This window comes from Halichoerus grypus, chromosome 14 (assembly GCF_964656455.1).
Source record: "Halichoerus grypus chromosome 14, mHalGry1.hap1.1, whole genome shotgun sequence".
Taxonomy (NCBI): Eukaryota; Metazoa; Chordata; class Mammalia; order Carnivora; family Phocidae; genus Halichoerus; species Halichoerus grypus.
In genome coordinates, this window is record NC_135725.1 from 83,916,058 (window position 1) to 84,153,547 (window position 237,490).

At 44.7% G+C, this 237,490-nt stretch overlaps 6 protein-coding genes, 1 long non-coding RNA gene and 1 other non-coding gene across 19 annotated transcripts in view; 3 read left to right on the plus strand and 5 right to left on the minus strand.

The window, feature by feature from the left end:
- The first annotated feature begins 3,349 nt into the window (after nt 1-3,349).
- On the plus strand, nt 3,350-32,264 carry OLFML2A (olfactomedin like 2A). 5 transcript variants are annotated; one of them, XM_036114586.2, is made up of 8 exons: nt 3,350-3,561; nt 11,481-11,744; nt 18,421-18,528; nt 19,983-20,192; nt 22,325-22,574; nt 24,792-25,022; nt 26,240-26,425; nt 29,229-32,264. In XM_036114586.2, the coding sequence occupies exons 1-8, from the start codon at nt 3,454-3,456 to the stop codon at nt 29,450-29,452; spliced, it is 1,581 nt and encodes a 526-aa protein (XP_035970479.1). In that variant the 5' UTR covers nt 3,350-3,453; the 3' UTR covers nt 29,453-32,264. The 5 variants fall into 5 exon arrangements, with proteins under 5 accessions (XP_035970479.1, XP_035970478.1, XP_077917875.1 ...); XM_036114585.2 differs by having other exon boundaries at nt 27,861-29,372; XM_078061749.1 differs by lacking the exon at nt 24,792-25,022 and having other exon boundaries at nt 27,861-29,372.
- LOC144380073 (uncharacterized) lies at nt 10,208-42,192 on the minus strand. The gene is made up of 5 exons (XR_013443841.1): nt 42,089-42,192; nt 30,931-31,050; nt 19,503-19,549; nt 17,013-17,061; nt 10,208-10,816 (listed from the first exon to the last, which is right to left on the minus strand). It is a non-coding gene; the product is annotated as an uncharacterized LOC144380073 (long non-coding RNA).
- On the minus strand, nt 40,361-40,463 carry LOC118549988 (U6 spliceosomal RNA). The gene has a single exon (XR_004924333.1). It is a non-coding gene; the product is annotated as a U6 spliceosomal RNA (small nuclear RNA).
- A 19,078-nt stretch (nt 42,193-61,270) lies between the features above and the next one.
- WDR38 (WD repeat domain 38) lies at nt 61,271-65,898 on the plus strand. The gene is made up of 8 exons (XM_078061299.1): nt 61,271-61,516; nt 62,059-62,179; nt 63,514-63,630; nt 63,720-63,817; nt 64,134-64,214; nt 64,468-64,827; nt 65,619-65,666; nt 65,770-65,898. The coding sequence occupies exons 1-8, from the start codon at nt 61,448-61,450 to the stop codon at nt 65,896-65,898; spliced, it is 1,023 nt and encodes a 340-aa protein (XP_077917425.1). The 5' UTR covers nt 61,271-61,447.
- A 220-nt stretch (nt 65,899-66,118) lies between these two features.
- RPL35 (ribosomal protein L35) lies at nt 66,119-70,471 on the minus strand. Its single transcript, XM_036112932.2, has 4 exons — nt 70,336-70,471; nt 69,760-69,896; nt 68,460-68,541; nt 66,119-66,299 (listed from the first exon to the last, which is right to left on the minus strand). The coding sequence occupies exons 1-4, from the start codon at nt 70,336-70,338 to the stop codon at nt 66,150-66,152; spliced, it is 372 nt and encodes a 123-aa protein (XP_035968825.1). The 5' UTR covers nt 70,339-70,471; the 3' UTR covers nt 66,119-66,149.
- A 3,661-nt stretch (nt 70,472-74,132) lies between these two features.
- ARPC5L (actin related protein 2/3 complex subunit 5 like) lies at nt 74,133-81,677 on the plus strand. The gene is given in 4 exon segments (XM_078061753.1): nt 74,133-74,455; nt 78,503-78,599; nt 79,916-80,092; nt 81,134-81,677. Coding segments are annotated over 4 exon segments (486 nt in total). The 5' UTR covers nt 74,133-74,306; the 3' UTR covers nt 81,197-81,677.
- Nucleotides 81,678-82,742: 1,065 nt separating this feature from the next.
- Nucleotides 82,743-127,069, minus strand: GOLGA1 (golgin A1). 6 transcript variants are annotated; one of them, XR_013443842.1, is made up of 23 exons: nt 126,925-127,069; nt 126,093-126,142; nt 124,945-125,247; nt 119,771-119,861; nt 117,700-117,774; nt 116,668-116,765; nt 115,262-115,294; nt 112,751-112,879; nt 112,262-112,431; nt 111,663-111,774; nt 105,359-105,484; nt 103,513-103,608; nt 100,561-100,656; nt 98,081-98,176; nt 91,701-91,790; nt 90,792-90,894; nt 90,523-90,680; nt 89,887-90,030; nt 86,601-86,660; nt 85,926-86,096; nt 85,360-85,446; nt 84,525-84,679; nt 82,743-83,363 (listed from the first exon to the last, which is right to left on the minus strand). XR_013443842.1 is itself a non-coding variant. In XM_036112923.2 (22 exons), the coding sequence occupies exons 3-22, from the start codon at nt 125,077-125,079 to the stop codon at nt 84,599-84,601; spliced, it is 2,151 nt and encodes a 716-aa protein (XP_035968816.1). In that variant the 5' UTR covers nt 125,080-125,247; nt 126,093-126,142; nt 126,925-127,069; the 3' UTR covers nt 82,743-84,598. The 6 variants fall into 6 exon arrangements, 5 of the variants coding, with proteins under 5 accessions (XP_035968816.1, XP_035968817.1, XP_035968818.1 ...); XM_036112923.2 differs by having other exon boundaries at nt 82,743-84,679; XM_036112924.2 differs by lacking the exon at nt 126,925-127,069 and adding an exon at nt 126,602-126,757 and having other exon boundaries at nt 82,743-84,679.
- A 1,113-nt stretch (nt 127,070-128,182) lies between these two features.
- SCAI (suppressor of cancer cell invasion) overlaps nt 128,183-237,490 on the minus strand; it is a 138,840-nt gene continuing 29,532 nt past the window's right edge. Inside the window, exons 3-19 of one of the 3 annotated variants that reach the window (XM_036112930.2) lie at nt 207,983-208,034; nt 203,222-203,353; nt 183,718-183,813; nt 183,068-183,154; nt 181,884-181,982; nt 176,414-176,510; nt 174,419-174,517; nt 174,112-174,264; nt 171,292-171,393; nt 170,938-171,039; nt 170,167-170,245; nt 167,992-168,091; nt 166,035-166,116; nt 152,254-152,326; nt 148,547-148,720; nt 148,262-148,362; nt 128,183-137,176 (exon numbers count right to left, since the gene is read on the minus strand). In XM_036112930.2, coding sequence (XP_035968823.1) covers nt 137,030-137,176; nt 148,262-148,362; nt 148,547-148,720; nt 152,254-152,326; nt 166,035-166,116; nt 167,992-168,091; nt 170,167-170,245; nt 170,938-171,039; nt 171,292-171,393; nt 174,112-174,264; nt 174,419-174,517; nt 176,414-176,510; nt 181,884-181,982; nt 183,068-183,154; nt 183,718-183,813; nt 203,222-203,353; nt 207,983-208,017 — 1,758 coding nt within the window. In that variant the 5' untranslated portion in view covers nt 208,018-208,034 and the 3' untranslated portion in view covers nt 128,183-137,029. The remainder of the gene's footprint in view (nt 137,177-148,261; nt 148,363-148,546; nt 148,721-152,253; nt 152,327-166,034; nt 166,117-167,991; nt 168,092-170,166; nt 170,246-170,937; nt 171,040-171,291; nt 171,394-174,111; nt 174,265-174,418; nt 174,518-176,413; nt 176,511-181,883; nt 181,983-183,067; nt 183,155-183,717; nt 183,814-203,221; nt 203,354-207,982; nt 208,035-237,490) is intronic. The other 2 variants (XM_036112929.2, XR_013443844.1) reach the window with 2 other exon arrangements.

Sequence of the window (237,490 nt, forward strand, 5' to 3'; positions counted from 1 at the left end):
CTCAGAACTTCCCTTTCTATCACAGTCCTCTGGAGGTAGTGAATTCCCCTTCCCTGGAGATCGAGTCAGAGGTTAAGTGGCACTGCAGAAACCTCCTGAAGGCCTGGGGTTTCAGTGGTGGACAGATTCTTAAGTTGACTCTCAAAGATGGACCAAAAAATTCACCAAATACTCAGCCCTTAGAAGCAACTCATCCTCCTCCTTCAGACTCCGGCTTTGTTGCCACTTCGTCCTAAAAGCTTTTCTAGATCTGATAGTCAAATCCCTTTCTTCTCTCCCTCATCATTATAACCCCAGCTGCTGAGCACAGAGCCTGAACATAGTAGACACTCAATAAATAATTGCTGAGTGAGTGAAAGGATGAATAAAACAGATCAGACTTTTCTACTTAGTAACTGTGACCTTGGGCATGTTACTTCTGAGCCTCAAAGTCCTGGTTTCTAAGGGGAGGGAGGGAAAATAATGATAGCCGCTACTTCACAGGATTGTTATGAGAATTAACATGATGCATGCAAAGCAATTAATATAAGGCCTGGCCTAATAAATGGGACTTGTTATGTTAAAGAGCTATCCTAATTCCCATTCACCTCTCCTCTGAAAATGCTCCTTGGGAAGAGTCAATTACCATGAAACTGAGAAAGGTGAGGGAAATGACAATGTGCTGAGACCCCAGCTACGGTCCTAAACATACAGAGTCCTATGAGGGAGGCCCCTGCCATGTGTCTGGCACCTATGATGGGATCTTTTCGCTACAGTGCTCCCCACCTCCGTAACCATCCTGAGAAGTCAGTACTTCCCCTCAATTTACAAATGAGGAAACAGGCTCAGGAAGACTGATGGAAAAGACTCCCATCACCGGCAGGACTCCTGACAGAAGAGCTGGAAAGGAAAGTATCGAAGGATATGGAGGGATCTTCAGGGGAGTGGTCCTGAGGCCAGAGGCAGACAGGAACAGGACGAAACAGGGATACACTTAAGAACAAAGCAGCTTTGGGCCCCATCATGGGAGCTTTGCCCAGTGGAGACAGACACTAATCAGATAAAATAACCACACAAACCCACAAGTGCAGGTAAGTTCTATAAGTGAGAACACACCTAGAAGTTCCTGGTGCTTCGGGAATGTGGCAGGGTTCGTTTTTGTCGGGGGTGATGATCAGAGGAGGCTTTCTGGGATAAGGAACATTGAAATAAGATGGGAAGAATGAGTAGGAGTAAGATTGAGCAGAGAGAGAGTTTCAGGAGGAAGGAACAGCATATGCAAAGGTCCCAAGGCCAAGTGGGAACAGAGAATCCATTGTGACTGGAGCCTGCTGAGGGAAAGAGGGGCAGGAGAGAAGGGTGAAAAGGAGGAAAGCAGAGACCATGGGGCCGTCTTGTGGAACAGCCAGCAGAGGGCAGAGTATGGGGTGACAGTGGTCTTTTTCTTTCAGAGCCTAGCCAGAGAGCCAGACCTAGGCTGGGAAAGAGAATCCTTGTGTGGTTCTATTTGTTTTAAGTACATTTTGTCTATTATTTGAATAGATAGGACATACATTACAAAATTCCCAGATGCAAAAAACGTATTCAATGAAAAGTAAACCTTTCTCCTTCCTCTGATTCCCAACAACTGGTTTCCCTCCTGAGCAATAACCACCATACTGGTTTATAGTGTGTCCATTCACAGATAGTCTATGCACTAGAGGTACCTGGGTGGCTCAGTCGGTTAAGCTTCTGCCTCCAGCTCAGGTCAGGATCCCAGGGTCCTGGGATCAAGCCCTGCATCTGGCTTCCTGCTCAGCGGGGAGTATTCTTCTCCCTCTTCTGCCAACCGCCCCCTCAAATAAATAAAATCTTCAAACAAACAAACAAACAAAAACCAAGAACACACAGCATATTCGTGTTTTATACTAATCCAGCCCTGGTTTTGACACGTGCCCAGATCTCTAGTCATGAAAGAAGCTAATCTGTACTGAACACCAGCTGCACATGACTTGCTGCAGCTCAGAGTTAGGGAGCACCAGACCTTGTGCTAACCCAGTAGCTCTCAAATTATAAATCCTCTGGAGGGCTTGTTAAAACAGATTGCTGGGCCCCATCCCTAGAGTTTCTGCTTCCTGAGATCTGGGGTAGGGCCTGAGAATTTGCATTTCTAAGTTCCCAGGTGATGCTGAGGCTGCTGGTCCTGGGACCACACTTCCAGACTACTCAGCTAGCTGTTGGTGCACAAGGTCTGTGCACTGTTGACGTACGTCTCTCCCACAAAGGAAGGCATAAAGGATGCAAGGAAACACACATACCAACTAGAAAGTTTCATGGGGCGGTAAATTCTATGAAGAAAAGGAGCAGGGGAAGGGATATGCATGAGGGGGAAGTGCTTGAGAGTAGTGGTAAGGTAGGACACTTGAGGCACAATTAAAGGTTCCTTTCTGAGCAGTTAAGGTTTACAAGGGCAGGTAAACAGACACACAGGTGGGACTGTCTTGGGTTCAGGGGAGGGGCACCTACGGAGTCAGCGTGGAGAGGAAAGAGAAGGGCGTCTGGCCCCCCTGGGGTGTGCAGAGGTGGAAGGACCTGCAAAGTGTGAGATAATACGGGGAATCCGAAAGAAACCGAGGAGAGGGGTTGAGAAGGAGGCATGATCCAGGGCTCTCGATTCTGGGAGGGTAAAGAGGTGCCACCTTGGGTGCAATTACAGGAGCTCCAGAGGACCTCAACAAGGCACCTCCACGTGACACCGAAGAGCCATGGAGCGAGGGCATGGGCAGGGAACCTGAGGAGTAACGACGGGAGGCGTCTCCTTTTGAAAGTTTTGCTGCCTAGGAACCAGAGAAATGAAGCACTCCCTCCTGAGGATGGGGAGGAGGAAAGGTGTTTAAACGCCGCCGGGAGCTACTGGAGTTTAGTTTGGGGTCGCCGGGCGGGATTTTGGAGGGAAGAGGAAAAAAAACATGCGGGAGAGGGGGGTCTGAGCCGTGAGAAGGGTAGAGCTGGCGGGGTCTGGGTGTTGGGAAAGCTCAAAGGCTCACCTGCCCTGGAAACATCACTCATCTGAACTTTACAACCACTCCAAAAGGAAAGCACTATTTCCCCCATTCTACAAGTGAGGAAACTGAGGCTCAAAGAGGTGAAGGGACAGCCCACAGAGCATCTCACAGAGCAAGACCTCCGTCCGTGCGGGGACCCCGCGCTCCGCTCATCGGCCCCGCTGCTCCTGGGGACTCGGAACAAGACCCTTTTTTGTGTCCTCGCAGGGATGCCCTTTGGAGAGCCGCCCAATGGCGAAGCGGCCCCGCAGAGGCCCGGGCGGGGCGGGATGCCCCCTCCACCCTAGCTCCGCCCCCGGCGGCGCGGGAGGGGGCGCGGGGCGGGGGGCGCGCCGCGCGGGCTTTGCTGGCTGCGCACCGAGCTCGCAGTGCCGCCCGCGCTTCCCAGCGTCCGCACGCGGCTGTGTGTGCCCACCGTGCCCATCCCGCCATGGCCGCGGCCGCCCTCCTGTCCCGGCCCCTACCCCTGCTCCTGCTGTCGCCGCTGCTGCTGCTGCTGCTGCTGCCGCGCGCCGGCCGGGTGCGCGCTGACAGTAAGGTACGGTGCGGCCCTCCGACCGGGGCTCAGCTCCGCGGGGAGCCGGGCGCGAGGGGGCGCTGTGGCTGGGGTGCGGACCAAGGAGGGTGTCGGGGCCAGGAGCGGAGGACCAGGAGAGGGGAGACCCGACGGGCTCAGCACGGAAGCCACTTGGGCCACGACCCAGGGAGAGGGGGAAGAAGCGCTGGGGATGGTAGGAGTACTTGGGACCTGGGGGTCTCAGGAAAGGGCTCTGGGACCCAGTTCAGTGCGGGGAGGAGATCGGCACTAAAACGCAGGGCCGGGAAGAGGGGAGCCTGGGAGTTTGGAAGGGGCGCAGACAAGAGATGCAGTCCCCAGCCTAGGGATTCCCAGGAGCGCTGGGCAAGGGCAGCCTGGAAATGTGGCTCAAAGTTTCCATGGGAGGCTGACCGACGTCGGGCAGACGCCTGGGTAACTGCTACCCAGGGACTCCCAGGTTTGCAGCAGACCCTGAGCCAAGGCTTTCCGGCCATGCTGGGGAGCCAGAGTGAACCTAGTGGGCTGGTCACTCGCCTGGCCTCTGGTAGTCCTGCCAGGAATCTAATGCACCCTCTGGAGGACACCGTGTTTCCAGAAGGGACCTGAAGTCTTCTCAGTTGTGGCTAAAAGGATCTGCTGCGCTGTCAAGCTGACCTGAGTTCAAATCCCCCTCCACCTCTCAGCTGGGTGATCTTGGGCTTTCACCTCTGCCAGTCTCCGTTTCCTCATTTCTGGGAATAACAATAGTTCCCACTTCCTACAGTTGGTGATCTTTTTCGAGGTCGGGCCTGTAAAATGTTTAGCGCCGCACCTGGTACCTAGTAGGTGCCCAATAAATCATGCTGTGATTACAGAATCTTACTAGGGGAACCTGAAAGAGCCAGTGAGAGCAGGGCCCCCTTGAGGGTGTTCTGGAAATGACCCAGTTAGGACAAGGATGGGACTGGGAATGAATGAGGGAAGAAGGTAAGGCCCTGCTCACTCCTTCATGGAGTGACTTTTCTTGATGTCGCTCCAGCCTCTTTCCTGGGTAGAAGGTGAGGCTGCACTGTCCAGAGGCAAGGTAGAGGGCAGAAGCCGCTAGCCACACAGTAAGTGTATGAGCACTGGGCACCAGCAGTCCCTCATCCTGAAGATCCCGCTCCGGGGATGAAAGCAAGTGAATTGCAGTCCTGACCATGTGCTCCAAAGACAAGAAGGGAAGGAGTATCATCCCTACCTTACAGACGGGAAACTAGAGTATATAGAGACGTGGCTAGCTTGTGAATCAAAAAACCTGGGTTCTGCCCCTTTGTTACTCTTTGGTTGTGTGACCTTGGGCGAGTCACTGCCTGCCTCCAGGCTTCAGTTTCCCCATCTGAAAAACAATGTCTGCCAACTTCCTCTCCATGCAGGGCCTTCTTGGATTCCCTGACCTGGCTCAGGTGGGGGGACAGTGAGCCAAAAACCCCACATAACCTGATCAGCGCTTTGCCCCTCCCATCTCTCTGGCTGGGAGGAATATTTGGTCCTGGGCATCCTCTGAGCCATGCATGTAGAGCTTGTGGGGGAGGGCTAGCACTCAAAACAAAGCAAAGACAAAGAAAACTGAACACCCTGTTTATGTAGTGAGTCAGCCAAACACTTGCTAGGTTGTGTGTGTGTGTGTGTGTGTGTGTGTGTGTGTGTGTGTTTCGTTGTCCCAGGGCAAGCCGGGGCTGGTGGGGTAGGGAGGCGTACTCTAGAGCCTGGAGGATGAAGCAGCTGGGGGACAGAGCACAGCCCTCCCTCAGACACCTCCCACCCCACACCACTTCAGCCAGCTGGGAAAAATAAAAATCAAGTGATGGGTGAATTTACTCCGCATTCCTCAGCACAGCCGGTCTCCTGCTGGCTCTGCGGGGAGAGCTGTTTTCATAATCACCCTCTCCCTCCCCCATAACCATCCTTCCTCTTCAAGCCTGTCCGATTTGAGGGAGGGAGAGGGGGAGAGCCCTTCGAGGGCCAGCCTGGGACTTGAAGTCTACCTATTTAGAGCCCTAAAGGGTTAAGTTGGCCCTCTCCTTAGGCTTCCTGCTCCGGGGAGGTCCAGTACCCCCTCCTGCCCCATACTTTCTGGGGCGCAGGGGCAGCTCAACCCCAGTACTCACCACAGAACTCTGTGGTCTCGGGCAGCTCCTCACTCAGCGTGTTTTCATTCCATGTTTATGGCAAGGTCTCTCTCTCCTAAACAGGAGTTTTCATCTAGGGAAGTGCTTTGTCCAGCATGGGAGTGGGAGAGGGAGTTCACAGCTTCCCTGGCATCTCTGAGGGGCTGCCCAGCTCGGAGTTTGGGATGGACAGACAGGTAACCACATGAAACCCAGGCGTGGCACCAGAGACCTCTGGGAACCTGCATTCTGCTCTATGTCCTTGGAATGTGGCTGAGAATTCCCCATTGCTACCTCAGTTTCCCCATCTGTGAAAGGTGCCTCACTTCCTCCATGCATCCAGATGTGGAAAGGGGGTCTTTGGTCATCCCCGCCACTGACCAGGGGCCCAAGGACAGAGGGAAGGCCAAGGCCTGTGGGAACTGGGCCAGGGGGAGCAGGGGGGCTGAAGGCAGGCAGGCAGCCTTGTCGCAGGCTGCATCGGATGTTCTAGGCCAGGCTGGTCCCAGGGGCTTAGGTGTTGCTGCGTCTCTGCTCTGGGAGTTTCCGCCTGTGGGTGTAATTGAAAACAGGCTCAGGGCAGACAGGGAATACAAGTGATCAAGTCCTTCTGTACACAAAGAGCATGGGACCACGCCAGGCCCCACAGGGTCTCTCTATAGGGAAACGCTTGTCCCAACATTCCCGTTGGCTGGGGCACCTAGAACAAAGTACTGAGAGACATCCTGTGTGCCAAGCCCCATGCCCAGCACTTAAATCCAGAATCTTACACAACCCTGCTGCTGGTCCCCCCAGGACCAGGCTTGAACACTGAAGGTCAAAAGAGTCAGATGGAGGAGTTTGGAGAATCCTGGAGTTCCAGGGTGCTCAGCTTTCAGTGGGCATCCAAATGGCCTGGGGTACCTGAGAGTCTTGAGTGAAGAAGTGTGGACTAAGGCCAGCGCGTCTGCATTTTCCAAGTGCATTCCAGGTAATTCCCAAGGCACATCCCCCAGTGAGAACTCACGGAGGTACAGAGAGCCATGGAGGTTTGTGGACCAAGAGAGTCACAGATCATCAAAGAGGAGCTTCTGGAAGATTAAACCGGCGGAGAGGAGTCTGCTGTGTTCCCAGAAGCAGTTAATGGGGTCTGAACTCAGGGCTGTGGTCATGGAATGGAGAGTCGGAGAGAGAGCTGGGAGATATTCAGGATAAAGAATTGGAAGAACATGACTGATGGCTTGTCTGGTGTAAAAAGGGAGGCTCAGAGACCTGGGGTGGGTGGGAGGGTAGGTAGACATCAGGTGAGAAATGATGCCGGGTCCAGTTTTGGATGGCTTCAGTGTGGGGGTCCTGTGCCATCCAGGGAGGTGTCGAGCTGGCAATGGGCTCTGGGGGACATCTTTGCCTGCAGGAGGACCTGGAAACGTGCTTTCAGGGAGTCTGGACTGGCCAGGAGAGAAGAGGGAAGACTCCACCTCAAGGTGGCACAATTTGAATCTGCTCATTTCTAGAACATTTCACAGCTTGAAACCCCCCTCCCCCACTGTGGCCAGACTTATCCATCTTTCTTCAGAAAAATCTCAAGTATGCCCTCTTGCCATCTCATTGTGGGGATTTCCTTGCAAGTACCTAGGGATATTTTTAAGCACGAACCACCCACACTTCTGGGGTCTTTGGCAGCAGTGTGTGCTGAGTGAGGCTGTAGAGAGAGGTGCGGGGGGAGGCCTGAGGCAGGGACAGCCCTCGTGCCCAGGGCAGAGGGGGCCAGGCCCTCTACTGCCCCCCTGCGACCCAACCCAGGGCCCCCTTCTCGGTCGCAGTTCGGCTGCTGTTGGAGAAGCCCTCACCTGGTGAGGATGGGTGGCCATGGGAGGAAGAGCAAGTAAACCAAAACCTGGAGTCAGGCTGTTCATAGTGACCCTGGGCAAGCCTCCAGTCTTGCTGATGCTCAGAGTTCTCCCCTTTAAGACGGGGTTGTGACGCGAGGAGAGAGAGGTAGAAAACGCCGCGCCGACGTGAGGGAGGGTTGCGGGAGGGTTGGGCGGCCACCTGGACAGCAAGTACCACCTAAAGAGCCGTGACTCTGTGCCACGTTTGGTGACAGCTGCTCTGCACGCGTGGACTCATTTCAGCCTCAGGTCGGGCGTATGAGGCAAAGACTGTTGTCCTCCCCGTTCTGCAGTGGAGGGTGCGGAGACTCAGAGGGGTCAAGGCCACGCAGGGGAATGGAGGAGCTGGGGTTTGAGTCTGGGCTTGGTTCCCCACCACGGTGCTCTGCGGCCTCCAATCAAGCACCACGGGCTCCAGTAATCACCGGAGGAAGGGCCTCGCCTAGGCTCCTGGCAGCCGGGGCTTGGCGCCGAGGCCCTCTTCCGCCTCCTGGCCGGCGTCAGGGCCTTGGCTGCCCCCGTCAGGACGTAGCACCTCATCTGAGGAGAGAAGGAATGTTGCAGTCTGATATGGAGGCTGCTGCTGGTGGGGGCGGACGCCGGGACGATGAGTGGGTCCCCAGGAGGAGGCCTCTGTGGCCTGGCCACACAGAACACAACCGCATCTACCCGCTGGGGAGTGCGTGGGGGTGACTAGAGGTCCACAGCAGAGCGGGGAAGGGGGCCCAGGAGTCTCGAAGAGAAAGCAGGCTTGAGGCACTGCCCGAGATCTTAGGAATGTGTGGGACCCCTAGGCTGGCTGTCAGCGTTCACAGGCAGGGGCGGATTGCCCCGCGGTGCCCCGAGTACAGTCCACCCACAGAAGGCCCAGGACAAAGCTTCCACCCATAGCTTCCTCCTTCCCCACCTCCTCATCCCCCAGGGGACTGGAAATCTATCCACACCAGGCTCTGATCCCCTTGAACAAGTCATTTGATGGCTCCAGGGCTCAGTTGTCTCGTCTGTAGGACACTGCTGAGAGTATCTACCACTGCATCCCCATGGAGAAATGAACACATAAACAACCCCCTTTCAGGATCATTGTTAGTAATAATAACGGCTACAATGTACAGACTACGCTGTGGGCTCCTGGCACTGGACGGAGCGTATTCCTGGTATCCTGTCTCTCAGTCCTCACACAGTCCTTTGTTGGGTAGACACTAGTAGTACCCTCATTTTACAGATGAGGAAACTGAGGCACAGAGAGATTAAGGGCACACAGCTGTAGATGGCCCATGGCTGTGTGCCTAAGCACTGCCCACACTTCCCCAGCACTCGTGAGTTCTCAGTAGCTGTCTCCTCCTGGGCTCTGTGCCCCCGGCTTGCCTCCTCCACCCACCATCTATCCACAAAGCCTCCCAAGTGAGCTTCCCAGAATGCAGATCTGACCCTGGCTCTCCCCTGCCTAAAACCCTTCCATGACTCCCCAGGAAGAAGCCAAGATCCTCAGCCAGCTTTCAGGGTCCTCCAGGAGCTGGTCTCTGCCACCCCAGGGTCCCGCAAGCACCAGCCAGAGTGAACCTTCTCCAAGTGCCAGGCCTTTGCTCATCTTTACATATCTGGTTTGCTCACCCTGGAATGCCCTTCTCCTTAGAGATGTCCCCCGAGGGGTCCCTCCCTGAGCAGTTGGCACGGATGTCTTCCTCTGTGCTCTCAGACAGAGCCCATCCTGCTAGCTTCTCCTCTAGCAGAGAAGCTCAGGAATGTGCTTCAGTCTATTTCTCCTACACCTCCAGCTGTCACCCAGGGTCTGACAGAGGCCAAAGGCTCAAACAGGTGTCTGACAGCTCAGAACAGAAATGGAGTACCTATGGCCCTTCCCCAGAGGGCTCTGGGACGCTCGCGGGCGTTGGGGTTGGCAGAAAGCCCAACAGAGCCACGAACTCACCTGAGTCCTGGTGGCTTCAGTGAGAGCTGAGTAGCCGTGAGGGCTGGGGTGTTTGTTGCTGGAGCCACAAAGAGCTGTGTCCCAAGAGCCTGGAGCCCAGGGTGGGCTGGGTGAGACAGCTCGGGGAGTGGCGGGGAAAGGTTGAGTGGCCCACCATCTCACAGCTACTAACTCAGGTGGCAGACGCCATGTGCTTAGCCCTGTGCTCCAGCATGTCTGCAAAATGCAGGCTCAGTGATCCAACAAATATTTACAGAGCATCTACTATGGGCCAGGCAGGCACCAGTTTGTGGTATAGGAGAGAACTAGACAAAGTTCCTGTCTCTAATGGTTCCTTCAGTAGAGTAAGGGAAAAAATAAGCAAGCACAAATACAATACTTCGGATGGTAAGAGGTATAATAAAAAGCCACTAGATAAGGGGACAGAGTAAGGGGAAGTGGGTAGTTGGGAAAGACTTCTCAGAGGAAAGTAACATGACGGAATGAACCAAGGGAACATCGGGGATAAGGGTTTCAGGATGAGGGTACCACATCTGCAAAGGCCCTGAGGCTGGAGTGGAGTGACCCAAAGAAAGGAAAGAGTGGCAAGAGAAAGGGTTGTGGGGAGGCTGTCAGTTCACATAGGCCTTGAAGGCCACGGTAAGGACGCTGGAGGTAACTAGCCCCTCCATACACAGGTATTATGAAAGGGTGTGATGCACATGGAAACTGGGCTATAGTAGGTGTCCAATGAAAGGTCTTCACTCATGTCTTTTATTATGGTGATAAACTGCACATACATTTACCATTTTAACCATTTTGAAGTTTACAATCCAGTGGCTCTTAGTACATTCACAGTGTTGTGCAACCATCACCACTACTAAGTTCCAGAACATTTTCATCACTCCCAAAGGAAACCCCATGCCCATGAAACAGTCACTGCCCATTTTCCGCCTCTCAAGTCCTGGCAACCACGAATCTGTCTGTGGATGCGCCTCTTCTGGATATTAATAAATGGAATCATACAACATGTGGCCTTTTGTGTCTGGCTTCTATCACTTAGCATCATGTTGTCAAGGTTCAGCCCGTGTTGTAGCAGGTGTCAGTACTCCATTCCTTTTTATGGCTCAATAATATTCCATCGTATGAAGATACCAACTTTTGTTGATCTATCAGTTGATGGACATTTGGGTTGGTTCCACTTTGAGACTGTCGTGAATCGTGCTGTTGTGAATATTCATATACAAGTCTTTGTTTGAATACCTATCTTCGGTTCTTTGGAGAAGTAATCTTTGGAGAATAATTCTACCAAGCAGTAGAATTATTAGGTCCTATGGTAATTGGTAATTCTATGGGTTTTAAAAATTTTTTTTTAAGATTTTATTTATTTAGTTGAGAGAGAGAGAGAGCACGAGTGGAGGGCAGAGGGAGAGGGAGAAGCAGACTCCCCACTGAGCAGGGAGCCAGATGAGGAGCCCGATCCCAGGACCCTGGGATCATGACCTGAGCCAAAAGCAGACACTTAACCAACTGAGCCACCCAGGCATCCCTAAGACTTTTTTCTGGAAATTTTTTAAGTAGCCTCCACACCCAACGTGGGGCTTGAACTCCCAACCCTGAGATCAGGAGTCGGATCCTCTATAAACTGAGCCAGCCAGGTGCCCTGCAATGTTTTTAAAGTAATCTCTGCACCCAATGTGGGACTCGAACTCACAACTCCAAGATCAAGAGTTGTACACTCTACTGATTGAGCCAGCCAGGCCCCCCAATTCCATGTTTAACGTCCTGAGCAACAGCCAAACTGTTTTTCAAGGTGGCCATTAATATTTTAAGGTATTATCATCTTAAGGCTACTGTACTCTATTTCCTCCAAAGGGCTGCTAGCTCCTCAGCCACCTGTAGCCGTCCCACAAAGGCCAGGGGCACTGGATTCTGCTACCTGTCCCCTCTGGCTCCTCCTCTCCTCTCCTCCCCCCAGCCCTGGCCTTCGGCTCACCGGAGCCCCTCTTGCAGGTGTTTGGTGACATGGACCAGGTGCGGATGACCTCGGAGGGCTCCGACTGCCGCTGCAAGTGCATCATGCGGCCACTGAGCAAGGACGCTTGCAGCCGAGTGCGCAGCGGGCAGGCCCGGGTGGAGGACTACTACACTGTGGAGACGGTGAGCTCGGGGACCGACTGCCGCTGCTCCTGCACGGCGCCACCCTCCTCGCTCAACCCCTGCGAGAACGAGTGGAAGATGGAGAAGCTCAAGAAGCAGGCACCCGAGCTCCTCAAGGTAGGCTTTCGGAGGGGAGGGGAGGGAGGGAGCACCTCCTGGACAGGATTCTAGCAGGGGCTGGTGCCAGGCTGTCCTTCCAGTGGAAAACCCACACTCTGGGGAGGTGCTGTTGTTATCCCATTTCACAGGTGGGGAAACAGAGGCTCCCTGAGGGGAAGCCACTCTTGCTCAAGACCATTCTCCAGTAAGTGGTGGCGGCGGCATTCTTTGGCTAGCTTACCCTGTGCTCTAGCGTATCTGCGAAATGCAGGCTTGTTTATGTTCAGAGAGCACCTACCACCAGCCAGGTAGGCACTAGTTTGGGGGATATTGGAGGGAACTAGACAAAGTCCATGCCTTCCGTAGAGTATGGGAGACAGAAAATAAGCAAACACGGATATAACATTTCATTGTCTAGTTCAGTGTTCTGTATTTTACCCAAACCTGTTCATCTGTCAGCACCTGAATAAAGTTTTTTACATTTTAAATTTTGTAGCATTTTATTGTTTTTAATGTAATAAGAACATGTCCCATATTCAAGCACCACCTGCATGCCAGATGTTGTGCTAAGCTCTTTTGACATTTTCCTCTAAATTCTTTTTTTATTTTTATTTTCTTTTTTAAGATTTTATTTATTTATTTGACAGAGAGAGACACAGCGAGAGAGGGAACACAAGCAGGGGGAGTGGGAGAGGGAGAAGCAGGCTTCCCCGCGGAGCAGGGAGCCCAATGCCAAGCTCGATCCCAGGACCCTGGGATCATGACCTGAGCCGAAGGCAGGCGCTTAACGACTGAGCCTCCCATGTGCCCCTTTTTCCTCTAAATTCTTAAACGATTCTGTGAAATATGGGATCACTGTTCTCATTTTATAGGCAAGAAAACTGAGGTTTGGAGAAGTTAGGTAACTGGCCCAAACTCTCACCTAATGGCATGTAGCCTCGGGTCTATACCATACTTTTATATGTATTTTATGCTTACCTTCCCCCCCAGCCACCAACATAGGCAGATCAGAAAGAAGCACCACCTCTGGGGAGCACAGGCCCATGCCAGGGTCTACCCCCAGGACTCATGCTTGAATAGGCATGTGCAGCCTACATCACGGTCCCCACAGCGAGCCAGGCACCTTTGTGCCATTCATAACACGCCCAACTCAGTGCTTGGTGGGGCTGGGATTTGAACCACGTCCTGCTGTATCCAAAGCCTGTAATCTAAACCACCTTTATTCTCCTTTCTTTCTGTAATGGACTAGATAATTTTGGTGTCTTTTGAGAGTATCCTTTTCTCTTATAATTTCTTCCAAACATCTGAACATCTGTTTTGCCTTTTTTGGTATCAAGCACTGTGAAATTGACTGAGATGTTACCCTACTTGTAAGCTAACAAGTTGGCAGCCAATTTCATGGATGCTGGCAGAAGACACAAGCTCCTGGGTCAGAGACAAAGGACTTTATTACTCACAGCAGCCAGAGTATCTACATTTTCTTGAACTGATTCTCCCAGCTCCAGTTCCCCCGGGGTGACGCAGTGAAGACCACATAGCTCCCGCACACACACTAGGGTATTTTTCAGGAGTGGAGCCCCAAGCTTAGAGAATCCAAATTTTTTACAATGGGCACTGAGCATGCCTTCCCTACTCTGGAGGGAAACACTCTCTCTGTGTTCCAGGGCTGTTGCCTATACAAAATATGTCCTAGAACAAAGACAGTCAATGCCTCTGCTTGCAAGACATGCAGAAAAGCAAGAGACCCATGAAAAATTGTCTTCAACATTTGGCTAAAAATGTTTTCTTTATTTTTTTTTTTTTAAGATTTTCTGTATTTATTTGAGAGAGAGAGAGCCCAAGTTGGGGGGGCGGGGGCAGAGGGAGAAGGAGAAGCAGACTTCCCACTGAGCAGGGAGCCCGATGCGGAGCTCGATCCCAGGACCCCGGGATCATGACCCGAGCCAAAAGCAGACACTTAACCAACTGAGCCACCCAGGCACCCCTAGGGGTTTTTTTTGAAATTTTTAAAGTAGGCTCCACACCCAACGTGGGGCTTGAACTCCCAACCCTGAGATCAGGAGTTGGATCCTCTACCAACTGAGCCAGGCCAGGTGCCCTGAAATATTTTTAAAGTAATCTCTGCACCCAATGTGGGACTCAAACTCACAACTCCAAGATCAAGAGTTGTACACTCTACTGATTGAGCCAGCCAGACCCTCCAATTCTATGTTTAACGTCCTGAGGAACAGCCAACTGAGCAGGGAGCCTGACCACACGGGGCCCAATCCCAGGACCCCCAGATCAAGACCTGAGCTGAAGACAGACACTTAACTGACTGAGCCACCCAGGCACCCCTAAAAATGTCTTCTTTCAATTTAACTTCAGCTTTAGTTTTGTAACAACTAAATGCATACCAAAACTCTCAAAGTTGGCATAGGGCTGAATTTTAGGCCAAGTTGCCTCTTAACTTGTCAGTCCCTGGACCTCACTGTCTCTGTGGGGCCTCGCTAGGGCCCTGCAAACTCCAGGCACTGAGCTCATAGGTCAGTCTTCAGTTATAGGAACAAATCCAACTTCTGCTCAAAGTCCACCTCGCAATCACTAAATTGTAGGCATACTTTACAGGAGGATACACAAAAGCTTTTCATACTTTCTGGCTCATTTAATCCTTGCCACAATCCTTTGGCAAGGGAACTTAGGGTCCCAGCTTTACTTGTGGAGGAATCTGAGGCCCAGAGAGGGATGGTGACTTGCCTAAGTTCTCACAGCAAGAAACTGGCAGCACTAAGATTTGCACTCAGGAATTCTCTGTTATGTTCCCTTGCCCATGGAACAGGTCCCTAGGCAGCTCTCAGCCTGGAGCCCATTGTCCCTTAGGTCTTTTCAATGTACGGCAGCCATGGTGGTTTTCACTCAGCCTTATCGGACTGGAGTGGGGTAGTGGAGGGACTGACTCAGCAGGCGGTGGTGTAGGAGGAAGAGAAGATACCGCGGGGGTAGGTATCTGGGAGGTAACTCAGAGAACCCCCAGAGGAGAAGGGGGCAGAGGCAGTATGAGACAGGGCTCAGGCCCCTCCCATTACATGTGGCTCCTCCTCCCTCAGCAGGAGGCTCTCTCTGGGCAGCCCCCCAGGAGAGGAGATTAAGGGAAGCCCGTGGAGGAGGGGGAGCAGGGCACACCCATGCTATACCCTCCCCTTGTGTCTACCGCAGCCCTTTCCCTCAAGCTAAGAACTCCAGCTGTGATTTGGCCTTAGTTGCATGACTCTTGAGTAGGAGGGAGAGGATTCTAGATCCCCTTTTGGGGGGAGGTCGGTGGCAGGTACATGCTTTTCATCTCTTTACTCCTTTTCCTTCTGGACATGAACTAGACATGGCCCCACCCTTGAGGAATCCCCGGTCACCTGGGGACACAGCTCCTGACTCCAACGGTTGGTCATTAGTGCTGGGCCAAGGGATGTCTCAGGGACTGTGGGAACCCAGAGGAGGAGGTAATATTAGAGCTGGGCTTTGAGGGATGGGTAGGAGTCCCTCAGGCAGAGAAGAAAGGAGGGCATTGTGGGTGAGAGCAAGTGGAGTGGATATGGCCCAGGATAGCTCCCTGCCCTCTCTCTGCTCCAGCCCCACTAGCCACCTGTCAGTTCCTCTAACACAGGGCTTCTCAACCTATCTGTGGTGAAAGACTAATTTTTAAAAAACAAGAACCAGTACTTTTGGAAAATGCCATAAAAATGAATTATTAGGAAAATGAAACAAAAGCAGACATGCAAAATACAAGTCCAGGGTTTTACTGTTAGAGTCAACAGACAAAAATTTCTCTGTTGGGCGCCGGGGTGGTTCAATCGGTTAAACGTCTGCCTTCAGCTCAGGTCATGATCCCGGGGTCCTGGGATTGAGCCCCGCATCGGGCTCCCTGCTCAGTGGGGAGTCTGCTTCTCCTTCTCCCCCTTCCCCCTGCTTGTGCTCTCTCTCTCACTCTCTCAAATAAATAAATAAAAATCCTTTAAAAAATTTTCTCTGTCAAAGGGTTCTGAAAGTTTATAAAAGTCTACTCTCACTTTTTGCAATTATTTTATCACAGATGAGTAACAAGTAGCTTGGACCGGTGCTGGTCTGCGGACCGCACTTTGAGTAGCATGGCCCAAACACACCATGTCTCTTCTCACCTCCAGCTCTTTGCACAAGCTTCCCTTGGCCTGGGATGCCCTTCTCCTGCCATCTTTGCCTAATTTGTGTTCTTCCTGCAGAGCTCAGCTCCAACAGACTCCTTCCTGGCATACTTTACTAATCCACATCTGCTCCTCAACAAGGTCAGCGCTCTGTCATTAATGATCTGGGCACCTCTCTGTCACTCTGTTCTTTCACAGCCTGTGAAGGACCATGAAGGCTTGTGTCTATCTTACTCCTCACTGTCCTTAGTGCCTGGCCCAGAGAAAACATTTGCTGAGCTCAAAGAGGATGCAGGGGCAGACCATGGGGGGCTCGAATGCCAGGCTTAGGAGGTGCAAAGCCACACATGAGCAGTGGGGAGCCATGAAAGTTATCTAGCAAGGGAGAGACCCAGGGTCAAACCTGTGCTTTGGAAAGCCAGTTTTGGTGGCCACGAAGGCAGCAGAGTGAAGCTGGGAGGATCCCCTTTAGCCCCCTGGAATAGTATCATTACTGCTGAGATTCATGGACCCCTTGCTGTGTACCTGCTCTGTGCTGAGCCCTGTTCACACACTACTATGGCCTCATTTCACAGAGAAGGAAGCCGAAGCACGTAAGAGTCTATGTGCATGGTTCTCACACTGTGCTCCCCAGAGCCCGAGGGGTACTGAGCAAGTCTTCAGAGTCTGAGCAAGGTTCCAGGGGAGCAGACAAGACTCAAGGTCCAATCCCTGCTTCCCTAAGACTTCTCCACTCCCTTTTTCCATTTTAGAGATTAATGTCTACTCCAAGAAAGGCTCTCTGGCTTAAAACAGCTCGAACACCCCTGGGAGAGTGGGAGTCAAACTGTTTTGGAAATAGCTGACCAGGGCCAGACAGGAGCGCTGGCCTGCTCAAACCCTGAGAAATGCTGCAGGGCTCGGAGTGGGGCCATGCGAGAGGGTGGGCTGGAGGAACTGCCCTTCTCAAGAAGCCGGGGGAAGCTGATTTCCCAGCCAGCCTCTTGTGCCGCGGCTTCCCTGACCCTCACCGGCATCTTGGCCCTCGGGAGAGAAGATCATATCCTGATTACACGCAGGGGAGAGCGGAAGGGGAGGGGCAGCTGCAAGGAGGAGCTGGGGGCTGGGCCAGGACGACCCAGCATCTGCCACTGACCTGTTTCTTGTGCAAGCTCCTCCCCTTCTCTTGGCCTCAGTTTCCCCATCTGAACACAAGAAGGAATGGTAAAGCATGTTAGGAAAGAGGTTTTGGTTTATACCAATCTGGGTTCTGCTGCCAGCCCCACCATCTAACAACTGGGTGGCTTTGGACAAGTCACTTCACCTAAGCTGCACTTTCCCATTCTGTGTGTAAGATGAAGGTAAAAGTTGTCCGGACCTTGTCAGGGCGCCTGGCTGGCTCAGTGGGTAAGAGCACGTGACTCTTGATCTTGGGATTGTGAGTTCGAGCCCCACATTAGGCATAGAGATTACTTTAAAAAAATAGTTGTCCCAACCTTGTTTTTGTTTGGGTCCCCAGGTGCGGACTCTGAGGCAAGTGATTAGTGTTGCAGTGACTTATTATGAAAATGTTCTCAAGAATCGAGCCCCGCGTCGGGCTCCCTGATCGGCAGGAAGCCTGCTTCTCCCTCTCCCACTCCCCCTGCTTGTGTTCCCTGTCTTGCTGTGTGTCTCTCTGTCAAATAAATAAATTTTTAAAAATTTTTTTAAAAAAAGTTCCCAAGAGAAGCTGGTACCAAAATGAAAGAAGTGGAGGTGGGAGGAGAAGGAAGCCCAATAGGATGTGATCTCAGGCCAAGCGTCAGCATCAGCCCCAGGGGACGTGGAGTGTGAATGACAGCTCAGTTGTCCCCACTGCGGCTAGGGAGCTGGGCCTTTGGATGCCTGCACCTGTCAGGCATTGCCGAAGGACTGCCCCAGGAGGACATACTCTCCCAGGCAGTTTGGGGACACAGCATCTCTTGGAAGAGAGTCACAGATGCAGGCTGTTAAGAAGGAGCCACATGGGGCGCCTGGGTGGCTCAGTCGGTTAAGCGTCTTGCCTTCGGCTCAGGTCATGATCCTAGGGTCCTGGGATCGAGTCCCGCATCAGGCTCCCTGCTCAGCAGGGAGCTTGCTTCTCCCTCTGCCTGCCGCTCCCCCTGCTTGTGCGTGCTCTCTCTCTCTCTTCTCTCTGTCTCTCTCTGTCAAATGAATAGGCAAAATCTTTAAAAAAATAAATAAAAATAAAGGCACATGGAAACCAGGTATGGGCACAAGAAACAAGAAGGAGGGATCCCAGGGCATGCAGACTGATCTCCTTTAGTGTCCACTACACACCTCGTGGGGTTGTCACGAGGACAAAGTGAAACAGCTCATTACAGCCCTTCACACAGGGCCTGCCGTGTCGTAAGTGCTCAAAAGATGGAATCTGTGGCTTTTCCCACAATGAGTACTAGCAAGCTGGGTCTAGTGGGTGCCGAGGGCCCACGCAGGCCATTGCAAGTGGTGGGGCTCCTTTTGCAGCCTTTGTGCCTGATCCTGTGCTCTGCCCTTGCCCTGACCCCTCACCCTTTCCCGGGCAGCTCCAGTCCATGGTGGATCTCCTGGAGGGCACCTTGTACAGCATGGACCTGATGAAAGTGCACGCCTATGTCCACAAGGTGGCCTCCCAGATGAACATGCTGGAAGAGGTAAGGGCAGAGCTCTGCCCAGGAGCCAGGCTGGGTCAACACTGGGAGCCAGGGGCTGTGTCGGAAGGGGCCTGGGCCATTCTGCCTTACACTGGTGGCTGCTGAAAACTGGAGTCCAGCAGGGAGCTGGGAGAGGGAGATGGGTCCGGACTTTGGAAAAAGGGTCTCACTGGGGCTCATGGGCCTACAGAAGGCTGGAAGGCTGGGTGGAGAAACTGAGGCACCAGCTGATTGTCTGAAAGGGATGTGGAGGGGGCTGGCAGGAACCTGCAGTGGCCCTCAGTTCACCAAGACCAGGACTCACACATGGCACAACTCCAAGGCCACCGGTCACATAAAATGCCACATAAAAGTGCAGGACTGGCCAAGCTCACTGGGGCAGGGCTTAAGACAGCATGGCTGGCCCAGGCCCCACTTGCAGTGGAGGCTGAGGGGCCGAGCATCTTCTGGTCAGTGCAGATGTGCTAGAGGGCTAGGCAGGTGGCCAGGACTGCCCCCTGAGGGCAGCGACAGAGTTGGGCAATCATGGGGGTCCAGGCTGCAGGTTCAAGGTTTGCTGGCACGCGTCTCTGCTAGCACGGGCCCGGCCTCCGCCTGTTTCCTGCATCCGGCCCCTGCTAGGCTGCTGGGAGCCTGGGGACATGCAGCTTCCAGGAGCGGGGTGTGGGGGCTTCCTTTCCCAGCTTCCTTTCCGGAGGGAGGGGGCACCTGGGCATCCTGTGCCCCAGGGTGGGAGATTAACCCCTTACTCTCCCCAAAGTTGGGGTCACAGTGGCTTTAATTATCCGAAAGTGTTTGGTGTGTATCTCCTCGGTGTAAGGCCCTTGCCAGCATGGGAGTAAGGTTACCGTTGGACTTCTACCGTGCACCAGTATTTTCTGTGCACCTAGCAGATGCCGGGCTCTCCGGTCGCTAGCTCTGCAGTTACCCCCCTTTGACCCTTCCTCCTGTAATCTTAGGAAATGTTAACTCACGTCATGTAAGCAAGAGCCAGACGATCTGGAGAGTATGTCTGCAGCGGCTGGAACAAATCAGAAATGATTTCCGTAGCCACAAAGAAATGATTTTTTAATTATCTTCTGTTTTGCATTATCTGTGCTTTGCTTCTGTTCACTAAATGATAACTCTAAAAAAAAAAAAAAATAGGCTTATTGCTAACTCTGGGTGGAGGTGGAGAAAACAGCCTCCCTTGGGAGGAACTGACTCCCTCTGCCCAAAGGAACAACATCACTCATTCACTTTTTAGTAATCAGTAATCATTACGTGGTCTCTTGGCAGCACGCTTTATCCACCCGTGGCTGCGGGTGCTACCACGCAGCACCTGTCCCCTTGGGCCCCGCTCAGGAGCCCGGGCCATGAAGCCTGACGGCAGAAGCTGGGGTGTCCCCCTCCAGGGGGATGGGGGGGTGGCTGTCAGAGGAGGCTAGAAAGACCTTGGAGTCCTGCCCCCACAGAACGTCAAGCTGAACCTGAGCCGGGAGAACGAGGTAGTGAAGGAGAGCATGCGCCACCTGAGCGAGCAGCTGCAGCGCTATGAGAATCACTCGGCCATCATGATGGGCATCAAGAAGGAGCTCTCCAGCCTGGGCCTCCAGCTGCTGCAGAAGGACGCAGCCCCGGTCTCGGCCGCTGCCCCAGCACCCGGCCCTGCCAGCAAGGCTCAGGTGAGGCCGTGGCCCTGGTGATGGGGCCAGAAGGTGGGTGGGCTTGGGAACACAGTCTGCCAGGACCTCAGTCCCGAGGGCCAGCTGGGTGGGGGTTTGGGGTCATAGGACAGGGCTGAGGGCTAGCACAGCTGGAGAGTCCCTGACAGGGTGGAGGAGCGAGCACCGTTGACAGAGGTAAGCTGGGAGCAGATGTGGGGATCCAGCTGAGGGCTCTGTTTGCTGAGGAAGGCATCTGGCGGTGTTCTCATTGCCATTCCCAAACTAGCAGAGACAAAACTGTAGAGATGACCCTCCCTGCCTGGCCCTGAGAAACCAGGTTGGCTTCAGCGAAACCACTTCGAGCCTCCCCTAGTGTGGTTGGGCCCCTGGCTGGGTCCTGCCTGCTCAGGGGCAGGTGGGCAATGCCTTGGGGACCCTGCAGACTAGCTCCACTTCATCAACCCAATCTGGGGTGGAGAATTCCTGCAGCATAACACCCAGACATTCTGTGTTCAAGCTCAGCACAGAGTGAGCAGGTACACCAGGCAGAGCCACCCAAGATCTATAATACACCTTTATGCACATTTGTAAAAGGTCCTCCTCTCGACAAATTGCCTAAAAGGCTGTCCCTCTGGGCCAATGCAGAGAAGCCCCCCATAGGTGGGCAAATTGGACAGAGGCTCCTTCCTATGATAGATACACCCTAGGGGGTGTGGCTTGGCAAATGGGAGTACAGACTGGATTTCAATGTCATTTGTGCCCCTTAGGCCAGTCACCCTCAGGCAGGACACAGCCGCTCCATTCCCCACAGCAGCCTTGCGGTTTAGAGTGGGGGATCCTGACAGCCTCTAAATCTGATTTCTAAAGTCTAAATCTGACTTGCTCACAGACATGATCTCAGTTAATCCCACAGCCACCTGCAAGGGAGGGACAATCATTGCGCGTTGGGCAGATGAGGAAGCATAGAGTGAGGCCCCCCGTGGGGAGAGGGTGGCCGCGCCGGGACTGGAACCTGCATCTGCGTGACTGACAAGCCCGGGCTCTTCCTCTCCCACCTCCTGGCCCCCCGTGCTGACATTGTGCTGACATTGTGCCCATCTGTGTCTGCGGCCGGGACCGCCTCGTTGCTGATAAAGCGTGGAGGAAGCCTGGGGCCTGTGGCCCAGGGCAGGCTTCCTGCTCGTTCCCGTGTCAAGTCCACAGGCGCGAATGAATGCTGTTTGGGCCACAGCACGGCAGGTCTAGAGACTGCCCTTGCTGTATCTCCTGGAGATTCTGCTCGACAGTGGGTGATGTCACGGGGCCTTTGTTCTTGTGCCAAGCCAGCATCAGAGGCCTTTAAGAGGAAGTGAGAATAAAATCTACAGAACGTTAGAAACTGCATGCTTGGGGGCGCCTGGGTGGCTCAGTCGTTCAGCATCTGCCTTCGGCTCAGGTCATGATCCCAGGGTCCTGGGATCGAGCCCCGCATCGGGCTCCCTGCTCGGCGGGAAGCCTGCTCCTCCCTCTCCCACTCCCCCTGCTTGTGTTCCCTCTCTCGCTGTGTCTCTCTCTATCAAATAAATAAATAAAATCTTTAAAAAAAGAAAGAAAGAAAGAAACTGCATGCGCTAAGGGCAATGGCCTCAGTGGCCAACCGTCCAAGTTGGCCTGAGACTGAAGGGTTTCCCGGGACGCAGGACTGTCAGTGCGGAAACTGGGAAAGTTCCAGGCACACTGAGATGGATTGATCACCCTGCCTTGGAGCCTGAGAACCTCGCCCCTGCCCACAAAAAAAGACCCATGAGCGAGAGAGAGACAGGGATGGGAAGCTGACCTCCTGAGCAGCTACCTCCTTAGGGAATTAACCATTATAATCTACCCCCGGGGATGAGTATGCAGGGGTTTGGAAATGGAACAGGAACTTAACCTATCAGGTTGGGCTTCAAGCCTGCAGGGGAGCTGGAGAGCTGAGTGGGGAAACTGAGGCACGCCCCAGTCATGGATGTAGCCACTATGGGAGGAAAGCTGTGAGTTCACGAGCACCTGAGACCGAGGGCCTAGAGCAACGTGACCACTTCCAGCCCCCCCCCCCTCGAAGCTGAGCCTCCATGACCTCCCGCAACACCCCTTCCCCCGCCCCTAAGTCTGAGATTTCCCTTCTCTCTCAGGACACAGCTGGAGGGAAAGGCAAAGACAACAACAAATACGGCAACGTTCAGAAGACCTTTGCAGACAGGGGCCTCACAAAACCTCCTAAGGAGAAGCTGCTGAAGGTGGAGAAGCTGAGGAAGGAGGGCGGCAAGAGCAGATTCCCCCAACCCACAGCCAAGCCCCGGACCCTGACCCAGCACCAGGCCATAATCCGAGGCATCACCTACTACAAGGCGGGCGGGAAGGAGGTGACCGAGGCCGTGGCCGGTGAGTTGGCGGAGGACTGGACCCCAGCGGAGTGGGGGCTTGCTGCTGGATGGCTGCATCCCAAGCAAGGATCACCTGCGGGGATCCAGTGTCTTCTCTACAAACTGCCCCAGATTTCAGCTCTGCTGGTTACCTGTTGGTGCCCTTGGCTCATCCACACAATGAGATAGTACCCCTCGTGGGGTTGTTGGGGATGAAATGATTGAATCAACACAAAGGGCCACTCGGTTCCTCTCCAGTATTTTCAGCTATCTCTGCCCTTACCGGACTTTTCCTTCTTCATTCAAAGATTTGCTGAAGGTCCACTATGTACGTGCCATATCTCCCAGAGACTCTGCCTAACATAGACTTCACAGTCCAGTGGGAAAAAACATACCCATGACCAGGCAGCGGCCACAGGTGGGGTGGGAATCCCCAGGGGCTGGAGCCAGGCCAGGGTTCTGGGACGTGTTATGGGGCCTTCAGAGCACCTCTTATTTCCAGAGTAGCCTTGCAATGGATGGCCTCCCACTTCTTATTTTCCCAAAGAAGAGCCCACAGAGTCCTATATTTTTCCTGCAATCCATGGGGGATCACACTGAAGGGCAACCAAGTAATTAACCAAAAAAAAAAAACCCACAAGAGACAAAAGTCCCTGGAGTACCCAAATTTCTAGGCCGTCCCCACTGGTGTGGCTCCTGATTCTTCCTCTGAGGCCCTCCCCAGACACCTGCTCTCCTCTCATGCCCCAGAGAGGTGTCCCAAGCCTGCTCCCCCACCCTGGATCCTGCTGACCACCTCCTTCAGTGAGGCCCTCTGCCCACCCCATGTCCAAGGGGCCAGGAGGTGGAATTCAAGAGCCCCCCCTAAATTCTTGGCCTCTCAAGGCTCAGGGGCCTCCTCCCAGACCCCCCGGGGGTAGTTCCTGGCTCTGAGGCCTGCTAGCTCCTCCTGGCCACAGTACAGCACCTCTGACCCCTGGCTGGGCACTGCCCAAGGACAGCTGCAAGCAGCTGGCTCTCTCAGCGAGGCCCGTGGGAACCAGGCCCTGGCCCTGGCAGGCTGCCAAGGCCAGCCCCCCCCCCCCCCCCCGCCAAAGGGCGTGCCCCATTCCCAAGAGACCCCAGGGGCTGCCCTACAACAGGGCCTGGCTAAACCCTATGCAAAGAGGAAGCCTGGCAGGGAGAGAAAATGAGAGAAGTCAGGTAATTGTCCTGGCATCAAGGGGCCTCAGCTCCTGGGGGCCACACCGTCCCCTTTCCTTTGTCCCTGGCATCACAGTTTTCTGTGGGTTCTCACACACCCTGTTGGACTTGATCCAGATGAGGAAACAAGCTCAGAGAGGTGAAGAGACTGGCTCCAGGTTTCACAGAAAGTTGGTGGGACAGGAACCCAGCTCAGTGGGCTACAGAGCCAGCCTGAGACCCCACCCCAGCTCTGTCCCCTGCTGTGTGGCATTGAATCTTCCTGTTTTTCCTACCCACACCCCATCCAGCCCAGCCCAGACAAGTGTGTGGGTCAGGGATGACCCAGGGATGGCCCCAGACAGGTCTCACGGGAGCTGAAAAAGTCATCCCATCCTCAAAGGCTTTGCCAGTGAGATGGGGGCGGGGGGGCCTGCCCAGAAAGCCTCGAGATCAGAGATAGGAGCTGAGTGAGGGGGCAGAGAGACAGAGACCTGGGGTCCAGAGGTGACGGGAGGCTGGCTGCCCCTGCCCCTCCCTGCTTAAAGTGGCAAATGCTGGGTGAGAGGAGCTGTTGGCTGGGTTCCAGAGGAGAGGACCAGCAGAAAAAAGTCTGTAAAATGGGAGCGAGGGTTTCTCCCTCCTAGAGTTGAATCTGGGACGGGAAAGAATTGGGACAAAGTATTTAACACTTAGGAGGGAAGGGGTCTCATGTTTGGCACCTCATGCATGCTGGGACCTGGGCAAATGATGTGTATACATTTTCCTCTAATCAACACAACAGCCTAACATGGTGGACCTTATGACTCTCGTTTCATAGAAGGGGAGGCTGAGGCCCACCGAGGCAGGGGACTTGGCTGAGGTCACTCAGCTGGGGGGCTTGCAGCTGGTCTGCTGACCACAAAGCCTCCCCACCACCCACTTGTGGAGGTCTTTCACTCCTCAGGGCCTCCCCACTTCTCTCCGCCATGGCCCCAGAGCTGGGAGCCGGGTGGGCCTGGGGAGGACGGTGGGCAGCCGCACGGGACGTGAGCACAGGGTCCTCTCTCCGCAGACAACGCCCTCAGGAGCACTTCCTGGCTAGAACAGTGGCCGCCCAGGGTGGAGGGCAGGTCACCGGAGCCCAACTCAGCGGAACATGACAAGGCTGGGCCCAGGGCCTCAGAGGGAGTGGACCTGGCCTCTGGCACTCTCAGTTCCGACCCTGCCACCACCCCGACCCTGACTCCCACCACCCGGCCCCAGCCCACTGAGCCACCTTCACACCCAGATGTCCCAAGCCAAGGTGAGTAAGCCTCACAGCGGTCAGCAGGGTACAGCCCATGGGCCAGATCCAGCCTGCAGCCTGGTTCTCTATGGCCCTTGAGCTAAGAACAGTTATTACATTTTTAAAGGGTTGTGAAAAAAAGAATACGGGACAGACGTATGTGGTCTGGAAAGCCTAAAATCTTTACTGTCTGATCCTTTGTAGAAAGCTTGAGGACACTGATAATCAAACAGGTAGTATTTTCAACAAATCCTTCCTAACATGTCACCTAGAATTCCATCATCAAATCCAGCAACTGTTCCCACTTCTTTACTTTTTTCTGTCCACATTTGTACGTTTGGCTTGTGTCTTTTGGTAGAAATCTTTCCCATTAAATCATCGAGCCCATCTTTCTGGAGGGTATCTTGGCTACCTGTGACGACAAGGTCTTGTTAAATCTGTTCCCCACTTCGGTCCTGGTGCATTCCACTTCCAGGAATCTTTCCTCAAGTGTCCGTCAGCAGTGTGGACAGCAGCTGCAGCTTACCTGCCCCTCACCCCCAGCCCATTTCCAACATCAGAAAACTGGAAATAATCTGAAGATCTCACACCGAGGGGACTGGGGCACAGCTGTCTGGTGGCTTGGTAGAGCCTTGAAATCACATCATTAAAAGCCATTTAATGATGTGAGAAATTGCTCAGTGGAGGGAAAAAACAGGATACATAAAATTGTATATTCAGAAGCACCACGGTTTTTAAAAGTATGTCTGCATGACTATATATACAAAGAAAAAAAATGGAAGGAAATACAACATATTTAAATTTTTCTTTGGATATTGACATTTTTCATTATTTTTATTTTCCTCATTCTCCTTTGCTGAATGTTCTGTTTTCTACGTTGATCAGACATTGCTTTGAGCATAAGGGGAAAAAAGGCTGCAAATATGGGGCGCCTGGGTGGCTCGGTCGGTTAAGTGTCTGCCTTCGGCTCAGGTCGTGGTCCTGGGATCGAGCCCCACATCGGGCTCCCTGCTCAGCGGGGAGTCTGCTTCTCCCGCTGCCTCTGCCCTCCTCCCCCCACTTGCACTCTCTCTCTCTCAAATAAATAAATAAAATCTTAAAAAAAAAAAAAAAAGGCTGTAAACAAAATATCGGGACGGGTTTAAGTAAGACCCAGATAACGTTCCTGGACTGTTGCTCCGGCTCCGGGGCCTGTGGGGCTGAGGACCGAGTGCTGCTCCCCTTGCCCCCCACAGGCAGAGAGACGAGCTGTGAGGGCACCCTGCGGGCCGTGGACCCCCCCGTGAGGCACCACAGTTACGGGCGCCACGAGGGAGCCTGGATGAAGGACCCTGCTGCGAAAGACGACAGGATCTACGTCACCAACTACTACTACGGGAACAGCCTGGTGGAGTTCCGCAATCTGGAAAACTTCAAGCAAGGTTGGAGAGCTGGAAGTTGGGAAGGGGGCAGGGGGTGGGCGGCCTGAGGAGGGTCTCCCACGGAGACTGGCAGGGGGTGGGCGGCCTGAGGAGGGTCTCCCACAGAGACTGGGCCCTCTTGTGCCTGTGCTTTCCTGGGGTCCGGAATGTCCCAGCCTGGTCCAGCTCCACATGATCAGCCACCCCAGTGAGGGGCATCTGAGGGCACCCCCTATGTGCTGGCATGGAGCCAGGAGTGGGAATGCAGCAACAAACAAGATGGGCAAGGTCCTGCCCTCAGGAGCGTAACTTACTGTCAAGAGGAACAACACTTAGGGTGTCCTCTTCTTGAGTACTTATTATGTGCTAATCACGCCATGTGCATCAGCTCATGGTAGCTTCATAATTCTATGGCGGGGGGGAGGTCAGTACTCTGTTTTACAGGTGAGCAGAGCCCCAGGCCTTAGAGGAGCTGCAAGTCTGGGCAGGGAAGGGCAGAATTTTGGTTATCAGATCTGGGGCATGATGGGGGAGGGGTCATTTAGGCCCTACCTGCCCTCCGGAAATGCACGGTCTGAAGCGAGAGGCAAAGACCTAAGGAAATAACTTCAGTGTAGTGTTTGAGGGAGAGCTCAAGGGACTGTGGAACCCAAGCCTGGACATCAGAGAAGACCTCCCAGAGGAGGAGGTGATGTTGAGCTGAGCTTTGGAGGGAGAGCGGGAAGAAGCCATAGAAAAGGGAAAGGGGCGGGTGTTCCAAGCAGAAGGCCCAGTGTGTGCCAAGGCCCGGCAATGAGAAGCAGAATGGCCTAGAAGGGAGGTGGGGGAAGCATAAGGAGAGAGTAGGCTCAGGCAGGCCTTGGGAGCCACATCGAAGTTTGGATTTATCCTGAGAGCCTTGGAGTCACCGGGTATGGCCTGGAACAGCCAAAGTCCTTCCTCTGCCAGGTCCAAAATTGACCTGATGCCTGCCTCAGGCGGCTCATAGGCTGGTGTGGAGGAATCCACTGAAAAGTGCCAAGACAAGGGTGATGGGAGGCCAGAGGGGAGGCCCTCACTCAAGCCCGGGGAGGTGGTAGAAGGCTTCCAGGAGGAGGTAGTATTGGTGGAGGGCTCTGAAAGATAAGGAGGCATTCCCCAGGCAGACAGGACTGGGAATGCAGTCCAGACAAAAGAAACAGCCTGGGCAAAGGCCCTGAGACAAAGCCCTGGGGCTGTCTAAATCCTGGCTGTGCCATTCCATAACTGGGTGACCTTGAACCCTCTGACCCTGTTTCCTCCTTGGCAAGGGGGATGCTAACAGTACTTGCTTCGCAGTGGTCGGGGGGTAAGAGGATTGGCCCAGCTCCGAGCCCGTAGCCTACTCGGTCTCCCCTGCTTGCTGGGCCACTCGGGAGCCCTGGGTGGCCTGGCCGGCCCGCCGGCCCCGGTGTGAGCATCTGCCCCGCACACACAGGCCGCTGGAGTAACATGTACAAGCTGCCGTACAGCTGGATCGGCACGGGCCACGTGGTGTTCCAGGGCGCCTTCTACTACAACCGCGCCTTCACCAAGAACATCATCAAGTACGACCTGCGGCAGCGCTTCGTGGCCTCCTGGGCACTGCTGCCCGACGTGGTCTACGAGGACACGACGCCCTGGAAGTGGCGCGGCCACTCGGACATCGACTTCGCCGTGGACGAGAGCGGCCTGTGGGTCATCTACCCCGCCGCGGATGACCAGGACGAGGCCCAGCCCGAGGTGATCGTGCTGAGCCGCCTGGACCCCGGCGACCTGTCCATGCACCGGGAGACCACGTGGAGGACGCGGCTGCGGCGGAACTCCTACGGGAACTGCTTCTTGGTGTGCGGCATCCTGTACGCCGTGGACACGTACAACCAGAAGGAAGGCCAGGTGGCCTACGCCTTCGACACGCACACAGGCACCGACGCCCGGCCGCAGCTGCCCTTCCTCAACGAGCACGCCTTCACCACCCAGATCGACTACAACCCCAAGGAGCGCGTGCTGTACGCCTGGGACAACGGCCACCAGCTCACCTACACCCTCCACTTCGTGGTCTGAGCCGGGACCGGTGCTCACAGGAGAGGAGTGGCCGTGGGCGTGGCTCCTCCACAGCAACTCCTGCAGGGGGCTCCGTCAGCACATATTTATGGGGGTCCAGGCCCGGGGCAGGTGCTAGGCACGTGGCGCAGCCAGGATAAAGCTTCCTTGGCACCCAGTGGATTAATAATCCCTTCCACTTGCAGAGCACTATGCCAAAAGCTTCACATGCACAAACCCATTCAGTCCTCCCGGTAGCACCCCCGGAGGTAGGGATAATTAAGCCCATTTAACAGATGAGGACACTGAGGCCCAGAGAGACCATGTCCCTTGCCTGAATAGCCTCAGTTTGGATCAGGCAGGCCATGCCGTCACAACAGCCCCGTTTTACAGATGAGGAGACCTGACTGCTCACCTTCACCTCCAGGCCTCTCCCTACTCCTCTAGATTCTCTTGTTCTCTCAACTCTGTCTCCCTTCTCCCCGGGGCCACTCAAAAGCAGAGGCCTCGGGAATCTCCGCACTATGTGGCACGCTGCGTCCCACCCCCGGCCCCCGTTCTGGCTGAACTGTTGGGGGCCCTGGGCTTCAGGCCCCTGGCTAATGTTCCTGCTCCTTGCCTTTGGCCACCCCCCACCCCCCCTCACCCTCTGTCCAACCACATTCCAAACCTCCATGGTCACCCAGCCACTGAGCAGAAACCGCACCCCGAGGAAAAATACCAGCCCCTGTTCCAAGTTCCCCTCCCTCTGTATTCATGTTTATTTTCTCTTATTCCTCCTCAGTGCTGTCATTTGTTTCTGTAGCAGCAGCTGAGAAGGCCGCCGGCAGCTGCCTGCCAGACCCGACTCTACCAGGGTGGGGAGCTGGGCCAGGCCCCGAGGCCCCCTCTCCACCCAGAAGTGCCGGCTTTGGCTACATACCCAGGCCATGGGACCTGTCCTCAGCCCCCCTGGGGCCTGGGGTCCATGTTGTCCTTTCTCTCTGGACCTTTGAACCCACAGCTTAGATGTACTCAGGGATACCTTCAGGTCTGCTGTGAGCAAGACCCTGGACAGGGCTGGGGTGGTGCCGGGATGAAACAGATTCCCTCTTCCTTGTCAGTCCTGACCCGGTCATTTGGTGGAATGACCCAGCAGATTTTTTGTGGTTTATTTTTTTTTGGGGGGGGGGGGTTGAGATCTGAGCGGTTGGGTCCAGGGGAGGCATTGGACCTTATGGTTGCAGAGAGGTGCTAGAGGATGGAAGCTGGGAAGGAAGGAGAAGGGGGTGTGTGGACCAGGCTTTTCCAGGCTTCAGAGTTATTGGTGCCAGGACCACCCTGAACCCGGGCCTTGGGGCTGAGGATGCACAGGTGGGCCATCTCTCCTGGTGCTGCTGGTGACCCCCCTGAGCCTCAGACCCAGGCAGCCCGTAGGACATAGACCTTAAAGCCTTCCCCTCATCTGCTTTGGGTAGTATTTTCAGAGCTAGGAAGTTCACCAGTCTAACTCCCTGTTTCACCAAAGGAGAAAGAAGCCCAGAGAAGTTTAGAGAGTAGTTTGGGGCCATGCTGGGGAACAGGACACAGATGATCTTCCAGAAGGGCTTTGTCTATTTTCTTTATTCTTCCGGCTTAGAGGCAGCTCTGCCTGGGAAGGCCATAGACTCCCAAGGACCCAATCCATCCCAACACCTTTGAGAGTATTTACTGCTGATCCCTCCACCACCCCCTGACCCTGCTCCCCTCATCTGGCCCCATGCCAACTCCTGCATATCTGTGTATTTGGACACCCAGCTGCATACCCAAGAGTGTAAGGAAAAGCATTTTGTGCAGAAGACGTCTCTTTCGGGCATGGTCAGGTGATGTTTTGTTTAAGCCGTAACTCACCCCTGAAATAGAGGGGAATGAGGATAGCCAGCCAAGCAAGGCCTGACTCATAGCGGTGGACACATCCAGCCTCCCCCACCCAACCGTCGGCGGGCTCCACCGAACAGTCTCTTCAGGGGGCTGCATTTCCCTTGGCCCTGGGTGTGGGTTTTACAAGATTGTGTCTTTCATGATATCACAGCCTAACCATGTGAGAAGTGTTCAGACTCCTCTTGCTCAGTAGTTGGAGAAAAAGGAAAGTTAGAAAGGATGGGATTTGGGAAAATGGAAGGACAAGCAAAATTGTTTTTGGGGGGGCGGTGATGCAGGCTGCAGCCTCCAAACCTTCACTAAGCCCCTTCTGTTTTCAGGCCTTAGTGTGTGGGGTTTTGTGGTAGATAGTTATTTTCCTCACTTGAAGGATAGTCGAACTGGAGCCCAGATGTGGGTCACTTGTCATGAAAGCAGTTAAATGGGGAGCCAGGTCTCAAAATCAGGTCATCTAAGCATCACCACTGACTGAGCATCAAGTGGGCCAAGCATGCCGGGTGCATATTCTTGCTTCGTCACAACAGGGAAGGTCTATACTTGGAATGTGCCCATTTTATAGATGAAGAAACTGAGGTGAAGGGACTTACCCAAGGTCACACAGTGGCTTAGTCTGTGGCAGATCGGGGTTTCAGGGCTGGTCAGTCCATGTTGTTTGCCAGCTGCATGGCACTCCAGGGGCAGCTCCAGAAGTGTCACCAGGCCACAAGCTGCAACCAGAAAGGACACCCAAGAAGGAAGTTGGGGTCAGCCTGTAAAGAGCCTTGAATGCCAAGCCAAAGACTGCCTCCAATCACATTTGGAACAAAGTCAAGTATAAATTAACAGAGAAAAGAAAATTCTAAGACAATTGGAATTGATTCCATTGCTCATGGGAAGCAGGGACGGGTTTTTGTCGTGGACTTTATTGCATTTGGCCACAGGTACTTCGAATAAGAAAGGACCTGGACTGGGGAGGACCAGCGTTTCTTACTGACCTTGGATGTGAAGGCAAAGGAAGCTGTCTCTGGTGTTCTGAACACATGAAGGGGCTTTGGCTGCTGCCTTGGATTCCCCCTAGAGATTCCCCCTAGGCCTTGACATTTAATTTGCTCTGTCTGCGGAGGAGAGAAGGGGGCCTCTGCCTTGGGGGCAGCCCAAAAAGTGAGGCTGGGGTTTTCCTGGGAATCATTTGAGTGTTCCTGAAAGCCTCTGTGTTCCAAAGCGTCATGTTCTCCTTGACAGCATTGGAAACCACTCTGGTGACAGGAGAACACAGCACCGGATGGTTGTCAGAGAGCCTAGGTAGGAGTTAGGGAGGCCTGTTGGGATCTGGCTCAGCCTCTTCCATGCTGCATGCTTGGGCAGGGTAGGGACTGACAGAGGAGACAGATGTCAACTCCCTTTTATGGCTGAAGACCTACAGCTTAGGGAGGACTAAGGGCAGCTGAGGACCCAAGGAGCACCCTCCCAGAGCTAGAAGGCACCTGGACACACTTTCTCACTGATGCACCCAGGAACCCCCAAGGTTGGCATTGCTTTCCCCCCTGACAGGTGATGAACCTCAAGTTCAGGGAAGTTAAGCAACCTGCTCAGGGTCCTGAATCTAGCAAGTAGTAGAGACAAGATTTGAACCAGGTGTGTGTCTATACCAAAGCCCCAAACTCACTGTTATTAGAAATCTTGTGACAGTCGTGTTTTCTCTTTTGCTTTGGCCGCTGGGAACCTCAAAGTCAAATTTGAGATTACTTTTAACAATTGTACTGAGTCACCAACTGGACTCTGACTTCATTCTAGCTTTCTGCTTTAACCTTTACCCAGATCTGTTTATTTTTACTCGATTGTATTTTATCTATGTTTGTAAGTTGCCACAATACCTTTTTTGCAACAAGGTGGCATATACCTAAATAAATACATGATCAAATTTCCATTTGAAAGTCTTGAATACGTGCTGTGGTCTGCTTCCTTATCATAACACAAACATTTAATTTCCTGGGGAAAAGAGTGTTGTGGAACCGAGGAGGTGGGCCTTGAGCATCTTAGTCCCACATTTCCCAGACTTGTCCCTCCTGTACAGACCTTCTTCGTGACTTTTGCCATTCCCCTTGACCATCTTCAGTATGGTTTATGGTTTCTCTTTCAGATGATTTCATTCTTTTTACTAAAATAATTTTATTTCAAAGGGAAGCTTAATAAGCTGTTAGCAAAAACAAAAACAAGTTTTTAAAGGAGGAATATTACAATAGTAAAAAAAAAAGTCAGTGACCACCATGCAAGGTGGCTGGGATGGGACACTGAAAACAAGCAGCACTATTGGTTTCTGGTGGTTACTGTGCCTGTGATCCCTGGGCCAGTTGTTCTTCGTGTAAAAAGCCAGATTAGCAAATGTCAGGGGGTATAAAGGACAAACCAACACCAAGTGGACATTGACCTTGATGTAATCAGAGGGATGGGACTAGAGGGAATAGCTTCTCCGTGTGATTCAAGGGCCTTTCACCTGGTGGCTTAAGTACCTCTAAAGAGCTCTCAAGCCACCGATGGTGACATGGATTTAGACCAACTTCCCCAAACACAAATGCACACACATTCAGCTAGGCCTTCCCTCCCCAGCCTTGGCAGAGCTGGGCCCTGTCCCTGTGGCCCCTGGCAAGAACAAGGGTCCCGCTTCCCCCAGGACAGCCAGCCAGAAGCACAGTGCTAGCAGGGGCTGATAGGCCCTGTGCCTCTCACCATGCAGACCCTGCTGGAGCTGACACAAGCAGACCAAACATGGCCGGGCTTTGGGTATCTGCATCGTGGCCTCTCCACTCAGGCCCTTGGCCAGCCCTAGCCCTGCCTGTTCCCCACTGCCCCATCTTCTCCGACCTCTGCATCAGCTGTTCCGTCTGGCTGCTACCCTGGTCCCTGCACCTGGGCATGGCTGCCTCCCTCTGGCCATTCACGTCTCAGCTAAAATGTCACCTGCCCAGAGAAGCGATCCCTCAAGGCTGGGTCTGAAGCTGGCCCCAGTCACATTGAGTAAGGGACAGGCGAGGCTAGGTAGGGAGAGACAGGGAGGGGGCCACGTGAGTAGGGTCACAGAAATCCCAGATGGAGAAATGTTATAGACAAGATATTAACCAGAGAGAAGGGAACATAACAAATCCACTTTGTTCTAAATATAGAGGAGATAGTTTCATAATATTTACAAATCCACTTGTCTTAAATGTTATAGACAAGATATTTACCAAGGTCCCTGGTCAGTTTTCTATAAAAGACTGACCATAAAAGCCCCCAGTGGCAACCCATTCGGGACCCCTCTTGCTCTAGAGAGCTCCTTTTCTTTCCTTTCTGTTCTCACCTTCCCTTAATAAACTTTCACTTCAGGGGTGCCTGGGTGGCTCAGCTGGTTAAGCGGCTGCCTTCGGCTCAGGTCATGATCCCAGGGTCCTGGGATTGAGCCCCGCATTGGGCTCCCTGCTCTGCGGGAAGCCTGCTTCTCCCTCTCCCTCTGCCTGTCTCTCCGCCTACTTGTTCTCTCTCTCTGTCAGATAAATAAATAAAATCTTTTAAAGAAATAAATAAATAAAAAATAAACTTTAACTTCACTTTGCCCTTTTGTCCCCGAGATTCACTCTTGAGACAAGAACTCTTCACTCCGTGAGACAAGAACTTGCAACAACATGCTCTTTTGTCCCTTCACTGGTGGGCACTTACATTCGTGTACTTGCCTGGGGTTTGTCTCCCCTCGGTGGGATCAGAGCCCCATGAAAGCAGAGCTGTTCCCCACCATGTCACCAGCACCCAGGAGACCCCCCAACAAATGGCTGCAAATGACCGGGCAATCTGTGTCAGAACTTTGGGCAAGTTCATACAGGGTCTGCTGAGCAAGCCACGCTTGGCCCCAAATATGTTACCACTGGATGGGCCACACTTCTTTCATTAATTTGTGCAGCATAAGTCAGGTTCCACACAGAAAGCTCTGGACTGCAATCTCGGATCATCAAGGCTGGAGAGCAGACAGGATATTCCCAGTGACTCCCTCCACCCTGCAGTTGGATGAAAACGGGGAAACCCGGGGCGCCTGGGTGGCTCAGTCGTTAATCGTCTGCCTTCGGCTCAGGTCATGATCCCGCAGTCCTGGGATCCAGCCCCGCGTCACAGGGCGCCTGCATCTCCCTCGGCCTGCCTCTCCCCCTGCCTGTACTCAAGCTCTCTCTCTGACAAATAAATAAATAAAATCTTAAAAAAAAAATGAGAAAACCCATCTTCGGGGGAAAATACTTGCCTAAACACTGCTCTGCTCTGCCGCCAGACACTTACACGGCAAAGAAAGCTGTAGCATCCCGGCGCTGGACGAGACAGGCACTTGGCTCTGGGTCCCGATTCAGCGTTCCAGGCAGCTCGGTGGCCAACAGAGGCCCGAGGCTGTAGAGTTCAGTGGGCTGGGGGGCTGGACTGACTGACCTCTGACCCTTACCGGCGTGGTTGACAGCACCCCGCGCCAGGGGGAGCAGCGGTAAGGCTAGTGCAATTCTGTAAGCCCTGAGCGTGATGCCCAGCACACGTGGGCTTCAGGAAGTGGCAGCCACCATTGCCCTTGTGACCAGTTAATGCGCTGCTCCGAGGGACAGCCAGCTCTCCATGTCCTGCCCTGCGGGCTCTCCACCGTGACTGACACCTGTGTGCTGGCCTCGGGGGCACCGAGCTGCCCTTGCGAGCTTGCTGGGAGGCGGGGACTCAGACACAACAACACCCACTGGGTGCACTTGGTGCTCCGCCAGTGGAGATCTCAGAGGGGCTCCACGTGCCTTGCTAAGGAGTGTGGGCTTCTCCCAGAGCCACGGAGGGACCAGGACCTCCCAACCTGCCTCCACGTCGAAGCAGAGCCTCCCCTGGTCACCCTAATGATGTCGTCCTCAAAAGGGGACGTCCTCTCTCTCTGCCCTTTCCACTTTCTTCCCTGGTTTCAAGCCCTAAAATCCCCCCCTTGGCTGGTGTGGAAAGGAAGAAATAAAAATAACTAACTGTCCCTGGGCACTAAACGTCTGGGTGTGTGCTCTGTGCCAGGGGGTGGTGCTCCGTCTTTCCGGCATGTCCTTGGATCTTTCCAGTTACCCCACACGGTAAGTACTATCGCTGTCCATGTTTCACAATTGAGGAAACTGAGCCGCCCACTGCTACCTCATGTGTTCAAGGTCACACAGCTCGGGGTGGCTGAGCTTGCGGAGTCACCCTCTCAAAATGCGTCCCAACCTCAGCTCGTTCCAGAGCCACTGCGCAGTGTTAAAGGGTGATGCCCAGGTACCCCCACGGGCCAACATACCATAGTCTCTGGTGGAGAACTGAGATTCAGTGTTTTAAAAGCTCCCCAGCAGATTGTGCTGTGCGTTCAGGGTTGAGGCCCCCTGCCCCTCGCCCTCCCGCCACTCAGAAAGAGCACCTTGAGCACAATGGGGTGGATCTGTCAGATGCCAGGTTGCACCCAGATTAGCATCCTCTGCCCTGGCTGCTGCAGGAGAGGGAACAGAGAGAGCAGGCCTCGGCCTGGCGTGTCAGCCACTTCTCCCCAGGGTGGCTGCTGCTGGGGGTGGGGTTCCTAGGGCACAGAGCACAAAGGCTCCCTCTGCCCCCAGGCAGTGCCCAGACGCTGCCCCGCCTACCCAGCCCGGTCTGAACTCTGCCCACGTCTGGGGCCAGCCCCTCGACCCCCCACATTCCAGCAGGGACCCCATGAGGCACGAACAGACAGGGCTTTCAGGATGCGTGCCTGCCAGGGAGGATGCATTATTAACGAGAATTATCTGCCATGAGCACTGGGTGGCATTTCACGTGCCAAAGGTTGGCTGGCCCCGCCCTGGCCCTGGCTGCTTGGCTCCGGGGCCCTCATTCCAACTGTGCAAGGACAGAAACTTTATTCTCTTCCACAGCCAGAGGACTCCGCCCCTCACCATCTGTGCAGCCCCCCTCAGCGATCCCCTCCACCCCCACCCAGGGGCCAGAGCTTTCCTTCTCCAAGGCTCAGCGCAGAGCGGATTACATAAGGGTGATCCGAAAGTCAAGTTTCCCAGGTCTTTTTAAGCCAAGGATTTTATTGACAAGCGAAGTCGTTGCTGCCAAGATGTTGCCAAGATGCCAAAGTCATTGTTGTCCCAACCTGTTCTGGCTTTTTGGCAACGGGCCCTGACAGACGCAAACAGCTGCTGCAGCCGGACAAGCTTCTTATGGAAGGAGCCAGGGCTTTTGGAGCCAGACAGCTCTCGGTGTGAATCCCAGCTGTGCCACCTACCACCCGTGGAACTTGAGGGCTCTCCTGGAAGTTTCTTACCTCAGTTTCCTCATCTGTAAAATGGGGATGACGACCTTGACCTTCCAGGAATGTTGTGAGGTTGAAATGAGATAGTGGATGTGAAAAAGCTCTAAGTGGGAGTATGGAGGGCATACAGCAGGGCGAGGCACAATTTCGGTCAGGGACCTCAAAGACTGACTTAGGGCATCATCTTGGTCCTACTCCCAGAACCTCAAGTTGTGGCAGACCCGAAGTGACATTTGTCAGCAAATGTAAGCATATTCTCAAAACTGATGACTTTTCCTTGCCTTATATAACAGAGCCCAGAGGGCAAATTTCTTTCATCCAGTGTGCCTACTTGGATTGATTGGTACTGTCTATGGAAGCCGCCCCCCCAGGCCCAGTGTAAGGGAGAACACTGAGAGATTAGTAATGTCTGCCATGAGAATAAAAAGTCAGGGTGGTGTTATGGCTACATTTTACCATTCCTATTATAGAGCAAGGTCTAAAAATACTCCTCGCTCTAGTTTTTGTCTAGATGTGTGTGGCAGCCTCCACACTGATCTTTCTGCTTCTTGTCTCTTCCCACCCTCCGATCCTCAACTTAGCTGCTAGAGGGAATTTTCTAAAATGAAAATCGGATCATTTCATTCCATTACCTATCACCGTCCCATGGCTCCTCCTCTTGTTCTGAGGATCAAACCACACTCCCAGGGTTGACATTCCAGGCCCCCACTGGCCTTCCCAGTCTCATCCATGGCCACTCATTTCCGAATCCCCCCTCCTAGAGCCCCATTGATCTGAGCATCTTCAAGAGCGGACTTGTGAGGATTCAAGGCAGCTTGGAAAGTCAGACTGAAAACCCTGTATCCAGACTCACAAGATCCAATCAAGATCAGAGGGGCAGACAGAGACCCCTCGGCATTTGCCACCAGTGAGTTTAACAAACCAGAGGGGGCTGATAAACTTCCAAGGACCCCTGCGGTGCAGTTTACCAAGGCTGTCATCCTGCTCACCCTGAACCACACTGATGAGATTAGTCCTGAGTTGCCCCTACAGAGGGGAATGTACTCTGCTCTCTCTCGTGATTGCCCATTCCAAGACAATTTCCTCATCAGCAAGACACAGGATGGAGGCTTTCAGGCGCTGTGTCCAAAGCTTTCCTGCCCAGGGTCCAGACATGCATAAGGGCCCCACCAGAGCCAGTGGGGTTCCTCTCCATACCCCCTCAGTCCTAACTCTCGCTATTCCCCTGAAGGCAATCAGATAATTCAATCTTTCAATTTCACAAACTTTACCCTGAGCTCCTGCTCAGGGCAGGCTCAGGGATGAGCACTGGGGATTCAGATGATGCACGATTGTTCTGTGGATATTGTCCACCTGGCTGGAAGGGCTGATAAGCACAACCTGGATGGCATGGCTGGGGAATGAGGACCTCATAAACAAATCTCAGTGTGCTTCCGAGATTGGGATGTTTACTGAAATCGTTAAGCGAGAGTTGAGGCTTGCTGAAGAGGCATGAATGAGCGTCTTGAGGGAAAATACCTTCATTAAAGAAAAGAATCCAAACAGGCTTTTTTCTTTCTTTCTTTCTTTTCTATTTAACTTTTTACTTTGAAATAATGTCAAGGTTCTAAGTTATAAGAGTAGCACAAAGGATTCCCATATACCCTTCCCCCAGAGTCGCTTACTCATGTTTGTGACATTTGCTTTATCATTCTCTCTCTAGGTATATCTTTTTTCTGAACCATTTGAGGGTAAGTTGCAGATATGATGCCCCTTTAGCCCTAAATACTTCAGTGTATATTTCCTGAGAACATAGATACGCATGTAACCACAGGACAATTAGCAAAATCAGGACATTTAGCATGGACGTAACATCCTATCTAATCTACAGCTCTTACGCAAATTTGGCTAGCCTTCCCAATGATGCCCTTCAGAGCAATTTTTCTCCGGGTTCAGAATCCAATCTGGAATTACATGTCACATCTAATTATCATGTCTCCGTAGTCTCCCCCAACTTGGGAACAGTCCCTCATCCTTTTTGTCTTTCATGACATTGCCATTTTTGAGGAGTACAGGTCATTTATTCTGTAGGGTATTCCTCAGTCTTCATTTGTCAGATATTTCTTCATGATTAGATCAGGCTGTGCATTTTGGCCAGGGCAGAAACGATTATTGTCTTTTTCAGTGCATCCTATTAAGAAGCACTTGTTGGGTGCCTGGCTGGCTCAGTTGGTAGAGCATGCAACTCTTGATCTTGGGGTTGTGGGTTTGAGCCCCACGTTGGGTGTAGAGATTACTTTAAAAAAATAAAATCTTAAAAAATAAAAAAGAAGTACCTGATGTCAAGTTGTCCCATTACTGGTGATGGTTATTTTGGTCACTTGGTTAAGGCGTGTCTACCACTTTTATCTACTGTACAATTACTATTTTCTCTTTGTAATTCACAAATAATTTTTAGGGGAGTACTTTGAGACGGATATTTTATTCCTTTTTTTAAAAAAAAGTATTTATTTTGAGAGAGTGAGCAAGAAAGAGGAGAGCACATGAGCAGGGGCAGAGGGAGAGGGAGAAGCAGATTCCCCTGCTGAGCAGGGAGTCCAATGCAGGACTCGATCCCAGGACCCTGGGATCATGACCTGAGCCAAAGGCAGATGCATAACCGACTGAGCCACCCAGGCACCCCAGATATTTTATTCCTCATCAAACTTTCACCCTCTATGTTTAGATCTTGACAATTCTTATCTATATTCATTATTACTCTGATGATTACAAAATTGTGACTTAGAATGTCTGCTGTTATTAGCATTCTACTGTAAAGAAGAGCTTACAGTAGATGTACAGATATGTTTGTATGGATGCTGGGCCATGAATTCTTATTCAGTGGGTTATAATTCATTACTATCATTATTTACTTGATAACCAAACTGTTACAGATTTGTCTGGAATGAAAGCTCATTCAAGCTAACTACTCTGGAGTTTTGCTGGATCTCTCTTACTCATTGAGTCCTTGCTTACTTTCAAGTGCAAAAGGATGCTCCAGGCTCATCTTGTACTCTTTCTTGCCTGGCCCAGATATCAGTCCTTTCTCCACAGAGCTCTGGTTCCTTTGGTAGAGCATGATATTTAGAAGCTAGGAGCTAGGGGTGCCTGGGTGGCTCAGTTGGTTAAGCGGCTGCCTTCAGCTCAGGTCACGATCCTGGAGTCCCGGGACCGAGTCCTGCATGGGGCTCCCTGCTCAGCAGGGAGTCTGCTTCTCCCTCTCATGCTCTCTCTCTCATTCTCTCTCTCAAATTAAAAAAAAAAAATCTCAAAAAAAAGCTAGGAGCTAGGCACTGGGTGGGCTTATTGTTTCTAGGTCCTCTCAGTGGACAGAACTAGGAAATACATGCATACCTAAATATAAATCCAGGGGTTCATCCTGCTACCTCCTAGTCCAGGCCAGTACCACAACATTCTTCCTGGACTTCCCCATGGCATATTTGTGTGTCCCTTCTATATCAGTGAGAAACCTGGCTCTCAATATCCTCAATGTATTTCATCTTTTACTCTATCCTGCAGTACACAGAGAATAGTTTTAAAATTGCTAATCCATGCCACTATGAAAAACAAGCCTATTAGGTAGAGTTTTCAATATTTGTTTGCAATTTTTTAATCTTTTTTTTTTTTTTTTTAAGTAAGCTCTACACCCAAAGTGGGGCTTCAACTCATGACCTGAGATCAAGAGTTCGGTGCTTTACTGACTGAGCCAGCCAGGTGCCCCTTTAATCTTTTTGTTTTTTTTCTTCACAGATTTGCATGTCATCCTTGCTCAGAGGCCACACTCATGTTCTCTGTATTGTTTGAATTTTAGTATATGTGCTGTCAAAGCAAGGACACAATTCTTTTTATCTTCAGACTGAGAGTATATATCAAAGTTCTGTATTCAAAAGTTACCTGGATTGGTTCTTTTTTTTCCTTCCAATGTGGTTTGTTATTCATTTGAAATATAATTCAATAATTTATAAATACAGAGTTATTTCATTGGAGATTATTTCCTTCCAAGGCTTGTTTTAGTTCCCTTACCAATAACACATAACTAAACTTTCTTTTTCTGTTTTTTCACTTATCTTCTTGCTGTTTTTGTTTTCATAAAGGAAATTAACCCATTTACATGTATAGTGAAAGCTAATATGTCTGGTCTTTTTCCTGATATTTTGTTTGTGGTTTTCATTTGTTTACCTCTTTAATATGTCTTTTCTTTTTTAAGTAAGCTCCATGCCCAACGTGGGGCTCAAACTCACAACTCCGAAATCAAGAGTCAGAAGCTCTACCGACTGGACCAGCCAGATCCCCTACCCCCGACCTCTTTAATATGAATGGGAGAGAATTAGCAGCCCCTTTCATCTGCCAGTGCCCCGCATTTGGGCTGGAACATAGTAATGCTCAGCAAACGTTTGTGGAATGTTGACTAAAAGCTCAACAAGTAGCTTTTCCTTGTACCTGGACTGAAAGACACAGAGTCTTTGACCTTATTGTGATGAGAGCCATGACTATCACAGTAGTTGCCATCAAGCTGAATAATGATGTGGAAAGTCTTAGCAGAGGGCTGTTGTAATCACTGAATAAACTACACGTGTTATCTTTGAACACTGACTAAGAACCAGGCATGGAGCTATATTATCTTATTTGATCCTCACAATAATCCTATTTTACAGATGAGGAAACAGGGTTTAGAGAAGTAATTTGTCTTCATAACTAGGAAGCAGTAGAGTTGGGATCTGAGTCCAGACCTGACGTCAAAATCTACCTTTTACCCACCACATGTCCCTGCATCTACATATTCAGAGACAAACACATACACAGGTAATCCCAGGAATTCTGAAGCTGTTGCTTACAAGGTCAAAGTTTCCTCAGCTGGACCCAACTGCCAGCCAGTTCCCCGGAAACCCATGGCCAGAATGGAGACTAATCCCATGTGGTCAGGCCCATGAAGGGGTAAGGAAACGTTCCTTTGATGGTTTAGAAATGTTCCACCATACAATGTCCTCCCCATCAAAGTTAACTCGAATTTGTAAGGTTTGGCCAAAGTATGAGTAAACGAACATTCTTCGGTTCTGCTGGTGTGAGTGTAAATAATGACAGGCAACACTGATAAGAGCTTATTCCAGTCCAGGCCCTTTACACAGGGATTTCTCAACCTCAACACTCAACACTATTGACATTTGGGACTGGATCATTTTTTGTTGGTGGAGGGGCGCTGTCCTGTGCATTGTAGGATGTTTAGCAGCCCCTCTGGTCTCTCCCCATCAGTGCTACCACACCCCAGTTGTGACAACCAAAAATGTCTCCAGACATTGCCGAATGTCCACTGAGGGGTAAAGTCATCCCCAGTCGAGAACTGCCGCTTACATATATCACACTAATGTAATTCTCAAAATAATCCTGTGAAATTGGTATTTTCATTACCCCCATTCTATAGATAAGGAAGCTGAGGCACAGACAGGTTAAGGTCCTACCTTTAAGGAGCAGTAGAAAATGGATTAAAACCCAGGCAGTTAGAGTCCAGAAGCCACAATGTTTCACTGTAGTGGACAGTTTTTCTGATCTGACCTTTCCCTAGAAAAATTTGGGAGAATATAAAAAGAAATAAACATGCATGCCATTTGGCCCACAGTCCTATGTCTAGAACTTTAAGGAAATGTACACACAGGATGCTCTTCTTATCGTTTACTCTCATGAAAAGCTGGAAGGGCAGTGAAGACCCATCCAGAGGGGGTCATTCTTTTCTTTCCTGTGGGCCTGCATGCTTAAGCACTGAACTCAAGCCAAAATTATTATTATTATCTTTAAAAGATTTTATTTATTTATTTTATTTTGGGGGAGCAAAGGGAGAGGGAGAGAGAGAGAAGCAGACTCTCTGCTGAGCTCGGAGCCTGATGTGGGGCTTGATCCCAAGACTCTGAGATCATGACCTGAGCCCAAACCAAGAGTTGGATGCTTAACTGACTGAGCCACCCAGACACCCCCTAATTATTTTTTAACCTCATAAGTTATTCTACAGACATTGAAAAGGGTTATACTGACACAGATAAATGTCCTCAATATTTTATGAATAATAATTTAAGAAAAGAGTAGAAAACCCCATGTAGACCATGGTTTTGTTTCTAGAAAATTTCTATGTACATATAGCCAGGGGGAAAAGTACTATTTGTAACTAGAGGTGATTGCAGTAGCTCTTGCCCTTGTTGAGAATATTACCTGATGGGATGCTTGGTGTGAGAGGAGAGCCAGTCACAAAAGGCTACATATTGTATGATTCCATTTATGTGAAATGTCAGAATGGGCAGATCCATAGTGAGAGAAAGATTAGCAGTTGCCAGGGGTTGGGCGTGTGGGAACTGGGGAGTGACTGCTGATGGGTATGAGGATTTTTTATGGGGTGATGAAAATGTTCTGGGGTAAAATAGTGATGATGTTTACACAACCTTGTGAATATACTAAAACTCACTGAATTCAGTATACTTTTACAGGCTGAATTTTATAGTATCTTAATAATGTTTCAGTAAAGCAAATTCTGACAGAAATGCAAGGAGAAATTGACAAATCCAAAGCAATGATTAGGAAGCCATTGACATGATAGAGTCTGGCTGCCCAGGAGCCCTTGGGACCCCTGGAGGGGCATTTCCCACAGTGCATAGAAAGAGGAGCTAAAGTGAATTGAATATCAAAGAGTACCTGGACAAGATGGGGACGGTCAGGGCTGACACAGGGCTTCCATGCACACCTATGGGTACTCACTTCTGCCATATCTCCTGGCACTCTCCCATTGCTCTCTATGTTCAAGCCCCAAGAACCTCTTGGATTAGAGGTTATTCCCTTGAATGGGCTTTAGTGGAGCCAAAGGACAGTTTGGGGGATGATGGTCATAACCTCCATCAGCCCCCACTCCTACCCCTAGTAAGCCCACGATCCAGGTAAAAACAATGTGCAATTACTGCAGGACAAACCCTTCAGCCCCCACCTCCAACTAGACCGACTTCCCCAAAGCCCAATTCAAAATCACATAAACAACAAGGAGCCTTGTTTTCCTTGCATAAAAAGAAGTCCCAGGTAGGGCAGTACAGAATTGTTTATCCAAAGGCTAGAGGACATCATTGAGGACCCAGATTCTTGCTTTTTTTTTGGCTCAACCACCATCAGATGTTAGTCTCATCCTCAGGGGTGCAAGATGGCTGCAGCAGTTCCATATATCACATCCTCACCATCAGTGTTCAGAGGCAGAAAAGAGTTTGGCTGATCCTTCCCAGAAGGATCCTCCACGAAGCCCTCCCTGTCCTCACTGGCTAGGTCAAAGAACCAGCACCTTCTTCACAGCTCTGGCCACAGTTGCAACTAAATAATCACATATGTCATTCTTTGATGAAAGTCCGTCCCCCAAAGGCAGATCTACCCTTTATCCCCAGGACCCAGTCAAAGCCTGGCACATCGTAGGTACTTGATAAACAGTTATTGGTTAGACAAATGCATCAATATATTACCAGAGGGAGATGTGAGTTCTGGAAGATGGTATCAAGAGCTTTCTCTGGGTGGTGAGATTTTTTAATTAAAATATAACACACAGCAGAGTGCTCACACCTTAGGCGTAGCTCGATGACTATATAAATGTGTAAGCAGCTGGGGGGGTGACATGGAGTAATTTTATTTTCCTCCCTGTCCTTTCATGGGAGGTTTAAATCTTTTTCAATCTTACAAGGGGATGAGTCATTTCTACAAAAACAAATCCTTTATCATTATTATTATTATTTTAAACAAAGAAAATGTCCATTTTCAACTATTGGGTATGTGGAAGGAACCCATGGGGTGCTAAGAATGTCTTCCTTCCCTTGTTTTGTTTTCCCTTCCTCCCCAGTCCCCCAGCAGGAGCACCCTCCTGGAGTTTTAGATAACCTCCTCCTTCCTCTAGGGGGTAGGTAGGAGTGTGTTGCAAAGGCCCAAAAGGCTATGCTGGGCTCAGGATTACAATGAGGCAAAAAGGTAAATTTTCATGAGAAAAATGATATAGGTGTTTGTGTCTTACTTTCCTTTTTCTCCAAAAGCAGGAATTTGGGGGATTTGAAACGTCTGGCTCTTAATAGAGAACTGGAATTTACCCTTAAAGATACGCCCATGTTAATCATTTGTATGTGATGAAGTGTTCATTGGTTCATTTGTTCACTCACTCATTCACTGGGGTCTGCCTCCGTGCCTGGCCCACCCTAAGCGTGGGGAACAGAGAGATGGATCAGATCTGGTGCCTGTCCCTGGGGAGACAGACAACCGTCACAACAATCACTTCAGAGTATGACTGGTGCACCAGTGGTTACTCAGTGGGCATGACATACAGCAGAGACTATCGTCCCAGGGAAGGGGCATTTGAAATGGGTTTTGAAGAATTCATAGAAGTTTGCCAGGCAGAGAAGGGGTGGAAAGGCATTTCAGGCAGAGAGAACAGCTGAGCCAAAGCACAGAGGCTAAGACAGCATAGCACGTTGAGTGCGGTGGTCAAGGGCACGGATGCATAGCCGGAATGCCTGGGTTTGCGTCCTGCCTTACCCACCTCTTAGCTGTACCATCTTGAGCAAGCTTTTCACTCTCTCTGTGCCTCAGTTTCTTCATCTATCAAATAGAGCTAATGGCAGCACCTACCCCATAGGGTTCATGAGGACTAACTCAGATAAATCACCAAAGAGCTTACTCCTTTTTTTTAAAAGATTTTATTTATTGGGGCGCCTGGGTGGCTCAGTCATTAAGCGTCTAACCTTCAGCTCAGGTCATGATCCCAGGGTCCTGGGATCGAGCCCCACATCGGGCTCCCTGCTCAGTGGGGAGCCTGCTTCTCCCTCTCCCACTCCCCCTGCTTGTGTTCCCTCTCTCCCTGTGTCTCTCTATTTATTTATTTGACAGAGATGCAGTGAGAGAGGGAACACAAGCAGGGGGAGTGGAAGAGGGAGAAGCAGGCTCCCCGCTGAGCAGGGAGCCTGACACGGGGCTTGATCCCAGGACCCCGGGACAGGACCCTGAGACCACGACCCAGCCAAAGGCAGACGCTTAACTGACTGAGCCACCCAGTCGCCCCCCTTAATTGCCTCTTTAAAGGCCCTATCTGCAGGGGAGCCTGGGTGGTGCAGTCGGTTAAGCGTCTGCCTTTGGCTCCGGTTGTGGTCCCGGGTCCTGTCTCTCGGTCCTGGGATCGAGCCCCGTGTCAAGCTCCCTGCTCAGCGGAGAGTCTGCTTCTCCCTCTGTCCCTTCCCTGTTTGTGCTCACTCTCTCTCAAAAAAAAATTTAAAAAATAAAGAGACAGGGCGCCTGGGTGGCTCAGTTGGTTGGGTGACTGCCTTCGGCTCGGGTCATGATCCTGGAGTGCCGGGATCGAGTCCCGCATCGGGCTCCCTGCTCAGCAGGGAGTCTGCTTCTCCCTCTGACCTTCCCCCCTCTCATGTGCTCTCTCTCTCTCTCTCTCTCTCACTCTCTCAAATAAATGAATAAATAAAATCTTTAAAAATAAATAAATAAAATAAAATAAAAAATAAAGAGACAATTAAGGTAAAATGAGGTCATTAGAGTGGACCCGAATCCAGTTTGACTGGTGTCCCCATAAGAAGAGGCTAGGACAAGATAAGCACGCAGGGAGGACCACATGAGGGCACAGGGAGAAGGCAGCTGTCTACAAGCCAAGGAGAGAGGCCTCAGAAGGAATCAACCCTACGATACCTTTATCTGTGACTTTCAGTCTCCAGAACTGTGAGAAAATAGATTTCTGTTGTTCAAGCCACCCAGTCTGTGGTACTTCGTCATGACTGCTCAATACAGAGTCCAACAGTGCGGTGGAGGGACTTGGGGTTGACTAGATGAGGGAGCTAAGGGACAGAGAGGACAACCCGTGGATTCCGTAGCAGAAGGAGGCACTGTCACTGAGATGAGACAGGGGTGAGGGCAAAGAGCGTGAATTCTGTTTCGGGCTGGTGGGAGACATCCGCAAAATGAAGTATGAAGTATGCCGGGGGAGGAAATGCGGGCCCCGGCCTCCACCCCCTCCCATCTCTGCATCTTGGGCTCCGAGTGACCTGGCCCCGGGCCTGCAATGGCTCTAGCAGACCTGCAGTGGTGACAGATGCTGTCACACCCAGCCCTAGCGCAGACTGGGTGGGGTGCTGCCAGCCGGGCCTTGCCTCAACGTGCAGAAGTGGAAGGAAGGGTGGGCCAGCGAAGGCACAGGGCTCAGAGATAGGGCCAAGGGCGCCCATCCTTCCAGGAAAAGTCTGGTCACCAGGATACGGCTCGTTTGTCTTATGTCACCTTGCAGCTGGCCCAGCCCAAGTCACAATTTACTTGGGCACACTGGGCTTTCACTCCTACTGATGGTACGCGTGCCTCCTCCCTGGCTGTCACGTGTCTCCCCGGCTCAGAGAGGTGAGGGGCTCTGTCCAGCGGGTTGCACGGGTCTGCGCCACACTGGAGTCCGCGTTCTTCAGAGCTCTGACAGCCGGCTTGGTTCCAGGTTTCCCTCCAAGTGCACTTGGGCCATCCGCACCAGACTTCAGCAGTCACTTCTAGAGAGGTCATCTCTGAACATGTATTCCTAGATTTTACAGTTAAGAAATTTGTTTTGTTTTGTTTTGAAGGAGGTTTCAAGGCTCATCTGCTAAAAATATTTAATGTAAGAACTTGGAAGCCTTTGGAGGCCGGAAACCATAGTTACCACAAAGTGCTCGGGTGGCACAAATGTCTGCCAAGTCCTGGGCCATCTGGGGAGCCCAGGCTCTGCCCCAGCGCAGCCCTTGGGGATCCCCCCCACCCCCTCAGGGGTCCTGGCCAAAGCCACTTCCTGTGGACTAGGTCCGAGCTCAGCCTGCCTGGAAGCTGGCCGGCTTCCCAGCTGTGGTTTTCGCCGTGATGTGCTGAGAGCTGTCCCACGGTCTGAGGCCTAGCTCTGGCTAATGCCTCGCCTCCAGGGGAGGGCTAGGGAGAACTGGGGCTTGCATGCAGTGGGTCCTGGGTTCAAATCCCACCTCTACCTCCCAGAGGTCCACGAGACCTGAGTGTGGGCAATGGAGCCAGACTCTGGATTAGAACCCAGATTCAACCACTGCCTAGCTACGTGGCCTTGGGCAACTCATTGTTTCCTCCGCACACATAGGGAAGTAGAAGAGTACTGACGTCACAGGCTTATGGAGGGTATTCAATGACCTGATATATATAAAGTGCTTGGAACAGTGTCTGACACGGACTAAAGGCCCAGTAAATATGGGATACTACTGTTACTGTGCCTTTGAGCAGTGCCCCTTCAGCTCCCCGAGCCTCAGTTTCCCCATGTAAAATGGGAGTGATATGGGACCCTACCTCAGAGCACTGATAAGCTGATTAGATGAGATGACGCAAGGAAAACATTTAGCACAGTACCTGGCAACTAGTGAATGTTCAAGTTACTAGCAATTATTTTTATTAGCCCAAAGCCCTTCTGGGAAGCTCACCCTCTGGAAAAACTGCGCAAGAGGTTAAAGGATGGAATTAGTGAGAAGAGAGGCAAAGCCACACATCCAACAATTTCTAGTTTAAGGCTGCCGGTAGCCCTGAGGCCCTGTAAGCCCCTTGGTGAGCGCCACACGTCGGGCCTAGGGAATGTGGAACGTGAAGGGTCTGGAAAGCAGCATATCCTGATGCCGAGGCTGACAGCTGACGGCAGGGGCTTCTGGGAATGGAAGCGGCTGGGAGGTTGTCAGCTGTGGGGCTGGGGGACTGGGCTGGGGGAGAGCAGAATGCCAAGGCCAAGGGTGGGGCGGGGTGTGGCAGCCTAGAATCTGAGCCTCTGGGTGGGACAAGGGGCACAATTCCAATCTGGCTGGGAGCTCAGGCGAGTTCCTGCCCCTGTGAGCGGCACTTTGCTCATCTGTTACGTGGGGCCAATGATGCATTCGATGACTCAGAGAACATATGTGCGCTCCCTGCCAGGTGCATGGAAGGTGCTTAGTCACAGGGCTGTTGCTACAACCTGGAGGCCTAGACCAGTGCAGGGGAGGAACTGGGGACAGATCCTCCTGACTGCACGTGGGACAGAACGTAGCCAGAGGGTGCAAGACGGCTGAGTCTGGCCTTAGAGCATCTTGGCTTCCCACCTCAGCAACTTTTGCAGGCTGAGCAGACCCAGGCAGTTTCCCTGGCATCCTAAATGCGGAAGCAGATTTCCCAGCCCAAGGGTGGGCCTGGTGATGCCAGTGGGCACTGGAGAGGGACCCTGTGGGTGAGGCTGCCCTCCCAGGGACTTTCTGTACGCCCACCCCCATGCTCTGCAAACTACTTCTTCCTGAGACTCACTCTGGGCCCTTCCTCCATCAGCTAGCATCAGGATCACCACACATTCCTCCCCAGGCTCCAGACTCCAGGTTTGCTGCACGGGGAGTTCAGCCTCACTCCTCTCCGAGCACTGGGACTGTGACCTCCAGCTGCAGGAGCCCTGATGTGAGGTGATAAAATGCCTACACGATGAGACGAAGTGAGGTGAATGACGAAGGTATTGTGACCTGGCGTTAGGCTTCTACTAACCTGACTGAATCATCTGCTCCCAGACCACAGCTGACCATGGGTAACTGAAACCGTGGAAAGCAAAACCTCAGGTAAGGGATCTACTGCATGACACCAATCTAGGACCCTGCAGCCCACACCTGCAGAAGGCACGGCCATGACAAGGACAGTGCAACATTTACAAAAAGTGACCACACACTGGGCCGTAAAGCAAGGGGTTGAAATCATTCTGAGCATGGTGTGACCACATGCATTCAATCTAGAAATAAAGGGACCCCCTGGGGACCTGGGGGAGGGCAGCCGCCTAGGCACCCCGTCAGTCTTGGTCGTGGGAATAATGGGATGTGTGGCCATCTGGCCTCGTTGTTCCTGAGGTGTTTTTCAAAACCAGCATTTACTGAGTATCTCCTGTGTGCCAGGTCTGTGCTCTCTCTTGTGACTTCCCACCAGAATGTGGCAGGTCCCATTATCATCCCCACTCCATAGAGGACAAAGTGGAGAGTTGGAGAGTTCAAGTGACTTGCCCAAAGCAAGTATAAAGCAGCCCAGGGCTGTAAGACTCCATGAGTTTAATTACCCGCGAGGCTGGTACGATTGATATCCTCATTTTTCAGATGAGGAAACAGAGGCCAAGGCACAAGGCCAATAAGTCGTAGATTTGAACTGGGGATCTGAACCCAGGTCTAGAGATGGGTATTAAGTCTTTATAGGGTGGGAAACTGAGGCTGAGGGCTGCTGGGACCTGCTTGGGAACACACAGCTGGGGGTGGCAGGAGGCTGAGATTCAGGCCTGAGCTTCTAGAAAGGGAAACAAGTCTGAGAGGAAATGACCACAAATGCCTCCCACCTCCACCCAGACAGGAACGGAAGGACAATGCCCCAGACAGACTGAAGGAGAGGGCTTCTCACCCCCCGAGCCCCAGACACGGGGGCCCCAAGGCGGACAGGCGTCCATTATTGTGAGGTCTCAGGGTTGGGGCAGCTGAGCAAACAGCCGTCCCCCGGCAACGACACAAAATGGCCATTGAGGAAGATCAGGGCCTGGGGGAGGGGTGGGGCTGCTGTGAGCCGTCCCTAAGTGGAGGAGGGAGGGGCTGCCTGCAAGGCATCCCAGCCACCAACCCTCTCAATCTGCGGATGCGCAAGCTAGGACACTGGCCTGGGATCACAGAGCTGGTCAGTTCCGTTCCCATCACTCTGGAGTGGGATGGAGGGCTGGGTGTTGCCCTGAGGGAGCCAGTGCACCATTCCAGGCATGAGGGGAAGAGCCCAGGAAGCCACAAGCTGCCTCTAGTTACTCCTCGAGCCCCGGCTCCAGGTGGCTCAGAGCAGCCCCAGCCCAAGGAGCTCAGGGTCCCGCAGCAAGCGGAGGCTGCTGGTCTCTCCTTGCCCTGCTGGCTCCTGCTTTTTGGCAGGAGCTCTGCTTCCCACCCTACCCTTATCTCCCATGCCCCCTACCAGCTGTCTCCTTGGAGGGCAGCACAGGCCGCTCAGATTGCCACAGGGCACATGGGCGCCAGGTGTGGCTGAGACAGCTGGGAGGGCAGGTGCGCAGAGGGGGCTGTGGCCGCCAGAGGCTGCAGCGGGACGGACACCACAGCCCCTGCCGCATGCCTGCTCAGGGCCGCCCAAGGGGGCCCGGCCTTCCGGCATGCTGACTCTGCCACTGAGGCTGGCTGCTGACCCTGGTTTTGAGTCTCTTCCTCTGCCAGGCCCTTGATATCCCCATCTGCAAACATATTTGCCTGGGGTGAAAATGTGATGTGGTGTGCATCGCATGGCGCCTGCTGGCACCGTGATGCTTGCGTTAGTAGGATTATTATTGCCTCCTGGTGGGCCTGAGAAGAAAAGGTCAGGAGGCCAGAGAACCTCTGCACAAAGGCCTGGTGGGTTACTTGACCCCTGGAGTTCAGTTATTCCTCCAAGTTGGGCCACCCCCTGTCCCTGCTGAATACCATTCCCCGTTCCCCGTCGCTCGCCCCGCGCTTGTGGCAGCCCGGCCCACCAATGTTGTGAAATTAGAGTCATTCTGGCTGGAGCAGGGCCAGGGGCCCAGAATCCCACCCCTGGGTCTCCTCTTCCCAACCTTCCATTTACCCTGTCAAGGAATTCCAAGGTTCCTTCTTTTTCTTCTTTTTTTTTTATTTTTAAGTAGGCTCCACATTCAGCGTGGAGTCCAACGCAGCGCTTGAACTCACATCCCCAAGATCAAGACCTGAGCTGAGATCAAGAGCCAGAAGCTTAACTGACTGAGCCACCCAGGCACGCCCTCCCCCCCAAGGTTCCTTCTTGCACCCTCTGGGTTCCATGACATCTACTCTGAGAACCACTGCACAGGGGATGTGAGCCAACCCCCTTACCCTGGCATTTAAGGCCTCCATTTCTTGCACCTCTTTTCAGCTTCTTATTCTTGCTTCCCATAGATGTCCCTCCAGGTGGCCCACACCCCATTCCTGCCTTCCAGATCTTTTTCTCCCTGTTTTGCATCTGACAGATACATCCTTAACTCCAGGAGCCTAGAAGCTCAGAGTCTCCTCCCAGATGACCTCTCTTACTGCCCAAAGGGGGCCCACTCCTCCTCCCTGAGCTCTCTCAGGCCCTACAGAGCTCAAGTGGCAGGCACACAAGGGCTGAGGGGCAGGATTTGGCAAGAGCAGGAGAGAGGGATCTAAGTGGGAGGAAGGCAATGGGGGTGGAGGACAGAAACAAAGAAAAAAATGAAAAAAGGGGAGAAGAGGAGAGGAGAGGCTGGTGTGGGGTCTGGCAGCATGCCCATCCCCTCTCTTTCTTCCCCACTTTGCCCTGACGCCAAGCCCATCACTCCCAGCTCCACCGGGATTCCAGGAGCTCCATTCAGGGCCCAAGTGGGTCAGCAGCCCAGGGACAAAGGGACAGAGAGGGGATAGGAGCCACCACCCATCCCTCAGTCCTCTGGGTCAAGTGTTAGGACGGGGCTGGTCCAGGTCCCACCTGGGGCCACACTGGGAGAACTCAATGAAGTAGGACAGGGTTTAGTCCAACTCCGTGAGCAGAGCTATGGCCATGCCTGTCTTTCCGACGCTGTTGGGTCAGCCAGGCCAGGTGCCACTGGTTTCACCTCTCAGGGCTCTGCTCCCAGATGATCTGTCCTCCTGGGTACTTCCTAGGGTAGGGTCAAGTTCCCCCAAAACACCAGGAGGTGAGGGTAGGGCCACCAGATGCCCAGAGCCTGGGCCAGACCTCACCCTTCTCCCCAACTCTTCTCCCCCAGAGCCAGGATGGACGCAGGGAGAACAAGGAGCTGGACACCAGCGTCATCTGGGACCTCTCTATATAGGATGCAGGGGAGGCTGAACCAGCTGGGGTAGGGATGGGCATTTGGGAGACTTGGGCAAGTGTTCCAAGGCCTCACCATTTATTTGGTTCCAAGCAAACAAATAATGCATCCATTTCCTCAGGGCATTCATGCAAGCATCTGGTGGTTCAATATCTACTGAGCACCTGCTTTATGTCCCGCCCATGCTAGGCTCCTCCAGAGGCCCCCAAAGCTGGCCCGGGCACCATGGAGAGAGCAGTGGGGGCCAGGGGGAACAGTTCACAGGGCCTCTGAGTTCAGACACTTTGGGCTTGAGTTCTGGTTCTGTTTCCTTGTCATGTTAAGGCTAAAGCCTTGGGCAAATTGAACCTGTTTCCCCACCTGTGAAATGGGGGTGAAGCTTTCCACCACTGTGGAAAAAAACACAGGAAATAAGGGATATGAAAGGAAAGCCAAAGCTGTACTGATCGGAGCGACATAGAATATATATAATGTAGCCACCGATTCATTCATTCATGCAGTCTCATCACTCAGAAAGCATTTTCAAGACCTCCTCTGGGCCTAGGCTGAGCACAGGGATGAATGACAGACTTGCAGTCAGGGTGGCACGGCAGGAAGGACCGTTTAGGACTCAGGCCTGGCCTCCATTCTGGCTCTACAGCCCACCAATTGCGCTGGCTTGGGGAAGTTACCTCCCCACTCAGACCCTAGTCTCCTCATCTGCAAAAAATAAGATTGTACTCGGAGGTCAATCACCCCAGGCAGGCCCTTGAGGGCTGTGAGTTTCACTTCCTCTCCTTCTGCCCTGATTTTTGTTGGCCTGGAGCTAATTTCTTCTGGATGCATCTAGAAAGTAGTAGGTGGGGCTTGACTGCAGGCTGCAAGCTGGGGAGACAGATGGAGTGACTGAGGCCTGAAGGGTCCAGGTTCTTGGTAACCACTGAGAAATGGTATTAGGCATGAGGCCCCAGGCCAGGTTCTGTTTACTTGGTCTCATTTAATGGGGCAACCCCTCCCTTCTCAGAGCCCCTTGGACCAAGCATCACTGTTTCCACTTTACAGAGGGAAAACAGGGTTCAAAGGCAAAGTCACTAGAAGGATGCCCACCCCGCAACTGTTTACAGCTGCCTCCTTTAAGGAATGAGGCTAGAGGTATGGGGGAGTGACTTGTGTTGTTTATTTTTTAGCCTTCTATATATACATATATATATATTTTTGCAGCCAGCATGTAATTTAAAACATTTTTAAAATTAAAAACATCAGTCTGTCTGCTAGGAGTAAAGCTGTGTAGAAATGTAGTGCCCAGAAGAGGCACAGAGAAGTCACAGACCCAGGTTCCATCCCCGAGGCCTGGACCCATCCCTTCCATCTCCACCACAACCCCAGAGTCACGGGGAGCCAAATGCATCCACGGCGATGCAGGTGCAGACCTCACCTGAAGAATAAAAACAGCTACCACACTGGGAGCTGGGGAAAATGGGTGACTGTCCCTCTGCTATGTCCAGGATGTTTTAAGAATTTAAAAAAGTAAATAAAGGGGCGCCCGGGGGCTCAGTCGTTAAGCGTCTGCCTTCGGCTCAGGTCATGATCCCAGGGTCTTGGGATTGAGCCCCGCATCGGGCTCCCTGCTCCGCCGGAAGCCTGCTTCTCCCTCTCCCCCTGCTTGTGTTCCCTCTCTCGCTGTGTCTCTGTCAAATAAATAAATAAAATCTTAAAAATAAAATAAAATAATAAAAAAGTAAATAAATACCATAAAAGTCCTCTCTGGCTAGGTCGAGGCCCTGTCTCCACAAGTTGGATGAGCCTGTCATAGAGGCCCTGCCCGGACAACCCCCCCCCCCCCATTCCATCCTAATCTGGGCCTGGCACGAGGAGTGTGTTCATGACCTTCCTGGTGCTCATCCCAGGGCCTCAGAGATTTCTCCTTTTGTGTAAGAGTTACTGGAACATGGGATTGGCCCAAGAGGCCTGTGGATAAGCGTCCCTGAACCTGAGAGCTTGGACAGCAGCACGGGGCCGTGGCCCACGATCGGGAGAGTGGGTGGTGGTCAAGCCCCCTGAGCTTCTCCGGTTCCCTCTGGCGTCCGGGTCACTCTGCTACCCAAACAGAAAAACGGTCTTAGAAAAAAAACATGCTAAAAATATAGTAAGATAAATAAATACAACCGAATTTCTAGGTCTAGCAAATTGCACGCCAGGAGAGCCGAACAGAAGGTGTAACTCTGATCCCACAAGGAACTGCCAGAGGCCGGGAGCCAGGAGAGAAGAAAGCCACTGCAGTCGCACTTTTCCAGAAGGGTAAGCCCAGCAATCATGGACTCATTAGCCCAACACTGACTGCCAAGCAGTTCTGGACAGATTATTCAGCAGTGATCTGAGAGTGCTCAGAAAAGGACGCAGTGACTAGAAATGCCACGGAGGGTCACTGGGAATGAAACCGCTACGCTCCTCCCTCTCTCCTTTACCAACAGGGCACCCGCGCCCTTTCCGGATACACCTCCCAGAGTTTCCATAAGACCTGGGAGTTGATCTTCATCTCTTTTGGGCTACACTAGAAAACCGTGGACTCACGATGTAATATTTCAGTCACACAGCTGACCAACACGGAGCACTTACTATGTGCCAGACGCTGTTCCAAGCACTTGGCATGTATTAAAATTCAATCCTCAAAACAAGTGTAGGAGGTGGGTGTTAATCATTATCCTAATTGTAGACATGAGGAAAAGGAAGCACAGAACAGTTGGGTAACTTCCCAAGGTCACAGAGGAAGGATGGTGGAGCCAGATTTGAACGCACTTGCCTAGCTCCTGATCCCACTATGCACAGCAGGTATCGAGCCTGGAGATCCCTGATTGATCAGCAGAGGAGCGTGGAGCTGGGGGGTAAAAGCCCCTGATCCTACCAGGAGTGCCAATCAAGGTGCCCCGCCCCCGGCGTGCACATGACCCATGCGGGACCAACCATATGCTCTCCAAGGATCCTGCTGCGTCTGGGCGCACTGGCTTAACTGCCCTGTTTCCTGTCCTTCCCTGGCATGGCAGTGTTGCTGTCTTTCCCATCTTTGATTCCCCCCAGCCCCTTCTCAGATGGTCTCTTTTGGCCATGGATGGTTTCTGTTGTTTGCAACCAGAGAGCAGGCTTGAGGCAGGGGCTCATCGCTCTCCTCCCCACCGAGATCTGCTCCTAAGGGAGTGGGCCCTCCTTCACCGCACAGTTTACGATTCATGGGCGTGGATGGGTGCGGATGGGTGCAAAAAAACCAGAATCGGTGGAGGTCTCTAGTGGTAGGCCACAGGGCTCTGTCTATATCCTTTCCCATTGATCATCATTTTCACAGTTTGAATTTAGAACACGGAAGAACTGTGTTCTTCATAAAATTCGCAGCTGCCACGGTGGCGGAATTAATGTTTTGTGCAACGACTTAACAATGCTTTCAAGACTAGATGGCTGGTTGGGATCCAAGAGGATGACATCTAACCAGCATAAGGTAACGGTTTGCGTGTTTCCAATGAATCCATTGTGCAAGTAACACATAGTGGAGGGAGAGTTGGTTGGACGGTGGTTCGTGGGAAAAAGCTCTCACTGCAAATTCATTGAGTCACCGGAATAATGCAGCTGTTGCAAAGACAAATGCTTCCAGTAATGCAGGCTGCATTGCTAGAGATTGAGTGTCTAGAAAACTGGAAATGACAGTACCTTTCAACTTGGCACTTGTCGGTCCATTTACATAGAGCATGTCTCCAGGTCTGGTCTCAACACTTTAGTAGGAGGGACAATGACAACTACAGTGCATTCCAATAAAGGTGGCCCAGGTGTTGATCCCACTTGGGGAGCCAGGATCCCTGTGTGCCAGTAACTGCAGGGGAAGTCCAGAGAAGAAGCCCCACAGACACAATAGTAGGGGACCAGCTGTGAAAATCACAGAGATGTTTTAGCCAAAGCCTTTTGGGAGGCAAGTCAACAGAAAACAAAACATTATACAACAAAAACCATACTGGAGCCAACTCAGCAAAAACAAGACTTTAAGGAAATGGGTGCAGTTTAGGATGGCAACCTTGGGGACTGGAGCTGGGAGCTGGGAAGCTGGCAGGAACCAGGGCAGTCTGACTTTCCACCTTTCCTCTGCTGGCTCTCAATACAAAACAGCCTTCTCTGTTTCCTGGGGCACTATGGGAAAGCACATCCCACCCTTGGCATGGTGTGACACGCTAAACTGCTCAGGCATGGGATTGGTGGGGACAAGGAACGGAGGAGGGTGTGAGGAAGCCAGAAGCGGGCAGGAGGGGTGGGCAGGGGCCACATAGGGCAGAGTATTAAAGAATAATCCAACAAACACCTGGATGCCCACGGCCCATCTGTGAGCCAGAATATCACCAGGAGCGAGTACCGTTTGGGGCCCCCTGCGTCCCCTCCCTTCTCCTCATAGTTAACCACTCTGCTGATTTGGGAGTTTGTCATTCCCTGCTTTTCTTAAAGTTTCAGTGCATATGGATGTATGCCTGAGTAATGGAGGGCTGCCTTTGGCATGTCTTGATTTTTATATGATGGGATTGTGTCTAGAGCGTCTTTGGCCATGTTGCTTTTTGTTGAGCATGTTTGTGAGACGTTTGCATGTTGATATGCAGAGCTCCGTTTTGTTCATTTCCCTGGCTGGGTAGCTGTCATTGACTATACAGTCATTTATTTCTACAGCTTTTGACTATTTGGGTTGTTTGCCGCCTTTCAGAGCTAGTTGGCTGCGTCCCTGGAGTGGAATTGGAGGGATGTGGGCTGGGCCTGTCTCCCACCCTGTTAGTACAAGGCAGATTCTGACTCACCCAGGACTTTCCAATAGTGGGAGTTTCCTATGATGGGACAGGCTGTCCTGAGGGGTAGTGAGGTCCCATTCACAGGGCTCTGGGGTGTGTGTTGGGGGGGGAGACGGGCTCATACCCCACCTTCTCCAAGCTATATTGAAAGAGTGTCTGGTGCGGGCGCCTGGGTGGCTCAGTCGTTAAGCGGCTGCCTTCGGCTCAGATCATGATCCCAGGGTCCTGGGATCGAGTCCCACATCGGGCTCCCTGCTCCGCGGGAGGCCTGCTTCTCCCTCTCCCACTCCCCCTGCTTGTGTTCCCTCTCTCGCTCTCTCTCTGTCAAATAAATAAATAAAATCTTTAAAAAAAAAAAAAAGAGTGTCTGGTGCAAGGAATGAGCTGAGGCCTTGGGGGTTATTGGACATAGGTTTGAATCTAAGCTTTACTATTTTCTTTATTTTTTTTAAGATTTTATTTATTTGAGAGAGAGCAAGTGAGAGAGAGAAAATGAGCAAGGGGAGGGAGAGGGAGAAGCAGACTCCCAGCTGAGGAGAGGAGCCCCCCCGCCATGCGGGGCTCAATCCCAGGACCCTGGGATCATGACCTAAGCCGAAGGCAGACACTTAACCAACTGAGCCACCCAGGCGCCCCAGCTTTACTACTTCCTAGCTATGTGAACTTGAGCAAGTAATTTCCCTCTCTGAATTTCCAGTTTCCTCTTTTTTTTTTTTTTTTTTTTAAAGATTTTTTTTTATTTATTTATTTGAGAGAGAGAATGAGAGAGAGCAAGCACATGAGAGGGGGGAGGGTCAGAGGGAGAAGCAGACTCCCTGCCGAGCAGGGAGCCCGATGCGGGACTCGATCCAGGGACTCCAGGATCATGACCCGAGCCGAAGGCAGTCATTTAACCAACTGAGCCACCCAGGCGCCCTCCAGTTTCCTCTTTCAAGTGGCTGTGTACTCATGGCAGTTTGAGAGGGAACCAAGGGGCCTGGGAAGGCAGGTATTTTGAGAAAAAGAAGAGAGGCAAGGCTGGTCCCAGGACCGTGGGTCACCTTCAAGAGTAGGAAAGGCCAGCAAAAAACCCCCATCCCGGACAATCTGGGCTGGGAAGGAGAGAATGTGGCAGGCTCCCTGAGAAGGAAGAGATAGTCAAGGGGACCCTTTTGGAGAGGCTAGAATCGGGGTCCCCCAATCCCATAGGCAGAACCTGGGCAGTGAAATACTTCTGCTGTCATGGTGACCATGATCCCCCACCCTCACCCTCCCTTCCCCCACTCGCACCCTCCCTCCCCCCCCACGGACCACACCCTGCTACGGGTGCAGCCTCTGCCCAAACCCTCAGCCCCCGCTGGGCATGGAGTCAGACTGCCCCCGCGCACCAGGTTCTCTCTACATCGGGAGGTATCCCCGGGCTGCGGGCCGCTTGGGTGAGCCTGACGAAGGGCATTCAGAGCTTCGTGTCTGGATTTTAGGCTTGTGGCTGTCACAGGCTCCCCCACTTCTTTGAGTGCTTATTGCACCCCAGGAGCCCTTGACGGCTCCATCTCACGGATTCCTTACAAGACAGACACTGTGAGCTTGCTCATTTTACAGTTGAGGAAACAAGGCACTGAGTGATCAGGTGACTTGCCCAATACGCAGAGCTGGTAGTTGGCAGAACTTGGGTTTAGCCCAGACTGGTGGCTCTAAATGCCCCATCTCTGGGGCAGGAGCTCTGACTTAGTCTGGGGGATGGGCAAGGGAAGGCACCCTGGGGAAGTGATATTTGAGCTAGATCCCAAGGTAAGCATCAAGCCAAGAGGACGGGGAACCCCATATGCACAGGCCCAGGTGGGGAGTGAAGCTGGAGGGATGGGAAAAAGGGCCCTTGTAGTTGAGTTCAGGGAGCAAGGTGGGGGTGGGAGGGCAGGGGACAGGGATAGGATGTGGAGAGGTGGACAAGCTTTGGCTCCTGAGGCCCCTGGAATTCATGGTGGGTAGTTCCAGCCACAAACTCCAGTGTCAAGCAAAAAGGTTTTTTATTTTATTTTATTTTATTACGTTATGTTAGTCATCATACATTACATCATTAGTTTTTGATGTAAGCAAAAAGGTTTTAATCCTGGGGGCTGGCTCAGTCAGTAAAGCATGTGACTCTTGATCTTGGGGCTGTGCATAGTTCAAGCCCCACATTGGGCATTGAGCTTACTTAAAAAAAGGGTGGCTCAGTTGGTTAAGTGTCTACCTTCAGCTCAGATCATGATCCCAGGGTCCTGGGATCGACCCTCACAGCTTTTCCCTCTCCCTCTGCCCCTCCTCCCTGCTTGTGCTCTCGTGCTCTCTCTCTCTCTCTCCGTCAAATAAATAAATAAAATCTTTTTTAAAAGTTTTTTTTTTTTTTTTTAAGAGAGAGCATGCGAGCAGGGGGAGGGGCAGGCAGAGGGAGAGGGAGAGAATCTTAAACAGGCCCCATGCCCAGTGTGGAGCCAGACACAGGGCCTCTCACAACCCTGAGATCATGACCTGAGCTGAAATCAAGAGCCACCCAGGTGCCCCCCCAAAAAGATTTTAACCCCAGCTCTACCTCTACCAGCTGAGTAGTCCCTGGGCCTGGTGGACAAGGTCTCTTCACAGGGCTCTGGGAGTGATGGGCTGGGCCAGGTTAGGTGGTTCTGGGCCCTCCAGGTAGAGCAGGAACAATCAACTGGCTGGGGAAATGCCAGATGGGGCATGGGCCTGGGGAGGGGGGCAGGGTTTGCTCGTGCAGAGGGTGGGGAGAGGGCCTGGGGAGCCAGACCATTTGGGGAGCTGTGTGCGCACCCATGTCTGGGGATGACGTGGTGGCCTTATAGGCCCAACTGAGACGGGTCCTTGAGGAGCCAACTCCGTGACCTGGGCCCTTCTGGAGTTAGGATGGGGGTGGGGCTGCCTCAAAGCCACCATTGTCGCCCCATCTCCCGCCTGACTGTCTGGGACCTAAAATAGAGCAAGAGCACAGTGGATTCGTGAGAAGAGACTGGCCAAGAGGTCTCGGTGGGGAGGGGTGTGAGTCATGGCTGAGAACCCTTGAGTTTGAAGCTCCCAAAGCCCAGCTGCCCCACCCCCACCCCCAGGGAGCCTGGAATCCACTGGACCGTGGCAGGGAGGGTGTCTCTGTTCCATCCCTGTCCCATTGTGGGGAAGGGACTGGGCCCTGGCCCCAGCTCTGCCATAGAGGTGCTGGATGACTGGGCCAAATGTGCCCCCTCAGAACCTCAGTTTCCCAGATGTACCAGGAGTTAGGGACCTAGGCATCTGCTTGAAGGCCCCTGGAATTCATGGCAGATGGTCCTAATACAGGCCCACAAAGTCAGACAGACATGGGCTAAGTCCCAGCTCCTTTCCTATTGCCTGAGTGACCTTGGGCAAGTCCCCCCACCTTGAAGGGCTTCCGTTCCCTCATCTGTAAAATGAACATTGAAACCAAGTCCTATTCTTGCCTGGTTTCAGCTTCAACTATCCAACAAGGAACCTGACAGCTCCTGGGGCCTCCTCCCACCACCTCCACATCCTCCACATTCTCAGATGCCACATTTTGTGCTGCCAGGATGTTAACAAGTGACCCCACTTTCTAATGCCCTGTGCTTTACACACACTACCTCTGGTTCCCCCACATTCTGCAGGGCAGAGCTGGGTATCAGTTCCAGCCCCCTCCATGGGAGCTGTTCAGCCTCAGGACTGGGCACTCCAGGAGGAAAGAGGTCTTGGCACCAGGGTGGGCTCTCCTGGGGCACCTACCATGTGCCAGGCCTTGCTCTTGGCTCAAGCCTACAGTCCCGGGGGGGCAGGGATGAACCACCCCATTGTGCACATGGGGAAACTGGCTCCTCTCAAAGGGGTCTGGGAGCTCCGCAAACCGCTCGCCTCCGTGCGCGGGTTGGGGCAGGCGCGGTGTGTGGGGCTGGGGTGCCCTCTAGCGGCCGCCGTGGTCCGGCTCGCGGCTGCTGGACGAGGAAGTCCCTAATTCGGGCCGCGGGTGGTTCTGCCCGCCGCGGCCCCACCTCCCAGGAGCTGAGAACCATCTCTCCCAACCTGTCCTCTTGGCTTCCCAGAGACCCTACGGCGGCTGCGCGCCCCGCCCCGATTGCCATGGAGACCGCTTGTACACAACTTCCTCCATCCCCTCTACCCTGTCCCAAGTGAGGGCCCGCGGGCCGAACCAGCGCCCGCCTAGGAGACAGCCCACCGGGCCGGGCGGCCTGGGGCCCATGAACAGCGGGGCCCCAGGGCCGCTGGCCGTGGGGAGAGTGAAATTCTTCGGCCGGCACCGCGGGGAGGTGAGGTCCAGTAGGGCTCTGCCGACTCTAGTCTCCTGGCTTTGGGTCTAGAGTGGCTCCTGATTCTGCCTGGTATTCTCTGGCCCCCAGCTCCAGAATGGGCTACAGACTCTAAGCTCTGGTTCTAGAGGGCTCAAACTCCTGGTTGACTCAGTGTTCTTTTGACCTTGGCTTTAAAGTGAACTCGGGGCTTAGAGTAGATCTTGAACTCCTAGTTCTAGGCTTCAGCTCTAGAATGGGCTCTTGGCTCTGGGGTGCCAGGCTCTTCTAGAGAAGGCTCCAGGCTCTACCTTCAGTGAGGGCTCTGAGCTTCAGGCTCAGGTTTTACAGGATTCCAGAGAGGGCTCCAAGTTCTTGCCTCGGACTACAAGAGTGGTTCCTGCATTCTGGGCTCTGGTTGTAGAGAGAGAGGCTTGAAGTCCAAGCTCCCACCCGGGGTTCCTGGGGCAGTGTTTAGGGCTAGTCCTGGAGTCTGGGGTCAGGGATGAGCAGACAGGTGTTTCTTGCCCCAGGATGGAACTACTTTTGGGCTCTCCTTCCAGGTCAACTCCTCCGCCTTCTCTCCGGATGGCCAGAGGCTGCTGACAGCCTCTGAGGATGGCTGTGTTTATGGCTGGGAGACCCAGAGCGGGCGGCTGCTGTGGAGGCTGACTGGCCACGCAGGTGGGGCTCCTCAGGCTGGATGTGGACACGGAGGCCTGGGGTTCTGTCTGGCATCCTGCAGAGCCTATCATAGTGACCTCTGACATCTGAGCTGGGCATCCGGACAAGACAGCCTGGGCAGGGCTGGAGCAGGAGGGCAAGGACACAGGACTTGGTCCCTGGGGCCTTTGACTCCGACAGACCTGGAGTCAGATCCTACTACTTCGTTTTTTGTTGTTGTTGTTTTTAATTTTTTAAATAATCTCTATACCCAACATGGGGCTCGAGCTCATGACCCTGAGATCAAGAGTAGCATGCTCTACTGATTGAGCCAGCCGGGTGCCCCAATCCTACTACTGTTTTAAAAATTGTTTAAAAATATACATATTACCATTTTAAATGCACAGTTCAGTAGTGTTAAGTGTGTTCATTATGCAACTTGTCTCCAGAACTCTTTTTTTTTTTTTTTTAAAGATTTTATTTATTTATTTGAGACAGAGAGAATGAGAGAGAGAGCACATGAGAAGGGGGAGGGTCAGAGGGAGAAGCAGGCTCCCTGCCGAGCAGGGAGCCCGATGCGGGACTCGATCCAGGGACTCCAGGATCATGACCTGAGCCGAAGGCAGTCGCTTAACCAACTGAGCCACCCAGGCGCCCTCTCCAGAACTCTTCATCTTGCAAAACGTAAACTCTATACCCATTCAACTCGCCATTCCTCCCTTGCCCCAGCCCCTGGCAACCACCATTCTGTCTGTCTCAATGAATTTAAGTACCTTGTCTAAGTAGAATCATACAGTATTCCTTTTTGTGACTTGCTTATTTCACTTAGCATAATGTCCCTTAAGGTTCATCTATGTTTAACCACTTTTTTGACTGTGATCATAAGTCATGTCACCTGAGCCTCTTATTTCCCTTCTCTTTAGAATAGGGATAGTTAGGGATAGTTGCTACCCTATGGGACAAGATAAGGCAAGCCAAGGGCCTAGCACCCAGTAAGGACTCAGTAGATGTAACTACTATAATTGAGACAAAATTCTGGTAATCACAGGGCAGATTGACTAATGCTATTAGTACAGGAAGTCCAGCGCTGGGACTCTGAACCCAGGGTGGGCTCTCAAAAAGTTTCTGGGAGGTGCCTGCATTCACTTTTGGTACTGATTTTACAAATGGGCAAATCAGGGTTGAGTGTTCTAGGCCAAGCCAAGGAAGCTCGGCTTGTCAGGTGGCTGGAGGGTTGGAAGGGAGTGAGGAGAGGGAAGGGAGGTGCTAAGGCTGGAGAAATTAGCAGGGGCCGGTCAGCAAGGGCCAGAAGGGGAGGGCAGCACCCTGTTCCCTGACCACGGCTGCTTCTCCAGGCCCCGTGAAGTTCTGCCGCTTCTCCCCTGATGGCCGCCTTTTTGCCACCACCTCCCATGACTGTACCATCCGGCTGTGGGATGTAGCAGAAGCTAAGTGTCTGAGTGTCCTCAAGGGTGAGTAAGCAGGATGGGACGGGAGCCAAGCAGCCAGACCACGCTGTGTCCCCTTCCACCTTGCCCCGCCTCCAACCCGGTCTCTGCAGGTCACCAGCGGAGTGTGGAGACGGTCAGCTTCAGCCCTGACGGAAAGCAGCTGGCATCGGGTGGCTGGGACAGGCGGGTGATGCTCTGGGAGGTGCAGGTGTGTGGAAGGGTGGCCAGAGCGGGACCTGGGACCCGGAGGAGACACACCCCACCCCAGACAGTGGCCCCAGAAAGGTCGTTCCATCTTCCCCATGGCCCACGCCCACAGCTGGCAATCCATCTGCCCATGAGGTCCCCCCAGCCTGGACTGTCCCCTCCCGTCAAGGCCCCTGGCGTCTCCCCAGACCGTGTCACCACATTACCCAGGCAGCCCGCAAGGAGGGCCTTATGTGACCCATCTGAGGCCTAGAACCTGGCGCCGCAAGACTTCTGGGCTGCCCTCCAAATCCAAAGCTCAGGGCTCTCTCCTGCAGTCTGGGCAGATGCTGCGCCACTTGGGAGGGCACCGAGACTCCATCCAGAGCAGTGACTTCGCACCCAGCTCAGACTCCCTGGTGAGCCACGCCACCTCCGCCCAGCCCTACCTCAAGGAACCTGGAGCCCACACCCACTTTCCCGCTTGGGGCTGAGCCGTGCTTGGGGTTCCAGACCTTGACTGGGTGACTGCTCTTCTGAGCCTGTCCCCTCATCTGTAAGCTGGGAACTTCAGCAGGGTTCAGAATGCCTGCTTTCTCGGAGTCTGGCCAGCTAGGAACCACAATGGTGGGCATGGGCTGGCTGGTTCATGCTCATGGCAGACGTCTGCAGGCCACTGGCTCCTGGGACTCCACTATCTGCATCTGGGACCTGCGGATGGGGACCCCAGTGACCTTCCACCAAGAGCTGGAGGGCCACAGTGGCAACATCAGCTGCCTGTGCTACTCGGCATCTGGCCTCCTGGTGAGCTGGGTTGCCCTGGGTTCTAGGCTGGCCCCCTCTGGCTCCAGACCCATGGGCTTAGAGCTGTCTGCTGTCCAGGCTTCTGGCTCCTGGGATAAGACTATCCACATCTGGAAGCCCTCTACCAGAGGCCTGCTTGTTCAGCTCAAGGGCCATGTTACCTGGGTGAAGAGCATCGCTTTCTCCCCTGATGGGTCACAGCTGGCCAGCGCTGGCTACTCCCACATGGTAAGCCCACCCCACCAGGCCCATCCTCCTGGCAAACTCCTATCCCCACATCTTCCTTTAGCAGAGCCCTCCGCAGTCTAGAAATGTCCACATCCTATTTGCCCTAAATAGGAGGGTGTCATGGGCAGAACCCAGGTGCCAACCACTTCTGTAACTAGTGCCTGGCACTAAGCTCTGTGCTGGCCCAAGTGCTTGTGGCATTGACATTTTTTTTTTAAATTTTTATTTTGTAAAGATTTTGAGAGCATGCACACAAGAGAACATGAGCTAATGGGAGGGGGCAGAGGGAGAAGCAGACTCCCCACTGAGCAGGAAGCCCAATGTGGGGCTCAATCCTGGGATCCCGGGACCATGACCTAAGCCAAGGGCTGACGTTTTAACACACCGAGCCACCCAGGTGCCTCCTTTTTTTCGAGTGTGCGCGTGGGAGCAGGGAGGGGGGAAAGGCAGAGAAAGAAAATCTCAAGCAGACTCCCAGCTCAGTTCAACGCAGGGCTCGAACTCATGACCCTGAGCCCAAACCAAGAATCAGAGGCTTAACCGACTGCACCACCCAGGTGCCCCTGGCATTGACATTTTTAAGACTCACCATAGCTTCAGGGAAAAGGAAATTGCGCTACACTGAGTTTTTGCATCAGATATTCTGCTGAGCATGTTAAATATACCTCACGGACAACAAAACCCAGGCCAAGGGGTTAAGAGGTTGGCTAGGACTCACCCCAAAGTGATTTTAAGGATGCCAGACTTGTGGGATGAGGTCTCCCCACCCGTCTGCTTGTTTTTATTTCCAGGTCAAAGTCTGGGACTGCAACACAGGAAAATGCATTCAGACCCTGAAGGTAAGGCCTGTGGGCGTAGCACCCAAGGGTGTAGTAAAAGGCCTGCCAGGGGAGGCTGGGGGCAGGCAGGACATGCACCCCGAAAGTGAAATGCTTTCGGCAGGGAGTCCTGGATGTGGCCCATGCCTGTGCCTTCACCCCAGATGGGAAACTCTTAGTGTCTGGAGCTGCTGACCAGGCAAGATGCCAAGTCCACTGCTCGATCAAATCACCCAGAGCCTCTCGGATATAACATCACCACAATGGTTCTCAGATCTCAAGCCCGTCTCTCCCTGCCCAGGGCCCATGCAACCTGGCGGAATGAACTCATGAAAGGACAGTGAGGGCACTTCCACATCACAGCCCCCAAACCAACCACAACAGAGCACCCACCAGATCCCCGTGGCCAGGACTGTCACGGCCCCACACCAGGGCACAGGTCGAAATGCCCGCAAACACAAAGCAACACCAGCCAGTTTGTCTGTGTTTTATTGACGCCAGTGCTCAGGCTTTGACCGCGTACTTCCGCAGCGGGTACAGCCGCTCCTTCCGCTGCTGCTTCTTGGTCTTCAGGTTCTCCTCGTGCTTGTTCAGCCGGCGGCGCATGGCACGTGTCTTCTTGGGTCGCAGATCCAGGGGCTTGTACTTCTTACCCTGGGTGATGGGAGAGCAGGGCGAGTCTGAGCACCAGGGTTTAGGAGCTACTGTGGCAGCAAAGGAAGCCCCAGAGGCTGGAGCCGAGCTGCTGGGGGGCACGGGGAGGATGCCGGAAGCGACTGAAGGAGGCCACGGGGGTGCGCAGGCTACTCTGTAGACCTGAGTGGGAGGAGACGTCGTACACCCGGCCCAGCAGGGGATGAGGCCCTGTCGGGGGAGCTGTCCTGGTGATGAATCAGACCTAGTCCCTGCTCAAGGAGCCCCCAGCCCAGTGCGGAAGACTGAACAAGCTAACGAGTGGCCCATCGCTGGTGGGAGGAAAGAGCTTAAGAAGGCTTCACCTAATGACTGGCAATAGCCTGGAAAGCAAGCAACTTGGTGAACACCACTTCCAAGGGGGAGAAAACAGTGTACACAAAAGCCCCGAAGGATGGCAGCTCAGGTGCCTTCTGGAAACTGCCAACAGCTCAGAGGGGGAGGCACAGGACTGGGGTGAGCTAAGTGGGGTAACAGCGTCAGGCAGAGAGCTGCTGAAACCAGCCATGCAGATGGGAGTAAGCGCTAAGGTGGGGGCTCGGAAGCACGAGTCTTCGCCCACCCACATCCCGGTTACCCGCAGCACAGGCCAGCCAGGGCCTCGTCCGTTTCAGGCCGACTAAGCGCTCAGGGCTCGGCTGTCTGCCGGATGAGGCACTAGCCACACACGCGGTCGCCACGAAAAACCCAGGCCCTCAGCCACCATAGCCACACGTGGCCCGAAGTCACTGTACCGGACGGCGCAGGCAGAGCACTTCGAGCACTAGAGGAAGTCTATCGGACAGAACTACCACAGGGCAGAGGCCTCACCTTCCCGGCCCTGACTCACTGGTGCCTGGCAGGGGCTGTACTCACCGGAAGACAATTCTTCCTGACGACCACCTCTATGGTCCCCCCAGAGCCTGATCAAAGAGTTTCAAGCCCAATTCTCAGAAAGATGCTCCCACACACAAATGTACACACATCCAGGGATGGCGGCACCCCCCACCCAACAGTACATGCTAGTGTCCCCTGGGGCAGCCAGCCCAGGCCCACCATGATGGCTTTTTTGACAGGTCAAAGCCTCCAGCTATTCAAACACTAACCGGGATGTTGATGTGAAGTCGTTTTGCGATATACTCAAAGCCCCTCATCAATTGACTTTAAGAGATTATCTCTTACTGGTTCTGCTTCACTACTTAAGCCCTGATAACACCAGTATTAAGGGTAAGAACAAGAATTGTCGTAAAAATCCTAGGCCAAGGGGCCAGACACCTGTGGAAATCTCCCAGGAGCACTCAATCCACCCCTCCCCAAGGCATGGTTTGGAACGTAGACCCAATCACTCCATTTACTGGTGACTCTGGACAATTTAACCTCTCTAAACCCTGAGGTTCCCATCTGAAAAATGAGAGTATCAGGTGCTTGAAAGTGACTGACATAGTGCTGGTAAGACAACTAAAACACTTAAAGTTAATCCTCACAGACGGCCCAAATTCACTCAGCTGGTGAGGATGAATTCAAAACCCAGGGCTCCAGCCAGACTCTCACCACACTGTTGATTTCCAAAATGTATCAATCTGAATGGTTTTATCTGTAAGCTAAAAAGCTAGCCATAATACATGTTTTTAATGGAAATGAAGAATTTAGGAAAGATGACTCCAAACACACATGTTTCATATAAGGCTATTAAAGATGCAAAACCTCTGAAGAGTTTAAAATGTGAAAGATGTACAGCATTTAAAATTACACTTAAAATCATTCTGTTTTCATAAAAAAAAGTTTATATTGATTCCAACAATAAAACCTCAGTGATTAATATTTTCAACTATTAAGATATCAGTTATGATTAAGAAATTAAGTACTTATTAAAGGAACCTTGCAATAAGTTTTCTACATACCACATCATCTTTGCTTTCATTCTTAAAGACAACTGCAGCCCTGAGGAAATGCAGTCTGCGTGCCATGCTAGTGGTTAAGATGCTAGTTAAGAAGCAAACCCACCTACAAGTTGGGAAGGCTCTGTAAAGCCCAGTCCCATGCACCCCAGCAGAAGCTCTTTATACTGTCCTTCTGGCCAAGGGAGGGCTGGAACTTTGCTCCCTGTAGCCAAGCATCCTAACTCCCCCAGCCCAGGCTCACCTTGTAGAATTTCCTGAGGTTCTCTTTCTGCGTCTGGTTGATGACTGTGAGAACACGGGCGATGGATTTGCGAACAACTCGGCTGCAAAACAGAGAGCCATCAGTGAAGGTGGTGGAGCCCTACAATGCTGCCACCCCCTCAAAGGCATCTTACTCAGGACCTGACCCAGATTTCATAAGGCAGGGGTATTCCCCACCAGCTCATCCATATTCACCCAAGGGGTACCTAACCCAGTCGAGGAGGCAAGTGTTTTGGGGGTAAGGCCCAAAGATTCTAGGAGGTGGGCATCTCACAAGTAGGGACAGGGAAGGGCTCCTGAGAAGCTGAGCAGAAGTGGAGGGTAGATTAGGAAAGATCTTCCATCCCAGGCCATATAGCCTCAGAGCTGTGAAGACCTAACCAATGCCAACCTGAATGAGCTGACTGTGGGAAATCATGCCTCAAGCTGGGCGACCAAATTAAGGAGTCACAGAAGGGGCCACTTGGGAGGGAGAAACAAGACGTCTGAGAAGTAGAAAGGCGATGGGGGGAAAGGATAAACCTAGGAACAGGCTGGGAATAAGTGATTTGAGTCATGTTGAATAGCAGGCATGGTGGGGGAAAGAGCTGGTAAACATGGTCTTGAGGATTCGGCATGCAACTTGTGTGTTCCCCAACTCATCCAACCCCCACCCCGCAGCAGAGGTTGGTTGTTGGGGGCCCATTTTAGAGAAGAGCAAAACAAAACAAAACCTCTGGGTGGTGAGTCAGCACACCCATTAGGTAGGATGTGGCAAAAGAGGAACGTGTGCCCAGTTCAATGGACTCCAAACCCATGTCCCCCGCACAAGTCCTGACGTTTGATGCATGTAAATCAGTAAGTTAACTACAACTCAAGTGAGGGGTGGGCGAAAGGCACCCACCTACCAAGTGAGGGGGAAAAAAATCAAGTGCTGGTGGGAGGTAGTAAAAAAGGGTCCAGTTAGATTTTTCAAGGCAGTGTGAAAAAGCGTCTTGAGGGACAACCCGTTCTTTCTCTGGTCAGAGAGAAGCTGAGCAAGGGCACTCCAGGCAAAAGGACAAAATGGTCCAAGGCGGACAAGAGGAAAATCACACAGGGGGTGTCCCATGCGGCTGGGTGCAAGTACAGGGAGCCCAGAGAAGCTGGGTCAGGACGCGCACGACACTCCAACCCACGGGTCCGTTACATGATCACTTAACCCAACGCTTCCTTCAGCCAACTTCGAAAACCCACAAATGCTTCCGATGCACAGGTGTCCCCCACACCAGAGAACCGGGGTTCGGCCGCCCCTCACTCACATCTTGGAGAGCTTGGAAGCCGCGCCGCCTGTCACTTTGGCGACGCGCAGCTGGGACAGCTCCACCTTCAGGTCTTCCAGCTGTTTAAGCAGCTCCTCTTTCTTCTTGCCGCGAAGGTCTCGAGCCTTAATCTTGGCCTGAGCGCAAGCACAGGTCGGGGTCAAACAGCCGGCAGGGCCGCCTCCCCCCGCCCAGCGGCCATCCTCCCCTCCACCCGCGGCGTGGCCAGCCCCAGGAGGGCGCGCTGGGGGCCCAGCTTTCCTCGCCTAGGCCGTGCCTGGGGCAGGGTAACCGAGGCCCCGGCGGGCCCGCCTTCGTGCAGGTCCGCCACGAGGCTGAGCCGCTACCCCCATTCCGCAGACGGGAAGACGGAGGCGCCGGCAGCGCGGGCTCAGCTCTCCGGGCCCAAACCGGCAGGGGAGAGGGCGGGAGACCTGCGGTGGCGGCGCGAGGCCACTCCGCACGGCGCCTTACAGGCCCGACTGGCAGATGGGACCCCAGCGCTCACCTCGAGCTCCCCACCCCTGGCCCCGAGCCCCACAGCGCGCGGATGGCACCCGATTCCACCGCCCTCACCATGTCTGCACAATCCGCCGCTGCCGCCGCCGGAAAGACGCCAAGGAAAGAGAAAGGGGGCGGGGCTGACCTCCGCAACTACTGCCGGGTGGCGGCGGGCGCGGCCAATGGCCCCGCGGCGAGGGAGCCCTAGCTCCGCCCCTGACACCCCACCCCCTCGCCTGGGGAGCGCCGTGGTTCGGCCGGTCTAGCCCCGCCCGGAGGAGCCGCGCACCTGCGATTGCTCTGGTCGGCCTCGTCTCCTGAGCAGAGCATTTGGGGAAACCGAGGCCCGGGGTGACCGGCAGCTTACCGGAGATGGCACAGTGAGGACTCGAATTCGTCCATCCTGTCATTTACTCGTTCATTCATTCATTCGGTAGACCTTGCAGGATGCCCAGTCCGCTGCTCTGAGCTGCGCGCCAGTGTCCTGGGGGTGGAAGGGCTGAAGGCTGAGGGTTTTCAGAGATGAATTAACACGGCTTCTACCTTGGAAGACTTTAAAATCCGAACTGGCGGGGAGAGGCAGGATCCGACAGCTATACTCCCTACTCCATAAATCGTTCTAGTGGAGGCAGCATGGGACAGGGGAAAGAGCATTCAGGGCCTTTTTTTAGTGAATCCCTTCCGATTTCAAATTCCTGCTCCGTTGCCTCGAGCTCGCTGAGACTCTTGGCAGATCCCCTCCCCTCTCTGAGTCTCAGTTTTCTCACCTGTGAAATAGGTATTTTTGAGGATTAGGACCATGGAAAACTCTTAGCACAAGATCTAATGTATAACAGTCCCTCAAAATATCATTGGTATTAATGTACCAGTGAAATGAACACTTGAGTTGGGTCCTGAAAGTTAAAGAATTCACAAAGCAGGGAAGGTGCTCAGGCTTTCTGACTGGGCAGTTTCATTGTTGCCTCAACCAGCAAGCACGAATCACTCTAGTGTCTCTCCATTGCCCTTAACAAAGATGCTCCAACACCTCTTAGAGCACTAGTTAAAGCCAGGTTGCCCCGTTGTTGCTGTCAGGCTCGAGGAAGCCTTCTTCCATTCCTTTATGGGGTTCTATGAATGGGCTTTAGCTTTGGACTAAATTGGGATACTACCTCCCTTTTGTCCCAAGCTTTCTGTTTTTGTTTTGTTGTCATTTATTTATTTTTAGTAATCTCTACATCCATCATAGGACGTGAACTCACAACCCTGAGATCAAGGGTAGTGCTCTTCTGACTGAGCCAGCCAAGTGCCCCATGTCCCAAGTGCAATCCTCTCTTTAGCCCCAAATATACTGAGTTAAATGTTAAATGTTAAAGTGTCTGTCTCTACAGCCAGCCTGGAAGTCAACCATGGCTGACACCTGATTTGGTTTACCTAGCCTCCAGGCCCAACACAGGGATGCTTGTTGGATGAATGAATTAATGGGCCTTGCCACAGACCACGGTGAGGCAGGCTTCCAAGAAGTGGATGGGTATGGGGAAGAGAGCAGACAGAGGGCAATCTTGGCATGGATTAGTCTTAAAAGGAAGTTGAATGGTGCACAGGGACTTTGCTGTCATATTTTCCAAATGCTTATAGTTCTTTTAGAGCTAATGATTGTGCATATCTTTCTGACCTTGGAAGTTATCTGTTGCTCCCGTTTCTCTTACAACGCCACTTCCAACACACCAGTAAATTCTGCAGCCTCTACTTTCAAAATAACCCAACAGCTTCCCACCACTCTTAATGGCAACTGCCTGGCCTAAGCTACCACTGTCTGTCACCTAAACTGTTGGTGTCACCTTTTATTTTTTTAAAGATTTTATTTATTTATTTGTCAGAGAGAGAGAGAGAGAGAGCACAAGCAGGGGGAGAGGCAGGCAGAGGGAGAAGCAGGCTCCCCGCTGAGCAAGGAGCCCGATGTGGGACTCGATCCCAGGACCCTGGGATCATGACCCAAGCCGAAGGCAGCTGCTTAACCGACTGAGCCACCCAGGTGTCCCCTTTTAAATCACCTCTCTACTACTGGCTCTTATTCCCATGTATTTTCAAGACAGCTGTTAAAGGGACCCTTTTCAAACTTAAGTTAGCTCATGTCACTGCCCAGAATTTCCAGTGTTGTCCCATGAGGTAGACCACATCCTTTCCTCAGCCTACAAAACTTTACAGCAGCCCCTCTACCCCCCCACTTCCATCTCACCTCTTCTCACCCTTGCAGTCCAGCATGACCTTTCTGTTTCTGGAATATACCAAGTCGGCCCTGTCTCTGGGCCTTTGCTTGGCTCCCTCCTTCACTTCTTTCAGGCCCCGGATCAGTGTCACCTCCTCAGGGACATCTCTCTTGACCACTTTATCTAAGGTACTGCCAGGCACTGTGTGGTTTTATACCCTCAGCATGCAGTCATCCCTGACATAGACATAGACTTTTAAAATTCTGCCTCCGTGACTGGGAGATCCACAGTCATAAGCAGGGCCATTATTTCATTCACCCAAACAGGCCATTTCTTTACTTGTAAAATGGGCATTTCTGGTTTAAAGTTCCTTCTGACCAGGAAGTTCTGGGGATATGAATTTCTGCTGTCTTGTGGCCTGCCTGGGTCACAAAGATTTCTTTCAAGAAATGGAGCTGAAAGGCAGGTGGGCTTTGCCTGTTTCCAGGACCCCTGAGACTTTTATTCAGCACCTATTTCCCAGCGTAAGAGTCTGTATCTTTAGCACCCAAGATTAGATAGCATCATAATCTGGCAATAATTTTTTTATCTGTAGACACAATTCAATGAGAAGTATTTGAGACAATAAAAAAGAGTCATATTTCATTAACTATTGGCCTTTATTAAAGGCCAAAGTACAACTCGGGGCACCTGGCTGGCTCTGTCAGTAGACCATGTGACTCTTGATCTTGGGGTTGTAAGTTCCAGCCCCAGGTTGGGGGTAGATTACTTAAAAACAAAATATTTAAACAAAAAGTACAATTATATGAAAACAAAGACCCAATTTAATCTAAGGTTAAGGCCTATTAACAGAATCCCTCAAGCAACTGCCCAGGCACTCAATTTTGGCACCAGAGTCGTCCTTGACTCTGCCCTTAGTCCCCCCACTCTCATCTTTCCCCATCTCATACTCTGGGGATTCGGCTTCCCACCAGGATATGCCTCTCCAGCCAGAACTGACTTCTCAGACCTAGGACCTCGCCCTTCCCGTCAGGATGGTGACCACAGGGTCATCTTCCTCTCCCCGCGTCCCCTACCCGCCAGGCCCAGGTGACCACTACACTCGCGGGGCCACGTCCAAATGTTTTGTCTTGTCAGCACTTTGGATACACTTTAAACGTCTTTAAAGTCTCCCAGTCCGTTAACGATAGAGTCACTGTGCACAAGGCAGGCACCTTCCTCCGAGCTCTGTGGTGGCGTTCAAGGTTCCTAAGATACGAGAATTAGGGTCTCCACCCCGCCCCCCGTCACTCCTGGAGGTATAAGAACTACTCAGGCCTCAGCTCGAAGGTCTTTTTCTCAAAGAAGTCTGCCCAGCACTCGACAGGCAGAGCCGGGAGCCTTCTCCTGGGGGCCCGGGCACCCTCAGTCTGGGCAGTGATAACCCCCCGCGTCCGCGGCTATGTCCGCGCAGGCCCCTTCCAGGGCCAGGGGCTCCTCGGATTCAGGAGGGAAGCTGAGCGCAGTTATGATGTCCACGATGCTGGGCCTGAGCGGGGACGGAGTGCCCGCTCCTCAGACGGCAAGAGTGAGGTTCCCCGAAGATGAGAGTCCCGCTCGGGGCTGTCGGGGTGACTACCAGGCGGATTCTCCAGCGCTTCCAGCCACTCCCCCACCAGGCCCCGCCCCTCCCGCCCACCGGCACTTCCGGTTCCGGCGTGGCCCGGAAGTGGGCGGGCGGCGGCGTCTGCGCGCGGAGGAGGTGGAGGAGGCGCCGGGCGGCCGCTTCCCGCCCCCGAGCCTGAGCCGGTGCCCAGCGGGCTAGAGCGGAGGTCGGACGCGGAGCGGAGCCGGCTGAGCGGGCGCCGAGTCCCCGCCATGGCCCGGAACACGCTGTCCTCGCGCTTCCGTCGGGTGGACATCGATGAGTTTGACGAGAACAAATTCGTGGACGAGCAGGAGGAGGCGGCGGCGGCGGCGGGCGAGCCAGGCCCGGACCCTAGCGAGGTGGATGGCCTTCTGCGGCAATATCCTTACCTAGCGCGGCGGCCCGGGCGCCCCTCAGGCCGGCCTCCCTACTCCTCTCACCCCCGGGCCCCTGAGGTCTGTCTCCCAAGTCCCTTCCGATCCGGCCCCCCTCGGGCCAGGTTCCCTTACTGCGGGTATCCCCCCTTCCCTCTGATCCGGTCTCCCCACTCCCCTTGTCCCGGGCTCCCCTTGTCCCGGGCTCCGGTCCTCGGATCTTCCCTCAGCAGCGCGGCCCCTAGCCCCTGGTGGACCCGCCGGCTCGGCAGCCCCAGAAGCATGCCCGACGCGCTTGCAGCACCGCAGGCCCCTCATTCTTCCGCGAGGCCTGTCCTCTTTTCTTCCCCTCTGTCTCCTCATCCCCTCAGACTGACCGTTCCTTGGGTTCCCCATCACTCCATCCCTCCCTTGCAGGAAATGGGGCCGTTCTCGAGCTAGATGGGCGGGAGGGGCCGAGGTGAGCCCCGCTGAGTAATTGAGCGGCCTAGACGGCTCCCGGGTACAGCCCTGTTGGGCTGGCTTGCAGCACCACACGAAGGTCGGTGGGTGGGTGGCTGAGGGATAGAAAGGACCCAAGGGGGAGCGAAGGCTGGAGCCTTAGTCCAGCCCTGAGGTCAGAGATTGTGCACGTCCCACCCCGGAATCAGTCTGACCCTCCAGCTTCATGCTACTCTTTTTCACCTGTTCTCAGCTTCCTGTGAACACCCTGGGCTGTGGACCTTGATGGTCTCAGCCACGTTCAACAAGCGAGTTTTGGCTCCCTCCCCGAAACAGCCTTCTTGTGCAGGAAGCCGAGAAAGACTAGTCGTTGAGAGCTATGAAAAACCAGAGAGCATCAAGTGAAATGTAAAAGTAGAGCCTCATGACTGGAGATGACTGTTCTTGTGGCCACATAAAGCAAGCATTTAGAAAACAAGATTAAAAATAGAGGTGGTTGTCACAGGCTGCTTGGTCCCTTAGCCGTCTGAGCGCAGGAAACTGACTTATTCTCACAGGAAGGATTTTTCTTTATTCAAATGGTGTTACAGGAAGTGCCTGCCCCTCCCCCGCATCTGCCCGGGCAGGGTTGGAGGCTCATGCTGTATATAAATCAGGTTCTGGGTGTTTAATCAGTTGACTCAGCTTGGGCAGTCGGGCCCATGGACTACCTTAGGGAGGAGTCCTGCGCTGTTCCAGTGTGCCTTTGAACCAAAAACCAGACTTTGAACAGCAATGTGCTTTCAAAGATGGGGATTCAAACTTGTATTTCCTGCCCCATCAGGATCACCCTGCTTACCCCATTGATGAAAGGGGGTCATGAGAAGGACCCTCATGAGGGAAGATTGATTCTGCAGTCTGGTGCAGGACCTGGCTTATGGGCAGGAAGTACCAAAAAGGCTCCGGGGTCGGGCCTATGGCCCAGGACCATCCACAGATGGGGAGAACAAAGTCTGGTGATGTGCTCTCTTGGTCCTGGTGCTACAGGGACTTGTTGAAGGTCATCTCTTGGTACGCCCCCTGACTAATGATAGGTTCCTTGAGGCTGCTCAGAGGCCAAGGTTTAGCACATCCAGTTGGTGGCAATTTCTCCACTAGTGACAGTGCCAGAAACCTTGTTACCATAGACTGTCTACCTCTTGGGATTGGAGAAAGGGAGGTTAGCAACGAGAACTGAAATCCTGGCTAATGTGGAGCCCAGGGAGGGAGGAGGAAGGAACTGGTATTTACTGAATCCCTATCATGTGCCAGGTACTGGACTTACATTAGATCACTGAATTTAAACTATAGAACAGGCTTCTGGGAGTCTTAGAACAGAGGCCAGAGGATTAGGGATAGAGATTGATTGATTGGAGTGGGGGAATGTAGGGAGGAGGAGGCCTGTCTTACTGCCTTATAGGGAATCGAGTCTTGGTAGGAAATCACTCAGATGAACTAGAACATGGGCTGTGTATCCATGCAGACCTAACTCTATCATGCTATAGTTGTGTGACCTCATCCCCTCTCTGAACCTCAGCATCCTCTTCTGTGAACAGGAGGGGAACCCCGCGGGCCTTACAGGTCCGTGGGAGCATCACAACAACACTGTGAGGTTTCATGGTGCCGGGCACCCAGCAGGTGTCCTGGACATGTAGTGTGGGTCTTTGGGTAGAGCGACAGTAGGGGAGTGTAGAAAGAGCTTGGCTTTGGAGTTGGGCATACTTGGGTTTGAAGGCCAGCTGGACAGCGTAACTTTTTAAGCTTGAGCAGGTCATTTTCCTTCTCTGAGCCTCAAATTCATTGCCTTTCAAATGAGAATAATGATTCTTGTCACAGAGCGTTGTTAGCAGTATTGAGATGACATATGAAAGCACCTGGCAAAGAGCTGAGACCTTGTAGGGAGTTTAAAATATTCGTTTTTCTTCCTCACTGAAGAACCTTCTGGTCCTCGGGAACAAGGATCTGTCCAAAGCAGTGGTTTTGAACAATTTTGCACTCTCTCCTCCCCCTGAAGAAATTTGGCATTGTTTGGAGACATTTTGATTGTCACAACTTGGGGAGCACTGCTGGGATCTAGTGGGTGGGGGCCAGGGATGCTGCTAAATATTGTGCGGTGCACAGGACAGACCTCACGTCAGTCGTGTGGTCTAAAATGTTAATAGTGCTGTGGTTGAGAAACCCTGATCTGGAGACGAGGGCAGCGGTCCCCAGGCTCCACAGCCTGTTGTAAGCTGAGCACGGGGGCCAGCTTGATAAATGCTGTGCACTCCCTGCTCCCCAGATGTCCCCAAGCTGCTAGAAGCCCTGTATCCATCAACACCTATAGCCAATGCTTGGTGGGTTGGCACTACGGAGGTAACTAAAGCAGTGACTCTTCTTGCCCCCGCGGACTAGTTTCCCTGCCCTTCCCTGTCCATCCCTTGAATGATTCTGTTTGTCAGCCGTGCTGGTTAGTGAAGAGAGCCGGCCTGCATTTCCTTCTAAGCTGCTGAGACTCTGCGTATTGCTCTGGGACGCCAGATCGGAAAACCGTTCCAAGGGAGACGTTATCAGTGGCTGGTATCAGACTGGCCCTTGCCTGGCTGAGGAAAAGGAATTCCAAAGCCAGCAGATATAGGGGGTGGGCTGCCTCTCCATTGTGGAAGGTGGATCAGAGCTCAGCAGGCCCCTGGGTGGTGCAGGCCCGGCACGGTCAGGATGGAGCCCACACTAGGGGAGATGGGACTGGGCTTTGCTCTGGAGGCTCGCTTCACAGACAGGTATCACTGCACAAACAGGAGGAGAGACCTGATTGGGCAGCAGCCATTCCTTGTTCTATTTTTGAAGCTTTTTGGCTGAAGCCAGTGTTTCAGATGAGGAAATGAAAGTTGGCTGATGTAATTCAGTTTAAAATAGGTGTCACCTTTGGGGACCTAACCCAGATTGTCATTTTCTTTTGAGTGCTGTGTATTCAGACCTCAGCAAAGAATGTGTCAGGATTGCAACCAAGGTTGAGGGGGGTGGGGAGGGTCGGCTCGTATTTTGGGGAAGAGCTTTTAGATTAATAAATCTCCCTTTTAGTAGCAGTTGGGACGTCACAGACCTGGGTGGGTCTTGCAAGATAGCAGTTTAAGCACATCTTAATTTCTTTAGCAGTTGAATCGATAAAACATTGGATTAAGAGTTAGGAGACCTCCATTTGTGCCTTCGTCCTTCCCTTTTGAGAATGAGAAGGTGACAGGGATAGCCTCGCATCACTGTTGTTGTGAGGACCCAGCAGGGCAGACAGGGTGCCCAGTACCAAGCAGGTGCAAGTGAGCTCAGTCAGTTTCTATTGCAGGTCACCCCGAGAGGGCACTTGCTTTGCTCCTGCCTTCCAGGGTGGGAGGGAAGGAGTGTCCAAACATGTTTCGGGGGTGGCAGAAGGAGGGGCACTCTTGCTGTGGCTCAGGAGAGCTCCAGGCTGCTCTCTGAATGGGCCACAGCCACACCTGGAATCGGCAGTGGGGCGCGGTGGCGGGGGTGGGGGCATGTGGATGTCATTTGACTCTTCTCTCTCGAGCTGTTTTTGAAAGGAGTTCATTAATAAAAGCACGGACATGCTTGAACCTAACCATCCTTAACTGGTGGTGATGCACAGGGGACATGCTTCGGGCATTCCACGCAGCCTTGCGGAACTCTCCCATCAACACCAAGAATCAGGCCGTGAAGGTACGGAGGGTGGTGCTGCGGCTTTGCTGGGTGGTGCTGGGCTCGGGGCTGAGCCGGGCGAGCAAGCGCTCCCTGGGGCTCCAGACAGCCTCAGCGAGGCTCTGCCGAGGGAGGGAGTTGACCCCGGGCGGTGCTTCCATGGCAGCCTCCAGGCACTCCTACCATCAGAGCTGTCAGTGTTTATAGTAAAAGCTCCCCAAAGAAGCAGGCCTCCCCAGGGCCTGGGGGTGGGGGCGGTGAGGAGTCGGCCCAGCCCTTGCTGCTTAGCGAACCTATAAACTAGCTTGCCAGTGGGACTTAGAGCAGTGTTTCTGCTTTAAAGGTTATTGAATAGGCTTTATTTGCATAAGGATTTTCAGTGCTTTTAAGATTTCCTGTCTTTTAAAAACAAGGTGAGGGGTGCCTGGGTGGCTCAGTCGTAAAGCGTAAAGCGTCTGCCTTCTGCTCACGTCATGATCTCAGGGTCCTGGGATCCAGCCCCGCATCGGGCTCCCTGCTCAGCCGGGAGCCTGCTTCTCCCTCTCCCACTCCCCCTGCTTGTGTTCCCTCTCTCACTGTCTCTCCCTGTGTCAAATAAATAAATAAAATCTTAAAAAAAATAGAAGTAAAAAGTTGAGAAGATACAGTCGTGCTTTATTGCATCACAGCTGTTTAGAAGCTGTCTGAAATTTGCTCCAGGGAAAGGGGTCTCTCCGAAGCTGGGGTTTTTGCCGGCTTGTGACAGCATGTTGATGTAAGCAATGGCTGCCCCTCTCAGGTGGAGGGAAATGGCCCCTCTGTCACTGGGGTGAATGCAGAGGGAAGCTGCAGCTTTTCTTAAACGTGTTAAGAAAATAGATCTCCACAGTTGTGATCTTGGGGAGTCTGAGCCTTGCAGGTGTCCTCAAAAGCAGTGATGTTTCTCTCCGGTAAACCACTTACTCTTCCCCCCAAAGAAGTGAATAACTTTTTTTTTCTTTTTAAGTATTTTATTTATTTGATAGAGAGCACAAGCAGGGGGAGTGGCAGGCAGAGGCAGAGGGAGAAGCAGGCTCCCTGCAGAGCAGGGGGAGCCCGATGTGGGGCTCAATCCCAGGACCCCAGGATCATGACCTGAGCTTCGAAGGCAGACGCTTAACCGACTGAGCCTCCCAGGTGCCCAGAAGGGAATAACTTATTGGCCACTTACTTTGTAACTGTCCCAGACAAATGAGAAACTGGGCAGTGTTTCTGAGAGTTCTGACCACTTGGTTTGGCATTTCTGTGCCTGTCTTGGAGGACATGGATGTGCCTGGGCTTTGGCTCTGGGCGTCACTCCCTTTCTCTCGCCTCTACAGGAACGAGCCCAGGGCGTGGTGCTGAAAGTGCTCACAAACTTTAAGAGCAGTGAAATTGAGCAGGCTGTGCAGTCGCTGGACAGAAATGGCATTGACTTGCTAATGAAGTACATTTATAAAGGGTTTGAGAAGCCCACAGAAAACAGCAGTGCAGTGTTACTCCAGTGGCATGAAAAGGTACGTGAACACAGCGCTCGTGCAGGCGGCCCGCCGACCGGCCCCCAGCCCAGGGGTTGCAGCAGCGGGCCCGAGCTTCCGAGACAAACACAGGACGGCCTGACAGGCATTCGAGAGTAAGGGGCTACACCTAGAACAACCTAGGACATCTGGTCACTTCTCCCGGGGAAGCACCTGCTAGGGGTTCACTGGTTCTGGTAGTTGCAATTGCTTTAGCGGCTGGTTTATGCCCGGCGTGTCATGGGGCAGGTGACGTGGCATGGTGAGAGAGACAGGGAGTCCCAGGTGGGAGGGAGGCAGGCTTGCTTGTGGCTGGGGCTTCATAATACTTGGTTTGCATCAGTGGAGGGAGCCGCTTTGCATTGGTGAAGGTGGTGGGTCGGGGGGGGGGGGGGTGGTCTCAGGAATGCAGGCTGAGCCCTCCAACTAACTCTTGGGGCGTCCCCCTCTGGCCTCAGCCTCACTAGGCCGGTGGGGGCTGGGGGGCAGTGGCAGAAACCTGGATGCTCACTGAAGAGGGCCTGCAGCCACCTGAAGCGCAAAGAGCTGTGCCTGTCCCCTGCTCAGGTCGTTACAAGAGCAAGGCATTTCGTCTAGCCACCGTCCCCCTGCCCCGTGGAGCCACGGGAAGCTTGCTCGTCATTATCGGAGGCCGGGCCGCTACCAACAGCCTGTCCTTCCCAAAAGGCTCTGTTGAGTTGGGAGGGGTCAGCCACTTGGGCAGCCTCGGTGCTGGGCTGTGGCGGCCTTTGGTCCTGTTGCTGGCCGTGCTGTGCCTGTTTGGCCAGAAGGTGAATGGGGCTTGGCCGGGGGGGGGGGGGGGTGGCCGTGCTGCTCAGGACCCGAGCAAGCCCTCTGCCTGGTGTGGCGGCCAGGCCCTTTGTTTGGTCCCTTTAAGGCGACTTGGTGCTGAGCCCCGTTGGCATTTCTAAGGAGGACTCGGGGAGGCAGCTGTGATGGGTCCCACGTCCCCCGGCAAGCCGGGCTCCCCCTGGGCCAGCTGGGTCTCATTTGACTCCTTTCCTTTTCCTGCCCCCACAGGCATTAGCAGTAGGAGGACTAGGCTCCATTATAAGAGTTCTTACAGCAAGAAAGACTGTTTAAAAAAATAAAAGGACTCATGTTACCTTGAGAAGAATTTTGGATGCACAGGCTGATGAAGAAGGGATTGACAATGGACCATCTTCCTGGGATCTCCCAGCTGAACTATTTCAGGACATGCATCCGCTGAAGTGTATTTTATTTTCAAGGTGGAGGGAGAACTTGTCTGTTTCCTAAATCCTTTGCAGGATCTGATAGTCTATGCCTTTGTCCACGAGTAACACGGAACTGACCTCGTAACTGTCTGCCGGAGTGGCTGGTCAGCGTTGGTGGGCGTAGCTGTGCGCTCTGCCTATTTCACGTGGGGGAGGGACGATCTGGGCAGGTGCAGATCCAAGGGCTGTGGTCAAAGGGAGACTTGTTTTTTTGAAGTAGTAAAACTTGGAGGGTTTGTACAGACATCCCGTCTCCCGACAGAAGATGGGCTCTCTTGGATTCATTGTAAAGTGCCTGCTGCATCAATAAAGCTCTTGGCTTATTAGTATGTACTTGCGGTGTGTTTCATGTATGTAAAGCAAGTAAGGAATGGGACAGTAACGGACGGGAACCTGATGGGGTGGGCGTGTCCCTGCGGAGCCGGTGCCAGGGAGGGAGCGTGGTGTCGGCCGTCCCGCCGCAGTACCTCCGGCCTGCGCTCGCTGCTGCTGGGTGCTGTGGAGTTGGCTGAGTAACTGTTGATTGGTTTTACTCCTTTGATTTGTTTGTAATTTTGGAACTTATTTAATAAAGTGCCAAACATTCAGTAATTGATCTAGGCCTTAAAAGTCTTTAGTTTGTGTGACTACACTTGGAATGTTTTGGGAGCACACCCCAGAAGGGCCCGGTCACCATCTCCTGACGCTGGCTGGGGCTGTGCGGCAGGAACGCCCTGAGATGCTGACAAGTTTTTTTTAAAGGATTAAAAGCCAGAAACAGGTACTTTCAGCCTATAGATACAAAAGGAACATTTTGTTCCCTATAACCACTAACAGCCAGCTTCTTTGAAGAGCAAGATGTTTTTCTAACCTTTTAAGCACGTGGAACTGCAGTCTGCATTGTTAAAGGACCCTATTGATGTGGTTCTTGGAGAGAAGACATTGACCAAAGTGGCACAACCCTTCCAATTCCTCTGCAGGACCCCCACCATTCCTGGGAGGTAGGACTAGACTGCTGGCTTCATTAAATTACACGTATTTACCTAAATTGGGGGGGGGGGTGCTTTCTGAAAGACAAATGTCCTATAGCCATCTCTCCTCGCCCCCTTTTTGTACTTACTAGGTTACTGGTTTATCATAAAAGGATATACTCAGGAACAGCCAGATGGAAGAGCTGCACCGGGGAACGGAAGGGGGAAGGACACGGAGCTTCCATGCTCTCCGAGCATGCCACCCTCCCCACATCTCCGCTCTCCAGCCCAGGAGCCGCCCTCCCCACATCTCTGCTCACCAAACGGGAAGGTCTGTTCTGTAGTCCATGAAGTTGGCCTCGGAGTATTAAATATAAGACACAAAGTACCAAATTTCATTAAGTCAAATACTAACACCAGACTATCAAGTAAAACCCACTGTAGTTGCATCTGGATTAAAGAGCTTTAATCAAAAAGTGACACCACAAATGAATTTTCTACAGCAGTCTTAGATAATACAATTCCTATTTACAACACGGAGAGAGATCCAAATCCAATGCTTATATAAAGGGCTATACATACTGTCCCTATCACAGAACGTTTTATACAAGTGAAAGTGCATTAAATCACTTAGAGTATTTACTCCACTCTTCCTCTTAAAGCTGAAGGAAATTCGACATGCAGGAGGAAAGCCCACTCAGAACGAACCCTAAGCAGGTCCAGGCTGAGTGGAAGCTGCCGGGGGCTGTGGGCAGGGCGGGGTGAGACCAGCTCAAGGGCTGGAGAGGCCTCAGCGGAGTCGGACCGGTTGGCAAGCCCTGAGCCACCCGATGTGGGGACTCTCCTGGAACAGCTGGAAAAGCTCCCTCTTACTCACCGCAGTTACAGAACAGAAGGAATTGCTGTCTTGTGTCCCCACCAGATAAATGGAAATTCTAAACAAAGGAAAGCCATCTGCAGGGAGGAGCCACGTGAGGAGGGAGGCACCTGGAGAATGGGTGGCTTGGGTGGCAGAGAGCCCAGCTGGGGTGACGGTGATGCTGCCCTTGCTTGGTACGCCCAGGTCTGTGGAAACGTAGTACATTAACTCTGCAAATCCGTGTTTTCCCGTGAGATATGTTTTACATGTTTTACTCCTGGGCATTTCTGAGAAACGGGGTGGGGGTGGGGGGAGAGGTGGTGGCTCCACACACGTGGCAGACGGCTTCCGACGTTTTGGTCAGGGATGGGGGGGGGACCAGTGCCGCTCGCCCTGAATGGAGCAGACTGTCCTTAACCGGAGCAAACGTGGGATTAGCATTTGCTCAGTCTCACAACACAGAATTAAGAGCAAAGCAAATGAAATACCACCACTGCTTCAGAGGGAAGCAGAGACCATAGAATGCTAGTGAAATTAAAAAAGGGAAAGGCATCCCAATCTTAGAAATAATTTCCTCTTGATGCTCTGATTTGCCTTTAAGAACACCAGTTAAATGGATTTTATAATACAGACACGTTTATAGTAGCGAAGAACTTTAGCTATAAAAAATAGTTTAAAATGGTTTACCAGCAACCTATCCAAGACAAGTACATTCATTAAAAAGGCAATTGAGTGTATTTGGTACTAAGGATCTTTTTTCATATATCTGCTAGTTTTCTTCAGTAAAGTGAGATACTGTCAGAAAGTTGCATATTCATGAATCCACACTGGCCCGAATACCTTAAAGATGCGCACATCTAAAACTCTGGGTGGTTTGAGAAACAAGGTGAAAGAATGTTTTCTAGAGAGGAAGGGGTAAAAAGCCTCTTCTATCTCATCTGAACCCAAACAAGCTAACTGGGAAGGGGAATTTGAACACCCACCCCAGTGAGCTGGCTGCGTGGCAGGGGCATGAGGCTCTGGCCTGCTGGGCACCACGTCGAAGGGCTGTCTTTCCATCCAGCGTGGTCACTACGGGGTGGACCCAGTGCCTCCTCCCTGCCGGAGGCTGAGGGCTTCAGCTTCAAGCGCTAGCATGGACACTTAAGAGGATTCAGGTGCGGACGAGTGCCGGCCAGAGCTGGGATTTTAGCAGCACGGCGGAAATGTGGGCAGTGCCAGGACCCTCCCGTTTGGTGAGCACGATGACGCAGGGACAGCCACCTCCTGAGGTTCAGATCAGTCTGTCGGGAAGGGGGCCTTAAGTCTTGTAAACAATGTTTTGACGCTTGTACAAAATACTGCAGTTACAGTGATTAAAAACCCACCCAGACTGGTGTGTCAGTGTTCTTTTCACAGAAAAAGTGTCATCGCGTGGAGCTCCGCCTGTCGGCACTTCCATCTAGGACCACGGTATCCGAGGGTTGGAGATGGATGGCCGGATGCTGCCCTTGGGGGCTGGCTTGGACCCAAACCATGACATCTGGGTTGGAAACAGAAAGGGCTCCTGAGACGAGCATCAGGATGAGGTTCCAAGGAAGCTGAAGGCACCCGCCCCCCATCCCCGAGCCACCCCTGCGGCCCTCCATGCCTGTGGCGCCTGCCGTGAGCTCGCCGTGAAGATGCTGGTTGCGGAGACCAGGCTGCGGGGCGCGAGGGGGAGCAGCAGAAAACGGAGTTGACCAAAACCAGGGGCTGGGACTGTACGTAATTCTGCCTTAAGATTTTCTTTTTGTTTTCAGCAGGTACTTTCTGAATATTTTATTTTTTAAAAAGTCTGGATGCCGGGGGCGCCTGGTGGCTCAGTTGGTTAAGCGACTGCCTTTGGCTCGGGTCATGATCCTGGTCCTGGGATCGAGTCCCGCATCGGGCTCCCTGCTCAGCAAGGAGTCTGCTTCTCCCTCTGACCCTCCTCCCTCTCATGCTATCATTCTCTCTCTCAATAAATAAATAAAAATCTTAAAAAAAAAAAAGTCTGGACGCCGGGCCAGCCCCGGGGCTGCTGCCGTTAGAGACATTGGTGAAAGAGCCCGGGAAAGCACGGAGCCTGTGGGTGGAGCACGCACGGCCGTGTGTGCGGGAAGCACCACATCCCGGGGACAGCCGGCCGAGTGCGGGGCTGGTAACTCCAGTTTCTAAGAGCCACGGCAGCCGGCGACCTACCTTGTACTCCAGGGTTTCTTTTAGCATGTTCTCTTCCTCTTCTGAGAAGTTCAGCAACACTGACACAGCTTTTATAAGGTGAAAAGCCTGAAACAAAGGAAGTTGTGCTGCCATGGGCCTTGGTGGGGATGGAGCGGGGGGGCCGGGGGGTCTAAGCAGCAGCGCTTCCCGGGCTCTGCTCCCGACGGGTGAGCAAGGACCACGGGGAGGGCGAGGTTGGGCTTTCTCAGGTCTAACGACAATGACCGGTTCTTTTTCTCCCCTCCATCTTTGGGGACCGGCGAGACCCCTGGGACATCCACGCAGCAGCTGCCCTGCTCTTCAGCAGATGCAGGAATGTGGGGCAGATTCAGCTCCCTGGACTCAGCATCCGCCCCCTTCTCGGCCCCCCTGCTTGCTGCAGCCCGCAGGTCAGGGCCCGCTGGGGAAAGGACGAGGTACCCACACTGGCGGGCAAATCAGAACATGGCAGAGGAAGAAAGAAATGGCCTTGGGGGGAAGCCATGCGAGGCTTGGACAATGAGCCAGGCACTTGGAACCCAAAAGGCAACTCAGAAGCCCTTTACCTCAGATTCTCGGCAGGACATGAATTTCAAAACCACGTGTTTCAGGTATTCAAAGTTGATCTCTCGGGCATCAGTCAGGTCAGCGTTATTCGTGACAGAAGGGGCCATGTTCGGCATCTCAGGGCCAGGCTTGTCCCGGACTTCAAACAGCTCGTTGTCGGGTCTGATTTTCTGAAAACCCAATGGAAAGATGCTACACTGAACCCCCGAGACAGGTGCGAAAACCACCCGCCGATCCTTTAGCAGGCCCGGTGCGCTAGCCGAGAGGGCCCCCCGTGGGAAGGGAGTGCCTTCCAGTGTCTGAAGAAGGCTCGCCCCCCAGGTGGGGTGGCCGCTGGCGAAGAAGGAGGTCATGTGGGGAAGTTCAGACATTTCCTTTACCCGGGTCAGGACACCTCTGGGGCAGGGAGCACCGCAAAAAGGGCAGAGGCGCTGCTCTCCCAGGTCTGGGCACGGCACGCGGCGCTCAGGTCATGTCACTGACTTCTCAGAGCTCAGGGCTCGGGGAAGGACGGCACATGCCCGAAGTCACACAGCTACTTTGCAGGGGCATGTTCAAGCGGGCAGGGCCACTGTCCCACCAGCCAACATCTGGCTTTCCAGAAACCTCCTGCTCTCAACGGGCGGGTGATGGGGGGCGCATCATCAGGCATGAGGCAGAAGAGGGGCACTTACCAGTTCCTTCTGGAGAGTCTTTTTGAGTTCCAGCATCCTCTGCTGCATCTGCTTTATGGTCTGAGACAAAGCCCCGCCCCCACAAAGAGCCATTCATCAAATGCTCTTTTCACCATCGTTAAGGTGCAAAGGACAACAGAACAGCCAGCCACCGCCTCGGGACCCCATACACCTGTTCTAAGATCCTGCCCTGTCTCCCCAGAGCCTTGTGTTGTCACACCTGTGTGCCCGGGGCTCTAACCCCTTCTGGCCGCTCTGCATGCACGAGCTCTCCGGGCCCTGCAAAGGCCACTGTCACACCCCCTCTGTGGAACGCTCGGGCCCAGGGCTGCCCCAGCCTCCCCACAGGGGCTTGGCCCTCAGGACGGCTTCTGGTGCTTGCTCTGGAAGGAGCGCAGCTGGAAACCCCTCTGGACAGTACGCTTTGTCCTTCAGAACTATATTTATGTGCCATGATCCCACATCACTGCTCTCCTGAAGTATCATCATTCTCAATGCTTATTTTTAACAGTGTAAGAGATCATGGTTTTTCTGTCCTTATCTAGTCTTTAAATTTTCTTTTATTTATTTTTAGTGAATTTAATTAGTCTTAAGTGTAATTTGTTACACACTCCAGTCATCACTAGAAAGGCTAACCTCTTTTCCCGATGAAAGCATTTACTGTATAATCAGCAATAAAGGAAAAAAATGTTAAATGTTTCTCCCAAGTCTCACAACTGTAACACCAAAATTAGTTTTTCCTGTGGACTTCTGTCTATGTCACCAATCTTGGATTCAGTAGCTAGAATTTTGTTTTTGTTTTTTTTAAAAGATTTTATTTATTTTGGGGGGTGGGCAGAGAGAGCAAAGGAGTGGGGAGAAGGGGCAGAGGGAGAAGCAGACTCCCTGCTGAGCAGGGAGCCCAATGCGGGACCCTGGGATCATGACCTGAGCCGAAGGCAGACGCTTAACTGACTGAGCCACCCAGGCGCTCCACTAGCTAGAATTTTGAATAGTGTTTTTCATTTATCAGAGTTTTCACACCTTTCCACAGATTTCCTAATTTTTTTTTTTTTTTTAAGTAAGCTCTACGCCCAGTGTGGGGCTTGAACTCATGACCCTGAGATCAAGAGTCACATGCTCCACCAACTAAGCCTGCCAGGTGCCCCCTTAATTTTAACCTTTAATGTGACAGTAACTCTAGGGGATGCCCCAGGTCTTACAGTGGGGCTGAGCCTCCATTTTTAAAGCGTTGGTCAGCTTTGCTTTCTCCAGAGGTATGTCCACAGTCTCTCCACAGAATGAGATGGCTCTGTCAGAGGCTCAGCTCCTATCAAGCACATTAAATGGCCTCCAATACACCCTATTTTATAAATGGTAATGTGTTGTTTCAGTCTGTTATTTTTTTTTTTTTTAAAGATTTTTATTTATTTATTTGAGAGAGAGAGAGAACATGAGGAGGGGGTGGGCAGAGGAGAGGGAGAAGCAGGCTCCCCACTGAGCAGGGAGCCCAATGCGGGGCTCGATCCCAGGACCCTGGGATCATGACCTGAGCCGAAGGCAGACACTTAACGACTGAGCCACCCGGGCGCCCCTCAGTCTGTTATTCTTTTGGCTGACCACGAGGCTGGACATTCATCTCAAAGTACATTTGCTATTTTATGTTACCTGATTTTCTAGGTTTTTGGCTCATGGATTAATTCACCTAACAAATACCGATTGAGTCCCTACTATGTGTTAGACACTGATCTGGAGGCTGGGGGAAAACAATAAGCAAAACAAGAAAAATGTCTGCTCTCAGGAGGGAAAAGTGCCGATAACCAGATATTAGTACATCAGAGGTATTAAGAGGTGTGGAGAGAAAGAGCAAGGTAAGGGCACAGGAGGTTCTGGTGGTGAGGGCTGCCAAGGGTAGCAGGGAGGCCTCCTTGACAAAATGACACCATAAAGGAAGTGAGGGAATTGCAGGAAGAATCTTCCAGACAGAAGGCTCAGCAAGTGCGAAGGCCCTGAGGCAGGAGGGTGCTTAATATTCACAGAAAGGCAAGGCCAATGTGGCTGAGAGGAAGTGCTGGGGATGGCAGAGGGGGTGCAGTAAAAAGGGTACCAAGGAGCCAAACCACACAGGGCTTTGTGGGCCCCTGCAAGGACTTGGCTTATAGAGAGAGGAAGTCATCAGAGGGGTGGAACCCTGGGGTGACGGGGAAACCAGTTAGAAGCCGAACACCAGCCTGTAGGGGAGAGACGATGGTAACCTGACCTTGGGTGGCGGCAGTGGTGGGGATGGGGAGCAGCTCAGTTTGAGTGTAGCTTGAAAGGAGAGCCAAAAGGACTGGCTAAAGGTGTGGCTGTTGCTCGTGGGAGAGAGACAAGGGTTGAAAATGACACCAAGATTTTTAGTTTTCACACTTACTGAGCTAAAGGGCGGCAGCCGGCGCCGGGCAGCACGGTGAGTTTGAAGTTTGGGTGGTTTAAGTTTCAGATGTGTTTTAGACACTGCCGCGGAGGTAGAGACGATCTAGGGCTCCCGGGAGCGTGTGGGCTTGTGAGCAGCGTGCAGCAAGCGACCGAGTGCCATGAGAGAGGAGGTCTGAGGGCTGGGCCCTGGGGCACACAGTGTTTGTACACTTTTCTCTATTTTACATTTCACACTAAGATTAAATGTGTGTGTGTGCACACGCAAGAGAGAGGAGATGAGCACTTTTTCCTTTTGTTAAAGGTCTAGAAAAATACACACCCGCAATCACACTCTGGAGGCCAAGCCATGAGCAGCCAGCACGCTTGACTTCCAGGGCCCTTGGACACCAGGACGGAACGAGAGCCCGCACCGGAGGGTGCAGAGACTGGCGGGGTGCGTGCAGTCATGGCATCCGCTGACCCTCTGCCAACTACCAGGAATGTTACAGGACAGCTAGCAAACGCTTTCATTCCCCCCCCCCACCCCTGCCCCCGGTCAAACCACCTGAAGACAGGCATCGCCGGGTCATGTCACGGCCGTGGAAAGGAAGTGAGAGGTAAGGTGACTGGTCCAACAGGACCCACTGGTGACAGCACAGGTGGCTGTGAACATCTGAACTCACAACTGCTAGAGCTCTAACACTCTGAACAGTATCTCAGCTGGGGGGAGGTGTGACAGGCACGCAGACAGGTGGAAAGACAGGAAGAAGGCCCTCTGCCGGAGAGGTAAGAGCTCCCCCAAGACGTGCCCAGGGGCACCCGCCTAACTCTAGGAAGGGACCGGACAGTTTCAGGCACAAATCAGGGAAAGTGCAGGGAGAGAAACAGCTGAGGCAAGAAGCACCCTCACCTTATTTTTCTCCAGAAGTTGCTGCTCCAAGTCCTGTTTCTCCTTCTGTAGCTGCCCTAGGTCCATGACCCCCACCTCACCGTTTGGGATTCTCTCTGCCGCTGGAAGCTGGTACATGGGGTCCTGCGTGGCCCTCGAGGTTACCTACAGGGTGGTGGCAGCAAGTTGACAGCCAGGCCAAGGTAACGGTCAAGCTAAGCTGCAGGTCCCTGGGGAAGGGGACCAGATCGGTTCCAAAGGTGCGGACTGATGAGCTCGAACAGGCAGCTGGCCAGGAACCACACCTGAACTGTGGAGATCCCGTCCAGTGCCTTCCAGAGGGACAATCAGCTTTCCCCGCAGCGAGCGTGCTTGGAAGGAAAGGGCTCTTAACACCTGAGCCCTGACACGTGGTGCCACATCCGATGGGCTCCTCGACACCCACAAGCTCTTGGTCAGTTAAGCACCCCCACTTTAAAGAGAGGAAGCTGGAGCACAGGGAAGTGACCTGCCCAATATCCCGGAGCTAGAGAGCACCAGCTGTGTCGTCCTGTAAGCCCGCCACCACCTTCCCACCGCCTCCCCGAGGCCAACTGCAGCGGTCAGCCGTGCGTCCTGCCGCGCCACGCCCGGCCCGCCGCTCCAGTGGGCACTTACGTGAGGCTCGGGCACTGAGAGCGTCAACCCCTGCTCGGGGCTGGGCAGCCTCAGCACATCATCCCTCGCGGCAGCCTCGGACTCCTCTGCCCTCAGGCTCTGCAGGGATTCCAGCTCACTCTGCAGCTGGTGCATCTGTGACAGGGCAGAGTCGTGACCTAGGCCAGGCACAGGGGGGCAACCGTCAGCCCGGTGACTCCGCGCCGCTTCCGGGCAGGGGTACCTGGTGGGGAGCAGGTCAGAAGGCTCGACGGGGGCAGACTCCTCACCTTTCTTCAGTTGGAAAATCTCCTGCTCTTTCTGGAGAATCACTTCAGTTTTTTCCTGCAGAGTCTGCTCCTTCTCATCTATGACAGCTGTGAGGTTAGCAGCCTTGGAGAGAAAGACCAACAGGACGAGGCTGGCAGCAGTAACCGCCTTTCCCCCAAAAGGAATCTCCAATTTTCCACTACCCAGGGTCCCCCATGAATCCCTCCCTGCAGCCCACAGCCTAGAACACCCCCTAGCTAAGCGCTGCTCGTCAGGGCACGCACGGGGCCGGAGCCCTGCACAGGAGCTTCCCCTCACTGCCCACCCGGCCTACGCTGGGCCTCCAGGACATGCGGCTGCTCGGCCTGGCCTTGCGGGTCCTGAGTGCCCGTCACATGCCTGGCATTTGATACATGTGACCTTGTCACACATGTCCGTTACACCTCCTGAAAGGTGTAATTATCCTCAAGTCTTTTCAGAGGCAACTGAGACTCACGTTTGTTAAGGACTTACTGAAGGCGGGGCCTGATGCTGAGTCTGTCTGAAAAGGAAGGCACTTCCCATCCTTCCCACTGACAGCTCAGCTGTCTTACGGTCTTGGGGGCCTGTGGCCAGTGATGGCCCCCTCACAGAATTAGAGCCCGGTAGGTGCCTGGATATGGGCTTTTCCCCAGGTGAGCTTTAGAACAATAACTGACCATCAAAAATCAAAAAAGACCTATCCTGTGGGGTGAGGATTTCTTTATAACACTTTTCTCCCACCTTCCAAAGACCTCAGGGGAATCACTCAGTTGCTGGCATTCCTGAGACCTAGGTCCAGCCCCTGTCCTGGACACAAGGGGAGGTAGGCTGGTCCTACCTGAGGCTGGAACTCACCACCACCCCCGGCCCCACCCCGGGCCCACACCTCTGGGTCAAGCGGGGCCTACCTGTTGCTGGAACTCTTCCCTCTGCTTCCGCACTTCGTCCAGGGCTTGAGCCATGGCGACACTCACAATTTCTCTTTGGCTCCATTCTTCCTACAATCCAGAAAACAGGGAGGAGATTGGGTCTCAAAACTCATTTCACAGTTTCTTAGCTGCACGCTACCTGAAGCCCACCACGGGAATACAGCCTTACAGGGCCAGATTAACGTTCTCACTGCTTCTCGAGGTTCCCAGGCTGCCTGCTCACTGCAATGCCTTCTGTAACCCTCCGGGAACTGTCCTGCTGGGCAACCCACCAGCCTCTCCGCAGATGGGCACACCGCGGAGGGTCGGTTATCCCCTGGGCACACCAGTCAGTTCTTGGGCCAAGGTTAGGGGACCGAGAACTTGGAAGAGAAGAGCTGGTCTAATGAAATCAACATGGAACACGAAGATCCTCAGGCCCACGTGAATGGACTAGTGGACTGGAGCAACCCAATTACAGGAAAAATAAGAAGCAATTACTGAATTGTAATAGGACAAAATGCCACAGACTCATCAAAATTATCCATTTTAGAGGAGAGAAAAAGGCTCTGAGAGGTGAATGTGCCTGAGGTCCCACAGCTGGTGGGACAGCCAGATTTCAAGCCAGCATCTGTCTGAGCTCAGAGCCAAGCCTCTGTTAGACTCTACCAGCCAGAATATTTTCTACGCCAAGCAGGGCTGCCTCCTCAGCCTTCCCCAGAGCACAGGAACTATCTCCTGACAAACACATCAGTTCTCTTCCCTGCAACGGATGCCGCGCTCACTGCTCAGTCCCCAGACTTCTCAGGCGCCTTCGTTCTGGTCAGGGACATCTGTTTTTCCGGTCTACCCAGGATCGCCCCAGTTTTGGGGGTAAGAGCCTCATCACTGCTCTTCCCCACTTGCGCCCTGCAGTTCCACGTGGTTCTGGTAGGGCTGCCAATAATGATATGCCCATTTTGTGGCTACAAGGACAAGCATATGATTCAGACCTGGCCAATCACAGTACCCCTTGGCCAAACTGACCTGTCCATGGGGTGGCTCTGTCACTTCAGATGGACCAATCAAAATCCCCTTTTATATCAGAATCCTTTTTAATATGGTGAAGCCTAAGGGGAGAAGCCCTCTTTCCTGAGCTAGCACGTTACCAGCTTGGAGCTGCTGTGGTGATGTCCACCCAATTTGCAGGCCGCAGTCTGCATCATTGAGAAAAGGAAGGCCAAGAGTTTGGGTAACTGACAGGGCAGGAAATAACATGATGCAGGAAGAAAAGAGACCTGAGGGCCACCCCCCCCCACCCCGCCCCGGTTCCAGTCGGACAAGTCTTGCTGGTTCTGTGAGCTACTTATCACCCCTTCGACACCTCCCTTTCCACTGGTGCCGGTACAAGTTGGTTCACAGAGGGGGAGGCCAGCCTCCTGGCCAGGGGCATTCTGGCTCCTACCATGGAATTGTCAGAATTGACCTTCCATTGAGTCCATCTCTAGTAAAGATGAGAAAAACGGGTGCCTGAATTCAAGACAAGGGACCTTACCCTACCTACCCCAGACAACACCCCTCATCAGAAGGCTCTGTTGACATAGGAAAAGCAGTTCTGAAACCCTGGCCCTGTGGGTGGAGGGTGGCAGAAGCCTTTTCTGGGGAGGATGAGAGGAGAGCTGGGACTGCGGACGTCTCAGAGGATGGCAGGCAGACTGCGCGGAAGCCAGGAAAGCGGGGGAAGGCAGGAACCAGACTCAAAGCTGCCCCCTGCCCGGCACTGCACGCATCACTTTTCCTCAGGGTCACACTGGATCCTCAGGCTAATCCTCTTGAAGGCAAGGGTGAATAGGTTCAGTTTAAAAAAAAAAAAAAAAAAAAAAGGAAACTAGATTCCTTCAAGAATGTGTTGGTGAGGGGCCGGCCGGCAGGCAGAACAGAGTCGGCATGGCTGTGAAACCCGGTCCGGGACCGCGGGATTCGGGGCCACCTGGCACGGCTCAGCCACCGGGCTCCCCGCCTCCGGCAGCCCTCTGCACCTGGGAATGCCTTCCCGGAGGGAATTCGAAATATGTATGTACCTAAAAATAGTGCTTCAAAATACTCAAAGCAAAGATTGGCCGAATTAAAGAGAGAAAGAGACAAATCCATGATCATAGCTGGAAGATTCAGCACACCACCCTTACGAACTGATGGAACAAGAAGACAAAAAAGAAAAATCAGAAAACACAGAGAAGATCTGGACAACCCTCTCACCCAACTTGATCTACGGAGCACTTACGGAATGCTTTCCCCTCACGGCGGAAGTGCACTATTTCCCCGGACACTACAGGCTGGGGCATAAAACAAGCCTCAATAAATATCAAAGAACTGAAATCAGTTCGTGTATTATCTGACCATAATGGTATTAAACTAAAAATCCAAGACATCGAGAACATTCCCCAAACGTGTGAAAATTAACCACACCTCCTAACAGCCTGTGCGTGTGCTGGTTTTCAAGTTACCGCCTATTGACCCCGCTTCCCCCTTTCATATTCTGCTTTGCCCTGCTATGCCCGGGACTCCACAAACCCCATTTCTGCCTGTCTAACTGGTTCCATATGAATCTCTGCCCACAGGAGGAGCTCGAGGGAGCCTGGAAGGCAGGGGGACAGAGCAAGAGACTTGCTCCTTCCTGTCCGCTTCCTGTTTCTGTGAGCAACGCTGCTGCACGGGGGCAGCAGAATTTCGTCCTGAAGTGCCAGGACGTGGGGCTGACTTCATTCACTGCCTTGTTCCCCCGACACACACCAGCACCCACTGAACAGCGTCCCCTGCTCAGAGGTCCGAGTGTCAGATCTGTGGGGCTCTTTGTCTTAATTCCTAAGATTAATAATTCCACCTTCTCTGCTTTGTTCCCTTAGTTGTAGCCATTCCTGCATTTCATCACCTTCGTGACAGCTTATGACTGTTTCTGTGCTGGACTAAAAACCTTACATGAGAACATGAATTCTCACTCAAATAACTGGTATGGTTCCTTTCTCCTGACTGGACTATGATGGATACACTGCAGGACAGATTTTCTGTTTCTTCTTGTGTACATTAGTTGCAATGATCATCACTCTTCATTCTTTCTTACTGCCTTACATCTTCCGTGCATCTATGGAGAATCTTCCTTCACCTGAATGATGCTCTCTAGCACTCCCTTTAGTGCAAATCTGTTGGTGGCTAATTCCTTGTTTCTGTTTTATTGGTTTTTCTAGTTCTACTACCATGCTGTGTCTGGATATAGATTTTAAAATTTATCCTGCCGGGGGGGCCGCGCCTGGGTGGCTCGGTCATTGAGCGTCTGCCTTCGGCTCGGGTCATGATCCCAGGGTCCTGGGATCGAGCCCCGCATCGGGCTCCTTGCTCAGCGGGAAGCCTGCTTCTCCCTCTCCCACGCCCCCCACCCCCGCTTGTGTTCCCTCTCTCACTGTGTCTGTCAAATAAATAAATAAAATCTTAAAAAAAAAAAAAAGAATCCTCACACCTATACCTGTGACTTGACAGCTTTCAGCAGTTTGGAAACTTCTTAGCTATTATCACTTCAGTAACTGCTGTGGTCTCAGAGCACCTGGGTGGTTCAGTTGGTTAAGCGTCTGACTCTTGGTTTCCACTCAGGTCATGATCTCAGGGTTGTGAGACTGAGCCTGCCCAGCGTCAGGCTCTGTGCTCAGCATGGAGTCTGCTTGGGATTCTCTCTCCCTCTGCCGTCCCCCCTGCTCTCTTTCTCTCTAAAATAAATAAATAGGGGCGCCTGGCTGGCTCAGCCGGTGAAGCGTCTGCCTTCAGCTCAGGTCAAGATCCCAGGGTCCTAGGATCGAGCCCCGCATCGGGCTCCCTGCTTGGAGGGGAGCAGCCTGCTTCTCCCTCTCCCTCTGCCCCTCTGCCCCTCCCCCCCAGCTCATGCACTTTCTCTCAAATAAATAAAAATCTTTAAAAAAAATAAAATCTTTCGGGGCGCCTGGGTGGCTCAGTCGTTAAGCGTCTGCCTTCGGCTCAGGTCATGATCCCAGCGTCCTGGGATCGAGTCCCGCATCGGGTTCCCTGCTCGGCGGGAAGCCTGCTTCTCCCTCTCCCACTCCCCCTGCTTGTGTTCCTGCTCTCTCTCTCTCTCCGTCAAATATTTAAAAAATAAAAAAAAATAAAATCTTTTAAAAAAATAAGTAAATAAAATCTTTAAAAAATAATAATTGCTTCAGTCTCACTTGTGCGCTCCCTTCTGAGCCCCTACTGACCTGGGATCAGGCACCTCCCAGGATCCTGTCTTTTATCATGCCTTTTCTGTATTTCATTCTGTCCTTCTTTCCACTTCACTAGTTCTCTCTTGAGTTCTAATCTGCTCTTAAACATATTGTTTTTTTTTTTAAACATATTGTTTTTAAAAACAACTTTCCTGAAATATAACAATATGCTGTGCATATTTCAAGCATGCAATGTGGTTAGGTTAGGGTGAAGCCGTCACCACAATAAAAACCGTGAAAATACTCATTACCCCCGAAAGCTTCCGCATGCCCTTTCCGAGTCTACCACATTCTTAGTTCCAGCTCTACTTTCTCTGGCTCTCATGTTCTAAGTTGTTTCCCTTTTAACACTGCTGCCTTTTAGGATAGTTTCTAAATCTCTGCTGAAATTTTCAATTTTGTCCTTTATGCCCTTAAACATATTAATATAATATCTGAGCCTCCTAACAGGTCTTCCTGCTTCTCTACTTGCTTCCTTTCCAGAACATTGTCTACAAAGAGCCAGAGTAATTGTTTTAAAACAAAACTTCTCCCTGCACCCTCTCAGGTCCCATCCCTCTTCAGGAGCTTTGTACTATCGCTCAATAAACTTTGCTTTGCTGCCCACCAAAACAAAACAAAACATCCCACAAAACTTCTCCCATCACTTCTTTGCTTAAAACTCGCAACTATTTCCCTGCCTGCCTCCTCTCCTCCTCTTCTCCCCCAGCCCACTAAGTGGCAGCCACACTGATCTTTGTGCTGTTCTCTGAACAAACTAAGCTTCTTCCTGCCTCAGAGCTTTTCTATTTGCTATTTCTTCGGTCTGGACTATTCCCCTCCCAAACATGCACACTGCTGGCTCCTTCTCATGATTCAGGGCTTTTGCTCAAATATCACTGAAGCCTTCCCTAGCCTCCATATCCAAGAGTCCTCTCCTCCCTGCTCTCTGTCCCTCACTCTGCTTTACTCTCTTCATGGCATTTATGACTACCGCTCATCTGCCATCTCTAGTTAGAGGCTCCACAGAGGGGAAGGTTCGTCTGTTTTGCTCAGATCCCAGCACCTGCAGTGGCACCTACAGGTACTCCAATGTTTGCTGAAGGCATGCATGGAAACAGACTGACTGCAAAGCACACAGCTCCCACCATTCAGCACTACTGCCTTAGCAGCTACCTAGCCTAGCAGAGACTATTACCGAGAACTTACTTAATGCAGACCCTCAGCTATGGATGTTCTGTTCTGTTTTGTTTTTTTAAACGGATCTTTTTTTTTTTTTAAGATTTTTAAATTTATTTATTTGCCAGAGAGAGCGAGAGGGAGAGAGCGAGAGTACAAGCAGGGGGAGCAGCTAAGCAAGGAGCCCAGTGTGGGACTTGATCCCAGAACACTGGGATCATGACCTGAGCTGAAGGCAGATGCTTAACTGACTGGGCCACCTGGGGGTCCCATGACGGATGTTCTGAGAAGGTCTCTGCCAAAAGACCCATAAGATCTCTGTGTCATGACCAACTTGGGCAAGTACTGCAATGATCCATCATCTAAGGGCTTCTTTGAAAGGGGACCGAGGACCCTGGAGGCCTCTAAGAAAGTGGCAGAAACTCTCTTTCCTTTGCATCCAGTTATGTCCAGGCAGAGAAGCGGGCAATGTCTGATTAAAGCACCAAGTTCTCAGAAGGGAAAGGTTAACAATCCAGTAGACTGTTCCTTCATCTCTACACACGGGCTCCAACGTAAACGGACAAGGTCCTTACGACCACGTAAGCCCTTGCTTTACTAGTCCCACTGGAAAGATCAACACCAGTGCTTTGACAGCATGACTTTCAGGCAGCTGCGGACGGTGACACAGAGGGGGAGCTCGTTGAGTGAAGTAAGACCAGCATCACCTCAAACTAACTATGGAATTTGGACAAATTACTTATACTCAGAGCCTCAGATGACATTAATTGCAAAATGAGCATAATTCTTCCTACCATCCTGGATCACTGAGAGGACGTACTGAGGTGACCGTTTCCAGCAAATGTCTCACGGAACTGTTGAACAAATGCTAGTTCACGCCTTCTCCACTCGGAGCACAGAACGTTCACTGGGCTGCTCCCAGTACACACGTAAGAGACAGGCCACCGCTGCAACACGCTGGCGCCGTTAGGTAAATACCTTTAGCTTCTTCAGTTCGAGTTGGTGGTGTTGTAAAGAACGTTCACATTCATTCTTACTTTCTTTGAGGGCTGCATTTTCTTGCTCCAGCTCTCTCTGCAAATTGAGAAAAGCACGTGTAAGAAGAAAAGGGCTTTCCCCTATTTCCCCGGGCACAGCCCTACAGACATGGAGCCTTTGAAAATGCATCGCACCCTCTGTGTCACTACAGGGGCGGGAGAGGAGAACGGGGCAGGGGTCAGAAAGAGCCAGGGGCACAGGCCTCACAAGAAGAAACATGGCACGGGACTCAGAAGCTGTGGAACCGGGAGGGGGACCAGAGAGCCGGAGGGGCCCCGAGGGAGGAACAAGAACACTGTGGAGACTTGGCGGGAAGAGGCTGAAGGGGCTGCACAGGAAGTGCCAGCAAGTCCCTGCGCAGCCCCAAAGAAAAGGAAAGCCATCTGTTTGGGGTCTTACTAAGAGCAGCCTTTTTACAGCCACTCTCATGAGCAGGTCCCTTGTTGGAAAAATAAAAACTGCTCCAAAAAAGTGGTTCCCTCGTTTAGAGGGGGGGCTGGGCCTCTCGCCGGCACAGACTTGGCAGCCCCGCCCGCGGGAAGCTGGCGCCCGCCGGGCCTCGCTCCCGTCCTCGCTCCCCACCTCCCGCTCCGCCGCCGTCCGCGCGGCCGCCCGGGCTCTCTCCAGGGCCGCGAGCTGCGCCTCGAGCGTGCGCACGCGCTCCGGGCACGGGCACTGCCGCTCCAGGGCCGGCGGCTGCGGGGGCGCGGCGCTGCTCTCCCGGCGTGCGGTGGCCTACGGCGGGGGGGCGACAGTTAGCCGTGGGGACGCCGAGGACCCCATTCTCTCCCTCAGTGAGCCAAAGATGGGTGGCCAGGAGAAACAACTCTCCTTCCTGATCTCTGGCCTGCGTGCTGTGGCGGTCCCCACTTGCAGCCCCGCCTCTTGCCGCTGGCCCGTTCAGCAGCCGAAGTCTGGGACTGGTCTCGGTGCTGGGGGGACACCTTAGGGCACCAGCCAGTCCCAAGACACAGCCCTCCTTCCCTTACTTGGTGCTGCTTTCTACGGCTGAGGCTTTCCCCGGGGAGGCAGTGTAGATCTCCTTCAGCTTATGATGGGGTTACAACCCGATAATCCCATTGTAAATTGGAAACAGAAGTCAAAACAAGCATCCCGGCTTAGCCTAGCCTACTTTAAATGCTCAGAACAGGGGCACCTGGCTGGCTCAGTCAGCAGTGCATGTGACTCTTGATCTCGGGGTTGAGAGTCTGAACCCCACATTGGGTGGAGAGATTATTAAAATAAAAACTTTTAAAACAAAATCTTAAAAAAATTTTTTTTTTAAATTTATTTATTTGACAGAGAGAGACAAAACGAGAGAGGGAACACAAGCAGGGGGAGTGGGAGAGGGAGAAGCAGGCTTCCCGCTGAGCAGGGAACCCGATGCCCGGCTCGATCCCAGGACCCTGGGATCATGACCTGAGCCAAAGGCAGACGCTTAACGACTGAGCCACGCAGGCGCCCCAAAAAGTTTTTTTAAAAATTGCTCAGAACACTTACATTAGCCTACAGCTGGGCAAAGCTTATTTTATACTGAAGTGTTGAATATCTCATGTAATTTATTGAATGCTGCGCTCAAAGTGAGAACCAGAAAGGCTGTGTCGGTACACACCACTTGTTTACCCTGTGATCACGCGGCTGCCTGGGAGACGGGGCTCCCTGCCACCGTGGCGCATTGAGGGAGAGTACTGTACTGCCCATCCTTAGCCCAGGAGAAGCTCACACTTCAAAATTTGAAGTACAGTTTCTACCGAAGGCATATTGATTTTGCATCTCATAAAGTTGAAAAATCACTAAGTTGAACCATCATAAATCAGGGACCATCTGTATAATACAGTGATGATGAACAAGGGCTTTGACCTAAGAAAGGTGAGGGTTTTGCCATTTATTAGCTGGGAGACCATGACCACTGGGTTAATGACCCAGTTTTTCCGAACCAGCTTCCTCTAGAGAATGAGGCTAATTGCACATGCCTCTTAGGTCTGCAGCAAGGACTAAGTGAAACACGGGCAGATACTTAGCACAGTGACTGGAACGGCAAGCGTACAATAAATACTGTTTATTTCTCTAGATTCTAACTCAACACCCCACCTGGGACTGCGACAGCTGGCCAAGCCCTTGCCATGTTCTCCCCAGAGCTGGGACCTGTTCTCCACAGCCCTGGCTGCAAGCCACCACCTCTGACAGTCCCAGAACTAGGCTGGGCCCTACGGCCAGCCGTCAGATGGGCATTAGCCAGGCTCCACCTCTTTGGGTAACTCGGATCCTCCAGCAGGTCCTGACTCCCTCTACCCGAAGCCGCCCGCTCACATCCAGCTCCACAGCTGTATCTAAGGTCAGGCCCAGAGACCCCACCGGAGTGAGTCTGGGACAGCTGCAAAGGCGTAAAGGTCAAGCATCAGGGGCCCAGAACCACTTACGAGCTCCTGAATCTGAGCTTCCTGAGCTGCCAAGACATCATCACTGTGCTTTAGCTTCTCCTCAGACGCTTGCAAACTCAGCTCGAGTTCTTTCACCTGAGGGGGAAAGACAATCCTTCTTTCATTCAAAAGAAGCTGAAGAGCGGTAACATATGGCTTTAAAAATCAAATCCATTTAAACTGTAAAACGGGTTCATTACAGAAAAGTTTTAAATTAGAAAAAAGACACCTATACATCTACTATTACACAACGCCACCATTCTAACATCTTTTCCTCTGGTGTATTTTTATGACCTTTTTTTTTTTTTTTTTTACAACTTTGTATACAGTTCTAGGAAAACTTTGTATTTTTCCTCCTCACTCAAGGTTCCTTCTGTGTTCCCGTGGGGTCTTCAGAACTTAGACTATTTCCTTCAAGGACACCTCACAATTTACTGAACCACTGCCTCCAGCACTGGCGGTTTCCCCACTCTCCCACCTGAGACCACGCAGCAGTTAACATCTTCACCCAACGTTCTGTGACCTGGCTTGAGCCACTTCCTTAGGATAGATTCCTGGAAGTGGGATGACTGCTCATGACACAAACTTGCACTCATTCCACAGGCATCAACCCCCACTGACTTTGCATGAGGCCGTGCGGCTGGCCCTGTGGACAGGACCCCGCCTGTCCGCCCAGCTGGATGTGGCTCTCCACCGGGGCGTTTTTATCTGGCTCGAGCCATCTTTGCCAATTTCCCTGTTAAAGTCTTCTTGTTTGCTGAATAAGGTCTGACCCTGAGGAAGCTTACTATTAAAACCTAAACACAAGGAAGGTTGCAGCTTTCTCGAGAAGAAGCAGGTACCCAACGAGAGGAGGACACTTTCAGGTCTCATGGATCCTCTTACACATTCACATGGAAGATTGAGCTAAAGCAACTCCCAGAGAGCAGTGTATTTCTACAGAGTTCTCGAGAACAGTAATGTTATTTGTCCAGGATCACAAATTTTATCAGTGGTAGAGCCAGAACTGAAACCTAGTTTTTTAAACTCCTGGGTTCAGAAAGTAGCTACCCAAGTCTCAACTTAGAGGCAGAGCTCAAGAAAGATTCAGATCCTCCAGAGGTTAAGCAAAGAGTTATCATATGACCTGGCAATTCCACTCCTAGGTATAAACCCCACAGAAATCAAAGTAAAAGCTCACACAAAAACCTTGTTCATAGGGGCGCCTGGGTGGCTCAGATTGTTAAGCATCTGCCTTCGGCTCAGGTCATGATCCCAGGGTCCTGGGATCGAGCCCCACGTCTGGCTCCTGGCTCCTGCCTCCTGGCTCAGCGGGGAGCCTGCTTCTCCCTCGCCCTCTGCCTCTCCCCTGCTCATGCTCTCTATCTGTCTCAAATAAATAAAATCTTAAAAAAAAACAAAAAAACAACCTTGTTCATAGCACTACACTAATGTTTATTTTTCACAACAGTCCATGGACAAATGAAGGGATAAACAAAACGTGGTACAGACATATAAAGGAATGAAAGCCTTTTTTAAAAAAAAAGCTTATTCAGCCCTGGGGCACCTGACTGGCTCAGTGGTAGAGTATGTGACTCATGATCTCGGGGTTGTGAGTTCAAGCCCCACTTGTGGCGTGGAGTTTACTTAAAATTAAAAAAAAAAAAAAGGCTTATTCAGCCTTAAAAAGGAATGAAATTTGGACACATGTTACAACACGAATGAACCTTGAAGACATATGTCAAGTGAAATCAGTATGATTCCGCTAATATGAGGTTCCTAGAGTAGTCAGATTTATATGGACAGAAAGTAGAATGATGGTTGTCAGGGGCTGGGGGTGGGAGAGAATGGGAAGTTAGTATTTAATGGGGACAGAATTTCAGTTTGAGAAGATGAAAACGTTCTGGAGATGATGGTGGTGATGGTTGCACAACAGTGTGAATGGGCTTCATGCCACTGAATTGTACCCTAGAAATGGCCAAAATGGTAACTTTTATGTCATGTATATTTTATCACAATAAAAAGATAGATATTCAGAAACAGAAATGAATTCTAATAAAAGAAACCAAGCTGTACTGAGAAATAGAGAACTTTAAGCATATTTATCAGGAAATAAGATTTTAAAAATGAGCTATGCACTTGCTATGGTCTGAATGTTTGTGTCCCCCATATTCATCTGGAAATCCTAATGTCCGATGTGATGGTAACAGAAGGTGGGGCCTTTGGGAGGTGCTTAGGTCATGAGGGAGGAGTCATCATGACAGGGTTAGTGTCCTTATGAAAGAGGCCCCCCAGAGATCTCTTACCCCCTTCCACCACTTCACACTCATTAAACTGGCAAACAAACAAACAAATGGCTGGACAAGGCAGCAGTGCAGATGCAGATACTCCAGGGGAGTAGAGCCAGGGGCAGCCCCTGCAGGAACGTCCTTGTCCTACTTAGTCACATTAGGTCATATGCATTCTCTGTCCTCAAGGTGACAGGGAAAAGGCTATTAGGTGCAGTGTAGCCTGTGGTGACAGAGGGGCGGCCAGCTGGATGTCCAGCATCTGGCAGATAACCACAATGTGGAGCAGTAAACACAACGACGTGGACACGGACAGAGTGGAGCGGGTGAAGGGGACGGTGTGTGTGAAATATATTGCTTACGTAAATTCACACACATGCACACAAAACAAGGCCGCCCATTTTAAGGTAACCCCACAACACAGGGATCTGTAATAACCCCATCAGAATGATTTCCTGTGGGAGGGGAGGCAACGAGGATAAAAGAGAATAAGCAAGAGAACAATGTTGTGTGGAACAATGGCGGCGATGAGGCAAGAATGAAGAAGATGACTAACAGCCACGTGTAAGTAAGAGCCGAAACAGTCCCTTCAAGAAAACCTCTGAGCCCAGGGGATTCTCCCTCAACGATGTCGTCCAACCAGGCTACCACCCAGAACAGGAATCCCTGGGAGTGAGGTCAGTACCCGAGTCTCCAGGATGTCAATGGCCTTGGCCTGGCTGCTTCTGGCTGCCATGAGCTGCTGTCTGGTAGCCTCCAAATTCTGCTCGGCAACAGTTTTCTGTAAGTTGAAAGAAGAGTAAAAGAAAACAGTCACTTTTCCATTGAATAAATACTTACTGATGTCTACCACATACTGTGATTTGCCTGAGGCACAGGGGACACAAATGCATTAAAAATAACAGCTGAGATAGAATTCATATATAATGAAGTACACACAGATAAATCTGACACACTCCTTTGACCTTGAGGCTGAGGCAAAAGACTAACAAAAAAACAGAGTGCAATTAGTGCCCGCAAAGATGCGTAGAGCAGGCCACTTACCGCCTTAGGAAAAGTGGGTGCTTCCTAATTCACAGGTGGCCGGGGGGGGTACCCAGGCAGAGCGATGATCAGAGGAGTCGTGAAACAGCCTGGGACATTTGGAGAGCTACGACTTGCAAAAAGCTGAAGTAATAGTGGATTCGGGTCAAGAAATAAGACTAGAGCAGGCAAAGGGGCAGATCATGGGAAGCTTTTTATGCTGCCGAAAAGAGTTTGAATTTAATTCTGTAGGCAATATTTTTTAAAGTGGGGTTGTCCACACACTGGTGTTAGACTAACTTGGTGAGGTCTTACACTGGGCCTACTGAAAACAGGATGTCTTGGGGCAGGAACATACACTCTAAACAAACTCCCCAAGTGCCTCCTATGCACACTAAGCTTCATAATAATGATGATGGCACAATACTAAGGATCATAATATTAATAGCTGAAATATACAGAGACCCTACTATGTTTCAGAGTTTCATTCTAACACTTCACATATTGTAACTCCTTGAATCCTAACAATTCTATTGTTTGGTACAATTATCCACCCTATTTCACAGAGGAGAAAACAAACACAAACAGATTAAGTTACTTGCTCTAAGTCACCAACTAGTAAGTAGAAGATGCGAGATACAAACCTAGGCAGTCTGATTCTAGAAATCATTTTACACCCCAGAAACCATGCTATACACACTGTAGACTGCAGGGGAGCTGGGGAAGAAGGTTAAGGGAGCAAGGCGGCCAGGAATTCCAGCTCGGCAGTGGGCGCGGAAGACCACCTCAGGGGTGAGGGAGGAGATGGCTGCTGGGGAGGCCAGTCTGGAGACCTCTGCTCTGGACTAGGCTAGAGTTGCTGGAAGCCCAGAAGTACAACAGTGGCAGTGGAGATGGAGATGTTCAGTTGAAATGAAGACAGTGAGGATCTAATCTAGGCCCAAGGTCTTGGCTTTGTCACCTTTGTCACGGTGAGGTCAGTCACTGGGATACAAAGAGGAGGAGGAGGAGAATATGGGCAGACAATGGGCTCAGGCCTGATGAGAAAGCAAGTTCACCTACACCACTGGGGAAAAGGTCAATCTGCTCAACAGCCTCACTCAGCAAAGGAGGGTCCCCTCCCTGCCGAAGGCGATTCCTGCTCACGCCACAGGCAGACAGTAACGATTTTCCTTGGCCACTGGAAAGTGCAAAAGGGTGGAAGAGAGCAGGGCGGTAAGATAAGACAGCCCGGTGGCATAAATTACCAGTTGGGGTTCACTGGTGATTAGGTTGCTGTTTGTTCATAGGCATCTCTGAACGAAGCTCTCCCTTTGCTGAGGAAAACATGGTACACACAGGTGACAGGTGGCTGCTTTTGCCATAAGCAGGACAGTCTGAAGATGGAGGGAGTGCTCTTCTCTCCCAGCTGCTTGTGGACCTTCTGGCTCTGCAACTCTAGGACTGTATGAAATCTCCAGTGTTCCCACTCCCTCCCCAGCAGTGGCTGTCCAAAGAGAGCTAGTTACCTCTTTCAGCAGTTCCTGCACATGTTCTTCTCCTGATAAGTTCTGCTCTAGTTTCTTCTCCAAGGATGAGACCTTCTCCTGCAAATGGGTGATGAGTTTTTCCTTCTCTTGAGTCTCAGCAGTGGCCTGCAAGTGAAAGCAGAGATTACATTACACTATAACCCTTTTCTCCCTCCCACTTTCTGTCTCCTCTTGGACCATCACATTTCCCCGAAATTGTGTTCTCAACTGCCTCTCAGAAGAACACACAGCTAAGAAATCTTCCTTGAAAAGGGACACAGAAGATGCCAGACCGGAACCCAGCACGACCCAGGCACCAGTTCAGACCTAGTGCAGCAAGAGGCAATCGCCCATTCAACTTAAGCAACTGATGATGTGGGAAAGAACAAGGCTATGACCTCAGTGGAACGCAGCCAGGACCTTGAGAAGATGCTCCTCTTCTTTAAGACAGTCCGTTTGTACTGTCATGATCTACTACCTTCTACTCTCACTAAGCACACATTTAATTCTATTAGTCCATCCAACAGGACCTACATCTTTAGCCCAGATGCCAAACTTGGCAGAGGTAATCCCACTCAAGAAGGACCCCACAAGCACTACAAATGACCAACAGAACAATGTTGCTGGAAATGTGGGGCTGGATGAAGCAGTAATGATGCCAACGTAGCTGACTTAAGGGCTAAGAGAGAACTTCTAAAACACAGGATCACATTCATCCTGGCTCCCAGCACGGTGACCAGGGCAGAGCCACTGTGCACCTCACACCCTGGCCCCAAACAAACAGCTATCTACTTGATCTCAGTCTATCTCTTTAGCAACGATGGCAATGATGGTGGCGGCGGCTTGGAACTTGGCTTCTCTCACTATTACCAATCTTCAAATGCTGCTTAATGTCAAAGCAGAGGATCCAGGAAGCTTTGATTACACAAGTTCTTAGATCCCCAGTGGTCCTTGCATACAGTGAAGATGCCCATTCTCCTCTCCAAAAAAAGTTCGTATAGGGGCACCTGGGTGACTCAGACGGTTAAGTGTCTGCCTTCAGCTTGGGTCATGATCCCGGGGTCCTGGGATTGAGCCCCGCACTGGGCTCCCTGCTCAGTGGGGAGTCTGCTTGTCCCTCTTCCTCTGCCCCTCCCTCAGCTTGTGATCTCCTGCTCTCTCTCAAAATTTAAAAAAAAAAAAAAGTTCCTATAGCATCAACTCTTACTGTGAAGACCTGTATCTCCTCACAAGCACTCTACTTCCTTACTTTATGCTTCTTTTGATCTATCTCAAGCTACTTTCATGTTCAGCTTGGAGCCCAGCCAATCTCTCCTCAGAATAAAATGTAGCAACTTGGGCTTAGGATTTTAAGAGGAAGCACTTGCCTGCCATTCTAAATTTTCACAGGGGGCACCTGGGTGGCTCAGTCAGTTAAGTGTCTGACTTTGGCTCAGGTCATGATCCCAGGGTCCTGGGATCGAGCCCCGCATCGCGCCCCTCACTCCCCACTGTCCCTCACCCTCTGCCCCTCCCCCTGCTCATGTTCTCTCTCTCAAATAAAATCTTTAAACAAAAAATTCTCACAGGGGTGAGAGTATAGGTAGCAGAGGGTTCCAGAGATTGAACTCTCTAGATTCAAGTTTCCATAGTTCAGGAAACTTTTATCAAGTCTATACCATGTGTAGTCTTCTGAGGATACAACCAGACGTAGTTCCTGACCCACAGAAGCAAAGTGGCTGGTGGTAAAGACACATATACACACAATTAATTATAAAATAATACAGGCATGCTGCAACAGAGGGACATACAAGGGCTACATCAGAGTCAGGAGGGATTAACTGTTTAAGGAAATCAGATCAGGCCTCCTGACGAGGCAAGTCCAGGGAGAAGGGGGTTGGGGCAGAACAAGCCTGGGTACAGTGCAGCACATGCAAAGAGGTGAGGGCCAAGTTCAGCATGACTAGGAAACTGGGAGAAGAGGTAAAGACAACTCCCAAGTCTGTAACTCAGATGGCTGGTGAAATGGTAACATGATACAAAACAGAGAACACGGAGAAAGAGTTTGATAGGAAAGAAAAACAGTTTGGCCATGATGACCAATCATGGTGGGTCTCTCACTAATAATGCGATAATCATAATGTGTAGCAGGGTGGTAGCAGTGGTAGCTAGAGTCAGCAGAGCATGAGGAAGCACTTCTCATGCTCCCTAGTCCTTCACTGTGTCCATTTAGAAGGAAACTGAAGCTTAGGAACTAGCCCAAAGGCACATACCAGTGATAAATTAAAGATTCAAGCTCAGGTCTTCTGGAGCCAAAACCTGTACTCATTCTACTACACATCAATGTGAACTTGAGAGATACAGGTGACTCTACTTTGAAAAACCAAAGTTTTGGTGTTAGGCAAAGTCAGGGACAGAAAAAGAATCAGTCACCAATTTCTATTTAGTCTTCTTGTACACCATATCCCACATGGAGCCCCCCGTCCACTCTGGATGCTTTACTTCTAGCCCCCAACACCTTATATGCTACGGCTAACATTATCCTGAATGGTGAAAAAGCTTTTCCACTAAGATCAGGTGCAAGGCAAGTATGTCCCCTCTCATCAATCCTTTCCAACACTGTATTAGAAATCCTTGCTAATGTAATAAGACAAGAAAAGGAAATACAAGTACATAGATTGGGAAGGAAAAAAAAGGTTGGGGGCGCCTGGCTGGCTCAGTTGGAGGAGCGTGTGACTCTTGATCTTGGGGTTGTGAGTTCAAGCCCCACGCTGGGTGTAGAGATTACTTAAAAATAAAATCTTCAAAAAAAAAATTTGCACTTTTTCAACTTTTCTGGATAATGCCTAGTTCTTTTCCATAGTAGTTGTAGTAATTCACACAGTCCCATCAGCCACAAATAAGAGCTTGCTTGGCTTGTTCTGCTTCCTTGCCAACATGGTATATTATCAAACATTTATTTTTTGCCAGTCTAATGAGTATGAAATATTATCTCAACATGATTTTAATTTGCTTTTTTCAGATACTACGAAGTAACACTATCTTTTCATGTTTATTGGTCATTATTGTTCTTCTGTGAAGTACTCATTCATTTCTTTTGCCCCTTTTTCTACTGCTCCTTGATTTTCTTTTTCTCCTTGATTATAGGAGTTCTTTATATATCTCCTGGCTGCCATGCTGCCTTGTCAGTTATATGGGTTACAAATGTCTTCTCCCAGTTTTTGCCTTGTCTTCACACCCTTTACAACCCTCTTCTGATGAAAATATGCTCTTATTTTTAGTACAGTTGAATTTATTATTTTCCTTTAAGTTCACACTTTTGCTTTTTTATTTTTATTTACTTTAAAAAAAATGGTTCCCCTTTCAGTGGGATTTCCATTTTATTTATTCGTTTTTTTAAAATAATTTCTATACCCATCATGGGGTTTGAACTCTACAACCCCCAGATCAAGAGTCACATGTTCTACTGACTGGATGAGCCAGCCAGGTGCCCCCACTTTTGCTTTTTTAAAAGACCAGAAACACCCCAAAGTTGATGGGCAATAGGATGGATAAATTTTGGTAACTTCATACTATATAGTTGAGAAAAGAACAAATTATAGCTGCATGATCCATATGCATGATTTTTAGGAATACAATGTTGAGCACCAAAAAACAAGTTTTAGAAGAATACCTACAGCCCAATTTATATAATTTTTAACAAGCATGAGAAACAACAGAAGATACATACTGTTTAGGGATAAAATAACAGCAAAATTATAAAGCAAAAAAAAAAAAAACAAAAAAACACAAAAACCCAAAAAACCGAAATGGAACAGTTTCTAGATTCCTTACAAAAGAAAAAGAAATGGAACGAAACAGTGAATGGCACATGGGGAACCTCAAAGATAAACATATTATTCTTTTTAACCAGGCAGTTAGCTACCTAGGGGTTCACTGCCTTGTTATACTCTCTACCTAACTTATTAATAAACGTTACATCTATTCAGTAACGATAAGGACAACAAAAAAACTGACTCCAAACTCATGACCTTTGTGGTAAAATTGTCCTTCCACTGGTGCTCTTAGCTCAATGACTGACACTATCAGCCACTCAGTTGATTAATTCAGAAATCACCACCAAAACTTCCTTTTCTCTTGCTCCTCCTACATCCATTACATTAGCAAGTGGGTCAGTCTCCTCACTATTTCATAAATCTGTCTACTCCCCCATTATCTTCACCACCACTCTTGTCAAAGCCACCATCTTATGCCTGGACAGGCACAAGAGCTTCCTAACTGGAAACCCATTCAACGTTTCCTCCTCAACCAATCCATCCTTCTCTCACTCAGTGTGTCCTCTCTTCCAGTTCCCTGAATGTGCTTATCCTTCTACTGCCTCAAGGTTTCTGCGTTTATAGTTCATACTGTTCCCTGTTCCTTGCTTAAAATTCTCTCCCACTGCCCCTCCCCCTCCACAGCTCAACTGTTACTTCCTCAAGGGATGTGTTCTCTGACTCCAGGGCTAGATCTGATCTGATGCCATTAAAGGATCCTACAACATCCTGTAGTTTTCCTTCACAGCACACATCACGGTTTGCAATTATATATTTATGTGATTACTGATTGATATGACTTCCCCTCTGGACTAGAAGTTCCACAAAGGCAAGGGCAGTATCTGCTTTTGCTCACCACAGTATTTCTGACACCTGGCACAGAGCACTAAGCGGGGCACACAGGAAGGCTCCAATCATATTTTTAGAATGAAATGAGAGAACTTATTAGTATAACCAGTCTAGAAAATTATTTTTTCCCATTATGAAATGGTTCGATGGTTCTAATTGATATCAAAGGGTTCCCTGAATCCCAAAATTTTGTGTATGTTATCCCCCCCACCCCTGTGTATTCTGTGCCCTTCTGCTTTCTCTGCCTCCTGCTGTACTATCCATCTTTGAAATTCCAGTTCCTCCAGGAAGAGTTCCTTGACTCCTGTGCTGGAAATGCACACCCTCCCTATGGCGTATCTTTTCCATTACAAAATGTATTTCACTTGTTTGGGACTTGTTGAGAATTTGTTTTCTTATGGTCACAGGAGGTTTGAGTTCTATAATGAAACTGTAAGCCTCTGAGAAAACACTCTTGAATGTCTAGATCTTCAGTTCACTGAGGGTAGAGACCTTGTATCACAGTCATTCATATACGTGAGATCTATTTACTGGGTGACCCTTGTTGGGAGGCAACACAGTCCAGTAGGACAAGCATGAGTTCTGGAGTAAGACTTGGGTTAGGGGGCACCTGGGTGGCTCAGTTGTTAAGCGTCTGTCTTCAGCTCAGGTCATGATCCCAGGGTCCTGGGATCGAGCCCCGCATCGGGCTCCCTGCTCGGTGGGAAGCCTGCTTCTCCCTCTCCCACTCCCCCTGCTTGTGTTCCCTCTCTTGCTGTGTCTCTCTCTGTCAAATAAGTAAATAAAATCTTAAAAAAAAAAAAAGAAAAGACTTGGGTTAGAATCCAGCTTTGTCATTCACTGCTGAACTCTGAATGAGGTATATAACTTCTCTTAGTTTCCATCTGGGCATCTGTAGATATGCTAAAACCTAGAGGGAAGGGGTATACAACTTCTCATCACACAAATCTTACTCTACTGTAATGATGCTGTAAGTCTCTGCTGTGCTTGAGATTAGCAGTTCTCAAGGGATGAGGGTAGAGTTGGTCATACCACCCACCAGCGGGTGTTTTTTCATATGATGGGAAGGGCGGGACTGTCAATGCCTGAAGGATGCTACTGGCACTAAGAACCCAGGGGCCAGGAAAGCTAAAGTCCTGCAATGTGAGGGACAATCATACAACTGTTGTATTCAAAACGGTGAGAAGAAACCTACCACTGAGAAACACTAGTCTACAGTCAATAATACTTTTTATTCTTCTTTATAGTCTCAAAACTTAGCACAGGCCTATAATAGGAGGGCAATAAATGCATGTTGGCCAAATGAATGAATGAATTATAAAGATTATCATTTGGAACAAACCGGATTAGGCCACATCAACCATGACTGTTAACATTTTCTTATGCTCAAGGTCCACCATGTAGTACTTAGAAACAAATTTGTGCAGATCAAATGGTGTGTTTTGAGACTTCCTGCCAGGACAATACTGACCTCTTCTGTTCAGCGGTGTGGCCACTTCCATGAGAACACAGCCTGGCTAGATCAAGAACTAGGGCCACACAGACCACATGAGAAACAGAAGTTTCAGCAGCCACCCTGAGACAGAAAATCCTGATGGCTTTAGTTTCTATCCCATTGATGAATCCTAGCAACCTGGATCCACCCCTAGCGCTCTACTCACCTTCTGCAAATCCATGGAAAGCTGCTGAATGAACGCTTGGAGCTCTTGTTCCTTTTGCTCCAGGGCTGAGACCTTATTTTCTGCACCTGTTTTTGAAGCTGTCACATGATCTCTTCATTGAAAGAAAGCAGACAACAAACACATTTGGAAATCTCATCTAAGAGACACTCTTCTACAGGAAAAATACAGATGTTCTTTATATGTCAGGGTTGCAAATGTCAGGCATGTGCAAATTATCAGTGGAGAAGACTCCTTGGCTCTTTCTGAAGTAGAAGCCCAAAGAGAAAAATTCCTTAAATTTGCTTAAACCCAGGTTTAAGCAAAAAATCATGATCTGCCTTTGGTTACTCAATAGCTTAGAAACAAAAACACATCTGAATCACTTGGCAGGCTTGGAAGCTGAGCTTAGGCAGGTGAAGGGGAGGGAGGGTGTTGGGTGTCGAGGGTCTCGAGCCCTGGGCAGGTAAGGATAGTCTAGAAGCCTCTGCCAGAACTGAGATCAGAGAAGTGTTGCACAGAGCAGTGGGGAAAGGCAGGCAAGCTACAGCCAGAGCTACACTAACAGCGCTTCCCGGGGGCCCCACAGACCAAGCAAGAACCTCTGCTCTTCCAGCGCTGAGCAGTGTCTCTGCAATTCTTCTAGCTTCTGGCTCAAGTCTGATGACATCTGACTGGAGGTCCTCAACTCCTCCCGGGTGTGACTAAGTTCTCTGGTTCGTTCCTCCAACTCTTGCTCCATTTTCCCCAGACTTTCTTCTTTTTTTAAAAGCTGATACAAAGGTAGAAAGTTTCACTGGGCCACTACTAAGAAATACTACTGAGACCTATTTTTAAAAATATGGACCAACAAGCCAAACTTTCATAACAATTTTGTGAGCTTATAAGGGGCCCAGTAGTAAAAAAGAAAGAAAAGGAAAAGGAAGCACATTTCAAACAGAACTTTCCCGCTTTGATAAGCTGAAAAACATACATATATGATTAATATCAGAGACTACTAGGGTATGTTCATCAATTAGAGAATGATGACTAGTAAAATCAGAGTAATTATCATCTATACAGCATGTAGCTATGAAAACAAAAATGCGTACCATGTGCTTTACTTTACTTAGTTCCTGTTGCTGGAACCCCTCTAATTCATCCATTTCATCCCTCCTTTGGAAAAGATTCAAACTCTGGTTCTTCATTTCCTGTAACTGAGCTGTCAGAAACCTTTTCTCCTATTTGGAGAAAGAAGACATCATCTCAGGCAATGAAGACACCACAGATCCATATTATGTAAGCAGAATGCTTTTTTAAAAAATCTACACAAAGTTTTTATTTTATTCAGCAGAATTCTTTTTTTTTTTTTTTTTAAGATTTTATTTTTAAGTAATCTCTCCCTGCAACGTGGGGCTTGAACTCACAACCCTGAGATCAAGGGCTGCTCACTCCACTGACTGAGCCAGCCAGGTGCCCCCAGCAGATTTCTTAATAAAGGAAAATCTTTAAAAAACTCTCTTGTCAGCAGACAATAATAAATAACAGGAAGCTTTACGGTGATATGACCAATACAGCATTATCTAACTCTCTTTAAGTTAAAAATAAATGTGTTTTAAATGATATAGGTGTGAATAAGGGGAATAAGAGCAACAATTACTTGACACTTTAAAGTTCTTAAGTTTGATTAGAAATTGCAGATATTCATTTTACATGTCTATTCTCAGTGACATACTGAACTGGATGAACAACACGAATAACTGGAGTAAAACTGAATACCCTGAAAAAATTAGATGCATTTAAGTAGAACTGATGTCAGTTAGCAATTTCAGTTAGGAAGTCAACAAAAATTAGACATGACTGGTGTCAGCAGGTTACAATTTACTAAATGACAGCTTCCCAAGATAGATTCTCTTCAGGACAAACCCTGCTGCTACAGTTTCCAATTCCTGATTGAAAAGAAATCAAAACAGTCTAAAAATACATTTCCAAAAATTACAGTGGCTTCAAAGACCTACATAGATGTCTCATTGCTCTTCTGGGTCTAAAATATTTCCCAGTACCTCTTTGGGCAGGGGAGTGGGGGTGGGGATCGCCTTAGTACACTGAAGTAGGTTCAGTCCTGTATGTATCCTTCACCATAAATTTAAAAGATAAAAAATAGTTCAATGAGAATTTCAACTACTACAATCTTAAGTTTCTTTTAAGAAAAGAAAACTTGAACCTAACCAATACCTCCATATTAAAGAAGACCATCATTAACACCATGTCCAGATTTTTTAAGCACAAATTTCTTTGGGAGATAGCTTGACTTTCCTGTAATTCTTTCCTTACATACATATGTTCAAGCATTCTTTAATAAACTGATAATCAGATTTCTACAGAACACACACAGAGAACTGGTTTAACTTGGAGTTTTATCCCAAGAATGTAGCAACAATAAAACTCACCTACTTAATAAAATGAACAGTATATATATATTAGAAATGAGTTATTTTATTTCATTTTTAAAAAGATTTTATTTATTTATTCATGAGAGACAGAGAGACAAAGAGAGGCAGGGAGCCCAATGTGGGACTCGATCCCATGACCCTGGGATCTCGACCTGAGCCGAAGGCAGACGCTTAACCGACTGAGCCACCCAGGCACCCAAACAGTAAATATATTTTGCAACTGAATATATCAATCTAAGAAATAATTTTTCTATCACGAAGAGTAATTTATGAGTATTCAATGAAAACAAAAAATGAATTAGGTAGCAGCATATAATTTGGGCTGAGGGAGCTGACTTTCAAATTAAAATGTTTTTCTAACTATAGGCCTGAAATTTCATCTTCCTGTTCATGTCTGGGAGCCAGGAATACATTACATTAAGCACCTACACAGTGTTACACAAGCTATGGTGCTAGAGTAATCAATTTTCCTCGTCTGTGTTTAGCTAAGAAGTGCTCTTATCTGCTCAATGCTGAGCCTTGAAAAATGCCCTCCTTCCCCACTGCCTCCTCTAAAAGTATTCCTAACATTACCACAGTGCCAATTAGGGCCCCAGCAGGAAACAGATGGCAGTCTTTTTTGAGAAGAGTTTAATAAAGGGACTTTTCAAAGCTGTGGGTATAAGAAAGCACAAAGCTAATGTGCTAGTAACAGTTGGGTGGGAAGGGGCAAGGGGATGTAGAGAAACCCAGGAATATCCAACTAAAGCTGTGACCTTTGGCCATGGGATACAACTAACCTGAAGGGATCCCACATGGAGAAGGCTGGAGGAATAAATCCTGACCACACTCTTCTTCCACCCACAGTTCCTTTGGAGTTCCCCACTGGCAGAACCGTTGGAAACCAGAGGGCAACGGAGCCCAGCTGATGCAGTGTCCATCAGCCTCCAGGGACACAGAGAAAGGTAAGAGAGGGGTGGAGAGGATATTGGGAGGGGCAAACAAAGATATCCAGCACGCCCCTCAAGAAAGGGGATTGCATGAGCTTTTCAAGTCAGTGTCGAATCAACCAGCACCCTAAGTCTAAGAGGTGGTAGAGCGATCTGTACACTGGGTATCAGAAAAGCCATTTTCCAAGCCCTGAGGAGAGGCCGACATTCATACTGAGATAAAAATAAAAGATAAACTAACCTTTTCAAGCTGATCCATTTTTTCTGACCATTCCTAAAACAAAACAACAAAAAAGTACAGTTTCCAGGGAAGAGTATCAGTAACATAAGGTTTTCAGAAAACAAAACAACCTAACTCCCCCTGCAAAGCAAGCAAGCAACCAACCAAAACAGCAAATAAAAAACCCCATAAAGTTGGCTTAGTATTAAGAGAACCAAGAGTCCTAAAAGGAGAAGAAAATGAATTTTACAAAAAATTCTAGAACACAAATATAAACCTGCAGATTTTACTAAGGAGAGCACCCAACAAAGCTGTAATGTGGTGTTCTGATGCAGCTTTTCACTTTATTCGTGAGTGTTTTTCCATGAATACTATTATTATTTCTTGGGAGTGGGTAGCTGGGACCAGCTGAGTTGGTAACTCTATAACTGATATTTAGAAATTAATTTAATGAAGGTAAGAGGGACAGTCTTCATCAGCGCCTCATAATTATTTTCCTTCTTATCTTGAGTTTACCAATATGCTTTTTGCCATCTGGTATAAGTTAAAGGAAAAAGGATGATGCCCCTTATTCACAAATCACAGAACAGGAGGAAAAATAACCATTGGTACAAAAAGCCATATTCCAAGTGCCTACAATCAGAATCCACCAATTTTAGATGATATCTTCATTTATATACGTTTATACCATAGTTATCCACTAAGTATTGGTGAGTAATGTCTTTTTCTGGCTAGCAAATGTCCTAATACTCACTTTAAAATACTCACTTTACCCATCCACCCACCCACCTACTGTAGATGAATTATATATTTTCTTAAGTAAAACATAATAAATTGACCCTGTCTTACTTAATAAATCAAGATTATCACTATAATATCTTGATGGTTTTCTTAAATTTAAAATGCCATCAAACAAAATATACTTCATAATTATTGTAATAGCTAGTAATAGTACTATTTTCCTTTCTTATTCATTCAGCATCTGTCAAAGGATGGTTCTAATGAGACTACAGGAGTTCCTTTCTGTCTAACTCACTGGGTTGAAGACACTAGGGAACAGAGATTGTAAGAACCATGTACATCATAGAAGCTGGCTAGTTTGATAGGATTCTCCACTCTAAGAGGCAAATGTTTGGGGTCTAGGCCTTGAGACAGGTTTTTAGATGACAGAGACCATTTTCCTTCTCTTGGGATATGCCACCAGATTAGGACACATGATTTCCCTTCTCCCTGTTACAAAGTTACATAGAATGACAGAATGATATTCTCATATTCTGGATGCATTTCATGATTACAACTGTAAATTATATAAGCATTCCTTTTCTCCTAGGCTGTAAATATTTTCTGCCAGGTTTATGTCATGATTTTTGAAATCATGTCACTAAGTGAAATCTTTCCACCAGTCTTGGGCATCACATATAAAATACCTGGTCCTTTCTGGCTAATGCCAAAGCCAGTCCTTCTGCCATTTTGGCTCTGTTGGCTTGGAATGTCTCATTCTGCTCTTGAAATTTCCGCATGGAAGCTGTTAACAAAGAGGCTCTATTTGAGATATGGCAATATTTCAGAAACGGCATGACAAATAGCCCATGTGATTACTTTACAACTGTCACCTAACAAAAAAGATCAAGGTCACATAAGTGGATAATGAGACTGGGAAAAACCTGATCCGTCTCAACTCTCCCAGAATCTTTTGGGCTTAGTAACAGACCACAGTTGTTTTTTTTGCTTTCTCTTGTTCTGTTTTGGTAACAAGCAAGTATATACATTTAGGAAGATGCCAAAAGGTAACTTTTTCAATGGTACAATGATAGAACATGAGTTAGGTAGGTTGCTAGAAGATGCTAATGCTGTTGCTAAGTGATGGTTACTACCACTTTATCAGAATTAAAAATAAAATCAAAACTACGCAAAACAAAAAACATTTCTTTCACTTCATTTTCCTTTCAAATTTTTTTTAGTATATATTATATCAACAGAAAATAACTTTCTACTTCTTTAGCATCTTTCTTGGACTGAATCCAAAGGAGAACATATGAGTTAGGATAGACTAAACAAAATGTATGTTCTATTGTTGGAGGAGTGATGACAGCTAAAGATTTCCCCCCATTCTGAATGTAGCAGCATGAAGCCACAGCTAGAACCAGGCTCCTAATCTAGGTCTAAGGGCCAGGCACATGATTTTACTAAAATCTAACGGCAGCCAATAAACTGGTCAACTAGATGAAGACAAGCTGATACACATACTGACCTTCTCCTAAGAAGTATGCCCATAACACAACATAAATAGGAATTGTATGCTTATAAATACCAGACAAATGTTTTATCACCCTGATTAAGAAGTACACTTACAAAGATGTGAACTATGATGAAGGACAAACTTAACCATACACTATTGTTTCATTAAAAAAAGCTAAACCCTGAAAAGATTGAAAAAAAGCAGGAAAAAAAATACGTACAATCCTGGTGTTTTTCTAATGCAATTTCAAGCTTCTCTTTTATCTTCTGCAAGTTTCGGACCTGTTCAGCATAGTCTTGGGTGAGGAGGGTGACGCACATACCAGGAATGGACAAACATCAGGAAAGGAAGTTAATTAAACAAAAAAATGAGTGAAAATGATGATGATTTTCTCAACCTGAAAACCATTGCTGTTAAGGAAAGCTAGGCAGACAGCCTCCCATTAACAACGAACAACACAGGCAAACAGGTATAGTACAAACCATCCACGGTGTAAATGGTGAATACAAACAGGCAGATTTGTTTAGCCTGGATAGAGAGCAAGAATTGGGCCTAGTCTGGTCATCAGAAACGCCCTGCTCGTTAATTTCAAACCTCAGTTTTCACTTCCCCTTCCAGTATTAGCAATAGGATAGGGCAAAGGGAATTCATTGAACAGCTCACAGTTCATACAACTGAGTTAAGAGTGGTTGGGGCAATAGCAAACACCTTACCACAGGATGGTCTTTACCATGAAAGTACTTAGTTCTCTAGAAAAGTCAGTTTCCTTTCTACACAGGAACTGAGCTTCCTATGCCATACTAAAGGTGAAAGTCAGAATTAATTACCTGGGTGGCCAAAGAAGATAGTACGGTATAGGGGAAAAGTAGGTAGGCTTGGGCCAAATCCCAGCTCTCAGTCTGTAGCTGAGAGACCGTAGCAAATTATTGATCCTAAGTATTAGTTTCTTTACTTAGCAAATGATGGTATTAATCGTAATGGCCTCAAATGCACTTAGTAAACTAAGTGTTTTATGTGTCCTAATTAGATAACAAACTAGGTGTTTTCTATGCCAGAAGCACCTGACACACTTCAGTAAGACGTTCAATAAGAGGTAGCTGCTGCTGTTGTTCATACGGAACCTGGAGGAAGATACCCGGGACATAACCGGGCTTTCTAAGTGTCCGTTCTCTGCCCTGTCCCTTCTCTAATTTCAGTCAAGCCCAAACAATTCTTCCGTCTTCTGTATTAGGAAAGGCACGTAGTATTTCACAGCTTTCTCCCCAACATTAAACAAATGTAAAGTTATTTCACCTCTGTTCCTGATATTATTTACAAGTAGGTATAACAGGATTGTAACAATTGAATTTAAAGAAGACTGTAGTTAAGAGTATGGACTCTAGCGAGCAAATCTGGGTTTGGATCCCAGCTCCACCACCTACTACTTGTGTGACCTTAACCTCGCTAAGCCTAGTAAGGCTATAGTAAGGACAAAAGGAGATAATGGACCAACTGGGAGCTGTGAGCTATACTACGGACCTTTGATAACCTCACAAACACAGATATTTTGCATATAATTTGGTGACTTTTGTAGTCTACGGCTTTCATTTCAATAAAATGTGCATAAGGCCAAGGGACAAAAAGAAACACAGAAGCCATTGACCACTTCACAGGATGAAACTTTCAAAATGTATCCACTGGCAGAAACCAAAATAAGAACTCACAACTTTATCACAAACATGCCCTGTTCAGGCAAAGGATATAATGGAAGTTGTGTAAATTGTAAACTACACACAAAAGACATAGAGTTACAGCTTCTATACAGGAGTTGAATATCATTGGAAAGTGGTCTAAAGACCCAGAAGGACACTTACACAGGTGATATGTACCTATAGCAAGTGGCAACGTAGCACCAAACCCTCTCTGGCGCTGAAGAATCTGTCTGTTGGCCATTCCCTGTAAATACTACCCCCTACCCTTCTCCACCTGAAAGCTATGCTAACAGGTGAAAGATCATCAAATCTAGTCTACATATACTTTTCATACCTTTTATATCCATGGCTAGAAACGTCAGGAGCAGAAAAACCTAGGTTGTTTTTTTAAACTTTAAAACTCAGTTTTGAATTTACACTATTCAAAATACTAACAAAAGGAGGGAACAAAAAGGGTACAAATTGCTCCATTTTGACTAAGAAATATGTCAATATATGTCAATATAACCATAAGGTTATCCTATATGGCTATTTGATATAGACAAAGGGTCAGCCAAGGCAAGTTTTCTTTGCTTGCTTTTTATGAATTCTTAGACATACCAGAAAGTCTGACTTCTAATTTCCGTATCTGTTCATTCCTTCTCAAAAGCTGGGATGAAAGATCTTCTCTGGAGCTGCTTCCATCGGAAGCCTGTTGAAATACAGACAAGAAGAGGTCACGTTTATACATGGGTTTTCAGCAGTGTGAGACCCCAGTACTGAACCAGAAAGTAACAACTCTTGTTTCAGGTTTCATTATACTTTAATTGTGATCACTGAAGAGCTTCTTAACATACCTGGGTCCTAGCTTCTCTACCTATAAAGTAGAAACAACACTATCCCCTTCCACAATGTGGAGGAGGTAGGAGATGCTAAACAGACAAACTCTGTGTGTGTGTGTGTGTGTACACAGTATTAGAATAAGCAGTGGTAAACAAATCCATTATGATCATATCACACCAAGTACATAATACAAAGAATATATTTTCAGTGATAAAAAAGAAAATCACTTTATTTTTCCAAAGGTAAAGTCCTGGCAGAAAGAGGGGGAAGGTTCTTAAACAAGGGGTCAAAGGCTGGTGAAGAACTGATCACTGAATTGATTGATAAAGTTTCAGTATCTTCATCTAAAATGCATCAAAGACTTTAGCAGATAATATGGATTCAATAATCAATATATTAATGAGACATCAATTTTCCCCAACAATCTATTTTATTTTTAAAATTTTTTAAAAAGATTTTCTTTGAGAGAGAGAGAGAGTGAGAGAGCAGGGGGAATTAGAGAGGGAGAAGCAGACTCCCCACTGAGCAGAGAGCCCTATGCGGGGCTCAATCCCAGGACCCTGAGATCATGACCTGAGCTGAAGGCAGATGCTTAACTGACTGAGCCACCCAGGTGTACCCTCAACAATCTATTTAAAAATGTCTGGATATTACTATTACTTTGGGCACTGCTTACTATTGCTAATAAGTAACTTACTTTATATTTTTTCTTTGGATTATAAAATTTTTAAAACTACAGAACAGTAGGGGGAATGGTTTAATGAACGTTCTCCATCGACTTTAATAAATGCTGATGTTTTCCCCTATTTGCTTTATTATTTTACTGAAGTACTATAAATAACAGACATCATGACATTTTGCCCTAAATACTGGATAAACATTTCCAAAATACAAGGTCATTTTCCTTTATAGCCACAATACCGTTACCACACCTAACAAAATTTTATCTAGTATCTATTCTTTAGTCATGTTTCCCCATCTTATACCCAAAATATCTTCAAAGGTGGTTGAAAAATTCACTTTAAATATTCATTTACGCATCTAGACACTTGCCCAGTCCAACATTTATTGAGACTTGGTAAAGTTTATAGTTAGGAGGCAGTCTCTGGAGGTGGACGGCCTGGGTTAAAGTCCCATCCTCACCACTTATAAAATGAGAACTTGGGCCAAGTAGTCACCTTCTCTGTGCATTGATTTCTTATGTAAACTATGACAACAAACATGATCAATTTCACAGATCACAATCATGACATAAACTATGACAACAAACATGATCAATTTCACAGATCAATTTCACTATGATCACAAACATGATCAATTTCCTGTGATGAGGATTAAATAAATCAACACTTGTCAAGTCCCTAAAACAGAGACTGGCACATAATTAGTTGTAACACATATCATCTGTCATTAGTAGGCGTTATGATTATTACTGCTAGTGAGACATCCTTGTCTCCGCTGTGCTAAGCACTGGGAACAGTGGTGAAACAAAGAGTCCCCACCTAAAACAGCAGCAGAAGCAGCTACTATTATGAAATACCTGTTAAGAGCCAGGCACTATGCGAAATGTTTTTTTCACCAGGCAGAAGACGTAGCATCGCAGGCCTGCAACCAAAATCCTTAGCAAGGTCTGCTTGTAAGGCCAGCCCCGGGATGGCCTATGGGAACTTAGACTTTGAAAGGGTTCCCACCATTCCTGATAAGAACAGTTCACTGTATCTAATCTATTTGTGTACAAAAATATGGTTTATGCTGAACACCTGTTTTCCTTCTGGGAGTCTGGAATTTTGGTAAATGCTTGGCAGAGGGTGCCTATGTGAAGAGCCTCCAATAAAATCCCTGGGCACCGAGTCTCTAAGGAGCTTCCCTGGAAGACAACATTTTACGTATGTTGTCACAACTCATTGCTGGGGGAATTAAGTATGTCCTGTGTAACTCCACGGGGAGAGGACTTTTAGAAGCTTGCACCTGGTTTTCTCCAGGCTTTGCCTCATGCACCTTTTCCTTTTGCTGATTATGCTTTGTATTCTTTCATAGCAGTGAGTAAAACCATGCTGAGTTCTGTGAGTCCTCCTAAATAATTGAATCTCAGGGTGAACCTTGGGGACCTCGACACACATACTTTAATAAAGACAAGTACAGTTCCTATTTTACAGATGTGGAAATGAAGGCATAGAAAAGGAACTTGCCCCAAGTCACATAGTAACGATGAAGCTGGGAATCCAATCTAGGTCTGACTCCTTAACCTGACCTGAGTTCCTAACTACTACTCTCTACTGCTTTTCATAAGCCTCCCAGTTTAGTGAGAGACAAACAAGCAAATCACCAATAATGCAGTGTAATAGGTGCTGTTACAGAGGTCAGTAGGAGATAAGGGACCAAACTCGGCCAGGAGGGGCAAGTGGTAGAGGGGGTGACAAGGGCAGTTGGGGTCAAGAGGGCTTCTTGAAAGTAACATGTAAGTGGAGTCTTTTTTTTTTAAATTTTTTAAAAAATATTTTATTTATTTATTTGACAGAGAGAGACACAGTGAGAGAGGGAACACAAGCAGGGGGAGTGGGAGAGGGAGAAGCAGGCCTCCCGCTGAGCAGGGAGCCCGATGCAGGGCACGATCCCAGGACCCTGGGATCATGACCCGAGCCGAAGGCAGACACTTAACGACTGAGCCACCCAGGCGCCCCGTAAGTGGAGTCTTGAAGGAAGCACAAAGTCTGTCAGAGGAACTCAGGAGCAAAAGGAAGAGATGAGATATTTCAGAGAGAGAAGACAGCAAATGCAAAAATCTGTGGGCATGAAGGAATGTTGCCCATTCTAGAAATGCAATAGGCTCAACGTGGATGGAGCACAGTGTCTAGGAAAGTAGAGTGAGATGAGGCTGGACAGGTAAGCTGTGCCACGACCTATGTATGAGTTTGCACTTCATCTTGAAGGTGATGGGGAAACCACTTTCGTTTCAAGCATTGAAGAGACATGTCTCCTTAGAGACTCGGTGCCCAGGGATTTAAAACCACCGGGGAGTTTTACGCATTGAAGAGACATGAACACATCTGCTCTGGGGAGTTACTGGAGGCAAGGAGTCCAGACAGGCTACCACATTTGTCCAGAAAAGAAAGACAGCTTGAAATAAAATGGAAGCAAATGCACTACTAACAGGGAGTAAAGGGAGCAAGGCTGAGGCATTCAGAAGATGGAAAACCAAAGTACTTGTTGACTGGACACCAAGAAATGGAGGGAAGAGTCTAAAATGCTTCAAAAATTTCTTGCTGGTGACTTGGGGGATGGAGGTACACATTTGGAGATGGAGTTAATGCATTCAGTTTTGTTCATTTTAGAATTTGAGACACTAGAGGAAAAGCATCTGGTTGGAGAAATACATGCAGTGGGATACACAGGTGTGTCTTATAGACAGTAAGTTCAAGTAGACTACTTTAGAAGTCTCAAAGGAAAATACTTCCTGAATTCAGGCCAGTATCTCTACCTGGAATACCTTCAAGATGAGAGACTTCATTTAGCATGTCATCATGAAGGCAAAGCAGGTACTTCTGCCACAGAACTCAGCACTGAAACTATATCCTTCAGCCTGGGGATCAAATGTGCACTACATTTCCTGTTAAATACAGCAGCCAATGATTTAGATCAGGTAATCTTATTGTTCCATCCCAATAACGTAATAGCTTCTGCCATGTAATCTGACCCAGGACAGGTAGTATAAGAAAGGAGGAAGACGACTCATCTGACCCTGGAAACAACTCAACTATCATGAGGAAAAGGCAGAGATAAATTGTGGCCTTGTCAAATGCTGGAATCTTACACAGCAGTAAAAACAAATGAATCACAGCTTCATGGAAGACAGATGCATTCTGGAAACATGGCAAGTTAAAAAAAAAAAAGTTAAGTTCAAGAAAACTATGGAGGGACGCCTGGGTGGCTCAGTTGGTTAAGCATCTGCCTTCAGCTCGGGCCGTGATCCCAGGGTCCTGGAATCGAGTCCCACATTGGGCTCCTTGCTCGGCGGGGAGCCTGCTTCTCCTTGTGCCTACTGAGAGCGCGCCCTCTCTCTCAATCTTTCTGACAAATAAAAAAAAAAAAACCAAAAAACTATGGAATACCACTTTTATAAAGTTCACAAATAAGCAACACCACACAACAAATTATTTATAAATATATACATATCTGGGAGGATATTTTAAAAATCAAGAGAATGATAAATATAAAATGTAGGATGGGGTTATCTGGAGGGCAGGGAGGAAGAAAGTGAACTGGGCAGGAGCATGCAAGTGGCTTCAAGAGTATCCATAATGTTCTAGTTCTTTAGATAGGTGACACATTAACAAGCATTCATTTTATTTTTATGCTTTATACTTTACACTTATATACATTCTTTTACATATATCAAGCATTATAAATTATTTAAAAAAAAATCTGACTTTGAGAGGATCCTGTCATATGTCAGAGACATACTTTTAATCCTAAGGCATGACATCTACCTAACACAACAGCATCTTCATTTTTCTGAAATCTTTCCAAACACAAAGGTCCTTTACAAATAAGGGACATACTGCAGTCAGGGGTGTCATCTTTTCATCAACTTCCCAGTAAAATAGTGTACTCTAACTCCACACCGTAACTCACAGACCATGTTAGGCAACAATGACTTAAAGCATATTTGTCTGCAGAATAGGCCAAGGCTTTTTGAGAAATGAAATATAAAAGAAGATGCATAGGGTATAAAAAGAGTACAAGAGGACAATGTAGAGAATATGAAAAGGGACTCTGAAAAAATAGGAAAAAAAAAAAACAGAAAAGCACCTCAGAGTAGGAAGAATCAGATATGAACTCCACATAATCTTTCAATTTTAAAAGAAAATATTTATGGAAAAGACTTTCTGAAATACTATTTTAAAAATAGATCAAGACTGTACCAAATATTAAAAACTAGAGAAGATACTTACGAAGTCATCTCCTGAGTCAGCTCCCATAGAGGCAACCGATTCCTTGCTCACCGACCGTGGGATCCTAGTAGCACCTCCTGGCCTCTGGGCCACAGCAGTCTCTTCTGCAATTTTCTTCTTTAGTTTTGCAAACATTTTTGCTGTGTGGCTATCCTGCACAGATGACCAGCTCGTGAACCACCCCAGTAGTCTAGTCCTTAGGCGCGCAACCAGGACTTCAGAGACTGGTGCCTAAAAAGTTCCAGACATCCAAGATAGCTGCATTCCCACTTAGATGTGGGCCAAGGGCTTATGGGACAGTATCTATAAATCAGACAAAAGAGAGCTAAGTTAAACATAGGAGAGATTTCGCCACTGAGTTGCTATGTTAAGCTTCAGGTTTCAAAATTAAGTTTCATAATTTTACATGTACATTTAATAGAACACAATTGCCAAACATTTAAAAAGCACTCAGGTGCTTCACACGCATAAACCGATAAGGAAATCCAGTCTCGAGATGAGGTAATCTGCCAAAGAGTGTGTGCTTAAGTGGCAGGGCTGCTTTTTGAACCCAGGACTCTGACTCACAAGTCCTTACTCTTTCTTTATTACGCCATGTTGGCTACGGCATATAACACATATAGTAAAATTTCCCAGGGTACACATTAACATCACATAATGGCTTGGAATCCTTCCTCCAATATTAACTACAGTTTACTTTTTTTTAAAGATGAAGACAAAAATATGTAACTCAGTATGGGGATAAAGGTATAACCTTCTAATGTTCTAGGATGGTTTGCCAACAGCTGTTGACTAGAAAAAGCTGACAACCTAGAAAAAACAGGCAAGCCAGACAACTATCCTATATAAGCATCAGATACCCTTAAACATTTCTTAGAAATACTGCATGGTTCTCTTTAAGGGTGATTAAAATGACCTGAACTTAGTTTTGTCTTCAGAATGCTTTACATGATATTCAACATGAGATTCAAACGTCTTTTCCTCCCAGTGTTATATGAAACACCAATATTCTGGTTCCAACCTTAACTTTCCATGTTCTGTGGAGGACACCTAAGTTCTGCTCTAAGATCTACAAATGACTTCTTACCACTTCAGATTATCCATTTAAATCTGTACAATTCTTCAATGTCTGTAAACCACCTACTCACCTGGCTTATCTACCAGATTTAAAACAGCCTGGAGGTCAAAGCATTCTGTCCTGCATGAAAACAAAGATAAAATGCATTGGGTATTTCCTTTCAAGTGTAAGGCCAAAATATTGGGGGGAAATGGAAGAGGAGAGAGGGAGGATTAACCAGAAGACAGAGGGGAGAATCTATCACTGCCACAATCCTCAGGGGTTACCTTCTCCTTTGCATTTGTGATCTGCCCAAGAGCTTCACTAACAGGCACAAAGAACAGAATCTCTCATTGGTGCCTAAATTTACTTCACCTTGGGAGCCCCCAGCAAAAACAACTTGAATGAGATTACGGTTTCCCAGGGCCAGTATTTATTTCTCAGTTGATTCTGACAGTCACACGTTGTTTGTTTACCTGGCCAGACCCGGGCTGTCTAGTCACAGAACCTTGACTCGCACTAAGAACGTCGCTGAGAAAAAGAATGGCTAAATTGGGTAAAAAAAAAACAACTGCCTTACGCCCAGGGATAGGCAGGTACCTGCCACGGCAGTCTGGATCCCACTCACTCAGGCTCCTAGAACCGCCCGCGTTTGGACTGTCAAAGAAGGGAACGACTCAACGTCTCTCCCATCTGACAGCAAGGAAACTGAGACCCAGAGAGGAGTAGTGACTTGTCCAGGGTCGCTCGGAGGGGAAAAATCCTGAAACCCTAGGCTCCAGACTCCCCGGCCGGGCAGCTCCTCTGCCCCCACCCCCGCCCCTTCAGCACCCCGGTACCGCCCCCCGCCTTGGGTCTGGGGCAGAACGACGCCACCGGGAGAAAGAGGGGCCTCCTGGCATCTCCGGCCCCCGCCCGCGCACCTGCCGCTCTCTGGGCAGCGGGCAGAGCCCCGCCTCCGGGACCTCTCGTGAACGCCGGTCCGCGTCACCAGCCCCCACGGCCGGCCGGCGAGCGGAGCAGCGACCCGGAACCGCACCTCCACTAGCGCGCCGGAAGTGGCTGAGCGCGGGGCGGGCCTGCCACGCGCATGCGCCCGCGCGCGGTCTCCGCGGTCGACGGCGAGATCTTCGCGGTTGCGGTTGGGCTGGGGCAGGTGGAGGGCGCGGGCACGAGGCTGGGCGCTCCCTAAGGCCGGCCCGCCACGTCACCCAGCGGCCCGACCCGTGGATGATGACTGGGTGGCCAAAGCCTTTATTGTTCTTTTTTTTTTTTTTTAAGGGGGCGGTGCGGAGCGGGACAGTGGGAGGAGCCTTGTGGTAGAAGCGAAAAGCACCCCATTGGTGCCGTGGGGCCAGCGTGAGCTGTGCGGTTTTGAATCCTAAGGCCACTGCTGCGCGGAACTGAGAGGGAGTTTCCATTCCGCTCCCCGCATCCCAATCCCACTGCGCCCTGCACAGCCGCCTTGCCACCGTGTAGTAGGTCATCGCTGCGAGTCCGTGCCTCCATCCTCACACAGAAGCCTGTGGCTTCAGAAACTAGAACTAGGTCTTCGCGCTTTGTGACTAGTTTTTAACTTTGGTGCCTATGACCTACTGGAGGTTACACGTTTTATATCGCAACCCAGGACACACATAATGTACCATTGAGAGAAAAGTTTCCAGAATCATACCCTTATATAATGCACTCCGATATACTGCATTTCATTAATAAACAAGCTGATGGCAGCCCACTACATTCATTATCTACTAATGGTCCTCCAACTTTTGACAGTTGAACAAACTCGAGAGAGGTAAAACTTCCTCGTTCAAAGTTACACTGCAAATTAGCCTGCGTCAGGTCTCTGGACTCCTCAATGACAACCAAGTCAGACATTCAACATTGAAGTCGCTCTTGTTCTTGCCCAGGACCCCAAAACAGCCCGAGGGTCAGCAGCTTCCACCCCCCCCACCCCCCCCCCCGCGAAACAGTCCTCCCTCCGCGTGGGACAGTTTTGACCACTTCGAGCAGGGCCGGGAAAAAACCAAGACTAGGACTCAGAAGAAATTTACCACCTAGAAGAATAAGCATCGAAGCTACGACCCCAAGACAGTCTGAAGTGTCTGAGATATTATCTGAAAGAAGCAAACCCTAACAGTTTAGCACTTATGTTGTCAACAATTCTGAAGAAGTACCAAAAACTTTAAGCAAATAATGTTTATTTTTATATTGATGATACACTTAATATACACGTGGATTCAAGATACAAAATTCATTTTACAAGAGTTCACACCTGATGAATGTAGTCACATTCCTAGAGAACATTTATCAATGCAAAAATGTTTTCAATACACTGACAACAAAAATCAAATTTTCTGTAATCTTGTTATTAAAAAAACATCAAAACAACAATGTTTAACTTTCCATCCTCTACCATTTAAGTGCCCTTAAGGTGGTAGGCACCATAACAGAAGAAAACATTGGAAAGAAGGGCCTACTGAATCCACTCTGTGGAATCACAGTGTTTACTCTGAAATTCATTTAGTGAAGTAGTTAGTGAAAGGCTTGCTATCCTTTATAACAAATCACATATCATACAAGAGTCAAAAGTGATGAACTCAAGAAAATAAAATGTTTCAATAACTTCTCAGTTTCTAAAATCTATGAAGTATTAACTGTAACAGACAAAGCAGAAAAAGGCTACTGAAAAGGAACACAGCAGGAAAACATCCTTAAGAGTATGTATGGCTTAAGCAATTCATAAACACAACAAATAAGACTTTCACAATACCACAAATGTTCAAGTCAAATGATAATCGACAATATAATTTTCCCCTAGTCATTGGTAGTAAATAGCCCCTTCAAAATTTATTCTACTGATAACACATATAAAACTAGTGAATCTAAATGGTTTGCTGTCTCACAGAGCTGAGTTGACAGATTTTGATCTAAAATATTAACCCACAATACCCAAAATTTAGTACAAATGAGCAACAAGACAAAGTCTCAAGGATTACAGTGATTTGTGAATAACTAGATAGGCAACCAAATAGCTTCATTATTTGCAAATAGATTAGCAGCACTTGGATAAGAACTGTTACATGAAAATTATTGTGCTTCAATCACTTGAGGAGAGCTAATAAATATAACTCTATAATCCCTATAGTGTTACAATTCTATAACATTCAGTTACAGACGAGCACAATTTTTAAAAAGTATTTCACACCACTACAAAATCAAGTAATTGTATTCTCCAAATGTAATTTCTGCTATGATTGAAACAAGTGCATTTATGCCTAATATCCATAATATAGACAATAGGTTCACCATTATTTTCAGGGAAAAAGATCAAACATAACTTATTTTTAACTCCTATGTGATTAGCTTAACCTTTAGTGATGATTTGAATAAAGAAAAAGGATATTTAACCTTACAATGGAAACTGCCCAGAGAATATAATAATGTGGCCTGAAATGACAATGATCTTTAGAGCAAAGTAAGAAATGATTTATAACTGCTTCATCTGACTCAATGATTAATGAAACCACTATTGGTACTGGTACTACACAATGAAGATAACCTATTTGTATACTTTCCTTCACTTGTAAGCTCTACTGTGAAAATGTTAGGACATTGTACCTGCTTTTCCTATTATCTAAGTCCTGTCTACCTCAACTGGAAGAAGTTTCTAAAATACAAGACTCCTTGATTGTTGAACAGCAAGGTTTATTAAAAACAAACAAAAAATCATTGGAGAACTAGCCATATGGTCTATGTGGCAAAAGGAATGTATCCAGATAATTATAAAAAGCTACAAACATGTCCTAAGATATTTTACCAAACCATTAAAAGTTATTTTTAATAAGATAACCAAGAGCTAAAAAAACAAAAAACAAACAAAAAAAAACCACAACCTCATTCTTCAGGAAATAATAAAAATTCTTATTGCCCTAAAACATTCTAAGCAATTTTTTTTCCTGTAGATTTTTAATACATCACAACATATAATTTAGGAAAAAATTGTAATATGCAGAGGAGGGTAAGAATAAAATTTTTAAAAATGCAGTGGTTATTTTTCTATGGTTTGGAAGTATTTACTTTGGGATTATCATATATTATCATTTCATAATTTATATGGGTGGTCATACTGATTTGATGTTTGAGAAAACTTACGGGTCAAATTTTAATGTTCACAAATCTTAATTTTCATCACAGACAAGTGGATATTCATAATAGCTTCAAAAGGGAAAATAATACTAGTGATATAAAAATTTAAATACTGTTTACTGCAGACCTATAGGAAAGCTAGCTATAATTCCCTATCTCATTCTGAACATGATAGAATCACTCACTCTATTTCATTCCATAAGCCTAGCAGAAGAGTAAAACTCTGAACCCTGAAATTACCAATGTCTCAATAAACAATACTACACCTAAAAAGATGATTGTCTTAGGATATAGACTGGAAATGTTCACCAAAATAGGAAAATATTCCTAATAAGTAGTATGTTTTATGACCAAATTCAGGCTTAAGTGAATCTGGAGTGCAGAATTAACAAAATGTACTTCTAACTATTAAAAAGCTGAATCTACTGTTAAAATAATGTTTTTAAAAAATCGCACTGCTTAAAAAAAAATCACACTTAGAGTAGTCTGATAAGTAATAACTTTTAAAGAAAACACAAAAGAAATTAACAAAAATATTTTAAAATTAAGAAATGGTGCTTCAGTGATTAACAGTATTATACAGAAATGGAATTCTCAAAAGTTACACCAAACTAATAAGTGAAAAATACCAAATTTACCTTAAGAAAACATTTCATATTTACAGACTTCCAAAGGAAATATTTCTATGGCACCAACAAGTCAGTTACACTTAATTTAATACATTTATCTCTACCCAATTTAAGGGTATGTCCCCCTACATTATCCTGACACCCTTCCTTTCAATAGGTGATTGATTCCATTCACACATCAATTATTTTTCCTTAAACACAAGGCATGCTTAATAAGTCTTTGTTCAAAAACTCAGTTAAGCTGGAACACAGTGTAATACCATGTTCTGAAATTTTAGTTTGAGGAAGATGAATTGCCTTTTTTTTTTTTAAGGTAAAGTGGTCACAGTATCCAGGAGAGACTGGGAAGTGCAGCATGAATAGAAATAAAGTATCAAAGTCTTACGAGTACAGAATGGGGGAAAGGTTTGGTTTTCTAAGCAATTCTTACCTTATTTAACTGCAAAGTAACTGGCTTTACAACTGTTAGAAACAGAGGTTATATTCACAATGTCAGTCTCATCTACTGCACTTCTTACTGCTGCTCCTTTCCTCAAATTAATGTCCATACTGAGCCTGAGTCAGTTCTATGAATTTTAAATAGCATAACATCTACTCTGCTACTCTCCAATTGCAATGAATGATTTGGTTACTAGAACAATAGAATGTCAGACACGATGGACATTTTCACTGATTTTCCAGAAATAATACATTACCAAATTTTAGTATTTATTTACGAAAAAGGCGATTACAACTTTATTTTAAATTTAATACTGTAACTGAGAGGTGTTGTGAATAGTTGGCTTCCTATTAAAAATACAATGAAGAGGCAAATGTAACATTTGTTGGGTGGTAAAACCGACTTCTGACTCTAACTCCTCTTTTTAAGATAATTTAATATTGTATTACACAGATGTGATCGTTGTTACACAGTTGTTTTGCAGTTATATTTTATCATGCAAAAATAACCTCTACTTAATTTTTGCGGTGAATGTGTTCAAGGGTATACTAAACATCTCCTACACTCTTCCGAGCAAATACACAGGCCAGGTGAAAACAGGAGTAACAAACACTGATACTCTGTGGTATTCCATGTTCACACATTGGCACTGCACATATTCACTATCCTCTAAGAGGATATCCTCCCCCACCCATCATCCTTGGTAGAGGTTTGGAGGCCCAGATCTGACAGCACGCCATGCACCTAATATTAAGAATTCTATTTCATGTGTGAATATATCATCAATTTGCAGAACACAAGTGGTCTCATAGAGACAAAGAAATACAACTGGAGGCATTTTATTCACTAGAAGCATTTTCTCAGATGAGCCTACTCATCTTTGATATGCAACTCCAATAAGAAAAATCTATAGTCTGAAATGCCAAGACAGGACTAAATTAATCACAGCTGCTTCAAATATACAGATTAATAATCTCCTGTTGCTTATTAAATCCCACCCCCACCTAGGTACAGCCTTCCCCTACCTAATGCCCCTTTTTCTGCCTCACAGAGACAGATATAAAATGAGACACATCGGTGAAAACACTGTTCCAAAATTAAAATTTAGTATCAGGTATTGACATGGCAACTACACACAGAATTTCTCTATTTAAAGGACATTTTCCTATCTATTTTGAAATGTGATCAAAGTAATTTTTTCCACAGCCCCTTAATTCTCAATATAAATACTACTCAATAATAATACTCAATTATGGGTCAAGAAAAATAAAGGACTGAAACAGCTTAAGAACCTGCTGGTGTCTCAGTTTCACACACTAAGGTTTTTCAGGTTTATATCACTAATTTATCATCCATTTAAATGGAAATTGACAGATGATTTTAAAGCTAAGAATATCCTGCTTTCTGTTAATATCTTCATATCCTAATTCCAACTCCAAATTAGCCAATTTTACCCAAACACAAGCCCCTCAAAATAGAGGCTCATGAATGAGATACAGCCACAACCTAATTACAGCAGCATGAACGATGCCACTATGATGTCCTCATAGAACTTAAATAAATTCAGCCCACAGTGGGTATGGGTATATAATATACACATACTGCATCATTGCATACCAATATATTTACAAATATGTACATATATACAAAAAAGTATACAGAGATTGCATTTAGCATCACAAAAATATACACATGCGATTACAAATAAAATAAGATTTTTAAATAAATAAGGTCAACAAAAGAGCCCTCCGTGTAAATACCCTTTGTACTCTCCAAACACACACAGGAACATACACATCCAAAATATCACCAGGAGATTCATACCATTCATATTCGTATCAAACCTTTTTACTCACTTAGGGTAGGGAGGTGGTTCTGAATCACTGGCAGTAGCCAAGTTGGCTGACCCTTGGCACCTTACTCTATTTCCAGTCCAGAATGTTCTCTATATATCAGGCTGATTACAAGTCTTCATGGATAACTAAGTACAAGATTTTCCAACTGAGTCCAAACCCCTTTTAAGAGACAGAAAGTTATGAAGTCACACAAGTCAGAGATTAAACTTGGAGAAGAATGCTAAAGAAAGCTCCACAGATTGATACATAAATCAGATTGGATGGCTTTTCCATTTTCCTCGATGAAATTCAGTACCTAATCTGTTTCAGGGAATTCTATTACAAGAAGAAAATAAAGGGCGGTAGCCACAAGTAAGGAAAAAATAAACCCCAGATCCTGTATCAGGAAAATTTCAGTCATGACTAGATTGCACTTTGCTTTTATAATTTCAAAACATTTCAACTTGGTAAAAATATAAAGGGTATAATAAATTCTCTGTGCTTTGAGAGGTTTTGAGAGCACCACTTCCTAGGAGGAAAACACACACACGTATACAAAAAAATATATCCTGGCTAGAATCAAGGCTAAATTGTCTGACTTGGGGATTTCTTATAATTAATAAATAAAAATTTGCAGGGCTGACTGATTTCCTGGTTTCAATATTTGATATATTTAAAAAATACCTTAACCTTTTGTGCCAAAATGGAAATCTCTAATTATTCCTTTCTTGTTCATTATAGAAAGCAACCTGAGCTACCAGAAAGACTGGGCTGAGGTTAGGAGATTTGAGTTTTAGTTCAGGCTCTGCCACTATGAATAAACCTACAGTGTTTTAGGGTCTCAGCTTTCTCTTCTGAGAAGTAGGGAAAATAGCTGCTTTACCACCTTCAGAAATATACGGATAAAGAAAGAGAAAATAATTCCATTGTGCTTAACACTGTTCTCTGTGTAAGGGACTTCTTGCAATCCTATACCTTGTTTTTTTTGCAGTGATTCTTAAGGGAGGTGAGAGACTGTATCAGAATCTCCAGGGGGAGCTTGTGCAATTTGAAAACAAAGAAGTGCTTTTTTCCCTTTGCTTTGCTTTGTTCTTAGGTTCCAATGTTTAAATTTCTATGAATTCTAAAATTAAATAAATAAAGGGCTTAATATTTATATATTTATAAAGGGGAGTGGTATGCACTGAAAAAAGAGATTCTTTGCCAATACCCATGGGTGATTGTCCTTTTACACTTCTTATGCCTTGCTTAAAGTAATGTCTTAAAATGTAGAAGCTTGGTGATGGGTACAGGATGGTTCATTGAATGCTACATATGCTTAAAATTTTCATAATAAAAGTAAAAAAAAAGAAAGAAACATGAATTATTTGCACAAATATAATCTTCTCACTAAGGCTTACCCTGATCACTCACTTAGACACTGTTCTTCACCCCAAAACAATCAAAACATTTCCCTTACCATGTTCTAAATTTTCTTCATACAACTTACCACTCTCTAACATAAATTTTCTTATGTTTATTGCCTGACTCCTACTAAAATATAAGCTTCATGAAGACAAGGATTTTAAAGTCTCATTCATTTGCTTTCCCAATGCCTAGAACAAAATCTGGAATATAGTTTGTTCAGTCCATGTCTTCTTGAAGGCATGAATGAAACAATGGTACAGAATTTTTTAGCACAGTTTTCCTTTCTTAAAGATTCAAGATCGCTTCGGCTCACTTTAGATTTTTAACCACCAATAAGAAATTACACTACTATCAGCTTAAGTAACAATGTCATCATCTAAACCCTTGTCGTGATTTCTAAGACCCCTTGTTCTTGGACAAACATGTTTCTAATCACAAAAGCTCTAATTTCTTCACCAGATTAGCTTCTACAATAACCGAGACTCAGATATTTTCATGAACAAAAACAAGTTAAATATGACTTAGAAAAGAAAATGTCTATGGTAAACTCAGAAAAACTAGTTTTCCAGGTGGCAGGGGGAGGGAAATCAAGATTGCAATTATAGAACCATAAAACTGGATAGGACCTTGGGCTAATGCCTTCATTTTACAGATGAGAATACTATAAAACAGAAACATGAAGACACTTGTCAAAGGGCATAAAGCTAGCTCCAGGGAAGCCAGGATTAGAACTCAGGTCTCCTAGTTCTCAGACCAGTGTTCTTTATGCTAAACAGGTGAGAATAAAGCTCAGGAGGATAAATACTATTTTAAGCATCAGAGGAGAGGAAAATACGTGAGGTCAGGTACATTACTGGCACAGAAATTCAGGGGGACTGAAACAAGAGGTCAGCCTATTGCTATAATCCAGGTGAACACCATTATGAAAGGAAAGCCACAAAGTTTATAAAGGTACTGAAGAAAAGAAAAGCAGTCTTTATCTGATAAAGAAAAACAACCCACTAGGCAAAGGAAATCTCCCTCCAGGATAAGTTTTCAAAGCTTCTGAAACAAGGTTTAAAAGAACAAACAAAATAATGAAAAAAAAAAAAAAAAGAATGAAATACCACGAAGTCCCCTAAACCCAAGAACAATAATTTCAAGACTTCAGATGAAAAATCAGCAAATTGGAACAGGTATATGAATAACTTAGTCCCAAATAATTCCCTATGCCTGAAATGAAAACCAAGTTAAAAATATTACAGTAAAATTTCCCTAAGGACACAGGAAAGAGGCACCAAAAGCAATCACCTTATTTCCCCTGGGACTGCCAGAGGTAGAATGTGAGCCTGTACAAATTCTACAGTTAGGTAGAAGGGCTTTTGGTTCATAGATTTCTGAACTTGAATGCTGTGGAGTCAAAAGAAGGGGGGAAAAAAAACCCAAAGCATCGTCACTAATGCTTATGAAATTATGAAGGGGATGACAGAGAAGAAAAACACAAAAAACTTTATATTACATACAGAATCCTATTTAAAATAATAAAAAAAACTTGCGCATGAATATGAAATATTAAATATCAGGAGTTTAAAAAAATCTCATTTCCAAATTGTCAATGCAAAAGTTACTTCCATTTTAGGTTAAGTAATGATTCAGTTATCCCCAACTAAAATTAATAACATCTCTGACTTTGACATCTCATAAACGTGAACTAGGCAAAAAGATTATATAATCTCTGTCCTGTATGCCACAGCCCTCAGTCTGGATAGTCTTTAAACTTGATATCATGAATTAAGATTAAATAGAATTCCTGTGGAAACATTGTATTATGAAACCAACAATCTGATTTTTTGACTGAAATACTTAAAAGTCTTTTTTTTTTCATTTCTAGCATTCAGATTACAAAGAAAGCAAAATATGCCAGCATATCTCATGATAACACAGGGCTCACACGTTCCAAGTGATATTTATCATCTTAAGACTCCAATTAAAGATTTAACTTTTAGATGCAAATCAATCCTATACAGTTTCTGAAATTATGACAGGATTTAATGAATTAAATGATTTCAAAAATGGTCTTGATTATGCTTCAAAGAATCACACATTTGTCTACCTACTAAGTTGGAATGAAAAGAAATATTATGGAAAGACTGTTCTTGATTTTTAATAGTCCATGCTGGCTAGTTTCATCTTTGTGAACAATGATATATTTTCTAAATCCACACATTTAAGGTCCAAGTATAAGAGTTGGATTTTCTTCATTATATAAAAATAAATGATTTACTCTTCTGAGGGTGAGAACATTGACTATATGTGTGTAGGGATAGATGTTGGAGGTAAGTAGCCATACCTCAAAACCGAAAAGTAAAAATTCCAAGATTAATTGAGTTTTTTAAAAGACTTGAAAGACTGTATTTTAAAACAGTTACCCTAAAAGTCTGAACAATTTTTTCAGTTTGTTTTTAAAATGGTGGCCTTAAATTAAAAAATTAAAACTAAGTAACACCACTATGTGTCTGTCATCACATTAAAAAACGGCACCATGTAAAATCTGTGGCAAATGAAAAATTGTTTCAACAAGAGGATTTTTGTTTTAATAGTCATCTATGGTACTCTCGAGGAACACATTTCGAACATCCAGAATGGACGCTAATTCCAGAATGTGCTTCTGGAGGTGAGGGTTCTCCACTGTTTCATCCCTTGGCAGTTGGGGATATGATTCTGGATAGTTTCGTGTTTCCTGGTAGGCAAAGGAGAGAAAAGTCAAGTTTTAGAGTTTAATGAAGGAAATTATATACAACATTAATAATATTACTATTAACATTACAATATTAGGAATAACTTAATATGTAGTTCTCTGCATAGTAGTATGATTTTTTTTTAGGTTTTTTTTTTTAAGATTTTATTTATTTATTTGTCAGAAAGAGAGAGATAGAGAGAGAGAGCACAAGCAGGGGGAGCAGGAGAGGGAGAAACAGAGTCCCCGCTGAGCAGGGAGCCCGACATGGGACTCGATCCCAGGACCCTGGGATCATGACCTGAGCCAAAGGCAGACGCTTAACCGACTGAGCCACGCAGGCGCCCCTAATAGTATGATTCTTAATAGCAGTGTACTTGTTGAACACAGGAAATTGCTGATATTTGACTACTGTGACCTTCAAAAATTACAGTTTCATATGGTTCAACCTAATATATTCATTCAGTGAGTTATTTTACAAGTATTTATTGGGTCTTGCCACTTTTGAGTACTCTGCTATATTGTAGAAATCATATAATGCCAACTACTTAGGGGAAAGTCCTAGCATATGTAGGATTTCAACAAGTATTTGGCTAAATGAATGAATAAATAGATGTTGCAGCAGAAATTAAAATGAGAGGAAAGACATGAGAAGCACTGAAAAAGTCAAATTAATGAGCCTTGGCTGGGGCACCTGGGTGGCTTAGTCAGTTAAGCACCTGCCTTTGGCTCAGGTCATGATCTCCGGGTCCTGGGACTGAGCCCCACATCAGGCTTCCTGCTCAGTGGGGAGTCTGCTTCTTCCTCTCTATCTCTTTCCCTCTACCCCTCTCCACTGCTCGTTCTCTTTCTCTTTTGCTCTCAAATAAATAAATCTTTAAAAAAAATTAATGAGCCTTGGCAATTAATTATAGGACAGGGAGGTGTCAAAGATGACTGTGAGATTTTAGGAAGAAAAGACATAAGAGAAGAGCTGGGAGCCATTTGAGAGAAAAAGAGAAGTACAAGAGGAAATGATTTGGAGAGAGTAATAAAAGCTTCAGGTTTTAGGTATATTTTATTTGAAGTAATAGGGTAATACAAACAGAACTGCCCCTCAAAAGGAATTTGAAAATTCAGATCGATCTCAGAAGACAGGTTTGAGCAGTGTATGTAAAGACGGATATAATATGCATGGAGATAAATATTAAAGTCATGAAAATGCCTAAGATTTCTAAGAATATTAGCAAACAGTGTGAAAAAAAAAAAGAGTCCCTAAAAAGGGAAATACCAGAAAAAGAAAAAAAAAACAGAAAAGGAACAGTAAAGGAAAAAGAAAAAAAATTGTAATTGCATAGAAGCAAAAGAAAGAGACCGTTTCAAAAATGAGGTATTCTCACTTGGAAATTCTTCTTTAATTGGTAATTTCTTTTTTTTTTTTTTTTTTTTAAGATTTTATTTAGGGGCGCCTGGGTGGCTCAGACGGTTAAGCCTCTACCTTCAGCTCAGGTCATGATGCCAGGGTCCTGGGATTGAGCCCTGCATCCGACTCCCTACTCATGGAGAGCCTGCTTCTCCCTCTCCCTGCCGCTTCCCCTGCTTGTGCTCTCTCTCTCTCTGTGTCAAATAAATAAATAAAATCTTTAAAAAAATAATGAAGATTTTATTTATTTGAGAAAGAGAGAAAGAGAAAGCATGAGCGGGGACGAGTGACGGGGGTGGGACAGGGAAAGAGAGAGAAGCAGACTCCCTGCCTAGCAGGGAGTCTGATGCAGGGCTCAATTCCAGGATCCCAGGATCATGACCGGAGCCAAAGGCAGCCGCTTAACCGACTGAGCCACCCAGGTACCCCTTGGTAATTTTTATAGACTATAATTTTGTCACTCATTTAAAATTTCCTGGAGAAATAAGTTACTGCTTTTCTATGCATCTCACATGATAGTTCATATATTCAAATATCACTTCTACCGTTCTTCAGCCCTTAGGCATTACTCATTACAATTATAAAGACCAAAATTTTGTTTTACCACACTAAATACTAAATAGTCCTCATAGAGACAAAAAAAGAACTGTTCAACAACCCTAAAAAAAGAAAAAACCAAAAAACAAGATCTAATGGGGGACTATTATAAGGTGAATAATTCTCTCAGCTCACACAGGGCTGAGAGATGTTTGAGTTCTGACCAAACACGTCCTAGAGTGGAGAAAATCTGTTGAAACAGGGGACATATGAAAGAGACCCCAGAAAAATTATGCCTCTTAGTATTGGGCCAAAATAAACCTACATCTGTATGCTAACACTACTCTAAATCTATCCCTAAAATGCTTAAAAACAAGCCATAGGAAGGTCAAAGGAATTTGCAAGTTGATTAAACCCCTGCTACAATAAAGTCCAATATTCTTCAAAGAAAGACAACAAAGTCCAGAATTCAACATTATGAAATTCACAATGTACATACTCTACGAGAAAATTACTAGACATATAAAAAAATCAGGAATATGAGAGCCCTAACCAGTAGGAAAAATCATAAACACAAACTTATAAATGATAGAGAATATAGTATTAGCAGACAAGGACTTTAGCTCTTACACATACATTCAAGAGCACAAAGGAAAACATAATGAGGAGGGAAATGGAAAATATTAAAAGAACCAAACAGAACTAGAGATGAGAAAAATGTAATTCCTGAAATGAAAAACTAACTGGACAGGATTAACAGCATTTTAGACACTAAGGAAGAAAACATCAGTGAACTTGAAGACACAGCAATAGAAACTGAAACAGAAAGAAAGAAAGAAAAAGACTTTTTTGGAAAAATGAAGGGCACATGAAGTGATGTGGAGGTTAACAACAGGTTGTCTAATATATATGTAACTATGTCCCAGAGAGAATGGAGGAAGAAAAATATCTGAACAAAAATGACCAGAAGTATTCCAAAAATATTCCATAGATCCAAGATGATCAATGAACTCTAATTAAAAAAAATATATATATGATATACCTATCAAGGTATATCATAATCAAATTATAGGAAATAATATGAAGAAAAAATCTTAAAAATACCCAGAGAAAAATGAAAAGACACATTACACATCACAATAATTGATAGAACAAGTATTCAGAAAATCAGTAAAGATATAAAAACCATGATGAACAACATTATAAGTCAAGGTTATCTAAAAGACATTTATAAAACTCTTTATCTGATGTTATGACATTACTAGCATGTATGTTTATTGAAAGTATCTGTGGAACATTTACCATGATAGATGACATCTGGATGATAAAACAAGTTTCAATAAGTTAAAAGGATTTAAGCCATACAAGGTATATTATCTGACCACAAAGGAATTAGCTTAGAAGTCAGTAAGATAAAGATAATTCAAATTTTTTTTTTTTTAATATTTATTATGTGAGAGAGAGAGAGAGCGAGCAGGGGGAGGGGCAGATGGAGAGGGAGAAGAGCCTCTCAAGCAGACTCTGCCTTGAGCATGGAGCCCAATGGGGGGCTCGATCTCACACCCCTGAGATTATGACCTGAGCTGAAATCAAGAGTTGGACACTCAACAGACTGAGCCTCCCAGGTGCCCCAATAACTCATATATTTAGCTACAAAACAACATATTCTTAAATAACCTGTGGTTCAAAAAAAAAAAAATCAGAGTGAAATAAAGACTGTTTCAGAGAAATAAATAATGAAAGAATTACCATCAGATTTGCACTCTAAGAAATGATAAAAGATTCTATAGTAAGAAAAATGATAGCAGATGGAAAATTAAATACAGGAAGAAATAAAGAGCAGCAAATTTTAAAAAGATTTTAGTTATTTATTTGAGATAGAGAGCGAGAGAGTACGAGTGGGGCGAGGCACAGAGGGAGAGGGAGAGGGAGAAGCAGGCTTCCCGCGGAGCAGGGAGCCCAATACAGGGCTCAATCCCAGGACCCTGAGATCATGACCTGAGCCGAAGGCAGACACTTAACCAAATGAGCCACCCAGTGCCCCATCATTTAAAAAGTTTTTTAAAAGATCATTCATTGACTGTTTAATGCTATGCTAACCACAAAGTATCATTTAGTATATACCGATTCATAAAAGTCAAATGTACAGAGTTGGGAGGGAGAATATAAAGGTATACTGTTATAAGACAATTATATTAAATGTGAAGTCATATTAATAAGTAAAACAACATATAGAGGTAAATCAATACTATTGTTAAAATAAAATTCTAAACCAAAACAAAACAAAACCTCCGTTAATTCAAATGAAGATGAAAGCAGAGAAAGAAAAAAGGTACAAACCACAGCCAGGACAAATAGATAACAAATAATAGTATATTTAAATAAAACTGTGGTTTTTTTTAAAGATACTTTTTATTTATTTATTTGACAGACAGATAGAGAGCACAAGTAGGCAGAGCGGCAGGCAGAGGGAAAGGGAGAAGCAGGCTCTCTGCTGAGCAGGGAGCCCGATGCAGGGCTCGATCCCAGGACCCTGGGATCATGACCTGAGCCGAAGACAGCCGCCTAACCGACTGAGCCACCCAGGCGCCCCTTAAATCAAACTATGTTACAAAATTACATTTAATATTAACATAATTCAAAACTAAAAATATCAAATGAAAGTAGAGACTGGCAAACTAAATAGAAGAAAAAAGCAGGACCTAACTAATGCTATTGAAAAGAAATCCACTTTAGGGGCACCTGGGTGGCTCAGTTGGTTAAGCATCTGCCTTCAGCTCAGATCATGATCCCAGGGTCCTGGGGTTGAGCCCGGCATTGGCATCTGGTTCCCTGCTCAGCGGGGAGTCTGCTTCTCCCTCTGCCTCTCTGCCCCCCGCCCCGTGCTCTCTTTCAAATAAATAAATAAAATCTTAAAAAAAAAAAAAAAGAAGAAAAGAAAAGAAATCCATTTTAAGTATAAGGAGAACCATAGGTTAAAAGTGAAAGGGTGAAAAAAGATTTGCTATGCAAACACAAACCAGAAGAAAACAAGTATGGTTATATTAATATCAATCAAATAGATTGCAGATCCAGGAATATTGCCACACATAATAGATATTTCATAAATGAATGGGTAATTTCAACAAGAAGACAGAACAACCCTCAGTATGTGTGAACTCAATAACAGCTTCAAAATGCACAAAGAAAAATGAGAACTGAAATGAGAAATTAACCAATTCATAATTATAATTATAGGTTTAGATACTCCTGTCAGGGATGGAACAAGCAGACAAAAAAATCAGTAAGAATACAGAACACTGTTTAAAATAGTTCAGTAGCAAGTTGAACAAATTGACATTTATACATAACTCCTTTTTTTTTTAAAGATTTTATTTATTTATTTGACAGAGAGAGACACAGCGAGAGAGGGAACACAAGCAGGGGAAGTGGGAGAGGGAGAAGCAGGCCCCCCGCAGAGCCTGGGGATCATGACCCGAGCCAAAGGCAGACGCTTAAGGACTGAGCCAGCCAGGCGCCTCTCCCCCTTTTTTTTTTTTTTACAGAGAGAGAGAATGGGAGAAAGCATGAGGTCGGGAAGGGGCAGAGAGAGAATCTTAAATAAATTTCAATTATTTAAATCATATTAAGGCAGTGCTTGAAAGTGCTTATATTAGAAGAGAAAAAAGTTGTTAGGTCTAAGCTTAAAAATATAGAAATTAAAAGAGAAAATTAAAATCAAAGTACAGCTGACCCTTGAACAATGCGGGGATGGGGGTTTGGAGTGCCAACCCCAGCACCGGTGAAAATCCACATGTAACTTTATGGGGCGCTGGGCTGGCTCAGTCGGTGGAGCATGCGACTCTTGATCTTGGGGCTGTATGTTCGAGCCCCATGTTGAATGTAGAGATTACTTAAAAATAAAATCTTAAAAAAAATCCATATATAACTTTAGACTCCCCAAAATTAACCAAGAGCCTACTGTTGACTGGGAAGCGTTACTGATAACAGAAAGAGCCAATTAACACATATTTTATATGTATATGTATTATGTATTATATTCTTACAATAAAGTAAATTAGAGAAAAGCAAATGTTATTAAGAAAATCATTAGGAAGAGAAAATACATTTACAGTACTGTACTATATAAAAAAATTCACAGATAAGTGGACCTGAGTGTTCAAACCTGTGTTGTTTAAAAGTCAACTGTAATGAAAAAGAAGAGAAACAATAAAGTATATATGGAAATAGATTATAAAAAGATGAACAACAGTAAAAAAAAAAGTCAATGAAAGCAAAAGTTGTTTATTTGGAAAGATCACTAAGATTAACAGACTTTTAGCTAGACTGAGAAAGAAAAAACAAGACAGGAAATATTACCAATATGAGGATAAAAGATCACTGGAGAGCCTATATGGATTAAAAGGATAATGGAATATTATGGACAATGTTTTGCAATAAATTAGACAAATGAACTTGTAAGACACAAATGATCAAAATTGACTAAGAAAAACAGAAAACATGAAAAGCCTTTGAAATTGAACTCAAAATTTAAAAACTTCCAAACAGGAAAACTCCATGTCTAGATGCTTTACTAGTGAATGCTATCAACCTTTCAAGGAAGAAATAATACCAATCCTAAAGAAACTATAAGAAGTAGAAGAGAATGAAACACATCCCAACTCAATTTATGAAGTCAGCAATACATGATAACAAAACCAGACGAAGACATTATAAGAACAGAAAATTAAGTCCCATACTCACTCATAACAAAAGATGTAAAGATCCATAAGGAAATACTAGCAAATTGAATCCAGCAATGCAAAAGGATAATACATGACCACAAAATACAATTAACCCAGATATACAAGGCTGAACTTACTGTTAGAAAAATCAACCGATGCTATTCACCGTGTTAATAGAATTAATATTTATTAGATAATTTAATGAAGAAAAAAAAGTATTTGACAATCTTCCATACCTATTACTGATAAAAAAAAATCTCAACAGATTAGGAACAGAAGGGAGCTCAGTCAACCTGAAACAGGACATCTATGAAAAACCAACAGTCAACACCTAATTTATGGTAAAAGATTAAATATTTTTCCCCAAAACCCAGGAACAAGGCAAGGATGTCCATTCTCACTAGTTCTATTCAACATTTTACCAGAAGACCTAACCTTGAAATAAAGTACAAAAGCAAAAACAAAACAAACAAAACCCCACCATAATAAAAGACATAGAGATTGGAAAGGATGAAGTAAAAACTATTTTGTTTGAAAATGACATGATTATGTACACACAAAATCTTAAGGAATGTATAAAAAAAGCTAGCAGAACTAACATTTCAATTTAGGAAGACTGCAAGGAAACAAGGTCAATTTTAAAAACAGCAGTATTTCTGTGTATTAGCAACTAATAATTAGAATATGAAATAAAAATATAATTCTATTTATAATGCCTCTCTAAACTTGAAATACTCAGGAATAAATTTATTAAGATACATATAACACCTATAAGATGAGAATCACAAAACACTGCTGAGAGAAACTGAAGACCTAAATAAATGGGGAAATACACCATAGTCATTGATTGACTCAATATTATTAAAATACAATTCTCCATAGATTGGTTACATAGATTAAGTGCAATCCCAATCAAAATGTGAAGTTGCTGCTAAATTTCACATAGAAAGGACCCAGAATAACCAAATCACTTAAATTTTAGGGGGACTCACACTACAGGATTTTAAGACTTACTATAAAACTGGAATAATCAATCAAAAAAAAAAAAACTGGAATAATTAAGGCAGCAGTGTATTGGAGAAAAATGCCATTGGTCAATGAAACAGAATTTAGAGTCTAGAAATATCTCTATACATATATGGTTGACAGATTTTCAAAAACGTTACAAAAGTAATTCAAAGAGAAAAGGATAACCATTTCAATGATACTAAAATAATTTCATATCCATATGAAAGAAAAAACCATTAACCCTTACCTTACACTGTAAACAAAAATAACTCAAGATACATCATAGACCTAAATGTAAAAAAGCTAAAGCTATAAAACTTCTAGAAGAAAACTTGGAAAAAATCTTTGTAACTTTGGAAAAGGTGAAAATTTCTTGGATAAAACACAAACCACAAAAGAAAAAAATTGGTTAGTTGAAACTTCATCAAGAATTTAAAAGCAACTGTTAAGAAAAACCACTGTTCGAGGAAAGAAAAAGGTAAGCCACAGAATGCAATAAAATATAGTTGAGAAGCACATGAAAAGATGTCTCACATCACATTATTCAGTGAAATGCAAACTGAAACTACAATGAGATAACACTATAAATTCACAAAAATGGGGGCGCCTCGTGGCTCAGTCAGTTGGGCATCTGCCTTCGGCTCGGGTCGTGATCCTGGGGTCCTGGAATTGAGCCCCACATTGGGGTCCCTACTCAGCAGGGAGTCTGGTTCTCCCTCTGCCCCTCCCCCACTCATGCTCATTCTCTCTTAAATAAATAAAAATCTTTAAAAAAAAATTCACAAAAATGGTTGAAATTTAAAAGACTGACAACACCAAATGTTGGCAAGGATATAGAGAAACTTTCATACACTGTTGCTAGAAACATAAAATGGTACAAATACTCTGAGAAATGGCAGTTTATGATAAAACTAAACACATACCTACCCTATGACCAAGAAAATTCAAAATATATGTCTGAGCAGACTTGCACAAGAATGTTCACAGCTAGTTTATTTACAGTAGTCAAAAATTTAAAACTGCCCAGGTGTTTATCAAAAGGAGAAGGCCTAAATAAACTGTGGTATATTCAGACAATGGACTACTACTACTCAGTAATAAAGAGGAATGAGCTCCTTTTATATGAAACATGGATGAATCTCAAGAACAACATGCTTGGGGGCACCTGGGTGGCTCAGTCGTTAAGCGTCTGCCTTCGGCTCAGGTCATAATCCCAGGGTCCTGGGACTGAGCCCCACATCGGGCTCCCTGCTCAGCGGGAAGCCTGCTTCTCCCTCTCCCACTCCCCCCTGCTTGTGTTCCCTCTCTCGCTGTGTCTCTCTCTGTCAAATAAATAAAATCTTAAAAAAAAAAAAAAAAGAACTACATGCTTGGTCAAAGAAGGTTTACACAAAGGCGTACACACTGTATAATTCAAGTTCATGAATAGGTGAAACTAAGCTATAGTGAAAATAATAAAAAATAGCATTGCCTCTGGGGTAATGGGTACTGGACTGACTGGAAAAGGGTTTAGAGAGAATTTTCTGGAATGATGCTATGTTGTATAACTTGATACACGGGTGTATGTATTTGTCAAAACTCACCTAATGGCACATGTTAGTTTTGTGCACTTCACTGGATACGAACTTCACATTAAAAAAAAAGAAGTGGGGAGATGAACCATGAGAGACTATGGACTCTGAGAAACAAACTCAGGGTTCTAGAGGGGAGGAGGGTCAGGGGATGGGTTAGCCTGGTGATGGGTATTAAAGAGGGCACGTATTGAATGGAGCACTAGGTGTTATATGCAAACAATGAATCATGGAACACTACATCAAAAACTAATGATGTAATGTATGGTAATTAACATAATAAAATAAAATTTAAAAAAAAGTGTGTGTGTGTTGTGTGTGTATAGTTATTTATATGTATGATGAAGTGTTGAGGGGTAAAATCTATTGATGTCCACCATTTATTTCAAAATGCATCACAAAATGAGATAAACTGATGAATGAAAAGAGGAATGGATAAATGTACCAAAACAAATATATCAAAATGTTAGCTGCAGAATCTAGCTAGTGTATATATGGATATTCATTGTACAATTCTTTCATATTTAAAATTACCATAATAAAATGGAAAAAAAATCATCCTATTTTTAAACTAAAAGTTACAAGAGACTTAAAAATGTTCAGGCATAGGGGTGCGTGGGTGGCTCAGTTGGTTAAGCATCCAACTCTTGGTTTCAGCTCAGGTCAGGATCTCAGGGTCATGAGACTGAGCCCTGCATCAGGCTCCACATTCAATGCAGAGTCTACTGGAGATTCTCTCTCCTTCCGGTTTCTCTCTGCTCTTCCCCCCGCTCTCTCTCTCTCTCAAGTAAATAAATGAATTCTTTAAAAAATGTTCAGGCATATTTGAAAAAGAACCAAATGTTACTTATAGAAATGAAAAATATAATGGCTAAAATTTTTAAAACCTCAATAAACAGTGTTACGTAGTTATATGAATTCACAGAAAAAAACCAAATCACTTAAGAGCAAAATGGACAAAAGATTTGAACACACTCTTCACAAAGAGGAACAAAGAATAAAACATGAAAAGTTACTCAACCTAAAAGCAATTTCAGAAATAAAAATTAAAACCACTATGAACTACTAATTTATACCCATTAGAGTCACATGATATAAAGTAAGACTGCAACAAGTGGTGAGGATTAGAGCAAAAGTAACTCTTACACACTGCTAGTGAGTGTAAATTGATACAACCACTTTGCAAAACATTTGGCATTACCTAGTAAAGTTGGAAGATGCTTATATAATCTGACCTCACATCCCAGTATAGAAAATCTTATACATGTGTACCAGGTAACTGATAGAAGATTTCACAGTGGCATTGTTTATAATAATAAAAAAATGGAAACAACCTAAATACCCATTATCAGTAGAATGGACAAGAAATTTTTGAAATACAGTCAAACAATCGAATCCTATAGCACACTGAAAACAAATGGATGAAAGTTACAGTTGTCATCAACTTGGCTCAATCTCAGGACTATAATAGTAGGTGAAAAAAAGCAAGCTGTAGAAGAATACAAACAATTTGGATCCATCAACATGTTGTGTAGGAATTTAAATAATACATATGGCAAAGCTATAAAGAAAAACGAATGATAATTATAAAATTCAGGATTTTAATTTCATTTGAGAGAGAGATAGGATCCGGGAAGGGCCTAAAAGGTAATGAAAATGTTCTACTTCTTAAACTGGCATTCAGATGTGCCTTATATGGGTCATCTTTATATGTCATAATAATTTGTAAATATTATTTTGAATCTATTAAAATTTTATTTAATACAGTATATTTAATAAAATATAATACATGATTCCTAAATACCTAAAATGGTAAAATTGGTCTTTAATAATATTCTTTGCCTACCCGAAAAATCTTGTGCATCCTCATGGTGGCTGAACAAAAGATAAATCTTGTGAGAAGCAAGCGAAGAAATTCATCTCCAAAAAACTGGAGAAATGCTTGATCTGCAAAGAGGAGAAAAATGACAGTAAAAAGATGCTTAAAAGAAAAACCCATTTCAAAGGGGAAGAAAGTTTGAAAACCTTCTCAACTTTCCTGCCTTCAACAAATACCTTTAAAAATTCAAACAATTTCAACAATATAAAACCATTATAGTATGTTAAGTGTTCAGTTAGATTAGTAGGGTACCTATTGAACGTGAATGGGTCAGTAGCTGGGCAATATCACGGTTGATTTTTCGAAGATATTCTTGACATTTTTCCCATAGGCCTCTGCGCATGCTTGACAATCCAGAGACAAATAGGAAGGCCATTAGAGGATTGTTCAAAAAGAGAGTGAAGAGGCTACCTCGTTGAGATTGATCTGTAATAACAAACATGTTATATATATATAGACAACAGTTTTGCAAAAGATAAGAGATCTATTTGAGGAATATTTTAATATAATGATATTATACAAAATTAAAGCTGTATCATTAAAACATAATTCAATAAAGCAGATTCTGCATGGAACTACAAAAACATCCCAGGTACGCTGCTTTCTGCTGAACAAACTTAAAAGAGAGCGTAGGAAACTTAAGAGAAATGGAAAAGGAACATATTCCTTTGTCTTTTTCACTCTAACTAACAAATTTTATCCAAATATGGCAAGTACATGGGTGGTTCATGATAGAATTCTCTGATGAGTACTAGAATTGGCCATCTTTTTCATTCCCTTTTGTTAGTTGCTCTTTCTCGCCTATCCCCTAAATATCAATATTTTCTCTCTTTGACCCTACACATTGCTGATCTCACCTACTCCCACAATTTCAGTTATCACTTACATGCCTACTGATGCCCAGTCCTCTTATCTGCAGCCTAGATGGAGCTCACCGGGTCTAGAACTGCACTGTCCTACCGTAGCTACAGGATACTTCAAACGTGACTGGTCCAAAGTGAGCTGCACCGTGAAATGTAAAATATATGTAGGATTTCAGAGCCTCACTACAAAAAGATATATTAATTTCACCTGTTAAACCTTTTTTTAATGTGGCTACTAGAAAATTCAAAATTACACGTGACTTACATTATCTTTCTATTGAACAGAGCTGCTCTAGACTACAATATTCAACCTAAGTTTCAAAGGTAACCTCAAACCCAACTTGTCAGAAATTGAAAGCAAATTCTTCCCTTTTGTTCTCTACAAATCTGCTTCTTATGCAGTACCATCATTTCTACCAGCATCTTAGCCAGAAACCTGGAAGTTCACCTCTGCCTCCTTCCTCTCCCTTGTTCCCTCATATCCAATCCGTCACCAAATCCTGTTGGCTCTTTGGGCTTAGTATCTTTTGAAGCCACGACCATCTCCCTATTTCCATCAGTGCTCCTCTCCAACCCATTCTCCACAAGGTTAATGAATGCTCTTCCATGCTACTCTTCTGTTCACAATCTTTTGATGGCACCCCATTGTCCTCCATTTTAATCTCTTCACAAATCCTAAAAGGTTTTTCATGATTCAGTCACACAATCCCACACCCTATCCTTCCACTAGCAGGAAGTACTTTAATTTCTCTAAATGTTCCATAAACTGGGGCACCCGGCTGGCTCAGTGGGTAGAGCACACGACTCTTGATCTTGGGGTTGTGAGTTCAAGCCCCATGTTGGGTGTAACAATTACTTAAAAATAAAATCTTAAAAAAAAAAGTTCCATAAACTCTCTCATCACAGAGCTCTTATGTCTGGGCTCACAGGCTATTGCTCTGCTAGAACACTCTTGTTAACCATGTCCCAGCTCCATATAATTCTATATAACCTTCAACTCCACTCTGACATCTTTTTATCCATTTTCTTCACCTGCAAGGGCTGCTCAGGAGTTCCTCTTACATGTTCCATATGCTTCCTTCTATGAACCACTAATAGCACCTATAAGAAATGCCTCTTAGGTTGTCTGTATCTTTGGCTAGACATTTGGCTCTGTGAGGAACATACTGTGTTTGTCTGGTCAGAGTGTTAACTCCAGCGCCCAGCACAGAACCTGATAAATAAATGCTGAATAAATGTTTGTTGTACAGATGATGTAACTCGTGGTTCAAGGGAGAACTGGAGACTTTAGTTACTAGAGGTGCAGGAACCTAATTAGACATCCCCAAATTTAAGTATCTGCTAGCTTTGTGCTCAGATGGGCCATATTTAAGGGATTAGACGTCTAAGCTTTCTAGCACAAAGATATGATACTGGACCAAAAAGTGTTAAGGGTGTATACTACAACTAAGTGTGATAATAAGCATTAATAATAATGACCATTAAAAAATGAGTTAGCACATATTGAATACTTACTATATACCCAAAATTATTTAACGAGGAAGTACTATTACTATCTCCATTTGATAGGAAAGAAACAGGCACAGAATGGCTATGTAACTTCCCAAGGTCACACAGCTAGTCAGTGGCTGAGTCGGAATTCAAATTCAATCAGCTTACCTCCAGAGTCTCTGTTTTTACCCTCTATGCAATAAAGCCTTTCGGAACAAATAATCTTGGTATTAACCCATTAGCTCATGCAGTTTTAAATAAAGCTGCACCTTAATAGGACAAATTGACAGCAGAAAGCACTCTTAAGTAACTGGAAGGGGTTACATTTCTCCAGAAATGACAGGAAACAGGTTAACAAAGTCCTCAAAGCAGGAGAATTTTACCGTTGTTTGAAGGTAAGTTCTATCCCTTAGTAATTCCACTTTTGGATACAAGAACGTAATATTTCTACATGGTTTTTTTCCCTGTTAAATAGCAAAACTTACCTTAAAACAACGGTGAAAAGTCTCCAGCTTCTCTCAGGCTCTCAAATGCTGACCATCAGTTCCTGTGTCAAACTATGTCAGTAGACAGGGCTTCTGGCTGGGAAGGAGCAGTAAAATGCTATCTCCCACAGAGAGACATCAGCACTACTCACAGTCAGGGAGATGGTGAAACAGTGACAAGGACTGCTAAAACACGGTTAAGGTTTGTTTAGTTTTTACCTAGCTTAACGACTGGGAGTTGGAATTAGATTTTATTTTACGTGTTGCTTATCAAGGACAAATTATTAAAGACAGTCTTTCATTTCTCAGCCATCTGAGAAACAGCCATAACCCGGACACACTGTCTCCCTAGCACACTGAAAATAGGTGCTTTTATTTTAAAAATACAACAAGGTAAAAATGTGAATAAAAGAAACCCTTTAAGTTGTGCCAGTAAGGTTATCCTAACTCTCAGGCATAGGCTGAGAAGTTTTTCTAGACCAGAAATCATATAGTTTTAAAAGATGCCTAAAATAGGGGCGGCTGGGTGGCTCAGTCAGTTAAGTGGCTGCCTTCAGCTCAGGTCATGATCCCAGGGTCCTGGGATCAAGCACCGCATCGGGCTCCCTGCTCGGCGGGAAGCCTGCTTCTCCCTCCGCCTGCCACTTCCCCTGCTTGTGCTCTCTCTCTCTCTCTCTCTGTCAAATAAATAAATAAAATATTTAAAAAAAAAAAAAAAGATGCCTAAAACATGTAGCCAGAGATACAGGAAATCATGTTGCATGAAGGGCGACACGCACACCAAAACAAAAACAAAAACAAAACAAAACAAAAAACACCTGCAAAACAAATTTTAAAATTCACAAATCATGAGTTCCCCAACAGTAAGGGACCAAAAACACCCTTTCTCAGGGATGATTTATCATTTCTTTTAGAATTATCTCAAGACCTAATGGCAGCGCATTAAAGAAGTCTAGTTGTTGGCAAGACTTCTGGGTTTATTTCAGACTGACACCTGCCACGTGAAGCACCGTAAATCAACATGTGATCATTATAGGTGGGGAGACAAAGATTAGTATTATTCAAAATGCAGACAGTGTTTATTTGCAACCTATGGATATAACAGGTAATGACAACATACCTTGTAAAGCTTTTGGATATGCTGTAGGAGAAAGCAAGCAGACTAGTGGCTGTCCAAATAAGTTTGTGAAATTCTGCAACATATAAGAATTTAAAACTTTCATTAAAAATTTGACCAAAGATAGTTACTCAGTAATTTTCCAAAGCACGTCATCAGTGTATATAGGGCCCTTTTACTCATAAGCAGATGCAGAAACATCAATAACAGCTGAACAGACTGCCATCCATGTATAACTACCAAGGATAATAGACTTTCTTACAATAGTGAAGTTTACTAAAAGTAAACTATTTATTTTTAAAATAAAGGCATAGACATAGTTGCGGTGTTATAGGGAAAGATCGTCTGGCTATCTGCCAAAAGGCCACCCCAATGGACAATGTACACCAATTATTTACAAGGGTGGATTTTCCAAGCTCTAGAATCTGGCTCTCCATCTTACAGGCTCTAAAACCTGACTTGCTGGGGAGTAATCAGAGAAGACTGCAACCATTTCTCATTGTGAATCAAATTAACTGCTTATACAGAATGATGTATAAAACCAGAATGTCAATATGTTAATTTACAGTGAGAATTAAAGCTGATACTCAAACTAGAACACTCTTTGCCTGATTAAGGATATCCGTCTCTAAAGGATAAAAAGACACAATATGTTCTTAGAGAGAAACCCATTCTAAAGATATCATTACACTAATTTATTAAAATTTGAACCAACCTCAATAAAAATGGCCACAGATATTTTTTCCTGCAACTGAAAAAAATAATTCTAAAGTTCATATGGAAAAAGTAGATTAGCCAGGAAAACTCTGAAAAAGAAGAACAAAGAGAGGGAACTAGATTCATGAGATACTGAAACATACTTTAAAGCCTCAGTAACTAAAAATATGTGGCGCTGGCATAAGAGTAGGCAGAAGACCAATGGAAGAGAACAAAGAATCCAAAATTAGACCCCAAAACAGACAGGACTTCAGTATATATGATAAAGATGATAGTTCAAATTAGGAAGTAGGAAAATTTGGAGTGCCTGGCTGGCTTGGTTGGAAGAGCATGTGACTCTTGATCTCAGAGTCGTGAGTTCAAGTCACACGTTGGGTGTGGAGATTACTTAAAATAAATTAATAAAATAAAATTTTTAAGAAAGTAGGAAAACTTGATGGCTAGATGGCTATCCAGTAGGAAAAAACCTGGATAGCCGTCATAGAAAAAAGTTGGCTCCATACTTTGCACCACGCACTTGGATAATTCCAAATATATCAAATATTTAAATGTAAAAAAAAAAAAAAAAGCAATAAAAGTGCTGAAAGAAAATATAAGAAAATAAGTGTTGGGCGCCTGGGTGGCTCAGTTGGTTAAGCGACTGCCTTCGGCTCAGGTCATGATCCTGGAGTCCCGGGATCGAGTCCCGCATCGGGCTCCCTGCTCAGCGGGGAGTCTGCTTCTCCCTCTGACCCTCCCCCCTCTCATGCTCTCTGTATCTCATTCTCTCTCTCAAATAAATAAATAAAATCTTAAAAAAAAAAAAAAAAGAAAATAAGTGTTATTATTTTATAACCGAGATCTTTCCAACTATTATGATTAAGATTCATAAACCCTGGGGTGCTGGCTGGCTCAGTTGGAAGAGCAAGCAACACTTGATCTTGGGTTATAAATTCAAGCCCAATGTTGGGTGTAGAGATTACTTAAAAAATAAAGAAACTTAAAAAAAAAAGATTAATAAACCCAGTTACAAAATCAAAGGCTTGTGCATAGTAAAATACAGCATAAGCTAAATCAAAAGTGAAATGATGAATTGGGGAAAATATTTGCAAGGCACATTACAAAGATTAATCTCCTTAATATAGAAAGAGCTTCTCCAAATCCGTAAGAAAAAGACCACTGATCCAATAGAAGAATGAGTGGAAGACAACAGGGAATTCACAGAAGAGGGAATAAAAGTAACTCAAATACATGAAAAAGATGCTTAACATTACTGATAAGAGAAATAAAATCAAAGCTACGCTACAATATCATTTTTTAACCTACCAGTTTAACAAAATTTCCAAAAGTTTGAGAATATACACTGTTGGCAAGAATATGGGGAAACAAATACTCATATGTAGATGATAGGAGTATAAATGAACAAATTCTTTAGAAGACAATTTGGCAGCATCTATATTCCATTAACACAGGAATTCTACAACTAAAAATTTATACTAACAATATATTCTCAAACCTGTGAATAACATTAAGCCCTAAGTTACTCCTTGCAGCACTGGTAGTAATAGTAAAGACTAGAAACAACCAAATGACCAGCAACAAGGGATTGATTAGTAAAATGGTAAAATAAATTCTGGCACAACCATACAATGGAATACTATGCAGTTATTAAAAAAAAAAAAAAGAACAAAGAAGTTCTTTATGAAGGGATATGGAAAGATCTCCAACATTTTTTTTTTTTTTTTGAGAGAGAGAGCAGGGTGGGAGGGGGGCACAGAGGGGAAAGGGAGAAGGAGAGAATCTTAAGCAGGCTCCATGCCCAGCATGGAGCCCGACACGGGGCTCAATTTCATGACCCTAAGATCATAACCTGAGGCAAAATCAAGAGTTGGGACGCTTAACTGACTGAGCCACCCAGGCGCCCCTCCAACATTTCTCATTAAGTGAAAACGAAGTTGTATATAGCATGCATGTTAACTGCCATTTATATAGCTAAGACTATGTATTTGTTTTGGCTTATATATATGTTAAAAAAATTCTAGAAGGATAAACAAGAAACAGACAACAGTGATTACCCATAGAGAGAAAGAGAGTAACTGAGTGAATCGAGACTGGGAGGTATAAAGAGATATAATAAGCCTTTTTAAAATTTTTGATTTTGTGAATTTGTGAATACAGTATCAATATAAAAACTTAAACAAGTAAATTAGCAATTTCTTGCAATCAAAACAAAGGGAGTAAGTTGAATGATATTAAGGAGCATTCTTCAGATAAGGCAGCTTGAGCCATTTATCTACACTGCAGAGATGGCCTTCTGGATCTTTGGCCATGATGATCTTGTTCTTGGATAGTGTTAAAATGCAGTTGGCTATTATTTATGTCCCAAGGTCTCCTTTTTCTTTGCTTCCCTTGTTGACCAACCTTTCTCTTCTTCTTTTTTATTCCCCCCCATACTGTGTGGAGAGAGTTGCCTAACAAGCCTGACTGCAAGCCTGACTGCCTGCTTACAAGGCTGGCCACAGGCTGGCTTCTGGGGACTTAGATTTGGGGAGGGTTCCCACCATTAGCAGAACTGGTAAGAGCAATTCACTTTACCTGGACTGTATAAACAAGGTGGTTTATGCTGAGCACCTGCTTTTCTTCTGGGACAATGGCATGTTAGTATGTGCCAGGCAGAGGCTGCCTACACAATGAGTCCCCAGTGAAAACCGTGGGCACTGAGTCCCTAGTGAGCCTCGCTGGTAGACATTTCACCCATGTTGTCTTGTCTCACTTGTAAGAAGAACTGAGAGCATCCCGTGTGACGTCACTGGCCTCTTGGAAGTTTGTGCCTGCTTTTCTCTGGACTTGATAGCATGTGCCTTCTTCCTTTGAGATCTTGCGCTGTATCCTTTTACTGTGATAAATCTTAGTAGTGAGTGTGATTATATGCTGAGAATTATCACTCCTCGTGAATCGCTGAGCCTGGGGGTGACCTTGGGGACCTCTGATTTCCTCCTATCAGATTATATTTAAATATTAGGCCTGGGAAACAGTTTCTTTAAGGATACCTTGCATGCCTCTGTTCTAACCCATTCAGTAATTAATTTTATAGTTTAATTCCCATAGGATTATCTTATTTCTTTATTGTTTTATATGATTTAATGCTATTATGTTTAAAAAAATTATGGCTAATGTATGTAAACGGAATACACACTGAAGAAAATTTTTTAAAGATTTTATTTATTTTAGAGAGAGAGAGAGCATGTTGAGTGGGCAGAGGGGCAGAAGGAGAGGGAAAGAGAGAGAATCCTCAAGCAGACTCCCCACTGAGCAAGGAGCCTGACACGGGGCTCGATTCCATGACCCTGAGATCATGACCAGAGCTGAAACCAAGAGTTGGCCACTTAACCAAATGAGCTACCCAGGTGCCCCAATACATTGCAGAAATTTTAACTTGCTATAGCTCATATAAACACTGCTATTCATTTTTATATACTCATCCCATATCTAACTACTTTGCTGAATTTGTATGCATATTTTTTCTGTGATTCCTTAGGATTTTCTAAATATAAAATTGTATCATTTATAATTAAGAATTTCTATTTCTTTTCAATATTTTTAATTTTTTAAAAAAGATTTTATTTATTTATTTGACAGAGGGAGAGAGCACAAGGAGGGGGAATGGCAGGCAGAGGGAGAGGGAGAAGCAGGCTCCCTGCTGAGCAAGGAGCCTGATGTGGGACTCAATCCCAGGACCCCAGGACCAGGACCTGGGCTGAAGGCAGGTGCTTAATGGACGAGCCACCCAGGCGTCCCTCAGTATTTTTTTAAAAGATTTTATTTATTTATTTGACAGAGAGCGAGCGAGAGAGCAGGGGGAGCGGCAGGCAGAGGAGAAGCAGGCTCCCCGCTGAGCAAGGAGCCCAATGTGGGGCTCCATCCCAGGACCTCGGGATCATGACCCGAGACAAAGGCAGACACTTAGCTGACTGAACCACCCAGCCGTCCCTCTTTCTTTTCAATATTTACACCTCTTATTAGTCTGGACAAACTTTTTCATTGTTTTATTTTGGGAATGTTAAACAATTCTGGTCAGGACTAAAACAAGATCAATCACAAGGATGATAGCAGGCACTCTCTTTTTCTTGCTTATTTTAACTAAGAATACTTTTAATGTTTCTCACTTGAAGTCCAAAATTGGCTACTTAATATAGTAGCTTTTCATCATAAGCTGAGGTTTTTTTTTTTTTTTTTTTAAATTAAGAATGAGTACTGGAGGGATGCCTGGGTGGTGCAGTCGGTTAAGTGTCCGACTCTGGCACAGGTTGCGATCTCAGGGTCATGGGAGTGAGCCCCAAGTGGGGCTCCATGCTCAGCGTGGAGTCTGCTTGGGTTTCTCTCTTCTTCTCCCTCTACCTCTCCCCCCACCACACTCTCTCTCTAAAATAAATAAATCTTAAAAAAAAAAAGAATGTGTACTCAGGGTGCAGGGTGCCTGCGTGGCTTAGTTGATTAAGTGTCCAACTCTTGATTTTGGCTCAGGTCATGATCTCAGGATCTTGGGATTGAGCCCCGAGTAGGGCTCCACAACCAGTGGGAAGTCTGCTTGAGGATTCTCTCCTAATGCCCCTTGCCCCACTTGCGCGCTCTCTCTCAAATGAATAAATCTTAAAAAAAAAAAAAAGCGCACTAAATTTATTTATAAAATAAATTATTATTTTAAAAGAATGGGTACAAAATGACCCCTAAGTTAAGCATGTGATTTTTCTTATTTATCCTATTGGCATAGTATATAATATTGATTGATTTTCAAAAAATTCATGTATAATTCAAACTCTTTTGTTAGATTATTCTCTTAATCCATTTACTAGTCTATTTACTAGTCTATTTTATCTTTTTCTAATCTATACTGATAAACTAATCTGGGGTAGGGTTTTCTTTTGTGTGTGTTATTTGGGTCTTGAAATAGTCAATATCATAATAATTTCTATCATTTACTAAGTGCTAATACTACTTTTCAGGGATTATCCTAGGCTTCATAGATCATAACTTGTAATCTTAACAATACTGTAAGATTAGTATTGCCAACCTATTTTACAGAGAAAGAAAAAAAGGCACAGAAAAGACCAAGGACATGCTCAAGGTCATACAAGTGTCTTGTGACCTAATTGCTATTGAATGGATAGTTCTGATCTTCATTGCTCTGGAATTGTATATTTGATTCTAAAAGTTTAGAAGTATTTACTGGTGAACTCCAAAGGGCTAGCCTTTCTTGTGGGGGAAAAAGAGATAACTTCGATCATTTCCTTCTATTTCATACCCTGATTGGGTTTTTCTGATTTCCTTCTTACAGCCATTATCTATTTAACAGATAGTTTAAAACATCTTTACAACTTTAAAACAGTACATAGTATTGTTTTTAAAGCTCTCTTTTCTTCAACAAATACTCCTTGAACCTACTGACTAGAGACTGTTCTAGGTGGTAGGAATACAGCAGTAAACAAAACAGATTTAAAAAAGAAAAAAACTTGTTTTCCTGGAGCTGGCATTTAGATGGGTGTGGAGGTGGCAGGTAGAGACCCACAGTAAACAAAGTAGTTACATAATACAGAAGGTGACTAGTGCTACACATGGAAAAAGACAGCAGAATATGCTTAGCAGCACAGACTTTACAATAAGATTGTTTAAATCCCAACTCAGCCACCTACTAGCTGTGTGTGTGACCTTGGGCAAATTACTTAACCTTTCTGTGGCTTGATTTTCTTTTTTCTTCTTCTTCCCTTTTTCTTTTTTTTAAGATTTTTAATTTATTTATTTGAGAGAGAGCAGAGCGAGTGAGAGAGAACACGAGGGGCAGAGGGCAGAGAGAGACAGAGAGAGCGAGAAGCAGGCTCCCCACTGAGCAGGGAGCCCAATGCGGGGCTCGATCCTAGGACCCTGGGATCAAGACCTGAGCCGAAGGTAGACGCTTAAGTGACTGAGTCACTCAGTGCCCCTGCCTTGATTTTCTTATCAGTAAAATGGGAATAATAAAAGTAACACATTGGGTTTCTAAGGATTAAACGTGTTAATATTTGTAAAGTGCCTAGAATAGTGTATGATACTACATAGATCATTAAAAAAAATAGAGGTGGATAAAGAATGCAGGGGAGGCACATGATTTTAAATAGGGCAATCAGGGAAGACCCTATTGAGAAGCTTCAACCTATCAGACACCTGAATAACAAAGTGGATGTCTTTGGAAGAGGATTCGGGGCAGAGGGAAGAGACACAAAGATCCTAAGCAGCTGACTGCCATGTATGTTAGAGGCATAGCAAGGTCAATGTGCTTGAAGAGAACTGATAGGGAGACTGGCAAGACAAAGGCTCAGAGACGCCTCTGAAGGGAGGAGGTGTGTGAGGGCAGATAACATGAAGCCTTCACTCTGGGTGAGATGAGGAGCCTAGGGATGAGATCTGACATACAGGCACGCTCTGTAGGGGAGCAAGGGCAGGAGGCAGGGAGCTGCTTCAGTAGTTCGGGGAGAGACAGTGGCAGCATCGGCCAGGTGAGGGCAGTGGAGGTGGTAAGATTCTGGATATAAGTGGATGTGGGGTGTGAGGGAAAGAGGAGGCAAGTGTGAAACCAAGGATTTGGGCTGGGGCAACTATAAAGGTGCTCTGGGGAAAGCTGGAGGTGGAAGAGGTCCAGGGATTCTGTCTTGGGCATGGGAAATTTGCGATCTCGATTAGAATTACCAATCAGAGATCTGGAGCAGGTAGATTATATTTGAGTCTGCAGTAACAGAGAGAGGTCTGGGCTGGAGACAGGTTTGGAAACTGTCAGCACAGAGATCGTAATTAAAGTCATGAAACTAAATAAGGGCATCAAGGGAGTGAGTTGTAGCTGGAAAAAAGAGGAACAATGACAGAGGCCCAGGGCCACTCCAATGATAGGAGCTCACAGAGATGTGGAAAAACTAGCAGAAGAAACAGAAAATAAGCTGTCTCCAGATCTCTTTTGCCCTGAGGCAATCGAACAACTTGACTTTAGGTTTTAAAGATCTAATCCAGAGAAGGGGACCCCTGAGAGCAGGGTCTGCCTAAGATGGGAGTCTGATAGGAACCCAGCCCTGTTAAATTGGAATCCTAAAGGGCTATACCTTTCATGTAAGGATGAACCAAAACCAAACTTTTCACCTTCCTTCCCCATGACCACTCCTCAAGGGGCCTGCAAGGAAAATTTTCTCAGTACTGAACAGAGCAGAGACAAACAAAAAAACAAGAGTGCCCGAGGGTTGTAATTATAAGCTCCCCCTCTCACATGTTTGCAGCCCAAATTCATACCATGAAGGTAATCCTAAAAACATGGTCCCGACAAGGTGATGTCTCCAGGTGTCTAGCCAAAGCAGATACACACCATCCCTGGATGAAAGTATCTTCATTCTGGGGCTCAGTGAATTTCCCACAAACAGTTTTAAGGATAATGAGAAGAAACTGGTCAAAGGTCATCAAGCATTCAAGAATACAAAAATACCAAAGGGTGTCTTTCAGCAGCAAAAGCAGATTTCAGGTATAAGACTTATCAGATAGATAATAAACAATAAAATGAGTATGCTTATTAAGTTTAAAGAAATAAAGAACAAACTTGAAAACAGAAAAGAGGAAACTATAAAAAAGGCAATGAGTTATTTTTAAAAGGAACCAAACAGAACTTCTAGAAATAAAACACAACCAATATAAAACTCAACAAATGGGTTTATTTATTTATTTTTAAAATTTATTTTATTTATTTATTTGAGAGAGAGAATGAGAGAGAGAGAGAGAAAGCACATGGGAGGGTCAGAGGGAGAAGCAGACTCCCTGCTGAGCAGGGAGCCCGATGCAGGACTTGATCCTGAGACTCCAGGATCATGACCTGAGCCGAAAGCAGTTGCTTAATCAACTGAGCCACCCAGGCGCCCCAACAAATGGGTTTAAAAGCAAGTTAATCGCAGCTAAAGAAAGAATGTGTGAACTGAAAGATCAGAAGAAATTATCCAAATCTCAACCAGATACACAAAAAGATAGAAAATGTAGAAGAGAAGTCAAGAGATGTGGAAGACACAGGGAGAATGCTGTGCTAATAATATACATGTATGATGAGTTCCAGAAGGGGATGAAAGAGAAGCCAGGGTACCGCCAATATTTGAAGAGATAATGGCAGAGAATTTTCCAGCAATAATGAAAAACTCCAACATTTCAATTCAAGACATCCAACAAATCCCAACAGGTTATATAAAGAAACAAAATGTAGACATATCACAGTATAATTGTACAACACCAAAAAAAAAAAAAAAAAAAAAAAAAGAGAGAGAGAGAATGTCTTTCAAAGTAGCAAAGAAGAAATGGAATGAACACGGCTGACTGGCAGAAGAGCTTTTAACACGCTCTGGTTAGGAGGGTGAATGCCTTAATAGACTGCAGCAATCTGCAGCCATCAGTCAAATACCTTAGATGGGGCTGTTTACATAAATATCACTGTTTTGACAAATGCATAAGTCATGTTCACTGGCAGAGATCCAGAGATCTCTTCCAAAGAGAAGAAAGCAGAACTAAAAGACGTGTTGCCCAGAATGACTGAGGGGTTTGTTTTATTCCCACTAGTACTGTATTACTACAGATCAGGCCACTTCAACTTGCACATTCCCTAATGACAATTTGAGAGCCAAAGAGTGGGCCATACTTGTTACACAGATCTTGGCATTTCAATCCCCCCCCCTGAAATGAGGCTTGGACTAACATGCAAAACTCCTCTTTTGCTAAGTGTGGAGAGAGGTTAGGCTTTGGAGTGAGAAAGGCTGCTGGAATCAATTAGGCAAAATACTTAACCTCCATAGGCAAAATTTCCTCATCTACAAAATAATAGCGTGTACCTTCATTTCATCATTCAACACATATTACTAAGAATATTTTAAGTGTAAAGCAATGGAGACATAAAGATACATGAATATACAAACATAAACACACATACAGACTTTAGGAAAAACAAAGCATAGTGCTGATAGTCAGATCCTTACATTCCAGGCAGAAGAGTTGAGTCTGCTCTGGTGAATATGACCAGACCATGAAGAAAGACCTGAAGATACTGACATCAGAGATTACCAAGCTAAGTGGTCCAGCTAGATCGTCACACTGAGCCGTCTCAGAGTGACAAGCCCTATCCACAACCTCAAACATTCCGATCATTGTGCTAGCTTCCACTCTTAAATCTGAGCAAACATTACAATACCCTGAGCAAAGTCCCTAACATGAAATATATAGACAAAACCAAAGAGAAACAAATCAACATAGAGGAAAAAGATACCATGCAAGGAGAATTTTTAAATGATCAGTGGTATTTTCAAAGGTAAGAGAAGATGCTTCAGCCAAGATAAAAAAAAAAAAAAAACAAGACATATATGTGTATGCACATATGTCTTTTTTTTTTTTTTTAAGATTTTATTTATTTATTTGACAGAGACAGAGACAGCTAGAGAGGAAACACAAGCAGGGGGAGTGGAAGAGGGAGAAGCAGGCTTCCTGCTGAGCAGGGAGCCCGATGCGGGGCTCGATCCCAGGACCCTGGAATCGTGACCTGAGCCGAAGGCAGGCGCTTAACGACTGAGCCACCCAGGCGCCCCTGCACATATGTCTTATACACATACACATACATCTACATCTTTATGAAAGAAACATCCAGAAAACAAATGAGAAATCTCACAGGTTAGAAGACAAAGGCAATGGAATTTTCTAAAGAGCAAAAGGAGCAGGAGATGGAAAATAAAGGGCAAGAAAATCGGAGGACTAGACTAGAAGGTCCAATATAGAAATGACAGAAGGTCCCAAGGTCCCAAAAGACAGAACAGAGAAAATGAGGAAAGTCAAAAAATTGGATAGAGTTTCCATGTTGAAAGGACCCATGAAGTACATGCCAAGCAGCATGAAAAAGCAAACCCAGACCAGAGCACCCTGTTTAAGAAGTTGAAATACAATGGGGCTCAAAGTGACGATCCTATATGTTTCCAGAGTTTCCAGAGACTGAAAACAGTTCACATAAAAGAATCAAAAATGAGAATGCTTTTTTACTTCTTAGGAAATACTGGAAGCTGGAAAGCAATACAACAAACCCTTTCAAATTCTGAAGGGAAATAATTTCTAATCTCTACCAAAACCGTCATTCAAGCATGAGAGTAAATTAAAGAACAACTGAAGAAGTTCAAGACCTCAAATATTTTACCTCCTGTTCACCATTCTTAGGAAGTTGCTTGTGGAGATGCTGCACCAAGATGAGGGCAAATGAAATGAGAGTCCAAGAGGAAGACATGGGATTTGGGAAACAGAGAAGAGATGAAGACATCCCAGGATAATAATGAAATGAGATTCTGGGATGAGGGCTCTCTAGAGGGCACCTTCAGAGGCTCTGGGGGAGGGGGGTAATTTGGCGCCAAGAGAAAATTAAGAGACAGACACATCTGAACAACCTAAAAGAAGATGTAGGCGACTGGTGAGCAGATTGGGGCTGAATCAATGTGACATTCAGACAAAAACAAGGAACGTTACATAATTGTTTGCTCCAGGAAAAGCAGGAAGTTGCACAGGAAAGAAAAAGTTTACTATACGGCTTAGATGTTAAACACGTTTTCTAGTCATCATAATATAAGCACTAAATATTCAGTGAATCAAAATTATGATGGAAGTCAAGGTAAAAAGTATAACTGTGAGCTGGGGATAGGAAGAGGAAAGAGCTGAATTTCTCTTCCAGATTGGGATAGTATGACATAATGCCTAAAACTGAAGAATCAAGAAATATCAACATGAGCATGTTATTTAGACAAATGATGGCTAAACGCCCAAATAATCAGCTACAAAAGATATAACTGGTGGCCTCTGGGAGAAGGCAAATGGGGGCAGGGCAGGAGAACAGGAACTGCCATTTTTGGTAACACGTGTGGGAACTCCCTGACTGAGGGGTCCCCACCCTGACACACACTGGAATTGCAATGACACCCAACACCCACCCCAGATCAAGCGATGCAGAATCATAGGAGTTGGGGCCCAAGGACAGATGGTTTTAAGAAGGACTCGAATGTTTCTGATACACAGAAAGAGTTGAGAACTACAGCTTTAAACTATATGCATGAGTTACTCTCATAAAAATAAAAAAGTAATATTTAAATGAAAAAATATACATGAAATGTTGGTACTTATATGAAGAAACATTAGCAAACATGTTCAGGAACATACACAGCAAAGTCGGTACTCAAGAAATAATACGTCAGTCACAGAGTTCTTTCTCATTAGAAATGTGCAAAATGGTAATTTAAGACTTTTCACACATGCTTTGTGGGGAAAAGTAAATACTAGACACCTTCATGTGTTAACACGGAGAACTGCATACTTGATTTAGAGGTACTGAATAGTACTAATTTTTAAAAAGACCAAATTTGTTTGTGCCGTGCTCTGATTTGCCTGGTGCATATGAAGATAAGTATGTTCTGGACAATTTAATTTTTGAAAGGAGTGATATTGCATATGCCAACAAAAGCAAACAAATGAACCTTTCTATTAGTGCACTGTTATCCTGGGTGTCAGAATATTGAAATTTTGAATTAAATCATGATATATTTTTAGGTAAATACACTTCCAAATATGTACAATGGTGTTTTTAAAAATGAGCATTCAACTCATTCTCTATCCAAAGAGCACTTTGGAAATAGCAGGGATGTACAATGAATGATATTCTTGAGACTACAAAAGGTGGTATCAAATATTATCCAATCAAATTGAGAGAAATTAATAGACTGCTAAAATACTCTAAACACATGCTAGATCATATCCAGTAATACACTTGACCTGGTACATCAACATATTCTGTCACATGATTAAGCTGAAGCAAATGATTCCTTTTCATTGACAAAGACACAGGAATGCTGCTTTTGGATTCTGTGAAGACACAAAATGCCTGGACTCTTCTGGTTTTATAGGTTTAAATAAGTTAGCCAATAAAGCTTTTCTTTCCTTCAGCAGCTTCCCACCCCCTCAAAAAGATTAAAAGCAACAACACACACATGATTTACAAAAGTATACAGCTAATTTTCCTAAAAATCAAAAGCTGTGATGTCAAACTTGACAAAATGGGTAGCAGGTTATATGCTGAAAAATTTAGAGTGGGTTGGATGCTCTTGAAATTCAGACACTAACTCTAAAAAGTGAAACTAAACATAAAAAATAGATGGAAAACATATGCTTGGGGTCATATCTTGGCTAGCAGACATTTATTTCCGTTGTTCTCCTGAAATAAATCTACTAATATTTACTTCTCCATCTAATTATATGAATACCCACAACAGAAATAGTTTTAATTGGCAGATCTGTGTTCCTAGCATATTTTTGAACATACTGTCAACTAATGAAATATTCCAACCTCATACAAAGATTGTTTTCATTTTCCCATAAATTACTGTGGTTTGAATTCTAATATCCATCTTTAAAGTGTTTCACTACGGGCGGTTTTTACATAGTCATTGAAAACCATTGCTTCAGTAGCAAAATATAAAACAAAGGCTTTTCACTTTAAATCCCTGTGACTTATTTCAGCATTCAGGGCCATCTTTTTCTACTTACTGTCACAAATTAAAAAAAAAATTAAGTGTATCTAAAACCATTTATGTTGATATTCAGACTGTAACTGTGTAAAATGGGATAGAAATTCCATTTAAACTCTAGCAGCTTGGTGTGTAAAAGGGAAAAACGTTGAAAACTAGAAAATAAAATTTGCCCATATACTCCTACCTCTATAAAAGAAAATTACTCTGGGTTATATAACAAAAATAAACCTCCCACCAGAGATCTTGGAAATCTTGAATTTTTTTTCCTGCAGGAGAATTTATTATTTTCCACTGAGTGTCCATTCATGCGTTTTCTTCTGGCCTCTATTCATAGCACCAGATCCTGACTAGCATGCACAACCTCAAAAGAAAAGAAACACTAAATACAAACTGCGTAAAATTTTTTAAAATAAAGCAAAATAAAAAGGCTGGTGTTAAGCCTGCTTACCTCGGGGTGGTGACATGTCTAACACGCACAATGGCGCTCGTAGAACTCACCTTGTATGCGACACTGTTGGATGAATCCACAATAATAAACAGGGGCTTCCTCGTGAAAGGGTAGAGGTCTCCTGGATGAAGGCTAGGGAAACAACAACAGTAACGATGATTAACTGTGCAACTGTATTGGCCAAGTCTCAGAAATCTGACTCCTCAGTTTGGTCTGCTCACATCTCCTTTTCATCATAGCACTGAGCAAAAAAACAAAGATTAATTTGGCAAAAGACAAACCATGTCTATATTGACTGGGATAGACAAATTAGCAGTTTTAGCTGGAAAAATATTCAGAGAGAATTATTATTCAGGAATATTCAAGCTGAAGAGAAGCCTACAGATTTAAAGATGGACTAAACATACAATAGGAAAACCTCCCAAGTCAGCATGTAGGTGCTTGTTTAGGATCTAAAAGCTCCTCCTAAGAAAATGTTCTGAAAACGTGATGTGATAACACAACCAGATTTGTACTGCAGTGAGTCTTTTAAAATCTTTATCTAGGGGCATCTGAGTGGCTCAGTCGTTAAGCATCTGCCTTCGGCTCAGGTCATGATCCCAGGGTCCTGGGATGGAGTCCCATATCCGGCTCCCTGCTCTGCGGGAAGCCTGTTTCTCCCTCTCCCACTCCCTCTGCTTGTGTTCCCTCTCTCTGTCAAATAAATAAATAAAATCTTAAAAAAAAAATAAAATCTTTATCTATTTTAAAGATTTTTAATATGTCAAGCTACAACTTAATATCGCAGATACTAAGTAGGGGTCCCCTTTTACCATTCATTATGCTTCCTCTGTACATTTGCATCAGGATCAGCTGGTGTGCTTGTTAACATATAGATTCACTGGCCCACAGAAGACCCACTGTCCCCAAAGTCAGAAGTCTAGTAACACACATTTGAGAACCACTGCTTAACAAGGTCACAATTTTGGTGTTCATCCTCTCTTTCCCATGGTTTACTGGACAATGTATGTATAAAAATATTAACATAAATGTAAATATATATAAAATGATGTGTCAATGAGCAACATCATCAAACCTCAATATGTTTCAAATATAAGTTTTCCAAATATAAATCATTTACGACCAAGGTCAATGACAGCACCAACGTATGACCTGGAGTACTGTTTGGTATTATACACATAATTTGAAACATCTCCCTCTCTGCCCTCTTTCTTCATTCTTTAATATGAACAGTTAACATTTTTCTGTAATGTGCTATTAGAAATGCAGTTTCAGACAAGTCCAGTCTCCTTTATAACCAGATGACTCTCTCTCAACTAGAGAGATTCTAGAGCCAATAATGGCCCAAGCAGTGAATGTGTTGTATTTAGAAAAAGAGCAAACTTTCATGGATGAAATTTACTTGAAATCATACAACTAAGTTCATTTATACTATATCAAACCAAAAGAACCTTATATTAAAAAGCTCGTATTGGGGATGCCTGGGTGGCTCAGTCGGTTTAAGCGTCTGCCTTCAGCTCAGGTCATGATCCCAGGGTCCTGGGATCGAGACCCACGTTGGGCTCTCTGCTCAGCCGGGAGTCTGCTTCTCCCTCTCCCTTTGCCCCTCCCCCACTTGTGTTCTCTCTCTCGCTCAGTCGGTCTCTCTCAAATTAAAAAAAAAAAAGCTTGTATTGATATTAACATCTTTCACACCCAGACATACGATTTATTATGCATGTACAGTCTCCTCCAACTTGGATGTAATTCTGCTCACTGACAAATCCCCAATGATTGAATAAGGCTTGACATATAATACTCAATGAAAATTTTAAAAACAAATGTCAGCCAAAAATTCTAATTTCCTAGGACAGTCAGAGCCTGAAATATTGCTGGAATCCAAATAAGTGTTGTTAATAGTAGTCTGAGGGAATATTTCCAGTACTAGAAAAAACTCCCCATTTCACTTAGTATTTTCTAAGACAGAACTATAATTTTTATAATAGGGAGAGACACCAGAATACATACCAGTGCATTTCCTTGTGGGACTGATTTCGTTTGTGGATGGCATCTCCATTTATAATATCCCGGTTACTATTAGTAAGTACCCCTCCAAAATCATAAGGACCTATAAAAACAAAGGGAAGAATCCTAGACTTCAGTTGGAGAATAACATTGCTCTGACCCTCAAACACAAAGGTCTCGTATGAATCTCTCATTGATACAAATGGAAGACAATTACAAAACATTTTAACCATTTTAAAATTTAACATTCTAGTTTAATGCAGTATTTAAATGATTTCAGCATGTTGCCTGTTTTCAACATTTAAAAAAATCATTTAATTATTCATCAGTTCTTCAAACAGAATATAATGAGAAACAAAACAAGAATCTACTGCACCCCATTTTTCTGGGTAGTAAAAGGGATGAAGATCTGGGATGTTCAAAATGGTCTTTACGTTTCAAGCAAAATTGTATCTAACAGTCAACCAAATTATCTAAGTAAGAAGGTTGCAGAATGAAGTCCTAATAATTTCTTAAATATAATTTTAAGTGAGCCACTAATTATAAAATTTAGGGAAAATTTTGAATGGGACTTGAAAATTCTCATTGACAAAAACTTCATTTTTAAGAAAAGAAATGCCAAATTTCAGTGTGTGAAAAAAATCTGTTAGTGTCACTATTATGTCAGCCACTAGAGTTCTGGTTTTGAAGTTATTCTTTCCTACTGGTCACCTTGGTTAGTTGAACTCTTTTCTAAATGGAACTGCAGGGACGCCTGTGTGGCTCAGTTGGTTAAGTGTCTGCCTTCGGCTCAGGTCATGATCCCGGGGTCCTGGGATCGAGTCCCACGTTGGGCTCCTTGCTCAGCAGGGAGCCTGCTTCTCCCTCTGCCTGCCGTTCCCCCTGCTTGTGCTCTCTCTCTGTCCCTCTCTGACAAATGAATAAAATCTTTTTTTTTTTTTAAGATTTTATTTATTTATTTGACAGAGAGAGAGACAGCGAGAGAGGGAACACAAGCAGGGGCAGAGGGAGAGGGAGAAGCAGGCCTCCTGCTGAGCAGGGAGCCTGACGCGGGGCTCGATCCCAGGACCCTGGGATCATGACCTGAGCCTAAGGCAGACGCTTAACGACTGAGCCACCCAGGCGCCCGAATAAAATCTTTAAAAAAAAAAAAAAATGGAACTGCAGCTGTGGGATGTTAGGAATCATCTCTCCCAGAGGGCCATTTAGTTAGTACCTACTGTACTTTGAAAAAGTAAAGTAAGAGATCAGTATGTTAAACAGGGGCCCAGATTCAACAGTACATGTTACAAAACATGGAAATAATTATTTATAAATAAAATTACTAACTTCATTACAAAAAAATTTAAAGCAGTTTATGATTGTGTCACTTTTAACATTGTTACATTTTATTCCTTAAGAATCACTGCAATGAAAAGACTCTGAGATCTATTTTGTTTTGTTTTCATTTTAACACTTTAAGAGGACCTATACGTCATGCAAGGAAGATGGCAGGGACATGCACTGTATAAAGGAATGCAAATTTCAACAAACAGATGAAGAGGAAATGTTAAGGATGTTAAGAAAAAAAATTTTTTTGTCCAAAGACTTAATTGCCTCATTTACATCCAAGTTACTCATCTATTCTGATCAATTTCATATATTCTGGACTCATATATTCTGGATAGTTTTAATTTTGATTCTGAAATAGCATCCCAATATTCTTCAGGTTGAATCCATAAAAACCAAAAGGACAGAAAACAACATCATGACAAGGACTTGAACTTTCACAGTTACAAAAGTGCACTAATTTCTACAAAGACTTTCAGCCACAATGAAGCCGCTGACCAGATCCCCCTTTGCCCTAAAGGCCCAGAAAAACTCAATGATGTGAAGTAGAACATTAGGCTTGGTTGTTCCATATATATTTAAATATATATGTGCCCTTGGCAAACTTGATAGTGAGGCATGCATTTAGTATACGAATTTGCTGACGATCTGTGGACTTCAAAGCATATTTCAACAAATAAAATAGACTGGGGTATCCTACAAGATTGCCAGTTCAACAAAGAGACCAGGTTCAAATTTGGAAGCCTCTCTGGAAACCTTGGGATGGTCTGTGGGCTACGGGCCATCGTCTTGTAGAAAATAAAGAGAATTCAAGCCCTGCTCACGACAGGGAGCATTCCTTTATTGTACCTTCACTCTCAGAACGACCTGTGGGGAAAACGCCGGTGGCTGATAGGTAAATCAGAAGCACGCTATTGGCAGGCAGCTCCTGAAATTAAAGAAAATCACATATACAAAGCAACAAACAGTTTTATTTAATGTTCCTGACATTTTCAAGTTGAGGGGACAACAAGAACCTAATTCAACGTCTTACCATCTTCTTTAAGAGATCAATCACTCCTGCAGATTCCAACGCTTAACTCTTTACACAACAAAGGGTCATTATGAATCTATAATCTATTACTATTGCCCAAAGTTTTGAATTCATTCTCTTCTTCAAAAACCTCCTCATTTAGAGAATGTTCTCTGCAAACCTTGAAACGGAGAAGTAAGGATCCTGACTATAAGTCTAAAAGACAAACTCCTGCCCGTGGCTTTCTCTACATAAACGTTGGGAGGAATTCCCTACTTCTCATAGTTCTTTCAGACGACCACAGTGCTTCCCAGAGCTGCCTGAACATACAACATGCTTGTGCAATGTTATGCCTAATGTAGTTTATAATAAAAACCTGGAGAGAGAAGAATGATGATTAATCAATATTCTCGTTAATTAATGGTAAGGAACAGTCATAACATCATAAGCAATTTCCATTCCAAAATAGCTGTGATCAGATATTCTGAATGCAGGTTTCAGTTTCATATTTTATCTAAATTCTTGACTCAAATAGTCTAAGAGTGACTCTCAGATTCTCTTTAGGGCACATTTTTCTCATATAGCAAAAAGTATTGGATCATATATACCTTAAAAGATGCTGCTAAGAATGTGTAGAGTTGACTGAAGGTTGGTTTGTACAGCAGATACTTGTGGGGGTTTTCTCGTCTGGTAGGCTTATCAGCTGATTCCTGTATTTATACACAGAAAACAAGACACACACAAGCTGTATTTGACACATGAATTATCAATGACTATTTTTACAATCCTCTTCATCAAATAGCTTTTTTTACTCTGTGCTACTATTACTGTGCTTATCTCTCCTGTGTCTCATCTAGAGAATTCCTCATTCACATGCATGGCATTTGTTGAATAACAGCATTCCATGAGGACCAGAGACAGCAACAGTGTTACCAAAATTGCAAATGTAGAGAGAAGATCACCTGCATTCCTGGTTTATTCATCTGGGAAGCTAAATTCATTGGCTCCCTTTCCAGGGCTTGTAACATCCGGAACATGTCCACAGTTAGTTCACTAAACTTAACCTGCAAGGAAAACAAACCTGACCATTAATGCAGTACCCAGACAAAGAAGTCTCTGACCATAACATTACCCCCGACATTCGTGTGTACGTAATGACACTGGGTAATTTTACTCCCCAGTGTTTTATTGTAGAACATTTCCAAAGACAGAAAATTAAAAGAACTGTACAGTAATACCCAATGCTCATCATCTAGATCCTGTACCATTAACACTTTCTATATTTGCATTATCCTGTATCTCTCCATCTATTTATATTTCTGTCAATCCATCAACTTCCTCAGGTATTTCCAAAATCATAAAGTAGTCATCTAAACAAAAAGACCTGGGTGCCTGTGTGGCTCAGACGGTTAAGCGTCTGCCTTCGGCTCGGGTCATGATCCCAGGATCCTGGGATCGAGCCCCGCGTCGGGCTCCCTGCTGAGCAGGGAGTCTGCTTCTCCCTCTCCCTCTGCCTCTCCCGCTGCTTGTACACTCTCTCTGTCCCTCTGTCAAAAATAAATAAATAAATAAACAAAGAAACAAACAAACAAAAAGACCTATATTAGGTCCTTCAAAACATGCTAACTTTTAGCAAAACACCCTGCTAGAATATGGCTATGGCCCATATTTCTTTCTTTTTTTTTTTTAAGATTTTACTTATTTATTTGACAGAGACAGCGAGAGAGGGAACACAAGCAGGGGGAGTGGGAGAGGGAGAAGCAGGCTTCCCGCGGAGCAGAGAGCCCGATGCGGGGCTCGATCCCAGGACCCTGGGATCATGACCTGAGCTGAAGGCAGATGCTTAACGACTGAGCCACCCAGGTGCCCTGTCTATGGCCCATATTTCATAACCTCTTAAGTACATTTTGGCTCTAATTCGATGTTTAAGACTGCATCCTTTTCCGTTTTGAATTAATACTTCTTTAGAACTTCAGGGAGGCAATGTATTATTTAAAAAAATTTTTTTGTTAAATCATGGTAAGTGTACTCTTTAATCCCTATCACCTATTTCACCCATCCTCCCACCCATCTCTCCTCTGGTAACCATCAGTTTGTTCTCTATAGTTAAGAGTCTGTTTTTTTGGTTTCTCTCTTTCTCTCTCTTGTTACCCTGTGCTCACTGGCTTTGTTTCTTAAATTCTACATATAAGTGAAATCATATGGTATTTATCCTTCTCTGACCTACTTCGCTTAGCATTATACTCTCTAGCTCTGTCCATGTTGTTGCAAATGGCAAGATTTCATTCCTTTTTATGGCTGAACAATATTCCATTGTACAGACACACACACACTCAGACCCTCTTCTTTATCCATTCATCTATCAATGCACACTTGGGCTGCTTCCACAGTTTGGCTAGAAATGATGCTACAATAAACATAGGGGTGCATGTATCCCTTTGAATACACATTTTTGTATTTTTGAGGTAAATATCCAGTAGTGCAATTACTAGATCATAGGGTAGTTCTATACTTTTAACTTTTTGAGGAACCTCCACACTGTACCATAGGGGCTGCACCAGTTTGCATTCCCACCAACAGTGCAAGAGGGTTCCTTTTTCTCTACATCCTTGCCAATATTTGTTGTTTCTTGTGTTTTTGATTTTAGCCATTCTGACTGATGTGAAAGGATATCTCATTTTGGTTTTGATTTACATTTCCCTGATGATGAGTGATGTTGAGCATCTTTTCATGTGTCTGTTGGCCATCTGGATGTCTCCCTTGGAGACATGTCTGTTAAGGTCTTCTGCCCATAAGCAAACAAGTTTTTAATTAAATCTGCAAATTAATAGCTTTAAAAGCCCCAATTGGAGAAGTACTAGAAAAAGTTAACAATAACAAAAATGAAAGGTGTGAGGGAAGAATCCAAAATTAAAACTTGAGTAAATAATGCATATAGAAAAATGTATTCCCTGGACACTTTTCTGATATCCCATAATTTCCAGTAAATTTACATTTCTGGTACGTTAAATCCTTATCATCATGGAATTATTCTGTCACAAAAAATATTTGATATTTGCTGTGATAAATATACTTAAAAATAATTCTTCCTCCCTTTTTGCCTAACTGTGTAAGTAATATACGGACTTAGAAAGTTATAAAGAAGAAAATAGGGGTGCCTGGGAGGCTCAGTTGGTTAAACGTCCGACTCTTGGTTTCAGCTTGGGTTGTGATTTCGGGGTTGTGGGATCGAGCCCTGTGTGGGGCTCTGCACTCAGTGGGGAGTCTGCTGGAGATTCTCTCTCTCCTCTTCCCCTCTTTCTGCTTGCTCACACATACTCTCTCTCAAAATAAATAAATAAATCTTTAAAAAAATTTAAATAAAGTAAAGCTTTAAAAAAGAAGAAGAAAATAAATCACCTATCATCCTGCTACCCAGAGATAAACCTTTCATGATATTGGTAAATTTCTTCTTAGTCTTTTTGCCTGTACATATATGTATACAGACATTTTAACATATATGAAATAATTCAGTTTATATAGCTCTAAACCAAGTTTATTTTCACTTACCATATCATGAGTATATCTTCCTCTGTGATTAAAAATTCTTTTTAAACCTGTAAATGTCTATAAAACAGTCCATATGGACATGGTATAATTGAATTAACCATTTCCTCACAAATGGATTTAGGATATTTACAAGGAAATAGTCATTGTGTAATAATAATCTGTAATTCCAAAATAATAATAAAGAATTATTTTTCGAAGTGCATTTTAAGTATAATTCCTTCACAATTCTTTACCTGGTTATTACAATTACCAATAATGAGTGCATCAGCCAGAGACAACTGTCCCACAATCATGCCCTGTTCCAGCAATGGGGCTCCTGTTTCAGCAAGGCGATTAGATGTGATAACAATGGTATTATCATCATTCAATACCATCACGGGGTCCGCCTGGAGAAAAAAGCAGTGAGTAGTTGATGGCCAAGACAAAATGTCAATGTAATAAATTATTCCCACTTCTTGACATATACACACAATAAAAATGTATATCACACATGCATTTACTTATCCATAATCATGACAATCTTTCTTGTCAAAAGCTGACCTCAATGAAAGCTGCTACTTCTTGAAGCACCAGGTTCCATTCCACTTGATCTTCTGTATTAAAGCGGTGAGTATAATCTTCAATTTCATCTGACAATTCCTAATTTTAAAATATCACAAAGAAAAATGATTATAGGAAAAAAACACATAAAAATAGATTACTATATTGTACCATATTCTTGACAGAAACTGGTATACTTAAGAAGCTTGATTATCATCAATATATAGTCCCAATTATAGCCAAAAACAAAGAAGAAAACTACTTTATTTTGCTTTAAAATAAAAGACTCCAGAATAATACACACCAATAAGATCTTTTTTTTTTTTTTTTAGATTTTTATTTTATTTATTTGACAGAGAGACAGTGAGAGAGGGAACACAAGCAGGGGGAGTGGGAGAAGGAGAAGCAGGCCTCCCGCCGAGCAGGGAGCCCAACGCGGGGCTCGATCCCAGGACCCCGGGACCATGACCCGAGCCGAAGGCAGACGCCCAATGACTGAGCCACCCTGGCACCCCACACCAATAAGATCTTCATAGGGATCCAGAGTCACTCATACCTAATCAATGCTGCATCAGCACTTAATTTATTAATAGAAGACTCTTAAAGGTAAAACCCCAAATTTTTAACACTTATAAAAAACTGAAGACTGTCTAGATGATTTTCTTTGGATTTATATCATAGTGTGTTTTGGGAAGAGTCTTATTAAGTAACTAGAGATGGAAGAAGACAGAGGAGGACTTGTAAAACTAGCATGTTCTGGGGCGCCTGGGTGCCTCAGCTGGTTAAGCATCTGCCTTCGGCTCAGGTCATAACCTTCCGGTTCTGGGAGCAGGGAGTCTGCTTCTCCCTCTGCCTCGGCCCCTTCCCCTGCCTGCACTCTTTCTCTCTCAAACAAATACATAAATAAATCTAAAAAAAAAAACCCCACATACACAAAACCCACAAAAAACTAGCATGTTCTCCTTGAGTATCAAAAACTAGGAAGCAGGGGCGCCTGGGTGGCTCAGTTGGTTAAGCGACTGCCTTCGGCTCAGGTCATGATCCTGGAGTCCCTGGATCGAGTCCCGCATCGGGCTCCCTGCTCGGCGGGGAGCCAGCTTCTCCCTCTGACCCTCACCCCTCTCATGTGCTCTCTCTCTCTCATTCTCTCTGTCTCAAATAAATAAATAAAATCTTTAAAAAAAAAAAAAAAAAAAACTAGGAAGCACACCACTGAAACAACTGACTGACTACAGAGTGCAACCAGAATGGGGTGTGCAATAACTACAGATATTGAGTGAATCCTGAGTGCGGCTAACTCCTAATTACTGAAGCTAATGAAGGACAGTGAAGCAGACACAGTAAATGGATGGAAAGACCAAAACCCATTCATAATACCTTTGTAAAACATTACATGCTTATTCTTGACCTAACCTTTCAATTATTTTCTCTTAAACCAAATATTTTAACTTTGGTTTGCATTTCCCAGCCATCCACTAATGGGTGGTGAAATGTAAAACATGCTTAAGGGACAAAAGCAAGGAATTAAGAGAATGTCTCTGGCTAGTGTATATCTGAAATATGGAGAGAGCAGGAAAATCCTTTTAGCATTACCCTTGTCCAAAGTTACTATACTTTGAATATACTATAAAGTTACTATACTTTGAATGCTATAATGATTTACATATATTAAAATTATTTTTATCCTGAATCTATTTTTGAAAAACAAAATTATCCATACACAATTATGGGCCAGGATTTTAATAATTTTACTTTTTAAATTAAATTTAATTTTTTAAAGACTTTATTTATATATTTGACAGAGAGAGACACAGCGAGAGAGGGAACACAAGCAGGGGGAGTGGGAGAGGGAGAAGCAGGCCTCCCGCGGAGCAGGGAGCCTGAAGTAGGGCTCGATCCCAGGACCCCGGGATCATGACCTGAGCCAAAGGCAGATGCTTAACAACTGAGCCGCCCAGGCGCTCCAGATTTTAATAATTTTAAAAGCACACTTACCTTCACCAAATCCTTCACAACATCCATTTTGTTGAGCAGAAGACAAACTACAATAAATCTTGCATAGTATCGTAGCTTCTTAACGACCAACTCAGGTCTACGGCAGATAAATAGGAAGTTACTCATTAGACTAAAAAAAGAAAACATGCTCTTTGATTTTTCCAACTCTCTGGCAGCTTTTAAACTCTTTTAGATCCTATTTTGCACAGTTACAAGTATTTCTGCATATGACCTGTAGTCACATTTAAGCACATTTCTTACAGATTCTTCATGTTCATTCATATATTCATTCATTGAACAAATACCCATTGAGAACTTAGCTGTATCAGGCACCCTGCTAAGTGCGAGAAGAATGATTAAAACAAACAACTATAGTCACAGCCCCTTCTTCACAGATCTCATTGACAGGAAACTAACTAAAATGTAGCGAAGACAGATTAAACACTTAAAACACAGCGGAATAAGTATAAGAACAGGAGAACTAAAGGATGTTCTTTGAGCCCACAGAGAAGGCTTCCTAGTGAGAGTGATGTTTAAGGTAAGACGATAAAGAGTAGAAGACAACAGGCAGGAAAATACAGGAAGAACATAAGAAAACTATGTTGTCATTCTTAATTTTTTTTTTTTAATTTTTTTTTTTATTTATTCATTTGAGACACAGAGATACAGAGAGAGAGAGAGCATGAGCAGTGGGAGAGGCAGAGGGAGAGGGAGAAGCAGACTCCCGGCTGAGCCAGGAGCCCGATGTGGGGCTCGATCCCAGGACCCTGGGATCATGACCTGAGCCAAAGGCAGACGCTTAACCATCTGAGCCACCCAGGCGCCCCATGTCATTCTTAATTTTTAATGGCACTGCACCATGGCTAGACATCCTACACTTGAGAATAACTGAAACCTGTTTTGTGTCAGGTATCAATCAATTTCACACAAGTTTCATTTAAGCTTGAAAATTATGTGCATCGCTTATTGTTGTAAGCAGTCTTAAGCACATTAGGACAAGTTTTTAATTATTTTACTCAAATCTCATTTTTTGGTCTTCTTGATATATAAATGATTAAATATGGTATATTAAAAATCTTCTTGTACACATTTATCAATTTCTCCCATAAAATATGTCACTTTTTGATTTATTATAATATTACATTATTGGGGATCTACAAGTTTAGAATTTTTCTATTTTTTTTTTTTTTAGTTCTTTCTTGTATCATTATGAAGTAAACCTCTATCCTTAATAATACTCTCTGCCTTAAATATAGTGGCATTTCTTCCCCTTGATATCTATTTTATCTTTTTCTATGTACCTTATATCTTTGGAGGATCTTTTGTAAAGACTATATTATTGGATTTTCCTTTAAAAGGGATACTGATAATCTCTAACTTTTATTAGGAAGTTTCGATCACTTTCACTTACTATGATTACCAATGTACTTGGACTTATTTCTACTTTAGTTTTTTGTGCTAATTATACTTTTAGTGTGTATTCCTTTCCTACCTTTTATTTTAAAGATCATACATCATAATTTTATTTTTTACTTTCCTCCCCTTCTACCTGTTTTGAAATTATACATTTTCTTTATGTTCTTTAAAAATATTTTTCTTAATATTTTAATAAGCAAACTTTACTTACTCTAAGCTTCTTCTGAACAATAAATGGATGTTATTGGTATGGTTTAATTCTTTACTTTCTTCTTTCACGTTATTGCTGTCCAGAATTTGGCCCCATTTTATCTCGATACCCTCAATTAGCCATTATTACAATGATTACTGTCTTATGAAGTCCGTGACTTTTTAGGGAACAAAGGGATAACTTTTTTCTTACCAATACCTTGTATATCAACCCCTTCTTTTCAATTTCAATTTTCCTCTTTCTGAAGAAATCCATAGTAGTTCTTTTCTATCACCAAAACTAACCACCCTCCTACAAGGTTGTCCTAGCACTGGTCACACGGTTAATGACCTGAGGATTTCCCTTACTTTCTTGACAGCTAAACTGTCCATTTAAAAGGACGGTTGGGGCGCCTGGGTGGCTCAGTCATTAAACGTCTGCTTTCAGTTCAGGTCATAATCCCAGGGTCCTGGGATCAAGCCCCACGTTGGGCTCCCTGCTCAGTGGGAAGCCTGCTTCTCCCTCTCCTCCCTGCTCATGCTCTCACTATCTCTGTCTCTCTCCCTCTCAAATAAACAAATAAAATCTTAAAAAGACAGTTGATCGTTTATTGAGCATCTCTAGGTATTTTGGAGGACAGTATTTTTGATTATCTAGCCTGCCACATTATCAGAAGTGGAATTCAAAACAGGAGGAAAATTTGTAGGAGGAGGATGTCAATTCATAGTTGAAATGTTAGTATGACAATTCCTTTAATTTTTTGATAAAAATAAAATAGGTTCTGTGAATCTGTATCATATTATACAACTATGTAACACAGAATCCACAAACACATATTGAACCAGGGATTAGCAAATTTTTGCAAATGGCCAGAAAGTAAATGTTTTAGCTTTGTAAGCACATATGGTGTTCATAGTGTATCTATCTTTTCTTTTTTCATGACACTTTAAAAATATAAATAGTATCCTAAGCTACCAGACAGCTCAAAAACAGCCAGGCCAATCCCTGTATTAAATAAACATACAGAAGTAGGTGGATGCATTCTATTGTGGAAACCACTGTGTTAAAGTTTTAGCAGCAAAGGGCAGAGAAATAAGGCAGTACTATCCACTCATACACACGAGAGGCTACCCCAGTCAGGCCTGAAAACCCAACAGCCCACAGCCCCACTGTCTGACAACATACCAAACTGCAGAAGAAAAATATCATCCCATGAACCACACTAGGAAGGTCCACTTCAAGTCCTCCCTATAAATATCACTACTAGGAAATGCCAAGGTCCTCAAGGTTCGATTCGCGTTTCCCATGATCAAAAACTTCCATACTGTCACCATTAAGGTTGACATCATGATTCTCCTGACAAAGTTCTTCTGGTACTCCAGAACTGTAGCTTTGTCCAGCCCACCAGGCCCACCACTTCTAAGATACTGACTTTATTCATTTGCCTGAGAAACTGTTTTCCCAGGTGGCCGACTGCCACGTGGCCCCAACCTCTGGGTACTCAGAAACTTCATCCTCTCCACATCTAACTCTGACCAGGTTTGGCCTCAGCCGTTTGCAATAGGCAGGGTTTGTGGCTCCAATAATGTCTCCCCTACTAAACAGGATGGGCCCATGGAATGAGACACGTTCAGAGTTGTATATGTGTCACTTCTGGTGATCGCTGGAATGTACCATTCCTTCTGGCTTTAACACAGTCCTTAGGTACTGAGACAGTGCAGGGAGAATTTGCCCCTTTGAGGAGAGATTTTTGCTTTTAAAGCAACTGTGAAATTGCACAATACTCTTACTTAGTTTTAATCAACCAGCTGTTCATTTTATTTTATTTTTTATTTAAATTCAATTTAGTTAACATACAATGTATTATTAATTTCAGGGGTAGAATTTAGTGATTCATCAGTTTGCATGTAATACCCAGGGCTCCTTACATCAAGTGTCCTCCTTACTGCCCATCACCCCCTCCCCCCACCCACCTCCCCTCCAGCAACCCTCAGTTTATTTCCTAGAGTTAAGAGTCTCTTACTGTTTGCCTCCCTCTCTGTTTTCATCTTATTTTATTAATACAATGGAATATTACTCAGCCATCAAAAAGAATGAAATCTTGCCATTTGCAACGATGTGGATGGAACTAGAGGGCATTATGCTAAACCAGCTGTTCATTTCTGTAGCTGTTAGCAATTGCTACCTTGACTGTCTTCCTGCCCTGTATGAACTAAGAAACATCCTACCAACAACCATCCTTCCTAAGGTACAGGGAACAAGGTCAAGATTTTGCACACTGGATTGTCCTTTCATTCTAATTTAGTGGCCTGAAGCAAGAGATTTTGTCATCCTGGTTACAAATAATCCTACCTCTGTGCATCTGCCTTGCTCTAGGAGGCAGCACAGGAAGATCAGTCACATGGGGTATTTGCTATTAGGATGGAAAAGGATTTTAATAAAGGACACTGTTGGGTTTTAAGCCAAAGGGCCCAAGGCCAATTTCCCTTTGAGCAAATTAGAACATGCAGAAGAGTGAATTACACAAGGTGTTTCATTATTGCTTAAAATGGTTCTTTCCTTATATGTATTTTCATACTGAAAAGATACTAATTACATAGCCCTTTTGCATATTTTTAGAAATAAAATTTATCTCACCAAGAATTCACACAAATTGTACAATATGAATACAAAAACGGGGGTGGGGGGTTCCGAGGAAATATATCTGTAGTGAGAACAGGTGAGGCAAACTAAGAAAATCTGAAGGAGAGGTAACTGATGGAACTTCTAAGAATGAAGCACCGCATTGACTTCGGGGGGGGGGCGGGGGGAGTGGAGAATCCAGCATCTGCAGGCCTTGCTCATATCAGGCAAGCTCCTTTGGACAAGCCTGAACAAGATTTGCTAGGGAATGAAGGGGATTTACAAGAGCGGGGCTTTCCAAAAAATGTTGCTGTTTAGCCAGAAAGCTTATGATAGCCAACCACAAAGTGTCCTCTAGAAAAATATGTCAAAATTATGTTCTTGTCTACTGCTAAGAGAATATAATCTTTTCACTATATAACAACTGTGAGTTCTGTTGCTGGCAGTAGAGGGAACATTCAGATCTTCTATGCCTGAGCTTTCTCTTCCAACAGTTCCTGGAACACTAGTAACAGAGATTCTCCAGCAGAACCCTGATTTCTTCAGCAATTCCGTCTTCACCTGGAATTAATAACATCAGTCTGCCTGTACCCGAAATACGTCTGTAACTCCCATAAGAAGTTCTCTGAAAGGAAAAGAGAACACCTGTACACCTTCTTCTTTTCTTTTTCCTTCTCCCACCCAAGCATCTACACCACACTGCCAAATGTATAATAAGCGCTCAATAGATTGCCACTGGGAAAGAATGAGTTCTACGTGATTCTTTTTCTTAGAGTGGAGCTACACAACAGTAAGGTACCCAGTTTATACAAGACAATGTAAACAGCTTTAGGGCCTTTTCTTTAGTCCCACCAACAGCTGTCAACAGGCTTTTGAATGTATATGAATTCAAATTATACAGGCTGAAAAGAACAAAGGCTATCAGCTAAGCCTCACTTGGGAATTGTTTCTTTTCTCCGGAACTTCCTGGAACCCTCATCTCTCAAAAAGAAATGATCAACCCCCCCTTTGTGCTCTGACTCCCCCAGGTACTGTGACATCTCTTCTATCTATAACATTTATTGCTTTTAGGTAACATACGTCTGTATGCTTAAGAAGGCCTAGTACATTGTAAGGTGCTCAGTAAATACCAATTAAATTAATAAAAGTTAGAAACAAATATGTGCTTCTTTGCATAATTTCCACACAGACTAAAAATTCTGAGTGTTTTCTCTCCTTTCTAAAAACATAGTAGGTGCATACCTGTCCTCTTTATTGACTTGAGAATAATATGACCTCTGTCTGATTGCAGAATAGAAGGAGAAAGCCTCATTCAGATAGCTGGTCTCAGACGTGCGTAGGCTATGAGGGAAAAAAAAAATCCTTAAATTTGACAGCGTCTTAAAATCTTCATGATGAATACTTGTTTCATTCTTCCTCTACTCCTCTACACGAGGGGATGGGAAGGACTACCCTAAATTTGAATCAGCAAAGCAATAATTATAACACCCTTACAATGGGTAAAAATAATGACAAGGTAAAAAAAAAAAAAAATACCTCCCCAAGCTCCCAAGCCTTTTGTGATGGCAATCCAAAGTACATATTATTGTTATTCTTTGAAGGGATTCTCCAAACAGCATTCCACCCAGTTAAATCTTTCCACCAGACCTTTCATGGCCTTCCCCAAATCCATACATAGTCACTTGTCCTTTGGCTCATTTCTTCAGTTTTTTTTTCCTCATAGGACTCAGAAATGGACTAATCCATATTGATCTTCAGAGGATGCTGATGAATCAGGTTCTCTGTTTAACATTTCTAGTTTTACAAGGGACTTCTTAAGAAAATATTTTACCTGAAAGAGTGATTTTAATGGGGGAATGTTGATGGAGTGCCAAAAGACAGGAAGAAGAAGAAATTCCATATGGCCCAAGCTTTTTATGCTATACTTGATACTCTGTGAGATTTAGATTCCTAAAAGGAATCCTCTTCTTTCCTTGACTCATCACTAAGGATCTCTTCTCAACACTAAGATTTATCTGCTTCATGTAACCTTTTAGATATATCCTACAAATATGAGTTTTAAAATATTCCCCTGAAAACCACTCATTCAAACATACAAGTTATGACATGTATCAAGATTTAAGTGAAGTCATTAAGAACTATAAATTCATTTAGTATTTATGATTTATCTAAAACCAAGATCATAATCATTTAAGTTATACATGAGTCTTTACCCAAATGAACTGTTTGGAAGGTAAGCCTTTGAAGCAAATAATGTTCTTGGATTATGGAAGATCGTTTCATAATACTGTTTTGATCACTATGATCTGGGGTTCATTTGTAACTCCTTAGTTTTCCCTCCTACCAAGAAGGATATTATGCATACTTCTGCATGCTGTGTTTAAATCAGGACAACGCTTTATTTTTTCCATATGCAATTCACTTACTAATAATGGTAGTATAGCTGCCCAATCTTAGAAGCAATTTCCCCTATTTGCCACCGCTTCAAGCCATACCGATTATCCAAGACTTGTCTGTTTTACATAGGAGATAAGAAAATAGAAATAAGAGACTATAAATTCCAAAAATAACCAAATCTGTAAATTTAATAGGATAAAATACCACCCAATTCAGCATGAAATTCTGAATTCATGAATTCTAATTCATGAATTTTTCATGAGATTTCAACATCATCATTCAATTAAATTCAAGAAGCATGTATTAAATGTCTATTTAAAGTAAGCTGAAACATGAAAAGAAACTTCTTTGAGCTATGCTCATGAAAATTAAAAGCAACACCCCCCTCCAAACAGTTTTGACCAAATAAACAACACCTATTTTAGAATGAAACCACACACCAGCCTACCTATGTTAGAGTTAATCTGAACCATTTCAGATATAATACTATCTTTAAAGATCAAATGAGAGCATTACATTTTAAAAACTTAATAGGAAAAAAAATTTATTTTCCTTTGCGTCATGAAGATGAAATATATTAAAATCACCAAGAGATAAAAAGCACTGAGGTAGTAAAGGTCAAAACTGGGACTAATATAAACTGGATCTTCATTCTCCTGTAACTATAAAATTCCTTTACCGATGCTGCTGCTGGAACTTCCAGAGTTTGGTATAAACATCGAAAGTTCTTCCAAAATAGGACTGCCACTGCTTCTGCCCATACTGTGGCAAATCTCTGTAATAACAAACAAACAAGTAAAAATTTTAAATCTCTGATGCTATTTGGAAATTAAGTCTTGTGATGGTATAAACTGGAGAGATTTAAAGCATCTGCATTCAGGCTTTCTTTTTAAAAAAGTTGTAATTTTGGGGGCGCCTGGGTGGCTCAGTTGTTAAGCATCTGCCTTCGGCTCAGATCATGATCCCAGGTTCCTGGGATCGAGCCCCCCATCGGACTCCCTGCTCTGCAGGAAGCCTGCTTCTCCCTCTCCCACTCCCCCTGCTTGTGTTCCCTCTCTCGCTGTGTCTCTCTCTGTCAAATAAATAAATAAAACCTTAAAAATAAATAAATAAATAAATAAATAAATAAATAAATAAATAAATAAATAAGTTGTAATTTTTGGAGCAGAAATGGCTCTATAAGAGTCCAGGACATGTTCTTTCCTATTCTTCTCCCCACCTCTGTTCATTCTTAGTCTTCTCTGTAGATACCTGTCCCATGAGGTTTCTAGCACTTTCCTCTCCCCAGATGATCTTATTCACAGTCATTTATACACTGATAACTTCCAAATGTTTATTATCTTCATATAAGAACTCAGAACTCTGAAAAACACTGCTGCTTTAGGGAATGTATCTAGGAGTAGATGTGCAGGTGGCATTATTGTTCTCAATTATTCTATCCTCTCCCTACAAGTGAAACTATACATCCCTGTCCTTGGGTCTGGTGACTTACAGTAAACCCCTTAGAGACAAATTCTTCCCTGTCATTTGAACACTTAAGACTTGCTTTGGCCAATGAACTATTATTGCAAGTTACCCACACCATGTCTGAGAAGATGACATAAGAGATACTACATAGTTTAGCATTTTCACTTCCCTCCAATCTAAAACCAAGATAGGGCTGCTCCTTAGCCTGGAACACAGAGTCTGACCCATTTAACGGAGCCTCAGAACTGCAGACAACTTCTAGCTAACACGTGAGCTAGAAATAAATCTCTGTTGTAGTAAGGCACTAAAATGTTGGATCTGTTACAGCAGCCTTATTGAGGAAAAGCCAGTACAGAAATGGATACCAGGAATAGGCTACTGCCGTAACAAATACATAACATATGTAATGCTGGCATTGGAACCGAGCAGAACGAAACTGGTACTGAAGGCTGGAAAAATGATGACACATACAAGACAGAGGCAAAACAGCATCTGCCTGCAATCACTTGGAGAGCAGTTAAGGTGATTAGTGAACATATGGATTTATACAAAGAAGCTGGGAAAAGTATGCTACTAGCCCTGGATGCTATTATGTGCACTTAACAAAACACAAAAAAGAGATGAACTCAGGAAAGAACTAGCTGCAAGCAGGGCTGAAAAGGAAAAGAGATAACCCACAAGTTCCAGGACTTTCAGAATTGAAAGACAGAACAATTTCTAATGCATAAGTGTAAAAGATACAATGGAGAAATGCTGGTTATAAACGCCACTAACAATGGAGTCCTCGTCCTCAGGGTAAAACCTTTCTTAGAGCCCGTGAATAAATCTATGAAAGTGGCCCCAAGTGTATTTTTCAGTGGAACAAGATAGATCAAGGAAAAAAATCTAAGGATCTAATTGTCTTGTAGAAGCTTCATAAGTTCAAGGTATCTGTAATAACATCTAGAAAAGAAAGAGAGGCAAGTTTCAAAAAACTATGGCTATGGCTATTGTGAAAACTAACTTGAATCAAATAAAGAGTCAACCAAATCTTGTGAGAGCTGTACTGCCAAATGGTGTTTGTTTTATAAAGGAACAATAATCACCCACTGATTACAGTAAGGTACACTTCTTACCCCAGTCTATGACTTGTCTTCTCATGTTTATTGATTGGGTTTTTGGGTTTTTCTTATGAATAGTTACCAAAATGTATCAGCTTAATCTTTATGGAAAGTGCTTTTTCTGTCTTTTTAAAGAAATTCATCCATACAATAATATACTCTTTTCAAATTTAACTCTTTAATATAACCAAAATTGAGTCTCAGATATGTGTCAACAAATTCTATCTGAATAATTTTTTAAAAAACCATTTGACTGGAGCACCTGGTTAAGTGTCCGACTCTTGGTTTCTGCTCAGGTCATGATCTCAGTTCTTGAGATAGAGCCCCGCATCAGGCTCCATGCTTAGCGCAGAGTCTACTTGAGATTCTCTCTCCCTCTTGCTCTGCCCCTCCCTTGCTTGTGCTCTCTCTCTCTCTCTCACAAATAAATAAATATTTTAAAAAATCACTTGACTTTTGAATAATTTGGTAGAACTAGAATTGCAGTCATCAATTTTCCTTTATGCTTGGGTCTCAGCTCTTTGTTCTATTCTATTGGTTTTTCTAGTTCCTCATTAACATTCTGTTAATTACTATAGCTTTATAAGAAGTGTGGCATGTTTCTTCTTTTTAAGGAACACCTTGGCTATACTTGGTTCCTTATACTTGCATATAAACATCAAAATCAGCTTATCAAAGTTCTAAAAAAAAAAAAAAAAACCTAATGGGTTCTAATGAGACCTGAATGAATCTAGACATCCACTTGGAGAATTGACATTTAAAAAATAATTTTTAGTGTCAATAGTATCTCTCTCCATTTATGTTGAAAATAGTCACTAAATAAATTTTACAATGCTTTGTATAAAGGTCTACTATTTCTTGGTTCACATTATTACAATGTCTCATATTTTTACTGCTTTTGTGAAAGGTATCTCTATTTTTTAAGTTATGTCTTAAAATTTTTTTATGCTGGAAGGTTTCAAACATATACAAAAACAGAAAACAGTACAATGAATCCCAATGTACCTGAGCATTTCCTAGATTATAAACTTAAGGCCAATCCCTTCTACTTGGGGTTTCCAGATAAAGTGGTTTTGTTTGGGGGCTCGCTATTCTTTTTCATTAATCTACCTGTCTATGCTAATATGACTTCATCTAAATCAATACCCCTCTGATCACCACTAGCACTATTTTCAGTTAAGAAAAGAAGTGCAGGCTATATTTCAGAATGACTCTTATAACCCAAAAGTCTACTAAAATACCTAAAAATAGAGAAAACACTTAAATGTTTCATGGTAAAAGGAGACACTTTTTATATTATTATTATTTTTTTTTTTTAAAGAGAGAGAACATGCACACTTGTGAGAAGAGGGGATGGGGTGCGGGGTTGGGGAGAGGCAGAGGGAAAGAGGAAGAGAGAGAGAGAATCTTAACCAGGCTTTACACCCAGCACGGAACCCAACACAGGGCTAGATCTCACAACCCTGAGATCATGACCTGAGCTGAAATCAAGAGTTGGATGCTTAACTAACTGAGCCACCCAGGCACTCCAAAAAGAGAGACTTTTAAATATAAATTCTCTCACTTAACCTAAGTTTAACTTTCTTTCTTTCTTTTTTTTTTTTTTGTAAAGCTGGTTTATTTATTTATTTTTTTAAGATTTTATTTATTTTGACAGAGAGAGAGAGACAGCGAGAGAGGGAACACAAGCAGGGGGAGTGGGAGAGGGAGAAGCAGGCTTCCCGCCGAGCGGGGAGACCGATGCGGGGCTCGATCCCAGGACCCTGGGATCATGACCTGAGCCGAAGGCAGATGCTTAACAGACTGAGCCACCCAGCCATCCCTAAGTTTAACTTTCAAGTATAAAAGAAATCCTTTATTTATCTCACATAACTAAGTAATAAGCTAAATATTCTTGGTAAACTATACTAATATAATGAAATCTGAAGTAGTATTTTGTTGAAGTAGTATTTTTGTTGAGAAACTGGGGGGTGGGGGAGAGGGATGTATATCCTTCCAGATTTTATACATATACAGTATTTGTGTATACACGCACAGTATTTGTCTTGTTTTCTAATGTAAACTTTTTTCACTTACTATTGTTAACATTTTTCATGTTTAATATAAACATATGTAGCACAGTGTATAATACACTTACATATTTGAGATTAGCAGAAAGAGACTCCCCCCCCACACACACATAAACCTGCTATATATTTTTTAACTTACTTAACAAAGGATACATAATTTCATGGAAGTAAGATAGCTACAGAGCAGAAACAAATACAGCTTATGTTTCTATAGCTTTTCTCTTGCCCTAGTGGGGTATCTTGCTATTGGTAACACTTGCCTTGCAGTTAGGCAAGGTGTTTTTTGAAGACATGGGATGGAAGGAGGAAACCTGGTCACTACATATAATTCTATCAGGTGCTAAGTATTATGAAGGCCAGAGAATGTGATGTGAAATATGATCTCTACAATCAAGGAGCTTATTATTTAGTTAGATAGAAAAGACTGGCACATATACGGAAAAAGAGAAAAAATAGCACATAAGTATTTAATTATATGTGACTGAGTAAAAGTAATAGGAGAGTGTAGAAAAGAGATACATTGGAGGGCTTGAGTAGTCAGGGAAAGCTGCTCGAAGAAAGTGATCTGGATAGGCAAAAGAGAAAGAAGTGATCATCAGGGAGAGAGAGAGAGAGAAATAAGATAATATGCAAGAGAAACAAAGGCAATTATCAGCTAATAAAACAGTAGTACATGTCTTAGCCAGACCTCGCTCATGCAACTGCGGACAGCTAGTGGTGGAGGGCCTCCCTTAGATGTCTGGCAGTTGCCTGGCTGGCAGCCAGGGTGCTGGGTCACATGTTTGTCATCCAACAGGCTAGCTCAGTTCCATGAGGATCCCAAAAGCAGCAAAAGAGAGGGCAGTTCTTTTTTTTTTTTTTAAGATTTTATTTACTTATTTGTCAGAGAGAGAGCACAAGCAGGGGGAGTGTCAGGCAGAGAAGGCAGAGGGAGAAGCAGGCCCCCCCGCTGAGCAAGGAGCCCGATGCGGGACTCAATCCCAGGACCCTGGGATCATGACCTGAGCTGAAGGCAGATGCTTAACCGACTGAGCCACCCAGGCGTCCCAGAGAGGGTAGTTCTAATGTGCATCATTCTTTTCGATTCTTTGCATCGTGTCTGCACCGTCCCATTGGCCAAAGCAATCTTCATGGCTGAGCCCAGAGTCAGTGTGGGAGGGGATGACTCACGGGCATGGATACAGCGAAGGGAATGATTTTTACAAGCAATCTATCACAGAAATCTTATATTTTTTCCTTTCTTTCTCAATTTTGAAAAAGTCTCTTGGAAAACAAAAATGCCATATGTTGTACAGCAAGAAAAAATACCCTTTTGCTTTGCCCCTCAATTCTAGCCCCCCAAAATAACCACCATTAAGGCACGTATTGAGTGGAGCACTGGTGTTATACACAAACAATGAATCGTGGAACACTACATCAAAAACTAATGATGTAATGTATGGTGATTAACATAACATAATAAAATAAAATTTTTAAAAAAGAATGCATTTTCTATATACATTTAAGTAAAAATGTGAGTTTTTCTATTATTTTACATAAATGGAATCAAAACTACATATAATGTTCTATAACATGCCTTTTAATTTATTTTATTATTTGTATATTTATTTTAACATGCCCTTTTTTTTTTAAATTTTATTTATTTATTTGACAGAGAGAGACACAGCAAGAGAGGGAACACAAGCAGGGGGAGTGGGAGTGGGAGAAGCAGGCTTCCCACTGAGCAGGGAGCCCGATGCTGGGCTTGATCCCAGGACGCTGGGACCATGACCTGAGCTGAAGGCAGACACTTAATGACTGAGCCACCCAGGCGCCCCTTAACATGCCCTCTAAATTTAAAAATATATCAGTGTTTTTTAGTGCATATACAATCATATCAACATTTACTGTGTATAATGTAGTACATAATAACCAATTTATTTAACCAATCCCTTCCCAACAGACATTTATATTGCTTCCAGTTATTCCCTGTTATAAAAATGCTGCAATAAACATCTTCATACTAATAATCTTGAATAGTTATGCCATATGAGTAAAAGGTAAATTTCTGTAAGTGGAATTAACAAGTGAAAAAAGATATGCATTTCTCTACCGGATGTTAAGACAATGAATTAAAAAGCAAAGGGACTACGTGAAATTTTCAGGTACACATAACAAGAATGAGTTAGTAACTACATTTTTAAATCCATTTCCATTATCCTTACGATAAGGAGAAATTCATTTCAGATTACAGAAATAAGTTAACTCTAGATACCAGTTTCCACATCTGTTCCAAGTTTTCATTTTTTTTTTAATGTCTCCATGTACCCCTAGTGAGAAAGTGCTAATCAGATATTTTAAAACTGAAGTTGCTGCCAGAATCTTTAAGACTCTTATCGTGTGGCTCCTGCTAGGAAGACCGTATTATCATATAACAGCATTAAGCAGCAACATCACCTCCATGAAAACTGACAACACCTGGGGGCTTCTTTACAGATACTGTGTAAAGTCTTTAGGCAGATCTTCAAGTAAGCATGTGCCTGCAAGTTCCTCCGAGTTTCCCAAACTGACGGATTTAATAAACCTCAGTAATACACCCCGCTAACTGAGAAAACAGAACTAGAATTCAGTGTTTTATTTCATGATGACGTATATAATTTCAGGTGTTCAGCATAAAAGGCTTTAAGGAAGGGAATTCTATACAGGGACTAAAAGCACGAAGAAGGCGATCTAAAAGGCTAGAACAAGGCGCCTGACAATAAGTAGTAAGCATACAAGTATTTCCTGATTTATAGCTCTGAACAATGTTGGCTGAATTCTATACTATTTCCCATAAAAGAATTTAGAACATCTGTCACGGTAGTCTAAATACTCAGCTATAATGACAGGAATTTCTTTTTCAACATAGAGTTAAAATTTTTTTTTAACTTCCTAAAGGGTAAGTCCTATGATCACCCTTTCTCTAATGAGACATGTCACAGAAGCTAATACACAAACCACTGTAATTCTATTAGAGTCTAAAACTAACTGAGGTATTTTATAAAGGGTTTTAGACAAATTCTTTTACTATTCAGAGCTTGACTATGGTTTTAAACTCTGAATATATCATTTGGTTATTATTACTGATGTTAGAGATGGGAAATCAATGGTCCATAGAATTAAGTTAAATGAGGCCCTGTGAATTATCCTGTAAGCTAAATGACCTGATATTTCACTTTTTGCAAAGGCACCTATGTTCTAAATCGGCTGCTCATACTCTTCATCCAAAGTTTTAGAGGAAATTCAAAGTATGGCATTTAACTGCTCTTTTTTTAAATCCTAAACTCTCAACAAAAGTTAGGAGACTAGGGGCACCTGGGTGGCTCAGTTGGTTAAGCGACTGCCTTCGGCTCAGGTCATGATCCTGGAGTCCCTGGATCGAGTCCCACATCGGGCTCCCTGCTCGGCAGGGAGTCTGCTTCTCCCTCTGACCCTCCCCCCTCTCACGTGCTGTCTCTCTCATTCTCTCTCTCTCAAATAAATAAATAAAATCTTTAAAAAAAAAAAAAAAAGTTAGGAGTCTATGGTAGGAAGAAATGTAGTACAAATGATTAACCTGGTTCTCAGAGATGTTTCCAATGTATGCTGAGATGTTAAAATTTAGGAAATCTCTTCTGGGTTTCTATAAATCAACTGTCTTAACTAAAGTGAATTAGCTAGGATCGCTGATGCCCACCCACACCTAACATTCCAGTCCAACAGCCACTCTTTCGTCCTCCTCATGTCAGTCCTCCCTGGGGTGTGCCGTCTTATAATTCTCTCTTCTTTCTGTTCTCTTCTACTGGCTTCTCCTTCCTTAGCCCATCCTTAACTGCTTGGCTTCTTCAGGGCATGTATACGTATACGTATACGTATACGTATACGTATACGTATACGTATATGTAAATACACACACACACACACTGAGGATCAAGGAGCTTAAGTGAGTTGCCTGAGAGAACTCATGATCAGTAAATTGTTGAACTGTGATTCAGATTCAAACCTTCTAACCCCTAATCTAATGTTCTCTTCTTTCTACCATAAGGAAAACAACCTAGATTTTGATTCTACATCAGTAAATTTCTCTCTCTGTGAGCTCTCCCAGGTCATGGGATGCAACTGACCTCCAACAAAGCTGTGGCCAAAGCTGTGGTCAAACGCCTAACTCAACTTCTCTGAACAAGGTTTTCAGTCAAGGAGCACAGTGTCCCATTACGTATTCTTATTTACACAGAGAGGTCTGTATTACAGTGACACCGTTGTTCCAATCCATGCCTCTGTGTTCATTTGTATACCAGACAAAACTGTGTTTGGGAATTGCAAAGCCAATTGAGCAATTCCTTGTTTTAACAATGGCACTTTTCTTCACCGACTGGTATATCTGGTTTCCAAATTTAGGTTTAGGAATAGATCTGTGAGTTTGAAAATGCTGGGGGTATCAAGAGGTGTAGGCTATTAAGGCTGAGTGTTTCCTTTAGGGGAGGATACCTTAATGGTACCACAATATCAACCCTTTTGTTTACTGAAGAGGGAGCAAAGCTTTTTTTTTGAATGAGAGTTTGAGAGAAAATGCACAAGAGTGCTTGATTAGGTTGAAGGTGGACATCCTCTTTATCTTGGTATCCTGCTCCTATTCCTAGCCCTGTACCTAGAATGGTGCGGGCACATAGAAGGAACTTAGCAGGGGTGCCTGGGTGGCTCAGTTGGTTAAGCGTCTGTCTTTGGCTCAGGTCATGATCCCAGGGTTCTGGGATCGAGACCGTCGTTGGGCTCTCTGCCCAGCGGGGAGTCTGCTTCTCCCTTTCCCTCTGCCTGCCGCTCCCCCTGCTGTGCTCGCTCTCTCTCTACCAAATAAATAAAACCTTAAAAAAAAAAAAAAGAAGACACTCAGCACATTGTTCCATTCCTAATAATGGTTTATGAATTTGAATAACTTTGAATAATCACCCCCAGTTTGAATTTAGACCTGCCAAGCCAAATAAAGCTATGGAATGGTGTCTCCTCCTCCTGTGAACCAGCTCCAGAAGTATGAAAATTCTCACATTTAGAAACGGAACTATTAATAAATTTATTTCTAATGGCACCTTGCTCGTAGGAAAAAAAGATTGTCAAGTTTTTTTGTTTTGTTTTTTTTAAAGATTTTATTTATTTATTTGAGAGAGAGAGAGAGTGAGAGAGAGAGCGCAAGAGGAGGTAGGGTTAGAGGGAGAAGCAGACTCCCCACTGAGCAGGGAGCCCGATGTGGGACTCGATCCCGGGACTCCGGGATCATGACCTGAGCCGAAGCCAGTCGCTTAACCAACTGAGCCACCCAGGCACCCAAAGACTGTCAAGTTTTAAATCCCATGTCCCCTCTATGGTGTTGCTGCCTTGTCCCACCAAACATCCATGACTCTTTTGTAGGTATGATGATACCCAAAGGAGCTCGACAGATATGAATTCCTCTGAGAACCAAGGAGATGAATGAGTACAAGAAGCCAGGAAGTTAACTGAGCCATTCCTACAGTCGAGCATTTGCCTGTGTCACCTCCAGAGAAGAGGCTATCAGAGCTCCCCTATAATTCTGGGATCCTAACTCCCATATTGAGGAAGAACTTCTCTGAAGTAGCAATTCCCAAATTAGAACCTATCCCATTAACATAAGCTATTGCTTTATCTGCCAAAGCTTTCTCATTTATAAACCAAGAAAATAGACGTGAATGAGGTTGTTTGGAGGATTTCATGAAATCCACTGTTGTTAAAACATCTTTACTTTTTCTCTTTACACTCCTCCTGGAAGACCTCAAAAAGTAAACACAAATATCTTCCCCCTTACCAATCCTTGATCTCACCCACTAGCAACTAAAAAGGTGAAGAAGCCTTATTTCTGTTCCTAGCCAGGCCTGACAATTAAGATCTTCATAAAGAGTAATGTTTCAGGTCAGGTTATACTGAACTATGATGGTCAGAAAGAACTAATTAGAAATATACTCATCCTTTTATAGTTTAAAATTTTGGCATAGCATTTAAATCACTGATTTTCTGGATTCTGGGGAAAGGGTAGCAGCACAGTCTTTACTCAGATACATTCCAAAAACAGACAGAACCCCTAGATAATAAAACCAAAAACCTACAAACAACATTTTCAGCAAAGTAAGTGTTATCTTATAAGCTAACTATGTCACCTGCAAATTCATATATTGAAGTCCTAACCCCCAGTACCTCAGAATGTGCATTTAGAGACGGGGCCTTTAAAGAAGTATAGTAATTAAATTAAAACAAGGCCTTTTGGGGGGGCACTAATACAGTCTTTATAAGGAGGAGAGGAGGACACACACAGACACCAGGGATGCGCATGCATAGAGGGATGACCATACGAGAAAGAAAACGGCCACCTGCAAGCCAAGGAGAGAGGCCTCGGAAGGAACCAAGCCAGTGGCCCTTGATCCTGGACTTCTAGGCTCCAGGACTGTGAGACAATAAATTTCTGTTGTTTAAGCCACCCAATCTGTGGTATTTTGTTATGATAGTCCTAGCAAACTAATACAGTAAGTAATAAAGTATCTCTCAAATCCCCAAACACAGGTGGGTGGGGACAAATCACCAACAGCCAAAAGATCCACAGGCCACCGGCATCTGTACAGGAAGAGACAGAAGAAACAAATACGACATCTGATGGACCTGCAAAGAGGAGAAGCCCCCCAAACAGCCAATATGTATTCACCAGAAAGCACAGCGGACCGTTCTGAGAATCGAAGTTAAAAGTGGGAGGAATTTTGCCTGAGCCAAGAGCCATATGTGGGTACTGAGTCCTTGAAAAGTGGTCCATCTGAACTGAAATGTATATAAGTATAAAATATTCAGTGTACTTCAAAGACTAAGTATGAAAAAAAGAATGTAAAAGATCTCAATAATTTTTCTGTATTGATGACATGTTGAAATAAAGTATTTTAGATATATTGGATCAAACAAAATACATTACTAACATTAATTTCACTTATTTTTTTTTTTTACATGCTTAAGATCCAGCTACTAGAAAATCACATTTGTGGCTCATATTAAATTCTTATTAGTCATTGCTTCCCTAGATCACGTGCTCAAGATATCTGTTATACTCTGGTGGCAGGCTACCTCAAATGCATGTGCAATTCTTTTGAGTGGTAAGCCACAGAAAACAAAAGCATTCATCACAAGCTTGTACAGGTAGTTTAAGTATCATCTCTGAAATCACATATACTTTACTATTACCAGTTTGCAGAACTCGCCTCTAGGAAAATACTAATTTTTTGAGGAAAAAAGAGAAGGAAGAGAGAAGGGCAGAAAAAGAGGGAAGAAAGAGGAAGGAGGGGGTGGGGTAGGGGAGGAAGGGAACAAGGGAGCAAACCCTTAATTTCCCAGTTACCCTCTCCTATTTAGGAACCAGGGCATCCTAAAAATAGGCTTTTCAAGAAAGCATTGTAGGGGATTTCTTCTTTAATTTGAAATACCGGGAGCATATTTAATCAAAATAATTTCTACAGTTATTTTTATTTAACACCATTACACTTTACTTTGCTGTACTTCTCTGTCGATATGTATATATATATTTATGACCTCCAATACTTATTTTGGCCATGTGTATTTGCTTCTCCAGAGTCAAATAATCAGTGATTTGGAGGCCTCCTGTTGTCTCAAAGCACCAGAGGTCATGGATATCACTGGTAGACACAGCTGTGTATCTCAAATACATGTCTCAAGATGCTGCCTTATATAATCCCAGCAAATATTCCATTCTGCTCTAGCAGTCTTAGTCACCATGGTAACTGGAACCCTGCAAGCACTTGGGCTTTTGATCATTTTCTGACAGTATTCAAAGATATTTCTAACATTATTCTCACTTCATTACTACTGTAACTACATGCAAGAGCTACTAAAAGAAAAACACCACTCATTTTATCCATTTCTCACTGTCTTGGACTATGTTTTCTCACACAGTGAGTGGAAAGAACTTATTTATTATGCACATAATATAAGGAGATATTTTCAGTCAAGAAAAACACTTCATTAAGATATTCATGTCTAGGAAAATCAAAAGGCTCTGACAAGTTAGATGAATGACTTAATATAAGGTGGAAAGACACACCTTCAAGAGTAAAAAGGGAACTTATTATACCCAAGATATTATATAGAAACTCTAAAGCCTCTCGTGTACTGAAATGCACTTTTTTGCTCTGCTCATAAGGAGTTTAAAAAGTCCAAGTGAGAGGGAATACAAGGGTGTTGTTGAGGTGCTCTATGTTCTATTTCTTCATCCAAGTACAAACCACACGGATGTGCTCTGTTTGTAAAAAACACACTTAAAGGGGAGCCTGGGTAGCTCAGTCGTTAAGCGTCTGCCTTTGGCTCAGGTTGTGATCCTGGGGTCCTGGGATCGAGCCCCACATCAGGCCCCCTGCTCAATGGGAAGCCCACTTCTCCCTCTCCCAACTCCCCCTGCTTGTGTTCCCTCTCTCGCTGTGTCTCTCTCTGTCAAATAAATGAATAAAATCTTTTTAAAAAACCACACTTATAATATGTGTACTTGTCTGAAAGCATATTACACTGCACTGTAAGTTTAATAACTAGTTTGTGAACTCAAGAAAAAAAGTGGGGGCACAAGGGTGGCTCAGTTGGTTAAGTGTCTGACTCTTGATTTTGGCTCAGGTCATGATCTCAGGGTCGTGGGATCAAGCCCCACGTTGGGCATTATGCTGTGAGTGAGGACTACTTGGGATTCTCTCTCTCTCCCTCTGCCCCTCCACACTGCTCCCCAGGCTCTCTCTGGCTCTCTCTCTCTTTCTAAAAGAAAGAAAAAAAAAAAAAGCAAAAACACAAAGGAAAGCTAACCAGAAAATTAGCACTAACAGTGAAAGGAATGTTGGGAATGAAGGGACCCATGTTAAAGGCCATGCTACTCCAGGTGGGTCCCCAATGTCCCCAAGTCCCAAAGCTGGTCCAGACCACCACAATATATTTCTTATTCTCTATAAACACTGTGATCCTGTTTTCTATTCAGACTAACACAACTAGAAGGGGGGGAACAACCAAAAAAACTTTTTTTTCATTTTTCCCAAAGAAATCTTCTCTGTTTTAAAAGAAATGCATAAAAACTGTATCAACTCTTGAAAGTAGAGAGGTGTTTATTTTTTTTTTTAAAGATTTTATTTATTTGACAGAGAGAGACACAGCGAGAGAGGGAACACAAGCAAGGGGAGTGGGAGAGGGAGAAGCAGGCTTCCCATGGAGTAGGGAGCCCGATGCGGGGCTCCATCCCAGGACCCTGGGATCATGACCTGAGCCGAAGGCAGACGCTTAACGGCTGAGCCACCCAGGCGCCCAGTAGAGAGGTGTTTAATTCACATAATTCTAAGAGCTTCTTTGGAGAGGGAACGGGAGAGCAGTGTGGACAAGAATGCCACACACCCCACAACCCACCACCCCGGGGAACTCCAACATGACCTACAGAACTGATAAACAGAGGGAGGCCTTTCCAACCAAGATCTAAAACTGATAAGTCAAAAAATGGGCAGAAGACATGAACAGACACTTCTCCAAAGAAGACATACGAATGGCTAACAGACACATGAAAATATGTTCATCATCATTAGCCATCAGGGAAATTCAAATCAAAACCACATTGAGATACCACCTTACACCAGTTAGAATGGCAAAAATTGACAAGACAAGAAGCAACAAATGTTGGAGAGGTTGTGGAGAAAGGGGAACTCTCTTACACTGTTGGTAGGAATGCAAGTTGGTAAAGCCACTATGGAAAACAGTATGGAGGTTCCTCAAAAAGTTAAAAATAGAGCTACCCTATGACCCAGTAATTGCACTACTGGGTATTTACCCCAAAGATACAGATGTAGTGAAAAAAAAGGGCCATATGCACCCCAATGTTCATAGCAGCAATGTCCACAATAGCCAAACTGTGGGAGGAGCAGAGATGCCCTTCAAAAGATGAATGGATACAGAAGATGTGGTCCATATATACAATGGAATATTAGTCAGCCATCAGAAAGAATGAATACCCAACATTTGCATCAACATAGATGGAACTGGAGGAGATTATGCTAAGGGAAATAAGTCAAATAGAGAAAGACAATTATCATACGGTTTCACTTACTTGTGGAACATAAGGAATAGCATGGAGGACATTAGGAGAAGGAAGGGAAAAATGAAGGGGGGGATATCAGAGGGGGAGACGAATCATGTGAGACTATGGACTCCGGGAAACAAACTGAGGGTTTTAGAGGGAGGGATGGGTGAGGCCGGTGATGGGTATTAAGGAGGGCATGTATTGCATGGAGCACTAGGTGTTATACACAAACAATGAATGATGGAACACTACATCAAAAACTAATGATGTACTGTATGGTGACTAACATAATAAAAAAAATTATAAAAAAAAAAATCTAATACTGAACAAAGCACTTTCATTTATATAAACAAGCACAGAAAATATATACCCTACCAGACACTTGAGAAAATCAGCCCCCAAATATATTTGGTCTTTGGTTAGGGACTGAACTAGGCACTAAGAGCAAACAGTCCCCACTAAGAGTTAATATGGTATATAGAACATCAATGAAATATAGAATTTTTGATAAATCAAGATCATAAAGAGCATACTGTTTTTACAATTTATGGTTTTTCATTTAACCATGTATCATTTAACCATATACCATATACCTTCCATTTACATATCCACCAAAATCTTTTTAATAGATCTATATTATTCTATGTTTGTGTGTATATGTAAAACAGACTTTCTTAAAAAGTGAAAAGAAAAAGGAAGGGAGTCTAAGTACTAATCTCTCAGGAACTATTGACCTGTGCCACCACTAGCCACATTTCCTCTCAAACAGCAACCCAAAAGCATTCAGATAATATATATTCTTTACTCACCATATTTATCATAGAAATAATTATGGCTGTTTAAAATAAAGAGAGCCCTGCACATAAAACACTGAAAATAAATCCCTGATGAATTTGCTTACCCATTCTTCTAGGCCAAAATTTATTATTATTAGTATTGCCAAATTTTAAAATAGCACATCCAGGAGGCAATCAATATATTAGTATAGAAAATACTGCTTTCTAGGTAGCAATTTATGATACCTGCAAGTTACACACATATACTGACAAAATTACTGACTTAACAAATGAAGAAGGGAGATTTCAAACTGGTGGGATCTGTGTCTTTATATACTGAATATTTTAGAGAACAAGAGTCAAAAGGATTAATTCTTGAACCAGACATAGTTTCAAGTGCCCAAGAACTAAACTGAAATAGGCATCATAGGCATATTATAATAAATTTCTGCAACAATGAATAAATAGTCCTAAAGATTAGATCTCACACAACTTTCTCCATGTATTAGGGTTTCCTACCATCCCCACAGACTCAATTTTACTCTGTAATTACTTTAAAACTAAATAAAATAAAATCAAAATAAAATCAGTGTGATCATTAAAATGGCACTTAAAAAAAAAGATCAAAATGAGACCCATTTGAGCTGGTAAAATACATTTACACAATCGAAACATTTCAAAAAAAGAGTGAAATGAAACAATTCAATTCTAGTTAGCAGCTGTTTTCTTTTTAAAGATTTATTTATTTATTTTAGAGAGAAAGAGAGAGTGCGCGCATGTGCATGCGAGCAGGGGGAGGAGCAGAGGGAGAGAGAGAGAGAATCTCAAGCAGACTCCTGTTGAGTGCAAAGCCTGATGCAGGGCTCTATCTCATGACCCCAAGATCATGACCTGAGCCAAAATCAAGAGTTGGGACAGTCAACAGAGCCACGCAGGCACTCCTAGTTAGGAGGGGTTTTGGATACTATATATACTGTCATCATGCGGCCTAAAGATAAAGATGTACTTAAAAGTGATTTCCGGGGGCCTGGGTGGCTCAGTCGTTAAGCGTCTGCCTTCGGCTCAGGTCATGATCCTGGGGTCCTGGGATCGAGCCCCACATCGGGCTCCCTGCTCGGCCGGGAGCCTGCTTCCCTCTCTCCCTCTGCCCACCCCCACTTGTGATCTCTCTCTCTCTCTCTGTGTCAAATAAATAAATAAAATCTTTAAAAAAAAAGTGATTTACAAACTGTAGGGTGCTATGTGGAAATGTATGTGTTACTGTTACTGTTGTAGTAGTTACAGTGATTTTAACCAGGCAGAGAATCTCTAGCAAGAGATTACTTGAACTTTATGATTCATTTACAATTCAGAATCAGATTAGGAAAATAATTCCTTTTTTAAGAAGGGAAATGCCATTGCTAAATTCAATATGCTTCTCAGACCTACTGAGTGAAAACATACTCATACTATACTCATTCTTATATTCAAATAAGAATATATAGAGAAGCTAGTAAACTTTGGGTAAAATATATAATACCTAGTTTTTGAAAAGCAGTATAGCAAAAAGTGCTGATATGAAATGACAAGATGAAATATGTCTCATAAATAGTAAATGAATAAAAAAAGAAATATGGCATTTAGTGGACAAATTTCAGAGACATTTTCTGAAAGTGATGAAAAAAGGAATACAGATGAAAATCAAAAGAGACTAGATTGTTGCACAGGGTTTGGGCTGAATATTCAATCTAAGCATTACAAGTATAAGCAAGGAGGGAGAATAAGGAACAAGAAAGAAAAATATGAAAGAAATGCAATAATCAATTGAAAAAATATGTTTTCTGATTTTAAAAATGTCTAATCACACCATACACAAAAATTAACTAAAAATGGTTCACAGATCTAAATATGAATGAGCAGTATAAAAGAACAAAACCGGAATAAATCTTGATGACTTCAGGTTAGGCAATGATTTCTTAGACACAGCACTAAAAGTACAAACAATGAAAGAGAGTAATAACAAGTGGGACTTTACTAAAATAAAAGCTTCTCTGCTTCAAAGGACACCATTAAGGAAGTGGAGAGACAGCCCATCGAATGGAAAAATATACATTTGTAAATCATTACATCTCACGAAGGACTTATATCCAAAACAACTATAACTTAAGATAAATAACCCAATCTGATGAATGATCAAAGGATAGGAATAGACATTTGGCTGGGATGCCTGGGTGGCTCTGTCGGTTAAGTATCTGACTCTTGATTTTGGCTCAGGTCATGATCTCAGGGTCGTGAGATGAGCCCTGCGTTGGGCTCCATGCTGGGTGTAGAGCCTGCTTGAGATTCTCTCTATCTCTCCCTCTGGCCCTCCTTCCCCTCAACTTGAGCTCGCTCTATCCTCCCCAAAAAAGAAAAAAGACATTTGGCTAATACACACATGAAAAGATGCTCAACATCATTAGTCACTAGGGAAATACAACAAAACCACAATGAGATACCACCTCACACCCACTAGAATGGCTTTCATCAAAAGGACAGACAAGGGCGCCTGGGTGGCTCAGTTGGTTAAGTGACTGCCTTCGGCTCAGGTCATGATCCTGGAGTCCCTGGATCGAGTCCCGCATCGGGCTCCCTGCTCGGCAGGGAGTCTGCTTCTCCCTCTGACCCTCCCCCCCCTCATGTGCTCTCTCTCATTCTCTCTCTCTCAAATAAATAAATAAAATCTTTAAAAAAAAAAAAAAAAAAAAGGACAGACAATAGGGGTGCCTGACTGGCTCAGTCAGTGGAGCATACGACTTTCAATCTCAGGGTTGTGAGTTCAAGCCCCATGATGGGTGTAGAGATCGCTTAAAAATAAAATCTTGGGGCACCTGGGTGGCTTAGTCAGTTGAACATCCAACTCTTGATCTCAGCTCAGGTCTTGATCTCAGGGTCATGAGTTCAAGCTCCGTAATGGGCTCTATGTCAGGCATGGAGCCTACTTAAAATAAAAAAATAAATAAAATAAAATCTTAAAGGGGCACATGGCTGGCTTAGTCAGAAGAGCACGTGACTTGGGCACCTGGGTGGCTCAGTTGGTTAAGCAACTGCCTTCGGCTCAGGTCATGATCCCGGGGTCCTGGGATCAAGTCCCACATCGGGCTCCCCCTGCTCTTTGGGGAGCCTGCTTCTCCCTCTGCCTCTGCCTGCCACTCCCCCTGCTTGTGTTCACTCTCTCTCTCTCTCTCTCTGTGTCAAATAAATAAATAAAATCTTTAAAAAAAAAAAAAAGAAGAGCATGTGACTCAATCTCGGGGTCGTGAGTTCGAGCCCCAGTTGGGTATTGAGATTACTTAAATAAATTTCAAAAAAAACTTAAAAAACAATGAAATCTTAAAAAAAGAAAAGACAATAACAAGTGTGGTGAGATGTGGAGACACTGGAACCGCATACACTGCTGGGCGTGCAGCCTCTTTGAAAAAGTCTGGAAGTTCCTCAGAAGGTTAAACATAGAGTACCATATGACCCAGTAATTTCACTCCAAGGTATGCACTCAAAGGAACTAAAAACATATGTCCACACAAAACCTTGTACAAAAATGTTCATAGCAGTATTATTTGTAACAGCCAAAAAGTGCAAAATAACTCAAATGTCTATCAACTGATGATTAGATAGACAAAGTGTGGTAAATCTATACATGAAATATTAATCTGTAATAAAAGGAATGAAGTACTGATAAATGTTACTAGATGAACCTGAAAAACATGTTAAATGAAAGAAGCCAGTCCAAAAGACCACACATTGTATGATTCTCTTTATATGAAATACCCTAAATAGGGAAATCCATAGATACAAAAAGTAGATTAGTGGTCGAGTCCCAAGGGCTGAGGACTGGGGAAGGGGGTAGTCACAGCTAAGGGGTATGAGGTTTCTTCTGGGGATGATTAAATGTTCTAAAATTAGATGGTGCTGATAGTACCCAACTCTGTAAGGATGCTAAACCACTTAACTATAAACTTTGGGTGAATTTTATTATATGAAATACAGCTCTATAAATTAGAAGGGAGAGGAGGAGGGGGAAGGGAAAAAGGGGAGAAGAAGGAGGAGGAGGGGAAGGGGTCAGAGCTCCTATAACCTTGTTAATGTTTTAAGAGCTGAGAATAAAAGAGTTTGGGAGTCACAAAGGATTTTCATGCAAACTTTTAAACGCCTTCTCACTCTTTAAATCTACTACCACTTTAACGTTTTTATTTGCCTTAATTTCAACAAGTACACAGAGGTGTGTGGGAAATTTGCTTAACAGATACGCTAAATCTGAGGCTACAGATTTGTGTTTTTCTAATTTCGTCACAGACTATTTGATGGCAGGGATTGGTAGTTTTATCTTTAAATTATCTGTACCCAATACAGAATGTGGCACATACTGGGGCTCAAGTAAATGCTGAATAAATAAGGTTCACCTGGATAATATTGGAGACCAAAGAAGAATGTATATAAAACCATCTAACAAAATAGTTCTTCTCAACTTGAATAAAACAATAGGAATTATCCTTTCTCCTATTGTTTTTTCATCTGAGAATCAAGTGTGTCAAAGAAAAAAGCATGATAACCTCTAATACAGGTATTTATAAAACAGTCTACCCATAACTTTCAGAAACTTACCACATACCAGCCATGGAAAAAAATACAGAAGAGTTTAAGGCATCAAGAGTCCACTAACCTTAATCCATTGAACAACTGCTTAGACTTATCCAGAAGGTAACAAAAATCTGTAACTGTTTTCCTCTCTCCCTGTGGGATATCATCTTCAGCACCTCCAGAGGACATGATTTCGTTAAGCGCAAATTCAGTCCTGTAAGAAAACATATGTCCATTTATCCAGTAGGTGAAAATAAAAAGAGAAACATATATTATCTGATAGCATTTTTTTCAAGATAGATATAGAATTCTTCTGATCACAAATCATCAAAATAAGGTAAGTACAAGATGGTGTGGGAAAACAATCTCATATTGTCAGTAGGAATGAAAATTGGTATATCCGTATTGGAAAGTAATTTTTGTAATATTTGTTCATCCAAACAAAGATCATTAATTTGATGCCTTTTATGTTCCAAGTCCTCCTCTACATGGTTAAGAATCAAAAATGTTGATCCTTCTGACCTATTTATCTATTTGATCCATTCTGTAAATCCATCCTCGAAAATGATCTATAAATGTAAAACACTTTATCTATAAAGATATTTATTTCAGTATCATAATATTTAAAAGGTTGATAACAACCTAAAAGATATATTTTTAGGTTCATAACATAATATTTTTAGGTTGATAACAACCTAAAAGAACCAAAGAGGGCAATTATCAAGTGCTTCACAGGGGCACCTGGGTGGCTCAGTAGGTTAAGTGTCCAACTCTTGGCTTCAGCTCAGGTCGTGATCTCATGGTTGTGAGATGGAGCCCCACATCGGGCTCCGTGCTCAGTGCGCAGTTTGCCTGAGATTCTCTCCCTCCCCCTCTGCCTCTCCTCTGCTTGTGTGCTCTCTCTCAAATAAATAAAATATTTTTTTAAAAAGTGCTTCACAGGGCGCCTGGGTGGCTCAGTTGGTTAAGCGACTGCCTTCGGCTCAGGTCATGATCCTGGAGTCCCGGGATCGAGTCCCACATCGGGCTCCCTGCTCAGCGGGGAGTCTGCTTCCCCCTCTGACCCTCCTCCCTCTCATGCTCTCTGTCTCTCATTCTCTCTCTCGCAAATAAATAAAATCTTAAAAAAAAAAAAATTTTAAAAAGTGCTTCACAGAACACTAACAACTGCACTCTACCCTATCACTAACTTAAAATTATATTTGAGGTAAGGCAATAATATGCAGACACCTCAGTGTAAAAAGGATATAGAAACCACGCACATACACACGTATATATTAAAGCTGTATTTTGTTAAATCCAAACTACCTTCATATGTAATCAATCATGGTAACCAGCCATTTTAAAAACAGCAAGTTGCTGGACAGTATGTATAGTATGAACCTATACTAAACAAAAGAATTCATTTGTGTTTACATATGGACAGAAATCCCTGGAACAACGTAGAGACATCTGGTCCCAATGTAGGGTGAAAATACAGGCAGAGCAGACAAGAGCCAGACACCAGAGATGAGAGTTAGGGTGTGGTGCAGTTATTTTGGTAAATATTTTTCTCTCCAACATTTTCTCGAACAAGCAATTATGGTTACAGGGCAGGAGGATCGTCAGCAAGCCTAAAAATGTCAAGGGGCTGCAGAGTAACAAGTGGGTGCCGTGGAGCCAGCCGGCGGGCCTTGCACAGACGGTACTGGCTGGTCCCTGCATGTTCACATGCTCCCTCTTCTGACCACTGCTTTCTGTGCTCAGTGGGCTAGGAGTTTTCAACAGGGAAACAGACCTTGAAAAGTGCTGGCCTTAGAAGGGGTTTCACAGTGTAATGACCCTGGGTAAGTCTTCTCCCCCAACCCACATGAATTCCAAAAGAAACAGGTAACTTAATAGTAGTAAAACCTGGCAGATTCCACCTTGATCAAATGATCAAAGTGAACTAACCCAAGTCCTGTACCTCTTGAGGGGATGCAATGAGAAGTGATGTTCTCGGGGCACCTGGGTGGCATAGTTGGTTCAACATCAGACTCTCAATTTTGGCTCAGGTCATGATCAGGGTCATGAGACTGAGCCCCACACTGGGCTCCGCACTGGGCATGGAGCCTGCTTATAGCCAAACTATGGAAGGAGCCCAGATGTCCATCGACAGATGAATGGATAAAGAAGATGTGGTATATATATACAATGGACTACTATGTAGCCATCAAAAAATGAAATCTTACCATCTGCAATGACATGAATGGAACTAGAGGTTATTATGCTAAGCGAAATAACTCAATCAGAGACAGACAATTATCATATGATCTCAGTGATATGTGGAATTTGAGAAACAAGGCAGAGGATCATAGGGGAAGAGAGGTAAAAATGAAACAAGAAACCAGAGAGGGAGACAAACCATAAGAGACTCTTAATCTCAGGAAACAAACTGAGGGTTGCTGGAATGGAGGGGGGTGGGAGGGATGGGGTGGCTGGGTGATGGTCATTGGGGAGGGTATGTGTTGTGGGGAGCGCTGTGTATTGTATAAGACTGATGAATCACAGACCTCTACCCCTGAAACAATATATTATATGTTAATAATAAAAAAAAGAAAAAAATATATAGAAAAAAAGGGAAAAAAAAGAAATGTTTACAGAGGGGCACCCAGGTGGCTCAGTCGGTAAAGCGTCTGCCTTCGGCTCAGGTCATGATCCCGGGGTCCTGGCATCGAGCCCCATGTTGGGCTCCCTGCTCAGCAGGGAGTCTGCTTCTCCCTCTCCCTCTGAACTTCCTCCCCACTTGTGCTCCCTCTCTGTCTCAAATAAATAAAAATCTTTAAAAAAAAAAAAAAGATTTGGGGTGCCTGGGTGGCTCAGCCATTAAGTGTCTGCCTTCAGCTCAGGTCATGATCCCAGCGTCCTGGGATCAAGCCCCGCATCAGGCTCCCTGCTCAGCGGGAAGCCTGCTTCTCCCTCTCCCACTCCTCCTGCTTGTGTTCCCGCTCTCCCTGTCTCTCTCTCTGTCAAATAAATAAATAAATCTTAAAAAAAAAAAAAGATTCGCTCTCTCCCTCCATCCCTCCCTCTCTAAAAAATAAATAAAAACAACAACAACAAAGAAGTGATGTTCCTGCCAAAGATCGAGAGCTTGAATCTAATCATGAGGAAACAGACAAAACCAAATTGGGAGACATTCCACAAAACAATCAACATATAATCTTCAAAAATGTCAAGAAAATGTCTTTTCCTCCAAAGAAAAGGGAAGACCGGGATGCAAAAAAGCCTGATCCTGAACTGGATCTTCCTGCTGTAAAGAATGTTACTGGGACAACGGGAAAGCCTGAATGAGATCTGAGAACTAGATGGAAGTAATGTATTCACTGTTGATAAGAAAAACTGTTAAACCTTACCAGTAATCAACAAAATACAACAAAGTTAGCCCATTACAAATACACTGATTATAGCAGTTGACAATGCACTGAAACCATCATATTTGCTAGGGGCACTGTAAATTAGTTCAGGCCCTGAGATTCACTGGATGTATTGGGGAATATATTTATTCTACTAGACCAAGCAATTACACTTCTGGAAATTTATCTTAAGGAACATGTGAACTACCACTACTAAAAATTACTCATAATGCAGGGAACTGGTGAAGAACTGCTAGCCAGTCACCTACCTCTCTCACACAACTAACTATCCTCCAACCACAGTGAAATATATGCAAGCCTCTGAACAAATTCTACTTTTTTTTTTTAAGATTTATTTATTTATTTATTTATTTGAGAGAGAGAGCAAGCAAGCTCTGGCGCATGAGCAGGGGGAGGGGGGAGGGGCAGAGGGAGAGGGAGAAAATGACTCCCAGCTGATCAGGGAGCCTGATGCAGGGCTCGATCCCAGGACCCAGACATCATGACTTGAGCCGAAATCAAGAGTCAGCCACACAAGTGACTGAGGCAACCAGGCGCCCCTGAACAAATTCTACTCTTATATAACATCACAGTTTTACATGTTATTCTCTTTGCCTATTTTGTTCACCTGGCAAATTTATATTCATAGTTCAAGAAATTCAAATGACACCATTTCAGTAAAACCTTCCTTGAAAATCTAATCTCTCCCTGGTACTTATATATGATCATGACAGTAGAGTCTTCTTCAGTGACTCCACTAGAAATCATACATACAGGGGCACCTGGGTGGCTCAGATCATGATCCTGGAGTCCCAGGATCCAGCACCACATCGGGCTCCCTGCTCAGCAGGGAATCTACTTCTCCCTCTGCCCCTCCCCTGCTTGTGCTCTCTCTCTCTCACTTTCTCTCTCTCTGAAATAAATAAATAAAATCTTTAAAAAAAAGAAATCATAAATATAATTATACATATTATACATTATATTGTATATTATATGCATATTATACATGTGTATATTACATATACATATGTATACATAATGTATGTTATACATTATATATGTATATAATTATACATATTGTATGTATAATTATTTGATTATACATACATATAATCAAACAATTATTTGTTTAAAAAAGTTTGACTCATCCTCTAGACCTACACTGTCCAAAACTGTAGTCATTATCCACATGTGGCTACTTAGCATTTGAAACATTGCTACTCTAAACTGAGATGTGTTGTAAATGTAAAATACACCAAATTTCGGAGACTTAGTACAAAAAAAGGATGTAAAAATCTCATTAATAATTTTTATATTGTTACATGTTGAAATAATATTTTGGTATTTTAGTTAAATAAAATATATTATTAAAATTAATTTCATCTGTTTCTTTTTACTTTTTAATGTGGCTACTAGAAAATTTAAAATCACACATGACTCAATTATATTTCTATCAAACAAATACAAACCTGTCATTATTTGTAGATGATATGAACCTTTCCATAGAAAGTTCAAAAGAACCTAGAGACAAATTATCAGAGTTAATCAGTAAGTTTAGCAAAGTTGCGGGATATAAGGTGAATATAAAAGGGCCACCTGTATTTCTATATCCCAGAGAACAAATAATTATTAAGTAAAACTTAAAAAAATGCCATTTACAATTGTACCAAGTAATACCAAATAACTAAGAATAAATATAATAGATATACAAGATGAATCACAGAAAACTATAAAACCCTGAGAGCTTGAGCGCTAAATTTTTTTTTTTAAGATTTTATTTATTTATTTGACAGAGAGAGACACAGCAAGAGAATGAACACAAGCAGGGGGAGTGGGAGAGGGAGAAGCAGGCTTCCCGCCGAGCAGGGAGACCGATGCGGGCCTCGATCCCAGTACCCTGGGATCATGACCTGAGCTGAAGGCAGATGCTTAACAACTGAGCCACCCAGGCGCCCCTGGACAAATTGATTCTATAATCTATACGGAAATGCAAAGAGCCAACAGCAGCTAAAATAATCTTGAAGAAGAAGAAAATGGAAGACCTGATTCCACTGCACGTCAAGACTTTTGAAAAGCTCCAGGACTGAAGACTGTGGTATTGGCACAAGGAGAAAAAATCAGAACAGTACAACAGAACAGAGTTGAGAAACAGCCCACATGTATGTGTATACTTGATTTATGACACACAAAAGTAAAGCAATGAGAAAAAATAATTTTATCAAAAAAACAAAGAAAAAGAACCAGTACTGGGTCAACTAGATATCTAAATTAAAAGAAAAAACATGAGGGAAGCCTGGGTGGCTCAGTCGTTAAGCGTCTGCCTTCGGCTCAGGTCATGATCCCAGGGTACTGGGATCGAGTCCCACATCGGGCTCCCTGCTCGGCGGGAAGCCTGCTTCTCCCTTTCCCACTCCCCCTGCTTGTGTTCCTGCTCTCACTCTCTCTCTCTGTCAAATAAATAAATAAAATCTTTAAAAAAAAAAAAAAAAGAAAAAACATGAATCTTGATTCCTACCTACATTACACAAAAATCAATCTGGGTAGACTAGATTGATCTAGGTAAATATAAAAGGTAAAGTCAAACAGTTCTTTTTTTTTTTTTTTTAAAGATTTTATTTATTTGACAGAGAGAGAGACAGCGAGAGAGGGAACACAAGCAGGGGGAGTGGGAGAAGGAGAAGCAGGCCTCCCGCTGAGCAGGGACCCCCCCCCAATGCAGGGCTCGACCCCAGGACCCTGGGACCATGACCTGAGCCAAAGGCAGACACTTGACAGACTGAGCCACCCAGGTGCCCCAAAATCAAACAGTTCTTAAATAATAATACAGTAGGCAATCTTCATGACCCTGGGGTTTAAAGAAAAAGATTATTTAAAGAATTCACCAAAAGGATTCTTCACTAAGGAAAAATGAGATCATTCTAAAAACCAAGAATTGTAATCAATAAAAGACACTAATAGGAAAGTGAAAAGACAAGTTGACTCCCTGTGCAGCTGAAAATCCACGTATGATTTTTGACACCCCCCAACCTTAACTAATAGCCTACTACTGTTGACCAGAAACCTTACCAATAACATCAACAGTAGATTAACACATATTTGGTACGTTATATGTTTGATATACTGTATTCTTATAAATAAAGTAAGCTGGAGAAAAGAAAATGTTATTAAGAAAATCATAAGGCGGGGCGCCTGGGTGGCTCAGTCGTTAAGCGTCTGCCTTCGGCTCAGGTCATGATCCCAGGGTCCTGGGATCGAGCCCCGCGTCGGGCTCCCTGCTCGGCAGGAAGCCTGCTTCTCCCTCTCCAGCTCCCCCTGCTTGTGTTCCCTCTCTCGCTGTCTCTCTCTCTGTCAAATAAATAAATAAAAATCTTTAAAAAAAGAAAATCGTAAGGAATAGAAAATACGTTTACAGTACTGTACTCATTGATACTGTCAGTTTATATATTTACTGAAAAAAATCCACAAGTGGACCAGCACAGTTCAAACCCGTGTTGTGCAAGGGTCAACTAGTGTGTTTGCAGATGTAATTAAGATGTAAATTAACATGCAGTCATACTGGAAGAGAGTATTAATTCAATTTGACTGGTGTCCTTAGAAGCTGAGGAGAGACAGACACCCACAGTGAGGAGAATGCCATGTGCAGACACAGACAGAGGGAAGACAGCCATATGAAGAAGCAGACAGAGACTGGAATTATGCAGCTGCATGCCAAGGAACACCAAGGATTGCTGGCGACCACCAGAAGCTAGGGGAGGGAATGGAACAGATTCTCCCTCTGAGCTTCTAAAAAGGACCAATTCTGCCAACACCTTGATTTTGGACTTCTGCCTTTCTGAAATGTGAGAGCACAAATTTCTGTTGTTTCAAGCCACCCACTTAGTGGTAATTTGTAATAGCAGCCCTAGGAAACCCATCCATATATGACAGAGTCTTGATACGGATTACCAAATAGACGCACAGCAAAAGAGCAATGAGTAGAGACAACTGTTCAGAGACTTGTTCTGCTAAATACAGAGCATCTGGCAAATTATTGACCTGCCTTGTTGACAATTTCTTTTTATAGAAGTCTTTCAAAGCAATAAGAGAAACTGCTACTCTGGATTGAATTCTGAGTAAATGGTTGGCAATAGGAAAGTATGAAAGAAATCTGGTTAAGTGTGCATTACATGATACGAGGAGGCACATGCAGGGTCCTAACAGCGGTGGAAAGAGCCCTACCCTAGGCCAGAAGCCCGAGTATTCCTGTTCCTAACACTTCTTAGTTATGTGATTGTGAACAAACAAAAACTTTAGCTAACACTTTGAGTTGCAAGTTTTTAATTTGCAAAAACAAGCAATTTGCACTTGTTCTGTCTATCTCAAATAAGTGTTGTGAAGATAGAGCAAAGTTATTTAGGTGTGAAAGAAGTCTGAAAACACTACATAATGTATAATATCACCATGATTATTACTCTGTAGTTTAGTGATGCTTCAAAAGAAATAGAGAATCGCCCTATTGTAAGACCTAAAAGTGGGGGGCACCTGGGTGGCTCAATCGGTTAAGCATCTGCCTTCAGCTCAGGTCATGATCTCAGGGTCCTGGGATGGGGCTCCCTGCTCAGAAGGGAGCCTGCTTCTGCCCCTCCCTCTACCCAGCTCCTGGTCTCTGGCACTCTCTCTCCCTCAAAGAAAAGAAAAGAAAAGAATGAACTAAAAGGGAACCAGGTCAAGAAAAGAATGGAAATACATTGGAAGTGAAACTAAAATATAGTAAAAAATTTATTCTGACAAAACAGAGAATATATTTATAGAAATCACATGGTAGGAAAGAGATCATTTTCTTATGCACTCAGATTTTTTAAAAGACATATAAAGAGATGGAATGGCTGTCTAATTAAGCATCAACATAAGAGTCTATCACACAGGGATGCCTCAGTGGCTCAGTCGGTTGAGAGTCCGGCTCTTGATTTCAGCTCAGGTCATGATCTCAGAGTCCTGAGATCAGGCCCCCTGTTGGACTCTGAGCTCAGCATGGAGTCGGCTTGTCCCTCTCCCTCTGCTCTTCTGCCCTACCCTCCGCTCTTTCTCTCTAATAAATAAATAATCTTTAAAAAAAAAAAAGTGGAGATGCCTAGGTGGCTCAGCTGGTTGGGCATCTGCCTTCAGCTCAGGTCATGATCCCAGGGTCCTGGGGTCAAGCCCCGCATCGGGCTCCTTGCTCAGCGGGGAGCCTGCTTCTCCCTCTGCCTCCTACTCCCCCTGGTTGTGCTTTCTCTCTTTCTCTCTCTCGCTGACAAATAAACAAATGAAATCTTTTTTTTTTTTTTTTTTTAAAGATTTTATTTACTTATTTGACAGAGAGAGACATAGTGGGAGCAGAAACACAAGCAGGGGGAGTAGGAGAGGGAGAAGCAGGCTTCCCGCGGAGCAGGGAGCCCGATGTGGGACTCGATCCCAGGACCCTGGGATCATGACCTGAGCCGAAGGCAGACGCTTAACGACTGAGCCACCCAGGCGCCCCAAATGAAATCTTAAAAAAAAAAAAAAAAAAGTGTACCACACATATGCCTTCTCAGCTATAAAAATGAGATATTAGTAATAGCTACCCTGTAAGGCTGTTGGACAATAAAATGAATTAATGGATATAAAACTGCCATGTAAATTATGATGTACTCTAAAATTATTAGTTGTAAAATTGCCATAAATGTACTCAAAACAGAGCATAAATTGAAAAATACCAAGTACAAAAAAAATTTTGAATGTGTGTGTGTATGTAGGGGGTGATGATGATGGTTTTCACACATTCATTGTAAAAGGAACAAGAAGCTACTGCTTGCTTGGTACAGATGGTATTCCGATAAAATGAACAAATAGCAGTGCTCAAAAGCTGGTCCTTCCCAGCATGGAAAACATGTTCACATATCAAAGACAGCATAAAACTATCATGAATTACATACAAATTATTTTCTGAAAACAATTTTTCGGACTTAATCCAACAGTTACATGCTATAAGAACAACCGTAGGAGAAATGTATAGGCACCACACTTCTCATTGCTCCATGTGGACAGCAACTGAATGAACTGAAGGCAAAGAGAGCTTAAGAAAAGGAAGCCAAAGGAGCCGGGGCATGGAGCCCCAGTGATGTGCACACAGCCAGAATGCCACTTGTGAGATACTGTGCACGAGACTAGGAAGATATTTTGCCTACCAAATGTGGAAAAAGAGATGTGTTTATCTAACACACAAATATGCAAATCCAGTACTTACTCAACGGAGACCTAGCACAGCCTAACCGAAAGCACTGCAGGGAAAGAAAGGGAAGGCAGGCAGGCAGTTAGTCAGTCAGTCATCTCAAAACGACGACTATCAACAAGACACATGCAAGCACTATTTATGAAGCTAATGGGGCAGGAGACACAAAAATATACAAAATGAAAGAAAGCACCAAAATATGTACCCTTGAGAATAATGTGAGAAAACATCCTCTGAAGCAGCCTAAGGCTAACAATTCATAAAATCTGTCTCCAGTGGGGGAACCCATAGAGGCAGCAGTCAAATACAATCTAGTTCGATTTAAATAGCCGTTTATTCATCACATAAAAACTCAAGCGGGAACAAGAAGTTCAGGCAAGAATCTCAGTCACCAACCAACAAGACATTACTCTATTCGGTATATGAAGAAGTGCAGACCACACAGACTTTTTCTTCTCAATCACAAACAAAGATGACAGCGGCAGCAGCTGAAAGTCTGTGTATATAGTATACTAAAAACAGACAACATGAAAAGCATTTGGGGCCACCCAAAACCACCATCTCAGCATACTCTGAGAGAAAGCTGTTAGTCACGCAAATGTTAGGTCACACTTGATTTGTGTTAAGCAGAATTAAAAACAAAAACAAAATAACCAATAACCCCTTAAAAGATACTTATGATGTATACCATGACAATTTTGCTTTCCTAAATTACAGGTTTTATCTGTAATAAATTGAAAGCAGAAGAAAGAAAATAATAAATTTTTCACTAAAAGAAAAATAAAAGTTACTGTTTCTTTTAGCAGTAACTGGTGATATGTCCATATATCTGTATCTATATATATAGTAATATAACAGCTTTATTGAAATATCATTCACATACCATACAATTCACTTATTTAGGTATACAAGTCAATGGTTTTCAATATATTCACAGGTATACAGTCATCAGCACATTTAACTTCAGAACATTTTTATCACCCAAAAAAAAGAAACCTCATATTCATCGGTAGTCATGCCTCATTTCCCCTAAAACAGCTCTCTCCCCAGCCTTAAGCAACTACTAGTCTACTTTCTATTTCTATGGACTTAACAACTGGATATTCACATAAATGGAATCATAAACGATGTGGCTTTTGTAATTGGTTTCCTTCACTTAAAATAATGTTTCCAAGGGTCATTCATGTTGTAGCAAATATCACTAGTTCATTCTTTTTGGTGATTAAATAATATTCCACTGTGTGGCTATATACCAGTTTGTTTATTCATTCTTCAGTTGATGGACATTTAGATTGTTTTCACTGTGCGGCTATTACAAATAATGCTATGAACACTTGCATCCAAGTTTTTGTGTGGACATCTGTTTTTCACTTTTCTTGGGTATATACCTAGGAGGAGAATTGCTGGGTCATATGGTAACACTATGTTTAACCTTTTCAGGAACTACCAGACTGTTTTCCAAAGTGACTGTACCAGTTTACAATCATAGCAATGCATGAGAGATCTTATCTCTACATCCTCACCAATACTTACTATCTGCCTTTTTTATTCTGGGCATCCTAGTGGATGTGAAGCGCTATCTCATGGTTTAGATTTACATTTCTCATGGTTAATGATGTTGAGCATCGTTTCACATGCTTATTGGCCCTTTAACAATCATCTTTGAAGAAATGATTCCTCAGATCCTTTGCCTATTGAGTAAGTTATTTGGTTTTTTATTGTTAGGTTGTAAGAATTCATTGCATAATTCTAGATACAAGTCCCTTACCAGAGATATGATTTGCAAATATTTTCTCCCTTTCTTGGGTTGTCTTTTCACTTTCTTAGACTGGTTATATTTCTACTTTTTCTCTTGCCATTTTAGCCCTTATTTTTTTAATCAAAATAATACATACATAATTAACAATTCAGTAATACCCAATAAGACTTAAATGAAAAGCAGTAGTTCACTGGCTCACCCTTCCTCGACCAGCATCAACAACTTTCAACTCTTGTGGCTGTTTCGTCCAGTAGTGTCCCCTACAGTCCACATAAAAAGCTTTTCTTGTGATTACTTGATTCATCCATTTTTGACATTACATATTTTCCATAATGACAAATAAGGAATTAGTTCACTTTTACTCCCACTGCCCCTTCCAATATAATTATATCATTACTTGGGATTAATTAATTTATCTTTAAATTATATACCTTCCAGTTAAGTCCATAATTAATATTTAAATAATAAACATTTTTATTGCTTAATTATATGACATATAAGAGGGTATTAAGAGGAGGAAAAGATCAGCATATAATTGAGAAGGATGCTCAGACATCTTTCACTGGAAGTTGGTTATATTTCTCTTAATCTGTTCCCCATTTCTTGGTGAATAATTTTTCAGTTAGGAATCAAATGCTGTACTGTTTAATTTCAGAGAAAGAACTGAAAAATTCCTGTTTGGTTTTTTTTTCCTACCTCAATTACTCATTGATTCAGGAAACCCTTTTCTCTGAATCTGTGCATGACACTACTATTCTGTGGACATGGTGAAAATTATAGAAATTATAAGATGGTACTTAAGAAATTCTAGTAAGCATCTAAACCTATATGTGTTAGCAAACATGTCACTGACTTAAAAAAAAAATCTGGTATTTCATGGAACATGGGGAGAAGGATATAAGAAACAAAGTAAAGAGGGCTTCCTAGTTACTGATACTCAGTTTTCATGAACATTCAATTACAAAAAAGCAGGAATCAGACCCAAAGGTTTGTGAAGGTAATATGTGCACAACACTTACTAACAAAGCCCATGAATATCTCCTTGAATTGCAATGATAAAACAAAATGACATGCAAATTATAAAAGGTACCTTGATTGCCTACATACTACCAGAAAACAGCTTAACATATGAGATTATTTATCTGGAGGGAAGTTGTCAAGAAAAAAAAAATCACCCTGGGGCACCTGGGTGGCTCAGTCAGCCAGGTGCCCCAGTCAGTTAAGCGTCTACCTTCGGCTCAGATCATGATCCCAGAGTCCTGGGATCAAGCCCTGCACCAGGCCCCCTGCTCAGCAGGGAGTCTGCTTCTCCCTCTCCCTCTGCCTCTCCCCGCTGCTTGTGCTCTCTCTCTAATAAATAATTAAAATCTTAAAAAAAAAACTTGGATTTCTGGTCCCTTGCAGCTGAAGGGAGGAAGACAAGAGCAGGGGACAGCAGAAATCAAGCTCCCAAGAGCCAGAAACTATGCCAGGCATTTTATATACATATTTCATCTCCATACCCCCTTAAGGTAGACACTGTTACTAGAATTTAGAGATGAAAAGAAGGCTCAGAGAAGCTATTTAGCCAGACCTACACACTTGGAAAAGGACTCCAAAATCATGCTCTTCATCCCAAAAGACCCTCAAGGTCAGCACCCTTAGATAAGAATGCAAAGATTACAAAGGAGAGTTGTCTGATCTGCAGTATCCCAACGCTTCAAATCCCATGGGCCTTATCTCTCCTTTCCCTTAAAACATAGCTGACCGTATTTTTAAGGTTTTTTTCTTCCCCCAGTAATTGGAAATCCCTCTTTGAAAAAAACTACAAGACCCAAAGAATCACTAAAACAATGATTTTAAACAAACTTTGGTTATCGAATCTACCTGTCAAGGAATGATTCTAATTGTCAGCTTTTTGACTTTGGGAATGTTCTTTAATTTGTCTAAGCTTTAGGATTTCTCCAACTCTAAAATGAGGATTACACTATTTTCTTCTCATATAGCTATCATAACAGTTAAATTAGACAATATTCATAACACTATAGTCCAGAAAGTACACAAATATAGTCAGTAGAAGGTAGCAAATATCAAAATTGGTCATTTATACCATCAGTCACAATACAAACAGTCCAATGTTTGTTCATTCATTCAACAAATATCAATTGAGAGCCCCATAAATGCCAGGCATTTTTCTAGGTACTGGAATAGAGCAGTGAACAAAACAGGCAAAACCCCCGCTTTCACAAAGTGTACTGTCTAGTGGAGAGACAAAAGCAAAATAAAATACACATGAATTTAATATTCCAAGTGGTAAGAAGTACCATGAAGAAAATAGAACAGGAAGGACAGTGTGACTAGGGGTAACATTTCAGTTTGAGTAGGTGAGGGAACATTTGAAAAGGGAAGCTTTAAGCAGAGACCTGGAAGAAGTGAAGGAGTGAGCCGCGTAGTATCAGGGAGGTTGGGGTTCAAGGTGGAGAACAAGGACAGCTACTGAGGGAGGTATGCGTACAGTGTACAGAATAAGAACAAGAGGTGCGGTCTATAAACGCAACACGAAAGAAACCTCAGCTACTCATCAATTTATATAAACAGGATTCTTGGCTGCTGTTTTTTGAGTGCTACCAAAGAGAAGAAAATCCAGACACTTATTTCCCAAGGCCAGCACCCTGATGTGGGCTGGACGTGCCCCAAGGAGGGATGCCTTCTTCTGACTGGCCTAACCATCTAGAGAGATTGCCTTTTGCTAATGTGCACAGAGGTACCATGTAGGGCCACCTGCAGCCTCTATGGGACTTCCCTTTCAGTAGGATTTATGGGATCTACAATCACAAAGCAGTGTGTTACTAGGACTGTTGACTCAGAAAAGGAAACAGACTAATTATGCTGAACTAGATTCTATAATGACATTCATTAAAAAGGGAGTTAAAATGTGAGATAATCCCAACTTTCATTATTTCTCTTTATCTGGATACTGATAAAAAAACTATAATCTAATAAATTAAATAAGACCACAGGATATATAGTGGATCTGCATTCTGAAGCTTCAACCCAAGTACAAGTCCGAACTGTGCCATTTTCAGCCAAATCACATAGGTTACTGTGTAACCTAACTTCAATTTCCTCATTTTTAAGTGAAGATAATGAATACTGCCCTATCTCACCCAGCTACTGAGATAAGCTCTAATTAAATGTATTCATTTTTTCTTATTAAGATAATCAAGTAAAAAAGTAAGGGGTGCCTGACTGGCTCAGTTGGTAGAGCATGTGATTCTAGATCTCGGGATTGTAAATTCGAGCCCCACGTTAGGTGTACAGATTAGTTAAAAATAAAATCTTAAAAAGAAAAGTAAAAAGGTAGATCCAATGACACTTGACCCTTGAACAACATGGGTTTGAACTGTGTGGGTCCACATACATTTTTTTCTAAATTTTTTTCTAAATACAGCACCATACTGTAAATGTATTTTCCTTATGCTTTTCTTAGTAACATTTTCTTTTCTCTAGCTTCCTTTATTGTAATAATATTGTATATAATACATAAAACATATGAAATACACATTAATCAACTGTTTATGTTATTGGTAAGGCTTCCAGTGAACAGTAGGTTATTAGTAGTTAAGTTTTGGGGAGTCAAAAGTTACACACAGATTTTCAACTGTGCATGAAGTTGGTGCCCCTAGCCCCACATTTTTCAAGGGTCAACTGCGTAAGAGAAGTAGACAATGTTTTTATTACGGAAAAAGACCTTGGTATATCAAAAGACTTTAAAAAGGCTAAAAAATTTCAAATAAATCAATAGCCCACATTAAAAAAATAAAATATTTTGCTGCTGAGGAGTACCATCTGTTCCTGCTGCTTATAACCCACCTAGACGGTCAATATGTGCCATGATGATGATGATGATGATATCAGAAGAAAACAGCAATCCTGCTGACTGAGGATTTCTCATAAGGACACCCAAGTGTCAGACTGACTGGAGTCCTCCTCTCCTCTGAGTTAATCACATCTTATTCTTCTGTCAGGCCTCGACTCTTGGCAAACTTAAGCCCTGTCCTTAGCACAAGGAAGTAGTTCTTTTATGGCCTATTTGGAAGTCATTAAACTGACTTAAGTGTATCCACCCTCACAAAACTTCTCTGGATCAACCCTGTCAGAAACGATTTGTTTTGCTCCAAACTCCAAATTACTTTACCCATACAGCTCAGTTGCCTTGTGTCATAGTTATTCATGTACAGTCATCATCCCCTTACTAGACTGTAAGCTCCTTGAAAGCAGTAGCTGTCTCAGTCTTTCCTCAAAGCACCCTATGCAAGGGCCGTGAAAACTGTCCCCAGACAACTCCAAAATATGAACTGATCATCAAAGGTAGTGAATGGCAGGCACTGTTGTAGGTGCTAGAGATCGTGTGTGTGTGTGTGTGTGTGTGTGTGTGTGTAAATTTAAAATACCAAAGACGGCCAAAAGTAAGGAAAAGTGACTGGACGATCTGCAGAAGCTGAGAATATGCACCTCCCTGAGCATCTAGAAGGGAATACCAAATAGCTGCCATTAAGAGAATGAAAAAAGGCACATGTTCAATCTTCAGAGAAAGAAGTCTATAATCAGATTGGCATGGTGGTACATGAGGAAGCTACAGATATTTCGTGAAGATAAGGAAATCACTCAAATTCCCAAAGCCTTCTGATCTACAAATATACAGATCAGTCATCAGGAGACTCTGATAGGTCAGCAGGTATTCTACAAAGATACATCTGGGGCAGCAGATGCGACATAGTAGAGTGGTGAAGAGCACCAGCACCAAACTGCCTGGACTCAAATCCTGGCTTTGCCACTTACTATTTGAACAGAGCCGTGTGATCTTAGCCAAGCTATTTGACTGCTTTGTGCTCCAATTTACCCATATGTAAGATGGGGATAATAACAGGATCTGCTTCCTAGGGTTATCATGAGAATTAAATGAGAATGTATGCAAAGTGTTTGGAAAAAAGCTTGGCACACATTAAATATCATATAAGTAGGATTATCATTAATTTACCATCTAGGGGCGCCTGGGTGGCTCAGTCATTAAGCGTCTGCCTTCGGCTCGGGTCATGATCCCAGGGTCCTGGGATCGAGCCCTACATCGGGCTCCCTGCTCCGCGGGAAGCCTGCTTCTCCCTCTCCCACTCCCCCTGCTTGTGTTCCCTCTCTCGCTGTGTCTCTCTCTGTCAAATAAATAAAATCTTAAAAATAAAAATTACCATCTAAACTGGGACAGTTCTGTGACTGAAAAGGGATACTATTAATAATTACATCAAGACCGTGTAGAAACTGAGACTGTATCAGGCACACCAGGACATATGGTCACCGTATAAGTGTCAGAAAAAACAAGAGGATGTGACCAGAGAGCAGAAGTCCCTGCTTCATCTCTTTATATGGAGACCACCCATAGATACAGGTACCAAATGTTAGCCTCTGAATTATATGCTCCTGTATGCACGTATGTTAGACTATGTTTTGTTGTAAATAAATGGTTTTAATTAATATACCAATCAATATTGGCACGATTCTCTCAAGATTAATCACAACCATCCCACAAATACTGAGGACATAGTAAAGTTATCATATCAGGTGCAGAGATGGTCAGACTCACTCCTTGCCCTCAAGAAGCTAACCACAGTTAAATGATTCCTGCAGGTACTTTCCTGCTAATAGCTGGAGAGGCCACTGCTATAAGCAAATACACCGAAGCAGGAAGGTATCTTAAAGAAATATTGGAAAAGATGGGTAGCTTGAAAAATGAACATAGTAAAGAAGAGAAATACACTATTTTACATGGTACTGCCAAATAGATTAAGACATTCTAGAAAGAAAACACAAAATTCGCAGGAAGTATTTGTGGCAGACAGCTTTTGTTTGCTCTGCAGTACCCATTTCCCTTGCTTTGTGCAATTACTGCTCTTGCCTTTGCATTTTGTGCTCTCTCGGTAGAAAAAAAAAATCCCTTCCATTTGGAAGAAAACATAATTCAAGGGGGAGAGAGACAAAGAGGGGAGAAGGAGGGAGAGAATGAATCAATCGGAGAAACTGTTAATTGTCTGTGTATGATTAATAGCTCAAAGAAAGAGACCTCAAGCTTTACAGACAGGCACTGAAATGCTTACAGATGGAAGTGATGTGATGTCTGAGATTTGCTTCAAAATACTCAGTGTCAGGTGAGTAGGTACAGATGTAGATAAAATCAGATCGGCTCTGTATTTACGATTGTTGAAGCTCAGTGATGAGTACACAGGGGTTAATAATTCATTTAATTTTCTTTAGGTTTAAAATTTTTCATAAGAAAAATGTTATTTTTGGTTCATCTACAGTACAGTCCCAATTTTATGAAAGCACTCCTCTCTATTCTTCTATCTATACATATGCATGGAAAGACACCTGGGATAATGTTCAGCTAGTGTTTATGATGCTTATGTCTGGGTGGTGAGATTTGGGATAGCTTCATTACTTTCATCCTTGAACTTTCTACATTACTTGAATTCAAAATAATAATCATGTTATTTTCCCCAAAATAATGGAGTGATATTTCTTTTTTTTAAGATTTATTTATTTATTTGAGAGAAAGAGCGAGCGGAGGGGCAGAGGGAGAGAGAGAGAGAATCTCAAGCAAACTTTGCACTGAGTGCAGAGCCCGATGTGGGGCTCCATCTCACGACCCCGAGATCATGACCTGAGCTGAAACAAAGAGTCAGATGCTTAACCAACTGTACCACCGAGGTGCCCCTGGAGTGATATTTCTTTCTTTTTTTTTTTTTTAAGATTTTATTTATTTATTTGACAGGACAGAGAGAGAGCACAAGCAGGGGGAGCGGCAGGCAGAGAGAGAAGGAGAAGCAGGCTCCCCACTGAGCAGAAAGCCAGATGTGGGGCTCGATCTCAGGACCCTGGGATCATGACCTGAGCCGAAGGCAGACGCTTAACCAACTGAGCAACCCAGCCGCCGCTGGAGTGAAATTTCTTAAACAGAAAGGCTAAAATCCAATATGACAAAATGTTAACAACAGTTGAATTTGATTGGTGGCAATATGAATGATTATTTTCTGTATTATTCTTGATTAAAAAATAAAGTACTTGTGAAAATTTTCTAACATAAGGTTTCTCAATCTTGGAACTACTGATATTTTAGGCCAAGTAATTCCTTGGGGGGGGGGGGCTGTCCTGTGCACTACTGGGTATTTAGCAGCATCCTTGGCCTCTACCTGCTGATACCGTAGCAATACCACCACCCTACTCCATAACAACTAAAAATGTCTCCAGATATTATCAAATGTGTCCCTGGGAGGTAAAAATCCCCCCCAGCTAAGAACCCACTGCCCCAGGGCGCCTGGGTGGCTCAGATGGTTAAGCGTCTGCCTTCGGCTCAGGTCATGATCCCAGGGTCCTGGGATCGAGTCCCACATCAGGCTTCCTGCTCCTTGGGAGCCTGCTCTGTTTCTCTCTGTCTCTCATGAATAAATAAATAAAATCTTTAAAAAAAAAAAAAAAAAGAACCCACTGCCCTAACATATATCTTATCCAAAGCAGTCCCAATTCTGCAAAACACAAATTCCCCAATCCTTAGGTATATCCTGCATATCTACTACTAATTTTCAACATTATATCACTTTCTTTCTTATTCTTAATTCAGTTAATAATACTCTACTTGTAGTTCAGACTACCTCAGGTATATAAACCAATTTTGCTACTGCAGATTTAACGATTCAATAAAAAATATACTGCTTCTGACACTTCCTTTATTCAGTTCCAAAGCCTGAAACTAAAACCTTAGGCTATATATAGTACCATAACCTTCAAGATTATGGGAAAAAGCAATAAAGGTTATATAATCCAATCTTAAAATATACTACTCAACCTTTGGTCAAACTAAACAGTCCCAAAGCATGCCCCAAAGCAGAGTAACTCATACAAAGATGAAAGCTCACAGGGTAATACAATTGTCGTCCAGGCTCTTACTACTCAAAAAGATCTACAGACCAGCAGCATCAGCATCGCCCAGCTTATTAGAAATGCAGAATCTGAGGCACCACCCCAGACCTACTAAATCAGAATCTGCATTTTAACAAGCTCTCCAGGTGATCTGTATGCACATTAAGCTTAAGAAACTGTTTTTTTTATACAAACTGGCTTGAAGCTGAAGTTTAGTGGGCTATATTCTTGTAATATAGAGATTAAGTTTCTTTTATTTTTGGAGATGAAATAAATACTGTACAGTTACAAAATAGCCAAAGGGTAAGAGAAAAATTAATGGAATCCACCTCTACCACCCCCCAAGAAAACTATCTATAATCTTATGAAACCATTCTCAAAGGTGAGACAAATGTCATATTCTAAATCAAGCTGAGAAAATCAGTTATTTATAATGGATCCGTCCCGTTAAGCAAGAAGAATTTAATTAATTCTCCTTGTAAAGAGCAAAGCTAGTCTCAATAGCATAAAGCTATAGTTCCCAAACCTAGGAATGTTCATTTTTTAAATAAAGATTTCTGAGATCTTCTTCCAGATACGATTCAAGAGGGCTGGGATTCTCTATTTTTTTTTCAACTATTTTAGCCATTTCTAATGATTGGTTCTATTTGAAAATCACTGTACTTAAGAGGATTAAAAAAAGATACCGTTTTCTTTCTCATTACTTTTTAAAATAACGGACATGCATTTGGCCTATTTCAAATAACTGATATGTAAAAGACTAAAATAAGGGACTAATCAGTCCTGGGGAAAAAAGTTTAGATGAAGGGAGTTCAAGTGGTTTCAAATTATTCACACCTAGAAAAGGGTGGTCCTAGTCAGCAATCATGAAGCGCCCTGGAAGAAAGGAACCATTTCTGAGTGTCTAAACTTGAACTCAATTTAGAATGACCATAACTAGCAACCTCCTTTAGCACTGTAGTGTACACAGTAGGAGCTTAGAAATATTTTTTCAATGAACAAATGTTGAACAAGATTTTATGAAATATAAGCCAGGTAAGTTCCACTGCCCTGTGCAAGACAAGACGGCATCAGGGCCTCTAGAAAGGTTTAGATTTCAAGAAAGAAGAATGAGGAAAAGAAATAGAAGAGGAGGTAGAGGAAGAGAAAGAAGAGGAGGAAGAAGAAAAAAAAAGAAGAAGAATTTTTCCAAGACAAGAATTTTAGTAGCAACCTAATGGCCTGTTTCACAAATCCATCCATTCTTTTCGTCTCCCTGTTAACATCATCTCCCTAACTTAACGTCATCTACACTGGAGCCTCATGACTGGTTCTCTCCACTTCTACTCCTTTTTTTATTAAGTTTTTTTTTTTTTTTTGACAGAGAGAGACACAGCCAGAGAGGGAATACAAGCAGGGGGAGTGGGAGAGGGAGAAGCAGGCTTCCCGCCAAGCAGGAAGCCCGATGCGGGGCTCGCTCGATCCCAGGACCCCAGGATCATGACCCGAGCCCAGGCACCCCTCCCCACTTCTACTCCTGAACCCCTCACTTCATTCTTGACAAAGCAGCCACCGTAATCTTCTTAAGGTCTTTGAGATAGCTCCAGCGACTCAAGTAAGAGGAAAGTTCAGAAGTCAGACCCCCACCAGCTGTAACACCGGGGTTCCGAAACAGCGGCAACAGCATCTGTCTCACTCTGTTCCAGCTGCTCTAACAAAATACCACAGACTTGGTGGCTTATAAACACAGAAACTGATTTCTCACAGTTCTGGAGCCTAGAAGTCCACGATCAGAGTGTCAGCATGTTCAGGCAAGGGCTCTCTTCTGGGTCACACACTTGTGTCCTCACATGGTGGACAAGGGTTAAAGGATCTCTCTGGAGCTTCTTTTATAAGACACTAATCCCATGAGGTTCCGCCCTCCTGACTTAAACACACCCCAAAGGCCCCACCTACTAAGACCATTACCTTTGGAAGTTAGGATTTCAACATAGGAAACTGGGGGAAACACAAACATTCAGGCTACAGCAGCATCCTTAACCAGATAACCTTAACCCAGGTCTTCCAGTGGTGTGAGTGCAGAGTCTGCTTGGCAGTAATTCTAGATCTTTTGATTCCCTTGGTTGCTGCCTGCTTTCTAAACCATTAAACCAGTCTTTCCATCAGTGCTGTGAGGTAGTTGACAACCTTCCAATAAATTCCCTTTCTGCTTAACTTGGCTGGAATTAGGGTCTGTAATTCTCAACCAAGAACCTTCCCTGGAACAATGCGATGCCTCCCCCCGCCCATCCCCTTTTAATGACCTGTCACTCACTGAGTGTTGCCTTCCAAAAATGGGTATAATTAAGAAGCAAAAATTCTAAATACCATTCACATCACCAAACATGCCAATACAATACACACTCCTGCACAGGGTCGTCTTGCATGTGCTATAATCTCAGGTTATAATGCTCATCCCCAAAATACCTGCAGAGCTATTTCCACCATCTCACTCTTGTCTCTGGTCAAATCACCTTATCAGAGAACACTTCCCTGACCAGTCTATATAAAACAGAAAGACCCTTCCTTATACTACATTATTTTTCTTCCAAGTTATTATCACCATCTGATATATCATAAATTTACTTATTTATTTATTGCCTATCTTCAGACACAATATAAATTCCACAAGGGGAGGGACTTTGTTTTCTCATTTCCCTATCTTCAGTGCCTACAACAGAGCCTGGCACCTAGTAGTTCCTCAACAAACTCTTGTGGAAGATATTATTAAGTAAATTTTAGGGTTTTTTTTTAAGACTTACGTATTTATTTTAAAGAGAGAGAGCAAGAGCGGGAGGGGCAGAGGGAGAGGGAGAGAGAATCTCAAGCAGACTCTGCACTTAGCACAGAGCCTGATGCGGGGCTGGATCTCATGACCTTGAGGATCATGACCTGAGCTGAAACCAAGAGTTGTACATTCAGCTGACTGTGCCACCCAGGCACCCCTAGCTTTTTTTATTATAAAAATTTATTTTAAAAACTACACTTATTGTGGTGAGCAATGAGTAATGTACAGAATTGTCAAATCACCATGTTGTACACCCGAAACTAATAAAACGTATGTCAACTATACTTCAATAATAAAAACTTGAAAAATAAAAAATAAATGGATATTGGGATGCCTACATGGCTGTCAGTTAAGCGTCTTTTTTTTTTTTTTTAAGGATTTTATATATTTATTTGTTAGAGAGAGAGAGAGAAAGAGAGCAAGCAGAAGCAGGGGGAGCAGCCGGCAGAGGGAGAAGCAGGTTTCCCGCTCAGCGGGGAGCCCCATGAGGGACTGGATCCCAGGACCCTGGGATCATGACCTGAGCTGAAGGCAGACACTTAACCGACTGAGCCACCCAGGCATCCCGCATCTGCCTCCTGGTTTCGGCTCAGGTCACGATCTCATGGGTTGTGAGATCAAGCCCTGTGGTGGGCTCAATGCTCAGTATGGAGTCTGCTTAAGTTTCTCTCTCTCTCTCTCCCCTTGCATGCACACACTCTCTTTCAAAATAAATAAATAAATAAATAAATAAAATCTTTTTAAAAATAAATGGACATATAAACATGTATTAATTACTTTCACACACCCACACACAAGTTGTAATATAACTATGTGCCTCCTAGATCTCCCATTCAAAGAAGGACATGGTGTCCCATTTGCTAGGAGTGCTGTCCCCCCTTCAGGGATCATGCAGAGCTGTCTTGCCCAAGGTCATGTTCCTCCCAAAGCAGCCTACATCCAGTGACTGATGGAGAGAAGGGTATAATGGTGCAGCCATTTCAGCCCAGTGAAGGACAACTCTAAAAGGCCACTCAGCTCTAGGCTCTCTGTACAGTCAGCTAACACTGCTGTTCAGGACACCACCATAATTCAACTTCTCCTGCCAAATCCTGCCTCTTTCCCATCCCTCCCACAGGTACTGAACATAATGGCACTTCTTTTTTTTTTTTTTTTTTTAAAGATTTTATTTATCTATTTGACAGAGATAGACATAGCGAGAGAGGGAACACAAGCAGGGGGAGTGGGAGAGGGAGAAGCAGGCCTCCCACGGAGCAGGGAGCCCGACGTGGGGCTCGATCCCAGGAACCTGGGATCATGACCTGAGCCGAAGGCAGACGCTTAACGACTGAGCCACCCAGGTGCCCCCATAACGGCACTTCTTAACATCCTGTGCAACAAACTCTATCTCAAATTCTGCTTCCAGAAGACCCCAACCTGTGACATGCTTGTTGTTAAAACTAAAAAACACACCAATAAACTTCATCCATATAAAGTAGAAAACTAACATCCCTATAACAGATAGTCCTATGATATTCATTCTCTCCTTCTGCAGAAATGGTTACATAATGAAAGAGTCCCCTATTTTTAACTGGGCATAAGGCTAACCATAAGGCTATTCTTCCATGCTTCCAGGTGTGGCCATGTAACTAAGTTATGGCCACGGAGATCTGAGCCGAAGTGATGTGTATAACTTCCAGAACTTGTCCTTAGAGGAATTAATGTGCCCTTTTCCCTCTGACCTTTCCCTTTTTTTGAAAGGGAACATGGACATAATATTGAGTATCTCAGATCATGCACATGTGGGCAACAACCCAACAACGACAGAGCAACCAAGTAAAAAGGAGCCCGGAACCCTGTGGAGCCACCATACCAGCCCTGCACTTCTCAAACTCGATTATTACCTGAAAAAAAAAAAAAACCAAAACCTCTATCTTGTTGAACCTCTATAATTTGGATGACAGCTACCACTGCCGTCTGTGCTCTGGCTGCATCTTTCCCCAACCCTGTGCTCTCGCTCGCCATAGTAAGCACCTGCAGGTCTTCGGAGGGAGGCTACCCTCAGATCGCCAGTACTTCTGGCCATTTGTGCACCTCTCCTCATGAGCGGCACTCCTTAAGCAATGACTGATGGGGATGGGAGTACAAAGGCTCTACCTTTTTATTTTGTCCTTATGATACCTGTTAGGAAGAAGCTCCAGAACTCCCCTGCAGGACTGAGCCAAAGGTGTCCTCCCTGAGGCTTTGCTTGATCCTTGCTACATCCTTGCTTGGCCTCTAGCTTTGTTCTCTCTTCCCAGTCCCACTTCCTCAATCCCTACCAAGTTTCCCTGAAACTCTTCCAAGTAAGTCACTTTCCCATGAAATCTCACCCCATGTTCTGTTTCTGGGGACCCAAACCTGACACAGTACTCATTGTGGATATATCCAGTGAGTACCATGCCATTCCCTAGGGTTCATCACAGTTAACACCTGGACACTTGCCAAAACTTTTCCTCTACAAAATCAAATATACGGTGGCTCTTTTAAATAAAAATGGAATTATAAGGTAAACCATACACCTCACGTTTTTCACTTAAAATGGTTCATGGACATGTGGAATTTAAGAAACAAAACAGAGGAGCACAGGGGAAGGGAGGGAAAAATAAAACAAGAAGAAATCAGAGAGGGAGACAAACCATAAGAGACTCTTAATCATAGGAAACAAACTGAGGGTTGCTGGAGGGGAGGTGGGTGGGGGGATGGGGTAACTGGGTGACGGCATTAAGGAAGGCACATGATGTAATGAGCACTGGGTGTTATATGCAACTGATGAATCACTAAACTCTACCTCGGAAACTAATAATACACTCTATGTTAATTAATTGATTTAAAAAAAATAAAATGGTTCATGGACCATATTCCATGACTACAGAATATATATACACCTCATTATTTTTCAGGATATATGGCTGCCTATAACTTAAAGTCTAAATAAAAATCAAAAACGTTTTTGGGGCACCTGGCTGGCTCAGTCAGAGGAGCATCTTGGGCGTCATGAGTTTGAGCCCCACGTTCGGTGCAGAAATTTAATTAATTAATTAATCTATTTATTTATTTTATTTATTTATTTTGGAGGCGAGAAGTGCAGAAGGAATTTACAAAGAGGAGAAACCTCTTTGGTTCATACCTGTAGTTCTGCTCATCAATGAGAAAAAAGATGGTATATACATTGACTTCTAGGAACACCAAAAAGAAGCAAGGCAGCATTTACTAAAAACAGATAAATTAGGGGCACCTAGGTAGCTCAGTTGGTTGAGCATCCGAATCTTGGTTTTGGCTCAGGTTGTGGGATGAAGCCCTGAGTCAGGCTCTGTGCTCAGCATGAAGTCTGCTTGGGGTTTCTCTCCCTCTCCCTCTACACCCTCCTACTCACACACTCTCTCTCTCAAATAAATAAATAAATCATTTTAAAAAGTAGGTAAATTATATCTTCTTTACCCTACATCTTTAAACTCCCGAAAGGGATTAAATGTCTGAAAAAGATTAATATATTTTATATGTATATATAACCTTCAGTACATTAACACCAAAACATATAACTATAAATATATTTAAGATATATATAAAATTCATGTAAAAAATCAGGATGTTCTTCTTTAGAGTCTTGTGATTTAAGGAGGCAGGCAGAAGATAAAGGAGAATTACATGATGTGTATGTGTATTGTTAGTCTATTGCTATTTGAAGTTTGGTGTTTCCAAGGAATATCCTTTTGTTACTGGCAAAATATATTCTGGATATTTCAGAAGGATATGTTGCTTGAATTATACCTACAATTCAAGGAAGAAGAGTTTACAGATGTTTCATGAGCCTCCAAGAATTAAAATAACAGTCAACAAGCAATAGAAAATTCCAGTATTTCAATACCAATTTCTTGATTTCAGCTCAGGTCATCATCTCAGGGTCTGAGATTGAGCCTGCATGGGGCTCCGCACTCAGTGCGGAGTCTGCTTGAGATCCTCTCCTTTTGCCCCTTCCTTGTGCACATGCACTGTCTCTCTCTAAAATAAGTAAATTAAATAAATCTTAAAAAAAATATATAACAGTAAAAATAATCTCTCATTGGATATTAAATTCTGGATTACAAGTGTAAAACAGATTTACTAAAGCAATGTAACCTTCATTTTCCACAAAATGGCAATACTGGTGCATAAAATCAAACAGAAGCCTTTAAAAGACAAACTCTTATGAATGACAAGATTGTTTTATACTCATTTGGAACTGTTCAATATCAACATATCAAAAACTTTGGTGGGCCAATAATCTGTACCATTGTAATTTAAGAATGTTAAGATGAGGCATGGCAGAGAGATGCAGTTGCACTGCTGGTCAATTAAGAAGCAGAGGAGGGTCAGATGTGAGAGAGAACTTCCATGGTGGTGTTTTTCCTATTTCTGCACTGCAAAGGGAAATCTCCAATCTAGTTATTAAACTTTCAGTCTGTCAGAGGTAATAGCTATTATGCCGAAAGCAATTACACAGGCTAGCATTGGATATCTGAGGGTTTTGTTGTTGTTTTAGCAGAAGTAAGATAATTCCTGGGTTTGTGTGTATGTGCTCTTATCTCTTAATCAGCAAGTACATCCACAATATCAAAACTCTCACTCTTTTTTCCATTTCTACTTGATTGGCAAAGTCACAGATTAAAAAACAAATTACCCTAGATAAGTGTGCCCCATGTTGCCTTTGATGCAAACATTTTTAGACAATTTTTAAAAACAGATTTACTTGCAGGGGATTTTCTTGAGATGTAGAGAAGTGACTGCAGTTCCATGAAGGTTCTTTCTGATACTGCTAGCTATATTTTTAACATCCTTTAAGAATATATATAAAAATGTGGGAGAAAATATATATGCAGATACTCCCCCAAATTAAACTAACCATGATGTAATTCCTACAGAATTATAAAAAGAATCACTTTTTTTTTCCTCTGAACAAATACGTACCTTTTATTTGAATAAAACATAAGAATTATCAGTTACCCTGGACCTGAACATTCAAAAGGTTTGAAGTAGTAATGTACATGAGAAAATTATGTGCATGTCAGTAGGGGTGTTAAATTTATATTAATCACGGATATAATAAATGAATGTATTTTTTGCTTATGTCTGTTCTATCTCATTAGAACAGTATCAGTGGTTTAAAACTGGTCTCTGCTAACCCTTGTGAAGCTCTATAAAAACCATCAGTAAAGCTCTTGACTGCTTTGTGAGGGCCAAATCCTAACCACTAGACCACCAGGGAGCATCCTGACTGCTTTGTGGTAATTGCTAAGTATTCTAATGTGAGATGTGTTTGTATGTGTGTGTGTGTGGTAAAATAGTCATAACATAAAATTCACCAATTTAACCATTTTTAAATATACACTTCAGTGGCATTAAGTACATTCATACCGTTGTACAATCATCACCACCACTCATGTCCAGGATTTTTCATCTTCCCAAACTGTAACTCTGTTCCCTCTGAACAGCTCTCTATTCCCCCTCCTTGAGACCCTGGAAATCACCGTTCTACTTGCTGTCTCTATGAATCTGGCTACTCTAGGTGCCTCATATAAGTGGAAGCAGACAATATGTGTCCTTTTGTGTCTGGCTTATTTCACCTAGCATAATATCTTCACAGTTCATCCTTGTTGTAGCATGTGCCATTATTTCATTCCTTTTACGGTCGAATAATATTATGCTATGTGTATGTGTGTATATATACATCATGGTTAGTTTAATTTGGGGGAGTATCTGCATATATATTTTCTCCCACATTTTTATATATATTCTTAAAGGATGTTAAAAATATACGTATACATATACATAAAACACATTTTGTTTATCCATTCATCCACGGATGGACATTTGGATTGTTTCCACCTTTTGGTTATTGTGAATAATGCTGCTATGAACACTGGTATGCGTAACCATATGTGCTCGAGTCCCTGCTTTCAATTCCTTTGGGTATATACTCAGAAGCAGAACTATGTGTTGAATCATGTAGTAATTCTCAGTTTAAGTCTTTGGGGAACCACCATACTCTAATGTAAGATTTTAAAGCACAAATTCAGTGTATTCTACAGATCTATGAGAGGCATCTCCTGTCTCTTGTGTTGATGGTTCACACTGACTACATGAACCTTAAAATTGCAACTTGTAACAAATGTCAGAAGTGGCCCAGGATTTCACAGCTGGAACGGAGAAAACTGTAATAATAGCAGCTATCAGTTATTGATGGTTTACTAAATGCCAGATTCTGAGCTAAGAGCTTTACATACAAGGATGAAAATACGATACCAGCCAGCCAAGAAATCAAAAGTACAATCTTTTTCTAAATGTATTTTTCAGAGTGTTAACGGCTGTTATGAAAGAGAAACAAGTCAGTTGGTTAAACAGTTTAGATTTTCTCCTGAGGATTTTTCAGACTTCAAAATATGTACTGTGACTTTCTAAGAGGGGATATATGAAGCCATTATTCAAACTGCTTGGCTTTTGTTAAAGATCATGTTGCAGGAATGATCTGATCTAGGACAAGTGCAGCACTATTGGCATTTGGGACCAGATGGTTCTTAGAGGTGGGAAGCTGCTCTGTGCATTATAGATCCTTCAGCAGCATCCCTGTCCTCTACACGCTAGATGCTGATAGTACATCCCCCAACTTATGACAATCAAAAATGTCTCCAGACATTGCCAAATGTACCCTAGGAGGCAAAAATCATCCTCAGTTGAGGACTACTGGTCTGTTACTATCTCACTAAGTTCACTAACCACCTTCCCACTTAAATAGAGGCCATTCGACATAGATTTCCTTGATGTCCCCTCCCACCTCAAACCTCCTTGTCTTCCTCCTTTCTTCCTCTTCTACAAAACAACAGCTGCTCCTCTTAGCCTCTACCTGCCCACTGGATTCCATTCCCACTTACCTCATACCATGACCTGTCCATCAATTATCCGCTGTTTAGTATGTTTAATTTCTCCCTCAGGTTCCAAACATGCTCATTTTTTTTTCTTTCCTAAACAAAACAAACACAAACCCTTTCTCCACCCCCTTAAGTTTCTCTCTCTCCTCTACAACTTTTCATAAGCCTCCACTTTTCCTCACCTCACATTTATTTCTCTGCCCAATAAGATCTGGGTCTACAGCCACTTCTCTATTCTCTCAAAGATCAAGACCTCCCATCAGCCCAGTTCGGTGGTTTCCTCAGGGTTTTGTCATTTCCTGACATCACCACTTTTTGAAAATATTTTGAATAAACTTTGTCTTTTTGTTTTTTGTTTGTTTTATTGTGGGTTTCGTTTTTAATGTGTTTTGTTTGTTTTTTTTAATAAACTTCTGAAGAAAATAATGTGACCTAGGGAGCAACCTATGTCTTGAATTCCGTGACATCACTCTCCTAGTTGTCTTCTCACCTCATTGGTAGTATTCTCTATTTCCCTGTGTCTTCTGTCACCCCAAAATGTAGGCAGTCCTTTGGGGGTGACTTTCAGTACTCTTATAAATGATTTCCATCACTCCAAATACCCCTAGGAATTCTCTGTTTATCTCTGACCCCATTATATCCTGAGTTCCAAACTAAGATCTGTTAATAGCAAGATAGCAGAATTTGGAAAAAAACAGAACCAGAATTTGTTTATTACAATAAACAATAATAACTACCACCAAAAAAAAAAAAAAAAAAAATGCCATCTGTGTGCCAGGCACTGAAGAAGGCACTTTAAAAACATTAACTAATTTAACTAACTCCTCAACGACTCTCTGAAGTAGGCCTTACTATTTCAACATTATAAATGAGGTTACAATCTTAGAAGAGTTCAGTAATTCTCTCATATAGCTAGCAAATCATAAGTATTAGTTTGTAACTAGCTTTGACTTCAAAGCCAATTTTCTTAACCAAGTGATATTGTTTCATTTTATCTTTTACATTTCTCCTCAAAATTTAATACTCTTAGATCTTCCTGATTTTCAAAAACTTACAGGATCATTTAAGGTCAAAACTGTAAGCTGTATATACTCTTGGCCTCTGTATTAAAGAAGAATATTTTCCCAAGAATCCTGGGGCTAAAAGAGAGTCATCTTCATCTCCAAGCCTGTAGGCAGAATTGTATCTAAACCATTCCAGACAGATGGGTTTCTTCTATTTTTAATGACATCTAGGAAAGGAGATTCTTGCCTACTAAATTTAGATTGTGAGCCAAAGGCAGGAAGCATATCTAATTTTATGCTCCATATAGCTACACCTTCACATACAGCTGGTAATATGCATCCTACTGGGATTATTACTGCAAGTAGAAATGGAGACTTAGAAAATACAATTTAAAAAATAAAGCCAGTTCTAAAGAGGGATTCAACTGGACTCTTCAAGTAGACAAGAAGACAAAATCATTCTAGTCTAAAGTACAAAAAAGCGGACATCATATTCTTCCGTGTATTAAAATCCATCTGGCAGAAGTAACTGGAAAAATGACAAAGGAGTTTCTAGTATGAGGTACACGTATCACCTGGCTGTAACTACTTTCAAAGAGTTAACTCCAAATCTTATGGAGAAAAGTCTTGAATGCATCTGAAGTTACTGGCATTTTGAGGTTTACAGTTCTACTCCTGCCATCACTTCCTCTAGGCTCTAGGCTTTAGAATCCAAATACGTCACCACCACCCCCAAAAGATTTCTAATTCTGCCTGTCAGATCATCTTTGCCAGCTCTCAACACCTTAAATGAAAAACAAACAAAAAATTCACAAATGCTGCAAAATGAAGTTTCTAGCGGTATACTTTACAGAAATTCTTTGGACTATTTGTTACAACACAAAGCTAAAATTGCTTTAAGATAATTATCTTGAAGAAGCTACTGACTAGAGCTGACACAAATGTTTAATTGGTCCTTAGTCAAATACTTTCCCAAATGAACCAGTTGAGCAGGCATCTTCACACAGTTAGGAGGGCTTTAGCATTACTTCAAATAACATAACCTCTTGGGTCAAATCATACTGTAAAATTACATCTGTTTTTAAATGATTAAAGGAAATTGCAGAGTGGATAATCACATGAGTATAACTTCTGACCTCCATTATCACATTAAAATCTAGCACAGACTAGCAATAAATTAAAGTTGATAAAGCTAGGGAAATGTTTATATAAAATTACCATAGTACCATTGGTACACTTCCAAAAACCCAGGTCATGGCTCAATTATTTTTTAAAACAAATATTCATCAAAAATAGCAAATGACAAATATAAGATGAAAATACTGACCTAAACCAATCTGGCAAAACCACCAAATACTTTTTTGAAAGTAATTCATGTTGTTTCCCAAAAGAGAGCATCTACTTCTATCTAAGCAACAAGAGAGGACATTTATGGCCAAAACAGTTCTTTCTTCTACCTCTTTGGTGAATGATTTGACAATGAACTGGAATTAAAAGGACAGTTTCTATTTTGTCACATCCTAGTTTTTTTTTTGTTTTTTTTTTTAATATTTATTTATTTGACACAGAGAGAGCACAAGCAGGGGGAGCGGCAGGCAGAGGGAGAAGCAGACTCCCCGCTGAGCAGGGAGCCCGATGCGGGACTCGATCCCAGGACCCTGGGATCATGACCTGAGCTGAAGGCAGATGCTTAACCGACTGAGCCACCCAGGCGCCCTGTCATATCCTAGTTTTACAATCATTATTTTAACCCGCCCAAGTATAAACTTATTACAAGAACAAAATACACATTTTAAACTAATTATCATCTTCAAATTTATATCAAGATGACTTATTCCCCCCCCCAAATCTAGCCTAAACAACAAAAATGTTACCTTATGTTTAGCCATACAGTAGCTATTGTATAAATGCCAAGTTTTATTTGGTGTCTGCTGGAGGCTCATGCAATTTTTTTTCTCAACTGCTTCTCAGTCATCACCCAATGTGGAGGTGGTTAATTGCTTTATGATTCCAATTCATATTTTATCACAAAACAATCTCTTATTAGTCATTAGAATAAGCCATTCATAACACTTAGGGATTTTTTTATAACTTAATTGAGATACAACTCACATGCCATAAAGTGTATAACCTCTTTAAAGTGTGTAACTCAGGGGTACCTGGGTGGCTCAGTTGGTTAAGCATCTGCCTTCAGCTCAGGTCATGATCCCAGAGTCCTGAGATCCAGTCCTATGTCAGGCTCCCTACTCAACGCTGGGCTCCCTGCTCAGCGGGAAACCTGCTTCTCCTTCTCCCTCTGCCCCTCCCCCCTGGCTCATGCTCTCTCCCTCTCTTGCTTGCTCTTTCTCTCTCTCAAGTAAATCAATTTAAAAATCTTTTTTAAAAAGTGTGTAACTCAGGGGTTTTTAGTATATCCACAAAACTTCTACATCAATCACCACTATCTAATTCCAGAACATTTTCATCACCCCAAAAAGAAATCTCATATCCATCCACAGTCACTCCCCATTTCCCCTTACCCTGGCAACGATTAATCTATTTTGTCTCCATGGATTTGCCTCTACAGGATATTTCATATAAATGGAATCATACAATATGTGGACTTTTGTGACTGGCTTCCTTCATTTAACATCATGTTTTTTTTTAAGATTCATCAATGGTGTAGCATGTCTCAGTACTTCATTTCTTTTATGACTACACAGTAGTTCATTGTATGGATATACCACATCATATTTGCCCAAGCATCGGTAGATAAACAATTGGGTTGTTTCCACTTTTTGGCTATTATGAATAACACTGCCTTGAAAATCTGTACAAGTTTTTGCATGAACATATGTTTCCATTTTTTTAAGTGTATACCTAGAAGTGGAATTGTTGGGTCATGCGGTAACTCCTTGCTCTCAACTTTTTACGGAACTACCAAACTGTATGCTAAAGTGACCATCATTTTACAGTCCCACCTGCAAATGTAATGAGGGTTCCAACTTCTTCACATCCTCATCACCACTTGTAATTGCCTTTCTCTTTTATTACAGCCATCCTAGTGGGTATGATGCAGTATCTCATTGTTGTTTTGATCTGCATTCCCCTAATAACTAATGATGTTTAGCATTTTTTCATAAGCTTATTGGCCATTTATGTATCTTCCTTAGAGAAATGTCTGTTCAAATCCTTTGGTCATTTATAAATTGAGTTACTTGCTTTTTTATAGTTGAGGAGTTTTTGGTTGGTTTTTTTTTTTTTTTTTTACATTCTGGGTTGAAGTCCCTAATCAGATATATGATTTGCAAATCAATTCTCACATTCTGTGAATTGTCTTTTTTTTTTTTTTAAGATTTTATTTATTTATTTGACAGAGAGAGACAGCGAGAGAGGGAACACAAGCAGGGGGAGTGGGAGAGGGAGGAGCAGGCTTCCTGCGGAGCAGGGAGCCCAATGTGGGGCTCGATCCCAGGATCCCGGGATCATGACCTGAGCTGAAGGGAGACGCTTAACGACTGAGCCACCCAGGCACCCCGTGAATTGTCTTTTCAGTTTCTATTAGTCTGTCATTGGACCTCCTCAATTAATTTTGTAAGCCTCTCATTTTTTCTCTTTTTTTCTAACAATTGATAATCAATTTATTAAAAGGGTTGATTTAAGCAAGTGCAATGATGACTTCAACCTCAACTCTTGGCTCAATACTGATGGAAGTAATCTGCTTAACAATCTCATAAGGATGGTGCCAATCAATGCGTTACTTGTGGATCCCCATCTGAAAATGATCCCAAGTCTTAGAATATTCACAACAAGGAGTCTGTCTTGTAGTGATTCTCAGAGTCTTGATAGGCATCTGAACTGGTCCTTTCACTTTGAGATTCTTTGCCTTTGCACCTCTGATCAAGTCAGCACATAACTTCCTCAAAGGTTTTATGCTGTGGCTGGTTAGAGTCACTAATTCAGTGAATCGCCACACGTGGTTCCATGGGTCTTTCGGGTGTTTTTTAAAGCCATGGCCATGGGGCGCCTGGGTGGCTCAGTCGGTTGGCATCCAACTCTTGATTTTAGCTGGGGTCATGATCTTGGGTCCTGGGATTGAGCACCACATCAGGCTCCGTGCTCAGTGGGGAGTCTGCTTGGGATTCTCCCTCTCCCTCTGCCCCTCCCCACTGTTCGCACACATTCTCTCTAAAATAAATAATTATATCCTAAAAATAAATAAATCAATAAAAGCCATGGCCACGGCATGGCTTCCTGACCAACTTGCGCCTCGAGGAGAGTGAATAGGGAGCAGAAGCAGGCCTGAAGAAGCTCTACCGTAGCTGCA

Excerpts from the sequence above, each read along its gene's own strand:
- OLFML2A (XM_036114585.2), top strand. The coding sequence starts at position 3,454 with ATGGCCGCGGCCGCCCTCCTGTCCCGGCCCCTACCCCTGCTCCTGCTG. Across the intron at positions 18,529-19,982 it reads AGATGAACATGCTGGAAGAG|AACGTCAAGCTGAACCTGAG; the intron begins GTAAGGGCAGAG and ends CTGCCCCCACAG. Across the intron at positions 20,193-22,324 it reads GCCCTGCCAGCAAGGCTCAG|GACACAGCTGGAGGGAAAGG; the intron begins GTGAGGCCGTGG and ends CTTCTCTCTCAG.
- WDR38 (XM_078061299.1), top strand. The coding sequence starts at position 61,448 with ATGAACAGCGGGGCCCCAGGGCCGCTGGCCGTGGGGAGAGTGAAATTC. Across the intron at positions 61,517-62,058 it reads TCGGCCGGCACCGCGGGGAG|GTCAACTCCTCCGCCTTCTC; the intron begins GTGAGGTCCAGT and ends CTCTCCTTCCAG. Across the intron at positions 65,667-65,769 it reads AATGCATTCAGACCCTGAAG|GGAGTCCTGGATGTGGCCCA; the intron begins GTAAGGCCTGTG and ends TGCTTTCGGCAG.
- RPL35 (XM_036112932.2), bottom strand. Across the intron at positions 68,542-69,759 it reads GCTTCCAAGCTCTCCAAGAT|CCGAGTTGTTCGCAAATCCA; the intron begins GTGAGTGAGGGG and ends TCTGTTTTGCAG. Across the intron at positions 66,300-68,459 it reads ACCTCAGGAAATTCTACAAG|GGTAAGAAGTACAAGCCCCT; the intron begins GTGAGCCTGGGC and ends CCCATCACCCAG.
- GOLGA1 (XM_036112923.2), bottom strand. The coding sequence starts at position 125,079 with ATGTTTGCAAAACTAAAGAAGAAAATTGCAGAAGAGACTGCTGTGGCC. Across the intron at positions 111,775-112,261 it reads TCAGCGCTGGAAGAGCAGAG|AGATCATGTGACAGCTTCAA; the intron begins GTTCTTGCTTGG and ends CTTTCAATGAAG. Across the intron at positions 85,447-85,925 it reads TGTCCTGCCGAGAATCTGAG|GCTTTTCACCTTATAAAAGC; the intron begins GTAAAGGGCTTC and ends CCTTTGTTTCAG.